This window comes from Ambystoma mexicanum, chromosome 1p, assembly GCF_040938575.1.
Source record: "Ambystoma mexicanum isolate Mex_15411 chromosome 1p, UKY_AmexF1_1, whole genome shotgun sequence".
Lineage (NCBI taxonomy): Eukaryota > Metazoa > Chordata > Amphibia > Caudata > Ambystomatidae > Ambystoma > Ambystoma mexicanum.
Window position 1 is genome coordinate 315,679,709 of NC_090921.1, and position 243,793 is coordinate 315,923,501.

General features: G+C 45.0%; 1 protein-coding gene across 2 annotated transcripts; it reads left to right on the forward strand.

Moving 5' to 3' along the window:
* Positions 1–58,679: 58,679 nt before the first annotated feature.
* On the forward strand, positions 58,680–241,034 carry LOC138569614 (uncharacterized protein KIAA1958-like). Of its 2 annotated transcripts, none has more exons than XM_069647756.1 (4): positions 58,680–58,846; positions 59,706–59,784; positions 148,657–149,942; positions 238,188–241,034. In XM_069647756.1, exons 3-4 carry the CDS (start codon positions 148,667–148,669, stop codon positions 239,030–239,032), a joined length of 2,121 nt encoding a protein of 706 aa, XP_069503857.1. In that variant the 5' UTR covers positions 58,680–58,846; positions 59,706–59,784; positions 148,657–148,666; the 3' UTR covers positions 239,033–241,034. The 2 variants fall into 2 exon arrangements, with proteins under 2 accessions (XP_069503857.1, XP_069503850.1); XM_069647749.1 differs by lacking the exon at positions 58,680–58,846 and adding an exon at positions 59,078–59,207.
* Positions 241,035–243,793: the final 2,759 nt, after the last annotated feature.

Genomic DNA, 243,793 nt, shown 5'->3' on the forward strand with positions numbered 1-243,793 from the left:
GCTGGGCAGCGTGCTGCAGCCCCATCGTTTTTAGCTCAACACTTCTGGCAAACACTTTGCCCGCCGGTATGACTTTGCCTGCAAAATTGAGGTGACCTGCCAGAGACTACAGTTCCCTCACGGTTGCTTTGTGTTTCCCCAACAAGCCTCATATCATGACCCTCAGCTTTTGCACCTTGTCCTGCGGGAGCCTGCATTCACCTTTTACTGAATCGATCTCAACCCCCAAAAATGTCAGCGTGGTGGCTGGACCCGCCGTTTTCCCCGGTACCAGTGGGACCCCCAATTGACCCCCAATTGACCCATCAATTTCTGAAACACTTCCATGAGTGCCCCGCACTCATCGGTCCCTTTCTTCCCAATGGGGAGAAAATCATCCAGATAGTGCAACATTCCACCCCCCAAGAAGGTACTGAATGTCTCAAAATAAGCGCATGAAATGGCACAGCCCATTGGCAGACACTTGTCATAAAAATATTTTTCGCCCACTTTGAAACCCAGCAAATTATGGCTGTCCTTATGGATGGGTAGTAGTCTAAAAGCTGACTCTATGTCTGCTTTCCCCATCAGGGCCCCTCTCCCTGCTGCTTTCACCATTTGTACAGCATCATCACTGGCCTCCCAATACAAAAAAAGCATCATAGCAGCCAAATCTGCTTCATATAATGAAAGAATCTCCAACGCCACCTCAGAATCCAAAGAGCTTTTCGCCATCTTCAAGGAACTCTCCACACCAGCCACTAAGTCACAAGAGATTGTCAAGGACCAAGCCTGGTGTAACACCATACAAACCGCCCTTCTAAAAAAAATCGAACTCCTCCAAGCCAAAATCTTAAACCATCACAAAAATCTCACTCAGCAAATCTTAGTTGCATCCCGTAAGGAAACAGTGATTGAGAACAAAAAGATAAGTCACATCACACCCTTTAAATTTAGAGAAGTCTCAGAAAAAGAGGTAATCGATATCGATAACAGAATCAAACCCTCCAACTGCAAAGGCGACGCCTGCCCCGCCAAACTAGTCAAAGACTGTGTTGAGACACTAGCACCATTCCTCAAATCCTTCATTAATGCATCCTTCAACTCTAACTCAGTCCCAACCAGCCTAAAAGAAGCTTGGGTGCGCCCCCTTCTCAAGAAACCCACTCTAGATCCAGAAAACGCCAACAACTATAGACCCATTACAACATTCCTGCTCAAGATCCTCGACAAAGTCGCCTACTCGCAAATACAGCACTACCTCGAAGAAAATCGCATCTTGGGCAAAAGGCAATCGGGCTTCCGCCCGGGGCATGGGACCGAATCGGCCCTTCTAGACCTTAAAATTCAACTTAATGACATCATGGACAAAGGCAAACCGGCTCTCCTCCTACTATTAGACCTATCTGCTGCCTTTGACCTGGTCAATCATGACATTCTAGGCACACAACTTAAAAATGAAGCTCACTTCTCGCCGGAAGCCGTCTCCTGGGTCAAATCCTTCCTCGAGGGTCTTTTCTGAATCTGCAAACGCTACCCCAACCACCATCCACTGTGGCGTCCCACACGGATCCTGCACTGCACCCACCCTATACAACATTTTCACCCTCCCTCTGTTCAATGACCTCGACCATCACCACATAGCTTACACCAACTATGCTGATGACACACAAGTCCTGCTCCCCCTTACTGGCTTATATGAACAAGACGCCGCAGCACTAACTAAAATATACACAGCCATTCAAACCTGGATGGCAGCCAACGGACTCTGCCTTAACGGGGACAAAACAGAGATCCTACTAGTTGGCACCAAAGAAACACTAAATAAACTCCCGCCTCTATACAAATCCTTTAACGTCGATAACTGCATCATCACAGTCTCCACTGCGGTAAAAACGCTAGGAGTATACCTCGACTCCACTCTCTCCATGACACGGCAAGTCAATGCCATAGCCTCCTCTGCTGCACTAACCACTAAGATAATCAACGCCGTTAAACCCTTCCTATCCCCTAAAAACTGCCTGAATGTAGTCAGAGCCACAGTAGGTACCAAATTGGACTACTGCAACGCCCTCTTCCTGGGCACATCTGCACAAAACATTAAAAAAATGCAAGTCACACAAAAAAATGCTCTAAGAGCAGCCCTAAGCATTCCAAAAAGGGAGCACATCTCCCAAGCCAGAAAAGAAGTACACTGCTACCTATAAAAGAACGCATACTATGTAAATCCATGGCCATCACACACAGATGCCTCTCTGCCAATGCCCCACCCTATCTTTCTGAAAGGATCACCCTCCATACCTCCACTAGACCTACCAGGTCACACCTGACCAACCAGACCTATGTACCCACTTTCAAAAGAAGCAAAGCCGGAGGGTCCAGCTTCCAACACCTAGCACCCAAAAATTGGAACGCACTCCCCACCGCCTTAAGAAGCGAAAAATCATACCATGCCTTCCGTAGACTACTCAAAACCACGCTGTTCCACTAACCCCGCCTCACCTGTATTCTCACCACTGTAATTATGGAAATAACAGCAAATGTATGAAAAAACGCGTCTATGCTAATCTGTATATCTGTATATTCACCATGTATGCCTGTAACAAGTAAGACTTCTTAGCGCCATGATGCCCCCGGGCAGATGTGCGCTCTACAAATCTAAATAAATAAATAAATAAATAAATAAATAAATAAATCATCCAAGGAGGCATACTGTACCCTACACACTTCTTCTGGTATGCCGTCATTCACTGAATGCCCCACTGGGAAAGAGAGGTGGTGGATCAAGTGGAACTGGCCCTCTTCCTTTTTGAGCACCAGCCCTAGTGGTGACACCACTAAATTGTCCATAGGAGGGAAAGAGAAGGGGACTGCCACCCTACCTAACCTTATTTCTTTCTCCATTTTCCGCAACACCACTTCCGGCCTCTCTAGGGCTGACCGCAAGTTAGTTGCCTCCTTCAAACCTTGACCTCCTGCCCCCGGGATCTGAAAACCCCACCTGAAACCTTGCCACAACAACTTTGCATCAACCTTGTTATGATATGCATTAAGAAAACGAGTCATGGCGATGAGGTTAACCGGCGTGGGCAAGCTCCCTTTAATCACAATCTTGTCATTCACAGGTTTGTTAACAATGTCTCTCTTTGCTGGTGTTTCAACCTCTCTCTGTATTATCATGGGTGTATGAACATTGCCTCCCCTTGCTGGCACCTCAATCTCTTTTTTCCTTCTCTTTGGGTTTACCACTGCTGTTTTTGTGCTTAGCCTCCCCCGAGGAGGAGCTGTGAGACCCAGAATTCCCGCCCCTTGGGTGTCTGAACTTGCATCCCTTCCCATAGGAACACTCCCCTGCTGCGAATCTCCAGCAATCTTCCCGCTCCCCCTGGTGGGTTGCTGCCCGATAGACCCAGGAGGAGGGCCCGCAAAAGGACCCCCTACCTCGCTGTGTGTAACTCCCCCTGCCCCTCCAGGCCCGGGACTTCTCCCCATGCTGTTTGTACTCAGGCTCCCTGGCGGGCATCATTTTGTCAATGTACCCCCCGACATCCACCTCATCCCAAGACATCGCCGGCCATACCTGCATTTTTAGTCTGAAACCCTGATAATAATCGAGCCACCCATCGCCCCCATATTTTAGGTACAGGTCCTGAATATACTGCTCGTAAGCTATCATTGACAGTGAATCCTATGGGTGTTTTTCCAGCATCACTGACATGTACATTCTAAATGGCTTTGAGCCAGTTAAAAATGGTGTGCTCTACTTTAGCACCCTCCCTTTCCCTCGTGGTTTCATGGTGGCGCAAGCCTGCTCCTTGCTTGCCCTAGCTTTTGCCATCATTGTCCTCTTCCTCTTCTTATCCTGTACCTCTTCCTCCTCTTCTTCTTCTACGCCATTTATTTCCACTTCCACAACTGTCCCCTCACTGGCGCTGTCTTGAAACATGAGTGGCGAGCTGTCCACCATTTGACTGGGCCATGGAAGCTCCTGCCCTGTTTGAGCCACCATTGTTGACATCCAATCAGGCCCATGGGTGGCTGCAGCAAACTTGGCCATTTCCAGAAAGGCGTCCAACTGCATTTTCCAACCTTGCTGCATGGTTGCTATTCCCAAAACAGTTTGTTCAATCTGTCTTGCCGACGCTCCAAGCCGCTGCTCCTCTGCTGCTGTTCTTCCACGTGCTTCCTTCCTTTCCCCCATATTTGTAATTGCCACGTGGGTCACCTCGTGGACCTGCCGCACCCAGTGGTTGGGGGTGCCTTCCCCGGTGTCTTTCTGCTGCACCACAAGTTGTAGGGGGGGGGTATGTTTCGGGGGGATGCGGGTATGGTTCGCAGGGTTGCGGCACCTACCTGCGCCCTCTGCTCGAACCTGGCGCCTGAGGCTGGGATGCCTTACCCCACCGCCCGCTCACCGCGCCGTGCTGCGCACACAGGTGAGGGCGGCAGAGCGCTTTCAGGCGCGGTACGATTTCTTTTCACCCAGGCCGCCGATTCTCCTTGTTATGTCTTCTCTCCCGCTTTCACCCTCAGCGGCCCAGGTACATAGGTCTGCAGCTGGAAGGGGGGGCTTTCGCAGCCTGTGCCGGCCCTTCCGCCCTTCGCCCTCGTATGCCCGCTCTTTGCTGCAGGCTCCCTCGCCGGCGCCGCGCTTTGCACACTCGGCACGCCGCTCCTGATACTGCTGGGCCCCTCCTAGAGCCGCGCTCCAGCGAAGCAGGCGTTGATTTGCTCTTGCAACTGGCACCGGCTGCAGAGCTCCCTGGACTGCTGGCCCCACATGATGCCACGCTCCTCCTTCAGGTTGTTGTGGCTGCGACCTGCCGTGGCACTCCTGGGCTCTGCCGCTTCTGCTCCGTCTGCGTGGCTTCCTCGCTCCTGGTCTCCTGCCCCGCCTTCCACCGCTCAGCTGTCCCGCTCACCGTGGCCGCCAGAGACGCAAAGGCTCCACACCTCGAGAGGGTCACGGCACGGCAGCTCCCAACGTTCATTGGCCTGGGCTCCAAACAGCTGGGCAGTCCTTCCTGGCACGAATTCCAAAATGAAAAACGAAATCCTTCCTCACGACACGGCGGGTCTGCAGGGTCCTACTGCAGGAGGTGGATGTCCCTGCTGTAGGACCCTGCTTGTTATAAAGGGGCTCACCCCACCCCTTTCGTTTGTTAGCCCTTTGCAGGCTTTTTGGGGACTTTGGTGCCGTTCCGCCCCTCGCACCCTCCCCTTTTCCCTGGGGGAGGGGATCAGGATAGGGGAGGACCCTGCAGCGGTTACCGTGCTGCCTCCTCCATTTTTCTTTGTTGCTCTTTCCGTCGTCAGTGGCAATGTAGTCTATTCAGAGTGGCATCTACTATTCAAGTCTTCCCTCTGCTGCTGCTGACACTGCCGCCGCCGCTATTTACTTTTCACCAAATTCCAGTTTAAGGATGAAATGGAAGTATGGCCCCTGATGACAGCAGCAGAAGCAGCATGGTTACAGTTTGCAAATGTTGCTCAATGTTACTGTGGTTGCATTTCTGATGCGCATTCCAGGGGACCCCTTGAGGTTCGTGCCAGACAGAAAATACTGTCTTTTACAGGAAGCAGGCCTTTAAGACGTGTTTTCAATAAGGACCTGAGCCTCTTGTGTTATCAATAGACTTCACAGCCAGATGTCACCCTGAATCATAGTGCTGTCAAGTTACGGAATATGGCATGCAGCTCGGGGCTCAATACGGGCTTGGTGGTATCTCGGCGGTAATACCACTGTGATACCACCACACAGTATTACCATTACCATCACTTGGTCCAGCAGTAGTACCACTGGAGGTACTACCTCTGGCGGTAATACCACCGACTTACAAGTGGCAGTTGTAAATCCCCATTTTATGGCTGTAATAATTCCCTTTTGCCCGCACTGTATTACCTCCGGCTGGTAATGCTGCTGGTTTTTGGAGGTAAAGTGGAGGAGTTACCTCCAGCGGTATTAGCCCCAGCGGAATTACCGGATGGTAATACTGCCGAATTGTATAGCTAACTTGTTCACTTTATCTTAAAAAATCTGCGGTCTTACCATCCGCTAATTCTGCCGGAGGTAATAAGGTGTAGGACAAAGGAAGGTAAATGGAACTACCTCCACTTTTTCCTGCACCCTGGAACTCGTAATGAAACCCTTTGTATTAAAGGTGTTTATGCCAGCACTGGCAGACTTCTCAACGTTATCTTCCTGTGCAATAGGCTTGTTCTCCTGTTCTCCCTGTTATGGTAGAAGAGCAGGTCTGGGCATCTTTGGTGCACCTTGTCATAGTGCTGGGCACTTGGGCCTACTTGCCAACAAACAGGACTGATGTTGTCCTTTGGGCCAGTACCAGCAGCATCCAAGACGCCAGAGCAAGGCTCATCTCTTTCCGGTTAAGGACTGCATGTGCTCTGATCACTACCTTCCCTCTCCAGCGAAGGGCTGCCACAACAGAGACAATACAATTAAAATCATGCATTAGCTTAACTGAACGACTTGTAACTCTTTCTGTAGCCCCTCCAACAGCCATCAATGGTAACAGATGGCCTGTCACTAGTCATCTGCAGCTACACAGCTACTTCTCACTCGCAGGACAGCTAGCTCATTGTGCTAGGCACTTGATGCTGAGATCTGATCATATTGCAAACAATGTGCTCAAGTCCCAGGAGGGCCAAATCAGTGTTTGATTCTGGATAAAATGTGTGCCATTAAAATATGAACACTGGTTCTTTGAATCAGGGTAAGACGTGAAATGTAGAACCTGCTACCTAATGTTATCTATTCCATGGGCCCCACCAATCCTTCCTGATTCCATACCATGCTCATTCATAGCAATGGGGGTCATTACGACCCAGGCGGTAAGTACGCCAACTTTACCACCATGGTGTAAACAACGTTTACACCATGGTGGATGGCGGATTTACCGCCCCATTCCAAGGTGAGTGGGGCGGTAAATCCCCATTTCCCATTTTACCCTTCCCCATTCCCATTTTTGCCCCATAGGGCATAATGGGAGTGGGGAAGGCGCTAATTACGCCACCGTAAATTACGGTGGCGTAATTAGCACCAAGGCGGTTTAGCGCCATGGATTTTAACGGCTGCTAGAAGCAGCCATTAAAATCGGAATCAGGCGTTAAGGGTTAACGACGGCGTTAACCCTTAACGCCTGAGTTGTAATGAGGCCCAATGTATTTGAAAGCGGGCATCAGTCCATCAAAGGATAACAGAGCCATGTTTAGCAATGGGTGCAGAAGTCTTTTCTTGTTGTTGTTTTTGTGGCACTGCCTAAGGACCCAGAGGCATTTACCATTCACAGTTGTGTGTATGGAGGGACATGTTTAAAGGTGCTCGAACAGGGCTGGACTTCCATACTGCCCAGGCTGCTGGTTGCCTCCCAGTCTACCCATGGTTCTGTGCTTAAATGCAACAACTATCCGACTGAGACGTGAAGGTGGCTCAATGATATGGCACACATATGGATCCCTCTAATGAGAGAAGTTAAAACCAGTTCCTTATGGGCACATATGATTTGCTGCCACAGAATACTCCGGTGTACTGTTGATGACCTGGCATTTCTTGTACTGGAATATTCTGTGGGTTCCCACAGAGAACTGATCGTAAATTGTTTGGCCTTTTCTGCAACTTTTCTTCCACTCCTTTTTAAACATTTTCTCAGGGAAAGAAGACCCCTAAACCACCTTTGGTGGACTCTGCATTGATTGCTTCACTTGCACACACTAAAGACCTGATTCACAGAGCGTTTTCCAATGGGATAAGACCATTATAAAACACTTCTGTGAATCAGGTCCTAAATTAGAAATAACAGTTACGCCCCACCACTTTCAAAACTCACCAGACGCCTAAGTGGACACAGGCTATTTTAATAATGTCTTACATTCTGTGATATGTCTGTAATAAAAACCATTATTAAATTCCTTAAAAGTCTCCTGTATTCAAGCGCTCCTTCTGTCCCCTCCTGCATGTTTCAGCTTGGGAAATCTTGGCGTGACGGAAATGCTCAGGCTCTGGTGACAGAAATCAGTGGCAGGCAGTAGTGAGCCAGTAATCGACTCATGGGGCCTCATTACGACCCAGGCGGTAAGTTACCGCCTGGGCTGTGACTTTACCACCACGGCGTAAACTACGTTTACGCCATGGTGGTTGGCGGACTTACCGCCCCATTCCGACCTTGGCGGGGCGGTAAGTCCCCAATCCCCATTTACCCTTCCCCATTCTCATTTTTGCCCCATAGGGCATAATGGGAGTGGGGAAGGCGTTAATTACGCCACCGTAAATTACGGTGGCGTAATTAACTCCATGGTCCCTTAGCGCCATGGATTTTAACACCTGCTAAAAGCAGGTGTTAAATCCGCCATGGCGCTAAGGGACCTCGTACTCGGGCGGTAAGGGTCGGCGCTGTTTACGCTGCCGTAAACCCCTTACCGCCTGGGTCGTAATGAGGCCCATGGTCTGTAATTTAAAGCAATAGCCTTTCCACAATACATCTCAGTGACGAGTCAAAAAAAGGGTGTGTGGAAAATAATGATAAAGTGGAACAGCCAGTGGCGGCAGTCTTCGGAAACTGAGAACAAATATTAAACACTAGCTGGGCTACCCGGCTTTGCCTCTGTCCTGATCGAGTGGTGTCTCATGTTCCCTGGAGAAAGTTGCTCTTGTCGGCAAGTAGTCTTGCTTCAGTTTGCTCTGGTGTCTCATGTTCCCTGGAGGATGTTGCTCTTGTCCTCTTGTTGGCAAGTCTTGCTTCAGTTTGCTCTGGCATCTCATTTGCCCAGGGGAAAGTTACTCTTGATCTCTGGTCGGAGAGTCCTGTTTGTTGTTGTGTTTCAGAAGCTCTTGATATTGATTTTCGCTTTGCATCAGGTGGAGCTTTTCCAAGTGGTGTTCGTTTTTTGTGCGGCATGATTCAGTCACTTAATGGCTTCAGCACATTTGAAAAAATGTCCAAGAAAGATTGATTGATTGTGCTCTCTTCTCGTGAATGAACTTCACTAAACTGTAATATTGCCATTTCCTATATTTGGAGTGGCGTGATAAAAAAATTTAATTAAATTTTTTTAATTCCCTTTCAAAATGCTTTAATGAACACTTTCAAACTGTATAATACATTTTTAAAGGAATAACCAACATATCAAACATTTTGCTTCAGACAGTTTTCCAAATTTTGCCTCTGTCTGGTACAAACTATAGTCGATCGGGTGATCATCAGTAAATAAGGGAGCCCACAAAGTACATTTTTTGCATCCACACATAGACTACAATCTTACCGCAGAGAAATGAGGAATCCATGCAAAATCTGGTAGCAGTGGGTTCAACAGTGTGGATTTGTATAGCCGGACAAACATACACAAACACATATACAAAAAATGTTTTGCATATACGATTTTGCATCCAAACATAGACTACGATCTTGCCCCAGACAAAAGAGGTGTCCATGCATAATTTGGCAGATGTGGGTTCAACGGTGTGGATTTATATAGCCGGACAAACATACACACACACATGCAATACATTCTGCTATATATATAAACATTCTCTCACAGATAAACTAATATAGCTGTGTCAAAAGAATCGGTGGGACAGATACACTCAAGGTTTTGGTCTTGGTAATCTTATGCTTGATGTGTGTGATGAGCTTCAGATAGGCTGCCTCAAGCCGTGCAGCTTCCGCCCACCTCACACGAGCCATTAAACCCTGGAAGGGTGAATAACCCTTCCCCATTGGCCAATTTGCGGGCTATCTGAGCCAGTAAAGGCTCAGAGGTTCCTTATAGCCCAGAGTTTTTCGTATAGCCCACAAATGTGGCCTTTTTTTAGCTCAGAAATTCGAGTACTAACAGTGCTTCACACCCCCTCTAGTGGCTTTGTTGCAAATGACATTTGCTTACAAATACCATGTTTTTGTTTAAATGAATTTAAAGAATTTACTGTAAATAAGCATGACATATTTTTGTCATGTTATTTGTAATGTTTTTTTGTAAAGTTAAATACTCCACATGGAATATTGAAGTCCCTCACAAAATAATATAAAAGTAAAAAATATATTTTTAAATGAACTCTTTTCTCTTTGGCCATGGGTTCTAATTGATTTTTGTTGTGCTATTTTTCATATTTGTCTAGACTTAAATATTCAGCATGGAATATTTAATTCTCACCCAAAAAGATAATAATTAAAAAATTATATATTTTTACCTAAACTTTTTTGTGTACGGCTATGGGTTCTAATAGCATGACAGACCTCGCCCTCAGGCCATACCATCGTTATGGGCCCTCATAACTTGTCAAAGGCCCTCCTATATGAGGCTTAAAAAGCTAATGTTGTGTTCTATCCCTGCATGATATTTCCGTTTATTTCAAAACCAGGTATCAAAGCAGGTATTTTGTGTGGTCTTTAAAACTTGACTAAAACAGTACCACATTTTTTTTTTTGCACAATAATCTTCTCAGAAAAGAAGTTAACACATTGGTACCATCAGTGGAGTAACTTTGCTGAAAATGTTGGGGGGGACATGTCATCTGAAGAAAAGGTGCCCCAGCCAAATGAATCGGGACAAAATAGTGTGCCATGAAAGTTGGGGGGGACAAACACCCTTGTCCCTCCCTAAAATTACGCCCATGGGTACCATGATGACTGTGACTAGACTATAGAACAGTCTAGAGAACGGGGGTGTACAGAGTTCCTGAAGAACTTTAAATAATCCTTGTAGTATTGTAACTAAAAACACTTTGTTCAAAAGAGAATTTCTTTTTTGCTCTTCTGATCATTTGTTGATAATTCCATAGCTGTTCTTCCTACACCAGCGTTCTGAGTAATGGAGTGATTGATAGATTTGCACTAGCTTCAAAGAGAACCAATTCTTCTTAGGTTGAGTTGGAATTTTTCTATTCCAGGTAGATGCTCCAATCTCTACAGTTAGTAAAGTATGTACTAAGGTGATTGACTGACACATTCGCTCATTTGAGGACAATAACATTAGTTACAGTTTTAGTGGAGATAGCTATTACTAGAGTATACCTAACTAAAGGAATTCCTGTATGGTCTGTCCATGGAAAACATAGGAGGTGCCAGCAGCTGAACACCAGAACTGCACTCACATCACCCACTCCGCTCCCTACCTCCACTTCACCCCTAAATGTACCCCCTCCTCCATCAGAAACTGGCCGATCAGAGTAACCATTCGACCACCTTAATCAGTCAACCACTCTAGCCAATCAAGTGGTTTAGGTGAGCAGATTGCCGCAACTATCAGATGGGAGCCGCCCAATTTACCCAATAGCATATATTCTTTTTCATATGAAGATGTACTTATTTGTGCGTTCTTTTTCTTGCTTTACCTCACTAATGAGAATTCAAATACTGTGAGTCCAGTTCACACATAACCTGGCACCCCCCCAAAAAGTGCAGATGATGTAGCTTTTGAGCTGCCTGACTCCAGTAATAATAATTATAATAATAATCATCATAATAATTTTGATAGTCCTTAGTACTGGACTTTTCCCATTTCTAAGTGCTATCATTATCTTATCTGTGAGTATTAGTTACCCACTGGTTGTATTCAATTTATCGACTTTGGGAAGATGAAGAGTGGAGTGGGCCCGCCAAGCATATTAAACCCATGTCACATGGCACTGACCTTTTCCCATGGGGAGCGCATTGCTCAGCCAAATGGAATGGAGCCAGTGCCCGAATTCACACAGGTGATATGGAGGCAGACAGCTAGTGCAAGGGATGCATGGTGGCCCACATAATTAGTGTCGGGGGCATGGATCTGACCCTCGTGTATTCATAGGATTCCAGCACCCACGGCAGTGGAGGTGGAGGGGGGCAATTCCCTGTGACTTAATGGGCCTAACATGCAGAACTGTGAAGAATAGGAAACATGCATTTCTACCCGTTATAAACTGGCAGACATTGATGTTGGGCAGCAGTGGTTCATGTGGCTGCTGTCCCAAGCTGAGAACAATGCATTCAAGGGTGAGAAACCATACTCCGTGCCGTGACCATTCCCTTTTGCCTATACTGGGTATATGCATTCCATTTGTGAATCTATGATGAGGATTTTAAATGCGTGGATATGCTCCCTCACGAATCTATTTGCGCAATTAACAAAGGGTCTTATGACCGATTCAGACCACACTACATGAACAGCCCGCATGTGTATGAAATACAGATCCAATTTGTAGCCGCCATTTTCTGCTAATGTTGTGTTTATGCGCGGTCCCGTCACTCCCGTTTGCCTCCTTCATCTCCACCAGGCACGCAACGTCATTGAGCTAATCAGACTCCAGCTGAGGGGCGGGGTTTCTGTGCTGAGCCTTTAGCATTTCAAAGGACCTGGAACATAGTCCTGGGCGCATTTTGTGGCGCCAGTTTCCCCAAGTTACAGCTCCCCTGATACACACAGGCTGGGTCCCTGGCTCTGCAACCAGTGCAGTAATGGACTCCACAACAGGCTTCTTTTGTCATCGGCAGCAGAGCCTTGCTTATGCATGATGGTGAATTTCCAACTGAAAGACCAGCAAATCTGTGACAGTTAAAGGAGCAAGACAATTAAGCACCCTTTGAAATATTTGTTCATAGCCATAATGTCTAGTAGCTTGATATGATAAAAAGTAAAGTTTGGTTTGATGTCCTTAGTTGAATGTTCTTAAAACCATGCATAACAACACGCTGGAGGTTTGTGGCGAATCTCCAAACCCAAGTGTGTTTATTACACAGCTTCTTTTATGGTGTATTTTAAAGTGCTGAAAATAAAGTGGGTAAATAGATATTTTGCCTTTTGCATCTTATACTTTTCCATTCAGGATGTGCAAAATAAAGGTACACTGATATTGTTTTGGCTCAACATGCTGCTATAAGGATTTACATGTGGTCATGATACTTTACTATGTAATATGTATATTTTGTAAGTAAACTCTATAGGACAGTATTATTGTAGGTCTTGACACCCAAAACTTAAATGTTTGTTTTAAGTAAAGCGTGGACGAAGGTGGCCGTGCCTAAATAGCAGCGTGGGTTAAAATCCCTGCCTGGCGATTTAGCATAAGTGTGTGATCCTGGGCAAATAAGGTATTCTCACCCTGACTTCAACTGCAAAAATTGGAGTGCTTATAAGTTATTACGTTTATACCCTTAAAATAGGACAGTTTTAATAAGCGTCGGGACAAATTGGTGTATGCTGGTGCTCCCCTGCTATTGGCACCAATACTGTCACATAAAATTGAATTATTGCTGCACTGGCCCTCCCCCAGTCTCGTTTCACTTGATTTGACTGGCAGACATAGTTTCACCAGCCAGTCAGTGCACAAGCGATTCTAGTATAGCGGACCAACTGTGGTTTAACCAACATTACATTTTCTTCCCTGTTGCTCCCAGCCACTGAAATTGCTTCCGCCGTCCAGAGTACTGCCCCACACACTGCTATATCATGTTATGATATGATATTGAGTCTTTCATTGCACGCCATCTGCCATTTTCATACTTTCTAGGAGCTTCAGGATCTGCAAGAAATAGGGTAGGGGACTAATGCAGTAGCAGAGGGATCAGGCCAAGATTGCTATGTTACAACATTGATGTTTGCAGAGCGTGAAAGATATGGCTCTGTACGGTGAACTTTTTAGATATGTTGTCAGCTGTGTGGAGCAGTGGTTATGTGCATTTCATCTAGCTAAGGTACTTGTTTGCGTGAATGACAGAAAATTGAAGCATTTTGCTTCTTGTTTTTATCACTAACTCACCAGAGAGCCAAAGACCAAAGGACGGATGGATCAAAGATCCAGCTCGCAAGGGAGGCAAGGACCAGAGGAGCAACTGACCAGAGACGTTCACTTTTACCTTAGTTTTGCTTCATTCTATTTTTAATTTTGGCTGTAAACCGAAACTATTGAACTGGAGGACAATTTGGAGAGAGATGACTTGTAAGGAGGGACACTCAGCTTGAGCGTATTTTGGTATTTACCAGCCCACTGACTGCCCAGGGCCATGCTAATTCCTATGGGCAATCCCACCCATTACTTGTCCCTCCCAAAACGCATCCTCATGGGATCTCTTTGAGCTAGCTTTTTTTCACATCAACCATTAGCTTCCCAAGGTTATTTCTAAGCAGTCTGCTGAGAGTTAATGGCTTAATCACAGTTGTAAATGGCTTCTGGTGTAGTAAGAAACCCTCAGCCAAGTGTGCCTTTAGCCACTTTATTTAGATCTAATCCATGCACTGAACTCCTTTTAAAAACAAGCGTTCATAAAGCCAACAGTTTTGTGCTGAGATATTAGAAAGACATTTGCCAGTTAATGCCATCATATGCCTAGGTAATCACTAAATTTCTCATCCTTGCCATTATATCGCAAGGAAATGCCATTATATCAGTGCCTATCCCATACATGCACAAAAACGCAAAATGTTGGCTTTGCCAGTGCTTGTTTATTATTCCAGGCAATGTATAGTCTAGCCACAAAGCAACAAGGGATGGTGTAGATGGCAAACCAAAAGTCAAAACCCATCTGGCACAGTCCTATCCTCCCCCATCTCCCACCATCCCACTCCCTCCTTTTCGGATGCAGAGTACCACTAGTTCCTTTTTCCCACTTCCACCACTGTTCTGAAGACTACACTTTTAACATGAATAAACAATTTTCTTGGCACGGGATGCAGCGCCAACTCTACTCGAACTTGCCTCCTCACTTGCAAACTTTTTATAGTCGAAGAATGTGTGGTTTTGCAATCTAATGTAAGCTTTGTATGAAATTTAAAGGCATTGTGACGTGCATCAGGAGTGACAATGCTGACAGGCTGGTGCAGGTCAGAAGCACCGGAGTATTGAGTGATGATCTTCTTCAATGGGTTTGGGGATATGATGTGAAGTGCGGAGAACCCGCGGTCTGATCCCGTGAAGTGCTTAGTGGAAACCTTAGATACGTAAAGCATTTCATTGTTAGCACCTGCATTCATATGCATACATTTTTAGGCAATTGAAATTGTGATTTGGGCTTAGTACTTAGATGCCAGAAGAGTGATTGGAAGGAAAGGGGGGCAGCAGACAGCTCATTATCACAGCAGTCCTTAAGTGGGTGCTTTCAGATTTAAAGGAGAGAGTTAACTGCTTGTAACATTGAAGCTGCACTAAAAAAGTCTCATTACAATGCTTAAAGAAGTTAGATGCCCCTACCCAAGTAAGTTTGTCACTCTCCCAGTCTCTGAAGTTAGCGCCTCTCTCAGCATTTGAAGGGTTAGTCCCGCCTAGATTTTAGCCTACATTCACCCCTGGATGTGCACACTTGCATTTTGTTAGGCAGAGAGGTGAGGGAAGCCTTTTCCGAAACTGGCGATGTTAAAGTTTTACTGTGTTTGTGCAGAAAATGTACTTGAACAAATGCAGTAAAACATTAAAGCTGCTCCTTTCAAGAATGACTGACATTGCCTCTCTGCATATTGCACTTTAAAATGTACTATTTGATAGTCGATCCCCACACCAGACCATGGGGTGGGGGGATGTAAAACAGTGGGGGCGAAGCCTCCAAGTTTGCCCCACCTATTATCTGAATTGACCCCACCCATCACCACTTAGTCCCCCCGAAAGGAAGGTTTTTGTTGCACCCCTGACCTCCACACCTTCATGGTTGTGTCCCCTTAACCACCAAACTCTATACAGCCTCTTTGCTCCCACCAAGACCCCCCATACCGTCAGCGACCGCCTGGGCACCATTAGCCTCCCAACACGACAGCTTGTGGCAGTTTTTCAAGGGCTCCCCCGAGCTGGCATAGTGAGATAAGACGCGACAGGAGCACAATTGTTATTAAATGCGCCTGCGGTGGTGGGGCGCATGTAATAATGATAGGGTGCTGATGCAAAAACATCAGCACCCTATTGACACATGATTACCTCTCCGCTCCGACGCAGGAGCAGGGCGATTTTCATTAGAATAGAGCGCTCAGGTGCCGGAGTGGGGAGTTAATACAAATTGTCAACCCTCCGCTTTGACCAAGGGTGCGCAGGGGCATATTTTTCTTAAACTGTTCGGGGCGTTGCTGCTACTCAAGTCAACACTTCATACCGTCCTCAGGCCACCCATATCCTCCCATCCTTTTTACTCACCCCCTTCCACTAGCATCTCCTATGCGACATCCATGTATCTTCCTCCCCCTACGCCCTCACTCACCTGCCCACTTTCCACAGCTCTCCACGCCCATCTTCACTAACACACGACCCAAAGCCTCCCTGATTCGGAGTTCACAAATTTTTCTGTGATTTGTTCAAAGTGCAGGGAAGGCAAAGCGCCCCCTGTCCCCACCCACCCCCCAGGTATTTATTTGTGTTAGCAGAGTGTTACAATGTGAGGGATTAGAGGCTGATTGCCCAGGCACTGCTATTGTCCCCTAAGAGGAGCGAATTGTAGTTGGCTAAATGGGAGGAAGGACAATGGTACACCAGAATTCTTGAAAACTAGAAGACCAGAGAACACGAATACGAAAACACAATGGGCCTCATTACGACCCTGACGGTAGGGGGTTAACGGCGCTGGTAGAGCTGCCGGCGCCGTAACCCCCAACTGCCTCATTACGAGGTCCGCTCGTGGGACCTGCTCAGGACACCTGGTTTTACCAGACGTCCTGAGAGGGTCCCTCCAGCGGCCCAGCATGCTAACAACGGGCTCGTCATTAACGGGCCTGTTGTTAGCATGCTAACCATTCCTAATGAGCCCTATGGGGGCTCAAATTGGAATGGGGATGTACCGGGTCCGGGTTCCCTGAATGGGGAAATAGCAGGCCCTCCTAGGTCGGAATGGCCTGGTATTTCCCCATTCAGGGAACCCGGACCCGGGTTTGGGGGTAGCCATGCCATTATTAAGGGCATGGCTACCTCCAAACTCGTAATGAGGCCCAATGTCTTTGAATTGTACACGATTGATAGTAGCAAAAGCAATTCAAACCTAGAGCAAATGGATACTCAACTCTACGAAGGAATAACTCAAGGTTCATACATTTAACACCAAAGAATCGTGTTTATTCGGTACTGTGTGCAGTTGATGTGTCTATTGTCAACTAGGACATCAAAGAGTTCAGATTTTTCCATGACTAGTTGGCCTTTTCCTTGTACCATTATGTCTAGCTTGATGTGCTATCTTTTCTGATCACATCTCATTGCTAGTCATTTATTTATATGTGAGCATTTGCACTTTATAATTAACTGCAGTCATTATTTGCACGGTTTCGCTTTATATTCAGATGTGAATTTTTATGTTTTAATTTAGTGTTTATGATCATTTTCCATGATTTGTCATGTGTATATGTATCATAAGAAATATTTGTCTTTATCTGATTTTTTAAATATTTTCATGAATAGAATGTGTTGAGTTATGTTGTGTTGAATGGGTGAACCATTTGTTATTCCTAACTAGGGTTGTGTTCCCGTGTGATACAAGTTAGTTTTAATTGCTTTTGCTACTATCAACGAAGGTTTTTTGGCTGACATTACGAAGACTTTGCTTTCATATACATGGGAGGATGGGACATACGGCTGAATATAGTGTGATTGTTGTGAAATACCGAGCGACTCAAGCATATGTTCTCGAATTGTGTTGCATTTTCTTTCACCGTGAACACAACTTTAAAACTCAAACGAGATATGTTTAGGTACACATACGTTTGCAGGATGCTATTGTAATTTTCTTTTCAGGATGATGAAAATAAATGTGTAGTCATATAGTTTTTGCTGGGCAAGTGTCTGTAACAGTGCTTCTGAGGCTTGTGGATCTGCTTATAATCAGATGCTGTGCATAGGCCGACATCTAATGGTAGTTGCAGAATAATGAATTACTTGTTTTTGCAATTCGAAAAGGGACAGGGTGTGTTTGCAATGCTATCCCTTGTGTGACATGTACCGTACCCATGGTCCTTCATGTGTCGAGGTCCCTCAGTTTGTTTTTGTCCGCTATCATAGTCGGTCGTAATTTGCAGAGTTTCTTGGCTAACACCATTTATTACAAAAATATTTTCAACTATATTAGTCATTCGCGCATACGCTTGCTTATCATTTCGATGACCATTCTTCTGCGGCTTTCGATGAACGGCTCCAGATCCAAAGCTTCGATGGAAGATCCTTGCCTCTCGACGACTGTTGGGCTCGACCTACACCAGGCCCTAGTCTGTTACAGTAGAGAGAGTGGGGGTTGTCATATACAAAGAATGTCTTTTCTTTTCTCTTCCCTTTACATTTGTCCTTGTGCTGCCTTTTCCACTAATAATGGAAAACACACCATTTAAATGTTGCCCATCCTGCAATTGCAAATGTTTGTGTGTGCAATCATTGCCTCCCCAGGGATCACTATGAGAAACACTGTAAATCGCGTAACTCTTTAAACCTAAAACACTAAATGACCGGCGTACTAAACGTTGGATGGCCTAAGCCATGCAGGCCGAGGCGTCCATTGATGTACCAGCAGGCCCCAAATAGTCTGAAGAGGAACAAGGCAGCTACGCTGCACATAGCGACGCCAGCAACAACATGGGTTCTTACGATTCCTTCGTGCCAGTCCCGCCTTACATAAGCAGGCCGGCGGCCTTGTGATGAATACCACACTTGGCGACGAAAGAACACATTTCCATCGCTCTAAGCACACAACCCCTAGCCGTACGTCGACTAAATAATCAGACAAACACAGCCATGCTGTTTGAAAGAAAGCAGTAAAACCCTTTATAGCTGAAAGCGTCCTTTGTTCGCTGGGCCCTCGCCTACTTGATCGCTGCATGACAAACATACAGCAGGCAAAGTAACGGCAGACACTGCGTGTAAACAACATTTCCTTTAGTGTGCCAAAAAACAAGCAAAACTTAAATCCTCGACGCATGTCCACAGTACGTCGAAACAGCTATGTTTAAAACATGTTTTGAAAACGATTTTAAAGCTAACTCTTATCAACTGCTCTTTCCACGCCACCTTGATATCACATCAAACGACAAACATTATACACGTTCAACATTTTATTATCCGAAGCTCTACACTCTCAGGGCAAGGATCCCACAGACCCGTTTCAATTTAAAGATGTCCTAGCTCTAGCCAGTAAAGTAGAGAAAAGTTTGAAAGAACCATGAAAAGAATATCATACTTTGTTGACTTCATGGAAAGGCACCCTGACTAATTTACAGACCCACAAAGAGGGGGTGGGGGACCTCCTGCGAAAAAACAAAGGTTGAACTCATTACACCTCCCTGATACTTCTTTTACTCAAACTGCGCCTGCAAATGTTCAGGAACATCAGCTGATCTATACATCACTGATGACCAACTACAACAGAGTGACCAATATTCAGAAGTTGACCAATTCACCCATGAACAGTATATGATGATGATGATGACCAAGACATTTACGTCTTACCATCACCTGAAGACCGAGACCAACCCTTTGCTGATTCCCCTATAGATAACGAGCTGTAATTTAATTACTTACTTATTAAAGCAGCAGAACATTTTAAGATTGATATACAAGAAGCCCAGCTGGACACCTACTTTGTGGATGACATTTTAGGTCATAAAAAGTCAGACACATAGTTTATACCATTACTTCAATCAGTGCAGAGACGCATTCAGCCATCTTTGCTAACTACATCTTTAACTAGAGTCGTAAACCTTAGAATCGAGAAAACATTTAAGCTTGCACCTACAGATCCTTTCTATGTTAGGGGACAACTTAAACCAGATTATTTGGTTCTTACATCCACAAGGAAGAGAGCAGGTACCCTGCTAGCATCTCCAGAGGCACCCTCTGAAAAAGAGAGTAAAGAATTGTACTCGGTAGGCAGAAAAGGGGATACATCAGCAGCATACCAGACACGTATCGAAACAATACCACCTTGTTAGCAAGCACTGCCACCTATGGGACACTGTTCAAGAGAAACTTCATACACTTCCTGGGTCCTTTAAAATCCCAGCTTTTAAAATCAGTGTCAGAAGGCAAACAAATTGCCAACTGCATTCTCAAAAATAACTTTGATGCAGCAGATAATGATGGCCGCTTTATTGCGGATGGTACACTTTTAACATGTCAATCAGGGCTCAAACTAGAGACACAGGCGACCTTACTAAACATGCCCATTGAGCCCAATGTTCTTTTCAGAAACGCAGTCGACTATGCACTGACAAGTGCAAAGGAGGAACATGGGACCTTGAAAACTTTGGGTCAAATATCAAACAAACCCTATATACAACAGGGAGTTATTAACACATGCCGTAGCTTTCGCGAATAGGGATTCCCACGCTTGCAGGAATACAATCAGGGACAGTCCTCTACTTGGGTCCACCCACAGAGCCAATCCACCCATTTCCAGCCAAACTTTCAAAGGGCCTACAAAAGAGCTTGAAGTAGCGGAAGAGCTGCCACTGCTGTAGGTGCCTCCGCCTCTAAGAAACGGCATCCCCGTACAAGTTCCCTCCCAAGCCTCCCGTATATGAGGCCACATTTGTCAATTCCCCCACGCATGGGAGGGAATCACATCAGATCAGTGGGTGTCATATGCAGTGTCAAAGGGTTACTCAATCGAGTTTTTGGATAAACCTCAACATCATCCACCAAGACATAGGAAGATGTCTCCACAGCATCAAAGAATCCTGCATGAAGAAATCAAGTCTCTGCTTCAGAAATGCACAATAAGGCTAGTTCCAGCTCACCAGGTAAACAAGGGTATCTATTCAGTGTACTTCCTAGCACCAAAGAAATATGTAACTATGTGCCCTGTGTTAGACTTGCGTCAAGCCAACACATATGTGAAACTGCAAAAGCTTTCTATGACACTACAAGTAGTAATCTCCCTTTTAAAACAGGGGATTAGATGGCAACATTGGACATGAAAGATGCATACTTTCATATTTCAATGCTACCAGTGACCTGAAAGCACCTCCGCTTCCAACTAGGAAATACTATCAGTTCAAAGTGCTCCCCTTCGGCATTTCATCATCGCCGAGGGTGTTCACCAAAGTCCTAGCAGTGGCAGCAGCACACATGCAAAGGCAATCTATCCCAGTGTCCCCTTATATAGATGACCGGCTCATAAAGGGAGAAACACCACAAATGTCTCAAAAGAACACTCAAGCAACAATCAATTTATTGTTCCAATTTGGGTTCTCAATCAACGAGAAGAAATCAAGACTCCTACCTAGTCAAATAAAACAATTCCTGTAAACCCCAATAAAGGGCTTAGTTATTCCCTCAAACAAAAGAGTACAGAACATGCTGTTCCAAGTACCACATTATATGACCGGTCGTCAGAGAACTGTGGGCAAGGCAATACTTGGATGATGGCTTCTTCCATATATCTGGTCCCACACGCACTTCTGTGCATGCGTCTGGTACAAGAGTGGCTAGTGAAACAGTGGTCTCAAGCAAACGGTCAGTGGGACAATCTAGTGCAGTGTCGCAGCCCTTAGCACAGGCTCTACTCTGGTGGTCCAAAGAAAATATGTTAAATGGGAAACCCACCAGTGCAGGCCACTCTCACAACAGAAGCCTCACTCTCAGGGTAGGGAGCGTATTACCTTCATCACACTGCACACAGCATGTGGACACAATCAACAGCAAAGAATCACATCAATCTAATATAGTTGCTAGCGTCCTCAAAGCCTTACAAGTTTTTCAACATCACTTAGCAGAACCAACAGTCCTGGTCCTCCCAGACAGTACCACTGCCACGTTCCATGTAAACAAACAGGGCAGGACACACTCTCTAAGTCTGTCCAGGTTGGCCCAAAAGATTTGGAAATGGTCTCTCAAACGCAACATTTTCCTATTCTCGCAACACCTTCCAGGGGAACACAATTCACTAGCAGACACTTCAAGCAGAACAGTACAGCTTCCCACAGAACATGATGGAGGCAACCACAGCTACATCTGTTTGCAAGACAGCAAAAAACACAATTCCAAGACTACGCATCCAGGTTTCATCAACCAAAGTCCAAGGGGAACGCCCTGTGGATGAGCTGGTCAGGGAAATTTGCTTACGATTACGCTTTTACACCAACACCTCTCCTCAACAATATAGTCCACAAGGAACACGTCACTCTAATCCTAATAGCTCCAATGTGGGTTTGACAACCATGGATTCCATACCCATACTCCATACCACCAAAGCTTGGTTCCTGAAGTCATAGAGTTCGGACATTTAGACCTTCCACAAAGGTGTATGGACATCCTTACACAGGCACAAAACCCCAATAAAAGCACTGTTATTTTCACAAATGGAAAAGATTTGTCATCTAGTGCAAATCACAAAACATCAATTCAATTGAATGTTCTCCTTCACATATAGTACACTATCTGCTTACCTTTTAGACTCAGATCTAGTCTTCAATACTCTCAAAGTACATTTAGCAGCACTCTCTGCTTACACTACATCTCAAAACAAAGTGTCATAGTGGAATGTTCCAGTAATCAAAGCTTTCATGGAAGGAGTAAAGAGGTTATACCCTCCAATTTCAAATCCACCTCCTGGGTGGGACCTAAATGTTGTGCTCACAAAACTCATGGGTCCACCATTTGAACCAATGCACAAGGCTAGTCTTAGACATCTAAAATATAAGACTTCTTTGCTTGTGGCAATCACCTCAATAACAAGGGTCAGTGAGCTACAAGCCCTCTCTGTTCAAGATCCCTTCATTACTGTTCACAACGACAAGGTGGTTCTCAGAACACATCCTCGTTTTTCTCCTAAATTCATCTCTAAGTTCCATGTTAACAAATCCATTGAACTTCCAGCCTTTTTCCAAAAGCCAACTAATTCAGCAGAATGAAGCTTCCATATGCTTAATGTAAGAAGAGCAGTCATGTACTACCGAAACAAGACCAAACCACTACGGAAAAATGATCAGCTATTTGTTCCCATAGCAGCTAGTAGGGAAGGAGATCATGTCTCTAAGTCTGCAATCTCAAAATGGAGTCAAATGCATCCAGCTTTGCTGCTCACTATCTAACAAATCCTTACATTTCTCACTGAGAGCCCACTCTACCCGAGGCACAGAGGCTACTCTAGCTTTCATTGCAAATGTTCCAATATATGCAATTTGCAAAGCAGCTACTTGGCATTCCATTCACAAATGTACACAACAATACTACTTAAATACACATTCCAAAGCAGATTCACGAGTGGGTCAAGCGGTGTTAAGACATCTATTTTCTGCTGTACCTTCAAACAACCCACCTCCTTCTCCAGGTACTGCTCACTAATCTATGCTTAGCATGGGATTCTAAGCAGATCCACAAGGCTCAGAAGGCATTCATTACTTACTGTAATCCTATTTCTGATGCTCGTATCTGCTTTGATTCACATGCACCCACCCTTCCTTCCCTCCTGCAGTTGAAGGTGCATACATGTCTTTCACCTTCATCTTTTCTACTTTGGCTTTCTTGTACACCCGCAAATACTTCATGCTCCCTCATGTCAGACACAAAACAATCTGAGGGACCTCAGCGTGTAAAGGACCATATACAGTACACATCACAAGATAATAATACAAACACTCCCTGCCGTCATCCCTTTTTGAATTTCGAAAACAGGTCATGCAGTACTCCACTACTACCACTAGATGTTGGCCTATGCATAGCATCTGAATCTAAGCAGATACAAGTATCAGAAATATGATTGTGGTAAGTAATGTATGCCATATATTGTCCAGTTAGGTGCTTATGTAATTTGATAACTTTACAAAGCAATGCTTTTAAAAACAAATTATTATTTTAATTAGGTAAGCTCTTGAAACCCAATCCTTAGCAAATATGTGTATGAACTATAGCTGGGAAGATCTGCGGTCATTTGCTTAAATAGCAGACTAGGCCCATATCGTGGTATCACCACTTAAGCAAAGTGAACCTGGGCAAATCATTTAAACTTACTGTGTTTTAGCTCCCCAATTTGGGAGTCTCTAGAAGTGATGCAATTTGTAGCTTTTGCTATAAAAATCCCTCTCTCGTAGTTTACAAGACTATAGAGTTCCTACATATATAAGTGTGACTGACCATTCATATTCTGCACAACAACAAATGTAGTTGTCTCTTGACTTACACCCTGAAACTTATTTTGATGTCACTGCAGATGATGCTCTAGAGGATCAGAGATGACACTCCTTTTACTGTTATTTTTTCGGTGATGTAATTTCTGATGATATCAGTATGTATGCAAATGAGGGGTCTGCATGCCTTTTTGCCACACAGGCCCTCAGAAATCCCTGACAGGCCACCAAGAGAAACCTAACAAATCAGTACTTGTATGCACAGCAATCCTACAGCTTTATTTATTGTGCTATCTATCATTTAAAATACCTATGCCACTAATTGTACTATAAAGTGGATACTGGGTAAAGTGAGGTGTGAATGATTGTGTGGTTCACACGCACCGTAAACTGCTTCTGATGCACCTCTGTGTCTAAAGTATCCTGCAACTCCATTTTGTAAAGTTGGCCACCCAATATTGTCTGACCCAGGCAGCACACAACACTACTCAAAGTCGGATCCTCCATTACTTACAAATCAAATACAACCAGTGATAAATACACACTTTCATACCCAATCTCATAAAAACACAAATACCATGGGTGTTTGCAAAACCAGCCACTTGTACAGACTATGAAAATAAAACCACTGACAACCCGATCTCGTGGAAGGCATCATGAAGCTGTCACGATATATAAGGCAGTCATTCGCAACTCAGGGAGTTCCTTTCCCCTCAAAGCAAGGTGGCGCGCTCCCAAAACGCTTATACAGATTCAACTTTAGTGAGGCCTCCAACCTCTTCTCGCACCACCCCAGCAAATACCCTCAGTACCACCAATGAGCTAGGAACCAGCCCGGTGTATAATAAGAATACATATGTGTTTAAGTTTTAGTAAAGAATCATAGGCAATGACAACACCACCAATCACCAATGCTGTGGCACTACACAATATCACAAATTCAAATTTCTTGCACCAATTGACTAATGTAAGTTTAAAGGACTTTCAGACTTTCAGTTGCTATAAGACGCATATAAAATTTTGAAGTTTGCAGTCACAATTTACATCAGATTTCTTGTAAATTAACCAGTAGGAAAGATACAAAACACACAGTGATTGCTTAGTTTGGCACAATACTCCTTTCTCCCAGCAACCCCCACCCTCCAGGCATCAATTAGATATGATCCCTCTGATCTGAAGGCAGGTACAGGGAGTGGGAACACAGTGGAAAATCGTTTTGGGCTTTTTATTTAGGTAAAATGCAATGTTTTGGAATTTTGATTTGGAATGCAAGGGAATACATTGGGAATTTCGTTTTACACCAATCCTACAATGGAAATGCAAGGTTTTGGGATTCTGGTTTGGACTGAAAGGGGAAATTCGTTTTCAAAATTTGTTTTCAAAGGGAATGCAAGGGTTTTCATTTTGGGATACTAGCACATTCAATTGAACAGCAGGGTTACCCAATTACATTACAGATTAGAGTAATTTACAGTACACTGGGACATCCTTTGTCAATTTCGAATTTTGACAAGAACATCACCCAGAAAGGGCTCCCATTTTTCCAAGCAAAGTCCCTGGGTCTCCTTTTCTCCATCCTTCTAGGTAGGCCTCGGTTCAGCTTTGTTCCCCTGGCAAGGTGGTCACCCTATAGATTAGGCAGCTCTCCTGGTCTCTCTCTCCCTAGTTGTTTTCTTGGCAATCCCCTTTTAGATTGTAAATTGCTAAAATATAGGGCTGATGACACCTACATAGTATCATAATTGCCACGATCTGGATTGGCTAGCTCTCTCCCTTTACCTCCCACCAAGATGCCCACTGGATGCTGATAGGACCAAAAGTTGGGAGGTATGGTTTATGGAAGCTGAGGGAGGAGGACAAATATATCATTTCAAAATGACAGGTAGCTTTACACTTTTGGGTTCTGAAAATGTTCATGCCCTCCCCTCCTGGGCTTCAAGAAGTTTTGTTCAAATCTAATGCCCAGTTAATGAGACCTGACCTTAAATGTCATTTCTGCAGGCTTTGTTATCTGTAAATCCAACAATTCTGATCTAATTCTCTATATATCTTAGCATTTAAACTGAAAACCAGACCATCTTCTCCTAGAGGTCGTCAGCCAAAGGTCTTGAGGTCAAAGATTCAGAGGCACAGACCTTCCAGTTCAGTGGGGAAAACGCCACCTAAATCCATACTTCAGAAAATACATCTTTAAATCAACAAGATGAGCATACATGTAAGATTTTAGCAATATATCTGGGCATGGGGTTCATAAATACAATCTTTCTTTTCTACTATATTAGATCAGAGATAGATTCATTTTTAATCTTATGCACACAGATAGGCCACAGTTAACATAGGAAACTAGTGTACACTTCTACAAAAAAGAAATTGGCCTCTCTCTTTACAGGCTGTCAATTTATATGATGAAAATTAAGCCTCTTTATTCCTAATAAATGCATTCTGTCACTTGACTTTATTTCTTAAATGTCAGGCATCTTTCCTCCTTCAGCTAGTTGTCTTTGTATTTTACTAAAGTTGACATAGGCCCATTTGTGTACATTCACTAGGCCTTATATCGGAAAACAATGTTTTGAACTCATGTGCATTTTCCAATGGGTGTTACACAAGCCAACTTCGCTCTCATAGTAGGGGCCTGACATTTTGGGGCTGGCCTTTCACCCCACAAAGCCTAATCACCCTGAGTAAACAAACATGGTCTGAAAACAAACGCTGGTGTCCTAGACCCAGCATATTCAGGCAAACACTCACTCCTCCTAATTTCATTTATATACAGGGAGGAACAATGCTCTTTTGATCACAAAAGAACATACAAGATTCAGGTAAGGAATCCGATTTGACGGGAATCAGTGAGTTCCTTACAATGGGGTGAGTTTTAGGGACACTGTGACCAGTGGGGAGTAAATGGAACAGTCACTGGGGACAATACATGGGTGGACATGCATAGATTATGGACAACCAACATTTGACATTTTTAAGTGCAGGTAAATGGCACGGCCAGCTGTGTTAGGGATGTGAGCCTGATGGGTGAAGTAATAGAGTGGAATCAAAGAAAGTGGGGGACAGAGGCAGATTGGTGGCGAGGGAAAAATGTTAGCAAGAAGGCAGATGAGAGGTAGGTTAAGAGGGTAACTCTGACAGGTGTGGGTCTAGGTATTTAATATGGTTTTAAAGAAATGAGTGTGGACTGTTTCTTGGATGTCCAGGGGAAGAGAATTCCATGCCATACGAGAAGGCTTGCAGAGTTGGATGGAGGAGGATAGATACAGTGGTGCCTTACCGTGGATAGATTTATGAACCAGGAGAAGAAATTTAAATATGGTAGAAGGATGTAGGTGTGAAGTGAGGGAGCTCAAAGCGAGTCCTGGTAGCAAAGTTAATGATCTAGCCGAGAGGACAGAAAGCATAGTTGGGGAGACCAAAGACGATGCTGGCACTAAAGTCCAATTTAGAGAAGACAAGAGTGGTAAAGAGATGCTTGGCAGTGTTGAAAGGGAGGAGATGCCTGATTTTCACAATATTAAGTAGGTTGAGGCAAGACGCTGTTGCAGTTTTGGAGATGAAAGTAGAGATGGTGTGAGAAGGTTCATAGGTAATACTGAGGAACTGGATAAGCAGGGGAAGAGATGAGAGAATATGTGTGAGCATGGATTTGGGAGTCAGGGTTCATATGTGGCATTCCTGTTCTGTTCTGTTATGTTTGGTGTGGTTAGGTTGGTTACGTCAGGTTGCTGCTTTCCCAACATCCAAGGTGGTCATCACATAACATCACATTTGATTGGTGGGAACAGTGTTTGACCCAACCAGCAAATGAGCCAATCACATCAACACAAAAGTGTCATTCCTGACAAAACCTGACCACTTACCAGCCTGAGCTATGAAGAAGTGGCAATACTACACCCGCTCAGGAATTTCTGTGATGGTCACCTGCCTCAGCAATCCTGTCCAGTGACCATATTTTGATTCCCTAGTTATAGCACATATGGGCAAACATACACCTCTCAATGTCAGGCACTTCCTATCCCAATATCTGGGTACACTGCACAAAAACTACAAAAAATCCTCTCACTCTGGCATGAGGTGTCATGGTTGGATACCCCGTGCCAACAGGTTGCACCCAGGGACCACCCTGGAGGTTGGGCAAGCAGTAACCTAACCAAGCTAACATAACAGAACAGAACATGACTCCCGAATCCATGCTCAGTCATATTCTACTGACTCATATTCCAGATTCACCCAAGTTAGATTACCTACCATCCTTTATTCAATTGCACTTGCAGCCGGGAATGTCTCGCTGCAGTTATCACATGCTAAGTAAGCCTTCAACTGCTCAAGTATTGGCATCATAGGGCAGGTGCAGCCATCCCTATATGCCCAAGTACAGCTCATATGCCCGATGCAACCTCACCTGACCTGATTCTCTCACCACTGCTAAAAAGCACTCAACTTTCCACTGTGCCAGTGACCTACAGGACTACATTCCCACATGCCACATTCAAAGCAGTAGCAACCTAAGAACTACATAGTTCAGAGTGCAGCCAGTACACCGCACACATGTCCCAACAGGAATACAAGTTCCAGAATTCTTTCTGCTTGACCACTTATTTAATAGCCTATCAGCAGCATTACAGAAGGGGACCAACCACATGCGACTCAGTCCTGCCACGAGTGGTAGCAATGTATCCCGATCGGCTAGGTCATTTCCCCATTGCACAAGAACACGGGAAACGGTGTCCTGCTGCCCTATATCATCTATTTTATTTGTGGGCGATTGGTGGAATGAAAGCGACCAGTAGGAAATCAAATTAAGTATCATCAATCATTAATTCAAAGCAATCCATCCAGTCACTTTTTGGCATTTTACAGTGGGAGGGGTATGCCTAGGCGTGGTTCTGTTGCGCCTCAGCAATCAAGCCACGCCCACCAGCGAGGTTGCACATGGGCACCACATTGCTGGGGTTTGCTTATTGTATCATGCAAATGGGACATGACCTAGCAGTTTTGTTTTGTTAAAAATATCGGTGTCTTTTCCTTTTCATTTCTACAGCAGCATGGGAAGCAAAACACTATTTACCGATTTCCCCTCAAAAGGTAAACAAACTCTTTTGTATTGTATGTCTCTTTTGCAGGGGAGTTGCTAGGTCTGGAAAAGACCCGGGGCTACACTGATGTCAGAACTATTGGGACTGGGGGCTAGTTAGTCTTTTGGCTGTAGCTCCTGAGATTCTATCCGGGGCTACAACCAAAAGATCAGGGGCTATAGCCCCCTTACCCCCCCCCCTAGCAACGCCCCTGCTCTTTTGTATTGTATTGTCTTTTTGTAGAAATGGAACACATATTTTGACGAAAAACACGGATTTATGAGAACCACTGAGAAGAAAATACGTGCACAATACTCCCTCATTGGCTTTGGAGGACGATGAAAAGAAGTTACCCTGTTCCTGCCCCGAAATAACTATGCCCTCGTGGCCATCAACCTCATGACTCGGGGAACTGTGTGCATTTAAAGAATGAATTAGTGTGGTGGGGTGATCTCAGACAGTCAAACAGCTAATTAGAAAAAAGAATGTTTGAGATATTAATTTTATTTTTGAATCCTTAGTTTGCCCCTTTTGTCAGCATCTTACGGCTTGATTCACAGAAGCTTTTCCCAATTGCGCAATCCCATCGATTAAAAAAACACCCTTTCTAAACGCTTTTAGAATCAGGCCCTTAAGCACTGCATTACAGTTCTCCACTTACTCAAGCTAATCGTCTTTCAAAAGGATCTTTCCTATCTCTTGTCTTTCAAATAATATGTATTCATTCCGCCTCATTACGAGTTTGGTGGTATCCTGCTGGGAAAATCTTGCGGGATACCAATAAATGGAATTAGCTTAACGGCACTCGTTCAGAATATATCACGTGACTTGCGTGCGTTTCGCTCATATACTATGGGCTCCCATTCGTCTGGGCTAGCCCCTTCCATTTAGGCCCCTGCGATAGCTCGCTAAAGGAATTGCGTGAAGGTATCTTGCACAATCGAAAACTGTTGCAGACCTAATGCAAGCATTCTCTGCCAATGCTCAGGGGCACAGCATGTGCAGAGGGGCTATCCAGTTACCAGGCCTGTTTGTTTCTAAGATGTGTTGGATGGGGAGGTGGGCCAATGCCTTTTTGCTTTTCTTGTTGTCTTTTAGAACATAGTGGGTGTTACTTGCAACTGCTTCTCTTTTCCGTGCATACTACGCAAAGTCATTGGGGTGCTTTGCACGCAGGCGGTTTGTGAATGCAGATGTGCTACACTGTTTTGAGTTTGCTGACGGATGAGATAAAATTGCTGAGAACGCTGCACACACAGCTTTTGAGTTATCGCCAAGCTTGGCGGTGAAGTCATCCCAAACCGGGCTTGTTTTCTCCTTGCTGCTGCTCATGATGACAACAAACCTTGGGGCTGCCACGGAATGTATGCAGTGTGTGGGAGTCTGCATGGGGTGTACTCTGGGGTGAAGTGTTGTTCTTATACCCAGCCGCCCTACTGTGCCCCCCAGAAACGTAGGCGTGTCACATGACTGCTGTGGAAAGGGCCTACCTAACGCTGGCTTTGAAGGTGACGAACGGAGAGCGCAGCAAGTGGAGGAGGCACCCCGATAACCGGGGCAGGGGCCTTCCTCCTGGACGCTCTCTTGCCCCTCCCCCCCAGGGGCAGGGGAGAGGGCGGCAAAGGAGCCAGAGGAGAGGGCGCCAAGAGCCCGGGAAAGCCCGCGAAGGGCAACAAAGGAAGGAGGCGGGGCTTGGGACATAAAAGCGGCGGGCGCCCGGCGCAGGGGCACTTGCAGCTCTCCCAGCAGCCGGGCGCCCGCCAAAAGTGGAGGACTTTGTTTGACCACCCTCCCACCCTACAGTTATGATAGAGCCTGGACATCGTTGTCGCAGGATGGACAGGCGGGTTGTGGCAACCTATGATAAGACAAAGACTCCAAATGAGCCATTGCTAAACCGGAAGGGGCTTCGCCCATTCTAGACAGCGCCTCCTGGGAGCCTCCTAAACGGCGGGGGTGTTTGGCGGTAGCAATTGGGGCTCAACTTCAACAAACGGCGCTCCCCCAGTCCGCAAAGACCTGCAGGGTCAGGCGATTTCTCAGACTCGTAGGCCTTGGGGGAGTTGTGCCTGCAAACAATATGGAGGTAAAGGGGGAAGCAGGACGAGGAGCAGTCGCCACACCTTTTGGAACTAATTTTTAATACCTGTTTGCAGTGGTTATGTATATGTAAAAATAAATCTGCGGCCTTGTTATGCCAAATCAAAGGAAATGTCTCATGCAGCACCTTACTGGAGGGGAAACGAAAGGGGCTGACAAAATGAGTAATGTTGGATACATCGGCATATCTATTGGACAAATGCCCAGGTTATGAATCAGCATTGAGCCAGGATAAGGGTTTACTTTAAAAAGGAGAACAAATGTACCTCAAACACCTAAAGAAAATACTTTGATAAAGTGGACGGTTATAGTCGCAAAAAGTTTGAAAAAGAATTGGCAAATGTGTAGTTCACAGTTCTCATGGAAATACTGTGAAAAGCTGCACGGCTCGACTGAACACGTTTTATTTAAAGAAATTGCAAATGTATACCTTTTCATTCAAAACATCACAAGATACTGACTTTCACAGCAGTTTCCTCGTAAGGAAATTAGTTTAGGACATTGTTCACTTGATCCAAGCGCTGCCTTCTCACTCCAGGCAGCCTTCATCAGGCCAACTCCCCCTTTCTCTCCCGCAGGCACTTACCAATTTCTTAGGTGGTGGTCGCAGCAAGTTGGGTCTGATTTTTTTTCGTGCTGGCTTCTTCTGATCACAGTTTCATCAAGATGTTATGTTATGTTATGTTAAAAGCATTTATGTAAGCACACCTACACCCGAAGGCATCTTGGCGCTGAGGAAGGTGAAGCAAGGAGCTTATAGGGCCAGTAAAAAAGCAGAGTTTTTAATCTTCGCCGAAAGGCCAGATGATCAGAGATGTCTCATAATGAGATGGGAAGGCGATTCCATGCTTCAGCAGCGGCAACAGAGAAGGCGCGGCCACCCCTACGGGCTAACCTGAACCGAGGAACAGTCAGCCGGCGGGCGGTGAGAGAACGGAGGGTGCGAGTGGTTTGATAGGGAGTGAATTTGCTTTGCAAATATTCTGCCCCATTTCCATAGAAGGCTCGGTGGACCATGCACATAGACTTGCATAAGAACGCACTAAAATGAAAAAACGACATTTCAGTTAGCGGAGGCATCACAATTTGGACCAGCAATTTATGCTCCATAAATGATACTCCCTACCATGGTCCCTGGCATTGTGTAACTTTAAATCCCTCCCCAACCATCATTTTTTTTTAAATGTGTAAGTTGGGGCTGCCATGGTCAAGGCCCAGCAACCCCCATCAACAATAGGCTGTGGAGGTGGGCATGGGGCTTTGCCCCGCGGCCCCAGTAATAGTTTTTCATTTTTTTTGTTGGAAATGTGCAGGTTTGAGGGCAGCCAGGACGAGGTGCAGCAACTCCCATCAACAATTAGAGGTGGAAGGGAGGTGGGCATGGTGCCTTCCACCTGCAGCACTGTCAAAATAACCGATGTACTAACCAATCCCCCCATTCCTGCTTCTCTAACATAACCATCTCCACTATACAGACCCTCCAGCTTATAGCGATTTTGCGATCCCGCAAAATGCCGCGAAAAACGGCAGTTTTTGCAAAAAAGCGCAAAAACAGCAGTTTTTGCAAAAACACCCACAAAAATGTCCGTTTTTGAAAAAAGTTTTTTTTTAAAACTCAAGTGGCCAAGAGGCTCACCTCTTATTTTTTGGACTCAAGAAGTGAAATGCGCAAGCACATTTCATCACTTGAGCTAAAAAAAAAGAGCAGTCCGATCCACAAAGGAGATCTGAATGGACGCTTCTTACATGCGCCCATTCAGATGTCCTTTTTCATCCCTTTGCGCAAATCAGGGGGCGTTTCTGCGCATTTAAAAGCACATCCCAAATTGACAAGTAAGATGCGCTTTTAAATGTGAAGTAATTGTAGCCCACTCTATGCGCCCACTTTAAATACGTGCACGAGGGGTGCCACTGCTTTACAAGGTCTTTACTGACCCTACCGACTAATGCAATACTTTAAAAAAATAAAAATAAAATTAAGTGTGACAGCTGCTGTCTCACTTGCATTTCTGTTCCCCAAATGGGATAGAAATGTGTTTTTTTTGGGTTGCATTTTACAGTGGCAGGACCCTTAAGGGCCAGTCACGGTGAAATGCACAGGGAGCCTATAGACCATTGGCGGGAGAGCGTTTCCAACACAAACGTATTCAAGGTGGCTGGCCAGCGCATCATTTGTGCTACAGCTCTGTCCCGTGGAAATGCGCAGGTCACCTTTCAGATTAAGGTGGCCTGCTCATTTCCAAAAATGTCTTATCTAAAAACAGCAAAGCTTCTGCTCTATTTTTAGATGCCCCATTTTTTTAGGACAAAATCTACAGTTTTCTTCAAAAATTTAAAAATGGTCACAATATGTGAGAGAAAGGAGTGAGAGGGGAGTGATGGGTGAGCTGTGGTGTGGTAGGCAAGAAAGCGAAGGGAGATCAGAGGGAGAGCAGTGGGGCAGAGGGGGAAGCAGTGGGCAAGAGAGCAGAGCAGATGCAGTGGGCCGGTGGGCCAGAAATCAGAGAGAGCAGAGGTACAGAATGTGGAAGGAACGTGGGCAGAGCGGTAGTAGTGAGATGCATATTGGGAGAAAGGATGAGGGAAGACTGTGATTGAATGGGAGAAAGGATGAAAGATGCAGAAGTAGCATGTAAGAATGAAAGACTGTATACTGCGGAAGGAATTGGGGAGCCTACGGTGTGAGTTGGGAGTATGATTTGGACTTGGCAGGGACTAGAGAGCGCAAATTGTGAGTTGGCTGTGTGACAGAGCATGTGAGTATGTGTATGACTGAGCGTGAGGTTAAAAATACAAGTTGTGATGGAGAGTTGGTGAGATGTGGAAGGTGTGTTGGGTGAGAGAGGTGTGTGGGTGTTTGCGGGATTGGGGAACATATGGAAGGGGAATATTTTCAGCATTACAACTGATAATGATTAATAACGTTAATAATATTAAATAGGCATGCACATTAAACCAAAAACGTAGCCAAAACAAACACTGTTCTGCCAAGCCAGAGACATCTAGGACAGGGGTCCTGATGTGATGCTCAGGGGCTTCTCTGTCCCTCCCTACCTCTTCTCTTTCAGCCCCCATTCCTTGGTGACATGCCAAAATCTGAATCTTTTGTTCCTCTATCAGGGCCTTACTGGTCTCAATAATGCGCTCTTGCATGGCTATCTGTTTGTGGAGCACATCATTCTTTTCACAGAGCACCTCATTGTCTCTCTGCGACTTCCTGCCTGGATTGGAGATACTGGGCCAATTTCTGCTGCGGGAGACTCACCTCCTGAGTTTTATCATTATTGGTCTGGGTGTTCTTTTCCAGAGCATGCTCCACCCGCCTGGTGGGCTCTAGTAGCTTCTCATATTCTGTTTTTGCTTCATGGAGCTCCTGAAGGGCCAGCTTTCTTTCCTCTAGCTTGGTTGTTTAGTGGCTGACTTCCTGGCCCAAGGCATCCCTCTCCTGACTTAGAGTGCCCCTTTGTTCAGCCATGTCGTCCCTTTGTTTTTTAAATGCACTAGATTTCTGTCGCTCCTCATCAAATTCCTCTTGAGAGTGGATGTCTTTAGTAATTAATTTATTATTTTCCTCTTTCAAGGATTCTATGTGGTTCTGTAAGGTGACTATCTGTTCTGCGCAGACTCTATTATAATTTAATTGATGTGCCAGTTTCTGTTGACTCTGTTGTAAAGAGTCAACCCTTTCCTGACACTCATCTTTCAGTATCTGTAATTGGGTATCCTGCTCTGCCTTCTCTTGCTGTAGGAGAGCCAGATCTTCTATCAGTTTTGTCAGATACTGCGTAGCTTCTGCCTCTGATTCTTGGCTCTTCAGTAGCCTCTGCTCTGCAGAGTCTAGATCAGTCTGGATTATTTCTAGTGTTTCCACCTGATTCTTTGCCAGAACTATGTTTTCTGCATGCTTTTCCTGCATTACTCCTATGTGGAGGTACAGGGAGGCCGCTATTTTGGCAATTTTGCTCTGCTCTCCTTTTACTTTTGGGGCCATGTACAGTTCACTAAGAGCTTAGTGTAATGGGCCCTTGTCTTGCCATTTATCTAGGTCCATGGCAGTGACCTGTTCTTTGATTTCCTGCAGCCATACCTGTTCATTCTGTTCGGGCCACTCACCCCTGACAAACAGTTTGTGCAGGGGGTGTTCCCTAGCCATATTAATTTCTACTGGGATCGCCATTTTGGAAATATCAATTTCCTTATGACTTATTTTAGGGTTAATTTCCCTTTTACTTTTACAAACAGGCCTGATTCCGTAGTATTTATTTTGAGAGGTGCTTGTACAGTGTAGCACAGTACACCAACCACACAAGGTGTCTGTACCCTGCAGGCTAGTATGCGGTGTTAGACTGTCAGGGGTGGTAACTCGAACTCAGAATCACGGCACGAGCCCCCAAATCTGTTAAGGATTTCAATCAGGCTCACCCCCGGGTCTCGCATAGCCTGTAATACACAGATGAAATACTTATTTATTATGTCTATAGGTTCAATATTCTGAGTGATATACCACTCATATCACACCCATCTCAAAATATCCCCCGGCCACAGTGGACCAGGAATCAGGCTGGTTGGTAACGGTAAATATTTATTTATTATTTGAAATTCAAATCAAACACAAATTAATATACATGGGGCAGCAATCACCAATGTGGGGACAATACAAATCAGAAAATAAGTAAGGCAATTGAATTCACTTTTGAGCAGTACAGAAGATAAAACACAGGGAAAAGACAGTTTTGGTTTGTGAACAGATAGCGCTTAGGTTAAGGTTTCCCCTGCAAAGTTCTTAATTCACAAATGAGCAATTCTACACAGATGTAAGTGAACAGCAGGTATTCAGGAGTAAGAGCAGTGTATAGGGTTTTAATGCAATCTTCCCTCCCCAAACAAGAGAGAAAACGTTTTTGGAACTTTGACACATTTAAAATTACAGTTGGAAATGTCTTTGTGAAACAATGAAAAGTGTGCAAAAATGCTGAAATTAATAAAAAAATTTCTATGGGAGCAATACTAAACAGGTCCTAACAAACATAAGCTACAATATGAGCAACAAAAGACATTTAAATCAGAATGGGAGTTTGGAAATACTTTGAATGAGAAAAGACACGTGTAAAACTTTTGCAAAATGCGAATTCACGCCTAATTTCTGCTATGCGATTCTTAATAACAAAATGGGTCAAATATACTGTTCTGCAATGTGGTTTTTAGTTATGGATGTAGCTAAGGTTCTTAGGTTTAAGGGAGAGTTGAAATTACATTTCTATCTATAAAATTGAAGAAGTTATGCAAGTGTGGATAAGAGGCATTTTTGAAAATAAAGACGCGAAAATGAAAACAGAAATCAGTTCTTACAATGACAATTATGCTCTAAACTAGGGTATTCAGGCTGGTTACCAGTTTGAAAGACAGTAAGCCCAGAGTAGTCTGCGGAAACCAACCCCAGCACCACCTTGTCCGCCTTGGAGGACTCAGTCGGATTACCCGTGGGATGATTTTAAGGGTTTGCGATTTTGCAAGACTAAAGGATTTTCAGAAAATATTACTATTACAAGAAATCCAAGAAATGTTTCAAACTGGTGTGACACTATTACAAGTTCTTAAGTTAAAGAGAAGATGGGTTGAGATTGGGATAGGACAAGGCAAATATACTATGGTCACTAGGATCCCTATTGATACTTATAGTCGACTGTAAATAAAGGTTGGACCGTCAGGTTCTGATCATCACGGATCGGTTCTACTGGCAGCAGGGCACTTCTAGCAGGATGGTCAGCTGGGCGGTTCTGGTCGATTGGACTGGCACCTCAACATGGATTGGATTGGCCCTTCTGGTCACTGGACACTGTAGTTTGGTGGGATGGCGAGTTCAGTAGGCAAGCCTTAATGGTAGCAAGCCAGACTGGGTCAGAATTATTTCCCTTAAGTGGGATGGTTCAGGAATTGGGCCTAACTGGAGAAGAGTTCAGCAAATGCTGAGGCCTGGGTTTTGCAAAGTAGTCAGAAATCAGGACAAGATGAAAAGTTCTGAAACAGGAGGCAGAAGTCAGGAACAAAAACGCTGTGCGGAAATCAGGATGTAGTCAGGAATCAGTGTGTCCTGTGTGTTGTGAGGTTCCCATATTTATCATGCCAAGTGACATCACTCAGTTTATGGTTGGGACAGAATTACACCTCACACCCCCAAGGCAGTGATAGGTCAGAGGCACTTGCCTTGTTCTGGTTGGAAGCCAGAAACAGCTGTCATATTTTATGAAGTGACTTGGGAACTCCCACAGTGATTTGGACCAAAACCCTTTCCCACAAATACACATTTCTATAATTATGCCCTCTAATAAATTGGACACATGCATTACATATTTTATGGTTTATCCTGACATCTAACTCCCATCTCAGTGAGCGCTGTCTTTGTCATTCTGTGGAATTTTGTCAATTTTATTCATAGAGATTTGGCTTAACAATTCCTAATTCAGTACATATCTGTGCAATCATCACTAGAACACGGTTATACAATATTAGACTTGCAGCATTAATAGTTTTGGCACAATCAGTGTTTCAGTATAACTTTTGTTCCTTATGCAGTACCAGGTTCAATCACATCTTCAAATGTCTAGCATGAGTTCAGATTCATAAGTATGTATTTTTCACTTGTCTACTTATTTTGGCTGCCATGTTAAATGTGATGAAGTTCTGTGTCAAAATAAGTAATTTCCATTCAAAATCCATGTCAGATTTTTTTTTTTCCTTTCTTCCCAAGGGAACAAATGGCTGGTTCTTTAAAGTTCACTGAGAAGCCTCCCCCACATCCTGCCCCTCCTCTGTGAGGTTGGGGGTCCAAGCCTTCTGTTGTCTGTGCTTGAAGCAAAGACAAATGTCTAATGAGGGTCTTTGTTCAAGTATGCAAGAACCTCCCAGCAGCAATTAAGCCTTCCTGCTAGCACTAAGGTTTTACCCATTCCCAGGCTGAAGCTGTCAGCCCAGAATGAAATATTTAATTAACTCAAGACTGGTTTTTTACTTTAAGTTACCTACAGCATTCATTAACACATATAAATGAACACAATTTATAGGTAGATTTTGACATTTAAAGAATAAGGCCTTTCCACAAAAACATACTTTTAAAACAGGTCATTTTGCACTTTCTTCATGGAAAAAGCACCTTAAACTGAGTCCTTTTAAATCCAATTTTCTTATGCAGCCCACACATATTTAATTCAGCATTATTCTGCCCTTGAGTGCTGGGATTTGTCTACAATCTGGATGTATGTATCCAGCCCTTGCTTGGAGTTCTCTTTGCATAGCTGAGATTTTTACATGTTGCCATTTTTTGCCGCAGTTTTCCAGTGGAACTGAAAGAAATGTTGCTGGGCTGCTTTTTTCATCAGATACATTTCTTAGATGCTGTCAGTCAATGAGGCCTGGCTTCTCTGGCCACACTGGATGATCTGTAATTCTTTTACTCTCAATGATTCACTGAAAAATGAATGGATCTAGTGCCAAAACAGCACTTTGAAGGTTGCAAAGCTGCATTTTTAAAAGGCATTTCTGGTTTTTAGCCCAATTCTGTGGCCTGACTTCATGTTAAATGTAACATCATCCACTGGCATTCTCCTGCATTGAGTTCTGTTTTCCCCTCTACTTTGACTGTGTGTGGCATGGGTGTGCATTCTTTTGTGATATTACCCAAGTGCAGTTTTGCAGATTTTTGCGCACACTATGGTTAGCACATCCATTCTTTCCACATTGGTAAAGTGGTGCAGTGGGGCACATCAGCATGGGTAAAAATATCCCACAAGCTGCATGTTGCCAATATTCGAGCAACCTGCGGTTCCATTACCAAACTACTCAATTACATCTGTCCATATATCTCTTTCATTACTATCTTTCTGCTGGCCACTTCCCTTGTGAACTCCCGCCTAGACTACTGCAACAGTTTACTGCTGGGTACATCACAAGCCACATTCAAAGCATTGCAGACTACCCACAAGGAAGCTGCGATTCATGGTCTATCCCAGAGAGATTATGTCTCTCAGGCAAGGATAGGGCTTCACTGGCTCCCTGTTAAACATTGTGTGACACATAAACTACTACTACTCACAAATGCCAGAACCACGAGGCCCCTCAATACCTTATGGACCGCCTTAAGGTCACCCATCCTTGTTGCATCCTCTGGTCTCCAGACCAGGCACAGTTGGTGCAACCCAGATTCAAGCTCATTAAACTTGGCGGAACCATCTATGATGTCCAAGGACCCTCTGTCTCGAATAAGCTTCCTCTAGCCCTCAGATCCGTAAAGTCTCTCAAAAGAATTTAAGAAACTGACCAAGACGCATTTGCTCAGTCTTAAACCAGGTTAAGTAACCTGTTCGGTCCCGCTCCCTTTCATGCCCCTCCCTTTATTTGTGCTGTTTGTCTTGTCTCTGTTCGATGTGCTTCCTGAGGTCTACAGGCAAGCAGCGCTTTATATGAATTCAAATGAATAAATAAATAAAGTGCTTTGCTATAGTGGAAGGAAAGGTAAGGAAAAGAGAGACAGAGAGAAGCAAAATGGTGGAAGTCTCCTTGCAGTGACCAGAGCCCTCCTGTCTATCCCAGACCCGCCCACCTCCCTTCTTACAAACATCAAAGGCCTTTGGAGATGCAGCATCCTGGTGTGAGGCTATTCCCTTTGAATGTGTGTGCTCCTTTGATGCCTGGGCATAGGATTGCTGCCTGCTGTGCGGCTGTCGCTGGAGGGGGTGTTACAGCCCTCACAAAGGGATAAAAGAAGAGGCTTGATCATACGTAGTACCATGCACCATTCCTAATCTCAGGCATAGCTTTATTTAGAGTTTACCCTGCCTCCAGCATGGGTTACTTATTATCATTGTAGTTTTGGTACAGGAGGCATAACGTAAGTGCTGCCCCTGCGCTGCAGAGACTTGGTTGTCTCTGCTGCTGTTGAGTGGGCTTCGTGTGACCTTTGAACTCAGTCTACACCATGAGTAGAGTGTGGGGCTACGGGTCAGGCTACTGATGCAGTAGGGTACACATACACTATGCTTTTGGCATGGAGCTGTCAAAGAAGGGGGATCTGGTTTGCAAATTACACTTTTGGAGGTAGCATTGTCGGCAACATTTTATTTATTAATACCATATTTTTAAAAACAGGGTTTTAAATCCCTGCCACAAGGCAATTCATCACAGTGGTTACCCAATGCACTGCAGTGTGGTTGGTTTTGGATGATTCTTGAGCCTCGCCTTGCTCCAGCATATGCTACCATGGTATTGTAACCCACAAGTCCTGCCTTCTACCTAGTCTCCGGACCGTGTAGCGCCATGATGCCCTAGCCGGTGTAGGTGCGCTCTATGAATTCTTTTCACATTACATTACATACATTACACAAGCAACACGTTCACACAACCACTGCCTTTTCTGATTGTCCCACTCAGACACTTGTGCACATGTGGCCATGCCACGTCGTTGGCTACCATGGTGCTCTTCATGTTGGCTGGTGGTGTGCACACATGCCATTAATAAAGTAGCAGGTGAACACACATGGTCCCCATCATTCCACTCTATCTGACTGTGTAGCCGTATGCCACTCGCCTGGACATGATGGACAGATGCTATCAAATGTCCATTGAGGTCATCAGCAGCCACTTAAATATAATGGGGGGCACCTAATTATACAGCTAGTTCTGTTAAGGACAAATGAGATGCGTATATATGAGTTGTCACTGTGTCAACAGCAGATTTGTCAGGACAACACATTGTGTATGTGACATGACAAAACTGCATATGACTTACCTTTACGCCCACACCCAGTTCAGTGTCAGCAACCAGTATATGACTGGAGGACAATGAATGGGGAGGTTTTCGTGAGCATGTCTTTGATGCAGAAGATCTGACAGCCTGGCAGAGGGCATGTTTGCTCCATTCATCTCACAACTACTGCATTCAAGGATGGGTCTAACTGGCCAGGTAGACAATGGCATGGTCAAGGTAGTGTGAAATGCTAGTTTGCCACTTAAAATTCTGACAGTTCTCATACATTACTCACATTAATAGTTATGTCCTGTCATCAGGACTCTGTTTCCATGCATGTTCCCTCTAATGGTGAGAAATGTGGGGGACAGCATGCCATGTTAAGTGCCTTTCTGCATCTGGATGGACTTGAGCTACATTTACATACATGCCACCCATTTCCACCACAAATATATCTGACTTGCTTGCTTGCTTGATGCAGATTTTGAGAAGTTGGATACATTGTTATCTGCCTCCAGAGATGCCTTGGTAGTAGGAACGTTACATGCATGCCACTCTCTAGCCCATAACAGTGGTATACACTTGTGAGCACCTGAGTTTGTCAGCATAAAACAGGCATACTACTTCCTCTTGCTTACTGACTAGTGCATTAAGGCTTTGGATACGGTTGTGCTATAAAAGGCAGGATTTTGCAGATGCCTCTACAGAAGTCAGATTCGGTACATTTCAGGGGTATCCGCATCAGATACAGGGTCTTGTTTGGCAATGCCCTACATTTTGGGTATCACACATGAAGGGAGGCTCCGAGATACTGTTCTTTCTTTTGTTGATGCACATGTTATATGATGCAAAGGCCAATGTAATACCCATATAAGTTGGCTTTGGTGCGACTCTGTGCATAGACGCAGTTCCTGGGGTGGTTTCAGTGTGAAAAAGCACTCAGCTGAGGTTACGTGGCCAATATCTTTTGGTGGTGAGCTGTCATGGAAAGGAATTATCCATTTAAATAGACTTCTTACAAACGTTTCTTGCCACTTCGTTGTGATTTCCGTACTTGATATGGCATGTTCAGTATGAGTCCTTGTCTCCTTGCACCTGACAGTAGGAAAGTTCTACAGCTGGCGTGGGTGTGTCCTGGTTTGGAAGGTGCATATTGCATGAGGCAGATTCCCTGGTGTGATATCCTGATGGCTTGATGGGCAATATGAGACAGCTGACGGGGGGACAATCCACAGGGGAGAACTTGGTAGTGGGAATGTTACAGATCAGTAGTGGCAACTGCTGTGCTGGTTACAGAAAAACACAGGATCTAGGGAATCGAAGCTGGAAAAGCAGGGATAATGATGTATAGGGTGCGCCAAACCCCACATGTGTGGATGATGGGCAGACATGTAAGAGGTGCGATGAATCCTGCAGAATCCTCACACACACCCAAACTAAAGTCTCCTCCCAGGTGGCCGGGGGAAGGCAGCCGCTACCTGATCCTAACCCTGGGGGTGGTATTAGCCGAGAGGATCAGCTGGGAGGAGGAGGACCTCAGGGGAGTGGGAGGACTCCTTTGGGTGAGACACAGTATTTATCTTCCTCAGAGGAAGAGATGTCAGTGATGCCAGACTATATGATGGCTTGTTGTCAAAGTGAGATTTTCTGTTCTAAAGCTATTCATTTTGTGGATTGTGAAACTAGTCCTAATCCATCATTTATCAAACATAGAGCCCCCCTTCATAAAGTTGCCCACATTAATAATGGTAAAAACTCTTCTAGTCAACAAGAGAAAGTTAAATGTGGATATCAGAAAAATACCATCTTAAGTTCTGATAGAGCTAATACTCCTTTGATTCTAAAACAATCAGTTTTACACATGCATCCCATGTGTCTAGCATCCTAGCGGAACAAGGATTTACCCAAAGAGTGCTCACCCCCTCACACAAAAAAGGCAGAACCCTGGACTGGGTAGCAAACTACAACTGCAACACCACGATAGCCTCCATATCCCCCAGATTTCGACAGCTCACCACCTCATAACCCCTTACCCTAACCACCTCCAAACCCACCCAGGCACCCACACCTCTAGCGCCGTCCATTCCTACCCGGAACAAAAAAAACATCACCTGTGACAAACTGCTACCCCTCATCCTCCCCACACTCAACGATATACCGGAAAACCTGGACCCCGAAGCTATGGTTAAGGAATTTAACCACATCATGACCACATGTTTATACTCTATTGCACCACTCAAACTTAGAGAAAGCAAACCCAAAGCCCATCTCAATTCATGGTACACCCCATACCTAAAATCATTGCGCAAACAAAAAAGGCATTGTGAGACATCCTGGTGAGCACAACCTTCTGACAAAAACAAAGCCAACCTCAGCTCCATCACAGCCCTATACAAAAAAGAAATCATCCTAGCTAAACGCAAAAATTACAACGCTAGAATTGCCCAACATAACTCTAGCATGAAAGAACTCTTTGTCATCCTCAAAGAGCTAGAAGCACCCATTCCTGTGCCAGACAACTGCATCAAAGACCAACTCTGGTGCTCCAACGTACAGCAAGCTCTAGCTAACAAAGTCACTACCCTCCAAACAAAAATTGCCAAGAAAAAAAGCCACACTCGCCGGCAACAAACCCATTAGCGCAACCTAGAGCAACCAAGTAATTCGGCCAATCACCCCAGATTTAAGTTTTCCAAAGTCACCATAAAAGAAACAGAAATACCATACTATCTCTCAAACCCACCAACTGTCAAGGCGACCTATGTCCCGCTCAACTTCTAAAGGATGCAGCCAGAGATCTGGCCCCCTTTATCACAAATCTTATCAACTCATCCTTCTCCACCAATACCATTCCATCCAACCTCAAAGAATCCTGGGTGCTTCCTCTTCTGAAAAAGCAGTCCCTAGACCCACTAATACCCCCCAATTACCGCTCGATTACTACAGTGCCTTTTCTCTTAAAGATCTTAGATAAAATGGCATACTCCCGGATACAAAACTACTTGGAAACCAACTTGCTACTAGGAACTAGGCAATCAGGCTTCCGGCCCCAACATGGGACAGAAACAGCCCTCTTAGACCTCAAGTCACAGATAGATGAACTCCGGGATGAAGGGAAATCAGCTATCCTTCTACTCCTGGATTTATCAGCTGCCTTCGACCTGGTCGACCACAGAGTCCTATGCAGCCACCTGGACTCGGAAGCTCACTTCTCCAAAGAAGCCATAGCATGGATACAATCATTCCTAACCAACAGGACTATGAGAGTCTTCTCTCCTATGGCAGCAGTCAACCCCATCCCCATAATTTGGGGAGTGGCCCAGGGTTCTTGCGTCTCACCCGCCCTCTACAATATCTTTACCAAGCCCCTTTTCAATAATCTGGACCTTCTGGGTGTCACCTACACTAACTATGCAGATGACACACAGATTCTCCTACCCCTTACTGGTGATTACGACAAGGATTTGGCCTTGGTGAACAGGATATATCACATCATCCAGGCATGGATGTCCACCCACGGTCTATGCCTGAAGGATGACAAAACAGAGATCATAATCCTGGGCACTCCCTTGACCCTCAAAAAACTCAGCCCCGAATACTCAGCATTCAACATAGACAATAATATTATTACTGTCGCCAAGGAGGTTAAAACTCGGGTTTTCTATCTAGACTCCACTCTCTCCTTCAACAAGCAGGTCAATGCCTTGGCCTCGGCCACGGCATACGCATGCAAGTTGATTAGAGCTGGCAAGGCCTTCCTGTCACAGGACAGTTGCATCACCCTAGCCAGAGCCCTCATCTTATCCAGGCTGGACTACCGCAACACTCTATACCTAGGAGCCAATAAGCAAACCATCAAAAAAATCCAACTCCTACAAAATAATGCGCTGAGAGCAGCCCTAGGAATCCCCAAGAGAGAACATATCTCTAACACCAGAAGAGCCAACAACTGGCTCTCCACTCATGATAAAATAAAACTAAAAACTGCCTCCCTCACCCACAAATGCTTGAACAATGCAGCACCCTATTACCTATCCGACAGATTCACTTTGAAGCCTACCACAAGATCACCAACACCAACTACCTCTGGGTCCCCAGATACAAATGTGCCAAAATCAGAGGCAGTAGCTTCCAGGTCAAGGCAGCACTCCTATGGAACTCAATACCATCCCCTCTAAGAATCGATCAAACCTATCACAAGTTCCGCCCGAGCATCACTAGTTGGCTCAAAGATGCCGACATCTAGGCATATACCTTGCTGACCCTGCCCGGCACCTCTCTCTACACTGCATGCACCAACCGCACCAACTACTTTTTAAAACTATGCATGCCTTCAATGTACCTGCCTGTATATATCGTAACCTTATTGTGCCCACATGTAACCAATCGGCACCTGCACACAAATGTACTTTACATGTTGTAACCAAGCTTTGAATATCGTTATGCCTTGCGCCTGAATACCCTCGAGTCTGGAGCGCATTACAAATAATAAACTAAACTAAACTCAACTAAACTAAACTAAAACAGTAAGTGACTACTTTTATGTTTCCTCCTGAAAACATGATGTATAATGGGAGTGAAGTAAATGTATTCAAACATAATGTGGAGAGAGAAAAAGCTAATTGTACCATTGGGGACACAATGCACAAAGTATTGGGATGAGGGAGAGGGATTTGGAGGCACTAGTGATTTTAATGTCCCACACCTGAGAGGGACTAGTGAGCATGAAAGGGAAACACTTATTAAGTATATATTTGATATAACTATGATTTTGTTCTATTTTTAATCGCCATATATTTCCTTCATATGTTTATTGTATGTAGGGACAGATTCCTTTTTGTTAGAGTGTTTCCTTTAGTTTATTTTTATAGGCAGGGAAATTCTGTTTAGGGTAGGGATATTGAGGCGTTCATCAAACCCTTTTAATTGAATAACATGGCATCTTATGAAAAACCTTTACAGAGTTGTCCGCCTCACATTCCTGACCCCTCACAGAGGGCAGATGGTGTATGGTGCACCATGCATTGAGTGATTGGGGATCATTAGTTGGTGATATTTTCCAGGGGGTGCACAGTGTAGGGGTAATGTGGGAAGGATCTGGGTGTAAATTGCACAGAGGTGATAGTGGTTGGCATCCTAAGTGAGAACTTCAATGCAGCCAGGTGTTTGGAAGGTGAATAGGGGCGTGGACCCCACTGCAATTGGAGGGTATACATGCAGATATGTGTGTCTGGGAGGAGTGCAATTGTCCCTTCAGCATGTACTGGTGCAATCAGAGAGGTTAGAGTGCCCCCAGTACTGTGCTGTGTCATAGGTGGCAATCGGGGTGGCTGCCTTATATGTGGGATCTTGTGACAGTGTGAAACACAGGTGAAAGCTACATTTTGGGGCCGTTCTGTGTAGTCCAAGGTTTTTCACAGTAGTGTGGAAGTCGTTTTTTAGTGGCAATGGTGTGAGTTTAGTGATACCTCCAGTTGGGCTGTTTCAGGGGCACACTTCTGGCCATCACAGTAGGGAGCAATGCTGTGAGGGGAACGTAAATGTCAATTCAGAGGTAAAGGTGGACTAATGAGACAGGGTGATTGAGAGGATGAATTGTGGAATGTGCTGAATTCATCTTCCCATTCATGTTGATATTGGCTAGTTTCTTTCCAGATTGTGGTCGTGGCTTGCAAGGGAGGGTGGAAGTACGTAGATGCAGGTATATGCTCTATCCTTCCGTGGGCTTTGTTGACGATGGGAAAGCAGTATACATGAAATGCCATGTAAACAGGAGGAAGGGTAGGGGTGAGTGGGTGAAGTGGGAGCTGGTTGGAAGGAGGAGTAGGAATAGTAGTTGAAGTGAGACCATGTTGTCACCACCTTTAGTGGTGTTGGGAAAGGTTGAGAGTGTAAGACAAAAGTTGAGCGTAATGAATGATGTTGTCTATGTGAGATGGTCATGGTTAATGGTTTTGGCAGCTGGTCGGTGGAAGGGCCTGTGGTGTTCAGGGTTGCTTCTTTGCGAGAAGTAGTTGATTGGTATGGGTTATGGGATTTATGGTGCCTGCTTGATGGCCTAGGTCATGTGAGGAACTTAACGTGGAGAATAGTGAGAAGCAGTTGTGTATATGGGACCCATGATGTGTAGGTGAATGTGAGTGCCAGGCCAATAAGGTGTGATAAACCTAATACAGCATATTGCTGGGAGATGGCTGTCACAGAATTCTAAACAAATACATGTTATAATGGCGGGAGACTTAAGTCTCCAGTTTCAATCCCTTAGGGAATTAGATGGACTATGGGAAGACCAGGACTATGCCTGAGACACCCCAGACTTAAATGCAGATGATCCTGCTAGAAAATACAGTCAGGCTATTGAGACGGCAAATACATTTTACGATCTGGAGTTGAGGGCCTGTAATGGACATGTTGGACTGGGCCACCCTGGAAAAGCAAATAGGATTGATTATATCTTAATTTTTGCACGAGATTGGGGACAGGTGGAAGAGTTTGAGGTGAATGAAAGACACAAAGTGACCACAGACCACTCTCCTTATCACTAAGAAATATTGTGGGTGGTAGTCAGGTTCTCCCTGACAGTGGTAGTACATCAGCAATTTCCATAGCCGGGCATTGAAATCATTCAATAAAGTAGGCTTGTTTGCAAAGAAGCAATAGTATTCCTAATATCTATCAGGGTATTCTTCATCAGCTCGAAGCCTTATGCAGTGATGAATTTGAGGCCCTTGTTACAAACTCTAAATCTGCAGTGAAGTAACATGCATTAAAAACAGTTACCTGGTATGACAGAGAATGTAGAGAGGCAAAGCGAGCACTAACCATGTATATGAATGGTAACAAACCGGTAGATAGAAGTACTCTGTGCACCTTAAGGTCCAATTATAAACTAATTCTGAACCAAAAAAACGAATGAGACATCCTCTTAGAAGCAGTCAAGGGAGGTGATTCAGTGACCTTCTGGAATTGTGTTACTGCTAGTAGTGAGGAGGGGGCTTCAGTTATGCAGGGATGCATAGGGATGGGTGCTTGGTACAATCACTTTAGAGAGCTTTATCATGAAGCAAGAAGTCATTTCTTGGGCCTCCCGGAAGTGGATCTGGGATCAAAACCAGAAGAGGGTCTACAGACCTTCAGCTTTTCTTTGCAAGAAGTAGCCGAAGCAGTTAGCTCTCAGAAAGGTGGGAAAGCCTCAGGCCCGGATAAGATACTGCTGGACTTATTCAAGAATGAATTAGTGGTGTGGATCTCAGTTGTTTCTTGATTTTTGAATGCCCCGATTACATGTAACAAAGTCCAAGAATCCTAGCAAAGGGCTGGGATTATATCAGTGTACAAAAAATGGAGGGAGTGACTCCCTGGTTTTTTACCAGTCTTTTCCAGCATTTGTGTGTATGAGGCAAGTTCCTCAGGGTCCATTTGTAATCTACAAGCAGGCTTCCACGCTGGGATGAGCACGATCGATCAAGCATTTATTGTATATGATACTCCGGAAATACGCAGTCTTGAATAGGGTTAAGGTTTATGCACCTTATGACTGCTTTTGTCGACCTTATGACTGCTTTTGATGGAGTTCTGCGTGCCTTATTGTGGTGGGTCCTGAGGAACTGGTTGTATACGAATTGACCTTTTTTTACAATTAACCTCGGGAGAATTGACCTCGGGAGAATTGACCTAATTTAGAAGGTCAATTAGGACATATATGCGGGGGGAAACCCCCCGCAATCCCCACCCAATCCCCTTATATTATTTATAATCCAAAACCAACCCAATACATATATACAATAACTAAAATAATATAAAGGTCTATTGTGCAGGGTCAATTAGGACCACTATAATTAGGCCAATTTTGCAAAAGGTCAATTGTTAAAGGTCAAGTTGGGTAATACCGAGGAACTGGCACATCCTGGCCAATCTCCTAGCACTTATGCAGCTTCTGTACACTGATAATCGAGCAACTGTGCAATGGGGTTTGGCAGGGGAGCTAACAACAATCTTTGGTTTAGAGAAGAGAGTAATGCAAGGATGCGACCTGGCCCCGATGCTATTCTGCCTATATGTAAACAAGGTTAACATCGATCTGCTGGTCTCTAGTTGGGATGCCCCAAATTAGATCATGTTAAAGATTCCACATTATTCTTTGCAGACAATGCAGTGCTCTTAGCAACCCTTCCAGCTAGGTGTAAGGTTTACTCTGGAAAACATTAGCAATAAATGCAAAGCTTCGGGGTTATAAATGAACACCAGTAAAGCCAAGGTTTTGTCCTCCGGCCCAAATTCGCGAAGAGGTGTCAACTGAATATTAGTGCGGATGGCCAAAGATTAGAGCAAGTGACTCACTATGATTATTTGGGTGTTAGGTTCCTCTAAAATTGCCAATTGATCGGCCATGTTAAGAAGGGGTATAACTGTGGCAAAAAATGGTGGGGCCGCTAGGAGGTTTGTCTAAAGTCATGGTGGAGGAACTATATCCTCTGCATTAGAAGTATATAAAATCCAGACCAAAGCTGCTGGAGTTTATGGGGCAGACTTATGGGGATACAGTAAGGCCCAGGATATTGCCATGTGCGAATATGCATTTATAAAGAAGCTGCTCCGCTTCCCCCTATCACACTATTACATATGGCAACCGATCTCAGACTGATCCTTGATGAAATAGGGCTTAGGCCCATAATGTATTGGTTCCGGATTTGGGGGACACCAAGGTTAAGGCATAGGGGTGCACTAATTCATGTAATGTTTCTAGAAGGGGGTTGTGCCCTTCCTTTGGTTACACCCATACAAGAATGGCTGATTGCCTTAGGGTTGAGAGGTGTATGGGGCAATCCACACAAAATTGAGAACACATGTGTATTGTTAAAGAGGCAGCTGGGACCCTGTACCATTCTGGGAAGGAATCTTCTTGCCTCCAATTTTCGACAGGGCTGCCATATTTGGAATGCAAAACAAGTTTCGGATATGAGACATTTTTGGATGTTGTTACTCCCCCATATGCAGGTGCACTTTTTTATAAAGCTTCGGTTGTCCACAGCCTGAATGTACCGACATGTACGAGTTCCTGGAAGGACTGTGGTGGTATTAGTTGTCCCATTCGTGGTCATGGTGAAGAAACAATGAGCCATTTTATGTTTATATGTGAAGCTTTTAGGCTATTAAGAGAAAGACACTTGAAGCCCATTCAGATCATATTCTAAGAATTTGATGAGGCTTTACAATTTTGTAAACAAACTGAACACCTTAACATTGTAAATGTTGTTGTAAAACATCTTCATTGTGCATGGTTCAGAAGGAGTTATCTGCTGAAACCGTAAGACCTCTTTTGGTAATAATTGGTTCTATGTATTTATAAGTTTGATTCACTCTGTGAGATGTGTGGGCATAGGACGGAACCAGGACTTCCAGCGGTATGTATGCCCCTTCTTATTGCATTTTATTTATTTATTTTTTCTTTATTTATAACATTTGTTGGAAGCGCCCAGACCCGGCGGTATCACAGCGCTAAAGGTACAATTAGGACTCGATGGAAACAGTATTTTAATAGCATTACAAGCATAGAAGTGAGTCAAACAGGGTATGGTAGATGCGTCACATCATAGAATATGAGTCAGGTTTAGAGGAGGCAGGGAAGTCTGGTTTGGGAACAGATGTTTGTTGAACAGTGAGGTCTTTACTTTATTACGGAAGAGTGCATAGGTCGCTTCATCTTGGATCTGCTTTTGGATAGCAAAGCCGCGTCTTATTATTAATGTCGTTTGTAGCTGTATTTTTCCAGCTGCACACTTATGCTGCTACTGTAAGAAGTTTCAAAAATGGTATCTCCCTAATACATGCTGCATGGAATCCAATGTGCATTTTATAAACTTATTTCATGTTTTATGTCATTGTTTTTTGATGAAAACGTTTATGGCGTTACACCAAAATGAAGTATTCAAAGAAAGAAGTGAGTGGCAAGGTTGGTGGATATGTGTTGGTGACAGGGATGCAGGCAAGACTGATGACAGGCCCATGGGGTTGACATGGGATACTTGTGTGTGTCATTCTATATCGCCTGTAATAAGTATTGTTGTGTCTCCCTGTGCATTTAGTGTTCATATGTTCATGTAGCCTTATTTTCAGTGCATACTTGGACAATGTTTTGTTACGTAGCCCCACAGTTACTAGGTGGTGTTTATAGTTGTGCCCATTGAGGTAATTGCAGACATAACTCGCCCGGTATGGAAACAACGGTGGCAGTAAACCCGCCGCCACTGTTGTTTCCAATGCCGGGTGATCACAACTCCTGCAGGCGGAGGCGTCAAACCTGCCAGGTCTTACCTGGCGGGTTTAACACCGCCCGCCTGCAGGCGGACGAGGAAACACCGGCACCATCAAGAGATGGTGCCGGTGTTTCCATGATCCCCATCCACATTGAGTCTGGGATTAACACCATTCCGCCCCTGGAATTCCTGGGACACCGGGGTTGTAATGCCCGGTAATTCTGGGAGTCACGGAGGCGGAATGGTAATACGAGTCCGGCGGTAACCAGGCGGTTTTACCGCCTCGGTTACCGCCGGACTCGTAATGAGGCCCATGGACGCATCATGTGACCTTACATAGGGAGCTTGAGCGCATGTATGGTGCCACCATAATTATCATTGGCTGGGGATACTTTACAACAATGTGTGGAGCTCTCTTCGGGGCTTCTGAGAATTATGCAGCAGGTATAGCATGACACACTTTAAGGAAGAAGGCTTTATGGCCATGCATGCATCCAATGTACACACCTTCTGCTACAGTCTCCATTTCTCTAATTCCCTCTAGGACACTGATGTCAATGACTGAGAGAGCCTACTCATCCCATGCCTGCAGCTCCCGAGATAGTGGTGGCAAGCTGCCTCGCATGGCCACGCACTCCCTGTGGCATCTTGCAATCAGCTTCCGGACTTGCCACCAAAGGTCCTGCCAGTACTTCTAGATGGTTACATGCCTTTCCACCACATTTTTTTCATCCAAGGAATTTTTCCTCATATTTGTTTCACTGAAAGATGTTTCACCTAATGTAGATTAATAACACTATTCGCCGAAAACCTGTATACCCATTTTGTTGAAAAAAGGTTTTTTCTTAATTGGGGCCACCCCCACAACCCTGTTTTCCGACCTTAAATACTCCCACAACCTTCCCAAATAATTTATTTTTATTGGGGGGCCCCCTACCAAAGCCCAGTTTTCAAAATGTAACCCTTTACCCCACCCAAACATATATACATATATTTTCGATCTTTCAATTAACATTTTTCGGTGAAGCATGTCTCTAGAAAAACAAATTCTGTGAAAAGACTGTAAACCCTTCTAGATTTGGCCCACCTTGAGTGATGTGGTTGACACTTCCTTGATATTCTGCAAGATGGCTTTCCAGATCTTTTTGCACTGGTGAAATACTGCATATGTCTCTCAGTACCTAGGGGATGTGCTGCCTTCTACACAACACCTTCCACCAGGACTTTCAACTGGTCATCTGAGAATGTGGTGCTCCTCAACTCAACTGAAGCATGTTCCTGGTGGGTGTCCACTGCTCTGGGGCAACACAGGAGGCATGCTAGCCTGACAGGGAGTGGGGTGTGGATTGGCTGGGAGGAGTAGCGAATTGGGGCATAAGGGGACAATAGTTGGTGGGGTAGTGGCTACTCAGTGCAAGTGAAGGAGTTTGGGGCACAGTTGCCAGATGGTGGTGACAGGAGCAGTGGTTGCAGTGAGATGAGCACAGGTGAGGGATTGGGGGTGGCAGTTGTGTTGAGGGACTGTAAACTGGTAAGTGGGGTCAAGAATTGGTAAGAAGGGGGTACAGAAGTCAGGGGGCAGAAAGTCAGTAAGAGGGTACAGAAAAAAGTCAGCAGGTCTTCATGGCATTGAGGGCCCCAGCAGGGTAATGTCAGGGGCAGCAGGGCAGCGTGTGCGAGGGGGTAGCTTTCCGATGTGGGAGACTTCATACCTTCATTGCTATCTGAGTGCCAGCAGGGCAATGTAGGTGGCTGATGTCCAAAGTGGCAGCCTATGACGGCCCCACTTGGCGGAGACAACAGGCAGGGCAATGTGGGGTGGGCTGGGCATCATGGGCTTTTTCTCCAATAGATTCAGTTAGAGGTTCAGTATTTGTGGTAGCGGGTCCTGTGTGGGCCTGCTCTATCTTATGGTGACACTTTGCGGGGAAGCATTGCTTGAAGGCGCTGTGCTATGTAAGGTGTTATTTCCGGCTCAGTACGAGTCTGATTTTAGCCGTTGCTGGATGAGGAAATGACGCAGTCCGCGTCAGAAATCTGTGTCAGTGATTATTTGACAGGAATGTGGTCTATATGCCTCAGGTGGACTTCAGCGGGCAAGGTGGAATGTTCCTGTTTGCACAATGTGTGGTTAAAAAAGCGCCCCCATCGAATCCCAAAGAAACCAAAGCAAGATACCAAATAACTGTGGCCAGTGACTAGGCCAACTTGCAAGGCACAGACCACCAGGCAAAAGCTTCCATCAGTTTAATCTTTAAACATGTTTACCTGGTAATATCCTCCTTTTAAATAAATTGCAACAGCTGATGGAATTGAATAACTGGAAATATACTCAGATTTGGAACTAGGAGAAAAGTTGGATTTTCTAACAGCGAGCACAGTAACATTGTGCAAACTGGAACTATATTGGCATTTTGCAAATGGGGGTCTTTAGATGCATGCAACATGTCATGGTAAACGGTGAGTGTTCTAGAAGTGTCTAATTGCATACTGAGATTACAATATCATTTTGTATGCGGCGATGCCAAACTGGGAATGTACATGGATTTGACAAACTATGTCTATGCTGTAAATGTAATACTTGTTGCATACTGGGGTTGTGCAGAGAAAATATACACTGGGCTTTGGCAATCTGTGTGTTTGTTCGAATTGTGTAAGGGTAAACTGGGATTCTGTCATCTAGACAGAAACTAAGAAAACACTGCAATTGTGCAAACTGTGCTTAAAATGGTATCGTGCAAACTGTGACTATACTGGGATTCAGCCTAACTGAGTATGCTAGAGTTGCTAAACTAGATATTTGCTAGTATTCTGTAAACTGGAAATATACTGAAATTGTATAAGTGGGAGAAGACTTGGATTGTGCAAACTGGGAATGCTAGCTGTGAGCAGTATGGGATTTTGTAAATTGGGGGTACACTGGTATTGTAAAACTGCAAATATACAAGCTTTCTCCAAATTAGGAAGGCATTTATTTACATGTTTTGTCTGTAACCTGCTGCCTCACAATGGCTCCAATAATCGATTTTACCTGGGATGGTGTGAAGTAGCCAACATGTAACATCCAAGCAATTTATTTGCTATTGTAGAAGATTTCATTCACACCAGGGTATCTCAGTTAGGCTGTTGCAGAAGAGAACAGTTTATAACGTGGTCTCATGGAGGAGATATTGATACAGTAAGGAGATTAGGCCCTGCACCTTGAAAAAGGCTTCAGGATGGGTCTATAATGATAGGTTGTCAGCTGAAAGTTTACGTTACCTGGAATGTTGTGAGTTCTTTTTTTAAGTAATGGTGGCTCTTCTTTCACCCCAGAGCTCTCAATGATACTTCTCCATGTTATTTAAAACTTTCTTGGTTTGATCTGGGTAGCATCAGCAGAGTGCAAACATCGGCAGAGACATATTGGGATTCCTATTGTCTACAATAATTTGTGCACCTACATGATAGGTACATATGCAGGGTGCAAAGGTCTTTAGACATCATGTTTGGCTTCATCAAGACACAGTGAAGAATTTTAAGGATGTGGATATGATCAGATTTCTTTTAGATTAAGAACGCCCTTACAGTCATTTTTGGGTTGTAGTTTCAGGATCTAGAACTTGGGGACGTCAAAGGATATAGAGCTCCAATATTCCAAATTTGAGAGGATCATGGACAGCATAAAGTTGATTCACTCTGTCAGTCTACTGGATGGGATACCTTCTTCAGTAGGTTGATCTGGTAGTTCACACTTTGAACCATCAAGCTGATTTGTGGAGACATGTTCCAAGACCAAAACAAATGCTCAAATGGATGGTATAACCCCCATGACTGGACAGACCATTACTGCGGATCCGAAAATGTTGCATGTTTTACAACTAAGTTATGCAAAAATATAGATGGTAGTGGGGTTGGGGTATTCAGTAAAGTTGGTGGATGTAGGAGTTCTGCGGGGGTCTGCCACTGCATTTATTTTTTCACAAATTAGTTATAAAATTCGACATTTTCGGATTCACTGTGAAGGATGCAGTATTTTCATGTAAATTAAATTAAATGACATTTTATTTATATTGCGCTCATTCAAAAGTGTTTCAGAGCGCGAATTGATCCCAAATTGATAACTATGTATGATCCTTTGGTGGGTATATGTCTCACAATCAGATATTTTTGGGTCAACTAATCATTTTCCATCCCCGGATGTTTACTGAGATTGTACAAACTGTGAATATTCCGAGAATACACAAATTATAGTAAACCGGAATTGTCCGACTGGACGCATCCTAGGTTTGGACCAACTGAGCATATATATCTAGATGTTGAATTAAAATGCAAACGTAACGTTCTGGGATTGAGCTAATTTGGCACTTTCTACATTATAGTTGCTATGTTTTAGTACTCTGAGGTTATAGAACAGAGAGTATACTAGGTTTGCCCAACTGAGGAAAATAATTGGATATCTAACTGGGTTCATACTGAAATTCTAAAACTAAAATATACAGAGATTGTGCAAACTGGGACTATGCAGGCATTGTGAGTGCTGGACATTGCTGAGTTACTGTGAAAAAGTGGAATACTCTGATGTGTTCAAACTGGTAATATACCGGAATTCCGAAGTGTGGAAACATAACCAGAATGTAAAATGAGAAATATACTTTCGTAGAGCAAAGTGGCAGTTTACCAGGTAATACTGGGGTTGTCAAATCAGGAATTTAGTGGGATTGTTAAACTGGGAATATACTTGGATGGGCAATTTCAAAATATACTGATATTGTGTGGTCTAATATTGTGCTCTATGATTTTAAAACTGGGAATAGGAAATATTCTGGGGGTTTTAACCAGAGTATACTAAATTAGTCAAATTGTGTGCAGACTCAGAATGTCAAACAAGCAGTTACTGCAAATGCGAAAAACTGGGATTATGCTGGGTTTGCCAAACAGAGAATATATATGAATTGTAAAAACTGGAAATATGCTGGGATTGTCAAACTGGCAATATACCATGATTGTAAAATTGGGATTTTGTAAAGTGGGCAAACTGGGAAATACACAAGGGTGTCGAATTGGGATTTCTCTGAGTATATAATCCGAATTCAACTATGCTGTGTTTGTAACCTGGGAATAAACTTGGATACATAAAACTGAGAATACACTTGAATTGTGAAACTAGAAATATCCCACTGGAAGTGTACTGGGATTTTCTTAGTGGAAATATGCTGGGCTTGTGACAACTGGATCTATACCGGAATGGTGCAACATGGGAATTTAGTGGGATAGTGTAATCGTAAACTGCGAGTTTACTAGAATTGTTTAACAGAAAATGGGGAGTCCAATTGGATTGGTTATAGCATAGTAGGAGTGTACCATAATGGTGCCACAGTAAAACAGGTGTATCCTGCAATATGGCAAACTAGTATTGTACATACATAGATTGCATATAAAATAAGTATACTGGAATTGTGTGATACGGAATACAGACATATAAAATGGCGAAATGCTGGGATTGTCAAACTGGTACTAGACTAGGGTTAAGAAAATGAATATATGGGCATAGTGCAAACTCCTGGGGTTGTCTAAGTGGGAATATACCAAGGTTGTAAAGGCTGTTAAAATTGGCAACCCCAGAATATACTGGAATTGTGCAAACTGGGAGTGTATTAGGATTGTCAAACTCGGTATGTATTGATGCTGTTTAATGTGAGAGAATATACATGGTTTGTCAAGCTTGAAGGGTCAAACGGCAAATGTCGGTATTAAACGGGAGTTGTCAAGCTGGGGGTTTACTCAGTCAAGCTGGGAGTACTGGTATTTTGCAGACTTGAAATTTCAAACTGGTAATATACTGTTTTTTGTTTACTGGTTGCATACTGGGAATTTGCAACTGTGAAAGTAGTCTGTGGAAAGTGTGAATATACATGGGTTGTCAAACCGAAATATACCAAGGTAGTCGAGTTGGGAACATACTGGGTTTGTTAAACTGGGACTATAGTGTTATTGTTAAACTGGGAGGTAATAGAATCTGCAAACTGAATCTACTGAGTTTGTGTTGTGGTTGTCAAACCTAAGTGTACTGGGGTTGTCGTACTTTTTGAGTATATAGTTATAAATCTTGCTGTATACTGTACTTGGACAAACTGAATGCATACTAATATGGTAACATTTGGAATACACTTGAATTTTACAATCTAGAAATATATGGGAATTTTTAAAGCAAAAACTAGCAGCACATTGGATTTTTGTAACTGGGAGCCTGGTATAGTTGTTCAGCAGTAACCTGGAAGTGTAACATAATTGTGGACTAGCAGTACATCAAACATTGTGCAATTATACACGAGATGTATGCTGTATTTATGAATAATGTCATTCAGTGCATAATTGGGAACATAGAATATAGTAGAATATACTGCATTTGTCAAAATGGAGTACACTCTAGGTCTGAAACTGGGAACATAATGGCTTTGTCGACATGAGAGTATACTAGGATTATCAAACTGGCATATGATGGGTCTAAGCAAACTGGGAGCATACTGAGTAATGAAAGATTTGCATCTGGAACTTCTTTTATGGAAGACATCTCGTGCTGTTTGTAGTGTCTGTTATCACGTAGGAGGGAGTCATTACTGCTCCTTATATGGCAGGATGTAGCTTTACTGTCTGTGATGTGTGAAAGGACATAATAAAATGTAATAACTATACATAATATAAACTGGTAATGATGTTCCTAGTGGGTATACTGCAAACTGGGAATGATGTTCCAATTAGGCATGATGTAAACTAGCAATTTCTTGCAAGCCAGGTTCAAATATAAATCAATAAAAAAAAACCTGCATGCCATCATGCCCTATTCCATTCTGGAGATGCTAGTCCAGTCCTGTTTCTTCTTTGAATTTTGGGACTTGCAGTTATGTGTTCATAAAGGAGAAATCCAGGACTACAAGTCCCAGAATGCATATTAAAAACCAAGACTTGCCTGGCACCCCCTAAATGGAATCGGGCATGTTGGCATGCATGAAAAACAGAAGGAATAATTAGTCATAAAAAATATGTAGTGCCTTCGTACCATTTTCATTTTGATTTGTTTTATGATTGTATGTTAGCCGAACAGAAAAAAATGTCATGGCTTGACTCATTCACCCCATAAAATCCATACATTTGAAAATTAAATGCAAACCCTCCTCTCGCTGATTATCAGTGTACACATCTTTTTTGCTGGATCCCGTTGTGGCATATGGGTTTTTGGACATTCTTGACGTGAACAGATGACTTAATTTAGCCCATAAATCACTTTTGCACCGCTGGGCTATAATTTCACAAACTAATACATTTTGGGAATTTTTTTATATTTGCTAACCTAATAACCTAATTAAAGCACAGTCAAAAATATCATTTGTGTGTATAAAAGAAAAGTCTAGGACTGCCATTATGCCCTCTGATGGCATAGAGGGATTAGTTCAGTCTGAACATTCTACTGCATGTGTCCAGTGGAACGAGCAGTGAACGTTCTACTGCTCAAATAAAAACAAGTACTGAATCACGCAGACACTCGTGAAAGGGAGATTAGAAAGCGATTCCAAGGAACAGCTTCACTCATCAAGCAGCACGGGCATCAAGAAAAGGCCTGTCTCGTCTGAGAGTGAGGAGCCTGTATTTACAACCACTGCCTTCACAGTCGCACAAATGTGACATGCGGAAAAGGAACTGGAAAACGGGTAAAGTATTTTCCATACTTCTTCAAATATGCTTTGGCAGATATAAAACGTATTGGCATAACTGAAAAATTATGCTGCTCCTCCACTGCAACTGTTTACCAAAGGGAAGAGGGGATCCCAGCTAGGACCTCAAACCTGGTACAGAATATTCTGTGCCAGTCCCTTTAAGGCAGCTGTCTGGAGTCCTGGGCCCTTGTCACATGACCGGAGAGCTGAAGGGCAGCGGGCTGGCTTCACTGGCAGTTGCTGTCCGAGGTTGCACTCTCAAGCGATTGAGTGCAGGGAGAGGGGCGGCAGCCAGAGTGCAGGCCATGGAGGTTGAGTGCAGAAAGCAGCCCAAGTGAAAGATGCTAGAGTGCAGGTACATGGGCAAGTACCACCCTGTTGGGCAATATACAGAACATAGGCCTGGGTTGCAATCCGCAGAGCAAGTGCAGAGGGCCTGTGTAAGAGTGCTTGTCACAAACGGGACAGGCTGAAGGCATGATAGGTGTGTGTGTGTGTGTGTGTGTGTGTTGGGGGCGATTCTAGGGTGTAGATATGTGGCTAGGTGTCAGATAGTTGGCTGGAGAGGGGAGATGTTGAAGTGCACCCCTAGACGTTAGTGCCAGGGCAATCTGATGGGCTCGACTTGATATTCGTTGATAATCATTTACTGCAGGTGGGATCATGGCAGGTGTTTGCACTGCTATATATTTCAACCACATGGATAAAGAAATACACCTGATTAAGGTACATTAAAAAACGTAATTGTCCTATGAGCAGGCGGCTATCTAACCTAATAGTATGCAATTTGTATCTGACTGGCGTTTTTTTTTAAAATGAGAAAATCTGCAAATGCTGTTTTTTTTTCTTTTAGAACATATAAATGGGAAAGAAAGTGAGTATATAAGGACTCTGAACGCTTTGCCGTTGTAGCTGAAGTTCCATGAAAAGCGGTAAGTATGTTCCAAGTGCAGCTGACTGGCATCTTATAAAATGCAAAAAGTAACCAAATAAGTTCAGTATTAGAGGTGACAAACATGTTTTCGGCCCTGTCCATAAATGGTCATAGGACATGGTATGCAGGCAACCAAACATACATTCTGGTTGGACAGCCCTCGCATGACCTTGGAATGTTACAGGGTTTTGGAGAGTTTTATTTCTATTGTAATGTCTCCTTTCAAAAGCTCCCAAGCGCATTTTGGGGAAGCGGCAGCCATTTTAAGGTCTTCTGAAAACGCCATTCTCCCCCACAGCACTGGTCTAGTAGTCGCAGAGATGTCACGTTTCCATAGTCTCTTTAAGGCAGCTATCAGGCCTCGCTCATCACTTGATATGAGAGCTGAATGACTGCGTGCCTCCTATATATTTGCAAATGCAGCATCTCCTTGAATAATAGTACAGGCACATGTGGGATGATTTGGTAATTTTGAGGCCTTTGAAATATATTGCATGAAATATGTCCAAAATACCATTGGTTTGCTGAACTGCAGGAGAAGATGGCACTCTAGAGCTTGAGAAATTGTATTAAAGTTATAGCATGTTTTAAAAAAATATGTGGGTGTTGTTTTCTGGCACCATGAACCCTGAGTGGTCCATTTTCGTTGTCTCCTATGAGTGTTTAAAATCCTTTTGCGGTCTTGTCTCGACGTCTAGGGTCTTTAATGAAAGATACTTATTTATCTATATAGTGAACCATTGGCTTTTTGGGATTTAAAGAAGCTATTTTTGATCTCAAGTGAGTCAACTTATACTTAAATTAGACAACAGCTGAGCTCCTCGTGTTATTTTTGGCATATATGGTATTCGAAGGGCTGCTTCCAAGGGCAACTATGCCTGTCTTGGCCTAACTGGAAGACATCAGCTCAGGAGAGGTGCAACATCCACATGTCCCTCCAGATCCCCCCGCACCTCCATTGCAAGCATTGAAGATCTACGAGGTAAAAAACCTCTCTAAAATGGCTGCCGCACTGCCCACTGACCCACTCAGCACCCAGAGAGCCCTCGAAAAGGCCTCCGGAATCAAGCATCAAGCATCTGCCTGCACAACATAAGGGGATACTACTCCTGAGCTGGCAGGTGCAGCCAGTCCATTTTGAAGGAGCGCGGCCATGTGCAACTATGCCTCTCTTGGTCTGTCCTGGATGGTCCGGCGCGCCGGCAGCACCCGACCATGGCCGTTTAATGATTTGCAACTACAGCTGACTTGAAAACGTCGGCCGATCGGAAGTGATGCCTGTGTCTTCACACCGCTATTCCAAGCTAGTACCCCTGTTGTAATCTCGCATTTTCTTGCCCTTGACTGTAAATTTGTCACTGATGCCAGCGTTAGAAACTGCCCAAACCTGGGACCCCTTCCGCCGCCCACCAGTTTCCTCCTTCCCCCCATCTACTAGACTGCTGTCGATCCCACTTGTAGATCTGACTGCATTGACCTGCTACAGCTCATACCCTCGCCGATACATTGACCGCTACCGCACTTGCCCGCTAAACACCATAGCACCTTACCCCCTCACCTGCATTAGCACTCGTGACCCGAGGCACCGCCCAAGTTAAGCACAGACCTCACGCCAGAAACTCACTCTAGGCAGCCCAGCATCGCTAGACCCACTCCGATACCCACGCCAAAGAGTCCCCAACACAAGCGGGTGTCGCCACAGGGACACACACAACCTAAATCTTGCAACGTCTGTTCCACCTCACTGCTGCATAGCACCCGTGATCACTGAGCCACTAGACACGCGTTACCTAAGCCTACGACCTTCCTTCCTCCATTCATGTATTTCGCACCTGTTTCAGCCTCACCAGCTGACCCACACCTATTACTGCTGTCAGGGCCACCTACAACGCTGCCCCTTTACATCCGGATGAAGGACACAGCACCCGGATCCGACCTTTGCTAGCTGCACAGGCATATAACCTTCGGCTATGCATTGCATCTTCTACTTCCCACAACCTATTACGAATAGAAACACCCATCTAGGTGGCCTTATAGTCACTACACCAAGATCCAGAACAAAGCAACCAGCACTCCGACAATCTACTATGAACAGAAATACCCCCCTAGGAGATCGCATCACTATGCCACAATCCAAAATAAAGCCGTCAGCATTGCCCAGTTCAAACAACCCCTCCAGGCCTTTGACCACTCAGAAGGACACTAAACTTCCTACTTTAGGGAATGCTATGATAAGTCATCTCACAGCTCCCAAACGCCTCAAAGCAAGGTAGGAACTACACCGACCCACCTAGCACACCTTACAAGCATGTACCCTCCTCACCCTTACTTTGTGTTCTCATCAATGCAAGATCTAGTCCTGCACACGTCCTCGACATCCATGATTAGATCACCGCTCAAAATCTCTACATCCTAACAACCACTGAACCAAGGCTGCATGCTGCTTCTGGCCCTGCTCTCTCAGTTTCCTCCCCGCCCCCAGGATTCACTGTCTTCTGCTGTGACAGATTGAATGTCATAGGCGGAGGGATAGCGCGCATAGCAAGGGACCCCCTATCCATCAGAATCTGTAACTCCACACTGTCTGACAATTTTGATATCTTGGGCCTCATTACGAGGTGGGCGGTAAGGGATTACCGGCACTGTTAAGGGCACCGGTGCCGTAAATCCCTTACCGCCCTACTACGAGTTCCCTTTGCGGGTCCTCCCTTAACATCTGGTTTTTCCAGGCGTTAAGGACGAGACCCGCAAATGGACTTTAGAGCTAATAACGGTACCGCAATTTGCGGTACCGTTATTAGCACCTTCCCCATTCCCATTGAGCCTATGGGGGCTCAAATGGGAATGGGGAAGGGCCCTGGTGAATGGGGAATTACCGGCCCCGCCAACCTTGGAATGGGGTGGTAATAGCTCCATTCACCAGGGCGGAGTCGATAAGGATTTGGAGGCAGCCATGGCGCTAAAAGCGCCATGGCTGCCTCCAACCTTGTAATGAGGCCCTTTGTCTGTTAAACTCACCCTCTCAGTCTCCGACACTATAACAGTTCATACCATCTTCTGATCCCCAAATCCAGCACCCTCCTTCGAAGAGAACATCCTACATACAATGGGTGCTAATATCAAGTCTCCCTCAAATGATTCTGATGGGAGACTTCAATCTAGTATACAATGACCCCACTGATCTAGTTGCCTCTTCACTCGCTAACCCACTGACTGCATTATGCTTCCAACAAACTGTTACCTCCCCCGCGCCCAGTAAAGGACGCATCCTAGACTGGATCTCTGACCTAAACTGCCATGGTCGGACCACAACATTGTGCACTTCACCATCTCGCCTACTGCCCACTCTACACCGATCGCCATCCCGCTGGCCCCTACCCTAGCTCGCAGCTCTAAGAATTTCACTAAAGAGCGTATTGCCCCCCTGCCAAACTCACTTTTACCTGAGCTGCCCTTTTCCACTGACCCTAACACACTTACTAACTTGTACTGCAAGACGGTGACGGCTGCCTTTAACCCTATTGCACCGCTAAGACCACGAAAACTCAAACCACACAGAAACTCATGGTTTACCCCTGAACTCCAAACACATCACTCCAAAAAATCGGCTAGCAGAAGCTGATTCGAAGAAATCACCATCAGAAGCCAAGAAACTATTGTTTTCCCTTGCCGCCAACCACTATAAAAAAGCCATCCTCTCCGTCAAAGCCACTACCTACAATACCCCCATTACCAATGGGAAATCCAACACTCTTGAGATGTTCATCATTCTCAGGGAACTGGAAACCCCTACCAACCCACCAGCCACAATCCTGAAAGATGATTCCTGGTGCACCAATATGCAGAGCGTCATGCTCACTAAAGTTGAAACCCTATACCGAAAAATTGACATTATGCACACCGGCCCTCTAGAATGAGCCCCTGCCACATCTTAAAAATTAACTTTCATACTACATCTTCAGGAAACATCTAAAGACTTTTCTATTCAACTAATCCTATTGTCCCCCATGTCCTTTTTCTGTAACCAGCGCCTAGATGCTTCCAGGTTATTTGTGCTTTTTATAAATGTAAAAATATACAAATAAATAAATAAATAAATAAATGCAAGCCCTGCTTAAACCCTCGCTCTCATCCACAGCCGCCACAATTGCCTCGTCCTCCTGCCCCCAAGATCTGCCCTCGTTCCACTACACCAATATCTCAAAAGATGATGTTAAATCTATTCTAAAACGTCTTAAACCGTCTCAATGGAAAGGTGACATCGGCCCTGCTGTCCTCATCAAAGACTGTGCCAAGATCTTGGCACCCATCATTTCTTCCTTCATCAATGCCTCCTTTCCCAGTGGCATTTTCCCCACCAGCCTTAAGGAAGATTGGGTTCTCATCAAAAACTCTCGCTTGACCCTATTACTCCCACCAATTACCGTTCGCTTACAGCTGTCCCATTTCTACTAACGATTCTGGGCAGAGCTGCTAATCTGCAAATTCAGAGCTACATGGAAAACAATCACATCCTGTGGATGCGCCAGTCGGTGTTCTGCTCGAGCCACACAACTGAATCAGCACTACTTGATCTAAAGATACAGATCGATGAGATCAGGGACAATTGAAAGTCTACGTTGCTGCTACTCCTAGATTTGTCTGCTGCATTTGACTTGGTGGACCAAAAAATCCTTGCCCTACACCTTTCCTGTGCGGCTAACCTCTACCTGGTGACCATGACCTTCCTAAGTGATAGTTATTTGGGTATTTGCAGAGAACGCCAGCCCCCCCCCCGCACCCATCACCTGCGGTGTACCTCAATGATCCTGTATCCCCAACTCTGTAAAAAAATTCACAAACCACTATTCATCCTTCTAGACTCAATCGGCATATCTTTCACAAACTATGCCAACGATACACACATTTTACTACCCCCTCTCCGCCAATTACCTCGAGGATCTACCACCTTAAACTCCATATACACGACCATCTAGGCCTGGATGGCCACCCACCGTTTTTGCTTAAATGATGACAAGACTGAGAGCCTGCTGGTGGGCTCCCTGTCAGTGATCTAGAAGTTTGATACACAATACTCCGACCTTTAACATTGACGGCATCTCAATACTAGTCTCACCCTTTGTGAAGACACTAGGAGTGTACCTGGATGCTACCCTATGCTTCTCACGGCAAGTAAGGGCCATTGCCTCCTCAGCCACCCACACAACAAGATGAATCAATGCAGCTACACCCTCAATGCAGCTACACCCTTTTCTCTCCCCGGACAGCTGCCTCACTGTAGACAAAGCCACAATAGGATCAAGGCTTGAATATTGTAATGCCCTCTTCGATGGCACCTCTGTCAACAACATCAGAAAGATGCAGGTTATACCAATGATGCCCCACCCTACCTATTCTTGAAAGCTGCCTATTCTAGACCTACCAGGGCAGTTTATGCTCACTGTCTCACCCAGCCAAAATTAAACGGGCCAAAGTTAGAGGCTCCAATTTCCCTTCCATTGCTGCCAAACATTGGAACCTACTCCCACCTGCCAAGTGAGCTGGGCACTCTTATTGAACCTTTGATAAATCGCTAAAACATTGTTGTTCACTTGACGTCCTCTCCCAAAGCCATATGACCAATGGTCTTCCTCAGCCATATGGGAAACAACCTTTGCAAAAAACATTGTCACTCTCTGTACCTGGAATGTGCAACTACTATGTCTTGTGTGTAACTGGTCTTGTAACAGCGCCTTGATACCCCCGGGGCTTAACGCGCTCTATAAATGAAAAAAATAAATAAATACATATGCCAAACAGGGATGTTTTATAGCTGTAAAAGTCAGGAAAAAAGCAACAGCAGTTGCATGAGGTGGAATCGGGTATGGGGCTTTAGCGTAGCTCCAGTTTGTAAGTAAACAACTGTGGAGTTTTAATGCAGTATGTATGCATATATTTTATTAAGACCAGGTCTGTCTGTTTACAACCTTCATTTACAAAGTGCTCCCCAATTCTTAGTTGCAATGTCCCAGGAGGTGGTAAGATGTAGGAAGAGATGTGGGACACTGTCGTGTAAAGTGCAGACATGGGATTTGGAATAGGTTACAACCAGGACTGATGTGAAGGCAGTGTGAAGTTGATAAATGAAACGCCGGTTAGAAGTGAGTCACTGGATGTGGTGAGGGCCCTACAGCTGGGTCATGATGGGTTAGTTTCACTGAAAAAACTTGGTTTAAGGGACGTTAGTGTTACAAGTAAAACTGAAAAACACCAGAAAATTGGCAGTTATGGTAAGCTAAGCAGACATAACTCACACCATCACTGTGCACTGCTAAGACTAACACCCAGGACGTCAAAGATGACATCAGAAATGTCTAGCATACAATAAGGACCATAATCGATGGACCTTTATAACTATCCGCAATCTCCACAGTCCACTTTCCAGACCATGGAACATTAAAAGACCTGGATGGAACGTGCACACCATCGCACATGGCAGCCCTTCTACCCTTTTTAATTTTATATTTGTAACAATCCCTCAATGCCTGCTTACAAACAGTCACTAATCCACCCACCAATCACTTCCAAAAACTGTACATATAACCCTATGACCATGTTAAGCTTCCACACACCCACTGCCACTTAACAATCTTCTGCTAATCTTTTTGCATCTGCATTTCCCTTACTTACGCAAATGAATGTACACAGTGCTCCTATAAATGCACATATGCTTCGTGCAGTGGGACAAGTGCATAAATAGAAGGGGCAGTATGGATCTGCATGTGCTCATGAGAACCCAGGAGGGATATTCCAAGGGATGCCAAGGTAAGACGCCACTGGCTAACTACTGGATCAGAGGAGTCCCAAGGATGGGCTGCATCTTAACCGTAACATCACTTTAACAAAGTTTTTTTGATCAATTCAATAGGTTTTTATAAGTTAAATCTTTTAATGGTGTTACATCACTGCATATAAGTTATTAATAATTCCTCTTTTCACATATATTAAAGAACTATAAAGCTCCTTTAAGAAACATATTTTTTGCAACACATACTTATGTCTGTCATTATCAGCAGCGCATGCTGGGGATGCAAATCATTGTTCAGTTGCCTACAGCATAAGGCTCAAGCATAACCCCAGGCCTACCAACCGCCACAATTATTCACTGCACCTACTCTGCATCCTAGCTCAATGTCCACTATACCCTAATAATGTAACCAATGGCCAGTGTACATGGCTTTCAGCCATGGCCAGTCTCCAAATCCATGGGGCATGGGCTTTGGCCATGCCGCATTCCCCAATAAGCAAATCAGAGTGCACATTTGCGTTTGCCGAGGGCCAAGCCCACTACCCAGACACCAAATGTATATCACTAGTTTTTCTACTTACATTCTTACACTTTGGAAAAATAAAACACAAGACATATTTTCAAAAACATGCTTTTAGGTCCTTGCTAATGCTCGTCGCGCAAGGTTGTTGTAATCTAGTCCACCACTGCAGGCTGTAACCTCAAGCAGAATATTTTTTCCCATTCAAACCTACCGCTTCGCCCATGCCGTATGCCCCAGTAAACAAATTACAGTACACATTTCTCCTTGCTGACAGCCAGGACCATTGTCCAGACACCATGTTATATCACTGTTTTGTACTTACATTTTCACACTTTTGCAAAAAATAAAATACAGAACATATTTGCAAAACCATGCGTTGAAGTACTTGCTGACCCTCCTCGTGCATATTTGCTGCAATCCCAACCAGCATTTCAACCTCTAACCGCAAGCAGAATTATTTTTTCCCATTCAAACCTATCCCAATTTACAAAACCTTTACTACATAGCCAGTCCCTGGTGGCCATACCCACTTGTAACCCCCTTGTTGTCCCTGTTGGTCATGGCCAGTAGCCAGATTGTCCGGGTCATGTCCTTAGACCTTAGGCCATGACCTGGATAATCTGGCCACTGTCCAATGCCACAGGCTATACCTCAGTCACCAAAGGTATGCCTCTTTTTTTGTACCTACACCTTCCGCACCCCAGGCTTTGAAGCACTTACCATTCCTAGCACTTCGTCCATGGCTCGGGATCGGCCTCCGCAGCACTTACCCACACTTCCCCCTTCCTTTCTGCACTTGCACGTTCTGAATACTCACAAGGCATAGCAGGTTCGCCCCTCTTCCTGTTCCCCCTCTGCTCTTAAATATTCTGTTGTAATGTTGTAATGTATTTTCCACTCTCCCTCCCTCCCTGCCCTGTGGGCGCTTTCAAACAGTATATTCTTATTGTATAAGGGCCTAACAAGCAAATAATAAATAAATAAATAATGACATTTTTCAAAAAATTAATTACTGACACATTTGCAAAACCATGCTTTCAGGTCCTTGCCAACGCTCCTTGCATGAGTTTCTGCAAATACGCCCATGTTTTATTTTTTGAAAAGTATCAAAATATAGGTTAATAAAATAGTCATATAACTTAGCCCCCACTTGACAAAATCCATTCAGGCCTTACACAAACATTTAAGGTTGGGTCCATAATCTTTCTGAAAACCTTTCTCCACATTTGCCAAACGGCAACAAAGTTATAAGCTATCTAAAAATGTTGAGACCCGCCTCTAATTTTCCCCCCTCTTGACAACATCTCCCCAAACTTTGCAAACATTCATATCTAGGTCTAAAATCCTTTTGCAAAGTTTTATCCAGAGTCGTCAAATGGCACCACATTTATAAGCCTTTAAAATATTCTTGGACCCCCCCTCTAATTTTGTTCACCACACTTTGCAGAACCATTCAGAGACATGTTTCATGCAGTTTCATTGCAGTTTCATTGAGTGGTGCCAAAGTTATAAGCCATCCAAAAACTGCTTTTCACCAACCCTGTAATGCAGAAATATATTTAGATGCCCCCGAACATCCCAGACTGCCCCGGATATCCGTACTGTTTGCGGACTTCATCGATGAAAAAACACCTATTTCTGGGGCTTTTTCAGGCCATATCCCATCCCATCCTCATCATCCCTCACCTCCCCAGAGATTGTTTCATTGTTTTGACAAGTGAAATGTTGTTTTTATTTATGTTTGAACTTAGTTTTTTATTGTCATTTTCAAAAAAACACAGCATTGTTAACTCTATTTTCTCTCAGCCCTCTCTCCCCTTCAACCTCCCCCTGCCCCTCACCCAACCGTATCCCATTCCCTCCCCATATCCTCTTCCACCCCATATCTCCTCCCTGCCCATTTGTCTATCCAGCTCTCGACTGTGACCCGAGTCTCTGCGTTGCTTCCTGACAAAGGCATTGACAGTCCTTGCCCCTTTGTACTCCCTACTATTTCTGCACTTGGATCATGCCCAACAGTTTCATTTTCCTCGGGCACCATGCCCCTCTTGAGTCCCGCTGAAGAAACGTATGAATCAAATCCCATTCTATGAGAAATTGTTGGTGAACCCCCCGAATGAAGTAACCCACTCTAGTGCCACAAAGTTCCATACCCTATCCACCCATTCATGTTCATTGGGCGGTTACCTCTTTCTCCATTTCTGACCCACCACCAGTGCCCCCGCCATCATCAGAATCACATACGCCTTTCTTTGTGACTTTGTTGGCAACTCTTCTAGAATTCCTTCCAGACCCTGGATGGCTTCTCCCTGAGTGCCTTTCGAATTGTACCGCAAAGATCTCTTCCATTGCTGTCTGGATCATTGCCCAATACGATTGAATGGATGGACACTCCCACCAGATGTGTGCCCATTTTCCCACCTCCCCGCATTCCCTCCAGGTGTTATCCGAGACCGACTGATACCATCTATGTAGCTTCTCAGGGTTGTGGTGCCATTGAACCAATACCTTTGTCCATATCTCTTGTATTTGGACTGCCCTTGCTAGTTTAGGGATCTGTGCCCATAAAGCAGACCATTGTTGCTCTTCAATGAGATGCCCCGCTATCTACTCCCAGCTCTTCATGTATACCCCTTTTTCTGCTTCCTCCCCCTCTTTGATAATGGCATAAATTTCCCCCACTATATGTTTGTCCCCTGTGTCTGTTGTGACATATTGTTCGAAGGGGGGTGAGATCTCTGGTAGCGGCTCTCCTAATCGTGGCGTGTTGTAGCCAGTGTTGTATTAGAAAATAGTGTATCGCCACCATTCTTCTAGTCTGAAATCCTGTTTACACTGGTTGAAGGCTTTCAACTCCTGTCCATTAAACATGTCCCTCAATTTTGTACAGCCCCCCTCCTGCCACCTATCACATTATTTGCCCCCATACTGGGTGTCAATGATGGGTTTCTAAACAAAGGCGTCAGCAAAGAGGGAAAGGTGGTCAGCGCTGCCTGTCGTACCGACTCATCACACGCCTCTCCCACCAGGTCCACTATTTCACTACTAGTACATGTTTGCTGGTCTATCTTCCTTTTGTCGCCACAGAACCTCCTTCAGTGGGGCCCCCACTACTGCCCTGTCCATGGGTCTTCACACCTTCCCCCTGTCGTCCCTGTAGCAGTGCCTAATCACTTTGATCTGTGACGCGAGATAGTAAGCTCTGAAAGTTGGTTCTCCCAACCCTCCCTTATTCTTTAAGGTTCTCATAACTTGTCTTCGCACCCTGGGTTTTTTGTGATTCCATATGAATGCACCCTTATGTTTTTCTAGGGCCCGGAAGTAAGTTTGGATACAAGTACTGGTAATGCCCAGAAATGATAGAGCATCTTCCATAGGATTACCATTTTAGGACATTGGTCCTCCCTAACCATGATACTGACAGGGGTCCCCAGTCAGCTAGCATCTTCCTGATTTTCTCCAAAAGGGGCAGGTAGTTTGTGCCAAATGAAGTGCTATCGTTTTAGTGATCACTATTCCTAAGTATTTTATGCCTTTTTCCGTCCACCTATATGGGAGGGTTTCTTGCAGTTCTTGAGCTTTGTGTGATGGGACCGACAGGTTTAACACCTAGGACCTTTGCACATTTATTTTTAAGCTGCCACCTCTCCAAACTGATACAGTACCCGGTCAACTGCTCTGGAAGTCTTGTCTGGGTCCGTAATCATTAACAGCAAGTCATCCACGAATGCTGCGACTTTGTGATCTTCCATGCTGAATGAGATCCCTTTTATTTCGTCAGTGGTCCGAATGGAGGACAGAAGAGGCTCCAAATGGATTGCGTGAAGTAGCAGGGAAAGGGGGCACCCCTGCTTTGTATCTCTCATGACTGGGATGCTCTTAGAGAGCTGGCCATTAATTGCCAGTCGTAATCTGGGTCAGTGATAATTCGCCTTCATCATTGTTAGGAATTTGGCCCCGAATCCCATTTTTTTCATGGTGTAGAAAAGAAAGTGCCATTCGACCCTATCAAACACTTTCTCAGTGTCTAGGGTCAGAATAAGTGCTGTGATACCTGTTTTATTAACCTTTTCGATGAGATGACTGACCCTTCAAGTTTTATCGCATATCTGTCTGACTCTGATGAATCCGGATTTGTCCAGGTCGACAAGCTCCGGGAGGAACCGGTCGATTCGGTTTGCCAGAATTCTCTTTTACATTTTTGCATCAATGTTAATAAGTGCCATCGGTCTGTAGGATCCCATTGGGTGCTGTCTTTCCCTGGCGTCTGCAGTAACACTACTTTGGCTTCTTCCATGGAAGGTGTGATTTACCCTGTTTGCCCAAAAGAGTTAAAGAGCAGGACCAGATACAGAATAAGAATTTCTTTGTAGGTTTTATAGAAGTCTGCCAAGTACCCATCTGGAGCCTGCGCCTTCCCCATTGGTAGGCTTGTTATGGCCGCCCTTACTTCTTCTGGTATGATGTCACCCTCCATTTCCTGCTGATTGGCAACCTTTTGTAATAGGCATGCTTTGAGGTATTTGTTTTGTGCCTGTTCTGACGTGAAATCCGTCTTATATTGAGTGGACTCATATTTTGTAAATGCCCTCATCATTTCTGGAAGAGCTGAGCTTTCCCCGCCCCCCTCTGTTTTGATTTACAGTATCTTTCTTGACGTTTCTTTCTTCCTCAGTGCCCTTGCCAATAGGCGGTCTGCCTTGTTGGCTTTAATATAATATTTCTGTTTAATGTAAATCAGCGATTGTTCGGCCGCTTTCGTTTGTAGGACCTCGAGTTGACCCTTTATTAGCCGGTACACCCTTCTGATAGCCCCTCCAGCACCTTCTGCCATGCAGACCATTATTTGTTTCATTTTTCCCTCTAGCTCCGTTTCCAACTGTCTCAATTGTCTGTCCCTCTGAGATTTCAAAGCTATAAGCGTCCCCCTCAAAGTGGCTTTAAAGGCATCCCGTACCATTTGTTGGCTCATCTCACCTGAGATTATATTGCTAAAGTAATCTAGAATTCTATCTTTTGCTTCTGCCCTAAGGATCTCATCTTTAAGAATATGCAATGGATATCGCCATGTCCACAGCCCAGGTGTGCCTTCCACAATGTTTATGGATAATGTAACGGGAGCATGGTCAGCCAGGGCAATAGCACCCACCTCTATTTCTTTTACCTCTCCCAATAAAGCTCTTGACACCCAGGTGTAGTCAATCCTTGAGAAGGTTCTATGTACATGTGAATAGAATGTATACCCTTTCGCGTTACCCCGCTTTTCTCTCCAGCCGTCCACCAGTGACATAAGTCACTAATAGCTCTTTTGAGGTCTTGGCTGGTTATGGAAGTCACTCACACTTCTATCTTCATAGGGATTCCAAGCCATGTTGAAATCCCCCACAAAAATGATATGACCTTTAGCGAAGACCTCCAGCTTTCTTAGTGTTAGTCTTAGGAACCTGTCCTGTCCCACATTGGGTGCATATATAGCTGCAAGGGTGTACACCACCACTTGAAACGTCACAGCCAAATACCGACCCTCTGAGTATCTCTGGGATGGCGACGTGAAATCCCATGTTATCTCACCTGGCAATCAGTACCCCCCCTGCCCTCTTTGTTGGCCTGGAATGTTTGCTGGTAGCCCCTTAATCTCACTTTATGTCTGTCTTGTTTGCTATTATGTGTATCCTGAAGGGCTAGTATCCCTGGTCCATCCCGCCTCAGAAATGTTCCAGTTTTTTCATTTTCCCACTAATGTTCAGGGAGATGATCTTAACGGGGTGTCTCTTCTAGCCATGGTCATGGTATGTCATTCTACTGGCTACAGCATAGTACAGATGTTGGTTGGGACCTCCCTCCCTCCCTTCTCACTGGGTGGGCTTAACCAGCTCCTAGCACCCCCTGACCTCCGATCTTGGGAGTTGAGCCCCTGCGCCTTCCCAGCAGATTCTTATGCGGGTCCCCTCAGACTCCTGAGTGATTGCAGTCTAGCCTATATCCCCAACCCCTCCCTCGGTACCTCCTTTCTGACCTCCTTCCCCAGGCAGCTTTTGATCCCGATCGTCAGGGCTCATGTTCATCTGTTCAATCTTTTCATAGTCTCTGCCGTGTGGTTCTCCTCCGCTCTGACCCTTTCCCGGGGGCTTATCTGGGGAGCTCAGTGTCTTCGTTGTGCATTTGGTCCATTTCCACAGCTTTCTCTTAATCGGGTGCCTTGCCTGCTTTTGGGACTTCCCTTGGCCTTCTTCCTCTTCAATTTCCAGGATTCTCATCCCTTCCTCACAAGTGGTGATTCGGTGTTGATGCCCCTCCCAATCAAACAAAAGTCCAAAGGGAAAGGTCCAACCACGTCTCCATCTTCCTCACAGTTCTGACCACCAGACCCATCATTTGCCTTTTATCCAAAGTGGTCTGTGTAAGGTCTTTGTAGAGCTGCAAGTCAGACCCATTATACGCAATCCCCCCAGATTTCCTTGCCGCTACCAGCACTCTCTCCTTTTGCTCATAGCTTTGTAGGGTGACTGACACATCCGTGAGCCTTGCTCCCGGTTCACCTCTCTTTGGCCCGACTCATGCACTCAATCTATTTTCAGTCCGGCACTATGCTCTAGGTCTATCAGGTCCGCAAACGCCTGTTTGGCAATTGAATTTAGGTCCTTATCTCCCACCTCTTCTGCCATCCTTTTATCCTTATGTTTGCTCTCCTTGACCGGTTTTCAAAGTCTTTGCTTTTGAGTGACCCTAAACAGGTGTTCTACCAGTTCTTCAATTTTCTTTGTATTGTCAGCGATCCCCTGGAGCGCGTTTTCAGTGGCGTCCACTCTCCCTTCCAATTTATTTATCTCCACCATGACCTCCTGAAGGACCAAAGAGAAGTCCTCTCTCATTTTGTCCATTTGCACGTGTATGGTATTAGCTATTTTGTCCACAAAGTCTTGAAAGCACTGATAGAGAACCTCTTGAGTGACCACTTGCTCTATTCCCATCTTATTCTGTTGACCCTCCTCCATTGTTCTATATGGGTGCTGCTCGCCCTCCCGCTAGGTTGCCCTCATCATTTTTGGATGGCACCATCTTGGGACTTTTTCACAGATTTGGGTGGGTTCTGGGCTTCTTTTCTCAGTTTTTCGACATCTTGCCTCTCGTTGGTCACTGGGCTATGATATTGTGGTTTTGGTGTCGGGAGGGGCGCCAATTCCTCCTGCACTCCCAGGTAGTTCCTTGGGTGGCTGCTTTATGTTGAGGGAGCGTCTCCTCCTTCTTTGTCTTCCCCCACACGGGTGGCTCTTGGGGTTTTGTTTAACCTCATTGGAAGCTTGCGCTAGTTCTTACTTGTTTTGTCCCCTGTATCCAGCCTCTCTGTCCCCTTAGGCTTCTTTGTCGCTGATCCCTCATATATGTCCCTCTGTAAGTTCCTCTCATCTTCACATGGTGTACTGTTAATGTCTGGGGTGGCTGCCAGGTTATTTGGTAGCCCTGTTGTGTTGCTTAGTGATAATGGCAGTCTTTGTTTAGCCCTCCGGCCCAGCCACCAGGTCTGGGGGGGTAACTTCTCCACTACTGGGCACAACTCTTCCCTCGCTGTTCTCTTTGGGCTGGGGGGCTCTGCTGAGTCTGTGTAAATAATGGCCCCCTCTCAGAGCCTTCCCTGCAGTGATTTTGTTCCTCCGGCCGATTCCAGATCACAGCCCCCTGTGGCTGCAAGGCTCAGATGAGCCGATGCCTTTCCTCGCGTTGCTGGGAGGTGTGGGAGGGGTGTTCGACCGGTCGCTCAATTTCTTTCATCCCCCAGTCCCTCCTCTGCCCCCCACAGCCACGCTTACCTCATTGTTGGTTCCAGAGCCCTTCTCCACTGCTCTGTCGCAGGGATCTGTGAGATGTCACCTGTTTTTCTCACGGCTCTCTGGAGCTTCACCGCTGCTCCAGGTGGGAGTGAGAGGGGGAAAATGAACGCCTTTCCTCTTCAATGGAGGGAAACCGCTTCCACTCCTACCAGCCTTTTAGGTGTGCTGTGTCCAACGGGATCCCAATCTCCCACGGGCTTCCTCAGCTACGCGACGGAGACGGACCACCTGCTCCGTTGCGCTGCCTCAGTGCCCCATGGATGATGAGTTTACAATTTGGTGTCGGGCATAAGATCCCTTTGTTCTGACTACTTCCCTTGCCTGAGAAGGATTATATTTACTTTATTCTGTAATTTTGGGCCTCGTGGGGAAGGAGAGTTCCGCTTCACACAGCTCTCCTCATGGTGGCCATCATGGAATTCAATGTTGTGTTTTTTAATATGTTTCTACTACGATGTTCACAGACACCGGCCACTGTCCGCATATCCAGCATGGCGGGCATTTCCAACAATCTGACGCACCTCACATTTTTTATTGACCAATCAGCGGGTCCGTCTGATGTCCGCGGACATCACACCACCTGCTGGACCAATCAGAGGTCCGTACGCAGACCGATCAGGGAAGTGACAAACCCAGATATCACACTTTTTTTTTACCTACTTATTAGACTTTTAAAAAAAATGTACACCAAATTTACAATACCACACTTTCGGGACCAAACCGCCGCTCCTGTCGCAAATTTGGTGAAAATCTATCCAGCGATTTGGGCTGTAGGCGTGAGCAATTCTTTTTATCCATTGCGTCAATGGTAAAAACAATACCTTTTAGGACCCCCAGATAACTCCCCACCTTCACGAAACCTCACCATACTTCAAAGAATCAATCTTACAGAGCAATATACTTATTTAGCAAAGTTCTGTGAGGATTCGACCAGGGGGGGCGAAGTTATAAACTGCCCAAAAATAGCTCTTCCTATGGGTTGAGCAACTTAACCATAACGGTATCCATTGATAAAATTGCAGGAAATAATAAAGAATGAATTTACAAAAATGAACAAATATTGCAAGAAATAATAGAGTGGGTAAAAAATACCTAACAGCAGAAAAAATATCAAAATAAAGAAAAGAAAATGTAATGGTATGGGTGGGTTTTAGGTGTTAAAAATAAAATAAACCGATTTAGGTTAAAATTGGGATAAATGGGTGGGTGACTAGGAGAGTTTAGGAATAGGAGAGGTAAGGAGGTAAGGGAGATCTCCCTCCGAAATTAGGTATTTTTACAATGTGCACTGTAAAAGGCATTTTGATATTTTTTCTTGGCATATTTTTTGCACTGTAATTGTACGTCTTTGTTATTTCTGCAGTGAAATCACAGTGAACCAATACAACTACAGGGCCGCTAATGCAGGCCCTGTAAAATATATATATACATATATAAGTATATATATATATATATATATATATATATATATATATATATATATATATATATATATACGTTAACAGTAGCACACTCTGGCTCCCTGCACAGGGACTACAAACGCCTATTACCAAGTAACATTCTGGCCAAACTTTTCGTCTTCTTCCATTAGTCCGGTAAGAGTCCGACTATTGACTACTATTTTAATGTGGCTCGCTCCAAGTTAATTAGCGCTCTCTGTATAATTAAGCCTCGGAGCATACTAGGCCCGTAATGTATCTACCTCCGTCCCCCCCCACCATTCACCAATGATATCTATTGTTTGAAACGGTTACATCGCAAAAGCCTCTCACTTATTGCCGTGTTCTAAGGTGCATGCCTACCACCTCACTGTTACACTACTGTACCTCTGTCTTCATCTGTTGTTAACGCTCAAACACCAAAAGCCTGCCACCCTTTCCTCTCCACACAGAATTTCATTACTCTGGCCAGGACATTGGTTATGTCTAAACTTGATTACTGTTATGCACTTTATCAAGGGACTAACCAACGCAACCTCAACAAACTCCAGGTCACTCAAAATAATGCTATTAGAGCGGCCCTCAACATCCCCAGATCTGCACACATCTCTGAAACAAAGAAGAGTCTACACTGGCTTTCAGTTGCCCAAAGGATATCCCTGAAATCCCTTGCCCTCACACACAAATGTGTAAACAAGCAGGCCCCCATCTACCTAGCCTCTCGATTCTCTCAGCACACACCCAACCGGTCACTCAGATCAGCCCAAGCACATTGCCTGACCATCCCCAGATACAAACTTCAGAAAACCGGGGGTGAAATCTTCCCAGTTATGGCTTCTAAACTATGGAACTCACTCCCACTCACCATAAGATCCTTATCTTCTCCAACTTTATTCAAACAAAAAGCCAAGCTATGGCTATACTCCACACTTGACTAATTGCCATTTACCCTGCTACCTTACATGTGTCTTCTTACTCCTTGACAACAACTACCTGTTTATTGCACTGCCATGTACTTTATTTATCCTGTTCATTTTGTACCTTGACCTTGGCACTACAGTCATGTATACTGCCTGTATTCTAATGTAACTGTAATATTGCCTTATCTGTACCTTGTTGTTCTAAGATGTATACTGACTGAATTCTAATGTTACTGTCACCATTGCCTTATCTGTACCTTGTTGTTCTAAGATACGCGCCTTCGGGCCTGGAGCTCTATACAAATAAATAAAATACAAATACAAATACAGTTAACCTACTCAGCCACTGATGTTATCCTGCTGCTGGTTTCTGTGCTCTTTGCATTGTCAGGGAGACAGTCTTTGCTTGCAACTCACCGCCAGTGCAGGTGTTATCAATCAGTGATGATTCTGCTGCAAGCACTTCTGATCGCTGTAGTAATCAGGTTTGCAGGGAACGCGCTAACACCCAGACCCACAGTGGGGAAAGATTTTAGGGATGGAGAGATGCGGTCCTTGGGCTTGAGGCCAAGGATAAGTCTTGCAGTCCTGTTCTGGATTAGTTGAAGGGGGCGAAGGGAGGATTTATGCAGAATGAGTAAGAGGCTGTTGCAGTAGGCCAGCCTAGAGTGTCAGATTTCCCCTTGCTTTGCGAGCTAGGAAAGGAGTTGGGTGCACAAGGCAGGTGTGAGGCTCTGGAAGGGTGTTTGTGTTTGAAAGTTGTGGTTCTATAGGAAGCTTTGCCAAGTTAAAGTTTTCCTTAACACCTGGTAATGTAGGAGTCTGGAGTGATCCCAGCCCAAGATGGAGGTAGGAATCATTGGAATTGATTGGCTGTGCAACATCAGTGAGGTAGTTTGGCATCATACAAAAGATTCTAAACTGGCTTTCGTTCTGTTATCAAACAAAGATGCTCACAGCATTTAGTGCTCCAGAGATAATTGTAGAAAACATTTAAGAAATCACCCAGAGAGCTTGCCCTGAAGGAGATGGTGTGAGCAGAAAACAAAAAGTAACCTGAGACAGCAACAGTAACTAAAACCTAAGTCGTTTCTGAAATGACGTTTGGGAAATGAAAACCGTTTTTAAATCCGTAAATATTTATAAAAGAAGTTTTATCAATAAAGTTGCAGGAAGTAGTTGAGTGCTGCATAAATATATTTTGTTTAAGGGTTGGGCGAAGCAAAGGTAAACTCTCAGTTTTTGCTCTGCGCTTGAATACTAATAGACTAACAGTCACACATGAGCCGAGCTTACGGGCGACTTTGGGCCTGTGAGAGAGTGCAAGGAAATCAACAGAAGGTCCTAGAGGAAACTGACAGAAGAAAAGAAGCGTGCATATTTACAACGTGGTTTGTTTAATTAACAGCACGGTTTGTTTCATTTACAGCGCGGTGTGTTTCAACTACAGTGCAGTTTGTTTTTCTACAGCGCAGTAGTTTTCAGTGCAGTACAGCAATGTTTGGAACCCTTCATCACTAGTCGGATGAAGCTCAGAACAATTGGCAGCAGCGTAAGTAGCCTGTGAACCTAAGCAGGCAATTGTAAATAGTGAAACTCGAAACTCGAAACTCTGAGCCCTAATGACTTTAATCAGTTAGCTTGGATATTGTGAAGAGAACATTCTGAGAAAGCCTTTTTTTCTGAACTAAGGCAAGTTGATTAAGACTACATAAGCAGCAAGTTTATTCAGAATCCTTTTAGCCATTGGCAAAGGCTTTTTAGGTAAAGAGTCTGAGTTAACCATGGGGAGGATGTTAAAAGAGATGAGGGAGGAGGTGAAGGCAGAAAGAAGGTAAACACTGTCTCTAGGTGCCAAGATGGAGGAGTTGAGTGTAAAGGTGCATTACACTTTTGAGGCAGCTGGGCAATCATTTCTGAGTAAATATTTTGAGGGGGAGCCTTCTGTATTGTATCCTGAGCCTGGTATTGGGTTGCAGAAAAAGGATAAGGTATGATATGATATCATATGATATGATATGGCATTTATACCGCGCCTATACACCAGTGTTTCAAGGCGCGACGAGGCAAGGGGGGGGGTCAAAGGGAGGACAGACAACGATCTTACTAGGCCAGGTGTCATTCAGATCACGCAAGTGCATGGGAAGGGGGGAAAAAGGAAGAGTGCAAGGGGGGAAAGGGAGAGGGGAAAGTGCAGTACATGGGAAGTGGAATAAATAAGATAAATAAATAAAAACACATAAAAACAAAACAGCAACAGGCAAGTGCAAGGAAGTGCGGACAAAGTGCTGGAAAGGGGACTGAAGGGGTACAGAAAAACAGTCCCCAAGTGCAGGGGTTGCCAGGGAGGCAGTGCAGGTGGGCAGTTGACAGGGCCTGGGCCAGAGATCAGAAGGGTGGCCAGGTAACCAGTGCAATTTCAGTCAGGAGTTCAGCAAGGGAGGGGAGGAGAGAAAGCAGAAGCAAAGAGGAAGGTTTTGAGGTGTTTCCGGAACCGGAGGTGGTTCTCCTCGAGTTTCAGGGAGGCAGGAAGGCTGAAATCCTGTGTATCCTGAAATAGCAGAAATCAGGGTTAGTGTGATGCCTAGAACTTCATTGGTAAGCATGCCTTTAGCTGCTCCTGAGAGATTTAGTGGGGCACCACGAAAACGTAAGCCCTTATTGATGCAGTGTGAGTTACACTTTGTGTTGACCAGAATCTTTTCCCACCGGAACATTAAGAGTGACATTTTTGATTTCCTATTTAACTGGAGAGGCAGCAGCTTGGTCCGTTCCTTTAGTGGAAAGGGGGGCATTGGAGTTGCGTGAATGGGCTCAGTTTAAGGCTGAGTTTGGCAGGATGTTCGATAGACGCACCTTATCCCAGAGTAGTAGAGAGATGGTAACCTATATAACACAATTTAGGGCATTGGTCCTAGAAAGTAATTGGCCAGAGGAGAACATAGCTTTACTCTTTTATAGAAGGTTACGGGAGGTGCTGAAAGATGCCGTGGCGGCTATTGTAGATAGGCCAACCTCATGCGAGGAATTCATTACCTTCATTATGGAGTTAGATGCTCGTTTGTCAGAAAGGAGATCTGAGAGAAGGACTATTCCTGAGGGTAGAACCTGGGTAAGAAGTGAACGTCCTAAGAGCGGTCTCAAGAGAGGTAAAGAGTTCAGGGAGTGAGGATCAGGTTAGGTCGCCACTCAACAAAGAAAAGAAAGATGGAAGTCGAATGGAAAATATCTGCTTGTACTGTTGAGATAGTATAGTACTCATTTCGTGGGCAGGTGTCCACATGCTCAAAGACGATTTCCTGCATTATCCGGAAGAGGCCAGCTGGCGGTGAACACCATTTAGACAGCAGTTCCGTTCATAAACCTGAATGTTTCCTTGCATTGGGATGGGAAGTTGGGGTGTGGTGGTCCATGTGTAATTGACTCCGGAGCCACCGAAAATGTCATGGATAGAAATGTAGCTAATAGATTAGGGGTCCCAGTAGTTTACAAAGAGGTTCCTGAACAAGTTAGAGCTGTGGATGGCAAACAGCTTTCATTTGGGCCAATCACATACTACTTGTCAACTGGGAATGAAGATAGTAGAGGGGAATAGAGAAGAGATAGTTTTAAAACTGATTGATGCTCCACAATTACAAATCATCTTGGGTATGCCATGGTTCACTCTGCATAATCCGTTGATTGTTTGGGAAAAGGGAACAGTAGAGTTTATATCATAATTATGCCAAGAACAATGCAGTGTGGAGGAGTTTGAGTTGGGACAACAACTAGGTGGAGACGAAGATCTGGGAAGGTGTTTAGCAGGAGGGGCTATCCAGGAGCATGAGGTGGGAGCAATAGTGAGAGTTCTGTCTGAATGTTACCAGGGGTTCGAGGACGTTAAACAGTGAACAAGAGGCTAGTGAACTTCCCCCGCATCGTCCGGAGAATGGGGTTCCAAATCCTTGCGTTAGAATTTACGCTTTGACAGAGAGGGAAAATTAGCATCTTAAGGAGTATTAAAAAAAAAACCTGGCCCAGAGATTCATCCGCCACTCCCAGTCACCAGCAACTTCCCCTCTATTTTCTGTGCCCAAGAAAGATAAAATCTCAAGGACCTGCATAGATTATAGGTCCTTCAACAAGATCACTGTGAAGAATTGTTATCCTCTACCTTTGATTTCAGTGATGTTGGACAGGATTCAGGGGGTTAAAATATTCACAAAGCTAGATCTTAGGGGAGTGTATCATCTGGTAAGAATTTGAGACGGTGACAAGTGGAATGCAGTGTTTAGAACGTGACTTGGGTTGCTTGAATACCAAGTAATGCTGCTTGGCCCCGGCATCATTTAAATTCTTATCAATTAAGTACTTCTGGAATATTTAAATATTTTTATGGTGGTCTACATTGACAACATATTGATGTTTTTGAATAAATTGGCTCAACATGAAGATCATGTCTGCAAAATGCTGACAAAATTGAGGGGAAATCCTTTGTTTGCTAAATTAGAAAAATGCCAGTTCCATACGTCAACAGTCGGATTTTTAGAATTTGTCATCTTGCCAGAAGGGTTGGAGATGGATTCAAGCAAGATTAAGGCGGTGAAGGAATGGCCGAGGCCAACTAACATAAAGAACATTCAAAGCTTCATTGGATTTGCAAACTTCTATCGCCGGTTTATTCGCGATTTTTCACAAGTGCTTGCACCAATTACCAAGTTGTTGAAGAAGGGGGTGACACTTGTCTGGAGTGGTGAGGCGGAAGACGCTTTCAATTATCTTGAGGAGAAGTTCATCACAGGGCCCATTCTTCCTCATCCGCTTGTTGATCAGCCTTTTCTTGGAGAGGCGGATGCTTCTGATGTCGCCATGTGCACGGTGCTGTCCCAAAGACATCGAGTGACGGGACAACTTGATCCCGTAGCATTCTTTTCCAAAAAGTTATCTTCTGCAGAAATGAAACCATTTCTGATAGAGACATTTAGCTATTAAATCTGCTTTTGAAGAATGGGGACATTGGGCCTCATTACGAGGATGGAGGTAGCCATGGCGCTATTAGCACCATGGCTACCCCCTTACTGCATTCCAGATCCGGGTTCCCGGAATAGGGATTTACCGGGTCATTCCGACCTTGGAGGACCCGGTAAGTCCCCATTCCGGGAACCATTCCCCATTCCCATTTGAGCCCCCATAGGGCTCAATGGGAATGGGGATGGAGCTAATAAGCTCTGAAGTCCCTTAGCGGGTCCCTTCCATAACGCCTGGTAAAACCAGGCGTTAAGGAAGGGACCCGCTAAGGGACCACGTAGTAGGGCGGTAAGGACTTACCAGCACCGGTGCCCTTACCGGTGCCGGTAATCCCTTACCGCCCACTTCGTAATGACCCCCATTATCTTATGGGTGCCAGACATCGGGTGACTGTGCTAAATGAACACCGAAACTTAATATTTTTATGCTCAGCCAAGACCTTCACTCCTAGACAATTGCGATGGTCCTTGTTTGCTGCAGAGTACGATTTTGTGATAACATTGTAGCCTGGATATCAGAATGGTAAAGCCGATGCATTGGGCCTCATTACGACCCAGGCGGAAAACCATGGTGCTAATAGCACCATGGTCCATGCCAATAATTTACGGACTCCGCCATGGAGAAAGGGGGAATTACCACCCCATTACAAGGTTGGCAGGGCGGTAATTCCCCCTTCCTCCATGGCCCTTCCCCATTCCCATTTTTGCCCCATAGGGCTCCATGGGAATGGGGAAGGCGCTAAGTACAGAACCGCAAATTGCGGTAACGTACTTAGCACCAAGGTCCCTTTGCGGGTCCCTACTTTAACGGCTGGTGTAGACCAGCCATTAAGGTTGGGTCCCGCAAGGGGACCTCGTAATCAGGCGCTAATGGGTTAACGGCGCTGCAGCCTTTTACGGCGCCGTTAACCCATTAGCGCCAGGGTCATAATGAGGCCCATTGTCTAGGTGTTTTCCTGGATGTTCGAAGAACAATCACAGTGCACCTAAAACGTTGTTATGAAAAATAATTGTGATTGTTGAGGTGCAGAAGTTTAAAGATCTTTGTGAGTCCATTCAACAGCAGATATTGACAGAGCAGCTCCTAGAATGGGAGAAGGGTGACCCTGTACGGCGAGTAAAGGAGGGTCTGCCGTATGTGGATTCAAGATTGTATTTACCAACTGAAGAGTTGTGAGAGGAGGCCTTAAAGTCTTGTCATGATTCCCCTTTGGCTGGACATCCAAGTTACAGGAAGACACTCAAATTGCTAAGGAGAGAATTCTGGTGGAAATGTATGCGAGAAGATGTCTTGAATTACGTCAGAAACTGCGAGGTGTGTGCTTGAGCCAAGTTGGAACAGCAGAAACCAGTCGGCTTGCTGGTTCCTTTGCCCATACCTCCTCACCCTTAGCACACTGTCTCAATGGATTACATAGTTGGTCTTCCCTTCGATAATGTAATACCATATTTGTGGTGGTGGATGTTTTAACTAAAGATGGCCATTTTATTCCAATCAATGGCGCAGCTACAGCCTCTTCAATGGTGCAAACTTTCTTGCAGAATGTTGTGAAACTCATGGGTTGCTAAGTCAGCTAATCTCCGACTGAGGAGCTCAATGTGTCTCCAGGTTTTGGGCAAGCTTTCTGGTAGGAACTGAAAATTGAGATCAATTTAATGGCTAGTTACCATCCGTAAGCTAATGGTCAAACTGAGAGGGTGACTCGGAGTTGGAGAAGTATCTACAATGTTACCTGGTGTGTCTGGTGAGAGTTGGTTGGAATTGTTATGGTTAGCAGAATTCTGTTACAATAATACAGCCAAGGATTCCATGTCCATGTCTCTGTTTTATGTTAATCAGGGGTTCCACCCTCGATTCCTGAAAGGGGTGGTCATGGAAGAGGTTGAGGTTCCATATGTAGAAAGTAGAATCCAGAGAATGGGGCAGCCTCTTGAAAGAGTGGTACAAGCATTGCAGAAAAGTAAATCTAATTACAAGAAATTTGCAGATGGAAAACGTAGATCAGCACATCACTATCAGGAGGGGGAGTTGGTGTGGCTCTCTAACAGGAATATTGCCCTGAAAGGGAGGATAGCTCAGGGGCAACATGCTCGCCTTGGAAGCAAGATGACACGGAGCACCAGAGGTTCGATCATCGGGTCCGTGTTTAGAAACCTCTGGGTATTCAGCGGGTTATAAATAACTTCTCATATATCATAACAAGTTCAGTCCTTGATTCATTGGGCAATTGAGCAAGTCATTTTCCCCCTTTCAGTGAAGTTGCGGTTTCCGCCAGGTTTAATGGTGCATCCTACATTCCATGTCAACCTCCACAAGCCATGTAGGAAGGGAACTAGATTGCAGGGGGTGACAGGTCTAGTACTTTCAGAGATTGCTGAGAATATGAGGTGCAGGCCATTCTTGATTTGAGAGTGGTGCGTGGAAGTTTACAGTATCTTTTTGACTGGAAGATTTATGATCTGGTGGAGAGATCGTGGGAGGTGGCCGAAGATGTTCACGCTCCAGGATTAGTTAGGCGATTCCATCATCTTAGACCTAACAAACCAGGCCCTGGGACAGGGCATTACAGTGGAGAGGGGGTGAACTATTAGGTTTCCCCTTGGTTTTGAAGCTAGGAAAGGGTGTGGGGTGCACAAGGCAGATGTGAGGTGCTGGAATGGTAGTGATCCCGGCCCAAGATGGAGGTAGCAATCATTAGAATTGATTGGCTGCGTAACATCAGTGAGGTAGTTTGGAATATTTCAAAAGATTCTAAACTGCCTTTCATTCAGCCACCAACCAAAGAAGGTCACAGCATTTAGAGCTCAAGAGATAATTGTAGAAATCCATTAAGAAATCACTCAGAGGCCTTACTCTCAAGGAGAAGGTGTGAGCAGAAAACGAAAAGTATCCTGAGACAGCAACAGCAACTAAAAGCTAAATCCTTCCATTTCTGAACTGACCTTTGGATAATGAAAACTTTTTAAAACTAAATATTTATGAAATATTTTTTATCACTAAAGTTACAGGAAGTAGTTGAGTTCTGCATAAATATGAGAGTTGGGAGAAGCAAAGGAAAACTCTCTGTTTTCACACTGCCCTTGAATATTAATAGACTAACAGTTGCACGCGAACCAAGCTTACGGGCGAATTTGGGCCTGTGAGAGAGAGCAAGGAAATCAACAGAAGGTCCTAGAGGAAATTACCTAGCGGGGCACGCGCACGTGACCCAAATTTTCCCCAGAGACTTTCCGAGGCTTCGGAGAAGGCCATTGCAAGTTCTTCGGTCCTTGACTGAAAATGATAGAAGAAAAGACGCACACGTATTTACAGCGCGGTTTGTTTAATATGCAGTGCGGTTTGTTTCATTTACAGAGCGGTGTGTTTAAACTACAGCGCTGTTTGTTTATCTATAGCGTGGTAGTTTTCAGTGCAGCGTAGACACGTTTGGAACCCTTCATCACTAGTCGGATGAAGTGCAGAACAATTGGCAGCATCTTAAGTAGCCTGAGAACCTAAGCAGGCAAGAGTCAATTGTGAAACTGGAAACTCTGAGCCCTAAAGACTTTAATCAGTAAGCTTGTAAATTGTGAAGAGAACATTCTGAGAAAGCCTTTTTTTTTTTTTTTAAAGAAGGCAACTTGATTAAGACTACAGAAGCAGCAAGTTTATTCAGAAGCCTTTCAGTGGTTGGCAAAGGCTTTTCAGGTAAACATCATTTTAATGAGAGGTTACACTAGTCATGCAGAGAGTATACATTGGGTAAATGCAATAACCATTGTAAATGTATTCACAGGTCAGAGACCCATTGGGCAAAGAGCAAGATTGCAGAGGGTGGCAAGCAGAGACCTGCTTTATTATTTGATCCACTTACCCTTTCCCCACGGGATTGCCAATCCTGCAATTCAAGATTGTAAGTGAGCGAACCTAGGGGGTTTGTGGGTTTATTGTCCACTCCTGCAGGAAGAACGTGCTGGGACCTTACAGCGCTCTGGAGACGTTGAGTTTCTGTGGGAAGGTGAGGAAAGGGATAATAGCTCTGAGGAGGTGCAGCTGAAAAGTGGCCCTTCTTGGCAAGGTCCGCGATGTGAGGAGAGAAGGAGCGAGATGAGTCGAAGATGACACCAAGGAAGTTTCCAGTTGAATTTGCTGTCAATGTTATAATTTGTCGTAATTTGAGGTCACTATCAAAGATAAGGTCAACGTTGTAAGACTTGGGAGATAGGGCGAGGCAGTCAGGCAAGACAGGTATAGCTGAGGGGTGGCTAGGAGGATACATGTGTGCAGGGAGATGTATGACTCAATTTTGGAAGAGTTAAGTATTGCTCATTACAGTGCCAGTCAGTAGTGCATGGCTGTGAGGCAGTCCAACATTTCCTGAGAGAGGTGAAGACTAGAGTGTGATTTGAGTATCATCAGTAAAGACATGACAGAAGAATCCAAAAAAGGGAAAGTGCTTGTCTAAGCAACAGGTGTAGAGGTCAAAGAGAAAGTGTCAGAGTACTGAGGGACTCTGACAAGCAGGGGAGTGGTGTCAAAAGGTAATGAGGAATATCAGAATGCATAAGGTAAGTGCAGGGAAGTTGGAAAAGTAAAGAACGTATCTGCTTGAGAGGAAGTTATGAATCACAGGATGGTATTAGCTGCTATAGGGAGTTGGCATATGTGGCTTGGCCCACGAGGTGAACTCATGATGTAATGGGTTGTGAAAGTCAGTGCAGACTTGGCTGAGGCATCCAGGTCAGGCTGAGGGTGGCGTATCAGTCAGAATAAGGTGAGGTGCAGAAGTAAGGCGCATGGTGTGATGAGGTGTAGTTTTGCACGCTAAAAGGAGGTGCAGAAATGCTGTGCGGCTCGAAGTGAGTATTACAGCAGTATTAGGAAGCAATGCCCTTATCCCAGTCCTTGTGGCTTTTCGCCAATGAGACAATGTTTTCTTAGCACTAAATTTGATCTAACGTCTGGAGACAGCCAACGGAATGATGCTCAGCAATATAAATATAGGCAACATTTTTTCCAAACTTGTCCTAGATATCACCATGCTGCTGACCACATCCCTCCGACAGAGCACAGTACTCGAGCCACGGAAGTATGCACTAATGGCCCTTTTAGGAAGAAACCCACTTCCCCCACCGCCTTAACACTTTGATTGAATATATAAATTTCCTAAAAAATGGGTCTTGTAATAGTTGAATAATGGCAATGGGCCTCATTACGAGGTGGGCGGTAAGGGATTACCGGCACCGGTAAAGGCACTGGTGCTGGTAATCCCTTTTAGCCCTACTACGAGTTCTCTTTTCGGGTCCTTCCTTAACGCCTGGTTTTACCAGGCGTTAATGACGGGACCCGCAAAGGATTACCGGGGTCAATAATGGTACCGCAATTTGTGGTACCATTATTGCCACCTTCCCCCTTCCCATTGAGCCCTGTGGAGGCTCAAATGGGAATGGGGAATGGCTCTGGTGAATGGGGAATTACCGGTCCCTCCAACCGCGGAATGGACCGGTAATTGCTCCATCCAACAGACCAGAGTCGGAACGATTTTGGAGGCAGCCATGGCGCTAGTAGCGCCATGGCTACCTCCAACCTCGTAATGAGGCCCAATGACTATACCCTGGAACAAAAGACTGTATTTGGCATAGAGTGCATGCAGACTTTGTGGCCAGACACACCACAGGCCATCAAGGCAGCTTAAGTCTGTACAATCACCCATGCACACAGCATAACATAAATCAACCAGGTGCAGTACAAACATGCTTCTCACTTCCAGTAAGGGCAGATACGACTGTCCTTCAGTAGGCCATATATAAAACACCACTGACAGAACTGGGAGTGCCCGGCTGCCTTCTCCAAAGTAGGTGATAGGTAACATTCAGCTGGAATGTATTGAGAGGAGAGAAAATATCTCTACAGAAATGCAGTTTACTGTGACCCCATTTGGATGGCATCTTAATAAATCGTACATAACCACCCCAATACCATAGTCTCAGAATACATGCAACGTGCCAATAAGAGCTTTTAAAAGGCCTCATTACGAGTTCGGCAGTATTTAGTAAAAGTGGCAGTAACGGAAATTACTGAAATTACTGCCACTTTTACCACTCTGCTGAATTAGGACTCAAAGAAAATGGGTGCTGATTCTGCAGGCGGAATTAGTGCTGATGTAATTACCGGCAGAGCTAATTCCGCCATGTTTCAGCAGTAATTCTGCCAGTGCTGGAATTAGCGCAAGAAATAAAAATGGTAATTCTATTGTATTACAAGTCGCAATATTGCCAGAAAATGGCATTAATTCAGTCAAATACACAGTGCAGTTACCTCCACCTACAAAGTGGTGGAAAATGCACACAGGTGATGGAAAGGAAACCATTGGTGCACCCAATGGACTCAGAAAGGGTACAAAAGGCCCACACCTTCCCCAAACACACTGTGCCACACCATGCTGCCACTAACCATAGCCAACATGGGTGTCCAGCACCTCATGCTGTACATTGAGGTGCAAATGCATGAACAGAACCGTACACCACATGGCGCAGAGAACCGGAGGAGACGCCATGCAAGGCGAGTGGCCATTGCTCGTGTCAGTCCATCAACTTGGGCGCTAAGAGATGGTCTGCTCATCACTCACTACCGGCTAAACAGGGAGACCATCACCGAAATACTCTCCCTTAACCAGAATGAAATACAGAGCACAAACAGCATCCTAACAGCCATATTTGCTGAAACTTGTGTTAGTGCTGCTTTTCCTTGCTAAAAGCACTTACCAGCACACTGTGGCAATGCTGCATGGCATGCCGCAGCCCACATTTTCATTTTACCAACACCATTCCCTCCCCACACCCACATCCCCAACACCATCCCCTCCCCACACCCTCATCCCCAAAACCCTCCCCTCCCCAAACACGCATCACCAACACCACCAGTTCCCCACACCCTCATCCCCAACACCATCCCCTCCCCACATCCTCATCCCCAACACCATCCCCTCCTCACACCTTTGTGTTCTGTTGTTAGTCACAATGTGTCCACTACCGCCTCCTCTTGCCACCTTTATGTGTTGGAGAGGATGGCCAACTGGTGTGGCACTGCAAGCGGCTTGGTAACATGCTTGCCACAGATTCCTCTGTTGGGGTGGCCGACACAGAACTGCCCGGTTCGCCTCCTTGGATGAGCTGCAGGGTGTGGGTTATGGCTCATGAAATGTTCTTATTGGTGGCAGACCTATTCTCAGCCAACACCTGCACCCTTCGACTTATGATGGTATTATTTGCTGTGCCATCAGCAGCACGCCAATATAGGCGGCCCAGGGCCGTGACCATCTGCCTGGAAGCACCCTGCACAGCATCCTGTGGGCCAGTTATTCCTAGGCAATCCTCTCCATCCTTTCCTGGCACTGTTGTATCTGAGAGAGCTTTTCCCAGATGGCACTGCGGGTTTGTTGTGGTATTGGGCCAGGAGAGGGATGGTGTTACCTCCCTCACTGGCAAATAGCAGGTCTCCATGTGCCTCCTCGTTCTCAGCAGGGGATTCAGTGTCATCAGGATTGTGCCAATGGAGGGCACAGCAAGCTGACAAGGTGAGGGACTGGTGTGACTGGGCGAGATGCTGGGCTGGGGGATAATTCAAGGACATCTGCCACAAGGGCAACTGGAGCAGTGGAGTCTGTGGTGCCCTACACAGGGGCTACAATGTCAGCAGGTAGGGTGTCTGTGTCCTGTGCAGCGGCCTGTCCTGTGGCCATATTGGGGTCTGCACTAGTGTCAGTGCGTTGCACCCCAGACACGATGCCAACAGTGGTAGAAGGTGGCTGTGTGGCTGGTGGTCCTGCAGGCTCCCTAATGGCCAGAATTGGGGCTATGCCCAAGGCAGGTGTGCCTGCGCCCCCAAAGGTGCCAGAAGCAGAGCCCTAGGACTGTGCGGTCCTGGTGGTCTTCTTCTGCCCAATTCCCTTCCTGGTTACAGTGTGACTGGGCCATGTAACATGTCCAGATGCCTTCTTGGCACTACTGCACTGAGACCCGCTGCTTCTTTTATGGGGTCCTGGCTGTCTTGTGTGCCTGTTGGGATGATGGAAACATTGCTTTGTTAGCCTTGCAGACAAGTATTACGGTGTGGTTTCATGAGGTGCACTATATGGTCTGGGGTGTGAGGGTGTTTCAGCCCCATGGAGACCTTGTTCAAACGACAGCCAGTACCATTAAGTACTGGCTTGATGATTGGGTGTGATTCTTTACTGTTGGGAATATGTACCTTGGCTGGACTGTGGTCTTATGTGCTTCACGTTTGTGCAAGGTCATGAGTGCCCATGCAGGGCTGGCCATATGTCGTATACATGACCCGTACTATTGTCACCTGACACTCCTATTGGTGGGAGTGCCACATTTGGTGAAACACACTCTTCATTGAGGCCTTGCTGCAACTGTTCTGTTGCGCTAGTTGCCTGTTGTACCAAGACACCTACATATGTTGGCGTTGTGACATATCCTTATGTATAAATGGGTGGCTAGCATGCTGGCAACAGGTGTTGGCGATGTGCCATGTGCTTGGGTGTCTGTCCATGGTACTTGCTGTTCCATGTTTGTTGTTTATGTCCTACATACATGATGACCTACTCCTTCTTGATGGTGGATCTTTTGGGAGTGCCAACCTGCCATGCCTCCAGATGTACACTCCTAATGTTATTCATGTGCTGCTTATGCATTGGCCGGGAATTTCCTGCTAGGTAACTGCATGTGTGTATGTTGCATTCTATTTCTGTTGTTGTGAAATGGGCCCATGATTCACTCATGTACTCACCAGGGTCTTCCTGTCTGCTGGCTCCGACCTCTGCTGCTCACACATCCTCCAGGCCGCCATGGGAGAATGCTGCTTTCCGTCTTTTCCAAAGGTGTGTGCTGCAGTGGCTCTACAGCCCCTCCCTCAGTGGCAGCAGTCCCATGGGACATTCCCCACTGCCGCCACCTTGTCCTGGATGTCCCTCCAGATAGCCTTCCTCCACTGTTGTGAGGTCTTCTTATGTTGTGCGCCTTACAGCTCCTCCGAATGGGCCACCACTTGCCCCGCAAGGACTCTGAGTTCCTGCTCTGTGAATTTTTGTATTTTGAGGCGCATTTCAGGACCTTAGATTTGCCTTTGCGTCCAGACCTGGTTGTGAGGTGTTTTAGCATTGGAAGAAACATCCTAAATGGTGATTATGAGTGGATTTACAAAGTTAACAGTATTTGCACCAGAAATTCGTGGATTTACTGCTTTTTCGGCTGTAATTCCGCTGGACGGTATTACTGCCAACGCTTATGGTTGGTGTGCGGACAACAAAGCTGAATTACCTCCGAAGTCACTTCTATACTCGTAATGGGGTCCATTGACTTTCTCAAAATTTTATGTCTAATGATTTTTGAGCTTTTTGAGGAACCAGCTCAAAAAATATGGAAGGTATGGTGAAAAGCCGTTCAAAAGTTATAAACCCTTAAAAAAAGTGTTTGCATTTGGCTTCCATCAGGGAAAATGTGCAATTTTTGCTCATGCTTAGATGCCAAACCGCTCAGTGGGTTTTTTCTGAATTTGTTTTGGGAGTAAGAGAAAACATGAAAGAAGTGCCCTTCATTGGTTTGGCTGAAATCAGTCCACTAGTTCTTTTAAACGTAAGTGGAAACAGAGGGCTGCCGGGACAAACACCATTTTTATATTTGTAGTCAATTAACTGTAGCACCTGAGGCTTTTCAGAATTTAAAGGGTGCCATTGTTTATTCATGAGAATACTCGAATGAATGGCAAATTCCAAGGTGCTTAAAATGTATATTTGGAGGGGGAAAAGGGAATGTAGCATCTGTCTGGAATTGTATTTTTGATCTTGTATTTGCAAACATTATAGTCAGTGCAGGAAACAAAACAGGTTTGCATGTATGAAAGTGCACATATATGCGCATACATAAAGTAATTGTGCCTTAATAAGAGGCCCACAAATGTTTTAAGTCAATTCCGTACAAAATCCTGAGTGTGCAAGCCAAGTAGTTAAAATGTGTGAATTTTATTCTGAATTACCTTTAACTATCTGTCAGGCTCTGTTAATGGGGTGCAGAATTTTTTTCATGCCAATCATGGGTTCAGTTGTTTATTTATGCCAAGTTAAACAATTGAGCTGTAATGTGAGAGTGAGATTTACAGGTATGAGTAATAAGAATGCTTTGAATTGATTTGCTGAGACTTTTTGATATCTGGGGTACAAAACCTCTTGCATGAGGAAAATAAATAAGCATACAAATCATTAAAATAGTATAAGAAGTGGGCGTCTTCTTTTCATCCCACTCCCTCTTTCTTCATTTTTGTAGTCCCTCACGCCGTTCCTCTTTGCAGTTCATTATGCTCTTCCTCATCCCATTCCCTTATGCTCTTTCTCGTCTCAGTCCTGCATGCTCTCCCATGTCTGAGTCTCCCATGCCTTTCCTTGCCCCAGCCTCCACTGATCCTCCTCGTTGTAGATCCTCATGCTCTTCCTCGGCCCAGTCCCAAATGCTATTCCTCGTCGCAGCCCCTCACTATTTTCTTTTTTTTTTTTTAATTGTTGTATTTGTTTATGGCTATTATAAACCTTTACAAAGAAAGCAAACATATTATATAATTTACACATATCATATAGCATCAATATAGAAAATGTTTTGGTTTTGGGATTACCCATTTGGCATAAATAAACATAATACATAAAACAAAAAAACAGTAACACTAAAAGAATGTGATACTAAAACATATCAATCAGAATTTCTACCAATCATAAAAAGCATAAAAGAAGTCATTACGGTACAAAAATCTCTTTTTCAATTATTCTTAGGAATGCCACTAGAGCAAAAATTAGGGCTCTACATTGCCCTAGCATCATCCGATTGCATAATGACTCCATACACTCAATATAATCAATATTAACAAATCTCTTCAAGAGATTAGTTATGGCATCTCTAAAATATGGACATTCTAATATTAAATGCTTTAGGGGGTCTTTAGCTTCTTCACAGTTTGGAAATTGGCATTTCATAGACACATTGCTATCTCGCCAGATTCCCCAATATTTTGTCCTTTCCATGGTGTGAAATTGATTTAATTTGAATCTAAGATAATACTTTCGTACAGTATTGCACAGAAATATTGCAAGATACGCACAACATCCATCCCTTTTATGCTTAAATGTAGCATATTCTTTATAAGTACTCAATGCATTGATTTCTCCTAGTGTGTTACACCAGTCAAATTCAAAAAGTTTACTGTTCACATATCCTGGGCAAATATATAAATCTTCCTGGTCAACTCCTAAGTCATCCAAGATTTTTCGCATTCTGAGATTATATAACGTGACAGAGCAAGAAGTACATCCCTTCGTCAGTACAAATAGATCTTGATACAATGAATTACCAGTCGGGTTTAGAATCTTGCTGTAGTTTGAAAGTGCACACCATATCCATCTACATGGTAAAGAGACCAATCCCAATTCATGCCAGATGATACAATTAGGAATAGCAGGTGAAAGATGTAAAGTAGATTTCATCAAGCTTCCCTGCATCGAATCAAGTTGCTTTACCAGATTACACACACAGACATCTAATGCATACAGAAGTACAGGCTCAACCTTTAAAGTAAGAAATTCTAAGAGTGGCATCAAAGAAAAATTACAATATTTTTTAAAGATAAGTTTCATCTGACTTCGTAGTGGCCTGGCTTTGAAGTGTAGGTACTCTAAGCATGAGTTAATAGTTAATATGTTACTTAAACGATAACCAAGATATATAATTGCATGCATTTGATGAATTGGTTCCCCATCAATATTCCAAATACATTTTTTACATTTTTTTGCCAGCTTTAAATACCATATTATTAGTTTTTGTTGAATTTGGTTTTAAATTATGGGAATATGCGAATTCGGAGAACAACTTTAATTTGGCTTGCAAGCCAGTTAGTGTCAAGTCAAATAAAATGATAACGTCGGCGACTGCCATCCAATGCAACCTTAATGAACAAAGCCTCGCTGCAAAAGTGTGAGATGATTTCCAGATCTCATCAATTTCAGATACATATATATTAAACAATATTGCAGCAAAATTATACCCTTTCTTCAACCCTAAATATGATTGTACAGGATCTGTGATGGCCGCAGCTTTTGTGATTCTCATTTTATAGGAGGTATTAGAATGTAATTTTACCATCTAATAAATAAGATGTTCAGGAATACCTATTTTGTGCATCTTTGCCCATAAAACATTACAGACAACTGAATCAAAAGCTGATGACACATCGATCGACGCGATATATAGTGTAGTACTTTCTCTGTTATTCGTCCCATCTAATAGGTGCGCCATAATTGTTGCATTCAAGGTAGTACTCGTTCTACTTCTAAATCCAACTTGAAATTTAGAATAGATTTCATGAGTATCAAGGTAGTTTTCTAGTTTCGCAATTACAAGTATTGAAAAAACTTTGGCTGCCGCATCTGTAAGGGAGATCGGTCTATAGTACTCTGGCATAGTGGGATCGCCTTTTTTAAAGATAGGGGTCAGAATAGCGGTGACCCAAGATTGAGGAATTGTCCCTGAGCTCAGAACATTATCAAACTTGATTTTTAATATCGTGGACCAAAACATAGATTCTGCTTCATAGACGCAAGATGGTATGCCATCTGGCTCTGCTGCACGCAAATTTGATAATCTGTTAATAGCCCATTCTATGTCAATAACAGACCATTCAAGTTGCCTTGCTGGAGGTTTCTGTGCAACAATATATCGCATTTGGGCAAATCGCAGGGGCAGTGCATATTTGCTCCTAATAAAGGCTATCCATGTTTCGGCTTGGATCAAATTATTTGATGGTTATTCATTACTTGGTTTACCATTCTTAATTGCGGACCAAATCGTCCGAGTATTATGATTGCAAATAGCTTTAATCATTTCACAATTTTGTTTATTAAATTGCTCAATATGTATACCTCTAATTCTATTCTTGTAACATTGAATAATATGTTTTTTAGGTACACAATTTTAACAGTATTTAGCTGGTATTTATATAACTTTCTTATATCTCTATTTTTTTGTCATTTAATATATTTGATTCTATAGTCAAAAGTATGTATATAATTGGCTACCCATGGTTTTTGCTTGGATTGAAAATATTCCAGGGCCTTAGCTACAAACAGTAATAGTGTCAGGTTTTCACATTTTGTACCTCACATTAGTAAGGTTCATTGGAGAATAGGGGGTTTCAAATACATTTCCAGAAAGGTAAAGAGGAGTTTGTTGAAGTATTAAATGAAATCTGCTTTGAGAGTAATACATTTCCTTTTTAGTTTGTTCATATTTCCCTTAACTCACTTTTATTTAGACAGATGAAACACTCCCAAGCCAAGATAGTGGAACACAGCCTCAGCAATGATTGGTTGATTTTACTGAAGGCAGCAATGTGTTGTCATTTAGAATTTTCATGACTGTTCTAAACTGCCTTTCATTAAAGTTGTCAACTGGTTAGGTCACGTTATTGATAGCTCCAGTAAATTAAAGCTATAGTTACAAGTTTACAAGTATTGAGTCTCTTGTAGTTTTTAAAATATAATTCTTTTAAGCAAAGATTCAAGAAAGAAGTTTTAGAACGCTACGTTGAAGACTTCCTTCTAGCACCAGTTTGCTGAGCAACTGAATCGTTTAAGAGAAGAACAAGAAACTAAGCTAAGTGTATTTTTTTGTAAAAAAGAAGATAATTTCCAAGACTTATCTTCATAAGACTTTGTAGACTCTTCTTTAAAAAGAAAAAGAATTTATTTAAAGAAAAGACAATTGTAAATTTGCAAAAGAATTCAAGTGCGCATCTTTTTATTGTATTAAGGTTATTTTTTGGCATTAACTTTGCGCGCGAACTTTATTCGCCGAATTACTAATTCTATCTGTTATTTCCTAACTCTTAATTAATATTTGAAGATTTAGTTGGTTGCGTTCGCATATTTTTTCGTTAGCACGGTTTTGAGTAAAGGACCTAGCGACGTGACGCTGCGTCGCGGGCATTTTGGATTATTTTTTGGATGCGTCGCGTATTCCTACAGACATCATTTCTTCAAGACATTTGTCGAATGATAACGCTTCTGATTACTAAGCATATCTGTTTTGTAACATTCAAGTGAGGGTAATTCTAATTTTAATATTTTCAAGAAAAATATTTTATGTAAGAAGTTTCAAGTAAAGAATCCTTGCAGAATTGGATTTACCTGCGGAATATAAAGATGCATCAGATCAGAAGGTATTTGATTTACATATTTAGTGTAATAGTTACACAGAAGCAAGTACTCAGTCACAATAGTAAAAAACTACATTGTTGGGTATCCTTTATTGTTTATATAACAGCCAGAAGTTTTAGAAAAGAAAAGAAAGAAGATAGACTATTGAAGAGAAGTTATACTGAGCACCTACAGTAGCAGCAGCATTCTTTCTAAGGCGGCCTAAGGGCAAACATAGCTTAGGCAACAGGTAATTAGAAAAATAATTTCATTAAGAAAGAAATAGTCGGAAAGAAAGAATTCAATTATTGATTAAGGTTTTATTTTCCTTTTAGGAACTCAACTGACTAAAAACCCATCCACAGAGGACAATCTGAAGTACCTGCAGTGGGAGTGTTTGTCTTTTGTTATTTTTTCCATTCCCCTTTCCCCTTGGGTTTGTCTGGCCAATAGTTTTATTGAAGTAGGATTGTTGAGCAGGCAGGCTTTGGGGGTTTGGTGGGCCAGCTTCACTCCTGCAGGATCCAACTACTTCAGTCCATGATAAATAGTCTGATCAAGATGGTACGCAGAATATAACTCCAGAGCAGTGAGATTGACCCTACAGTGTAACTCTGTTGATGCCCTTTATGCTAAACACTTACATAATAGTGGATTCCATCGTAAAGATATTTGACTCCTTTTGGTCTCAATTTCCTGCAGTAGGTGATCAACCTTCAAAAGGTTCGGGCTGATGGAAAGCGAGATCTGGATAGGTGCATGATCACTATACTTTATTTCACCAATACTCGCCATAATTATTGTCGGGAGCAATGCGTAAGTTATACAAAACAAATCGATCATGGAGCTAACCCTTCCTCGCTTCCGAGTATATACTGGAGATAATTCATTGAATCTTACAAAAGACATCTCCCAATCATGAAAATAGGCTCGCCATTCAGCACCCCTCCTGGAACTAATAGTTCCCATGTTCTTATTGCTTGCATCACAGAGTGCATGTCATTCTTGGCATAATGAATTAAAATCTCCCCCCCATTACAACTTCGATGTGTTGATTGAGAGCAAATGCATGATCCAAACATGTATCAATGTCATCCAATATTTCACAGAAGTTGTGTTTAAGGGGATTCCAATATAAGCTAATAGCCAAAATCGGCTTCAACCCCCTCATATTCATATTCAACGATACAGCCAATACAGGTACAGATGAATGAACAAGCATTTTGTTGCAACCCAGGGCATTATTAATAGAAATCGCAATCCCTCCAAACGGCCGTCCCTCATTTCCTTTATTAGCAGGTGAACAGTAGGTACGGTATTCAGGAATAACTAGCAGATCTAGTTTCATTGTTTCCTGGAAAAGAATAACAGCTGGGTCGTTCATTATCAGCAAATGATGTGATCCAAATTGGAATGTAACAGAATCTGCATGAATTACATGAATATATATTAAAGGTAGGCTTCGCGTTGGATTATGAAGTGGATAAGTCTGTATTAGCAGCAAATATTGTTTTTAGCAATAGTTCAATCCCTGCCATATCATTGTTGTTACGTGCAATGGAGAATAGTTGCGAAATACATAATTTTTCCATGTTTGAATTAATAAGATTTCCATCACCTTGATCACACTCTGGGTTGATCAGATTGAAATATAAGAAATCTTCAGCCATTTTTATATCATCAAAAGTAGAAAGCACAAATCCTGTATCTGCCAATTCATTTCTATATGACCAAATCAACTTCAACACTTGTTCAGAGAATAGGTGACATATCATTCAATAATTATTACTTGAAGCCAGGGCGATCGTGTCAAAATCATTGGAAGACAAAATTCTTAAAGGCGGGATTGTATAAAGGAGATCTAGTAGATATCTACGATTAATTCTCGACTTTCCCAGAATTTTCCTTTCGCCCTTCCAATCCTATCATATTAATACCCTTCTTATGAGCATTCACTACTTGCCAGTCTTGATTAGTACCAGTCGCTTTTGTTTCCTCCTCGCTTATGGGAAGTTGATGTCTCATTGGAGGATAATTACCACTATTAACTATCCCACCAAGGCTTGAAAGGCTCCTTTGATTACTAATAGCCTCATTTTGACATTTGGCCAGACACATCGCAGCCCGTTGCTGCTCAGTTATTAAATTCCCTAATAATGCTGGATTCAATAACTGATTTAGAGTTTCCAGGTTTAAAGTACCGTTTTTTATGGGCTTCTCTAGGGCCTCATGATCATTGCACTAAGATTGGTTCATATTCCTTTCCATACAAACGTCTGACCTATCAATCATTTGCACCACTGCCACTATCTACTACAGCTTGAGCAGTGGGACAATTTAAATTCAACATTGCCAATTTTCCAGGAATCTGAGTTGGTAAGGCTGTACTATTGGTATCCAACCTTGGTGACTGAGCATGAGTTCCAATTGTCATCACAGATCCCAATTGCTTACATTTACCCACCCGCGTCATCACAATGCAATCTTTGGAAGTCTTCACTTGTAATTTCGAGTCAGTTTTTATTGTCTCACTACAGATTTCAGAATATAAGGGTAATTTACCCATTTCAATATTTACCACAGCACAAGTAGGTTGACATACACATGTGTTAGTAACAACATTCATTGGGTTAGGATTTATTTGAGTCAGGTTAGAAGTATATTTCCTCCCATCACTTTGGAAGTAATTCGGAAGGGTTTTTTGAATTTTCATCATATCACCTGTTAATTCATTCAATGTAATTTGAGCATTACTGGATTCATATTTAGCTAGAGTCGCAGTATCCAATTCATGATTCTCTGTCATTGTTTTTATATCACTGCTACACATAGGTAACTTCAAGTTATCATCCATTACTATTTTCACCATACCACCTTCAGTGCCCAAATGCTCCTGACTTTCCTTGGAGAGTTGACCAACATCAATCACATCGTCCGCTCCATGAATAGGGGCTGCATGGTTCACTTTTTTCATCCTGTCCTGGGATTGAGTTTTTATTTTTTCATTGTTTTCTTTTTCCTGCTCGTTTTACTGCACGCTGTTGTTGTTTACGACAACGTCTAGAATTAAATCCAGAAAAGTTTGTATCAATTTCATCTGTTCAATAATATTTGTCAGTGCAGTAGGACTATCAACTAGCACCTCCCTCAAAATACGAATTATTACAGGAAATGTATTTTGTTCCTGGTAATTAGGGGTAGATGAAGATGGTGCATCGCTGCATTCCGCCTGTGAGAGATGTGAACCTGCCTGTAAACCATTTGCAATACAATTAGGTGCTTCATACCCATATGAAATATTGGGTTCAGAGACTTTATCATTTGTAGTCAGACTCCCATTCGGAGGATTGAAAAACCTGGTCCCGTATTTGAACTCCATATTGGCCTGCGCCTTAGGAATCAATGGGGTCAATTAACCAATAGACAATCGAATACGTGAATCAAGGTCTGCCATCGCCTTAATATCGTATTCCGTAAATGAGGTGGGAGATTTACAAATTGAATTAGAACCATTCATCTCTACCACTCCATTCACTTCACCGTGCATGTATACTGAAGGGATCTCAATGTCGCGAGCCTGCAACACGCCGTCAAAGATTCCATTTGATTTAGTATAAGTGAGCACTAGTTTTTCTCATTTAAGGCACTAAATGCATTTACAGTAATACCATTTTCAACTTGATTGGTTGCTAATCCATTCTTGCTTGGATATGTTTGAGCCGTATCCCTCATGGTTTTATCTACCTTCATTGCAATACCCTCTGAAACATTTGTGGCACCACCGGCAACATTCTTAAATAAACCTTGCGGGGCCGCCATTTCAGTACACCGCCCACTCCTTAAACCACTTGCCATTCCAACAAAGCTAATATTCCCCACGGAATTTCTCTCTTTACACTTTTCTTTTTTCTTTTTTTTTTTCGTATGAAAGTGTTAGAAACAGGCAAGAAAGTACTCACCTACCACCCATCCACACACCCAAACACCACAACACCACACTTGCAGGCACTTGATGCGCACGCTGATGCGCGTGCGCTGGTTTATTTGTTGTATTCTGGGACATGTGGGTGGGGCGATGTAGCACACGGTATCTAGGTGAAACAAAGAAAAGGGAGAGATAATAATAGTGTAAGTAACGGGCTTGTGCTTGTTCAGCCCACAAAAGTTGAAGGAGCCCACAATGCTTAGTCCAGCCCATAACAGTTGAACCAGCCCTCAACACTTAGTCCAGCCCACAAACAGGCGACTGGCTCCCTTTACAGCGCTCCATAGAGGAAGCTGTTGTAAAAGTCAAGACCTAATATTTACTTCGGGAACTTCAGTCCTTCAAACAATGTTCGCCGCGCCAGCGAAAAAGTGGCTTCCTCTTGTCCTTACAACCTTCCCAATACGAGCAGGCAGAGCAGAACTTCACCACAACACCACACTTGCAGGCACTTGATGCGCCCCTCACTATCTTCCTAGTCACAGTCCCTCACTTTCTTCTTAGGCACAGTCTCTCATGGCCTTCCTCTTCCCAGTCACTCATGCTCTTCCTTGCCACAGTACCTCATGCCCTTCATTGTCCATGTCCTTCCTTGTCACAGTTCTTCATGCTCTTCCTTGTCGCAGTACCTTATGCTCTTCCTCGTCGCAGTCCCTCAAGCTCTTCCTGCTTGCAGTTATTTATGCTCTTCTTCATCCCATTCCCTCTTGCTCATTCTCGCCCCAGTACCACATGCTCTTTCTTGTCAAAGTCTCCCATGATTTTCCTTGCCCCAGTTCCCTATGGTTTTTCTCATTCCAGTCCTTCAGGCTCTTCCTCATCCCAGTCCCTCATCCTCTTCATTATCCCTGTCCTTATTCATCATTGCAGTTCTTCATGCATTTCCTTGTTGCAGTCCCTCATAGTTTTCCCCATCACAGTTCCTCATCCTCTTTCTCGTCACAGTGCCTGATGCTATTCCTTGTCCCAATCCTGCATGCTATTCCCATTAGGCTTTCATCACCTTTCTCTTCACTGTCCTCATGCTCCACTTCATCCCAATCCCTTTTGCTCTTACTCATCCCCGTCCTCCTTCCTCATCCCAATCCTCATCCTCCTCCTCATCACAGTCACTCATGCTCTTCCTTTTTGCAGTCCCTCATCTTCGTCCTCATCCCAGCCCTTCTTCCTTGTTCTAGCCCATCATGCTATTCCTAGTCACAGTCCATTATACTCTTCCTTAAATCAGTCCCTCATGGTCTTCCTCACCCTAGTATTGCATGCTCTTCTTCTTCCTGGTCCCTCATGCTCCTCCTTCTCTGCTGCTTATGATCTTCCTCGTCTCCTGCTCCTCCTTGCTTCATTGCCTCATACTCGTCCTCATTGCTGTCACTCATGTCCATTAATGTCCCATTTTCTCAAGCTTGTTCTCGTTCTAGTCCCTCGTGGTCTTCCTCATCGCAATCCCTCATGATCTTCCTCATTAGCATACTTCATGCTCTTCCTTTGCCCCGTCCCTTATCCTCGTCCTTGGTGCAGTGTTCCTCATTCCAGTCCCTCATGCTCTTCTTCATCAAAATCTCGACTGCTCTTCCTCATTGCAGTTCCTCATAATTTCCCTAGCCCTGGTCCCCCATGCTCTTCCTCATCCCAGCCTGCCTCCCATGGTATTATTCATTTCAGTCCCTCATGTGAATCCCCATCCCAGTCCCTCATGCGTTTTGTCCTACCATTCCCTCATGCTCTTCCTCATCCAAGTCCCTAATGATGTTCCTCATCCCAGTCCCGATGCCCTTCCTCATCTGTGCAAGGAGGGGTCTCAGAGTTAAAGTGGCATAGCTTCCAAAACCTGTCAAAGTTCGTGGGATTTTGTTGCCTTAAACCGGCACCTCACGTCACTTCAATGAACCATTTTTCACTGAATGTCAAAGGTTTTGTTGGTTTGCACTGATTTAACTTAACTGTCTCTTATGTGAGATCTTTTTTACTGACTGTGCAACTTGGTGCAGCATATAATTGTATATGTGTTATTTTCTGTGGTGCCATGTAGAGGTATACCCCTCACCACAGTCCATTCATCCTCTGCATGCATCTCACGTTTATATTGTAAATGCAGAGAAAGAAATTAATGGAAGTTCTACTTTCACTGAAACAGCAGAAAAATGCAGCCAGGTGACAGGTGACAGGGGGAGGGCTGGGTTTGGGTCTTAGGAAGAAGCAAAGTGTGGAGCGAGGGCATGACGGGAGGAAGAGGAATGGTGGGGGCAGGTAAAGCATTCTGGTCAGACAAGCAGGGGTGGATCGTGCACAATAAGGGCTGACAGGGCGCAGACCCGCAATCCATTAGGGTGGAGCCAGCAACTGCTGACCCAGTGGAAATACTGTGCGCATCCTCAGCCACAGTAAGCACTCCTGTACTGACTCTCTTTCTAAAGCAGTGGTCACCAAACAGTCGATCGCGATCGACGGGTGGATCTTCCAGACATTTCTAGCATATCGCAAGGCGTTTTGTAAACACTGGTCTGATTGCTTCCACGCCACAACATGTTGTTTTGCATTGCATTGGCTTGAGCTCTGTTTCTCTGGAGTTGCTGGAGGCCTGTACCCAGGGACACCAGGGCTAATTTGCCTTCCTTCATGTGCAGAGCTGCAGTGAAGGGAACATCAGCGTGACCCTAAGCTGCGGAGAAGCAGTTTCCTTATCTGGGACGGGGGAGCTTGAGCGCCCTCACCGAGCGTGCTGGTAGGCGATCCACGCTGCCGCAGCTGCGAGTGACGGTGTGAGCTGTGATGGAAGAGGCACTGGGGCCCTTTGGAGCATGCACTGAGGTGCGAGGGCCGATCGGAGCAGGGTTGCCGGCCGGGGAGTTACAGGAGAGCCCACAAAACATCCTGGTGCCGGCTAACGCAGCACGCAAGCCTGTGTTGTCCCCGGCTTGCGACAGGCACTGGGAGTTTTTTCCGGTAGGTATCAACCTCCTGGATCCACTTTTCACAACACGACCCCCCGGGAGCAGAGGAGGACAGCTGAGGCAGGCACAGTGACGCTGGGGGAACAGTGAATGGCCAGAGTAATACCGCCGTCGACCAGCTAGAGGAGGTGAGCAGGCTGTGTGTAAGAAGTGGTGGCGGCTGGCGACACTTGTTTGTTGGTGCTGGGAAACTCCCTGGTGTCTGGAGCGGCGGGTCTGCAGGCCCCCAGTGTATGTAATTGAATGCTGTGCGATTAATGTAACCAACACAATTAAGCAGAATAGCTTTATAGTAAAGCCCCAACTTTGCGAATTGAAACCGAGGGGCCAATTTGGAAATTGCTTCACCAGATAGTGGTGATAAACTTCTGTTTGGTTTGGTTTATTTATTAATAATGCACACCTCACCCAGAGGTATCTGGGCACAGTACAAGATAATGCAATTTCTTAGTTACACAGGCAAAAGTGAGCAGTACTATGAAAATATCTAACAAAATGTACAAAGCAGCTTCAGAATATAATATAGTAATTACAAAAGGGGAAAAAGCAAGGTATTTAGGAATGAGAAACATCAATAAATAGAATACGAACAGAAAAAGAAGTTACATATGTACATGGTAGTGATAGGTGCATTAGTAAGGGTCATTATTGAGGATAAGGCAGTTTTTCATGGTGATTCTGAAGCTGGGAAGGGATTGAATGGTTCTGAAATTGGGGGGAGTTCCAGAGTTGGGTGGCTAAGACAGGGGAGCTAATGCCACCTACTTTTTGGAGTTTATATTTTGGAACTTGTAGATGCCCCAAACTGGCTGATCTGGTGAGTCTGGTGTATTGTTTCAGGGTGAGTTTATCAGAGAGATATTGTGGGGCATGCGCTGTTGAGGCATTTGTGTGTGAGGGATGCGGTTTTAAGTTTAATTCCTTCTTTAATAGAGAGCCAGTTGTGGTCTCTTCTTCTGGAGGAGATATGTTGTTTGCGAGGGATGCTTAGGGCAGTCCTAAGAGCGTTGTCCTGCAGAATCTGCAGTTTTTTTGTTGGCCTCTAGATATAGTCTGTTGCAGTAGTCAATTTTAGAAAGTATTAAGGCTCTATCCAAGGTGATGCAACTTTTAGTGGAGAGCAATATTTTGCATGCACGGATAAGCTTGCAGGTGTAGGCGCTTGCAGAGGCTGTAGCGCTAACCTGTTTTCTCTAATTTAGGGAGGAATCTAAGTAAAAACCTAACATTTTTACTTCGCTGGTGACTTTTATTATGTTTCCATCGATATTAAACGACGATATTGTTCACCTAATTTGGAAATGTTAGTGGGGGTGGCTAGGAGAAGGAGTTCTGTGTTTTCATCATTCAGGCAGAGGCCATGTATGGCCATCCATGCTGAATGATGAGGTAGATTCTGTTTATCAGGGCTAGGTCCTTAGCATAGTCACCTGTCAGGGGAATAAGGATCTGGGTGGCATCAGCATAGTTCGTGTAGGTGACACCCATGTGATCCAAGTCATCAAACTGTGTTTTGGTAAAGGCGTTGTACATGGTTGGAGATACACACGATCCTTTGTGGACTCCACATGTAATCGGGATCGGGTCTGCAGCCGCAGATGCTGAGAACACTCTCATCGACCTATTACTTAGAAACGATTTAATCCAATTTACGGCTTCTGGAGAGAAGTGAGATGTTGTGGAGAGTTGGTTGCATAGGATCTTATGGTCTACCAAGTCAAAGGCAGCCGATAGATCCAGGAGGAGTAGGAGTGCTGAGTTTCCTTTATCTTTGAGGTCGTCTATTTGCATTTTTAGGTCAGTCAAGGCTGTTTCACGATATATACCGTGGCCACAAAAAGACATGGATAATTTTAAATGTAAATTACCTAGTTTGACTTTGGGTGTGGGAAAATGGATTTATGAGTTAGAGAGAATGACATCAGGAATGACGTTAGTAATAGGCAACATAAAAGGCCTGCTGGCAGCCATTCTATGGGAGAGGGCTGACGACATTTGGAAATGAGCTGGGTATGCGGCTGTGACTGCACAAAACACGACACACAATGGAGTGCCATTTATCAATTGCAGGGCACTGAGAGTACAATATCCCGACACATCAGACATGGGTGCGATTGTGAATAGTAAAATGGGTGAGGATGATGATCCTGTTGCCTTTATTCAAGATATTCAAGAGCAATGGCGTCGCAAGACCAGAGAACCATGGGATAAAACGGTAGCATTATTTTACCACATTTTATGTACTGGACTGCCCGAGCCAGTGCAACGTCAGATGAAGAAACAGGTAGGGATGGAAGCAAAGCCAAGGCCAGAAGTACAGTTGACCATTGTACATCATAGTTGATTATTACAGGAGAAGAATAGGAAGAAAGCCGAGAGTAGAAAGCAGGAGGAAGCAAAGTTAGTGCAGGAGAATCTGCCAATATTAGCCATGGAGGGAGTGGTATTGACAAGTGGTGAAGGTGCGACAACAGAAGAAATGTGACCAGCGCAGCAAAGCAATGTAGTCTAGCCTATGGATCAGAGTGGGTATCATGTTTGGCCAAGAGGGAGAGGGAGTGGACGTAGGGGAGGACAATGTGGATTTCAAAACCCTAATAGAAAGGAGGAAGATTTAATGCCAGACAGCCGCAACAATGTTGGAATTGTGGGAGGATGGGACATATAGCCAGAACATGTAGAAGTAGAGAGGGCATGCAGCAAAATTGTAAAACTCCAAGAGAGGGGATGGGCTATGTTCCACAATACAATACAGAGCCACAGGAGTATTATGCCCAAGATCACATGCAGAATCGTACACGTGCGCCACAAACACAGCAAGCTCCATTACAGATGCAACTGCCACAAAGGCAACCACAGCAAGTTCCTATGCAAACACAAAAGATACAAACCTAGGAAGCGCAGACACAAGAGGCCATGGTACAGAAGTGGAATATGAATACAGGAATCCTGAAGCACCCACACCTAGAATACGGAGTGTGCTCGTGGTAGGAGTAAATTTCACAGGTACATGGATGAATTTATATCCACAAAATAAGAGCCCACTGAGCGACCCGAATTGTCCAGTACTATCGGTGACACCGGACCCCCAAGAGGAATCAAGGGCCAATGTAACTATAGGAGGCAAGACATTTTCATTCCTTGTAAACACTGGTGCAACTCGTACCTGTGTCCCTGATGGAAAATACCCAATGTCAGGCATTGCCATGAATGTGCAGGAATTCTATGGGGCGATGAGTTTACTTCCTTTTACAGACAAATTACCATTCTCTATAAGAGAGCATGATGTGTCTATGTCTTTATTATATTCTCTGCAGACACCAGTTAACATATTAAGGCGTGACTTGAAGACAAAACTTAACATGACGATATCTTTTACTGAAAAAGGAATAGTGTGCTCCACTCCAGGGATATATTATATGAATGTGAAATAGTTCATATTAGCCTTTACAGGCCAGAAGGCATTACAAGGAGTTCATTTAGATCCAGAAATATTTTTGTATGGTGTGACTGTTTTACTAACGTGGTTACCCAGGTCGGTAGGTCAAATATTGAGAATACCTGAAGAGTTTTTCTTTAGACCAGAAATACATATGGACGATGAAGAAGGACTGGTCATCCCCTTTGAGCTAGAAGCAGCAGTGGTCAGAGAAGAATGGGTGGTTGTCCGTGGGACAGATGATGAGGGAAGAGGATGGAGAGCAGTGATAGCCCTCAGTGAAGGATATTGGCTGACAGACTTGACAGATGAGGAGCTTTTTAGGGATGATTATTCAGATGATGAGTTGGTATTTTTAATATGTCTCACTTATTGGATTAAAGTGGAGAATAGAGAAATACTGCAGTGAATGTCAATGGTGAAAAAGAAACCGTCATTTTTCCAGGAAGATTTGGGGAAAGTACTTAAGGTTTTATGGTCCATATGACTTGGGTCTATTGAAAGGAGGAGGAGCATTTAAAAACAAGCTTAAATCAGGAGCAATCCTGCCATGAGCAAAGCAATATCTTTTGCCCAGAGAAGCAGATGAAGGTATATTTGAGAACTTTTTCGCTTTAATGAAGCAGGGAATATTGGTGCCATCTGGGTGCCCATGTGCACAGCTGTATAACCAGTGAAGAAATCAACTGGGGGGTCGTGGAGATTTATTCAGGATCTCAATTTCTCTTCATGATGACTCACAGTGCTTGACCTCATTTTTGTATAGAAAATACGCACGTGAAACATACTTGTTTGCTCCTGGGGTACTGTGAGTCCCCCTCAATCTTTAACATGGTCCTCCAGATGCACCTAGGCAATGTACAGCTTGAGAGTCCAATAATTCAGTATGTAGATGATATATTATTATGCAGTGAGACAGAAGAAAGATGCAGAGAAGACTCGTGATCAAACTAGCAGAGAAATCATACAAAGTAGACAGTATATAGGACAGTTAATCCCTCAAGAAGGGAGAAGTGTGACACCTGAAAGAGCTGAAGCAATTATGAAGACTTCAGAACCTAAAACAGTGAGGGAAATGCACAGCCTGGGCTTTCGATTGCAATACATATATTCAACCACTTTTAAAAGGACTTAAAGACACACAGATAGATAAAAGTAAGATAACATGGACAGATGAGATGACTGAAGGATTTGAAGAGTTAAAAATGGCAATCAGTACAGCCCCTGTACTAGGAATTCCAGACTATCATGAAGAATTTTACCTATTTTCTCATTAAAATGGAGAGGGTATGGCAGCCGTTCTCACACAGAAAACAAATTAGGACATGGGCACAAACCATTGGCTTACTATAGTGGGATTTTAGATCCAGCAATAAAAGGGCATTACCCTTGCAAACAAGCGTTAGCTGATGCTACATTTGCTTTTTAAAATGCTTAAAGTATTACAATGGGGTGTTCAGTGACATTATTTGTTGAGCATGTATTATTGTCAATTCTAGAGAAACCCCATGTACATTGACGACACAAAGAGCATCAGGGTACGAGGTAATAATTAGAACTCTGTGATTAAAATTGTTAAGTGCAGAACAGTGAACCTATCAACATTTATAGCAAAACCAGTAGGAAAAGATGACTATGTACATGACTACACAATGTGTACTGAATGTTATGATGACATTCCCTGTGTTAGAGAAAATGCTCTCTGAGGGGGGGGGAAATTATCTTTATTGATGGTTCTTCACAAATTGACCAAACAACTGATGAAAGGCATACTGGATCAGCAGTAGTGAAGCAGCAGTATGTTCATCCATACCCCAAGTAATATGGCAGCGCTCTCCAGATGGTGGACAAAATATCCCACGTCCTACATATTTCTTGTGATCCTTAGGGTAATAGAACTTCATTCCGGGGGTTCCAGGTGATTTCATTTTATGTTCTCACGGGTGCTGCTCTTGTTTTGCATGTGTTCGCCAGTTTCAGCGTCCATATCAAACATTGCCATTCCAATAGCTTTCTTTGCTTTCTTTGTGCATTGTCCTATAATGATCCTTGGGAATCCTAGCAATACCGACACTAGTATTGCTCCAAGTAGCTTGAAGGCTTTTGCCAGCCCCGTTGGAATCCATGAAAACAGAGACAAGAACCAATCATCGTCTTCTGGCTCATCCGCTTCATCCTCCATCTTCGTATGCAGGATTGTCAGCATAGATATTGCTTCAGTCAGGGTTCCATTTTCTCCATTGTGGGCAGGTGTGAATGTGCAGCAAGAAGGCCCGATCTTGGCACACACACCTCATCCATTTCTGTAATTAAATCCAAGAAATACCTGTTCTGGAGGGTCATAATCCTGATGGACCTCAGTTCTTCTTTGATTGCATTAAATCCTTTTATTGTCGCATTGATCGTTTGTAGCAGCTCCCATCTGGAAATTTGTAACCACTTGGCATTCATTGCAGCCTGAAGTCCTGACATAAATATAGATGTCAATATCGTTGCCGTTTTGCTGAATAATCTATGCTCGACTGGAATATCGTCATAGGCTGCTATTGACTTTGATGAGAAATAATTCTCCCTCTTCAGCTGACAGAGGTTGAGCGACCTCTTCTTTCTCTGATATTCATATATTTTTGCAAACTCGTCAATATGAAGGTCATTTGGGGAATCACTAATTCAGCAACATGTATGACCACGATAGAATATATTCATCCCCAATTCTTGGGCAACAGCATTTAATTTCACAGGCCCAATATCGATTCATGAGCACAGCAGTTGCTTCATTCATTCCTCGTACTTCAAGTAACTGTTTACATCCTCTATTTACTCCAACTAGAACCAAGTCTTTGTTACTGAAGCCTATTATGTTATGATATGATATGGCATTTATAACACGCCTATACACAAGAGTTTCAAGGCGGGAAGAGAGGGATGACAGAGACAAAGATCGTACTTGGCCAAGTGACATTGAGATCGCGCAAGTGCAGGGGAGGGGAAATGTGCTATGGGAAAGGGGAGGGGGCAGTGCTGTACATGAGATCAAAACAATATCAAGAAGTGCGTCCTGCAGGTGGAAGTTGCAAGGGTAAGTGCAGATAACAGGTGTCCAATATGCTGGTAGGGGTACTGTAGGGTTACAGATGCAGACCCAAGTGCAAGGGTTGCCGGGAGGCAGTGCAGGTGTTCAACTGGGCGGGCAGGGACCTGGGACCGAAATCAGAGGGTAGCCAGGTAACCAGTGCAGTATCAGACAGGAAATCAACACGGGAGAGGAAGAGAGAAGGCAGAAGCAAAGAGGAAGGTATTGAGGTGCTTCCGGAACTGGAGATGGTTCTCCTCAAGTTTCAGAGAGGCAGGGAGGCTATTCCAGAGGCCAGCCAAAGAAAGAGATCTACCACCAAATCGTTGCTTGCGGAGGCGGCTCACCCTGACGAAGTTGGGGATGGAGGAGCAAAGAGCTCGAGAAGGAAGAAATATACGAACAGAGAGTTGGAGGTATTAAGGACCCAGACCCCAGAAGGCCTTGTGGACAATGCAGAGGGTCTTGAACTTAATCCTTGCATCCACTAGGAGCCAATGCAGAGATTTAAGTGCTGGAGAGATACTATCACTGGGCGTGAGGCCAAGGACAGGTCTCACAGTCCTATTCTGGATGAGTTGTTGAGGGCGGAGAGTAGAAGAAGGCAGATTTAGAAAGAGGCTGTTGCAGTAGTCCAGCCTAGAGAGAACCAGAGCTCTAGAGACAGTGAGCTTCTGGGTGAAGGAGAGGAAAGGAAGAATACCTCTGAGGATATGCAGTTGGTAGTTTAACTTCTTCGAGATGTCAGAGATGTGAGGAGAAAAGGAGAGTGTGGAGTCAAAGATGACCCCAAGGTTCTTAGCCTCACAGGTAGGAGCAGGAAGAATGCCAAGGGAGGCCAGCCAGAAAATGACTGGAAAGGAGGGTGCAGGTGTGCCGATGAGGAGAATCTCCATCTTACTGGCATTAAGCCAGAGATCTTCAGTAGCACACGACTCCTGGATAGCAGACAGACTATCAGAGAGGAGCGCAGCACAAGAGGTGGCAGAGGGGAGCCTAAAAACAAGCTGAGTGTCATCTGCATAGCACTGAAAGTTGTAGCAGAGAGCGGCAATGCAGTGGGTGAGAGGTGCCAGGTATTGGTTAAACATCCAGGGAGAGAGGTTAGAACCCAGGGGAACACCACAGGTAGAGAGTGAGATAGAGGAAAGGAAAGACCCAAGTTGGACCTGAGAGGGTTGATCAGAGAGGAAAGAGGTCAGCCAAGCGAGGGCCTGATCGGTGATACCCAGGTTATCACAGAGACTATTGAGCAGGATGGCATGGTTGACCATGTCAAAGGCAGAAGAGATATTGAGTAAGATGAGGACAGAGGGGAGATTAGAATCAAGGTTAGAGAGCAGTTCTTCACGGATGTTCAGGAGAACAGTTTCTGTGCTTCTGTGTGCTGTGAATCCAGACTGATGGTCATGGAGGCAACCAACATATTCAGTGTGAAGATTAAGCTGGGAGATGGCCAACTTTTCCAGGAGTTTGCCCAGGAAAGGAGTGATGGAGATCGAGCGACAGTTGGCCGGGCAGGAGGGGTCAGCTGACGGTTTCTTGAGAAGAGGGTGCACATGAGAGTGCTTCAGGGGTGGAAGGGAAGTCTCCAGTGGTGAAGGAGTGATTGCAGAAGTCAGCGAGGGCAGGAGCGAGGGTGTCAATGTGGTCCTTGATGGTTTTGGAAGAACAAGGAAGAACCTGTTTTGACAAAACTTTCATAGATCAGACTTGTCTAGAAACCTCATCAAGGGCGAATAGAGGAAAGGCAGAGGAAGAGGGGGGAGAAGTGTTCGCAGGGGGGCGAGAGGTATAGGAGAGAGTAGAGGGAGGAGGAGGAGAGGAAGAGAGTGTGGACAGGATGTCCTGGGTTTTAGAGATGAAATGAGAAGCCAGGGCCGTGCAGAGGGCCTGGGGGGGACAAGAGAGGTAGAGGCTGCAGCAGGATTGGCCAGCTCCTTGCAGATTTTAAAGAGTTTGGCTGAGTTGTTAGATGCCGCAGAGATGCAGGCTTGGATGTGGGCTCTTTTCTTAGTGCAGGCAGAGAGCCGGTATTGGCTTTGGAGCAGGCGGCAGCCCAGTTTGTCAGAGGATGCACAAGAAGCTAGCCATTTCCTCTCAGCCACCCTGCGCTGCTTTTAAGGGTGACAAGGTTGGAGTTGTACCAGGAGTTACACTTGGCTTTGGGCTTCAAGTGGATCCTTGTGACAGGGGCAAGAAGAGTGGAGCATGGAAAGGGTTGTGTCAGGATGTGAGTCAGCCAGAGGAGGAGGAAGGGGAGAGAAATTGGCATCGAAAGCCTCAACTGACACACGCTTGATGGGTCGGATGACCGAGAAGGTATGTGGCAGTGCTGGAATTAGCTTAACCTGAGGGGTAGAGAGGGAGAGATGGGAGGAAAGGAGAAAGTGCTCACTCCAGGAGAGAGGAGTGGTCAGAGGGATAGAGAGGGGGAGAGGGGAGAATAGAAAGAGAAAGAGCGTCTCAGAGGTCACGAAAGAGTCCAGAGGTGGGACAGGAAGCATTCAGGTGGATGTTAAATTCTCCAAGAAGGAAGAGTTGAGTGGACGAGGACAGGAGGGAGAAGGAGAGGTCCGCCCACTCAGAGAGGAAAGAGGTGACCTGACCAGGTGGCCGATAGATAGTAGCCATGGTAAGAGAGTGGCCAAGCTTGCAGAAAAGGCATTCAAAAGAGGAGTAGGCCTGCATAGGAATGACAGAGGCAGGAATCCACTCTGGGAAGATCAAGGCTTTAACCCCTCGGAATGGTTGGATCTGGGCGGAGAGAGGGTTTTGTAGCCATCATGGAGAGTTAAAACTAGGTATGCTGCTATGCTATGGAAACAAAATATAACAAGAGATCACAGAGACACAGGAATCAGATTATTTCAAAGCAAAATGCATCTTTATATCATGCATGAGAGAATGTCATTAATCTCTAACAAGCAGCAAAAGCAGTCACTCTCTAGCAATGAGACCTTCAGTAATCCCAACCCTCCCTGCTCTAGCTCGCCACCTCGCTACCGAACACCAACACAGCGAGCTCCCACACCCTCTCTCTAACTCGCACACACACTTCTACTGAACAGAAAACCACAGTTATACATTAGCATTGTGGCTATGACGCACATTACATATATGCGTAGAAAGCATTTAATGGAAAACAGCATGTGTCTACCTACGTGCATACATTGTTATGGCATGAACTAGGACATATTCTAAGAAGCAAGCATTCTTTCTCTTGTATAAGGCATCCTACCTCCTGCAGAATGAAAACATTCTACAGGCTATCTCCTTAGTCCCGTAGTCAAGGCTATATTCTCTGTGCCAATGGATCTGACATTCTGCCAAGAGTGTCTTTGTTATGATAACATCTACACACTGTGTTCGGCTGTGAAAACAATTCTCTCTCCGCACTCAGCTAAAAGTCTAATTCATATGGAAAAAACACAAAGCACATTCTCTAGCGCCTAGAAACACAGAATGTGCTATACATAATACCAAGTACACATAATTACATGTTTCTTCTATTATCAAAACAAACTATAATGCTTAAACATGGCCTATGCTAAATGGATGTAAAATGAATGCATGTATGAATGAATGGATTAGTGGATGGATTAGCTCATGCTAAACTATCATAGATAAATGCAGACTCACATGACGAGAGTGTCAAAGCTTGTGACAGAGCTGGCTGTGAACCATGAGGACATCGAGGTCAAGTTCTTCCAGGCGGCGGCAGATGTCAGAGGAGTGTTTGACAGCTGAGGGAGAGTTGAGAGTGGCAATATGGAGAAGGTTGCCAACCTTGAAAGACTAGTAAAAATCAGAGCTACGCCCTGCAGAGGTGTAGAAAGAGCCAGAAGGAGGGGCAGAAGAGGAAGGAGGAGAGGGCAAGGTAGCCAAGGAGGAGGCAGGGGGGGGGGGCAAGGTAGCTGAGGAAGGGAGAGAAGGGACAACAGGAGAAGAAAGGAAATTTATGAGGCGCGGGAAGCATCTATCAAAGGGGAGAAGGTTGGCGTGAGGGCCTTGGACCAAGACAGTGCCATTCAGGTAAACATTAATGATGACCTTAGATGAGTGGAATGGAGCCAGGAGAGCCTCCCATCAGGTACCACCATTAATGGAAGAAGAAAAGAAAGGAGAGAGCACAGAGACCATATGAGGAGTCCATAGGCGAAGGAATGACAAAGAGGATGTTGGTGAGGGTCTGTCTGGAGGAAGCACTGGTATAGGTGTCAGCGATAGGGAGGCCTGGGTTGGAGACCACAATATCCTTTTTGAATTTCTTCCTACCAGACTAGCAGGCCGATTCATGGAATTAATGTGCGCCGAAAATCGCAGCGCAAGCGTGCGAATCGCAGCGCAAGCGTGAAAATCGTAGCGCAAGCGTGCCGAAGCCGCGCACATCGATTCATGGAAGTCAGTGCGCAAGTGAATCCTGGGATGTGCGCTAAAATCGTGGGTGGCGCATGCGGGCGCACACGTCATTAAAAGGCGTGCGCTACGCGCACAGCGAAAGCGCACATAGTACAGCGCACAGAACAAAAGTGGGCGGAACACGGGGCATAACACGCGGAATGGGGACCAACGCGTGAAAATGTGGGCGTTACAGGGGAAGTACAGGAGGTAAATGCTTGCGATGCCCACACGTGCTCCTACAACACGTATTCATGTAATCGAACAGGGGAAACGCGGTGCCAAAAAAGACGCGCTAATCCAGAAACACGTACGCCAGCAGGAAGCAGGCATACGCGGCCCCGCGCAGCATAAAAGTGCGCGCAAACAACAAACAAGCTCAGACACTACGATGAATATACCGTTCCTCGCAGCAGTGGTCGTGGGACACCGCAGGAGGCAGAGGATAGGCAGGGCCCGCATTTTCTTACCCAGGACCAGCCTTTTTGGGATGCCTGATGACCAGGTGTATGGGAGGTACAGGTTTCCACCACACATAATACTCGACCTGGTGAATGAATGGGAGGATGTCCTCACATCACCCACCCTGTGCTCCCAAGCACTGAGCCCCTTGGAAAAGGTGCTCAATGTACTGCACTTCTTGGCTACTGTTTCATTTCAGCGGACAAGTGCCATAGTGGAGGGGTTGTCACAGGCCACGCAGTCACGCTGCCTACACCAGGTATTGGCCATCATGACTGCACGCCCCTCAGTCCGCAGGCACATATACCTGCCCAGAACACCTGCAGAAATGCAGGCTGCCATCCAGGACTTTTATGGGGTTGCACACTTCCCCAAAGTGCTAGGTGCCATTGATTGCACCCACGTGGCTCTACCTCCTCCCAGGGCAACTGAACACATCTATTGAAACCGCAAACACTGGCATTCCATCAACGTGCAGGTAGTATGTGATGCCAAGGGAATCATCACCTCAGTATATGCAAACTATCCAGGGTCCACCCATGATAGTTTCATTTTCAGAATGTCAACCCTAAACCGGGACCTAGAAGCTGGGCGGCATGGCGACACATGGCTGATTGGTGAGTATAAATGCCTCTGCACATGCATGCCTGTCAGATACTGAGTAATGTCACAACCCCACTAATGATACCCATCATCACCTCCCCAGGGGACAGTGCTAACCCTCTGAGCACCTACATGATGACGCCAATTCGGAATACCACCAACCCACCTGAGGTAAGATACAACAGCCCATATTGCAACCCGGGGCATAGTGGAGCGCACATTCGGAGTGCTGAAGTCACGCTTTCGCTCCCTTGACCGCTCTGGTGGGCAGCTGCTATATGCGCCCCCAGTAGTGTGCAGGATCATAGTGGCAGCATGTGCCCTGCACAACGTTGCAACCCGCCGGGGCCTGCGGGTGGACATGGTGGTGCCCCCACATCCCCAACCACATGCACGGCCGCTGCGCATGGGAGGTGAAAGGGCACGTGGTGAGGTAGCCCGTACCCAGCTGGTGGCTAATTACTTCACCTAAAATCCTACCCCTGTGGAGTGCACACAGCCCTGGCACATACCAGCTGACAATCAATGATGATGACATAAGGGACAGTCAACTGTCACAACCATACCAGTCTGAGATAGTTCACCTAGAAGTGTTACATTGTGTACCTCCCTACCTACTTAAAGACAACCAATGCTGTGTGACAAAAAGACACACAATCATGCAGCATGAATGACTACCCTCTTGCAAAATACCACATGAAAAGAGTGGCATGTCACCCAACCCCTCCCCATATAACGTTTAGGCATTCTGTTTTTGTTATTTATTGCTGGTGCAAGAGAAGCCGTTTCTCTTTATTGGGTGAGGCGTGGCTATTGCTTTGCGCGTGTGCCAGTTTCTGTGGTTGCACCTTGACAGAACTCGGCACTCGCGCCCATGAATGTTGTGAGCGGCTTGCGCCGTGCTGTTGGTTTCGGCACCATTCAGTGCCATTTTGCTTAGAACTGATACATAGCATAGTACTGCTGTATACCGCCACCACTTCCCTTAAGGGTTAGTGAAGGGGTTATACTAGTTCCTGCAAGGAGAGTGGTGTTCCTGTAAAGCAACAGCCTCCAGACAGTAGGACAGAGGCTAGACCCAAGGCAATAAGTAGGGTGGTGCAGGAGTCCATGGAGAATAACCTGTGGGACCTTAACAACACTTTTGCCCCTTTTGACCGCCTTATAACAGGTATTTCAGACTTTCAAACTTGGTGTGCTTCAGTGCCGAAGGAGGGCTCAGTCTCTAAAGGGGCATGGCAAGTGTTTTGCCAAGATCAAACATATTGAGGGGGTACACAGGGACAGTGTTTCCTCTAGTAAGGTTCCTAGTCCTCAGTCCCCTTCCTGTTAGAGAAGCAGAGGGCACATATGTCAAGGGTTCAAGAATAAGGGATTTTCACCCTCAGAGTCTTCCTCTTCCCCATCAGAGGATTACGATTTCCCTCATAAGCGGAAGAATTTGAGGAAGGAAGGGCTTTGTGATAAGGATCGGGTTACTTAGAGATGCCCTCGGTAACCTTTATTTTTTTACCACTATACAGCATGCACGTTCTGCGGTATGAAATCCATCGGAGGCGGTAGGCTCCTCTATGAAACAATGGGTCAGGAGAGCTATGGAGAAGGATGACTGTAATAAACTGCAGTCGTAATGTCCAAGGCATAGCATCCCGGACAAGGTTGCCCAAATGCCTGAAATAGACTGGTCTATGATGGTTTTTCTCATCAAAAAGCAGGAAAATCCAATGATGGGAACAGACACAGCATTGATGTCTTTTCAGGCTAGGCTATTGGATATGTTTGGGCTCCTCACCCAGGTCTTTGAAATGCTTGAGGAAACAGTAGTATATGGGACTCCCCTGGATGCCACTATCCTTTGAGGTTGGATTCAAAGGCGTGTCTGCCAGCTGGGCAATGCCAAAAGGGCTCTATCCAAGAAGAGGGGGAAGGCATTGCTAAAGCATCTAGACCCCACGTTGGGGTATATAGCTGCGTTGGAGGCAGGGCCTAAAGCCCAGGAGTTTCTGTTTGGGCACAGATTTGTTAACTGCGCTGATTACCTGGCCACCCTCTAATCTCGGTCCCAGGTCCCCTCCCCCGCCATTCACACACCTGCACTGCCTTCCTGGCAACTCCTGCACTTGGGGACTGTTTTCTGTATCCCTACAGCCCCATTACCAGCACTTGACACCTGATGTCTGCACTTACCCTTGCACTTGCCACCTGCTGGCCTTACTTTTATTTATTGTTATTTATTCTATTATCCCATGTACTGCACTGTCCCCTACACCTCCCCCAACACTTTCCCCTTTCCCCCTTCCAATGCACTTGTACGATCTGAATGACACCTGGCCTAGTAGGTTCGTTGTCTGTCTTCCCTCTGTTTCCCCAACCCTTGCCTCGTCGCGCCTTGAAACACTTGTCTATAGGCACGTTATAAATGCCATATCATATCATATCATATCATCTCAGCTACCCAACACACCATAGCATGGATAGCATGGCATGCAATGTGAAAGCAACCAAATGAATGCACAACACATGACACAAGTGACACAAAGTGCAGTGTCCCTAATGGAAACAGGCCACATACAATATGCTCCCAGTAATCAATAAGAAACAGCACACATGAACAAATACTTACCAGCAACACAAAACAGCAACATAGCATAAAACAGTGGCAAAATATGACAGTCTAAAATTAAAGTAGTGCAAGTCTCACAACCTGACTAAGGCATCACATCGACCCCTTCCAACTGCAGAGTGTTGCTGTCCGGCAAATATGTCAGTGTACTGCATACGACATGACCTGCATCTGCAAAGGAGATGGCCTTGTGAAGACATGAAGAAGGTACATGTGAATAAGGATAAAGACATGGATGCACAAGCACATATCAATAAACCCTGCAGTGTAGAATCCAACACCAATCCCCACTAGGGATGTACACACAGTTTTGACTACAGACTGTCCACACAGCTCATGGGAGCCCAATGTCACTGTGTAAGTTACTGCCACTTGGTCACACCCTTTTTCAAGCCCATGGAAAGGGGAAGCCGGAGGGGTGTGTGTGTCAGCATTTAACCCAAAGACAGGACGAGCCTGCATGTGCCCAGCTGGAATACACAGTGGCTTAGACTTGGTGACACGGAAGTCAGCCTGGGAGTCATCCTGTACCGGTCCAGTTGACAATATTGGGGAGATTAACAAGGTCTGAGGTTGGATGGTGTCTGCTGCATCTCCCCCACCCATGGGGGGGCATAGCTGTGCCTGATTGGTCCTCCACACACTGGCCTCCTGGGCCACCCTGAACATCCTAGCCACGTCCACTACTGCGCCCACCTCGCACACCTCTTTGAGCTCGGCCACCTTTGCCTCCCTTACTGCTTGGTCGCCTCCCAACCATGGCACTGATGTTGTTGTGCGTATGGGAGTTGCAGTAAACAATTGTCCTGGGCAATTTGGTTGAAAGGGGTAGGGTACTAGATGGAATTCGTACCCTAGTGCTCTAGCAAGGCTGTCTGTGACACCTGCGGGAAGATGACGGGTCACGCAACGCACAGGCACCCTGAAAACAAAATTTAACGTGCACACAACCCCTGGTAGACCACGTGCGTGGAAGAATGAACGCGCACTACGCTGTGTCACCCAGAAACACAAAAATAAGCATACGCATGATACACGCAGCCTACAGTGACCTCTGAAGGGGTACGCGACACACGGGGGCAACCACAGTTGGAAAATACTTGCGCTACTCACCGTCTGCCTGGAAAAAGAACGTGAAAAAGAGGCGTGTGTGCGCATTGGCAACACCCCCGCCAAAAGAAGAATTGAACGCTGTCTGAGGAAACGGGGAGTACGAACTGGAACCGTTGTGAAGTAATCGCGTGTGAACTGACAAGAAGTACAAAATTCACCTACTCGCTCTCCACAAAAAGCACGTACAAGAAAATGGTGTCCTATGCGTACCTTTTAAGCCAGCCCACACGTGCAACGTCACTTACGCGCATACGCGCTAAGGCCCTTTCCTCCAATTATACGCAGTGACACCCGGACGTGCTGTTTTTTCACGTGCCAAATCACTCCGTATCAAGCTGGCCATGCGAAAACACACGGAAGACCACGCTCCTGCCCAAAAGGCCATTTTCCTGCTCCCAAGAGCCCCGAGCACGCTCCCACCTGGCATCTGCTGCTGCCTGCTGCCCACGTGCCCTGCTATTTGGTGCCTGCACATCAGCCATCTGCAGGGGTCCAGTTGCTGTGTCCACCCCTGCTGGAACAGAAGACCCCCGACTGTGATACCATCGCTCCACAGCCCAGCCCCAGGACCCACTTGCCCACCCACGCCTACCTCGGGGGTCGCCATGTCGGGGCAAACACCATCCAAGACCACTGGCGACCCCCAGCCAGAGAGGCAGAGGGCCACCAGCTTCAGTGAGGATGAAGTTGGTGTCCTGGTGGAGCATGTCCTGGGGCATTATGATGCCCTCTTCACACCACTGCGCGCCGACAAGGAAGGACGGGATAGGATCTGGGAGGACGCCGTGGTTGCAATCAACGCAGAAGGGGTGGCAACCCGCGACATCAAGAACGTCAAGAAGCACTGGGAGGACCTCAGGTCCAGGACCCTCACCAAGGCCCGGCGCCTTGTGAAGGCAGAGGATGCAGAGGGGTGCCGGTTCCACCTGAGCAACATCCAGATGAGGGTCCTGGAACGCCTAAGCCCAACGCTCCACGCCCAGATCCTTCAGAGGAAGACCCGTCTGGAGTCGAGCGGTAAGTTTCCATGCATTGCTGTGTGAAACAGGGCATGTTGCAGTGTGCTGGTAGTCAGCTACTTGCCTGTATGTGTAACATAGGCCATGTATGGATGTGTGTGCACCGGGACATCATGGTAATGCATGTGAGACCAGTAATGCATGAACCACATGGATGGTGCATGTGTTCCAATGAGACATGGGGAGATACATGCGGAATGCACACATAAATGCATGCCAGTCCCTGTTCTTGGACATGAGTGGGGGGTGAGAGATGGGTGCTGCTCTCATGTACATGTATGGTGTGCATGTCTGTGTGTCTGAGAAGTGTGTGTGTGACTTTGAAACGCCATGGATGCATGACACATGTCCGTGACGATGTATAGATTCACTCATGCAGTCTGGTCACCGTTGTATCCACTGTGTCTGTGGTGTACGAGCCATGATGCATGACCCTGCGGTGATGTGTGTGCATGGGATCAGTATGAGCCATGATGCATGTGAGTTGATGCATGTGAGTTTGAAGGCAACATTTATGTCCATGGAGGGCCTTGTACATGGCTGCTGATGTTGATTGCATGCGCCGTGCCTGTTTCTGAATGTGTGTTGCGTGCATTGACCCATGTGTTCTGGAGGGACAGGATGGAAGTGACGTTTGACAGTGCCACTCATGTGTTATTGCTTCCTGTCTAGGGGACTATTGTACAGTGCCCTGATGCTTGTGTTCTATGTCTCCCTCTACGCAGCGTCGAGTGAAGAAGAGGGTGGAGACGACGCTGTGGAGCCAAGCGGCGGGGATGCCTCCACCGGGCGGTGACGCAAGGCCCAGCAACCCTCCCAGAAATTGCCATCATCCGGGAGCGAGGGGACTGGTGCCGCTTCTGCCACTACGGCTGTAGCGGAAGGGCCGGGTGAGCCCCCACAGGGGCTTGCAATGGCGGAAGACGGTGTAGAGACATCCAGGTTGGTGGTCTCCACAGAGGAGGAGGAGCCCGCTACTGAGCCGCACATGGGGCCTGGTGGGGGTAGTACCACTGGTGCAAGTGGTGCAGTCCAGGGTCAGGAGGCAGCACAGGTCACCGCGGAGGGGCCTGTGCATATCGCTGTCCCTGACCCTGTGACTGCACCACCATGCACCAGCATCGATGCCCCGTCCCAGGCCCGTCCGCAGGTAGGGGGGAGGCCCACGTCATCTGGCTCTCCACTACCTGTGGACGAGGGGACCCCTGACCATATGGGCTCCATCCTGATTGGTGTCGCGTTGCGCACGCGTGACATTCGTGATGACGTGCATGCTTCCTGGGGGAGCACGCACGCCATCACGAAGAGCTGCATGGCAACGTGACACTGTTGGGAGGGGCCATGGTCAGTGAGTTCATACATTTGTCGCGCACTCTGGCGGACCTCTCCTCCTCTGTGGAGACTATGCGCCAGTCGTTCTCCCCGCCGTCTTCCGGCCCAGATTCCACCAGGGCCCCCTGTGGACCTGGTCCGACCAACACAGCCAGCTTGGTGGAGATCCCATCCCTGACACAGTCGGAAGTTGGCGGTCCAGCAGGGGTGGACACCCCAACAACTGGAGACCAGCAGATGGAGGATGTGCAGGCATCATCGGACAGGGCACATGGACAGCAGCAGCAGCAGCAGGCTCTAGGTGGGAGCAATGATGGCTCGGGGCCATCAACATCAGAGGGGCAGGCATCGGCCAGAGGGCAGGAGGACCCTGGAATGGGTGTGTCTTCCGTGTGGCTGCGGTTGGGCCAGCGTATAGTTGCGGAGCGGCGGCGGGCGGAAGAGGCACGGCTCACCATGGTCAGGGCGGAGTTCACCATGCGTCGGGCTTTGAGGCGGGCTGAGTGCCTCGAGGCAACTCACAGGGAGTTGTAGGTGGACATGGTGTTATCCCTGCGAGACCTTGGGGCCAGGACAGAGTCCCGCCTCCAGGACATCGACATGGAGTTCGATGATGCCCTGGCCAGCAACATCACAGAGTGAGCTGCAGGACTTGCCCGCCGTCATTGTATATAGTTAGTTAGTGATAGGTTTCCTTTAATATTTTATTTTGGGACGCTTGGACAATGCCCCACGTTTTTGTATATAGTTGTAAATTAGGTAGGGTTTTGTATATAGGTTTCATTTCATTTGTTGGGCTCATGGACCCTTGTTGCAATATTTGTACATAGTTGGACAGTGGATTTTATTTTCTTACATCATTTACCCTCACCATGGATCAATGGATTTTTTTGGATTTTGGTTTCCTTTGGATTTACTTTAGTGGAGAAGGATTTTTGACAAACTTTATTTTGGATTCATTTGGATTGTGTCATCATTATTATTATTTTTTTTTTTGGACATGCCTTTTTTCTTGTTTATGATTATTTACATGCTTTGATTCATTTTTATTATTTTAGTGCACAATACATTTTGATTTCTAACTTCCATGTGTGGTATTTGCTATTTGATTTACTGCATGTCACAATCTGGGTTTACACATTCACCCAGTGTGTGTGTGACAGACATGTGTTGATGTGCATATTTGACTTTTGGTTAGTGACAAGTAATGGGCCTTTCAGTGTGGGGTGGATGGGAAACTTGATTGTGTGTAAAGACTGGGGTGGCGTGCAGTGGGATTTTGGTGGACATGAGGCCCATGAATGTGCATCTTCATGACATGTTCGGTGGGGACATGAGTCGGGGCCTGCTGGCAGGTGCCCGTCAATGCTGGGTGGATGGGAGTGCTGGGGGACATGGGTCAGTGCTCACTTGTGCGTGGTGACATGTAGGCTGGCTGGGGGGCTTCGCCAGGGTGGATGGGCTGCCTGTGGGGCATGGCCAGGGGTGCAGTGTGTTCCCCTGTGTTGTGGTCTGCCTGCAGGCCCTGGGGAGGGGGGAGAGGGCACACCTGGGAGGACACACACTGCCAATTTGTTGGGGCACCCCCGTAATACACGTATCCCGCTCGCACTGGGCCTATCGCGTGTGATACTTCCCGCGCACCCCCAACATACACTTACTCCGCTCGGCCAAGGGCTATCGCGTGTGAAACTCCCCACGTACCCTACAAATACACGTAGCCAGCTCGCACAGGCCCTATCGCGTGTGAAACTCCCCGCGTACCCCACAAATACAAGTAGCCAGCTTGCACAGGCCCTATCGCGTGTGCAACTCCCCGCGAACCCCAGTCACACACGTACCCCGCTCGGCCAAGGCCTATCGCGTGTGAAACTCCCTGCATACCCCACAAATACACATAGCCAGCTCGCACAGGCCCTATTGCGTGTGAAACTACCCGCAAACCCCAGTCACACACGTACCCCGCTCGGCCAAGGCCTATCGCGTGTGATACTTCCCGCACACCCCCAACATACATGTACCCCGCTCGGCCAAGGCCTAGATCCTTGTACATGGATGCTGATGTTGATTGCATGTGCCGTGCCTGTTTCTGCATGTGTGTTGCGTGCATTGACCCATGTGTTCTGGAGGGACAGGATGGAAGTGACGTTTGACAGTGCCACTCATGTGTTATAGCTTCCTGTCTAGGGGACTATTGTACAGTGCCCTGATGCTTGTGTTCTCTGTCTCCCTCTACGCAGCGTCGAGTGAAGAAGAGGGTGGAGACGGCGCTGTGGAGCCAAGCGGCGGGGATGCCTCCACCGGGCGGCGACGCAAGGCCCAGCCACCCTCCCAGGAATTGCCATCATCCGGGAGCGAGTGGACTGGTGCCGCTTCTGCCACTACGGCTGTAGCGGAAGGGCCGGGTGAGCCCCCACAGGGGCTTGTAATGGCAGAAGACGGTGTAGAGACATCCAGGTTGGCGGTCTCCACAGAGGAGGAGGAGCCTGCTACTGAGCCGCACATGGGGCCTGGTGGGGTTAGTACCACTGGTGCAAGTGGTGCAGTCCAGGGCCAGGGTCAGGAGGCAGCACAGGTCACCGCGGAGGGGCCTGTGCATGCCGCTGTCCCTGACCCTGTGACTGCACCACCATGCACCAGCATTGATGCCCCGTCCCAGTCCCGTCCGCAGGTAGGGGGTAGGCCCACGTCATCTGGCTCTCCACTACCTGTGGACAAGGGGACCCCTGACCGTATGGGCTCTATCCTGATTGGTGTCGCATTGCGCACGCGTGACATTTGTGATGACGTGCGTGCTTCCTGGGGGGAGCACGCACACCATCACGAAGAGCTGCGTGGCAACGTGACACTGTTGGGAGGGGCCATGGTCGGTGAGTTCATACATGTGTCGCGCACTCTGGCGGACCTCTCCTCCTCTGTGGAGACTATGCGCCAGTCGTTCTCCCCGCCGTCTTCCGGCCCAGATTCCACCAGGGCCCCCTGTGGACCTGGTGTGACCAACACAGCCAGCTTGGTGGAGATCCCATCTCTGACACAGTCGGAAGTTGGCGGTCCAGCAGGGATGGACACCCCAACAACTGGAGACCAGCAGATGGAGGATGTGCAGGCATCATCGGACAGGGCACATAGACAGCAGCAGCAGGCTCTAGGTGGGAGCAATGATGGCTCGGGCCATCAACATCAGAGGGGCAGGCATGGGCCAGAGGGCAGGAGGACCCTGGAATTGGTGTGTCTTCTGTGTGGCTGCGGTTGGGCCAGCATATAGTTGCGGAGCAGCGGCGGGCGGAAGAGGCGCGGCTCACCATGGTCAGGGCGGAGTTCTCCATGCGTCGGGCGTTGTGGCAGGCTGAGTGCCTCGAGGCAACTCGCAGGGAGTTGGAGGTGGGCATGGTGTTATCCCTGTGAGACCTCGGGGCCAGGACAGAGTCCCGCCTCCAGGACATCGACATGGAGTTCGATGATGCCCTGGCCAGCAACATCACAGAGTGAGCTGCAGGACTTGTCCGCCGTCATTGTATATAGTTAGTTAGTGATAGGTTTCCTTTCTTTTAATATTTTATTTTGGGACGCTTGGACAATGCCCCACATTTTTGTATATAGTTGTAAATTAGGTAGGGTTTTGTATATAGGTTTCATTTCATTTGTTGGGCTCATGAACCCTTTTTGCAATATTTGTACATAGTTGGACAGAGGATTTTATTTTCTTACATCATTTACCCTCACCATGGATCAATGGATTTTTGGGATTTTGGTTTCCTTTGGATTTACTTTGGTGGAGAAGGATTTTTGACAAACTTTATTTTGGATTCATTTGGATTGTGCCATCATCATTATTATTATTATTATTATTTTGGACATGCCTTTTTTTCTTGTTTATTATTATTTACATGCTTTGATTCATTTTTATTATTTTAGTGCACAATGCATTTTGATTTCTAACTTCCATGTGTGGTATTTGCTATTTGATATACTGCATGTCACAATGTGGGTTTACACATTCACCCAGTGTGTGTGTTTGACAGACATGTGTTGATGTGCATATTTGACTTTTGGTTAGTGACAAGTAATGGGCCTTTCAGTGTGGGGTGGATGGGAAACTTGATTGTGTGTAAAGACTGAGGTGGCGTGCAGTGGGATTTTAGTGGACATGAGGCCCATGAATGTGCATCTTCATGACATGTTCGGTGGGGACATGAGTCCGGGCCTGCTGGCAGGTGCCCGTCAATGCTGGGTGGATGGGAGTGCTGGGAGACATGGTCAGTGCTCATTTGTGCGTGGTGACATGTAGGCTGGCTGGGGGGCTTCGCCAGGGTGGATGGGCTGCCTGTGTGGCATGGCCACGGGTGCAGTGTGTTCCCCTGTGTTGTGGTCTGCCTGCAGGCCCTGGGGAGGGGGCAGAGGGCACACCTGGGAGGATACACACTGCCAATTTGTTGGGGCACCCCCGTAATACATATACCCCACTCGCACTGGGCCTATCGCGTGTGATACTTCCCACGCACCCCCAACATACACGTACTCCGCTCGCCAAGGCCTATCACGTGTGAAACTCCCCGCGTACCCCACAAATACACGTAGCCAGCTCGCACAAGCCCTATCGCGTGTGAAACTCTCTGCGAACCCCAGTCACACACGTACCCCGCTAGGCCAAGGCCTATCGCGTGTGATACTTCCCGCGCACCCCCAACATACACGTACCCCGCTCGGCCAAGGCCTATCGCGTGTGAAACTACCCGCGTACCCCACAAATACACATAGCCAGCTCGCACAGGCCCTATCGCGTGTGAAACTCCCCGCGAATCCCAGTCACACACGTACCCCGCTCAGCCAAGGCCTATCGCGTGTGATACTTCCCATGCACTCCCAACATACACGTACCCCGCTCGGCCAAGGCCTATCGCGTGTGAAACTCCGCGCGTACCCCACAAATACACGTAGCCAGCTCACACAGGCTCTATCGCGTGTGAAACTCCCCGCGAACCCCAGTCACACACGTACCCCGCTCGGCCAAGGCCTATCTCGTGTGATACTTCCTGCACACCCCCAACATACACGTACCCCGCTCGCACAAGCCCTATCGTGTGTGATAATTCCAGTGCACCCCAGGAATACACGTTCCCCGCTCGGCGTTTGCTGTGTAGCGGCCCTGTAAGCTGGTCCATGCGCTGCATTGGGGATTTTGATGGCTTTTCCTTGTGCAAGGGGCGTTCTTGGGGGCGTAACTGGCACTGCGGGATGTTCTCTGCGCCAGCGCTCATTTTGGCTTGGGAATTCCATAAATACGCGGTGTGCCAGAATGCTGTTTAGCGCACACGGCTGGCGCACGCTGGCGCATGATCCCTCTCTGCACTGCTCGCGTGCGCTGCCTCTGCGCTGAAATCTATGAATTACCCCGTTACTAAGGAGACCAGGATAGTCAATAGAGAAGCAGTTTGAAAAGATAGGAGAATCAAAGACCACCATAGAGTAGGTGGGGGAAGAGTAGAGATGAAGAGGGCTGGAGGGGAAAAGTAGGGGGGTGGAGACACTAGCGGAGGACACAAGGAGGGGTGCAAGCAGACGATACAGAAAGGGACTAGACAATAGTAGACAATTTAACTATGTAGACAAGAGCTCAGATGGAAGAGCAGGCAGAAAACAAGGCAGTCCGGTAAGCAAATCAGGTTACCAGGACTGCCAGAACAGACCAGTAGCTAAAAGAGAACCTAGAAGAGGGTGGAGCACAGCAGAACACAGAACAATATTCAAAAGGCCAAGCAATCAACAAATGCAAAGCTAGAAGAAGGAAAAGTGCAGCAGAACACACTCGTTTCTGGGATGTCGCTTATCATGGCAGCAGAGGATTTTAGAATCTAAATAAATCAGCATGATTGGACCAACTGAATACCCATATATACCCATATATTGGAACAGAATGCATTTCTCTTTAAATTTTTTACCGTTTAGAAAGTGAATATTGAACTGACCATTCATTTGAAATTACTTAAACCAGGACATATTTTACTCTCCTGATGAACCATTGCTGAATGTCAATGGGGAAACACGTGTTGAGGGTGGCACTAAAATCAAGGATTTGTGCCTAATAGAGTTTCAATTATAAGGTGTGGAGTAAACACCTCACATTACTTTGTACTAAGGATTTGTGCTTGAAACACCTCATATTAATTTGTATCAAGGACTTGAGAGTGACACTAAAATCAAGGATTTGTGCCTAATAGAGTTTCTGAAACACCTCATACTAATTTGTACCAACGATTTGTTCCAAAAAGACTTTTGTGGAAACCATATAAGTGTGAAGAAAACACTCAATAGAAAATTATTTGTTTTTTCATCCTCTAACCTATTGTGAAGAATAAAAGAAGTGGTTAACTATGACGTGGTATGACTCACCTTTGAATAATTTATTGAATAAGGTTGGTGCATTTGATGAACTTTTCCAAACATTATTTCTATATATATATTGCATCTGTGCAGAAGCTGCACAGTTTTCGAGAAACATTCATGCTGACAACCTAACGCAGCTCTTTTTATTTATTTCACTTCATATCACGTATTAGCGAGCGCCCAGGGAATACTTCTTTTTTTGCTGCAAAGGTTTTTTCAGAACACAAATCAATACAATGCAAAACAGAGAGTCAGTGAGGAAAAACACAAAACTATATACAAAGAGCAGAGCAGTCCACAAATGGCAACCTAGAGGAGGGAAGAATACAACAGAACACAAAGCAATACAATGCAAAAGAGGGCAGTCAGTGAGGAAACACAATATACAAAGAGCAAGAGCAGTCCACAAATGATTACATAAGGAGGGAAAAATACAACAGAATGCAGAGAATTACAATGCAAAACAGGGCAGTCAATGCGGAAGAGCCAAAGGGGGTGCGTGAGTGCAGGATGATGAAGAAGGGGGGTGCGAGTAATACGCGGTCGGGAGTTGTGAGGGATCACGCGGTCATGGGCGCACAGTGCGACGAACCAAGGATGGAAGTACGCAGGGAGTTTCACCACGCAGACAGGGGCGCGCCGCTGCAAGCAAAACCAGGATGAAAGTGCGGGGAACCACGCAATCAGGGATTGCGAGGGACCACGCGGGCTAAAGGCACGCAGGCGTGTGCAAGGCCATAGATGGAATGGTGCTAAGACACACATGATCATGGGTTTGCGTGGGACCATGCAATTCGGGGGCACGCGAAAAGGCAGGGAAGGAGAAGGTGTGGAGGCGCGCGCGATTCAAGATTGCGAGGGATCACACAAGTTTGGGGACGTGCAGTGCATGCAGAGGCAATGCAATAGGAGATTGTGAGGGTCCATGGAGGTAAGGAGGCGAAGCGCGAGCGATGCGAGGATGGATGTGGCAAGGGCGTGCGGGTAACGAGCAGGGATAGACGAGCGCGGATGGGTACACAAACAAGGAATGTGAGGGGCAACACTGGGAATGGCACAGGGGGGCCAGGAAGGAAGGACGAGAAGGGAGCTCTGGAGGGGTGGGAGGTAAGATTCACAGGGGAAGCGTAGCACCAAGCAGGGTGGCAAAGGGAGGGACGTAGGTTGCAGGGGAGGGGGAGACACAATCAGGGACGAGGCGCAGTCGGAAGGGCTCAGAAGCGCAGGGCAGGTAAGCAAACTCTCCAACTTCTTGCCGGGGCCGCAGACAGGAGATTGAATCATCCGCACGTACTGTCTATGCCGCAGACCCCTTTGTCACCAAACACATGCATCGTTCAACACTGCAGCTTTGTCCTGCGAGGGCTTTGTCGCAGAGGGCCTGAACCTCTGAGTTTATAGGCTCAGTAGCGTGGACGTAACAAACGTGTTACGTGGAAATTGGGCAGCGTCTCCTGCGATCCTGCGTCATTTAACACCATGGCCTTGTCCTGTGAGGGCTTTGCCGTAGATGTTCCAAACCTCAGATTTTATAGGCTCGGTAGCGTGGACGTAACACATGTGTTATGTGGAAATCGGGCAGCGTCTCCTGCGAACCTGCGTCGTTCAACACTGCGGCCTTGTCCTGCAAGGGCATTCCTGTTGTTGCATTATTTATTTGTATTATGGACACTGGTCCTGTTTCATTGTCAATCCACGTTAATAGCTTAGAAGACTTGGCCCATGACTTTAGGCACATGTCACTCACTATTTGCACTATGCTTACTGGTTTCTCCTTCAATAAGTGTGCGTTGCAAGATAACATTCCTTCTTCTCATCCTGTTCTGGTGGCAACTCGTTCATATACCAATATCTGAGTTCTCTCCCAGCATCCTGGTACTCCTGTTTTTTCAGTATGTCTGAACAATCCAGGCTCTTAATTTCAACAACCTTTATTTGTTCTGCATCCAGGGATGGATATATAAGCATCTTATTTGCATCTTTTGTGTTTCCACATAAGCATCTTGATATGGAAATGTTCTTCTTGATCGCTATCGTAGGGTTGCTCATCTTTCTTCAAGTTGTCCTCTGGTTGTGCACGCTGCTCGATGGCTGAAGCACTTCGCAGGCTTTTCTCTTGCAATTAATGTTCTGCCTGAGTTCATGGCATAAGAGAGGATAGAACATACATAATAGCTTTCATCTGATGTTCTCTCTCCCACCGCCTTTATGTGCTGATACCACGTTATTCTTTAAATGGTCTGAATTATCAAGATAAGTATTTATATTTTCATTATCTTCACCAACATCTCTTTGCTGAAACCATTTGTTCAGTAATATAAGGAAAAATGTCACTCGTACCTTTGTCAGGAATAAAAAGATGTCTCATTCTCAGATAATTCACTTGAATTATAAAATAATATCTCACGAAATGTAAAATGCATAAGAAAATACAAACAACACATAAAGCAAAATGTAGTAAGAAGCATGGCCATAGCGTTCAAATGTCCTACAATCTTGTGGAGTAGCTGGTCTCCTTTTTAGTGTGCATTTTATATACTGGAAAATTCCTGTGTTGTTTTAATGCAATAGGTAATTTTGTTATTTCTTGCAAATCACGCTTTTATATCAAAAACTGAAGGATAATAGCAAAATGATTCTGAAAATAATATGATTGTTTTTAGAGTTGTCAAGAAATGTCACAATGTCCATGTTCCATCTTATCAGAGATGGGTAAGACCGCACTATATAGGTAAAAACAGCATACAAGAATGTGTGCAATGTTATTGTGATTGGCAGCATAGAAGATGCAGTGTGTTCTTTTTCTTTGTATCCGGTATGTCAATACCTTGTTTCTTCTACCTATCTGAAATAGCTCCAGAATAGCTGCAAGTCCATTAATTCCTTAGTAGATTTAAGGAATGTCGATTTGTATTCCAAAGTGTTTTTAGACTCCATAAATTCTTTCTCTTTGCTCTTGGTCTGCATGCGTGGAACTTCTTCTCTTGCTTCACTGTCAGCAGATGCAGGAGGGGTCAAGGTCCCTCCTTTATATGGTTTTATGTTGTGCAGGTGCAGCCAGGCTCGTCTTCCTTGAAGCTTGACAGCTATGGGAGTAACTTCTTCCACTTCGGATGGTCCCTCGAAACAGGATTCATTCCAAGTGCGGACAAACCTGGTCCTCTGGATATATACTAGGTTGCTTCAATAGATTTCAATAGATTGCCGGGATCAATTGGTTGGCTGTATTCTTCAATCCTCTTTGACCCCTCTGATTCTTGATCTTTTGAGAAATAAGAGACACTAGCGGTCATAGTTGCCTAAGAATCTCATCAACTAATGTCTTTGCTACACTGTGGACATCAGTATCTAACCTTGCAGGAGGAGCAAGAGGTATTCTCATACTGCATCCCGTCATCAACTCATGAGGAGTTAGGTGGTGATCTGAGCCAGGCTGATTTTGCAGTGCATGTAATGCAAGGGGTAAGCAATGGAACCGCCTCTTCTTTAGAGTAATCTTGATTTTCGCTATCCTCTCTTTAAGGAGACCATTTAAACTTTCACAAATCTCATTCACCTGTGGGTGATAGGCAGAGGAAAACGTATGCGCTATACCTAATAAAAGAGTGACCTGTTCAAATAGTTTATTTAAAAAATGCGGTTCATTGTCAGACTGCAGGACTTCACACACACCGCATTTTGGATACACCTTACGCATGAGAAACTTGGCAGCGCTTGTGGCATCGGAGTGCGTACATGGACCTGCCTCAATCCATCTGGATTAGGGACATACTACTACCAGCATGTACCTATAGCCTTTGAATGACTGCAACATATCCACATAATCTAAAGGTAGATGCTGAAACAGGCCATTGGATCTAGGGATTGCTCCTCTCACTGTTCGCAAAAGTGTCCTGCAGTACATTTCTGGCACACAATGCAGTTTACAATAAACTGTGCCACATGAGCTAATAGATTTGGTGAAAATCAATCTTCTGTAATTATAGCAGCAAGACTCTCTTGAGTCGTATGCGCGTGGTAGTGAAGCTGCTCCAGTGTTACCCCCAATAATGCTAAAGGCATAACAACTGGCTTTCCAGTGCTGCCCTGCCTCCATATTACCTCAGTGGGGGTTAAAGAACACCCCCTGATTTTTCCATAAGTCTTGTTCGTCTTGTGGGGCTCTTTCTTGTAACCCAACTAACTGAACAATAGACAACACACCGTCCTGAGATTCGTTGAACGTTTTTTACTTCAAATCAGAAATATATGGGAAAATGCTGCCTTTTTGGCTTCTAAATCATGTCTGTTCTTTTATTGTTGGCTGCGCATTTCATGACTGCAATAGGCAATGGGAGTTTTAGTACCTCAATAAACGTATCCAATAGGGACGCATGTTGCACTAGTGTGCCGCATACATGTTGGAAGCCCCTCCTTTTCCAGCGTGACAAACCTGCGTGTACAGTTGACGTCACATAGGCATAGTCAGAGTACACCACCAATTCCTCATCCTCATATCTTTGAAGTGCGCCGATAAGCGCCACTAATTCTGCAGCCTGTGCTGAGCAATGCGAAGCAACCTCGCACTGATCACTACTTCAAATTCACCCTTGCGAAGTCCTGTGGCACCCCCACTGACGAATTTCTATTACCCTAAGGATCACAAGAAATATGTAGGACGTTGGATATTTTGTACACCATCTGGGGAGTGCTTTCATATGACTTGAAATATGGATGAACATATAAAGAATGCAGATCACCTGAGGGGGGTGACAAAGATATGGATCCCAAGGAAGCTACAGTGTGAATAGAAGGTGGAGAAGATTGGGGAGGTGATCGAGGACTCGGCCAAAGGGGGGAATGTAGAGGAGCAGGTGGACGCATCATTACTAGCTCTCGCCCCCTCAACTCCATCATATTGGAACAGCAGAAGAGCCCTATGTGGGACACCAGGTATTACCCAAATACTGCATCAAGGGTATGAGAGAAAATATGCACTCAGACAACCATATCAAATGAGCCCCCACTCTGAAAGGGTGGAAGGATGTCTGCACACACCATCGGACCTCAAAGATCTATAAGTGAAATCGGACGAGGACCGAGTGACGTCATGAAGGAAAGACGTGAAATGCACCGAAACGATACGCAAATCCTTACGATTTGAAACGATCACTTACGAAACGATCACAAGAAATATGTAGGACGTTGGATATTTTGTACACCATCTGGGGAGTGCTTTCATATGACTTGAAGTATGGATGAACATATAAAGAATGCAGTTCACCTCAGGGGGGTGACAAAGATATGGATCCCAAGGAAGCTACAGTGTGAATAGAAGGTGGAGAAGATTGGGGAGGTGATCGAGGACTCGGCCAAAGGGGGGAATGTAGAGGAGCAGGTGGACGCATCATTACTAGCTCTCGCCCCCTCAACTCCATCATATTGGAACAGCAGATGAGCCCTATGTGGGACACCAGGTATTACCCAAATACTGCATCAAAGGTATGAGAGAAAATATGCACTCAGACAACCGTATCAAATGAGCCCCCACTCTGAAAGGGTGGAAGGATGTCTGCACACACCATCGGACCTCAAAGATCTATAAGTGAAATCGGACGAGGACCGAGTGACGTCATGAAGGAAAGAGGTGAAATGCACCGAAACGATACGCAAATCCTTAAAAAATAAAGATGTAACTGAAGTAATAAGAGAAACATGTAATCAGGTATGAAGAAATCATATGCACCAAAGAAATAAGTGAGTAAAGATGAAGTGAATGTATATAAGCAGAAACGCAAGGTAGTTGAGACATATAGAAGCTTGCTGCAGAAGAAAACATGGCTAAGGCGGCCATTAGAAAAAGGTGGATGTTGGACTCGTGTTGAAACCAATAAAGCTACCTCAGAGACAGACCAGGGCTACAGAGTCAGGAGATGCTTTGTGTGAGCAACATAGAAGAGCCAATTGGCCTGGCATCAAGGATGCCACATCAAAGAATAATTGAATGGCACAAAGGGAGTCAAGAGGATAGGCTAGGTACATAAGACATCTTTCTCAAGAAGAAAACATCTGCAAGTGCCAAGTATTGGACAATTAAAGATGCAAAAATCTTCTGTGAAGAAGAGCAACTAAGTCTCCAGAAGCCAAGAGGAGTAATGACACCCAGCTTAATTAAATCAAATAGCAATAAATAAAAGGTTGAAATGGAGAAAATCGTGGTCTCCTCACACGTGATTCAGAAGTCGAAAACAATGGCTATTCATTAAGCTCCAGATGAAGATAATGGTGTACCTACACTCCCTTAAAAGTCCCAGAACAGAGAACAGACTGCAAGGTCAACTTTAAAGAAGAAGCCTTGGCTTAAGGCCTAACCGATGGGAGATCATGGACTAATTGGGCAAGTGGGTAGAAGTCTGATGTTGTTCTCTGCACCTGAGTTTAATTTTGCTTACGTGCTGCTAACAAGCCGAAAGTCCAAGGTTGGGAGAGAATGCCAACCAATCGGAGGGTCTATTTAGCAACATGTTATAACATGTTGTACAGGCCAACCCGCTGCTGTTATTCTGCTATAATCTGAATTATACGTATTTAGAGGTGGCTCAAGGCATGCCTACCAGATAAGTGGCATCCAGCAATAGTACTAATACTTATGTGATATATAGGTACATATGTTCCCTTAACCAATCCCTCCCTTCAATACATTTTACAGTTTGCCTCGTAGGATGATTTCATAGATGACGCATATCGAGGTATAAAGCCTTTGTGTTGAGTGCGTGTACTACAGTTTGTTGTTCGCCAAATTGACCTACTTTATTCTCAGCTGATAATAAAGTAGTACTTTGCCATATTGTTTGAGTATGTCCGGTTATTTGGGTCTGAGACCATTATTGGTAATTCCATCTAGCACATCAGACGCATCAAGGTGCTAGAGCACAACACTTAGAAGAAACTATGAAGAGTAGTACATGTATCGCACTTGCAAGAAATTTGTGTAGGTTAGCATATGTATTGCTGTGAAGAACTTTGAAGGCTAGCACATGTACTGCTCTAAAAGTAATTGTTAAGGTAGCACATATACTGCACTCAGTAGATCTGTGAAGGGTAGACAGATTTGAGAATGGGCAGTGTGCTGCACTTAGATGGACTTGGGAGTTGGCACTTGTGTTGCACTTTATAATGATAGCCTGTCCATTGCACTCAAAGATATAATATGATAATCTATCCATTGCACGTAGAAGATCTATAAGTTAGCCATTGTAACACATAAATATTGCAAGTATCCTTGATATTGCTCTTAGAAAATGCCTGAAGGTGGCCCATTATAGAACTTACAAGTTATATAGTAAAACTATAAGTGTAGTTTGTCTATTGCGTTTAGTGAATCCTGCAAAACCAAAATCTTATGGTAGCATGTCTGTTCACGCCTAGAAGATGTACTAAAATAGTCGCTCTAGTGTGCTTAGAAGACTTTGAGGGTAACTTGTCCATAGTGCCAAGAAGAGCCTATGAGGATACAGTCTCGTTACACAGACGATCTGATCACAGCGAGATCAATGAAAAGCCCCATCTGAGTTTGAGGTACGTATAATGCACCAATACGGTTTACATCTGCCGCTGGCACGGCCATCCATCTACACACATTAGAATACAGCTACGACTCCCCCAACATGTTTTACTGGCATTTTTGGGCAAAGCCAACTTGAGTCTTATGACATGAAGGAGGGGTTGTGGTGGGGGAGTGCACACCAATGGGGCCTTGTGGGTACTACTGTGGCATGGAATTTTGTACTTGCATTAAGGGCAAAGGCAACAGGTAAGTGCTCTTATATATTGAGGCATGTTTCCTTACGGTGCCATGGCGTTTTCTGTACTGGTGTCAAGTCCAAAGGCAACATGATGAGTGCTCTTACAGAGGAGAAGTGAGGACATGTTTCCTTATTGTGGGATGGCATTTTTTTGTATTGGTGTCAAGGTCAAAGGCAAGATGGTGAGTGTTCTTACATGAGGGAGCATTTGTTCAGCCTTCAGTGCAATGTTTTCTTATTGTGGCTTAACATGTTTTACTGCCGTTCGGGGGGCTGGGGGATCAAATACCACATGAGATGTGGGGGGTATTTGAGTTGCCAGCAAGGACATATTTTCTTACTGCAGCATGGCTTTTCTTAGTTTGGGCTAGCGAAAACTATTGCATTAGAGTACATATAGGGAGAAATGGCATATGAGGAGGGATACACAGCTTGTATGCGGTGTATGGTTATTTTCCCACCCATTGACTGTCTATGGCCATGCTAATCCCTATGGCCAGTCCATCCCAGTTCTTGATCCTCCTTCCCGGGCCAGAACGCCTCCTCATGGGAACTCTTTGAACTCGCTTTAATCAAACCTTCCAATCAAACTTTGCACTCGAAGGACCTGCCAGTGTTTTTTCAAAGCAGTCTTCTGAGAGTTTATTACTTCATTGGAGTTCTAAACCCGCTACTGGTGTAATAAAAATGTCTTAAATGTCTGCCTTCAAAAAATCGATTTCTAAACGCTATGTGTGCTCTTCACGGAAGTCCCGTAAAAAACAAGCATTGGCAAAGCCAACAGTTTTGGGTTGTGTATAGGTATTGGGCATTTGCCAGGCACTGTCATTACATGCCATTGTACTGATACCATTTTGCACCAGTTACCATATATGGCCAGTTAATACCACTACCGCTGTGCCTGAAAGGTGCCTTTCCCATGCCTACACCAAAGCCCAAACTGTTGGCATTGCCAGTTTTACTGGTATTAAGGCTAAGCTAACAAGAGTATGTTCTTATGTGGAGATACTGGCATATATTGGCTGAACCAGCATGAACATATTTTGTTATAGTATCATTACTGGCACTTTGGGCAAAGCAAACATGAGTATGTTCTTATTTTGGAATACTGGTATATATATATATGTGCTGGATTATTTCAAAGTTATTCCTAACGCTGAGTCCCTAGCACAAAGTTAAATGACTCTATCTGTAAAAAATCTCCTATCAATTGGTTGACGGCCCGAGTAAGTGCTGCTGAGCCGACTACAAGGGATGTCGAGATCCTGACCCTATCCTCTCTAAAACACTTTCCTAGTGTCTATAAGTGCACACAGACATGGAGGTCGGTATTTTGTATTTAATCTTTCCGCCCCCACAGCGTGTGTCTTATCATTAAAACAAAGAGATGACTCTATGACCAATGGTCAATAGAGGTGTTTAAAAACAACAACCTATTTTCTCACCACTGTGATGTAGTGGAGAGAGAGTGTGTGGTGATAACTAGAGCAATTTCTTTTAACAAACCCTATTCTTTATTTATAAGGGTATTGAAGTCTGGGTTATCGGCCAGTACTCTTAAACAAACAGTCAACCGGTTTCAGCGGGATTCTTGAGTGGCCGCTTTCTTCAGGACGAATACTAGTTTAGAGTCTAGTGTTCTCAAGGTGTCTTCAATATTATGAACTGTTTGAGGGTATCTTCCGTGGTCCAGAATAGATAAAGTGGAATAATCCCTGATGATCCGGTCCGGATCGCACTACAAGAGGCGGCCAAAACAACGAACTAGAGTGAGAACAATTCGGGAGAGAAGAGAGAGCCACACATCTTCCTCACACAGAATTGCACGTTGAAAACAGAAAACAGGACTTTAATGCAGCTGAGGCCAAAAGACCCGCAGCATAAAACAAACTACATGTTTCAGTACTTCGACATATAGAGGATCAGGGATTATTCCACCTTATCTATTCTGGACCACGGAAAACACCCTCAAACACTTCATAATATTGAAGACACCTTGAGAACACTAGAATCTAAACTAGTATTCGTCATGAAGAAAGCGGCTACTCAAGAATCCCGCTGAAACCGGTTGACTGTTTGTTTAAGAGTACTGGCCGATAACCCAGACTTCAACGCCCTTATAAATAAAGAATAGGGTTTGTTAAAAGAAGCAGTAGTTTGTTTGTGCCTACACCTCTTTGCGCCAAATTTCTGATGTAAATGAATAAAAGTACGTAGTCAAGTTTCTTCAAGTATATTTTCTTAATTTATTTGATATATGTTCTGCCCATATGGATGACACGTGTTTCGGCGTTCCATTGGCGCCTTTTTCAAATCCGGGCCTTATTGAATGTAATGCGAATCTCTCTTTTCTTATTTCCGGGAATTAGTTTTTAGTTGAAGTGTATCACGGTAGTTCCAGGGTTAAATCCCACCTACAAAATTCTCTTGCTCATGCTCATCATGGTCCCCCGATGCTTGAGGCAGTGCGGCGAGTGTGTTGTCTGTGTCTGGCGGTGTAGAGGAGCTGCAGCAACCAGTCTTTCAACGCTGCTCATTTTGGAGGCGGACCTAACTATAAAAACACCGGACACACGCGGAGCGTCGCGGAGTGCGGCGAGTGTGTTGTCTGTGTCTGGCGGTGTAGAGGAGCTGCAGCAACCAGTCTTTCAACGCTGCTCATTTTGGAGGCGGACCTAACTATAAAAACACCGGACACACGCGGAGCGTCGCGGAGTGCGGCGAGTGTGTTGTCTGTGTCTGGCGGTGTAGAGGAGCTGCAGCAACCAGTCTTTCAACGCTGCTCATTTTGGAGGCGGACCTAACTATAAAAACACCGGACACACGCGGAGCGTCGCGGAGTGCGGCGAGTGTGTTGTCTGTGTCTGGCGGTGTAGAGGAGCTGCAGCAACCAGTCTTTCAACGCTGCTCATTTTGGAGGCGGACCTAACTATAAAAACACCGGACACACGCGGAGCGTCGCGGAGTGCGGCGAGTGTGTTGTCTGTGTCTGGCGGTGTAGAGGAGCTGCAGCAACCAGTCTTTCAACGCTGCTCATTTTGGAGGCGGACCTAACTATAAAAACACCGGACACACGCGGAGCGTCGCGGAGTGCGGCGAGTGTGTTGTCTGTGTCTGGCGGTGTAGAGGAGCTGCAGCAACCAGTCTTTCAACGCTGCTCATTTTGGAGGCGGACCTAACTATAAAAACACCGGACACACGCGGAGCGTCGCGGAGTGCGGCGAGTGTGTTGTCTGTGTCTGGCGGTGTAGAGGAGCTGCAGCAACCAGTCTTTCAACGCTGCTCATTTTGGAGGCGGACCTAACTATAAAAACACCGGACACACGCGGAGCGTCGCGGAGTGCGGCGAGTGTGTTGTCTGTGTTGCTTGGGGAGCGGGGGAACGTGGGAAAACTAAGCTCACAGTGAAGATAAGGTAAGACCTAACTAAGTTAAGACACTTAGTGAGAAATATAACTTACCCCGCGTTCCGTGCCCTAAGCCAGGCGCTCCAAACTCAATTACACGCCCTAGTGCTCCTTATCAATCTCTGTGAAATTGCGGCCGTGACTGCGGGGCGTTGCCCTTTGAACGGCCACATCTCATACCACAGATTCAACCAACTTCCCTCTCAAGACCCAGCCGTGACTGCGGGGTATGACCCTTGGAGCGGCTGTGACTCGTGTTTGTGAGGGATCTATTTTGGGATCTATTTTGGTTTGATCATACAACGACACTAGTAACTTAAATCAAAGCACGGGCGACAATATCACTTGACATTAAGGATTTGAAGAGTGTGATCGCTGGATGCAAACCGGTGGATATTTTTTGCGATCCAAAATGTCCACAAACTTGAAAATATCAAGTACGTCCCTGACTTTAAAATCTACACCCAAAAACATCTCGAAAGTTAATATTTTGAAGAGGAAGGTGCGTAATCAATCCCTGGATACTGTCAATAAGAAATCGTGTGAAGGAGATATTCGCGACTTCTGTAAACCAAAAAAATATAATAAGGAGAACATCTTGGACACCTATAATACTTTCATAACGGACACGCAACTCAGAACGGTTGTGGAACAAATAATAACAGACACAGAACACATATCGGTTAATTCATCAAGTGCCCCCATTTCTCAACATAAAAACGAGATGCATAAAGCGGACAAAACTGGGTCATTTGATGTATCTCAAGATCCAAGTCAGTCAGAAGGTTCAGTTATTCTAATCAAGGATCAGATTCAGTTTGACGAAAAATTATCCAACTCATTTAACAACTTAAAATTGAATAAAGCTACCGCGGTTCTAAAAGACGAGAGACAAAAGATCACTCAAACAGTCACAAAGAACAAGGAATTACTATATGATGAACAAGGGACAAGCGTGAATTCAATCAATCAATGTAATAAAGAAAAAGCCACATCACTGAGTCGGTTCCTATTGACCTTGAAGAAAGAGAAGAAGGGTCAAGTCTACTTTTAGACGAATTGTCAGCCATAGCTTCGACATCTATGTATTCAGACAAGGATAACAGTCTGTATAAATCGCCGAGCTTATATGATAAATCAGGAAATACGACACATATGTCCCTAGCTGGACTAGCAAATGAAGGGAAGACGTCCCCCAACCATAACAATAATAATTCACCATGTGCAAGATCAACACAGGAACCATTATTCCAACATAATCTATTGGAAATAACTCTCAATTCACTGCATATGACAATAGTCACACTAACAAAGCTCTTCGAATCTATGGACTCTAAACTAGTAAAACAAGCCAAGCAACTGGATCAATTAGTTAAATGGATGCACAATGTGATGAGTAACCAGGCCACTGTGCCTTGGGGTACAGATAAATTGAGATCGACTGCTGTGCCCAAAGAGAAGGCCTACCAAAAAATACCACAAATCAAGCATGTGATTAAAGAAGCTCTCCCTCAAGAGTCTTTACACAACTCTGTCATAATTATCGAAAATGCGGATGATCTATCACAAGACCAGATTCAAAATGTTGTTGATATACCTGCCCAGACAAAGAATGTTGCACCCCTTGCTGCGCATATGCAATCTAATTATAGTAAGTCAACTTCAGCCATAAAAGACAAGAAACTGTCACAGTCTCCTAATAGAGCAATGTACAATCTATTTCAAAACACCAAATCAACGACAGACAAAATAGATTGTGGTTCAATCTGCAAAAAAACTAAAAACCAGGAACGACTGGCAATACGCTCAAGGGCCAACATTAAACACCTCATTAAACGGCTAATTCCAAAAATGAAAGGTAATTCAAGGATACCATTCAACAAGCCCGTAAAAAAATTCAAAAGCAAAAGTACTGAGTTACTATCTGAAATCCCCGACAATAGTGGCAAAGACTATCTACCGCTGAATCAGCTCATCGCTACTATTGAAGAAAATGATCCCCCTAATGAAACATCGAAAAAAGATACGCGAACTGATCCAGCAATGGTTCCAATTTTAATTCAAGATGCTAAAGCACAATCTTTAATAACAAAACAAGTCACCCATGTGTCGACCCTTTGCAACCCAATAACGACAATATCGATGGCTGGTGGCCCCTCCTTGGATAGCTGTTCTAAACGAGATGCACTAAACAGTGCAAAGCAAGATGGAGAGAATTCTTCAATACTGGCCGACATCAAATCCCAGATTGAAAATTCAATAAAGACCTACCGTGAGATGCAACAATCAATGAAAAGCACATCTCAGCCAAAAAACAATCAGCTGACTGTGCCAATGGCTACTATAAATTCTCGTGATGTGAATCCCCATACCTTACAAAAAGAACAAGTCACTCAAGTAATTAATGTGAATTCCCAATCATTACAACAAGACCAAGCCATTCAAGAAAGACGACAAGTCCAAACAACTCAGCAATCTCAACTTGCCTTATACAACCAAGCAGTGCAGCAGTTGTTACCAAGCTCTAACCAAAATGTCAATTTAAAGCGTGACACATCAAATGAGAGTGGAAACTATCCTCATCTGCAAGAATGTTCGACTCAACAGGAGATGACCATAAAGTATAATAGTCAGCATCCCCAAGACAACCGGGAAAGACAACATCTTCAGCCATGTGAGAAACAGCAGCCAAAAGCAGCTTGCATAGACACACTAATAGCGAAAGCAATTGAAAATTATTTCAATTTGAACATGAAGCAGCCACTTCGAGCTAGTAAAACAACCACAGAACTAGATTGTAATCTCACAGCTCCTAAACTGCAAGATTCTGAAAAAAGACAGGTACTGGCGAATCAGAAAGAGAATAGTGCCAGGGGTGGCATTGGATCTCAGGCAATAAAAAAACAAAAATGGCTCAATCAACATAGATTGATCCTCAAATGTCGACCTGCTCCATACCCAGAATACATACTCAATCGAGCTAGTATTCTGGCAATCTGTGAAGACATCGATGCTCTTCGTGACATCACCTCAATTGATATCGATCAAGTTGAATTTCTCAATGATCACGATAAATCCATGGTGAGACTCTGGCTGCCTTCAAACTTGACAAGAAATACTCTATGGCAAGCTCGATTGGGACTATTTGCCTTGGGGTTTGTGTTAGCCAGAGATCCCATGTGCTTAGATGAAAGAGGGAATATAACCCTAGAATCCAAAAACAACTACATGAAACAACATGATCAGGAACATTGTATCCAATTTAATGAAATTACCAACTCAAATTCAGCCAAAATCTATCAAGCTCCAATCTATGATGAAGAGGAAAAATCATAACAAAGAAAGGAATCAAGGACACTTTCACTAATCAGCTGGAACACGTGTGGTCACAGCCACTTATTTCAACATACTGCAGAAGTCCTAAAATCGCATGATATCATACTGCTGCAGGAAACATGGCTAACAAAAAAACCCATATGGGAGGACCATACTGTTATATTAAATCCAGCTATTTCAAGGCAATGCGGAAGACCTTCCTCAGGTCTGATGATAATCACCAAGAATCATAAGAATTGGAGTCTAAGTGACTGGGCCTCTCCGAATCCCTATTTGCAACTGGTCAAATTGAACACGAGTGGGAATGTCTTTGCATTACTTAACATCTATCGAAATCCGAAAGGCATTGGGGATGACAATTTTTTTCTGGAGTTAGAACTCCTTTTGAATTTAATCTCAGACGCTTCCGACATCACCTCAATTTTTGTAGCTGGAGATTTAAATTTGCAGCTTCTACCTAATCATAATTTGAAATATAATCTTACTTGTCTAAGACTAAAGACTCTAATGAAAACTCGGAAATTGATCATGTGCAATGGCTCAATATCAGGCGATTTGGCACCAAAAAATACCTGGTGCAGAGGAAATGCATCCTCCATAATTGATTATGTTTTTGTGGACTCACTTACTTTTTACAGGGCAACTACCTTTCAAATTCTGCCGCAAACAAGTAGTGATCACAATGTCTTGAACCTAAAATGGAATGTCAAAACGAATGTGCCGCAAGCCAACCAAAGATTTGAACACATAGTGTCAACCAACAATGCCCGTTCACGATTGGTTTGGAATAGGAAGAACTTAGAAGCATACTGCGCAACAATTGAAGCAAACATACACAGTGACTACACAGTCCATCTTCAGTTATTTGAAGTAGCCTACAAGAATAGAAAGCTTGATTTCGCAAAATCCAAGCATCAAAGCGATATGATAATACAACAGAAAAAAACCACATTAAGGAAAAACCGAAAGGCAATTCTACGTTCTAATTGTGTTGACAAATACCAGAAGGTAAAATCACTCAACTGTCAATACACCAATTGGCTAAAAGGTTATCGTTGTACCTTGTATCAAAAGGATGGGGAATCCATGTTGCAAAATAGTAGGAACAAAAATACTGGTCAAATGTGGGCACTTCTCAACGACGCCCTGAATTCAACACAAAAGGCAGCTCAAATAAATGGAGTAAGTGAAAATCAATGGATAGACCACTTCACCAACATGTACCAGAAAGAGCTGTGTCATCCAACTAATGTTGTTAGACAGAATACCAATTATAGTGGGCTACAAATTGAAGAAGACGATGTATTACTCTACATAAAAAGGCTCTCAAATTCACGTGCACCAGGGCCAGATGGTATGAGCAATTTCATGTTCAAACAAGCTCCGATACAATGGGCTAAGATCTTGACGTTGATTTTCAATCAAATCATTTATAATGCCTCAATCCCGGACTCATGGAAAAAGGCCATCATTATACCAATTTTTAAAAAAGGAGACCGCTCACTTCCAAAGAACTATAGGCCCATTTCACTATTGGATGCATCTGGTAAATTATTCTCTAAATTCATTCTAAGAGACTTTAACAAATGGACACTTGAAGCAGATGTCAGAGACCCTTTCCAAACCGGATTCGTAGCGGGTATGGGAACGTCTATTAACTTGTTCATGTTAACAGCTATTATTGAGCATCACAAAGTAATCAAACAACCATTATACTTCATATTCATAGATCTACGAGCCGCGTTTGACTCTGTGTCACGTGAACTATTAATCCAAAAACTAATTCGATCAAGATGTCCAAGTTATATCATACAATTAATAGAAGATCTCCATACTAACAACTCTATACAAATTCGACTCACAAATGAAGGCAAATTATCTCAACCTATCAAAACATTCCGTGGAGTGAGACAAGGCCGCACTCTAGCATCAGCACTCTTTAATTTTTTTATTTCAGACATTGGTCAGTCGTTTGAAAACATTTTCATTGATTCTCCAAAATTAAAGAATAAAGCTATTCCCTTTCTGATGTACGCAGATGATTATGTCTAAAACACCGAAGGGACTACAAAAGTCTTTGGACGCAATCATTAATTACACTTACAATAACTATTTAAGCATTAATCATGAGAAAACCAAGGTGATGACCTTTAATGTCAATCATAAATCGTCTAGAACAATGAGTAACTGGAACATCGAGGGAGAAACTCTCAAAATAGTAAATCACTATAATTATCTGGGCGCACAAATATTTTCAAAAGATCAAGTTATGACATACAAACAACAACAAAAAGACAAAGTGATCACTTTTATTCAGCAATCAAAAATAATTACAAGAAAATATGGAAAGTTCACTCTGGTCCCGGTCCTATCATTCTATAAACAAAAAGTTACACCAATTTTGCTTTATTCATCAGAATCAAGACCGGTTATGACCGACAAATTTTGGAACTCCTTGGAATCAAAGTATTGGCGCAGTGTTCTCCAGCTGCCATCATCAACGCCACTAGCCATCATCAGACATGAATTGGGACTCATCTCCCTACATTTCAGATACATATGGCTAATAATAGCATTATTCCGGAAATGCTTACTGGCAGTGAAAGATACATCGGTCCTGGGCATACTGTCTGATTACATCTTTGGCTCCAATGATAGCTTCATACAAAAATGGCGAAACATAGTCATTGACACATTGGCTCTGATTGATGTTGCTCTATCCAGTTTACTTCAAAATCCGGATCATATCAAAACGAGACTATTCGAAAGAGATTGGAATAACACCAGAGACAAATGCACTAAGTATTGTGATTATGATTCGACAACCTTCACAAACAAAAAGCATTCGTACCCAGAACGCTATCTAATCAAATTTCCATCAATCAAATATCGAAATGAGTTACTACGGCTAAGATTTAACATATGGCCAACGAGACAAGTGTTGGCCCGTCGCAATCTCATCAATAAAGAACAAGCGTTCTGCAGATTTTGTCGACAACAAGATACCATTGAAACATTGAGACATCTGCTCACCGAATGTGAATTTCTTCTACAATTTCGTGTTAAATATTTCAGACATCTAACTGAGCCATTTGGGGTCACTACATCTGATGTACTATGGAGAACTATATATTCTGGGATATCAGTAGCTGTGTCAATTGGGGCAATGGCCTTTCTAGAGGAGCTGAAGCTTGAACAAAATCAAGTGGAGCAATAACATGATCATCACAGTACTAAACAAAAGATAGACCTATCAGAAGTTTGACCCCTTGCCAAAAAAAGATATGCTAAAAAAGATATGTATATATTGTTAAAATGATTTTCAAAAAAAGTTTTTATTTTAAACTTAAGATATTGAAAAGTTGTATATTTCAACTATATCAATAAAAAAAAAAAATAAAAAAATACAAAATACCCGACCTGCATGTCTCTGTGCACTTATAGACACTAGGAAAGTGTTTTAGAGAGGATAGGGTCAGGATCTCGACATCCCTTGCAGTCGGCTCTGCAGCACTTACTCGGGCCAACAACCCATTGATAGGAGATTTTTTACAGATAGGGTCATTTAACTTGCGCTAGGGACTCAGCGTTAGGAATAACTTTGAAATAATCCAGCCTTCTGTTATTATGTGTTACAATACTGAGGTATAAACGGGAGGCAAATGCCTTTCAACTCCTTTTTGTAGTTACTTCATATATATATGTGCACCAGCATGGTCATGTATGGGTACAATTAGTATGAAAGGTTTTCTACACGTGCCGAGTACTGCCATATATTGGGAGAAGGCATTATAAAAATGTGTTGGGAAATACTTCTGTGCATTGTTGGTCACTTAGTATTTACCGGATTTTCTTCCCATGTCTTACCCTACAATACCATGTGGCCTTTAACCCAATTTGTCACAGAAAGTGTACTGTAAAATGCACCATTTTAACCCAATATTTAAAACATTTTCTCAGGGGGGCAAAGCCCTCAAACCCATCTTGATGCGTTTTCGCCGCCTTGCTACTCGTTCGGCCGGAGGCAGAACAAACTCCTTTTCCTTTTGCGGGCTCTCCTTGGGTTGAGCCCTACTGCATTAGATCCAGGCCCCACTTGTTAGACAATCCTGGCTACGCCTCTGCATGGGTATAGTGTGCAAGCATTTTCAGCACATCTCTATCAACTGAAGCTGTAGTTTCTGCATCAGCAATGACTGTCCGGAAGCATTGTTTGTCCAGTCTGCGCTTGGGGTCAGTTTCCTCTCACAGGAGAGTACAAGGACACCGTCCCTTTTCTCCAGAAGAATACTAAAATAATAGTATAAAGGGGCTGTTGGAGAACTACTTTGCTGCATAGCAGAAATCCTTTCTTTACTGTCCATTGACCATGGTGGTCTCGAAGCTTATGCGGCATACATTTGCGCCAATGCATAAGTCCGAATTTAAACATACTTCTTAGAAGTCGTCTTGTTAGATTGGCAATAATATTAGCAAGCATCTTGACAAAAATCCAACAATTTACAGCTACAGAACTATATATACATTTCTTGAGGATCAGGTTTGGCTTACAAGCAGGTCCAAATGTATTCCTAAATTGCAGTTTGAATTCCATTTGAATCAATCAGTGTTATTCCCTACATTCTTCCAACAGATAAGCCACTCAATACACTTGTTCTGAAATGAATTGTTTGTTATATGGCCCGAGCAAAGGAATATGGAAGATGGGGCATCTAATAAGGCCAGCACAGCGCTATGCAAGGGGTTGGAAAGCGAACAACCCCTGTATTGCTCTTTTTCATTCTATGGCAGGGGTCTGCAACACATCTCTCGACCTGTTTTAGATTATAACTCCCATGATATGCCACCATTGTCACTGATGGCTTGGGCTGATGGGAGTTGTAGTCTAGAACATCTGGAGCAAGGCTGTAGACCAATGTCTGATGCAAAGAGATTCACTGTTAGAAGATTGATTATACACCCCACCATAGATGTAGCAGCCACCACATCTAAGTTGACAGGAGTTTATTGCGTGATGTATGTAAGTAGCAATATGGAGAAGACCACCTGGTAGTGATGGGCACAACATAAATGCTTAATACCTTAACGTAGCATTGACCAAACACTGCTGTTAAGACATTGAAGTCAGAAGAGAAGCAACGGTGGGACAAGAGGTTTTAAACAGATTGTGTGTAATGAAATGTCTAGTGGTTTTGTCTAGTGCACTTCAGTCATTTTGGTGGCCTTGCTGTGCATGGGCCTGTAAGAAAGGAGGGGTGATGTCAGTGAGTTAGAGGGTCAGGCAGGTGTAGATCGTGAAGTGTTGATGGTTGAAGGCCGGTAGATTGTAATTGGGTAGTGGCAGAGACACTTGGGTGTTTGTTTCACCCAGAAGGGTGAGGACATGATCGGTCCATTGAGGTCAGCATTGCCAGGATCTAGTTGCAGTCTAAATGTGTGTTAGATTTGTGGATCTGTAAAAAATCCAAAACTAGACTTGAAAGAATGTTGCTTAGTACTCCAGCTTTGATACCTTCCGCAGACCGACTAACACCTCACTCTCTTGCCCAACGGACTAACACCTCACTCTCTTGCCCAACGGACTAACACCTCACTCTCTTGCCCAACGGACTAACACCTCACTCTCTTGCCCAAGGGAGCATCGGCAGTAGAAGAAATACGCAGCATATTTGAGTGTGTAGATGGCCCCTGGGACAGAGTGAATGCTGCATTGGCTGGCCCTGGAAAGGGCTTCAGGTCATGCATAATCTACTGAATGCAAGAGAAGTAATTTAAAACTGCTGTGTAAAAAAAAATACTCAGTGTTCACAGCCCGAGGTCAGCGAAGATTCACCTTATATTGATCTATCAATTGTAAATTGCATTGGGTTATTTATAACGCACTTAACACCCAGAGGTTTCTAAGCGGGGACCGGGGATCGAACCTGTTTTGCTTAGCGTCGTCTTGTTTCCAAAGGGAGCGCGCTGCCCCTGAGCTATCCTCCCAAGACTGGCCACTGTTGGAGGCCAATGTTGGGAAAAGATAATTACAGGAAAGTAACTGTTTTCATCTTGGATGAAGCTGCCCTTTAAAAGAAAAGGCAAGGAAAGGAAAAATGTTTAAGGCTTTAAAAATAGAGCTAGAACAGTGATTTTCGCTATAGAGAATGTGATTTTTAAACTGTAATGAAATGCTGCTCGTCGTTTATGTTGGATCTATAAACTAAGGGCCATCTAACAAATGTTTCTTTTGCAGGCGGGGGAGCATGTTAAATGAGATGGACAGTGCAATAAACACAACTGAAGTTGACCTATCAAATCTAATGACGTGGGCACACACTCATGGAACGATATGTAGTCAAATCCCAACCTTGGAAAATGTGCAGCAAGCCAGGGCTCGCCACCGGGACAACACTGTACTGTGGATATGTGCCGGAGGACACGCCTACAATTGGCCCTGCCGAGGATCCGTATTTGGAAGCTTGGAAGAAAAGGAAGACAAAGGGGAAAGGAAGAAACGGCGCACTTCTTATGACATGTGGCAGGGAGAACGTTCTTCCTTGGGGAAAAAGTGCAAAATCGTCTCCGAGAAGACCCAAACCATGAAGTCCAGCCGCAAGTCTACTGCTTCAGGCAAAGGGCCAGAAGACGGCATGTTCTATGTAATGTGCAACCCCCTTTCTCTAAAAGACCATCTAAATGCGCCCCCAGATCGCCAGAAAGAGTGGGAGATTGAATCAGGCGGTTCCTGCCCTTGCTCCACACCCAACCTACACTGCCAAGATGCCTCCTGCTACCGCAAAACATATGTCGAGGATGGAGAAGCAGAAAGCCAAGAAGTCAAAGAAGAAATAATCGATGAGAGCCTTTTTGAAACAGATGAGGAAGGCCAGAGCTCCCAAGCAGCTGGGAAAACCATTGGCGACTCATGGAGCAAGGATGTTTACTCGGAAGGAGAGTTTCAGGAGTCAGAGCACAGACAGGGCAGCCCACCAACCAATACAACCCCCAGCTCTGACGTGATACACTCGGAGTCGACTTCACCACTTGCACTGTTACACAAGCCTAATAGCCACAATGGGGCCAAAACAGACAGCAGCTTGCCTGACCCTGAAGGGACCAGCTTGAGCCCAGCGACCATCTTGAATTCAGACAACCACAGTGACATCATCTCACAAAATGAAATCATGGAAGTGGCTCAGGCTTCAATTGCCGTAGGAAAGTCTTCCATCACAAGATCCCCAAAACAGTTCCGATCATGTAGCCCCAGGCGGTTAGATCAACATATTGTGGAAGGCGAATCTGAGGCAGGTCTTAAGGGACTGGAAGTCGCGTGCCATGTACCCTGCTCTGACAGCTCCAGTGACACCATGCCAGAGCTTGTGGCATTGAGTCCTGCAGAGACAGGAATTCTGGAAGTGACCGAACTAGGGACCCCTGATCAATCAAAGCTGCACCCAAGAAACTTCAGCATTGTCACTAACCTGTGTACCTCAGAGAGCAACCTTGGCGAAAAGAGCATGTTCCAAACCTCAAACAAAAGTAAGGGTTCTCATTTTCTTCTCTCCTTTCTAAATTTTCTTTGTATTTGTCCCTTTTTAAGATCCAACCAACCCAGGGTCACCATCACAATTCCCTAGCCAGACAACCACCCGTAGGCCAATCCTAGTAGATTGGCCTAGAGGGGTTTGGGAAACTAAAAACAGAAACCTATTTGTGCGTCATCATTGGGTCCATGTTTCCTTTTCACCTTTTCTGACCGACTGCTGAGACTGATGCTAGAGTGCCCAATATGGGTGAGAAGCAGACTCTCAGCCCCCTTCATGATTTAGCTCATTCTAAAGCCTGACCGGTCACTATGTGTCACTGCTGCAGCTGTGTCTGCTTACTACACCCACAGAGAGCATCTACATTGTTTTCTTGTGACAGAGAGGAAATCTGCAGGCCCACCTCTGGAAATCCAGCAAGTACAACACTCTACTTGGTTTTACTGTGCCACTGATGTGATGTACTGCAACCTCTCCTCCATTCTTGAATCCAGACTAGACACCAAGTACCTCATTATGAGTTTACTGGCATTACCTGTGTTAATACCATCTAACCTTTGCTGCAGCGGGTAATGGTAATCCTTTGCCTAAATAGGTTTTTTAGTTGCTGGCCACTCTGAAATTCCATAAGCCTTCTTTGGGGAGTGGCTTCTATTGCTGCATGTGGAAATGCTGCCCGCAGCTTTACCCCCATTTTGAGTTGGGGTGTTACCACCACTCACAGGCAGGTGATTTTCATGCCCTAAGGGTTTCCATACCCATAATCAGAGGGGTGGTAGAACAGGCATTATTTGGAGATACTGCCTGTGTTTCCATTATGGCCTCACCCATAGGGAGGCCAAAAGAATAATTGCACACCAGCCTTGTCTGTACTTTCCTTCGATGTCTCACAGGCTCCATGCTGGCTCTTCTGTACGTCGATGCCAACGGCATCCGGTGATTCCATTGAATACAATGCATCGAATGCAAAAGCATCGAATCCAAAAGCCTCGAAAAAATTCATTTTTTTCATGGGTAAAGTTTTTTTTATTATAATGTGTTTTAAGGGGTAAAAAAACGGGGGTTGGGTGAGGATCCCCCATAAAAAAATGAAAAGAAATGCATTTTTTCGATGCATTTTTTTCGAGGCTTTTGCATTCGATGCTTTTGCATTCTATGCTATCACTATAAACCAATGTCAACTGGTGTCTTACAAAGGAACAGTAGGGAGACTTGCAAGGTTGACTGAAGTATTATGAGAAAAGACAGATTGTCCGATCCTCCTGCTGCCTCCATCCATCGCCCGCACCGCCGTCCTCCGCCCGCCCTCCCTTGCATAAATATACTGTTGCCCTCCCACCGCCAGCCTCACTTACCTTCTTTCTTCTGCAGCGGCAGCAAGTGCCACTTCCGAATTGCTGCTGCTCCTGCTTCCTGGCTGCCATGGAAAAGAAAGAGGAGCTCTGTATCATACCTGCCTACATTTCAAAATCAAAAACCCTGAGATGTATGCCCCGCCCACAGTCACAAAAGACTCCGCCCATTTGCACACTGCTCCGCCCACACACCCCGCCCACCTGTGAAAAGGGTAAATTCGGCTGTTGTAGCCGTCATTAGAAACACGTTTGCTGTTTGCATTTTACAATGCAATGCAATAAATGGGAATGTCCAAGGACATGCATAACCATCCAAATTGGTTAGGACGAATGGCATTTGCCTTCCATAAAGGCAATACACACACAAAACCAAGAGAGGATATTTTCTTCAAATAATGTTTTTGAAAACGTTAACATGTGTGCATGAATTCAAAGAGAACCTTCAATGTTTCTCATTTTATCTGGGGGGACCGATTCCACCCTATGAAAAAAGCGGGTGGACTCCGTCCGCCCGCGTGTCCCATGAACTTGAGCCCTGGCAAACTGGCCAAAAAGAATGAAGCTGAAAAAATAGGAAAACTGCTTTCCATCCGGTGTCATTAATGAAAGCAGTATTCAGAGTTTTTGTTTTTTTTTTGCTTTAGCTTTCATTCTTTTTGGCCAGTTTACCTTATGTTTATTCGCCCTTCAATTTAGGGTGATTAAAACATAAGGCAAACTTGCCAAACAAAATTAAAGATTAAGCACAATAAACGTAATATTGCATTTGCACCGTTCCCTGGTCCCGTCCAATCCTCCATCCGATTGGCTGCAAAAGATCGCTGCCGCTAGCCAATCGGATGGAGGATTGGACGGACCCGAAAACCTGGACACTCCAGGGTCTTCCCCGGAGACCCAGAGAAATGGCTAAAAACCCAGAGTCTCCGGGGAAAACCCAGAGGTTAGGCAGGTATGCCTTCCAGATCCATGGCAGCCATCTTAGTGCAGTATTTTGATTCAGTGAACGGCACTCTGTGAGGCGTCCCGTTCATTGAATCAAAAGACAATGCTCTCAGCACCCTGGGTTACTGGATTTTGCTAATAGCATTAGTAAAAGCCTACAGAGTTACATTGGCAGGGATATGGCCAGTGGTGGAAATGGGAAAAAATTGGTGAGGGATCCCACAAAGGCGGGGGTGGGGGTGGAGTTTGGGGCGGGGCCAGAGGAGGCAGGGTGGCAGTTGACTTCCGATCAAAGCAAATGTTTAGAATAATAGTTTAAACGGCGCTTTTTCTTTCATGCTGCTTTGTTTTCCAAACTATATATCAATTTCACTTTAAACCACTTCCATGGCACTGGTGATGAGTTACTTCACTATGCCAATTGACGAGTGTTGCTGAGTGAATATTCTTTAATAAGCAACTATTTTCATCCGAATTTATAACAAAAAACCTTCCCCTTGGGTACTATTCAAACAGGGTGAGTTCTGTTCGACATAGGCAACGTTTTCTTTTACTTGAACCACACCTGGCGCAGGACACCTGTATATTTATTTATTTATGCAATGTTTGTCGGATACAGATATCCGACCAACATTGCATCAATAAATAAATAATCGGGGTCCATGTATCTGACAAACATTGCATGAAGAAATAAACTGGGTCATCGCTGAGGACTGTAACTTCCTCTTGTGACCGCTTGCACAGGGTCACCAGAGGAAGTTCCAGTTTGCTTTTCCTGCAGCTGTGACCTGTATCAAAGTCCTGCTGCGTTCACGCAGGGGGGCGGAGCCAGCAGAGCGCTCATGGCAGCAATGACCTGCTCCGCCCCCCTACTCTGTGTCGTCGCAGGCGCTTTCTTTTTTTTCCACATTTATTTTTTTTTCAAAATAATTTGCGTTTTGCAGCTGCTGACTCTATCTGGATCGTGAGATCTGGCTACACATCTGGTGCTTTATCTCGGATCCGGCGAGAGCCGGCCCAATGACCAGTACTGGATAGGACGAATCAGAAAAGTGTGACTTGATTTCACATTAGTACCCTGGGCGGTGGCACCAGCCAATCAGGGAGCTCGGAACACGGGCTGCATTCACTGGTGTAAGCCCACGTTCTGAGCTCCCCAGTGAGCCTCTCGCCCTTAGCCTCACTTGCACCCCACCCCCTGTCTCACATGGGACCTTTAGCACCTGCGAAAACCTAGAGGATACAATGAATTAAATGAAAAAATATATATTCACATATCTTTTGTCTTGCGACGCCACTCATTTGAGAGGGAATTTGCTTTCAGTATTGCTTACATCAGCATAATCACCATTGAAAACGGACTCACTGGGCAAAAGGTAGGTGGGATGTTCTTTTTTCTTTTTATATATTGCAGGCTTTCGCATCCGCGCTGCAGTTTCGCGGTACACTAATGGTGACATGAACTTCAGCGGTGGGCCAAATGGGCCGCCGTCCCTTTGCCCTGGCCATTGAGGTGTGCAGCAGGCTGTTACCGCTGGGGTCAGCCCGACCGCCTCAAGTCATATCGTCTCATTAAAATTCTATGAACAGTGCAAATGCCTCACTCTGTCAGAAAGGTAAAATGGAGAGGCACTAGTTTAGGAAATCCATGAAGTGGTCTGGTGTCTATATTTTGCTGTGGGGCTTAATCACCTGGAGGGTGGCTCTTTTTGTGCTGCACAGAGGTTTGAATGGCTACAGTAAGGGATGTTGTCCAAAGTCAGGCATGCGTTGCATAGCGCCAATGCTATACTGTTGTTATTTTGCCCTGGCAATGAGGATGTACGATGGGGTGGGGTACAATGCGGAGCTAAGGTCAGTTGAGTTCAAGTTGGGTTTTTGCACGTAGTTGGAGTATTTGACTGCTGTTAATTTCGTAGGTAAAGCTTGCAAGTTCTTATGGTAAAGTTCTCCACTGTTCTTATGTACCGCTGATCTCCTATGTAAAGCGCTTTGGATAAAGGCGCTATATAAAGAACAATAAAAATACAAATACAAAATTCACGTGAGAGAACTGGGGTCAGGCAAGGGTCTTGATAATAGTGGCAAAGAGCATGCCACCTCCACAGGATCTTGCTTAGAGAGAGGTGATAATGTTTGAGAAGTGCTCAATGCCAGGGGTTGGAAGGATTCAATATTTTTCTGGACAGGTGTGAGAGGTGTAACGGGTGGCATGCTACATTGGGTTGAATGTAAGATTAATGCTATGTCTGAATTGGTCAACAAATAATGTGTTTGTGTCGGATTGGAGAGGGGTGGCTGACGGGGCCATGAAGTCTGTTTTTTGTGATTATTTGGTTATTAATGTCTACAGTTGATTTTGCCGTGATTTGGGGGAGGTGGTCTGCCCATGAGGCCCCAAGGTCCTCTTTGGAGGATGTTTATGAGGGTTTAGAGGTTCTCAGAGGTTCACTCTGGTAAAGCACTTGTCCAGATTTTTGTCTCTTTAAGATTTTTCAGAATTGGGATCAGCAAGCCGCGGCTGCTTGCACGCTGCCCCCATCTCTAGTAGATGGTGACCAACTGGGACAATTTCTTCATGTTTTTCAGACTATAAGCAAATCAGAAAAGGGTTACTGCTGCCACCTCCCCTTTGTTCAACTGTCATTGCACCAAGGGGAGCTTTTGTCAACTCCTTTTGGACACTCCCAAGTACTTGTTTTTTTTATTTCCATGAAATCCTCTTCTAAACTAGTTCGAACACCGCTCTATATTCCATCAATTCAACTGCATTGATTCTCAAACTCTTTTTCGAAGTTCTTTTCATTGGTTAATTCTTCCCAGATTTTGGAGGTTCTTCCCTTGCCGCATCTAGCAGTCAAGTCTACTCCAGCTTTCACAAGGGATGTTCCTGACACAAACCTAGGCGCTGTATTTCCTGCTCCTATTTTCCTTCCCGCACTTCCACTGCTGAACTTGGGAGAATGGTTCCTGAAAAGTAACATATTTCAAAGGGATATCTTACCATAATGAGTGCAGCAAGAAAAAAGGTTCACCCATAAACAATTCATGTCTGACTGGATCTATTTTTGGTATATCGCAAATGGAATTGAATTGATATTTTATTTCTATTGCGCTCATACACAAGTGTTTCAGAGCGCAACAAGGCAAGGGAGGGGAACAGGGGAGAACAAAGCAACGATCTTACTAGGCGCAAGTGCATGGGGAGGGGAAAATTGCATGGAAGAGGGAGAAGTTGGAAGTGCGGAGCAAAGGAGAAACAGATAAATAATACATAATAAATAAATAATAAAGGCAACAAACAGCGGTAGTGCCTCCAGTAAGTGGCAAGTGCTGGGTTTAAGGCAGCAGACAGGGTAGGTCTTGATAAGTGCTGGAAGAAAAAGGGGGGTGGGCTGTATGGGTACAGATACAGACCCTAGTGCAAGCGGTGGCCCGGTGGCAGTGCGGGAGGGTGGCAGGGTGAGCAGGCACCTGGGCCCGGAGGACATAGTGTGGCCAGGTTCACGGTACCAAGAGAGAAAAGATCAGCAGGGGAAAGGGGGAGCGAAGGCAGAAGAAAAGAAGAATCACTGTTTCACCCCATTTCATTTTGACAGCAGAGTTTAGCACATGGCCCTCTCAGGACTGTGTTCGGCCTGCAGGAATGGAAACTCGCCTACTTGTAGTTTCATTACAACTCCTAATATGCCTCCGTGAGACAGCACTGCTATGAGGCTAAGGGACGCAGTGCTACTCACAACTCCTGTTGCTGTTGTTTTGAGGCCTGCTTTTGTGTTTCTATGTGCCTTCACTCATTGCCTCTTTCCTCTGGATAAACTGTGACTTGTTCATTTTTTACTGCTGCTGACTTTGCTTGCCACCCAGACTTTGGCTTTGCTTGTCCCTTTGGCCTTTGCTGCAGATGGCGGGAACGGGGGCTCTTTCCTCAACTTGTTCTTGCCTCACGCCTCAGTTATCTTCGTTTGCCAGTTCTCAACGCTTGTTTCTCCACCTCTGGGTTTGTCCTGTGTTCTCAGCCTCTCGATGCCTTTGGCACTCCCTGGGCGTACCCCACCCCATCTGCTCCATTCCATCTCTGAACTCTGACCTCTTCCTTACTGGAAATCCGCTAGGCCTTTTGCAATTTCATCTGACTTGGATCCGTTCTGCGGTACCCATGCTCAGACTGTCACGTGTGCTGGTGGGAATTTGCATACTTACTGGTGACTGATCCTATGTTGACGCCTCCTCTGATTTCTCCGTCTGGTATTTGGGGCTTGAGGGGGAAGGTAGTTCATATTCATTTTGTACCATTAATGAATATTAATGTGTGTTTGTCTCTTTGCAGTTTCGGGAATTGGATGAGGGTTCCTCGAGGAGAGCTTTCCTTCCCACCTTTTTGCCTATTCCCGAGCTGCTCCCACGCTTCATGGATATATACTTGAGGGCACCCCTTACTCTGTAGGGGGCCAGGGTACTAAAGTCAAAAACAAAAAGAATTGCCCCGCCAGGAAAGCAAATTACTTATTTAGAAATACATTCTCAAACCTTCTTTGGTGAAGTGGTGATGAATATAACATAGAATTCCTCTCCAATCTACCTGACCCAATCTGAGGCAGAAAAGTTCCAACTGAATGTGAAACAAACTACTGCCCACTTGATCTTTTTCCTTACAAATTGTAGGCTTTATAATTTCAACTCACTGTGTATGGTAACAGACATATACCTCTCAGTTCTTATGAAGCATAGAGAACAAACAATATATACAAAATCATTAATACATATTTAGCATAAACACATGACTGGTTTCAGAAAAGAGGGTGATAGCAGATGCAAGTCCTAGACACATTTCTAGGTGCCCCTGGTTGCCTAGACTACCAAGGCGTGGGCGAACACAGAGCAATAGTAGACATCGGTCTCGAAAGCACAGAGTCCCGATTAGCTTGCAGAGGACATCCCGCGTGCAGCTTGCGATTCGTGCGAGGTCCCCATGGCAACTTCGTACGGACATTAGCTTGAGCAGAAAGGGTAGGATTCAGCAGAGGGGGTATGGCTGTGCAGATGTTACATTGACTTTGTGGGACACCAATGGCCAGTAGTACTATATCCATAAAGCAGGAAAAACATTTTGTACAATTGATTCTGTTTCACTGCCCATGTGTAGGGTCAAACCCTGAAATGAGTTACCTACTCCACACCATTTCCCATGCAAGGGACACATATGACAATAAAGGCAGTGACTAGTGTGAATTGATGGTCCTGAGTCAAGTTTCTTCACCCATATTTATTACTAAACTTCTAAAACCACAGTTGCCCATTAACATAGCCCTCCGCACCGCCCCCAACAACAACAAACACCTTAATGCACCACACCCTTCCATCCTCATGCCCACACCCCCATCAACCATACAAATACTCCTCAGCCCCCAGCCTTATGAACCACCTCAACACAACCCTCCACCGCGGTGCCCCGCGCATATAAGTTTGTGCGCCCATTAACTGATTGTGACAAACATTTTCCACATGTCCTTGTAGAATGGATTGGCTGATGTTGGATCACCAGGATGACTAGCATGGTGGGCTTCTACCCAGCGAGACCTCTACCGGAGTTGTGAAGTCAATGGTTTAGACTACATAGGTTCCACATTTTGCAACCGTATCAGGGTGTTCTTGACCCTTTCAAGGATTTCTGACATGATTTGGAACGTATGCCCTCTCTAAGCTCAGCACATGTGCACCTGCTCAGATTACCTCTTGGTGCCTCTCAGAAGAGCATTTTCAGCACACACAGACTCTTACTACCTTGTTGCGCATTCAAAATGTACACACCACAGCAGTTACCTGTCTTGCACTTTCTCTGTCAAGAAAGTTCAATTATACTAACTTCTGTTGATATCCTGGTCTAGCCATAGTGAGGGTGACAGTAGAAATCTCTTTATCTATCCCTATTATGATTTTGGGTAAGGCAATTCCATACTCGGCACTCCTATTTTGCAGCACTAACTTTAGCCTTCAAGAAGAAAGCAGTAGTGCAATATCCTTTGCTTTGGCTACAAGGGATTATACGTATGTAAATATTTGTCCTGCTACTCAAACCCAGTAGTAGGGCACAAGATATTCACACATCTAAAATGGTTTTCAGGAAATCTGCATACTGTCAAAGTTTTCAGAGTTATATTGGGCACAGACATTAATGCATGCTAAGGAAAATCTCATGGTAGTGCTCTCCACTTCTAATGCCAATTTAGGCCTGGTGACGATTCACAAGGTGTCGTCACTCCTCCCCAGGGGGACTGCTTTTCCATGAGGCTGAGGCTACCGAGGTGCAGCTGCTACCCAATAGACTGCCTAGGTGTGGCTTAATGAGGGACGACCTCATGGGGAGGGACTCCCCCTCTGGGCACAAGGACGATCACCTTAGGTACAGCCCATTGAATGTTGATACTCCCCAACATTCCTTAGCCCGCCCTAATGTCCAGAGCAACTACATTGACAGCACACATATGTTTTGTTGTAACATAGGGCCTACAACCAAAAGTACTAGGACAAGAAAGAACACAGGAGACATAAAGATCATTGAATGTGATAACACTGGTACGAGGTGGCCCTTAAGAGGAATGATGATTAAATCAGTAACAAAGAAGAGGGACTTGTGCAATCCGCATGGGAGGAACTGGATACAATGTATAAAAAAGGAACAAAGGACTATCAGAAGTGTTAAGCCTGGCTGCGGAGCAAACACAGTCGTAACGAGACGCACAATGGTGGAAGGCACAACGGTATCCATTCTATTGGGGAACGAAGTCAGCGTTCGAAATCTCTAGCATAGGAGATTCAAATGCTGACAGCTGGAGAAAAGCGCAGACCGACATGCAAATGCTGAAGAATTTCTACGCCTACTGAGCAGGAGCGGACTGAATCCCTAAGCCAGGAAGACGCTGCCAAGCAACGAGTGCAGAAGAGAGAAGCCCACAGAGCTGGAGAAGTGTACCCCAGTCTAAGGATGTCCCAGCAACATACCAGAGCCCTGTAAGAGGTAAGGTGAGGTACAGAAGCACTAGAGAGGACAGGGGGTTGACACAGAAGCTAAGGTGGCTTTCCCCTGCTCATTATTAGGGAGGACATTAATTGGCATAAGGAGAGAAGGGTCTGGGGCAGTAAGAAAAAGAGAGCATCAGAGGAAATCTTGCTCGGCACAGTGGTAACGAGGAAGCCACTGACTACCAGAGAAGGGTCTGGTACCCCAACAATGAAAAAGAGAGCATCAGAAGAAATCTTCCTCGGCATAGTGGTTACGAGCAAACCACTGGGCACCAGAAAAGGGGCTGAGACGCCAACAGTGAGAAAGAGAGCATACGAAGAAATCTTCCTCGGCGTAGTGGTTACGAGCAAACCACTGGGCACCAGAAAAGGGGCTGAGACGCCAACAGTGAGAAAGAGAGCATCAGAAGAAATCTTCCTCGGCGTAGTGGTTACGAGCAAACCACTGGGCACCAGAAAAGGGGCTGAGACCCCAACAGTGAGAAAGACAGCATCAGAGTAAATCTTCCTCGGTGCAGTGGTAATGAGGAAACCACTGGTCTCGAGAGAAGGGTCAGGGACCCCAACAGTGAGAAAGAGAGCTTCAGAGAAAATCGTCCATGACGCAGTGGTAGTGAGAAAACCACTGGCCACAAGAGAAGGGTCTGGAACCCAAAAAGTGAGAAAGAATTGTGGCAAGCAATGCCAGCAGAAGGGAGCCATTCTTCTAGTATCGAACGAAGAGCCGAGAGAAAGTCGCCAGGGGAAGGGAGTTATTTGCCCTGGCTTTATTCTGAAATGAACCAATCAACACAAGGAGAAGGGAGCTATTCTCTTGGTACAGGCCCCGGACTTGTGTTGAAGATGCCAGGGGAAGAGAGTCATTCCCCATGGCCTTGTGGTGAACTATAATAAGTAATACAAGGAGAAGGGAAGTATTCTCTTGGTCCTGGCTCGAGAACTGTACTGGAGACACCAGGGGAAGGCAGTCATTCACCCTGGCTTTATTTGAAACTGTGAATTTACACCAGGAGAAGGGAGCCATTCTTCTGGATGTGTAGTTGCATAAAGACTGAGTGAAACCTGTAAGCCAGTGGAAGGGAGTCATTCCCCCTAGCATTTTTCTTGTAAGAGAACATTCTTTGGAAACTGTTCAAGACACCAGGAGAAGGGAGCCAATCTCCTGAAGAATTAACATTCTGTTAGTTTATCCTTTAGTTATAGTTTGAGGGTTAGAGTAGGATTTGACACAGGATGGTGGAACTTGGATTTGGCAGACATTCTGACAATTCCTTTAGGTTTATTCCGAGGCAGGGAAAACCCTCTTAGAGATAGGGACAGATAGGTTTTCTATTTGAGAAATAAAGGTTGCTAACCAAAACCATGCCACCTTTGTGTCAGCTTCCTTCGACACCCTTACACCCTTATAGTCGCCAGACCAAAGTTAACACAATGCCAGGAAATTATAAGAAATCGGGGTCTGTTCAATCATGTTTGCAAGGAAACCTGATGCGCTGTGTGCTATCTGGCTCTGGAGGGAAAGTGTACTGATTCTCACCATGGTAATTCCCTTCTTAGCAGGGCTTTAGTGAAATGCAAAGGAATTGTGATTGGAATTCAGGACTGTCTTCCCTAAATGGCACAGCACAGTGCTGCCAGAACATATGTTTTGGCCACTGGATGGGCTCATTTGTGGCAAACAAAAAAGCATTGTAATATCTCACATAACATGCATTAGCCCCCATACCATAGAGGTCTTCAACATCATCAAAAGGATCATAGAAAACATTCTGTGCAAATATTTGAGGCCTATTTCATAACAATTCTCTGTATGTTCTGGGTACAGGGTTAATGGGTACAAACAACCTGGATTCATCAATCACAGAAAATATGTGAATGGGCAGCATTTTGGCTGTACCATTTAAAAGGTTTTAAATGAGGGCATCCATACATGACCCAAAATATGTCCCCAGCTCCTTAAACTCTAATTTCTGTAACGTGTGCAAGGAACTCAAAGGCTTTAGGCTCATTTATTTGCTCACAGGTGGATTGGGAGCCATGCTCAGAAAGTGTACAGAAGTCAGTGAAATTCAACCATGAGAGTCAACCATAACAGTATAAAATACATTGCAGACATTGCATCCATTTGTTACAAAATAACTAGTTCATGGCTTTAGCAACCAAAAACGCTTTCTGCTTCCAAATGGGCAAAGCCTCGCTACTTTCCTGAATGGATCTGTTGTGATTAAGTGTGGCATATTGTGGGTCATCCTGGGCATCAATCATTATCATCAGTCGAATCTCCATCTTCTGTTCTGAAGGTTCCTGAATTAAAAGTGGAAAGTTGCTCTGAAATAAAGGGAACCTTCTGGAGCAGGTTCCAGATGATCCACACAACCCTGTCTCGTGCCTTTCTTTGGAGGTAGTACAAGCAGGACAGCTGTACCGGAACCCTACAGTCAGATGACTTGCACTGCCAGTCTGCAGGAAGCACCAAATGGAGACCTGTCATGGATTTATTCCAAGGCCCAACCTCCTGCCTCGAGCGTGGCTTCAGAAGGAGCCGCAGCAGCTTCCACCTGGAGGGCGTCCCTCAGCAGTGTAGTTGTCAGCAGCTGATCTTGTCTGGAAAGGGTACTTGTAACAGTGTGCAGATTATGCATGAATATTTTTCTCCCAAAGATTACAAATGGCATTTTACCTCTGCATAGAGACAGGCGTGGGAAATTACTTAACTTTCTCATTATGACCTCAGCCTGGCTGAGGGGGATCTGGGGTGAACCGTGAGTCACCCGAGAGAGAATATCCTGCGAGAAATTGGATGCATAAATAATTTACAAACATTGTGTTGAGAGGATATGAGCCCGGCTGGGGGGAATCTGAGGTGAATAGTGAATCGCCTAAGTAAATGACTAATTGTGAAAATCTGAAAGAGGAAAAGAACTTATTGTTTGTTTGTTGTATCAAGCCCTCTGAATGACGAGACTTCGAAAGGCAAAGAGACTTGGACACGGAAGGCCCTTATGCTAATGATTGAACTATATCCTTGTGCTAGAGAAGCCAGAGACTGTGCTAAGCTCGACTCAACCACCTTGTTCCGTGCTGGAAACGTGGGGAAGTGAGGCCAATGGCCTGCACATCCTGACATATCATTTTGTGAACACTTCTTTCTTTTTCGTAACATTGTTTCCCACACTATTTGTATTTAGAGGTAAGGATTGGCAATAGGTTTATTAGTATAGGCCCTTTTATTTTGACAAGACACTACTAGGACTGCATTATTAATATTTGATGGTCGTAGCTTGCTCCCATCTGTAGATTTAGGATTAGACAGGCGTTTTCAAACCCTTTTCTAAGTTCAATAAACACCCTTGAACTGTGTTCAATTGTATCTGTCTTACTTTTGATACCATGCCTTCCTTACACTGCCAATGCATTGCCAATTCTTTTGGCCTTGTGTGTGTGCTCTTGTGTGCATCCCCAAAAGGGCATGTCTGTTTGATGTCCCATATTTCTCTCCAGATCTGTCTGACAGAGACAGTTTTGTGCTTGGTATTTCTGAAATAGTTCTGAATCCACCAGGGTAAATCTGCTTTTTGAGCTCTGACAATATAATCTGAATCTGAGACTACCAAGATGAGCGTCTTTGAATCTGCCTGGCGCAGAGCCAGCTCTCACTCATGTATTTCAGCAGTCTGAACTGAGGTATCTCCCAGATGTTTACATGCAATGTCAGAATGTATATAATTATTTTCATGTGTGAAATATCCTATAATGCCTTGTTTTGCTTTTTCTAAACAAAGTGCATGGACATTATCTTTCTCCTCAGTACACTAAGTGAAAAAACAATGTACACTTGAAACGCACTAACACATACACATTCAGCTAGATTATAACGGTGTCTCTTTATTGCCGTTTATTATTCCAAAACAAAAACATACATAAGTGAATAAAATGCGATAAAAAAGAATAGATAAAATACTTCACATTTGGCAAAGCTGTAAACCACTTCATCTCATCAAGCACTTCACTGGACAGCTTCTAGACCAGGTTGGCAGAGAGAATCCTCACAAGGGGACCGACCAGAAAAGATGCATCCACCTTTTCTCCGGCCCGGAAGCCTTTTCTCTGACAGCCTTATCCGGTGCTCTCCAATTTAAACATTACACAAATGCCACATGAAACACTGCAAGGGGTAATACATTATTTTTTGCATGGTAGCGCGAAAGAGCTTGCTTTCAGCTCCTACAACATTATCGGGCAATAATTCAAAACAGCCCTTGAACACAGCAAAGTAGCATAGGGAAAAACAAGATGTTTTCCAGTGATTGAAAGAATGCAGACAGTATTCAGAGCTCACATTAAAATGCAGCCTTCACCGAGGCTTGAGGAAAATGTCCACTGCTGCACTCACAATCCATTTCAAATAGACTCCATGTTTTAAGATATTACATTTTTAAAAAACATTAAATGCCTGCATAAGCAGCAGAGTACTTTGAGTGAGTACCCGCCGCTAGCACTAGACTCCTCATCATATATTACTAAAAAAACAATGGGATTTCAGGTAATATGGTGTCAGGCTCTGTCGCCATAGTCCAAACCAAGCCACTGATTCATTTCAATTCTGCTTCATAATGTGTTTTTTTTATATTGTGTACATTTTGTGTTGCAGACCATTGGAACATAATGGTGTGTAATGCTTTTAGGTTTGCTACACTAGAATGTGTCACAACCTCAAATTCATCACTAGTCATGTTTTATTTGCAGGTAGAGTGCCCTCCTTTTGCACTGTGATTTGCACTGCTGTCAAAATATATTCTTCTGTTGTAAATCTTAATTCTGGAGTAGAATAGACATGTGATTTATTGCTTGTTTCTCCTAAATTGCATGCTGTATAAGTGAATTTATTGTTTTCTGGAATCAAACTCATTTCAAGGTCCTTATTTGTGTCTCTGACTTGTAAAAGACCAGTTTGTCATTAATGAGTAGACATATTGCAAAATAAGAGTGTCCTCTGTCAACCAGTGAGCAGCTTTGACATTTGGTTTTATCAAAGCATCCAGCGGTTTCACTAGTTGTGTGAAATTAGACACATGCGATCATCCATAATTGAGTAATCCTCTTATAACTTATGTCTGAATGTTTGAGGTGGGCGCATGTTTGCATATTTGACAACAAAATCTGCAGACAAACCTCTCCTCTAATCTGTGAGTGTGAGACCCAGGAAGGTAACCGCACCTTCAGCTATTTTACATTTCCTGAAAATAAACAAGTACCTGTTGGAAGGCAACGTGCCTATGGTGGAATCTACTTGCTAAAGTGCTCAGTCAAGTTTTCAAGAGTCATGACTCGCCTAGATATCATTGATGTACTGCCAACACTTGGGGATATCTGCTCAAATGCTCTGATGATTTAAAAAGTGTTGTGTGAATTCTTGTGCCCTTGTATTATGTCAGTGAACAAACAATGGGCCTCATTACACGGATGGCGGTAAGGGTTTACCGGTACCGGTAAGGGTACCAGTGCCGGTAAACCCTTACCGCCTCACTACGAGGTCCCTTTGTGGGACCCTACCTTAACGGCTGGTTTTACCAGCCGTTAAAGACGGGACCCGCAAAGGGACCTTGGAGGTAATTACGGTACCGCAATTTGCGGTACCGTCATTACCGCCTTCCCCATTCCCACTGAGCCCTATGGGGGCAAAAATGGGAATGGGGAAGTGCCATGGTGAATGGGGAATCACCGCCCCCACACACCTTGGAATAGGGTGGTAATTCCGCCATTCACCATGGCGGACTCAGTAAAATACCGGCGGCAACCATGGCGCTAATAGTGCCATGGTTACCGCCGTCCGTGTAATGAGGCCCAGTGTCTCGCTGTAAAAGTGAAGGTGTTTGCTGCTCATGGATGGGCATGTCCATGTTGTTGCTGTTGATGGAGAAATCAGAATTCCCACATCCACTGCACCATTGTTGCTCGATTTAATTTTAGTGATTGTTTTAGTTCTTTAGAAGTGCTAATAGTAGGCTTTTGCTAGGGGACTAGATTGGTCAGTATCCAGTGATCCTAAGAAAATGAAGCACTTTTCAGAATTATACTACGTCTGGAGTATACTACGACTGCTCCTACGACTGGAGTATATAATAGTAAATTATACGAGTCCTAGAATATGTGGGGGAAGGCTTTGAGGGGTGCAGGAAAAACGTTGCCTGCCTGGCGACTTTTTCTCAGGCGACATTATCACATTGAGCGGATTGGTCTTGTGCTTTTTGGAGGAATTGATCCTCCCCACAGATGTGTTCCTCTTCGGAAGAGCTTCCTTCTAGGTGAGCTGCTCCTAGAAGTAGAGGCTGGAGCAGTCGGGGTAGATTCTTCCCCAGAGGAATGTACGTTTCCCTCAGTGAGGAACATTTGGAGGCTTCATTGCCTATCCTGGAGTGTTTTATCAGAGAAACTCTGACTGATCTTACACAGTTCAGGCTTGTGACCTGCACAGGTGCATTCAGTTTGTGGATCTGTACGATCTGTAACAAAAAAATGTTTTCTTCTCACTTTTCTGACAGTCCCTGAATTGGGATTTTCTTTCTCTAGGATTCTGGCCAAAACAGGGACAAGTATGTAAAGCTGCCTACAAAGAAAATCACACAGTGCTGTTGAGAAGCACCGAAAGGCACCCCTAAACCACTAGCAGGCAAAATAATGCAAACCCCAAAGTGTTCAGAAAAAACATAATACAAGCAGAAAAGGCTAGAGTGCAGACTGAGGACTACGTAGCACAGGAAGTGCTGTAATGAATTTGAAGATGGCTTCCCGGGGCGAAGCTTAAGCCTAATTCTCTCAATGATCAGGGGAAAAATTGACCACAATGAGTTGAATGGTCTCTAAGTTAAAAGCATTACCTCTATGTTTATGTCATTCTGCATTACCGCTGCAACAATTTCGTGTGCTGAGGCTTCCCAGCCTGATAACAGGGAATCATATTAGTATTTGAATCTATGAAATATCCCAAGCTGGAGCCTGACCGCCACTGTTGTCTGGGTCTGCAGACCAGTGAGTTGAACCTCTAGTTAATCAAAGGAGGCATGACCTTCTCGGAAACAGGAGGACCGACGGGACCAACAGCCCCAATAAATGTATTTTGACATGGTTCCTACAGCTAAGGGAAAAGCCCAGCAGGGTGGGTTCTGTCAGGATAGCAAGCCTAATGGTCTTGCGGATCATAAGTGAATGGATACAATATCATGTATTTATTTACATATGTATTTATTTAATGGTTGCTCATAGCATGCTCACATGATTGACTGGTTGCTTCAGAGGACAATGTTGAAGAACAAGCAGAAGGTAGTGAACAGAGTCGGTATCAGATAAGGATAGAGGGAGGGAAAAAAGGGGAAGAAAGGTATCAATATTTAGGAGTGGAAGCGGACAAATGTATTTTGAGTGCACAATGGAAGTGTAGTAGTACTCTTCCTGTTAAAGATGTGGGGTCAAGTAATTCTGGAAGATGGGGCTTGAACTGTCAATCACTGCACCTCCGATGTTTGCTGAAAGAATTTTGTGAGTGCTAGCAGAGAAAGAGTTGAAGCTTTTAAGGCAATTTTGAAGTTGGTAGAGTTTTATGTAGTGTCGCGGATAGGCAAGCCTTAGTCATAGAGTGCTCTGTGGGTGAGCAATGGGGAGGCTAATGAAAATGTGACAGAGCATGAGAGATGTTTGAGGTTTTTTCAAGTGAAAGAGGAGTTTGTATTTCACGTTTTATTTGAAAGTACTGAAGTTTTACCAACATGGGGTCTGGCATGGAGTCACATGCTCATGAATATTTCCTGTTGTCAGGTAGGAATCTTCTATAAAAGAAAAAAACAGTTTCACTTTCACTTTAAAGCTGTATTTCTCCTCTAAGCCAATCACTGTCCTCTGGGTCATACCACCCCCAACCAATGACAGTCCTCTCCCTAAACCCTGCCTCTGGCAGCCGTCTTCAGATTTATACTGCACGCTTCATTGTTGGGATTCCTCGAGTTGCTCTCTCAGCTATTTGTACGTTTCTTGGAGTTTTTCAATGAGAAAAGTTCCATTTCCTTAAATCTTTGTTCCAAAGAGCCCATGTGCTCTTTTCCTCATCTTCCGGCAACGGGCAAAGATTCATCAAAGTTTCTAGTAGACCATCTTGGGCCTACTTCCCTCCATACAACCATGACGGAGGAGAAGAAGGAGGGAAGGTCCTTCTTCAGACCCAGCATCAAATGCGGGCATCCGGAATGTGTTTGTTTAAGACAAGCCCCTACAATGCCTCTACTGCCTACAACCGGACCATAAGGGGGTCGAGTATGAAATACGCCTCGGTTTCTCAAAGAAAACGATGAAAAACAGGCATAGTAGACTGGTGGCGTGGCTTAACTCGAACAAGGCCTCTGCCCATACCACGAGCAGGGTCATGCCTTGTGCAGAACCTGCCGGTCCAAAGAGCGTTCTTTGAAGTCCTTTGAGAGGGTCCAAGATAAGGCCAAGATCTGCAGGTCCGAGTTCACCAGGTTCGCTGCTGTTGCGGGATCCGTATTGGATAGGGCGTGATCAGCATCAGCTTGCGCCTCCATAGCCAGTCTACCCTCGAGCTCCTCTTCAAAGAAGAAGTCATCCACCCCGGCTGAGTTACGGGAGAAATCGGATAAGCCAAGGACCGTAGAGGAGAAGAAGGCAGCGTAGCCCAAGCAGGCTCAACCTGCACAGGCAAAGACGCCATCAGCAACGTCTTTGACATCTACTAGTACTACGGCAGCTATGGCACTGATCCTCTGAGGGTGGCTCCTTCAGCGCAGAAATTATCCCTGCCACCACGTCGTGACACCACAGCAGAGGCTTCGACAAAGGCTGCAGGCCCTACAGAAGGGTTAAAGGTACCAGCCCAGGTCCGGTTCAGAACTGTCAGGGAGGCAAAAATGGGGCTTGCGTGAGGAGGCCCTGAAACAGTAATCCCAGGTCGCCGTTCAACCTATGGATGCCTCGTCAACAGGCAACGACGATCAAGAGTCTGTGCATACGATGCACAAGGAAAATGATGGCGGGTCATGACCTAGTTTTCCTGCCTTACCCTCTCAGCCGAGGGATATTTACTTGGACATTCTATCAACACTCCACACCTTGATGTCAGAAATACAGCTGAGGATGGCCCCAGCGCCGGCACCCTGGGTACCACAGGCACCTGGTTAGCACCTGCCTAAAAAGAGGAAGCATCATCTGACACCCCGTATCAACCTCCTCCACCACGTCGGGCCCCAACTCCCCCAGCGGACTCAGAAATGGGTACTAGGACGGATACGGCCACGAGTACAGATGAAGACTTTGTCCCAGAAGACAATGAATCACCTCGGATGCTCCGCACAGAGTTTCCCTACCAGATGTGGTAGGATCATTCCACTCCATGATCACCTGGGCCTCTGAGCTATTTCAGCTGGTGCCCGAGGAAACCAAGAAGGAGGGTTTCTTGTATCAAAGGCGAGATGCCAAAAGAAAGAAGATCATGGCGGTGCCTTTTCTGGACGATGTTTCAGAGCAGGGCCTGGCCCTCATGAAGAACCCTTGCACGGCTCCAGCCTAGCGGGATAGGCTGGAGAAGAAGAATAGGGTGCCGGACTTCGCACCAAAGTGCCTGAGGTCTCAACCATCACCGGACTCGGTGGTGTCAGTGGCTGTGAGGAACCAGTCTGCTAACCTGGCCTCATCGTCGTCAGTCCCTCCGGACAGCGAGGGGAAAAAGTATGAATGGCATGGGAAAGAAAGTCATCTACACGGCGGCGTCCACAATCAAGCCAACGATCCTAGCCTTGACGATCCTAGCCAGGTAAGACAGGGAATTGTGGTACAATCTAGGACCGATCCTGGAGTTCCTCACCGATGATAAGAAGATGGAAGCCCTTGCCCTTTTTAAGGAAGGAGAAGTAGCGGTGGCAGTGGGCATCGCCAACACAGGTTTCCGGCAAATGGGCAATGGTGTCTGTCAGAGAGCAAACGAAGAACAGGATCAGCAAGAAAGGAAAAGAGAAGAGGAGGAAGCTCAGAAATGAAAGGATAGAAGAATACAAAGATTGTTATTGTTATTTTGCATTTATATAGCGCCTTATATACCATTGGTATGGTCTGAAGGCGCTGGTAGGTTGAACGCCCTTGGGAACCGAAGTTCAGATCAGTAGAGAGAGTAGAGAGAGACAAAAGGTGCGTGTGAGCACCGGGTATGTGTGCAGCTGGTGGGTATTCGTGTAATAGCTGCTTCTTAGCAGTAGGTGTGGTGGTTGAGCGATCAGGAGTATGTGTTCGTTCTGGCAGGATTTATCCAGACCGGATGTGGCTGCGTTAGGCCTGAGGAGAACGCCTGGCTCTGGGGTGTGTAACCAGCAGTGATGATGTGGAGTGTGCGGCGGATTTTGGTATTAGAACAGTTATACCGAATGGTGTCATAGGGCCTCATTACGACCCAGGCGGTAAGTTACCGCCTGGGCCGTGACTTTACCACCATGGCGTAAACTACGTTTACGCCATGGTGGTTGGCGGACTTACCGCCCCATTCCGACCTTGGCGGGGCGGTAAGTCCCCAATCCCCATTTACCCTTCCCCATTCCCATTTTTGCCCCATAGGGCATAATGGGAGTGGGGAAGGCGTTAATTACGCCACCGTAAATTACGGTGGCGTAATTAACTCCATGGTCCCTTAGCGCCATGGATTTTAACACCTGCTAAAAGCAGGTGTTAAGTCCGCCATGGCGCTAAGGGACCTCGTACTCAGGCGGTAAGGGTCGGCGCTGTTTACGGCGCCGTAAAACCCTTACCGCCTGAGTTGTAATGAGGCCCATAGTATCTCTGTGTTCTAGTTGAGTGGTGACGTAAGGAGAGAGTAAGCATGGAGGTATGATATGACGGGTTATATGCTCTTTCAAACATTCTCTGCATTCCAAACCATACTATATACGTCACGCAATTCTATATGCTCCAGTCGGCTCCGTGCACTCCTATCCTCTCCGTGCACCCCAGTCTGCTCCACACACTCCGATTCGCTCCATGCACTCATGCATTCCAGCCCGCCCTGTGCTCCAGTCCGTCCCACGAGCTCCAGTCCGTCCCGCTCGCTCCAGTCTGCCCTGCGTACTCCAGTCTGCCCCAGGCATGCGCTCTTGTCTGCTCCACGCATGCGCTCTTGTCTGCTCCATGCATGTGCTCTTGTCTGCCCCACGCATGCACTCTTGACTGTCTCACGCATGCACTCCTGTTTGCCCCATGACCTACGCATTCAGTAGCTCTATGTACTCATCCATTCTACACACTCATCGGTACTGGATGCAATCTGTGCGCGTTCGTTCTACGTACTTGTCCACTCTACGCAACACGTCCATTCACTCCAGGCAGTCGTTCGCTCCAGGCACTCGTTCGTTCCAGGCACTCCTCCGCTTTATGCCCTCACACATACTATGCATTAACCTGTTTTACGCACTCACCCCCTCTACGCACTCACCCTCTCTACGCACTCATCCCATTCCCCTGTTTTACGCACTCACCCCATCTACACACTCACCCCTCTACGCACTCACCCCCACTAGGCACTCACCCCCACTAGGCACTCACCCCCTCTACGTACTCACCCCCTCTACGCACTCATCCCCTCTACGCACTCATCCCCTCTATGCACTCATCTCCTCTACGCACTCATCCCCTCTACGAACTCAACCCCTCTACGCACTCAACCCCTGTACGCACTCAACCCCACTACTCTCTCGGCCCCTCTATGCACTCAACCACTCTACGCACTCATCCCCTCTACGCACTCATCCCCTCTACGTACCCATTTTTTCATAAGCACTCATTCGTTCTATATATTTGCAGGCCCTAGCTACTAGTCTGTTCTATGTAGTCCTCCACTCTACACATTCTTCCACTCAGCTCATCTATCCCGCTCCGCTTGTCACCCGTTCCCCGTACTCTGCATGTATTCCTCATTCATCGATTCTACATGCTTATTGGTTCTATGCACTCACCCGGTCTGTGTAACTCATCCGCTCTAGGTGTTTGTCCGCTTTATCCCCTTGCATGCACTACACCTTCATCTGCTCTGCGCAATCTCTCACCCTACGCAATCGCCTGATCCCCGTACTCACCCACTCCCTGAACTCAACAGCTCCCCGCGTGCATTCGCTCTCCACACTCATCCGCTCTCCACACTCATCCGCTCTCCACACTCATCCGCTCTCCGCGCTCATCCGCTCCCTGCACTCATCCGCTCTCCGCACTCATCCACTCCCTGCACTCATCCGCTCCCCGCACTCATCCGCTCCCTGCACTCATCCGCTTTATGCACTCGTGCTTTTCACGCATTCAACAGCAATATCCTGTTCCGTATATTCATCTCTACCCTCATCTGTTCTATACCGTCATCTGCTCTGTACACTCATCCTCTCTGTACACTCATCCGCTCTATATACTCACCCACTGTATACACTAATCCGCTCTATACACTCAGCCACTCCATCCACCAATCCACTCTATACACTCAGCCACTTTATATGCTCATCCGCTCTATACATTCATCCGCTCTATACACTCATAGGCTCTATACACTCATCCACTCTATACACTCATCCGCTCTATCCACTCATATGCTCTATCCACTCATCCGTTCTATACACTCATCCATTCTATACACTCATCCGCTCAATACATTCGCCAGGTCTGTACATTCATCTGCTCCAGCGATCTATACACTCTCCGCACTTCTGTACTCATCTGCTATCCACACTCATGCGCTCTTCATACTCATCCGCTCTACATACTCATCTGTTCTACACACGCATCTGGTTTATGCTCATCCGTTCTGCACATTCATCTGTTTTACACACTCATGCGTTCTACTCGCTTCTCTGTATTTATGCATTCATCCGCACTACACGCTCGTCCGCTCTACACACCCTGCCGCTCTACACACTCATCCGCTGAACATGTTCATCCATTCTATACACTCATCCGATCTACATACACCTTCAATTTTCACACTCATTCGAACTATATAATCATCTGTTCTTCCACTCATGCATTCTTCCACTCAGTGCATTCATCTGTTCCACCTACTTCATCCATTCTAACTATTCCATCCACGCCATTCACTTCGTTCACTCCTCATGCATTATGTCCATTTCAGGAGTTTAAATCTCTTTACCGTATCCGTATGATTTACTCTTATTAACCAATAAGAGTGTTATTCTGTTTGGGTTAGTTTGGTACCGGTTGGTTTTAGGGGAAGAGCCAGCTTTTCAGCAGTTTGCGGAAAGACGTTAAATCCTCAGTTAGGCGGATGTGGGGTTGGAGTGAGTTCCATAGTGTGGGGGCCAAGGCTGAGAATGATGATCCGCCTAACCTCACTGAGTTTGTCTTTGGTATAAAGAGGAGCCCGGATGAGCTTGATCTTAGGGTGCGAGGGGGGTGATAGGGTTTTAGCTTGTCTTGAAGATATTGAGGTCCAGTTTTATGCAGTGCTCGATGGGAGATGCATAAGGTTTTGAAAGTCACTCTTCGGGCTACTGGAAGCCAGTGCAGCGTCTTAAGGGCTGGGGAGATGTGGTCTCTTGGGCCGAGTGAAAGTCGCAATTTGGCTGCCGCCTTTTTGTGCCCTTTGGAGTTTATTCAGTTGGTAGGCGTGGACACTGAGGTATAGGGGGTTTGCGTAGTCCAGTCTTGATATAACGATTGATTGGACGGCGGAGAGTCTGTTCGGAAAGGAGAGATGTGGAAGGATGCACCTAAGGGTTTTAAGGTGGTACTGGCAAGACTTTGAGACGTTGTTGACTTGGCGCGAGAGTGTTAGGTCAGAGTCAAGGGTGCATCCAAGAATTTTCACTGAGTTGGTGGGGGTCGGTGAGTTGCCCATGGCGGATGGCCATGGTAGTGGGTGCGGAAGAAGTTCGGAGTTGCCACATACCATGATTTCCGTTTTGGAGGGGTTTAACAAGAGGTGGCTTTGGGTCATCCAGAGTTCTATGTCAAGGAGGCAGGAGGCCAGGTCAGGCCGGGAGTTGGGTTTTGAGTTCAGGAGTTTTAGAATTAGTTGAGTGACGTCGGTGTAGTTGTAACACAGGATGTTGTGTGAACGAATTATGGGTGGGAGGGTGATCAAGTAGAGATTGAACAGGAGGGTGGATAGGCATGCTCCTTGTGGGACTCCCATGTCGACTGGTCGGGCTTGGGAGGTATAGGTGGAGAGTATCGTTATTTGGTACCTATCTTTGAGGAATTAAGCTATCCATTTAAGTGCGGTTCCATGAATTCCTAGGGAGTGGAGGCGGTTTAGGAGGATTGAGTGGTTGATTGAGTCGAAGACAACGGATAGGTCAAGAAGGATTAGTGCGGCACATCCCGCGGAGTCATTTTGAGGTCATCCCAGATTGAGGTTAGGGTGGTTTCAGTTCCGTGACGTGCTCTGAAACCTGATTGGGCGGGGTCTAGGAGATTGTTGGCTTCGACAAAGGCATTTAGTTGGGAGTAGGCGGTTCGGTCAATGAGTTTGGCAAGGAACCTGGTGTTTGAGATGGGGCGGTAGTTTTTGGGCTCAAGAGGGTCAAGCAACAGTTTTTTAATTAGTGGTTTGACATGAACCGCTTTGAATGCGTCGGGAAAGATGCCAGAGGAAAGGGAGGCATTTATGATGGATCTTGCGTGTTGTCCTGCGCAGGTGGATGCAAAGATTTCTTTGAGGGTTGTGGCTGGGGAAGGGTCCAGCGGTGAGCCAGATGGTTTGCGGGCAAATACAAGTTTGAGAAATTGCTCTGCTGATATTGGTTGCGCAGTGGTCGCAGCTGGTGGGCTGACCGGTATGGGGGAAGAGTTGCCTGGTGGATGTAAGAGAGCCAGTTTGGTGGCTAGAGTATTTGTTCTTTCGAGAGCCGTGGTGTAAAAGTGGCGGGAGAGTGAGTCGCACAGTGATTGTGAGGGGGTCGGAACGGTTGTGGTGCAAGCCAGATTGGTGAATTCGGAGATGATTTTGTGGAGTTCTTTGCTTGGGTTTTTGCAGTTTACGATTCGAGAGTTGTAGTGGGCTTTTTTTGCTCTCCGGATTTCAGCCTTGTACTGATAAAGGTGTCGGTGCAAGGTGGCCCTGCTCTCCTGGGTTTTGTCTTTCTGCCATTTGCGTTCTAGGAATTTATATAGTTGTTTAGTGATCTTCAACTCAGGAGTGAGCCATCTGGGGAAGAGGCCATGGCGGGTTGATGGTTTGCAAGGGGGTGTGAGCCGCATCAGAGATGCGTTGAGCCATGAGTTAAAGGCGTCAGGGGTTAGTTGTTTGTTGGGTTGGCAGGTAGGTGGTGGAGACCGGAGGAGTGTGTCGGCTAGGTCCAGGACAATTATTAGTTTTTTCCAGCATTTGCGTAGATCCAGAGGTTCAGATTCGAGTATGGGAAGGGGGTCGGGTGAGCCAATGGTGAACGAGAGAATGAAGTGATCGGACCAGATGATAGGGGTGGAGGGCTTTAAATGAATCAGGGTGTTGGAGCTAGATATGGCATCAAGAGTGTGTCCTTTATAGTGAGTCGGGCCATTTATGTGGGGTTGGAGGTTAATTGTGTCTAAACCGTCAACCAGAGAGTGTGTCATAGGGTTGGTGGGTATGTTGAGCCATATGTTGAAGTCTCCAAGAAGGGTGAGGTTGGGATGGTTTAGTTGAAGGGTGGCAATAGAGTCACAGAGGTTGTTTGCGAATTGTCTATAGTAGCCAGGGGGCCTGTAGATTATTAGGAAGCTGCGTGAGAGCGACGGGGAGAGGGATAGTTTAACAAGGAGAGATTTGCAGGAAGTAATGAAAGGTTGGTTGTCGATGATTGAGGCGTGGAAGAGAGACTTGAAGATGAATGCTACTCCCCCCTCCTCCGGAGGGACGGTTCAGTGGGATGAGGGAGTAGTCAGGGGGGAAGGCTTCATTAGCGATTGGGGCGAAGTCGTCAGAGAACCAGGTTTCGGTGATGAAAGCCAGGTCTGGTTTGTCAGAGGCGAGGAGGTCAAAGATGTCTGTTTTTTGCTATGGATCGGGCATTAAATAGGATGCAGTTCACATAGGAAGGCGAGGTTTGTCTCGGAGCTGGAGCAGAAGGGGGTGGTGGTGGAGAGAGTTGAGAGTGGGGAGTGAGAGGGGTAGTTTGGAGGACGATAGAAGGGGATAGTGGGTGAGCAGAAAAATTGGCAGGCTTCGAGCGGGATTGGGTGGCTGCGTGTGTTAGGATGATCGGTTTTGGTCCGAGGGATTTGAAGGTGGGGTGTGGGAGGTTAGGAGTTTCAGTTGCAGTTGATGAGAAATCGAGGGAGAGGGGTTTCAGGAAGGGTGAGTCCACGGGGGGAGGAGGTGATTGCGGGAATGGGGAGTTGGGTCGAGACAGGGGAGGCGAAGAGTGCTGAGAGATTGAGGGGGACCAGGTACGTTTCTTCTTTAGTTTCATTGTTGTGATTGGAGTGTGAGAGAGGGTAGGAGGGTTAGAGGGGGAGAGGGATGCGGCTTTGGTTCTTGCTAGGGCTAGGCATGCAGTTTTTAGGGAGGGGAAAGGGTGCAGTCGGGGGGGAAGGTGGCGGGGGTTTGTGGGCAAGGTGGGGGGGTGGATGATTGCAGGGCAGCGTGTGCCTGGTATGATAGTGAGGGGAACAGGCACAGTTAACATTAGCTGGTCGGTGGTGGGGTTCGGGGGAGGCGTGGTCTTAGGGTGGTTGGTTCGCCATCGTGCCCCTCTGGCTTGGTGTTTGGAGAGGGGAATGGTAGGGAATGCGGAGGAGGGTGGGATGATTTGGGCAGGGGGGGACGGGAGGGAAGGGGGATCGTGGAGTGGGGGCTGTGCCCCTCTGGCTTGGTGTTTGGACAGGGGAATGGTAGGGAATGCGGAGGAGGGTGGGATGATTTGGGCAGGGGGGACGGGAGGGAAGGGAGATCATGGAGTGGTGGCAGTGCACGGTGATCGTTTCCGACAAACTCTGGTGGAGCAGGTGTACTCATGCTTGGTATGAGCTTTTAGGTGGAATTTAGGAGGACTTTCTAATTGTAGTTCTAAATTCAGTGGAGGCACGCTTTTAGGTACACTTCCAAGTTCAATTTGCACAGAGATGATATTAGACTATTAGGCGCACTTCTAAATTCTACTGTACACAGAGATGATATTAGGACTACCTCTAGATTCAATTTTTGTGTAGAGGGGATATTAGACTATTAGGCATACTTCTCTCAATTCGACTTTGTATAGAGATGATATTAGGTCTACCTCTAGATTCAATTTTGTATAGAGATGATATTAGGTCTAGCTCTAGATTCAATTTTTGTGTAGCGGGGGTATTAGATTATTAGGCACACTTCTCTCAATTCGACTTTATACAGGGAGGGTATTAGGCATGATTCTAAAAACAACTTTGGTCAGGGAGGTTATTAGGGAGATTAGTCGGTTCAACCGGGCACGGTATTAGACTATTAGGATATTGGGCACACTTCTAAATTCAACTTCTAAATGCACCAGTATTAGACTATTAGGATATTGGGCACACTTCTAAATTCAACTTCTAAATGCACTTCTAAATCCAACTTTCACCTAGAAGCTATTGGGCACACTTCTAAATTCAACTTCTAAATGCACTTTTAGATTCAACTTTTCACAGAGGGGATATTGGGCACCCTTTTAAATACAACTTTCCGTGCGCGGCTATTGGCTACACTTCTAAATACAACTTTCACAGAGAGTCAGTTGGGCACACTTCTAAGTTCAACTATCACAGAGGGGCAGTTGGGACACTTCTAAATTCACTTCTAAATGCACTTCTATTCCAACTTTCACAGAGAGTCTATTGGGTACGCTTTAAATTCAACTTTCACAGAGAGGTTATTGGGTGCACTTCTAAATTCAACTTCTTATGCACTTGGGTAAATTCAACTTTCACAGAGAGGCTATTGGGCGCACTTCTAAATTCAGCTTCTAAATGCACTTCTAAGTCCAACTTTCACATACAAGCTGTTGGGCATACTTCTAAATTCAACGTCTAATGCACTTCTAAATTCAACTTTCACAGAGCGTCTATTGAGTACACTTCTAAATTCAACTTTCACAGAGAGGCTGTTGGGCACACTTCTAGTTTCATCTTTCACAGAGATGCTATTGTGTACACTTCTAAATTTGACTTCTAAATGCACTTCTAAATTCAACTTTCACCTAGAAGCTATTGGGCACACTTTTAATTTCGACTTCTAAATGCACTTCTAGATTCAACTTTTCACAGAGGGGATATTGGGCACACTTCTAGATACAACTTTCCATGAGCGGCTATTGGGTAGACTTCTAGATTCAGCTTTCACAGGGATGCTATTGGGTACATTTCTAAATTCGGCTTCTAAATGCACTTTTAAATCCAACTTTCACCTGGAAGCTATTGGGTACACTTCTAAATTCGACTTCTATTGGGTACGCTTCTAAGTTCGGTTTTCACAGGGATGCTATTGGGAACTCTTCTAAATTCATAGAGGGGCTATTGGACACACTTCAAATTCAACTTTCCATGAGCGGCTTTTGGGCACACTTCTAAATACAACTTTCCATGAGAGGCTATTGGGCACACTTCTAAATACAACTTTGCACAGAGGTGTTACAGGGCACACTTCTAAATTCATGGAGGGGCTATTGGGCACACTTCTACAATCAACTTTGCCCAGAGGTGTTATAGGGCACACTTGTAAATTCACAGAGTGGCTATTGGGCACACTTCTACAATCAACTTTGCCCAGAGGTGTTATAGGGCACACTTCTAAATTCAACTTTGCACAGAGGTGTTGCAGGGCACACTTCTAAATTCACAGAGGGGCTATTGGGCACACTTCTAGATTCAACTTTCAATGAGCGGCTATTGGGCACACTTCTAGATTCAACTTTCCACCAACATCTGCAATCTACTTAAGCAGCCTATGTGCACATAAAGGAACTTCCATACTTTGGGAACGTACTATGCATTTGATTTCTTGTGACGAAAACAAACAACATTTTACCATTCCAATTGGGCATTTCACTGAGGACGACTGCCTTGAAAATGACGATTGTCGAAACATGTGTCGGCTGACATCCTGTAGAATAAAGATAGCATCGACATCACTTCCATTTAAGAATCATATGGATTACGATTCTTTATTCATTTGGAATGATATTGGGGAACGAGCGCGACTCACCTGTTACACTCTAACTACTCTTTCTAAATCTACCTGCTTCTACTCTCTGCCCTTTGCAACTTTTACAGAACAGGACTGCAAGACTTGTCCTTGGCCTCAAGCCCTGGGATCCTATCTCTCCAGCCCTAAAATCTCTCCACTGGCTCCCAGTGGCTGCAAGGATTAAATTAAAAAATTCTTTGCATTGTCCACAAGGCTTTCTGGGGTCTGGATCCAATATACCTTCAGCTGTCCCTTCGTAAATACCTTCCCTCTCAAGCTCTTTGCTCCTCTACCTCTAACGCCATCAGTGTCGCTTGTTTCTCATAGAAGCGAACTGATGGTAGATCTTTGTCTACAGCTGGGGTCTCCCTCTGGAACAGCCTCCCTGCCACCCTGAAACTTGAGGAAAAACAATCTCTGGTTCCGGAAGCACTTCCAGACCTTCCTCTTTGCTTCTGCCTTCAACCCTCCTCTCCTCTGCTGATCTGCTCTCTCTTGGCACTGTGCTCCTTGATTACCTTCTGTCTTCCGGGACCAGATACCCACTCACCCTGCCACCCACGTGCACTGGTCCTGGCAAACCCTTGCACTGGTGCCTGTATCTGTAACCATACAGCCCCCCCCTTTCTCTCAGCACTTACCAGACTCACCCTGTCTGTTGTCTCAAACCTAGCAGTTGCCACCTGCTGGCTGCACTACCACTGTTTGTTGCATGTTATTATTTATTTATTTATTATTTATCAGTATTCCATTGCTCTGCACTTTCCACTTCTCCCCCTTCCATGCACGTTTCCCCTTTTTCCTTCCCCCATGCACTTGCATGTTCTAAATGTCACAGGGCCTAGTAAGATTGTTGTTTTTGTTCTCCCTTGTTACCCGTCCCTTGCCTTGTCTCGCTCTGAAACACCTGTGTACGAGTGCGATATAAATAAAATATCAATAACAATATCAATATGTGACATCTACCGTACATGCAGGGTTAGCACTTTGGAAAAGGTGGGGCTACCTCCGAGCGGACGGCCCTTCAGTACAGCACGCATATTTGTTGGACAGGCTTATTAAGGCACTACAATTCCCAGTAACCATAGCAATAGTTAAATATGCAACACAGACTAAGCAAACTGCCTTTATTTCTTGCGGAACGAAGCCACAGACGCAGAAGCCAAAAGGGTTTTGTATTCACTAGATATTTCACATTTTGATACTCGAGATGTTAAGGAAAAAGTAGTCATGTTTATGGTAGTGAAAGAAGTATTTAACCATTTACAGAGAAGGCAATTGATGGAGATTCAAGGAAGTGCATCACAGGAAGAGCAGGAATTGTGGAACGAAAGGGGTGTTCTTTATCCCCCACTGAAGCATCATGGCGACAGGACAGCACTGGCAAGCCGCTGATGCCAGTAGCATTGTTAAGGGTAGCGCTTGAACTGCTACACTACCCTGCACATATAACTAAGGAAAGTCTTGCTGCAACAATTGCAGAAGAATGGTTTGTACCAAATTTGTTAGAACATGATGCATTTTATGTAGTAAACTGCATCGTATGTCAAATGTTTACCGCTAGGCATACACTGCGAACGACTAGAGGAGTAATTCCTCGACCGAATGGTCCTTTTCAGCATTTTCATATTGTCTGTGTTGATATGCTGCAAGTATGTAGTGGATACAGGTATTTGATAATGGTGGTGTGTCCCTTCTTTAGGTGGAACAAAGCAGGTCCATGTACACACCCCGATGAAACTGTGGCTTCCCTTGAACACTCCTTATAGATATAATAGCAACTCTTTTGCTTGAGCCACATGGATCTTTGAAAATGAACTTTAGAGAAATGCCGATATATCATGATTATGCCTAAACGACAAAACTTGTTTAAGAGTTGGAAACGTGAAAAGTACCCCGATTCGTTTCTTAATGAATATTTGTTTGTCTGATTTTATGGTCTTCCCGGAAAGTGATGTGCATCGTATCATGCTTGCTATTTTTGTATTTATTCTTCGAGCTTATCCGGCCCTTGTTAGAAGAAATCTGGACATCCACACTTTTTTACAGGATCCTACGAATGGCCCTGTAATCAGAAGGCTCCACATAGCAATAGTAGGGGAACTACTGCAAATACCTAATCTATTACAGTTACCTGAGTAAAGTGTTTTTCCTTAAATGGCAGCAAAATTTAGAAATGTTGAAGATAACAGGATTTTAGAGAATGAGCAAGCTCAAGAAGTTCCACAGTGGCATAAATGGTGGGGACTATTATGTTGGTTTGCGCTATACATATGCACAGTTATGCTTTGTTTCTTTTTGTTTCTCATGATTCACCTTTTTTATACTTTTGATCCAAAAAAGGCAGAAGTCCCTTTGATTCTCCCCACTCCAGGAACTCTTGTAGATTTGCCCATTACCAATGAGCCAAGGTCCCGAGTGCTTTATCCCCAGCATAGAGCTGCTTTAGAGCTGTTTCCATGGGCTGCAAATATTTTACTAAAGAGACACAGGAGAAATGCAGAGGAAGATGATAATGGGATAAAGACTTAACTAGATAGTACAGCACACTTGGGTAGTAACATGTGATATCAGCACATGAAAAGAGTGGGAGAGAGAACGTCTAAGGAGAGCTGCTATGTTTGTGCACTCATACCTTATGCCATGGGAACCTCTAAGATATTCATAGCTACTACAGAAGTACCGTTACAAAGAGCTCATTGTCTAATGCATCTCACACTCTGCGAGACAAGAGGACAGTTTCAAGGAAGAACAGCATCCCTGATATGTGTAACTGGAAAGGCCTCTCAAAGAGAAGATAACTATGTGCAAGATTTGAAGACAAAGGGAAGCCAGAAACGAGGAATCTAGTCTAGATATGAACAGCCTGGAATGAATGGAGTAGGAATCTGGATAGAAGAAAACAAGATGCTAGATTGTCAAGGCAAGAATAAAGAAGAAGTACAGAGATGCTGGGAAAGAGGTCATTTGCAAATCAAAGGAACAGTGCTGACTCCAGAAGGATGGACTGAAGGCCTGATTGAGTGTAAAGCAGCAGCATTAACTGGATATTATGAACCAGTTATGTACCAGTTATGCAGAGAAGGAATGCAATAATCGTTGGTGAAAGATTGTGAAGTTGTTGACATGGGTTGACAATAAAGGGGGACCATTGCAGATAGTACCTCTAGAAAGTGCATCTTTGTGTTTCAGAAATAATGGCATGAGAAAAGTTGGAGGAAATCACCAATGTGACCGAATGTTTTATGTACCAGACATGACGGGTTGGACAGTAGTTCTGATGGACCACTATTGGGCTTGTGGGTCCAGAGCCTACATGAAGATGCCCAACGACTGGGCAGGGATGTGGTATATCATGCATATTCATGTTCCATCGTTAGTGATTCCTCAAAGTGACCTGAACATTTGAGAGTTTCCAAAAGCAGATGCCCATTTCAAGAGGAGAAGATTTCTTGAATTCCTCAACCGAACAAGGAGGGAGAATTATTTTTCAGCAAAATCAATAGAAGCCTTTGATGGTATTCCTTATGAGTATAGGCTATTCAGCAAAACTGCTTCAATATTCATGACTATCTTTATGCCAGCGATCCAGGCAATTGTCAATGCAAAGTGGTTACAGATCACTCGCTGGGAGCTCCTGCAGACGATCAGCACCACCATTCAGGAATTCAATGCTATCAGGGAAGAACTGAGGGCCATAAGATTTATGACCCTCCTGCATCCAAGGAATCACAAGTAGTATGTGGGACGATGGATCTACTGTAATCCGAATGGACAATGCAGCTATATTACCTGGAGTGTTGATTAACATGTAAAGTCAGCATGATCCCTGAAGGAAGTAGTGAAAATCTGGACGCTGAAGAAGCACTTCTTCAAGAGAGGATACCAAGATGTGAAGACTGATGAAGGAGTTGTTGATGAATCAACAAGAGGGGGGAGTGTAGAGGAGCAGCTGAATGCCGCTGAAAGAAGTCCCGCCCCTATCATGCCTATATGTTGGAAACTGGAAATTGCGACATGCATGACACCAGTGATTTTGCCTATTCCACGGAAAGTCTTTGAGAAAAGGTATCCATTGAGAAGCTCCTATATTCTATACCTCCGCAGAGATGACAATCTCATGGGGGAGATCCCCGAAGGAATATGAAGATGAGATTTAAGGATGCTGGTGACGTCACAAGAAATGAGCGTGACGCACTGAGAAGAATGGTCAAAGAAGAAGATGCATAGACCTTATAGAATCTGATGACGAAGTAAAGAATCAACTTTCATATGCAGAATGAAGATTACACCTGTGAGGAGCACTGCAGAAAATGCCAGCCGTTTTAGAATTATACAGATGCAGCAACACAAGTAGACTAAGTGGTCTTGAAGGCTAGCTATACGTAGTGAATAGACTGCAGGAGGTGCCGCCATTATATAGGTTCTGGACATCGGTGTCACATATTTAGTAAGCTCAGACCCGTGAAGAAAAAAGGATCTGAGGGCGGTGTCGCAGCAAGAAAATACCTGAAGATTGAGGAAAGGCCTGGAATATCTGTCTGGCCTGGTGTCAAAGGATGGAGCGGCCAAGAACTGGTTATCTATCCTTGAAGAACAGTGAACGTGAGAAGCTGAATCAGCCCTTGTTAAGGTGCAAGAAAGAACATCATGAGTGGCAAGTTTATTAATTCAAGACAATTAAATGCTGCAAAACAGGCCGAAATACAGTTTCCTGTCACGTGAGTTAAGGATGGAAATAGGAGTTGGGCGTACGATCCTGAAATAAGAGTGTGCCTCTGCTCCCTTTTATTCTAAGGAGCAGTGATACTTTGCAAGGACAAGTTCAAAGGCAATCTTAATGACAGACGGCATGAGCAGTGAGAGATGTTGTGCTAATTGGGTGGGGAGACCCTGCCAAGTCCACCCACTGGTACCTGGGGTACCAGCGTACGTCCTGCTAGTGAGCTGAATGTTCCAGAAGGGTACAAGTGTGCCAACCAATTGTAGAAGGCCATATAATGAAGGGCCTTATAGTTTGATAGCCAAGGGTGTACCGTGTATCTAGTAACTGATGAAGATGACTTGCAATAGGGGTGGGCATAAGTTGTCCACCTGACTGAAGAGACCCAATCACAACCCGATCCCTTAGAGAAAGTATGCTTAGATGTTCCCCTTAGTCCTATCACCCTCCCCGATAGGTTTTCTTAGTTGGCCACCTAGTATGACATCACTTATGATGAATTCTTGGTATATAAGTGTGTTTTCTATGCAAAATGATTGAGAGCACGATCGAATGTCTGTTGATGTCCGTTGTAACTCCCTGTTTTAGACAATTGAAAATAAAACAGTTGGAGGAGACATTTTGCCAATTTCCTGAGTCAGTCTTATTTTTTGGTTTAAGAGTTGTTCTGCATCCACATCCTTGTATCACGTACTACTGATTTAAAAGGTCCTTTTTGGGTATAGTATATTTCATCATGTGCTGGCGGTATTACACCCCGAGGGGCTGATAACTCATAAGCATGAGGATTCTACCATTTACCTTCTACTTTTTCCTCTACTGTACATAAGGCATTTAGATTCCTTTGACAGCGATAAAGTATTGTAGATGTTTACGTACATGAATATGTTCTGTGTTCATTTTTATTATTATCTTTATTATAAAATAAATAAAAAATAAAAATAAAAAAAATCTATTAAGGGACAGTTTACATCAAAACCATTCACGAAAAAACAAACAAATAGGAAGCATGAAAAGAGAAAGAAAAAAAGAAAAAAATCATAACTAAATGCGTCTCCCACTTAAAATACGATTCCAAAAACTGTCCATAGAAAGACAGTTATCAACAAAGTGGGACAAATATAAATAATGCTCAAAATATAACTTAATGCAGGTAATAAAAAAGTGTTTAGAGTTTCCACCTTGGTTTCATCCTTACTTGCAAGATCTCTGATCCATAGGAATCTTAGATTGTGCACCAATTACTTCACGGGTAGGATATAAATTGACTCTAAATCTCAAGAAATGCATGGTCCTTCGTCTATTAGGGGACTTCCATAAGTGGGTGGGAAGGTGATCAAGAGCTTTTTCTGTTAAAAGGGACTATCTGAACAGTTTATAGTTCGTAATCTGATCTCTAGTATGAATTCAGTCCATCAGCCGACATTTCCTTTTTACTATAGACAGATAACAACTTAGAGATTGCTCAGACATATCTAAGTTATAAATAATAGTTTGTGGATTTAGTACCCACCTGTTTAACACTGCACAAGATTGCTTCACCACTACATCTTGGAGCTTAAATTTTGTCTATGTTAACTGTTATTATTTTCTACCTCACTCACTTTGTGAGAGTTTGTCTCTTATTGCTCAACCAGTGCTGCCAATAGGTGGGCCAAGGTAATCCTAGAAACCGTTGATCTGCCCTCATGACCAGCCTATCTAGACCTCCACACTTATGGTGTGGGGAAAACCTTTGAAAAGTAAAGTTTATATTTAGGCCGGGGAAAATGTCAATCCCAGTTACAGACTACTTTCAAACAATTGTTACACCAGTTAAAGCAATGCTATTCCAGTGTTGCACCAGTTAGATGTTAGTTTCAATATTGTGCGTAACATTTATTTTTCCTTACATGTCTACAGTATGCTTCTTAGGCCAGAGTGTAATCACTGCTGCTCCTGTGGCACGTCTTTCCTGTTTCTGGAGCGGCATAGACTCTGCCTAGCATGCTTCGACCTGAATCATTGTAGAAGCCTTTGCGTAGCCTGGTCTCTCTTTAATAGATGTTCCAGCGTTTGCCGAAAGGAAATGTGTGCTTTCCTCCTCTATCCTTTTTTCACATGCCCTCCATCCCACTCGTTTGCTCCTGATGGTTTCGGCCTTCTTGGCTATGTGTTTCTGGAAGGATAGGCTGCTGTGAATAGTGAAGCCTAAGGATTTTGCTGAGTATGAGATTTGTGGAACCAATTCCTTTAGGCACATATCTTTGTGCCATTGTTGGAAAAGTTACTTTTTAGTGGGTGGACCGATGAGGACGAATTCAGTCTTGGATGGGTATGTTAGGAAGTCCACATGCAGGACATGATGATGACTAGGTAATCGCAGAGACGAATGAGATCCTGCTCGCTAATGTCTGCTTATTGGTGGATAGCTATATTGGGATCTTTGAGGAGAGTTCCCAGAGGCAAGGCTCCATGTAAAGATTAAAAGGACTGCTGAGAGAATGGAGTCTTCTGGCACACCCCAGAAGACCTGGAGTCAGTTCAAATTTAACAAGTCATCTGGGCGGTCTGGAGTCTGCCTGAGAGGTTGCAGGTATCCCAATTCAGGACAGTGCCAGAGAATCCCGTCTCTATAGCAAGAAGAGAGAGCAGGATGCAGTGGTCGATGTTGTTGAATGCAGCCGAGAGGTGAATGAGGACGATGAAGGCATAAGTCGCCCTTATCTATGATTTTGAGGGTATTTTCCACTGCCTGGATGGTGGTTTCCTCGATGGTACACTTGTGACAGAACACGACTGATAGTCATTTAGGAGGTGAAGTTGTTTTATTCTGGCAAGTAGTTGTGTCGGAACTACTTTTTCCAAGATTTTGCCAATAAACTGTAAGATCATAATGGGCGGGTACTTGGCAAGGTCGTCTGGATCTTCTAGGGTTGGTTTTTTCAAAAGAGGTCGTATGAGACCAGTCTTGAGGGTGTTTGGGAACGACGCTTCTGTGAGTGAGGCATTAATGATGCTTGATGAGTGCGTTGAGTAGGAGGCCTGTCAATTGTTTAATGATGAAGCACGGGATGATATCATCAGACTAAGAAGTAGGTTTGAGGCGGACAATTGTTTTTTGGAGATCTGGGGGAGAGAGAGGGGAGAATTTGATTCAGAGGGGCAGTATGCGTGCCGGGGTTCACAGGGCGCTAATGCTGTGGGAGTTTGATTCGATGCTCTCTCGGATTTTGTCTACACTTTCAATAATAAAATGTGTTGATTCCGTCTCATATTTCCACGTTGCTGGTACCTTTACTAATTCAAGGAGGGCTTGGCTCCTGTTAGGAGCTGCCACAATGGTGGTGAGGTAGTAAGCAGCTGTGGCCTCGGTAATCAGAATCTTATGGTTGTTGCAGAGAGATTTGAGGTTGGTGAGGTCTCCAGGTTTACGGGTTTTGCACCCTTGCTTCTATAGGGCTTTGATTGTTGGTGGCGCGCTCAGGGTGTATGAAGGGGTGAATGGTTTGGTTTTAGGAGGTCTGGGTTCCAGGTGGGCATGAGTGTCCACCAGTTTCATAGCAGAGTTGTTGAATAATTCTAGGAAGCCCAAGGCATTCACTATGGTGGGGAACTGTGCAGAGTTTGCGTCTAATTCATTGACCGGGAAGATTTTGAATGAGCGGTGTTGAGTGGGGGGTGTTAAGCCTAACCTTTGTGTTCTGTAGTCGAGGTGGTAACCGATAGTGGTATGTCAGCATGTTCAGACCTGTCGAATGGGATAGGGTCTGATCAGGTGATGGGGGGTTGATGTTAAGACTAGGTCTAGGGTGTTCCCTTTGTTGTGCGATGGTGAGAGCACACTTTGCTTAAGGTCCATGAAACTGGTCAGTGCAAAAGCATGTTTCGGGTGTGGTTGTCAGCCTGCGACTCTGGGGCCTTAAAATCTCAGAGAAATACATTATTAGGATGTACTGATTTGGCAGAGGAGAGTACGTTGGAAATGTTGGTAAGATCACTCCCATGAGGTGGTCTGTAGATGAGGTGGAAGGTGATGGATTACTTGTGCGATAAAACAATCTGGCAGGGGAGTGATTCAAACTAGCTTATTCTGGCTGAGGGGATGATGGAGCATGGCCAATCGCTCCTGTGGATGATTGCCACTCTGCCTCCTGCCCTTCCTTGGATGCACTAGCCCTGGGGTTGGAGGATGCCAAAAATTTGGGGGGGGTGGAGTAAACCATCTTTCTGTGATGAACATGGCATCACGGTTGTTTTACGATATGTGGTCAACGATCTCTGCGGCGTGGTCTGAGCGAGAATTGATCAACATGAGAGGGCATGTGGTCTGTGGATGTTGGATAGGGGCAAGGGCGATGTTGATGAGGTTCGGTAGGGTAGCTTGCCAGGGCTGCCCAGGGCGCTTGGCCGTTCAAACCCTCGTGAGAGTGGGGATGGGCTGTGGAGGGAGGAGACACATGGTGGTGTCTTTTGGTGAGTCTAAGTAGTAGTGTCTGCTTTGTAGTTGAAATGCAGAATAGCAAGTCTGGCCCTTGCTCTTATCAGGCCTGAACAGGTTCAAAAAGGTGAGGTCCTTGTCTTCGTCCATCCTTTGCTGAGACCGCCCACGATGAGGACACCTAGGGATGACTGGTGACATTGATGGTGGGTGGAGCTGCTGAGTGGCAGGGCTTGGTCACATGAACAGCAGCCTACTCAGTGCTGTCTACTTGGTGCTTGGAGCTGCCCTAAAGTCCCTAAATAGAGGCCTGAAGGCACAGAAACTGATAGTGGGGAGAGCAAATGAGTGGCAGGGCCAGGTCACATGACCAGCAGCCTACTCAATGCCGTCTCGCTACATGCCAGCTCTGTTATTGCGGTTCAGTCGGGGTGTCCTTTTATTTTTGCAATTAAATTATGTACAGATTTTAATAAAGGTTGCAACCCATGCTTTTTTGTACTTTCAGAACAATTCTGTAACTGCCATTAAGATTTAACAGCTGTAGTGATCTGATGACTCTCAATCTTTTCTCCCCTTCAAGCGCGTCTCCTTCCCTGCTCCCCCTACCTGTTCCTGCTTCTCTGCTACCGTTGTCCCCTACTTGTAACCAGGGCTGGTCGTTGGGCCGGCTCTCGCCGGATCCGAGATCCGGCACCAGATGTGTAGCCGGATCTTGGGATCCGGCCAGAGTCAGCCACCCAAACCCCTTCTCTGCACCGGGGAGAAGAAAGAAAGAAAAAAAAGCGCCCGCAAGCAAACTAACTTCTTCTGGTGATCCCATGCAAGAGGTCACAAGAGGAAGTTTCAATCCTCAGCCAGGACCCGGTCCTCAGCCACGACCCGGTTTATTTATTTATGCAATGATTGTCGGCTACATGGACTCTGATAATTTATTTATTTATGCAATGTTTGTCGGATACCTGTATCCAACAAACATTGCATAAATAATTAAATATACAGGTATCCGACAAACATTGCATAACTAAATACCCCTATTAACATCACACACGATGCAGCCACCCATCTGCCTTCTGAGGAGTGCTGCAGGAGCTGTGCTGGGTGTGGTTAAAGTAAAGGAAAACGTTGCTTATGGCGAACAGAAATCACCGTGTTTGAATAGTACCCAAGGAGAAGTTTTTTTTAATAAAATGGAATGCAAATTGTGCATTTTAAAGGATATTTACTCAGCAACACTGGTCAAAACTATTATCCACATAGTGAAGTAACGCCTCACCAGGGGCATGGAGGTGTTTTAAAGTGGAGTTGATATATAGTTTGGAAAAGAAGCAGCATAGAAATGGTGCTGTTTTAAACTATTATTTTGGACATTTCCTTTGATCGGAGGTCAACTGCCAGCACTGCCCCCTTAACCCTGCCTCCTCGGCACCGCCCCCCCCCAAAATCGGCCCCCACCCCGGCCCTTGAGCCTTGAGGGATCCCCACCAATTTTTTTCCATTTCCACCACTGCTTGTAACCCTGTGTCCGTCCATTTTGGCAGCGCTGCGTTGCTTTCTTGCTAGGTGTCCGCATCATAAATCCCGTGCATACATACATTATATATTTGTTGTTAGTGTGGGTGAACAACAAGACTCTGCAAAATGGCTACATACATTTGGTGTTTGTTTAATCATCAGATCCACTGTTTTGTGGAAATCATGCTTGTATTTCATGACAAAAATCTGTTTAACTCATAAGTTTCCATATCAGGTTGTATGCGTTATCTTCTAGCTCTGATATATCACAGATCACTCTAGCTCATCTTCCTCTGCTATAGATATCTGCCACATATTTCATGATCATATTTATTAAAGGATATGCTCCACATTTCAGCAGTTGAACGACACAACTGTGAACCGCGATATGTCTAAAGCGTGTGCTGCCACCTGGTGGTCAACAGGAAGGCAGCAGGCTCTAGCAATTGTTTCAATGTACCGATGATCAGTAAATCCCACTGCTCCTTGCACACAACTTGTGCTTCATTATATGTAGGGCCGGATAGTGTTGATTGATGCAATGCACAGTCTGGTGACACGCTTCTGCAGATTCGTAGGACCACAACCCAGGGATGGCGGATGTGAGACAAAAAAACATGAACACAGACTTTTTGGAGCTCATTTTGTTATAGTGGTGTAACGTGATTGGTAGGCATAGACGCCTTGAATAAGGGTTTAACGCCTTCCATTCCGGCCACACCACATTTTCAATCAATTGTATGGCAGACAGGTGGGGCAGAAAGCAACTTGCGTTTCCCCATCTCCTTCCTCTCCCCCATACAAATGCGCCAGCATTTGCGCCAGCATGGATTTTCATGCCAGCGCAAATGCTGGCGATTCCTATGGGCTCCGGTTGCTTTATGCATCAGCATAAAGCAGGCGGACCCCATAGGGATCCATTGTAAACGCTGCTTGCCAGGTGCTCACAATTCAGGCAGCGTTTACTCACTTTGCACGGTGGAGTGCAAAAGTGCAGGGCAAATGGCGGTGTACACACGTGATTGACAGCAGCATGGAGACACATCAATGGCAGGCATCGCAAAGCGAAATCATCAGCCGAACCATGATGATTGTGCAGAATTCCAGGGAGATTCTGTGCCGCCACAGACCTGGCACACAGCGACCAGGGTCTACGTAAGGTTTTTAGGATGGAGCGGGCAAGGGCCTGTTTTTTCCAGCAATGTTCAAAGAGTACTTGATGTGCACAACCTCCCATCCTGGAAACCCAAGGGTCTAGAATATGATGTGAGAGCATCTTTGACTCAGAGGTTTGATTCCTTTCACAATACCAGGGAGTCAAATATCCTCCTACCCTCTCCCTAACCTCCACCCCGGACAGCCAGGATCTACGGGCAGGAAACTGGGGCGGAGTTATGAGCACTCAAATAAGGGTGGCCTCTGATCTATGGCTCCTCCGGTTTGAATGCCGTTGACTGGGTGGCCTGAAAGTTCTTGAAACCTACTGGGAGCGTTATGACACTGGGTGCAGTGAGTGGTGTGAACGGATTGTTTGTATGATGTTTCCGCAAGGGCCGATTTCTCAAATGCTCGGTTTTCCGAGCCCGATTTCGACGCTGTGGGGAAACGTCATTTCCTCTGAGCGTCCCCTTTTCTGCCCTCTCCCAATGCGGGGTCACCCCCGTAACCTGCTTTCCCTCGACTGCCCTCGCATCCCCATGGCCTGTATTGTGCTCCGCGAGGGACACCTTTTCCACCCCCGGACTCCCTATCCGCCACCTGTAACCCACAAATGAAACGCACAAACACATGCACACACACAATCTCCCTCCTTACCTCACCTGCCGCCACTTCCCGGTCCATAAGCGTCTGCGCGGTAAGGTCATGCCTTGTTCCCCGACAGACCGTTGTTCGGTGAAAGTGGCATGCCTGGGAAATGTATCAATGAAGCCAGGCTGAACGAAAGCATTGACCATTCTTGCCCAGTTATCTACTGAGGCAGAGGGCCATCAAGGATGACCGCACTAGCTGTATTACGTTCTAATCAAACTTTCTTTTCCTTATTTTCTAAACAAATTGATACATTTTTTTCCCTAACATATTTCACAGTCCTTCTTTGCTCACTATTCCTACAGTCCTCACAGTTGATTTTGACTTGACATTACTAGATCCCCTTTCTTAGACTGTCCAGCTAGTCTGTCCTCTGCTGTGACACTGACTATTGCTTCACACTGGAGTGTAAAAGACTGGATAGTTTAGCCCTGTCTCTTGCTCCAGCAGCAGCACTTCACCACACTACATAACATAGCCTTTTACCCCTCTTATTTACATGGGATCTTGTCAAGAGGGCAGCGTGACCTTGGGTGCAACATGGATGCAGAGTCAGCCTACCAATTACATTTGCAGTCCTGCTTTGGGATTTAAGGCTTTCATGATGGACTGTACGTGTTTTATGTATTCATATGGGGTTTTCGTGGAGCGCTACATGCCATCTTCCAGCTGATCCAAAGCACATGTTGGCCTTGTTGATGGCATCAGCGTAGACCCGCATATTAGTAAGCCACTGTTAGGAATGAATCCATTCTCTTTTTTCTTTTTGCATCTTTCCCCCATTGATGCTAGGGAACCCCGAGCATATCTCTTGTCTGATTGGATGAAGAATTTCTGGGGGAGTGATGTTTTGTAGCCTCACTCATCTGCCCAACACGCGTTGTTTGGGTTGTGCTGGTCAACCTATACGGCCAATTCCAGTCCCATTCTTCTCTCATCTTTTTTCGTGTGTAGCAGTACACACCACCTAACGTAGATTAATGCATGGGGACTGTGTGTCCCCTTTTCTTTTACTGTAAGTGGCTCTTTATTAATGTTCACATGTATCTTGCACAGGGTGGTGGCAGTGTTACCATGTGTATGCATTTTAAAGGTGCGCGCCTCTGCACCATTATTTTTTACAGGGATAATGCCTTTTGAGTTACAATTCCCTCTTGGTTAAAGACCAATTCTTAGATGCATAGAACGCTTTGTTGGCAGTCTTTCAACCTCTCAGGTAGGAAATTACAATATATGGCCATGCACTTGCATAGGTTTCTTTCAGGCGCCCTTGGGAAGCTCCAGGATGTGTCTGAACCGGAGTAGAGGGGCTGTATGGCCCCCAATACAGCGGTAGGTCACTGGGCTGGGCAGTTGTCGGGGGAGATGACTGTCCAGCATTGGGCAGCCAATCGCAGTATGAACCTTGCCAGGTCTTCTGATGGTGGTCCAAACCACTTTGGAGTCCTGAACTGTTTGCCTCATCTCTCTTGTTTGGGAAGTGTAGCTAGGTTTGAAATTGCGCTGTATCTCATGGAACAGGACTGCCTCTCTGCCTGGACACCGTCTAGCCTTGGGGCTGGAAAGTGTGCAATTATCTTCTCTAGAAAATGGGGGCTTCACTCCCTTACAGCTCCCGTTCTTCATCATAGAGAAAGCCCTGCCTACACCCTGGGTGCAACAGTCCTGCTTTCCAGTGCCTGCTCACCCTTTCTGGGATCACTGCAACTGTTCCTCCGCTCGACTGCTACTGTCGGGTCAGCCTACATCGTGGAAATCCAAGTTGAGCAATCATCACCCCATCGCTGGGTTACGGCTGATGTTTGACCTGCCTGTCAAAAGAAGCCTCATATCCGCGATCAGTGAGCCTCCTGCTGCAGATTCAACGGTGAGCACAGTTCTGCCCCAATAATCCTCTGTTGCCTGGGTGTGCTGTGTCTTTCATTCAGCGTCCAGGGGCGGGTTGCCTACATGTCCTTAAGCACCAGTGCTCCCCATAGAAAGCCATTGGACATGAAGGCCGCTCAGCAGATATCCTTGCCATGGAAGGTGGAGGCTGGGAATAGGAGTACTGTCTGGGACACCCCACCCGCCAGGACATGTAGCACTGGTAGCCTGCACTTTCTTTTACAGGAAACCTATATTTGAGGTAATATGAATTTGACCTAATTCTGAAGGCTATCAATTTCAAGGCACTTTTGAGCCCATTACTTTTCTATGGTCGAGTTAGTTGAGCCATAGTGGTACTGTTCGGTTCGAACTGACAATAAGTAACCTGTAGTCAAGGATTACCTACCTGTTGCACTGCTGAACAATGTTGTAGGATAGGACTTGGATTTCTTAAGTGTAGTTATAGTTGGTGGTGTCTTGTAACCTTATAAAATTTGGGATTTTTGTTTAACATATTTGTTAGACAAGATTTCTCTAAGTGCAATTTTCTCTCCATATTATGGAACGCCCACACGTTTTGCTTTTGTTTGGCTGGCCTAATCTGACTTCATCCAGTGGAGCCCAGCCTTCAGCTGCGCTGCCCTGGGCTTTTGCTAATTTGTTATGGGGAAACTGACACGTCCTTCAGACTGTCAGTACTGGCAAACCATGTTTCCCTTAGTTCTAGACCTTGTTGCCATTTCTTGGTAACTTTTTATCTATGCGCCAAGTACCTTACAGTACTGCGCACAGGGTCTTGTTGTTTTATGGCTGTAGACACTCTCTAAGCATTTTTGGTGTTGGGACAAGTATGCCTAGGAAGAACTGGTGGCAGCAGTTTCCTTTACTGGTATTTTTACTTCTTTTTATTGTACCATCGCGTTTGGTCGCTGATGTTGGCCAATGCCAAAAATGGCTGTGCCACAAAGTCTTTTGTTCTGTCCTTTGCCCATCTTGTCCGTAGCCTTCACCCAGGTCGAGCTGACACTGAACATCCTTATTTGGGCATGTCACGTATGCTAGTGCCCAGAGGTTTGGGACTTTATATATTTATTTATTATTTATATAATATTTGTTTATTTGTAATGTGTCAAAAGCTCGCAAGCATCGGGGCACAACATAAAGACACAACTAGTAACAAACAAGGCCCACAACATATGCACAAGACACTTGGCACAACCAAACAATGACTGCCTAGCTGCATTGATGAAAAAGGCTATTTAAACAAGTTTTTCTGAATGATAAATAGTTAGTCTCCAGTCTCAGATTTACTGGTTGTTTATTCAATTTTCCTGCTGCTGCTATCGGGAAGGCTTTGCCCATTCCGTTTGAGCGCTTTTGAGGTGGGACAGCCACAGTACCCAGCGCTGCCGATCTTAGTGCTAGGCCTGTACATAAAAATGTATCGTAGATTTAAGGTAAGCCAGAGTTTTTCCATAGAGACATTTATGGACTAGGGTCAAGGCCTTGATTTGTACTCTGTCTTACTTTCAGCCTATGCAGTTCGCTTTTGGCGCTGCTGATGTGCTCGGATTTGGATTATTGTTTAATTATCCTAACTGCATTGTTCTGGATATGTTGAAATCTGGCAATGCATTGTTTGTTAGCTCCCAGCAGGAGTGCGTTTCCATAGTTTAAGCGAGATAAAATGGGCGCTCTTGCAAAAATGGCGCAGTTCTCGTCATTCAGAAAAGGTTAAATACCTTTCAGTAACCTAAGGTAGTAAGAGCAATTTTTGCTGACTTAGTGGGGTTTTGCGTCAGCACTCATGGATGCTTCGAGTATCATCCCCAGAGTTTTAACTCTACTCAGAACCTGGATGTGAGTATCTTTGATCAAGAAGGACTCATATTTCGAGGACAATTTGGCCCTGGCTTGATGAGATCCAAAGACCATCAACTCAGTTTTCTTGCCGTTCAGGCACATCCGGTTTTGGTCCATCCAAGATTCAACTGTGTTGTATAACGTTACTGTTTCACTGTCCTTCTCATAGTCCCCGCTTAACTCCACCACCTTCTGAGTATCGTCAGCATAATTGGTGAAAAAGATCTTTCTGGTCCCAATCCACACTACTGGTGCCAGGATGTCTCGTATACTTGAATGACTGAGACCACTGTGGGCCATGATTGGCTCATGCCTGACATGCATGCAAGAGAGCAGATCTTTCAATGGTTATCCCAGATTTGAGCGCAAAACAAATCTTGTATAATAGAGGGGTCTGCATCCATTCCAGGTTGATCAACTGAAGTTCACACCGAACTACAGAAGGAGCCAAGTATCTTGAAATGCTGAAGCAGACCTGTGGAACCGCTGGAGACGCACTGGAAGGTTTATCACCCTGATCCGGCTGCTGTCCCGTCGGACCCCTGCTTTTGTCATCGATCTTGAAGGCCTGCAAGGGCACTTTGACCCTTTGGAGTAGTGAGAACATTTACTCTCGACACCTCCTGACTTGGTAAATCACTAGCTTGTGGCCTTCAGCCCTCTCCCACCAAATGTTGTAACCCTAGCTCATGTGGGTCACGATCTAGGAGAGTGCACCATGCCTCAAGTCTTTGGGATCCCTACGTCACTACGCTGTGGTGACGGTTGGTGTAGGTGCTTTGTCTATCTGCCCTCCTATGCCCGGAAGCCTGCTGCACCCGAATTTTCCTCCTCTCTTCATCGTGAGCTGAGAAAAGGCTACTGTTTCATCACACATGATCATTTTGTCCCGTAGCTGCTGAAAGCCGGAGAGCCGAGAAACGGCAGGGCTCGAACCTACAAGCGACCTCAACTAAACTGGTAAAGTTTGGTCTGACCTGTGCCAAGTGGCGGTGAGTACTTGCTTCACTTAATAGTGGCCCCTGGCACACCTGATATCCTTTTACGCGCGAGAATCCCCTAAAAGATCCTCACTATGGCTGGGCTAGCCTGCGCTTTATAGCTATTCCCGAACATCGAAAGTTGCTTTGCCTGCAAGGTTAGACCCTCCTCGAATAAGGGAACTTTATTCTTCCTCACCTCAAGCCCCTTCCTGAACTGCTGTAGCACCCTTGAAGAGGTCCCATTCCTGCTCTCGAAACACGGCCGCATGTTGTAAACGCACTGCAGTACTTTTGAGAGCAAGGCTCCCCACTTCGTAAGGTCGAACTGCTTAAGTTAGGGTTTCGATTCTGAAGATCACCCAATGCAATAATTGTGTTAACTCCCCTTCTGTTACAAGTTGTGGATGTGTTTTCCCCCATCTTGCATTAGGCTAAGAGCAATTGTATATATGTTACATAGTGATACTCTTGTGTTGTAAGTATTTCGTTATTACTGTGGTTATTTGTGTTTGATTATAATGTCTATAATAAATGTATATTTATTTTGATATACACCTGTATAAGAGTATTCTGTGGCTCGTTACTGTGTGCGCTCATTGTGGGCTTGCGATCACACTCACCTCTCCTGAGACCTAGTCTTGACTGCCCGCCAAGCTACCTTGATTGGTCTGTCTTGTCCAGAAGGTTCCCCTGTTCCACTTAACTAGGGTGGCCTCCTAAACGTCTGCCCACCAGGTGAGAGTTTAGAAAACAATCTTAACAATATTTTCTCCACTTTCAGAACTTTGACAGTCTTTTGTATTAAAACTATAATATTAAAGTGGTGTGTAATCTTTTCTGGGTTTCTAAACAGTGAATGTATATGTATAGAGTTTGAGTTACTTGGTTTCGGGTTTCTTGATCTTAATGCAAGTGGATTCTTTAATAAATAATGTATACTTTCTATATATCTGTGTGAACATTCTAATACTTATTAATCTCCTGTGATGTTAACTGTACTTTACACCAAACCACTGATCTCCCAAGTCTATGTCGTACTGCTCCGCCTCATTACCAAGAAAGACTATGGTTAGAAAAACCCTTGCAAGGTGACTAGGTTGGCTTCCAAGAACGCTACATCTGTAGTGGTTTTGAGGAACTGCTTAACAGTCATCCTCATTCTATCAGCTAATGGCTTAATTCGGCTGGAGTTGAAAAGGAGCAACTAAGTTTTCTCCAATTGTTGTGGCCCAGTCACACTGCAGAGGGGGTCAGGCAGTGGTCCCTGTTATTTGCATTATTGTACCTGTACTTTATGCGTATCCCATTATATAACTTTGGGTACCAAAATGCAAAAAAAAGAAAATCCGGGTTGGATGAGTTACTCGCGTTTGACATTGACTAACATGAGCTGTCACTATTATTTTAAAGGCGGGAGAGAAGCAAATGGGAGGTACTAGAGATCCCCATAGGCATGAGTATGGTACAAGAACGGTGCTGGGACCCTGAGACAGGGTAATTACCTACACACAAAATCATTACCACATGTGGTATTACCATGCAGTAATACACCTAAGTCAATACCACATTTTCCCAATTGAGTCCATTGGGACTCCAAAATGGGGAATACCTGAAGGTTCCACATAACTCTAAATTATGCAGACTCTTCCTTTTACCTCATGCAGTAATGAAACAGTATTTTCTTTTTGGATAAGCACCTAACAAGCAAACAATAAATAAATGGCATTGGAGCTTGGTGATATTTCCAGGGAAAGGATGCACTTACTAGGCCATGTGCTGCTTTCTTACCTGGTCACGACCGGCAAGCAGAAGGATAACACTAAATGGTTGGTTTAATCTCTGTTGAATCCTGAATGGTAAACCAAACTTGTATCTAGTTTTTACTATGACTCTTGATTGAAGTGAAGGCTGAGAAAGCCTATTGAGAAATACTGTGGGGAAGAAGGTGAGAGAAGGGGGGAGACTAAGGCTGAGAAAATCTTGCATTGCTGAACCCTAACAAAGTCAAGAGGTGAGGGACCTATCTTTGAATCTTCTGTTATTCAATGAAGTAACACATTAGCAGGGCACAGCGGGTGGAGATTGCTTTGCTAACTTTAAGTGACGAATTTCAGTTTTTTGACCCCTGGCACCAAAGGCCTACCCTTCACTACCTTGTGAAGAGAAAAGAAATGCAGTATTGTGCTTGCATCTACCGCAAATTACGATGCTGTGTTCAAATAAAGAGAAATACGCTTATTCAAAAGGCCCCTGCCTCGATAAAGTCCAAAACTAAAGGACTACTGTTTGAATTTAAGTGATTGAGGCCTCAACATGCAAGCTTCCCACAAGAAAGATGTCATGGAGAAAGGTGTGCTTTTCGCAGTATGGAACAAGATCGCCATTCTACTCTTTGGAAGGAAAGGAACGGTTTACCATTGAAACTCCTTAGCCTAAATCTCTTAAAAACATATTATAAGGTAAAGGGGACATTGATGTCATAATGTGAGAGATTCAAAGGCCTCATGTGATATAAAAGGAATATTTAAAGTGTGAGTTTTGTGCATGGGGAAAAGCTCCTTCTTTAGACCAGAATGACATGTCACATGAGATTCGTAGGCCCAGGCAAAGCTACCTTCCTCCATTACATTCTCTGCTGCGCTATCTATCTGAAAGACAATTTCTTTGACGTTTCAGGGCCAGTGAGAAGAGCTGCCTTCATGCATGACAGAGAAATGTATTGGTGTGGCTGGGTCAACAAAGGCCACCCTTTATGGATTCAACTCTTAAATAAATTTACATTTAATTTGCTGTGTGGCCTAGGATTGGAATGACAAATGGCAAATTACAGAACTGCCACATGATGTTGAGAGGGCAAAGGTGAAACATATGGCCTAACAAGATAAGGTCACTCTGGCAGCTTTCTGACTTTGCAGGACTGATTAATGACTTTATTGCAGGCCAAAAATCAACAGCGGAACAGGGAGCGCTGGAACACATGTTTCAGAAAACAAAAAAACCTAGGAGACAACGGAACTAAGAAATATGCTTACTATTAAGAAATGTAAATATGAGTTTATGTAGAATCATACTTTGCTGAGGGATATTCTCAGCAACTATGAGGACTACAGAGGCGATTCAGGTGTCTTTTTAAGCTTATTATGAGGCTGTTCTGCTGATTTAATTCACAGCTACAACCTAAAATGTATTTCGAGCTCCCCAGAAAATGTGGTGAAGTCAAATCTCTAGGAGAGGTTAGCTTCGTGACTCATGTAAATGACTACAAAATTTGGTGATACTCACTTTTATTATTTGTATGCAAACTTCAAAGAATTTCGGTTTGCACCTGCAACCGCCTGCAGCGATGGACATAGGGCTTCATTATAAGTTTGGCGGTCTGGAAATAAGGGTGCCGGTATCATTCTGCCACCGCTTATGATATTCCGGTGGCACCGGCATGTCAGGCGGTGTAAACAGTGTTACGGGGTCGGCGCTACTCCACCGCCTACTGGCAGGTTCTACCGTCGACCTCGTAATGAGGCCCAGAGTTCCTTAAGTGCAGGATAATTAGAGGAACCACAAAATATATATGCTATGAGCTTTATGTGTAAAATAAAGTTGCCATGTAGGACTTTTTGTTTGCAAAATTGACATGTTTAAAAAAACAAAACGTTCTCTTAGTCCAATCCGGGATAATTAGGATCATGTGTTTCCTGAATCTTCTCAACCTCCTGATCACATGAGGAATGACAGGGACTGGAGGAAACTCGTACAGGAGTGGGAACTCCTAGTCCACCACGAACATGTCTCTTAGAGCTCCTCTTGGGGGAAATTCCCTTGAGCAATACTGCTCACACTTCCGTTTGACTCTGGTCATGAACAGATCCACCTGAGGGGTTCCCCAAAGGACGAAGATATCTTGAAGGACATTCTGAGCTAGCTCCCACTCATGGGAAACTGTGCTCTGCCTGCTCAGAGCATCTGCTGCCGTGTTCTCCTATCTGGCTAGGTGAACTGCTGATAGGGAGATTCCTTGTTGAATTGCCCAGAACCAGAGCTACATTGCCTCTCTGCACAGTGGTAGTGACCCTACACCTCCTCTCTTGTTGAGGTAGTACATGGCCACTGTGTTGTACGTAATAATCAGGACATTCTTTCTCTGTACAGAGGGCAGAAAGGCCTTCAGCGCTAGTCTGATTGTATTCAGCGCCAAAACGTTGATGTGTAGGTTGGACTCCGATGGAGACCAACAAACGCTGATTGTCAGATCGTTGGTGTGGGCTCCGCACCCCGTGAGTGATGCGTCCGTCACTACCGTTATCTCCAGCCATGTCTGCCAAATGGATTCTCCCTTGAGAATGTTGTCCCTGCAAACCCACCACAGAAGTTCCTGAGAAACTCTGCTCTGAACTTTCAGGAGCCCTGACATTCTGCCTGAAAACTGGGACCATTGACTCCTGAGAGTGCATTGGAGGGATCTCATTATTAGGCGAGCCTCTGGCACCAGGAAAATGCAGGAAGCCAAGAGACCGAGCAGCCTCAAAAAATCAACGGCCAGAAGATGCTGGGCACTCTGGAATTTGGTAATCATCTGCAGAATGTGTTGAGCTCTCACCTCGGGTGGCAATGAGTTCCACTAGGAAGCATGCAGGACTGCTCCAATAAATTGGAGTCTTTGAGCTGGTATAATGTGGGACTTCTTGTAATTGAGGGAGAAGCCCGGCCTGCGGAGTGAGTGGCAGGTTAGGTTGAGATGTTCCCGGGCTTGTTCAGGTGAACGAGCCCTGATCAGCAAATCATCTAAGTAGGGCTAGATGTAAATCCACCCTCTCCTGAGATTCGCTGCCACCACTGCCATCAACTTGGTGAAAACCCTTGAGGCGTAAGTCAGCCTGAATGGGAGAACTCGATACGGATTTTGAGAACCACCAACCGTGAACCTCAGGTACTTTCTGTGCTTGGGATGGATAGGCACATAAAAGTAAGCATACTGAAGGTCCAATGATACCATCCAGTCTTGGATTTGGAGAGCCTGCAGGATCTGGGAAAGTGTAATCATCCTAAACTTGTCCTTCCTGAGGAACTTGTTCAAGTTTCTTAGGTCCAACCAAGCTGGGTTTCAAGCCTCTGTCCTTTTTGGGAATCTGAAAGTATGGGGAATACCAACCCTTGTTCCTTTCTGCTACATGTACATATTCTATTGCACCTTTCTCTAGCAGGGTCAACATTTCCTGCACAAGGAGTGGATCCGGAATTTTGAAAGCTATGGATGATCCTGAGGCCTCTTTTGGGAAGGAAGGCAGTAACCTTGGGCTACAGTTTCCAGTGCTCAAGCATCTGAAGTAATGCCTCACCATTTGTTCAGATGCTGAGTAATTCTGCCTCCCACCGGTGTCGTGTGAGTCAAGGCCTCAGAGTGGTTTTCAGGCGGCTGAAACGGCGGCAGATAGGACGAAACGGCTGTTGCTTGGGTTGGCTTAGCACCTCTCCCTTGTCCACCATGAGGGAATCTTCTCTGACATCTTTGACCAGCTTGTCCTCTTCCTCTTCCAATTGAGGAGTAGAATCAAAAGGACTTAGCCCTCCAGGAAGAAAAGCCAGAGTAGGGCTATCGAGACTGTCTTTTGGCATCGCTAAGGGATTTAGCCACCACCTTTGGGGTCTGCAGCTTTTCCAAACTCTCATCCGCCTTGCTGCCAAACAACCTTCAGCCGTCAAAATGCATGTTGAGTAGTCTCGCTTGCACATCTGGTGCAAACCCGGACTTTCTCAACCACGCAAATCTGCGTAACACTGTGCTATCTGCCATGGATCTGCTGATGCTGTCGGCAGTATCCAGACCTGCTTGGAGACATTCACCCATTGCATCCTTACCATCCTTGATGATTGCCAGGAAGCCGTCTCTTTCCTCTCCTTCTGGCATGTGGTCAGCCGCCATAGCTATGCAGTCCCACAGGGTAAACGTAAACCTTGACAATGTACAAGTCACATTAGTTGATTTGATTGCCATACTGTCAGCAGTTAAAACCGTCTTCGCCCAGGAATCCACTCTCTTTATCATCCCTATCAGGATGGATGGATGGGTATGCTGACTGCTTGGTAGATGTAGCAGCCTGAACCACCAAACATTCTGGTGTCCGATGTTTAGTGAGATACTCTGGATCGCTGCTGGATGGTCTGTATATTTTTGAAAAATGTATATTCACTGCAGCCACAGTTTCTGGTGTATCCCAGTTTGCGGAGACCCTTTTTTGTAATGCAGTGTGAAATGGCAAGTCCAAGATGTCCAAGATGTCTGTTCAAAAGTAGGAGTAGGCCTACTCCAGTCTAAAAATGAAATAACCTTACTCATTAGTTTCTATATGAGGAATCAGCAGGTTCAGTAGGATCTGGTTTGCCAAACTCTAACTTGGGAGAGGTATCAAACCCACTGGCTGACTGAAGGTTGTCTTATAAATCCTTTAATCTAGACTCATCCGAGATTAGTCCTTCTGGCACATTATGGGTGCCGAATTGTAACCCAGATGTTGTAGTGTTATCATCAGAAGGTTGTTCTTCATAGATGGCAAAGGTTTAAAAACCTTTTCCTGGACTACCACTGTCGAAAATGGCTTCGAAGGCGGGATCGTCTTAGTCAGCGTCGACTTTCGATACTGGTGTCGGTGGCTTCGACGCCAACGGTGTCAGCGAAGGCTTCGACTGTCGACTTCTTATGTTTCTTCGATGGAACCCTCGATGGACTGGGTTCCTGACTCGTCAAAGCCCTCGACGATTTCCTGTCAGATCAAGATCTTTCTCGATATAGAACCGGCTTAAGGCTCGGTTTTGAAGATTTTGTCTTCGAATTCCATTCATCGTCTTTTCTCAGATCGACAGGGGCATGGGCTTTCTGCTTGTCCTTTGAGGGGTTTGAAGCCACATTCTCAAAGATCTTGAGCATCTCATTACGAAATGCATCCCACTTTGCTACGGAGCCCGATCTAGTTGGACACTTCATTACCTCAGCCGAGGAATCACTGGAGGTCGAATGTGACCTATGACGCAGTTTCTTGGCCTTCTTTGAAGAAGACGACGAAGAATGGTGTGATCGATTTCTCGAACAAGTCCGTTTAGATTTTTTAAATCGAGAAGAATCCCTCGACTCATCAGTCTTTCTCTTTGAACTCTTCGAAGGAGACTTCGAAGGCAACCTCCCTATCGCCAACTTACCTTTACGTTCCCTGAGAGCCTTTACAGTCATCGCCTGACAGGAGCCACAGTCAGAGGTACGGTGACCGGTACCAAGACAACACAGATATATTCAGTGGGGGTCGGTGATCGACATCTTTGATCCACAGTGTTGGCACTTCTAGAAGCATGTCTTAGGAGTCGATGGAGCCGACAAAGAAGACATTTCGAGGCGAAAATACTATAAAATTCACAGAAGAATCAAAACGCGCCGTAATTCTCTCAAAGCATTAGCTCGGAAAAACAGAACTGAAACCAACGAGCGCTGCGTGCGCTACTTATACTGATGATGACGTCGACAGTCGAACGGAGGCCCTCGAGAAGCATCGACTCGACGAGACGGCACACAGCGCCCCCTGTCGAAAACATTTTCTGAAGCAGCTGAAGCTGGAGATATATTATCATAAAATGAGGAATAAGTGGGAGAACACAATCCATTTGAATGTAGCATTTGGGAGAACTTCAGTGCTACTTGCTGAAAGAAGAAAAAGGTGAACTGTAAAGAAACATATTCTTTTTGTATTGTAAAATAGAAGGGATTGCAGCAGAATTGTTGGGGGATGTTTGAGTGCCATATAGGATTATAATTAAAGCATCAGGATTCATCATCCCATCCAAGTCAGAGAACCTGTATATTCTAGTCATCTGCACTATGCACCCCAGTATCGTGAGGCCTTTCCCATGAGAAATAACAATAATTTGTTATTTATAAAGAGCTTTTACCCATGCGCTGAATATAGAACTTTTGCTTACAAATATTATCATCCAACAAACAATTGGTGCTCATTTATCGTCCTCAGAAGAATGAAAGGCTGAGTTGGCCTAGCAGGATGCAAACCTGCGATCTGCAAATCATACACAGATCGCAGCAGTGAGCGCTCAACCTCCCAAGCTCTCTTTCCTAATACAACGCAGAGCATGATCCAACATTTAGTACCCTACTTCTATTGGGTAAGGTTTCCTAAGGAGACTCTTACCTATGAGGAAACCTCTTTCAAGTTCAGAGTCATGATCAAGTTGAAAAGGTTGTTGCAAGCCAAGGCCCTTTACACCTCCATTTGCCCAATGACCTAGTGGAATGCTTCAACCATACCTTAAAGAACTTTTTTCAGAAGCTGGTGTCCAACGACACAGGAAATTGTGACGAGCAACTCCCATTGACCTTGTTTGCTTCCAGGAAAATACTGCAGGCATCAATCAGATTTGACCCATTTAAGTTGGTATATGGCTGATTGCCCTGCAATTCATGGACATCCTGAATGAGGCTGGGAAGAAGGCAATGACCAAGGAGGTGAGTCTGGATGATTCAACCAGTAAACCTAGGAGTGCTTGTGGACCATACCATTGAAACAAGGGTTGGGGTCCTGCCACATACAATCAAGTATTTACTAACATTTGTGTAAATAACTCTCATTTTGTCATGTTTTTAACTTAACAGGGACAGCTTTGTGCCTCCTATTATCATCTAGAGAAATAGAGGCGCATAGCACTAAAATGAGTTCACACAGCTTTTATTATTTAGCTATTGAGTCTGTTTTTTTCTTTTTCAAAATATTTCAGTTTTTTTGCATGTAGAGTATTTACTATTGTACTCTTTTTACATCAATCTCGGACAGTGCATAGAGTAAGCATAAAAATACATATATAAACAACAACATGATATAACACAAATCTCGAAAACAGATGTGTGCTTAAATAAAAAACATACACATCATTATATATAGAGCATAGAAGTTCAAGGTTTTTGTTTGTTCCTAAGGGTGCTGGCTGTTTTGCTCTTTTCTATTGACCTTTATATGATAAAAAATGCCAGGCGGTGGGGTGACCTGGTCATCGGTCTATGTCTAGACTTGAATCTACAACAATTGATATTATGAGGGGACTACTATCACACTCGGGGAGTGGCGTCCACTGACGTTTCGGCGGGTTGGTCAAATAGCCTTCTTATTGGGTCAAGACAGGGTCTCCCTAAAGAGGCAACATATAAAGGAACTCAATTAGTAGGGGGCTCTTCTAAAGTGTAACTGTGTGTCACATTGTAAAAACAGGAAGCAACATATAAAGGTTAAAACCGTAAACGGAGAAATAAGAGGTGTGGTCTTTTCCCCAGACGCACAACAGCAAAACACTGACCTTGGCTGTATCGCTCTGTGGGACTTTCTCTGGTGGAAGAGGCTGTGAGTCTCTAAGTTTGTCTTCCTCGAGTCTCCCAGCACGGGGTACTAACATGGAGTGCTGGGTGAAAGAAGGGCTGAGCATTAGCATACTATCGAATGTCTCTAAAATTTAGCAAAGTGATGTTTACTGCAGTTCTACCTATAAGAGGTACCAAAGGGGTTGCCTTTACCTATTTTTCTCATGTATGCCGCTTGTGCAAATAGGTTGGTGAATCTGGAGGGAGGACCTCAAAATTACTCTGCATCGTCATGTATGGGGGTCCCTGTAATTGAGGAAAAGAAAGCAGTGCCGTTGCCTAAATCATGGTAGTGATTCAAAGGCATGCCCACATGTAATGAAGGGACCGACTTCTAAATTCGGAAAATGGAAGGAGTCATGAAAAGAAACGGGGCCTACCTTCTGTGGAGGCCATAAAAAGATTCTCTGTGCGTCATCTACGAATGGCGTCTTGCGATTACCTCGGTAACAAAGCCGTATATGGGCTTGAAATGTCCAAGCTGTTTCTTGTACTTTACTGCGCATGCATGTGATAAGTGTCTCCTTGCGTCGTGCGTTTGGCTGGGCTTGGGCATCCGGTTTCCAATGGTAACCTACGTCCTGTAAAAGCAAATGGGTCAACCGAGCAATAGGGGCCCGAAAGAACGCCTGTGAAAAATGTATGCTGGTCAAGCTATTCTGCTATACAGTGCATGTGTGGGAGGTCAGTGTCTCCTCACGACGTGCGTTAGGCTGGGCTTGGGTGTCCAGTTACCAATGATAACCTACATCCTGTATTGTTCAAGGAAGTGTAGAGAACGAGCAAGAGGGGCCTGGATCAGTCCCTTCTGGAAACTGTATGCTGTCCGCAAAGGTACGGCACTAGAGGCGTTATTGTGCACTCTAATTCCTGGAACTACGGACATTAGACCCAAGGGTGGGGAGAGGAACAGAGATCTCCTGACTGTGAAATGGTACAGACGAGCTTGAGATGATCTTAGTGTCTCGGTTAGTATGGTGTGCTCGGGCCAACATGTAGTTGGCCTGTCTAGATCAAGAAGAGAATAATAACCAATAAAGAAGCAGCATGCATATAATGCCAGAGCTGTACCTGGGGGGCACTGGAGGGGGCGTGCCCTGTGTATAAGGTGTGTGCGCAAGGCTGCTGAGAGCAAATCTACTGTTAGGTAGGATTACCTATATACAAATGGTGTGAGATGTCAGATATGTACATACAGCGAGTGGCTAGTATTCACCCTAGATACATCTAGGCTAGGGTAACTGGGTTGCTATATGGAATCCAGGGTGATAAGTACACAATCATTGATATTCAACAGGTTGATACATTCTGTTTACACAATCTGCAATGCCCTGGACCACTGTCCCATTCTATATTTGGTACTTGTCCCTGCATACCTTTGCGTGTATTCTAGTTATCATAAACAACTTCTCTTTTGCCAGAATTTTGATCAGGTACCTTTATTGCAGCATTTTCATGAAATGGGGTATTTGTGTCCCCTCATGTTCTGGTACTGAATGTGGTATTTGTAATTACACTAGTAATGGTTAGCAGGTAGTGCTTTTTGAGGCCCTTAGTGGTTGATTTGAGTTTAAAGATCCACTAGGATTCTTTATGGTTTAAAACGCTGTGGCGTTGGTGATATTGAGAACTTTAACTACTACCCATCAGAGCATATCATCCGGGCCATGTTGGTACGCAAGGTAGTGGGAGACCAGAGGAGCAGTATGTGTTCTACATCTGATGCAAGATCTATGCTCCCCAATTCTCTTGTTTACTTGCCTCTTAGTCTGGCCCACATACCGTAGACCTCATGGGCATTCAATTATGTAGACCACATTTGATGTTTTAGAATTGTAAACGTGCCATTCCTTCTCTTCTATCAAAAAGGAAGTCATTTTCTTCGTCAATCGGCAAACATTGCACGTGCCACATGGATGGTGCCCTCTGATTTCTCTCATGTTCCACAATTCAGTGCTCAAGGTTTTTTTGTTTATTCTGGCATGAGTAAGGACATCTTTGAGGTTTTTACCACGTTTGAGCACCATTCTGGGTAGAGGTTCTTCAGAAAGGCACAATTCTACGAAAGACTAGAATTTTTTAATCAGTCCCTGTAATTTAGTGGTTGTTGGACCAAAGGTAGTCACACAGGTAATCATTTGTTCTTTCTGTGTGTTATGTACTTTCGGTGTAATTAGAGATGTGTACAGCAGGCTATCTTTTTGGTGTTTTTCCACAAGTTTTTTGTGGTATCCTCTAGTTTGGAGTTTGGTTTGTAGGTCAGTGGCTGTTTTTTATATAGTTCTAATTCTGTACAATTTCTGCGCACCTGTAGAAACTGGCCATATGGTAAATTATCCCTCAGATTTTTGGGATGGTTACTTCTATAGTGCAGGAGGGTATTGCGGTCAGTTTCTTTCTTGTACAGTTGAACAGGATAGTTTATTATCTCTTGGTCCAATTGAGAGGTCTAAAAAACTGATTTCTGAATTACTCTTGTTCAATGGGAATTTAATTTCCTGGGTCTGTTGGTTAATCCAGTTGCGGAAGTTGTCCAGGGTCTTGCTATCATCTTTCCAAATAAAGATAATATCATCTATATACCGGAACCATTGGGATATTTTGTCCAAGAAGGGATTGTTAAGGTTCAAGACATACTTCTGGTCATATTCTGACATATAGATTACCGCCAGACTGGGCGCGAAAGCTGCACCCATGGCGGTGCCACATGTTTGTAGATAAAAAAACATCATCAAATGTAAAGAAGTTATTAGTTAGAGCCAAATCCAGGAGTTCCACATTGAAATTGGTGGGAACCCTTTTCTGTGCCATGTGGTGTTAGAGGTGATGGCATTCCACTGTTGAATCTTGGGGTATGCTCGTGTATAAGCTGGTGATTGTCCATTGTTACCATCAGTTCTTCAGATTGAATAAATTGTTGTTTTTCAAATATCGATATTGTGGCCATTGTGTCCCTTAAGTATGTGGGTGTCTATTGGCTTAGGGGTTTAAGAAAATGGTCCACACACTTGCATATGGGTTCTAGTATAGATCCGCACCCTGAGATTATGGGCCTCCCTGGGAGGTTGGAACTATTTTTATGCAACTTTGAGGGGGCATAAAAAGCCAGCGTTCTTCCTTCTGAGGTATTTAGAAATATTTCTTCTTTTTCCGTAATCCAGTTACGTTCAGAAGCAAATTTAGTAATCTCCTGTATCTTCACTCTAATTTCGGCTGTTGGATCTTTTTTCAGTTTTTGTTTAATCAGTTCCTCATTGAGAAGGCTCATGACCATATATTTGTACTGGTTGAGATTTTGAACAACAATGCCTCCACCTTTGCCCTCTGTTGTTATGACAATTTGTTTATTGGCTGCTAGATTTTTAGGGCTCTTCGCTCTTCTGAAGTTAAGAAAAAAGAAAAAAGACAAACTTACTAGCTAAATAATAAAAGCTGTGTGGACTAATTCTAGTACTATGCTCCTCTATTTTTCTAGATGATAATAGGAGGCACAAAGCTATCCCTGATAAGTTAAAAACATGACAAAATGAGAATTATTTACACAAATGTTCGTAAATACTTGATTGTATGTGGTGGGGTGCCAACCCTTGTTTCAATTCTATTTTAGCTTATAGTCCTTCCACTAGTTTGAGCTGTCCCTCCAGTTACCCATGTGGACCATACCATGCCTCGTCTAACTGGAGTTGTAGGTTCACCTTTCAAAGCAGAAATGCTTCTATGACCAGGGAGTGCAGTTGAGGCACTTCAGATTTGGAGTTTCACATCACCTGTTCCATTGTATGCCCCTGAGGAAAATCCCACAACACAATGAGGGTTGAAACATGTAGGGTGTTTACTTGTAATTTTGCCAAATCATTTTCAACACTGTTTTCAACACTGTTGGCCATTTTAGAATGCACAAAACATAAGAGACATTGCTATTTTGCATTCCTTAAATTGTAATATTTTAGAACTATGATGTGCTGTGACAGATGGTTTGTGATGTGCATTTTTATATATACAAAAATACTCTTGTGTTGTTATATGTGTTCTCTTTCAGTGATCAGTGTTTATTTAAATTAGTGGTTCACCTTATTTTAATTGCCTTTTCTTCCTATATATATGTTTTGAGGAGTGATAAAAATACCTAAGGAAGAGTTTTTGAAAAAAAGTAAATTTTTCTGAAACAGGTTATTTTTGTTGATTTACTTTTTCTTGTGAAGATGGTGAGGATTTCTTTTCTTTTTTTAAAAAAACTTCTTTTTATTGATTTCTTCATAGTAAACAAAGAAAAGAGCTCAACCCAACCAGGAATAAACCAACCCCACTCACCCCCTCCCAAAACCCCCCCCCAAAAAAACCAACCCTTGCCACAAAGTCAATGATCTTTCCAGTCTCGACGTTCTTGTTTCCACCTTTACCCATAGATGTCCAGCAGCTTGATTCTTTGGGGGTGTCTCTCCCCAGTCCGCAGAGAAGTTCTCCAACTTATTATTGGCAGCATAGGTTGCCCATTCTAGCTAAACTAAATCCCACATTTTCCTCAGACAATCTTGCTCTGTCAGCGTCGTAGGGGACTTCCACCTCGGTGCAATAAGGGCCATCGCCGCTAAAATGAACACCACTTTCGCCTTAGAGTGAACCACCCTCTCCCCAACTCCCCCTTGCCCTCTTTCCCCCAGTAGTATCTCACGGGGGTCCCGACTGACTCCCTCGCCCAGTGCTTGGGTAAGAGCTTGTGCAATATCACCCCAAAAGGGCTGGATAACGGTAAAATCCCACCACATGCGGGGAGTGGTGCCCTCTTCCCCACAACCCCTCCAGCACTTCCCCGAAGTTGCTGGGTACATTGCATGAAGGCGGGCTGGGGTGTAATGCCAGCCAAATAAATACTTGTACCAGGCCTCCTGTAGTTGGACCGCCTTTGCCACCTTTGGAATCTGCTTCCATAACCTTTCCCAATCCTCTTGTTCCATTCTGACTCCCGGGGACTGTTCCCAAATCCTCATATAAGCCCAGCCTGATTGCGAGCCAGCACACGTGAGTTGCTTATATAAGTCTGAGATTAGCCCTCTGGACCCGTCGTGCGTTGTTAGAAACCGTTCAAATGGAGTTAGTTCTCGGGTCACAGCTTTACATACCACTGCCGACATTACCCAGTGTCTGATCTGAAAGTATCAGTGCCTCTCCTGCTCCCCTAACTCGAATCTCTGCTTACATTCCTCAAACGTAATCACCTTAGCACCACTAAACATGTCCCTCAGGGTTCTACAGGCCCCCCTTCCCATTTCGCAAAAGCTCCCTTCTCCAGCCCCGGTGTGAAGTTCCCATTATTGAAGATCAGCGTGAACGGCGAAGGGAAGGTCGTAATCACCCACTTCTCTACCGCCCTATCCCAACAGTTTACTACTCCCTTCGCAATCGCGCTTAAGTATAAATGGGGCAGTCTCAGCCTGCGTGAGAGCCAAAGTACTTTCCCCAAATGGTGCTGAGCTACAGCTCAATCCATCTTGGCCCAGTGCTTAAGATAGTCTGCCGAGAACCATTCCCTGATCACCTGAAGCTGTGCCGCTTCATGGTAGAGGCAGCAGTCGGGGAAAGCCAGACCCCCCTCACCCCTTGACGCCATTAGTAGACGGTTGGATATGCGGGGTCTCTTACCCTCCCAAACAAATTCCCTGATCTCCCGGTCTAATGTCTTAAAGAAACTTTCTGCAACTGGCAGGGGAATGGCCTGAAACAAATAGAGCACCCGGGGGAGAACCACCATTTTGAGAACCGCCCCCCTCCCCAACAAGGCACCCCATTTTCTTAGGTCTTTTTTGACCGCGACCAGCAAGGGCTCATAGTTCGCCCCATACCAGCCCGCCAGCGAGGGAGTTATCCTGACCCCCAAATATCGCAACCCGTTAGGACTTCACTTGAACGGAGAGATTGCCCTCGTCTCCCTCGCTTCATGCTCCCCTAGGGACAGATTCATTCACTCTGACTTTTGGAAGTTGACTCGCCGACCTGATATTTCCCCAAATTTGGTCAGTAGTGCTATACATTCCTTAATAGATTCCTTCGGATTCGATAGCGTATGCAGAATGTCATCGGCGAAAGCCGCCACCTTATGCTGGGCCCCTCCAAATGGTATTCCCCGAATCTCTTCCGCCTCTCGTATTGCCAAGAGAAGTGGTTCCGGGTATATTGCATAAAGCAATGGGGAGAGTGGACACCCCTGTTTCGTCCCCCGCGTCAGTCTGAATGGCTGAGACATTTCCCCATTTACCAAGATGCGCGACACAGGGTTCTTATAGTTAGCAGTAACCATGTTTAAAAACCTCGCACCCAAGCCCATTTTCTCCATCATCTGGAATAAGAACGACCACTCCACCCGATCAAACGCTTTCTCAGCGTCGAGTGCCAAAAGGATTGCCGGAGTGGTCGTCTTATGGGACTTCTCCACCAAATGAGCCACCCTCCTGATATTATCGGCGGTTTGCCTTCCCAGGAGAAAACCCGACTGATCTTGATGGATCAGCGAGGGTAGATGCTTTTCCAGGCGCTTCGTCAGTATTTTGGTGAAGATTTTTGCCTCAGTATTGATAAGAGCAATAGGTCGATACGAGATACATTCTTCCTGATCCTTCCCCACTTTATGGATAAGAGTAATTTTGGCCTCTTCCATCGTTGGGGTAATCCCACACTCTGTGCCGAACGTGTTGAATACATTTGTTCGATGGGGTACCAAAAGATGTGAGTATACTTTATAAAAGGAGTCCGGGTAGCCATCTGGCCCTGGAGCCTTATTGTGGGGGAGTGACACTATGGTAGCCCTTACTTCATCCTCCGTAATTTGGGCGGCCCAGCTCTTCACCTTCCTCTCTGGATAATCGTGGGAGGGGCAATTTCTCCAGGAACTCCGCCTGCGGTAAAGGTTGTGGGCACTGTGAAGAGTACAGCGCGTCATAAAATTCCACTAATCTTCCCTTTACCTCTTCTGCCCGAGTGAGCCTCCTACCCCCAACATCCCTAATGGCTGTTATAACCTTCTGGTCCCTTTGTCCCCTCAAGAGGTGCACCAGGTGTGAATCTGCCTTATTGGCCTTTTTGCCTCACCCGAAGCATCGCCTCTTCCGCCTTTTTGGTCCTCAGGATCCCCAACTGACCTTCCGCCAGCCTATACTCGCTATATGCCTTCCTACTGGGGGTCTCCCGTACCCTCGCCATGGCAGCCTCGACCTCCTTTTCCAGCTGGGTTTCCAAACCTCTCAGCAGCCTGTTTCTCTCCGCCTTTATGGCAATGAGTTCCCCCCTCAATGTCTCCTTAAAGGCGTCCCACCTTGTGCGCTGGCTTGTGTCCAGGCCGTTATTCCTCTCAAAGAAATCCCAGATCTCCTCCTGTAGCACTTGATCCCTCAGGATTTCTCCACACCCCCGGCCTTCGCCTCCCGAGCCGCATTTTCATCTGGACTACCTTGTGGTCGGCTATTCCCAGGGGGCCAGCCTCGACCGCTTCAACCGCCCCAAGAAGGCTGGCGGATACCCAGATATAATCAATGTGGGATCAATGTGGGATTGGGTTTGGTGGGCGTCGGAGGGAATGTAAACCTCTCCTCATCTCCCCTTAGTGCACGCCATACATCTCGTAGCCCGGCATCGTAGCCCGGCATCCTCCCACCTCTCCCTCAGACGGGGAGAGGCCACCCCAATACCTCCACCACGCTCGTACTGAGACCGGTCCTTCCTCCCATCCCACGCAAGATTGAAGTCCCCAATTACAATCACTTGACCCCTTGCAAAGTTTTCAAGAGTACCCAGGGTTTCCTGCAGGAACTGATCTTGACCCACATTAGGACCGTAGACCGATACAATGGTGTAACACGAACCCATTATCTCCCCCCGCACCATAATGTATCTCCCATTCCTGTCTCTAAGACACTCTTGGAGTCTAAAGTTGATACCCCTCCCAAAGGCCAGGGCTACCCAACCTTTCTTTGTCGGTCCTGATGTGAACAGTATCTGCGTAAAGTCCTCAGGCGCAAGCGGCCCTGGTCCCGCAGTAGTAAATGCGTCTCTTGCAGCGCTAGCACGTCTGGCTTATGGGATCTGATAAAGTACTCCAGTTTTGTTCGTTTAAGGGGGGAGTTTAGCCCCTGCACGTTATGTGTTAGCCCCTTGAAGGCTGCGCGCAGGCACAGGACCCCTTTTGCAACCTGTTAGCCTGGCCCACCCAGGGTTCAGTAGAGCATCCCCTCTCCTCACGTGAGGGCACCATAAATCTCCCTCTCCTTTCGACCCCCTCCTCTCCATCCCGGCATCCCCCCCGAGACCAACTTACACCATTGACTGCCGTGACTGCGCCCTCCCCCTTTAAGCCCCCAACCCCCTCCCCAGCCCCACCCTGAAACCCCAACTTATGGTGGGTTTGCCCTCACCCCCCAGCCACCCTACCCGCCCCCCCGTCCCCTCGGACACTCCTGCCCTTATGCAATCCAGGATGTTTACCGCACCATCCATCCAGGCCCCCATGTGAAGCCCCTGTTTCTCACCACCCCCAGCACAAGGCCCTTAACTATGAATTCATTCTCCCCTTTTACTCCACGCCGCCTCCCCCGTTGCCCTCTTCAGTCCCGCCAGTACCCTTCTCCGCCGGCTTTCGCAAAGCCTCTCTCCTGCCGCCCCGGGGGCCCTCTCCAACCGTGGACCACTCCCATGGTTTGCCCTTCCCCCTCTGTCTGCCACTCCCCTGTCCTCCCTCGCCCTCCTCCATCTCTAGCCGGATGATACCCTCTGCCTCCTGGAGGGAGGTGGCACGCCTCTGTCTCCCCTCCCACTCAAACACCAAACCGAAGAGGAACGACCATTTATACTTTATCCCCTTATTAGCCAGCACCCTTACAACCGGGCCCATTTACCTTCTCTTCACCAGTGTACTAGCGGCCAGGTCCTGGAATAAAAAAATTCTAAACCTTTTATGAAGCACTGGTTCACTCTGCCTTGCCGCTCTCCTCCTGGCCATACCGGGCGAAGGCTGCCAAAACATCTCATGGCCTGGCTTGAGGGCCTCCTGCAGACCGGCCCACCCTGTGGACCCTGTCTAATTCAATCGACCCCGGGGAGTTCTCCCCCAGGAGCGCCGCAAAAATGCCATGGACCTCTCCTTTTAGTTGTTGGTCAGTAACGGCCCCGGGGAGAGATTTGATCCTAAGGTTGGCCCTACGAGATCTGTTCTCCAAATCTTCAATAGTGACCTCCAGGTTCCTCGTGGCAATGTCCAATTGCTCAATGGCCTCGCTGTTTGCAGAAGTGTCTCTTTCATATTCTTGGAGGCCCCTTTCTAACAAATCCGTCCTCTCTCCTAACTGAGCCGTCTCCTGTCTCAGTTCTCCCAAGGCTACGTTTAAATCACTCTGCATCAGTTGAAATTGCTCTTGGAAGGTTTTAGCCAAGGAGTCCCTCAGATTCTGCATTTCTCCTCTGAGGTCCTGACGCGTCATCGGCGTCAAGGTCTCAACCCCTTCCCTGTTTCAGGCCTCCTTTGAGTGTTCGCCCCCTTCTTCGCTCCGAATTCTGGTCTGCATTGCGGGCCAAAGTGCAGTTAAGGTTCCCTTTGGTTCACTCACCGGATGATTCGCTTTCTGCACCCTTCCTCTGGTCGTAGAAGGCATTTATGGTGGATCACCTCAGTGGCTTCGAAGCCCTGCGCCTCAGCGCCTCCTCTACTGCTTGAGGGGCTCGACCTCTGCCCACTCCCAAGTGGGCCAAGGTAGCTAGGGGGGCCTCGCCGTCTTCCAGGTCCTAGGGCGCTCAGATTCTTAGGGGGGTCTGCTGTTCCGCGAGGGCCTCACCTCCGCACGCACGTTTCCGTGTTTTAGGGGGGTCTGGTGTTCAGCGAAGCTCCCACCTCCACAAGCACTTGGCCCCTCCCCTTAAGGGTGGCCACCCACCCCGGCCCACTCAGCACCTCACGCTTTCCTTCCTACGAGGGGGCCTGCTCGCTTTGTTAAGTGGGTGTAGTCAGTTCGCCAGGGGTGGCACCACAAGGGCACCAGTCGACCACAAGACTGTTCTTTAATCTACTTGTCCCTTCCAAAGGACCAGACTGTTAATATTTCGTATCCGACCTGGGGCCCTGTGCTATTAGCCGCTGCTCAATGGGGCTCCCAGCAAAATCCCGAGGTCCCTCCCCCACCCGCTCTCCGAGGGGGGAAGTGTCCGCCGGCCCCAGGTCCACTCCACAGGTTCCCAGTATCCAGGAGGTTCTGTCGGCACTGCCGCTTAAATGGATGCCACTCAGCCTCTTTGATGCGTGTCCCTCTCTGTGAGGGAGCCCCCCCTCCTCCAGCTCACATACCTCCTGAACACCAAGGCCCACTGGTGCGCCGGCTTGCCCCAACAGCTACTGCGGTCCTGCTCCATGTTCTCGGGGCCGGGCTCCCCCCAGTGCTGCAGACTTCCTGGGGGCTCCCCTAATGCTGGGGAGGCAGGGCTCAACCGCCCCCTCGCCGCACAACTCCAGTGCGGCGCCGGGGTCCACTAATCCTCCTTGCCAGTCGGCCGCAGCAGACGTCCTGTCTCCCGAGGAAAAAAGGGGGGGGGGAGAAAAGGCCTGCGGCGACCGCGCTATCCAACACCTGCGGCTGCATGCTCGTCCCCCGTCGGGGTGGGGGGAGAGGGTCCCCCACACTTTCTCCGCCACACCACACCGGTTATGATCCCGGGCACCCTGTCCTCCTCGTTGGCAGAGCTTCCACTGATCCTCGGCACTCGCACAGGTGCTCAGGGGGACGGGAGGGGAGGTCCACTCCTTCGGGCCGCTTCTCTCCCCCGATACTCTGGGAGCCTCCGATCGCCGCCGGGGGTGCCACACCATGATCCCGTCTCTCTCCTGTCCCAGCACCTGATCCTCGGCGCGGGGGGGAGTGGTGGAACCGCCCGAACTAGGCCTCAGATGCCGGAGCTGCCGTCGGCCATCTTTAATCCATTTCTTTTCTTTTTGAAAGAGTTTACTATACCTTTTTTGTTATAAGGATGGTCAACTTCGATTGCTTTGCTTTCAGTTCCGTTAGCTGTAATTGGAGTTTCCCTTGGGCATCTTTCATAGCCATAGTCTTCAATTTGTAGTGCCTTTTAATGGCTTCCACATTCCAGTTAAAGATGAAATCCCACAATCTTATCAAGATCCAATGTACCTTCCTTGGGGAACAGCTTTGTGATGTCACCTCGCAGAAAATGTGCCATTGAAATGTACAAGTCGTGGGCGTATAATTTGTGTAAAGTCAGCTGTACTTCCCTTAGGGGCATTTGTTACTTGCTTCGATTAACCTGTTCCGATTCTCACACATTAAGACAAGGATTGCCTTATGAGGAAGCTGTAGCCGCTCTATGCAATTTCACAGGCTATAGCACTGAATCTATGGTAGACCCGACATGGCTCATAGCTGCCTCTCAGTTATCATGTCTCAGGCTATACTACTGAGATACTGCATATATGCAGATAGCCATTCATGACAGGCCAGGGAAAGGCACAACTGTTACACACACACCCACGCATACGCTCGCATACACACACACGCACACGCACACACACAAACACACACACACACACATAGAGACTAAGATAGATAATCCTGGCCTATAGAATCAAGGCATACAATAAGCAATTTGCTATGCAATTATGTAGGTTTGCTAATTAAATTGACACTTAAGTACTAAAGCTAGCTATTTAAGTTACCCTGTTCAATGAAAGCACAGCTCACCCAGCATTCCTTTCTTGCCCCGGTCTCTCTCCACCCTCTTTTCTCTGTTCACTGCAAGTTCAAAGGGGCTAATGGAGAGAGAGTGCTGCATTATCCCACTCCTCCAATCTAAAGTGCCAAAAACCTCTGTGGGCGTGCAAAGCAAGATTTTCTTTTTCAAATAATTGTTAACTAGATGTAATTGGGATGATACTTTTATTAAGCTACCTTTATCCTGTCTGGCAAAGACCAGTATGTGTTAACTTTATTTTTTTTTTAAAGTCATGTAATTCCATTCCTAAAAATGTAAGTTGTTACATAATGCATTATTACAGTATTGATACTGGAAAACACTGTTTTGTCTCCAAACTTTACAGTAAAATGTAGGTTAGTGCATCTGAATCTCATAGTTTCAACTATATTTCATTTAATTGGGGAAGATGCATCACATTGACGAGTGAACACTTTTGAAAATGTACATGATCACACAGCCAAATGCTTTGGTGGTAAACTTAGGTCTGTGGCATGCTCAATGCATACATCTGTGCAACTCGTGCTCAACCCATGATTGATCCCATACTCACTGACATTCTGACTGGCTGAAAACTGCAATATTCCACCTAATTTTCCCAGTTCTCTGCCTCCTATGCCCTTGACTCTGCTTAGTCTCTAACTTTCTTTCCTCTTACATAATGAATAAACAAAGCTAACTAGATGTTTATGCAAATTAGTGATCAATAGTTCCATCCATTCTGTACATCTACAGATCCGCTGATTATGATTGCATTATATATACTCACCTGCGTTAGAGTGCTGGTCAAACTGTTTTCAGAGCCCTTTTATCTTATCTATTTATTTATTTGGGTCGATTCATGCAGCTAATCTTTTACATTTTACAGGCACTCATCCAGATCTTGCAAAGTCTACTCGCCCACTGAAGTAGATTTTATGAATGGTGAGTGCCATTTGCTGAGGATGTTTCAAACTTTTATTTAACATTTACTTTGTTTGCAGTAAATGTCAAATAAGTTTAACTGTGAATAGCAGGCCTCTGGGTGGCAGCAGTCTGCCAAACATAGTTGCTTTGTGGTGACACGCACCACTTTACAGAAAGTTGATTTACATTTACTGTCATCCGTTGCAACAGGTCGATTGCATTTCTCCTTTTAAAGAATTTGCCAGGCCTGATTCATCTCATTAATGTCTTGAGCAGTAGACAAAAATGCTATATTGATGCTCTTTTTCTATGTTTTGGGTACAAATAATGTCTGTTGCTATTAAAAATATGAATACAACATTGCTAATCAAATGGCTTGGTTTGCTAATTAACCAATGGTTAATTAGCAAACTCCGCTAATCAATTTGTGAAAACTAAATTATGCCTTGAGAAGAAAGTTCAGTCGAGTGTCTCCGTCACTGGTGTCTCCTACAAAGAACATGGAAACTGAGGTAACTCAAGAGAAAGAAAGAAATGTATTCACCAATGCCACACATAGCGAAGCATCAGACCTATGTCTGCACAAATTAATCGGGTTTGGAAAAGTTGGACAGGAAGACAATAACTCTTTCACACAGTCACTTTTCAGCAACTGCAGTATTCTTTTTCCCCCTATTCCCGGTTATAACAATTTGTGTGACTCCCGTAGGTAGGGCGGCAGACTGTGATTTAGAAATGTGCACTCACCTTTCTTTTTCCCCATTCATTTAAGAGCAGTTCATACAAGAAAAGTGAGTTCCTAAACTTACATTAACCACTTTTAAAACATAGTATATGGAATCGAGTGCTTTTGCCACTGAAATCCGGCTGTCGCTAGTACTGATGGAGTTTTTAAGAGCGCTCTTTCTGACAGAGCCAGAATAAGAGATGGGAGAAACAAACACTAAACAAATACTAACATGCAACAATTATAATCTTCACTATTTACTAAACTTTCCTCTGAATTAAAGCATCCTCTGTTTTCCAAAGTCTCCGTCACTCTCAGAGAGACCCCATTAAGACAAAGCTTCTCACCTTCTTCTGTCGGCCTGGGTCGTCAATGAGATGCTTGTCCGTGACTCCTCTGAGACACCCATAACCAATGAATTTGAGGTTTGAGGTGCCAAAGTTGTCGCGAAAAACAGCTGCAGGACTTGAATTTTGGATTTGGTTAGTTATGTTATGTTACTTGCCATTTATATATCGCCTTATGTATCATTGGTATGATCTCAAAGCGCAGGTAGGTTGAACGCCCTCGGGCACCGTAGTTCAAGTCAGTAGAGAGAGAAAGAGTCATAAGGTGGGTGTGTGCATCGGGTATGTGTGCAGCTGGTGTGGTAGTTGCATGATAGCTGCTTCTTAGCGGTAGTTTTAGAGGTTGGTATATGTGTTCATTCTGGAGGGATGACGCCCAGACTGATTTGTGGCTGCGTTAGGCCTGAAGAGACCTTTAAGATAGCGGTGTGCTTAGCTGATGTTTAATTACGATGATGAGGAGTATGTGGTGGGTTTGGTATGAAAACAGCTATACCGAATGTGTCATAGTATCGCTGTGTTCTAGTTGCGTGTTGGTGTATAGGAGAGAGTAAGCGTGGTAGTGTAATGTGGTGGTTATCAGTTCCATCCACTCAATCCGTTCCGCCCATTCGATCCGTTCTGTCCACTCCATCCGTTCCGCCCATTCCATCCGTTCTGCCCATTCCATCCACTCCATCCGTTCCATCTGCTCCATCTACTCCAACCGTTCCATCCACTCCATCTGTTCCATCCACTCCATCTGCTCCATCCACTCTGCCTGTTCCATCCACTCTGCCTGTTCCATCCACTCTGCCTGATCCATCCACTCTGCTTGATCCATCCACTCTGCTCGATCCATCAACTCTGCCTGTTCCATCCACTCTATTTGTTTCATCCACTCCTTCAGTTCAGTCTTCTGTGTCCGTTTCATCTGCTGCATCTGTTCCATCAACTTGATTCAATCCATCTGTTCCATTATGTCAACTACTCATCCTTTTCATTTGTTTATTCTACTTGTTCGTCATTTCCGTTCGATCAACTCCATCCGTTCGATCAACTCCTTCCGTTCCACCAACTCCTTCCGTTCCACGAACTCCATCCGTTCCACCTGTTCCATCCACTCCATCCGTTCCATGCGTTCCATGCGTTCCATCCACTGCATCCGTTCCATGCGTTCCAACCACTCCATTCGTTCCATGCGTTCTCCTCCACTCCTTCCGTTTCCCTCCACTCCTTCCGTTCCGCTCCACTCCTTCCGTTCCCCATCCACTCCTTCCGTTCCCATCCACTCCTTACGTTCCATCCACTCCTTCCGTTCCATCCACTCCTTGCGTTCTATCCACTCCTTCCGTGCCATCCACTCCTTCCATTCCATCCACTTCATCCCTTTCATCCAGTTCATCCCTTTCATCCAGTTCATCTGTTCCAACCACTCCGTCCATTCCATCCACCACGTCCGTTCCATCAACCTCGTCCGTTCCATCCACATCGTCCCTTCCATCCACCACATCCCTTCCATCCACTTCATCTCTTCCATCCACTTCATCCGTTCCATCCACTTCATCCCTTCCATCCACTTCATCTGTTTCATCCACTTCATCCGTTTCATCCACTTCTTCCGTTTCATCTGTTCCATCAGTTTCATCCGTTTCATCCACTTCATCCGTTTCATCCGTTTCGTCTACTTCATCCATTTCATCCACTTCATCCTTTTCATCCACTTCATCCGTTTCGCCCACTTCATCAGTTTCATCCACTTCATCCGTTTCATCTACTTCATCCTTTTTATCTGCTTCACCCATTTTGTCTGCTTCATCCGTTCTGCTAGGTTTCTTTGTTTTGATTACATTGGCCAATTTAGTTTTCTGTTTGTTCGATCGATCTCTATGCTGGATTGTTATTTTTGATTCAACAATCTTGGTTTCTGTTTATTGTGATTGTTTGTTCTGTTTGTGCTAAGAGTCGATTTTAAGGGAAGAGCCACGTTTTCAGTAATTTGCGAAAAGACATGAGGTCTTTGGTGAGTCGGATGTGGGGTGGAAGTGAGTTCTAGAGAGTGGGGGCTAAGGCTGAGAATGATGATCCACCTAACTTGACTGAGTTGGTGTTTGGTATCACTAGGAGGCGGGCAGAGCTTGATCTTAGAATGCGATGGATGGTAGGGTTTTAGTTTGTCCTGAATGTATTGAGGTCCGGTTGTGTGCATTGCTCGATGCGAGATGCATGAGATTTTGAAGGTCACCCTTCGTCCAACCGGGAGCCAGTGGAGAGTTTTGAGAGCTGGGGAGATGTGGTCTCTTGGTCCAAGTGCTAGTAGTAGTATGGCTGCAGCATTTTGTGCTCTTTGTAGTTTAGTCATGTGGTATGCTTGGATTCCGAGGTAGAGGGAGTTAGCATAGTCCAGTCTTGACATTACAATTGATTGGACCACGGCAAGTCTGTTGGGAAAGGAGAGGTATGGAAAAATGCGACTAAGAATTTTGAGGTGGTAGTGGCAGGACTTAGTGACGTTGTTGACTTGGTGCGAGAGGGTTAGGTCAGAGTCGAGTGTGCAGCCAAGGTTTTTTACTGAAGTTGAGGTTGTCGGGGGATTGCTCATGGATGATGGCCAGGGTAGAGGTTGAGGAAGAATTTTGGTGTTGCCACACACCATGATTTTAGTTTTGGTGGGGTTTAAAAGGAAGTGGTTTGTAGTCATCCAGTGATCAATGTCAAGTAGGCAGTCAGCGAGTTCGGGTTGGCAGTTGGGTTTTGAGTTAATGAGTTTTAGGATTAGTTTAGTGTTGTCTGCGTAGTTGTAGCACAGGATATTGTGCGAGCGGATTATTCGGGGGAGGGTGGACATGTAGAGGTTGAACAGGAGGGCTGATAGGCACGCTCCTTGTGGAACTCCTGTATTGACTGGTCGGGCGGTGGAGACAAAGGAGGAGAGGAGGGGTATTTGTTTCCTATTGTTAAGGAAGGATGCTATCCACTTGAGCGTTTCCACGGATTCCTAAGGAGTGCAGGTGGTCGAGGAGGATCGAGTGGTTGATTGTGTCAAAGGCGGCAGATAGGTCAAGAAGGATTAGTGCAGCACATCCCGCAGAGTCTGCAGTGTTTTAAGGTCGTCCCACATTGAGGTCAGGGTGGTTTTGGTTCCGTGTCGCGGTCTGAACCCTGATTGAGCAGTGTCTAGGAGATTGTTGGCTTCGACAAAAGCGTTTAATTGGGAGTAAGCGGTTCGATCGATGAGTGTAGCAAGGAGCCTGGTGTTTGAGATGGGGTGGTAGTTTTGGGGTTGAGAGGGGGTTGAGAGGGTCGAGGCACGGTTTTCTTAGGAGGGGTTTGACGTGAGCAGTTTTGAACGCGTCAGGGAAAATTCCAGAGTAGAGGGATTCGTTTATGATGGTTCTCGCATATTCTCCTGTGGAGGTGGAAGCAAATATTGTGGGTTGAGGCTGGGCAGGGGTCTAGCAGGGAGCCGGATGGTTTCCGGCCGGAAAGAAGTTTGGTAAATTGGTCAGTTGATATCGGTGTGAACGAAAAAAAAGTTCAAAAGTCGGGTGGGTTGTAGTTGAAGGTGGAGGGTTGGCAGGTGGGGTAGGTGGATTGTGCAGTGGGGGCAGGAGAGCCAGTTTGTTGATTAGGGAGTTTGTTCTTTCGAGAGCAGTGGTGTAGAAGTGGAAAGAGAGTGAGTCGCAGAGTGATTGGGAGGGGGTTGATTGGGTGGTGGTACATGATGGTTTGGTGAATTCAGAAATGAGTTTGTGGAGTTCTTTGCTGGGGTTTCCACAGTTGAGGATTCGAGAGTTGTAATGGGCTTTTTTTTGCTTAGCGGATTTTTGGCTTTGTAGTGGCGGTGGTGCTGGGCTAAGGTCGATCTGCTCAGGGTGGTTTTATCTTTCCCCCATTTGCGTTCGAGGGATTTATATAGTTGTTTTGCAGTTCTGGTGTAAACCATCTTGGAAATGGGCCATGGCGAGGAGATGATTGGCAAGTGGGCGTGAGCAGGATTAGTGAGGTATTGAGCCATGTGTCAAAGGTGTGGGGGGTTAAGCTTACATTGCGTGCAGAGGTAGGGGGGAGACTGGAGGAGGGCGTCAGCAAGGTCGGGAAGGATTTCTATTTTCTTCCAGCATTTGCGTAGATTTGGGGGTTCTGGTTTGGGTACAGGGAGGGGGGTGGGTGGGCGAATTCTGAAAGGGACAATGAAGTGATCAGACCAGATGACAGGGGTGCGGGGTTTAGCTGTATCTGGTCGTGGGAGCTGAAGATGGCATCACGGGTGTGTCCTTTACAAGGAGTTGGCCCGTTTATGTGGGTGCAGAGGTTGATCAAGTCTAGGCAGTTGACCAGAGAGTGGTTCATTGGGTTGGTCGGGATGTCAAGCCAGATATTGAAATCTCCTAGAAGAGTGAGGGTGGGATGGTTTAATTCGATGGTGGCTATCGAATCACAGAGGTTGCTTGAGAATTGTCTCTCATAGCCAGGAGGTCTGTAGATGATTAGGAAGCTGTGGGAGAAGGTTGGGGGAGGGATAGTTTGATGAGAAGCGAAGGGATGGTTGGCTGGCTGTCGGTGATTGAGGCAGAGAAGTGTGATTTGAATGACGATTGCTACTCCTCCTCCTCTAGAGGGTCGGTTAAGTGGGATGAAGGAGTAGTCTGGGTGGAAGGCTTCATTGGCGATTGAGGCAAAGTCGTCAGAGAACCAGGTTTCTGTGATAAAGACTAGGTTAGGTCTGGTTTGTCTGAGGGGAGGAGGTCAAAGATGCTGTGTTTGTTTCTTGCTAGAGATCGGGCATTAAAGAGGATGCATCTTACTTCGGTACAGGAGGATGATGTGGAGGTTGCAGAGGTGAAGGCTGGGAGGGGTGGGGGAGCGGTGGGGTAGTGGGCCAGAGTGGTGTGGGGGTGGGCGGAGGGGGGTGATGGGAGGGAGTGGAATCTGGGGGGTGGGAGAGGGTGGATGGTCGGTGGTCGATGGGAAGAGTAGGCGGGCGGTCAAGGTGGTGGTTGTGGGTGGGGTTGCACGGGTGTGTGAGGTTGGTTGGAATTGGCTCAGGTGATTCAAAAGTGAGGTGTAGGGGGTTGGGAGTTCCAGTTGTGCTTGGTGAGAAATCAAGGGAGAGAGGCTTTAGGCAGGGTGAGGAAGGGGGGAGGGTGGTGCTGATTGAGAATGGAAGATTGAGGTGGTGGGTCGGGACAGGAGTGGCGAGGAGAAATGAGAGATTGAGGGAGACCAGGTGCATTTCCTTTTCAGGGTTTTTGATGCAGTTGGAGTGTGAGAGAGGGTAGGGCGGTCGGAGGGTGAAAGGGATGCGGCTACTGTTTTTGCCAGGGCGAGAAGTGCAGTTTTTAGAGAGGGGAAGGAGTGGGGTCGGGGAGGATGTCTAGGGGAGTTGATGAGAGGAAGCGGGAGGAGGGATGGCGTGGCTGGGTGTGCCTTGGAGGCAGGGCGGGTTGTTTGTTGGGGACACCGGGGGTGCGGGCAAGCTGATTGATGATGGTAGGAGCAGGGGTCTTAGGATGGTTGGCTCGCTATCGGGCTCCTATGGCTTGCTGTTTGGATAGGGGTTGGGTTGGGGGTACGGTGGACAGCGAGTGGGTTGAGAATGCGGTGGCGGGTTGGCTGGTTTCGGATGGGTTGGTTCTTCTGTCTTGGGAGTTCAATTGGGAGTGGGCTGGGGATGTGGTGGAGGGTGGGATGATTTGGGGATGGGGGAAGGGATGTGGGGTGGAGGGAAGGGAGGTGGGCGTGGGTGTGTCTATATCGTCGGACCATGGTGGGCCTGGTGGACTCATGACGTGGCTAGGATAGAACTATGCTATGGTTGGCATTGGATGCTTTTGTTCACAGTTTCAAGATCAACTATACCACAGGATGGAATTATTCACACTTTCTGAAGTTCAAGTTAAGTTATACCACAGTTAGGGACACATTCTAAGTTCAACTATACCACAAGATGATATTATTCTCACCTTCTAAGTTCAGTTATACCACCATTAGGGACACATTCTAAGTTCAACTATACCACAGGATGATATTATTCACAATTTCTAAATTCAACTATATCATGGGATGATGTTATTCATATCTTCTAAGTTTGCCAATGTCACAGTTAGGGACAACTTTCTAAGTTTAAGTGTGCTACAGGGTGGTGTTATTCACACCTTCTAAGATCAACTATATCATAGGGTGAGATTATTCAAATTTTGCAGGTTCAGCAATACCATAGGATGATTATTTCACATTTTCTAAGTTCAGTTATACCAAGTTCAACAATACCACAGAGTGATATTTTCACACTTTCTAAATTCAGTTATACCACAGTTAGGGATACCGTCTAGGTTGAGCAGGACCGCAGGAAGATATTATTTACACAGTTATATTCAACACTTTCTGTATTCAACTAAACCACAGTTATGATATTAGGCACACTTTCTATATTCAACACTTTCTATATTCAACTAAGCCACAGTTATGCTAATTGGCACACTTTCTATATTCGGCTAAACCACGGTTATGCTATTAGGCACACTTTCTATATCCAGCTAAACCATAGTTATGCTATTAGGCACACTTTCTATAGTCCAATAAGCCACAGTTATGTTATCATGCACACTTTCTATATTCAATTAAGCCACAGTTATGCTATTTGGCACACTTTCTATATTCAACTGAGCCACAGTTATGCTATCAGGCACACTTTCTATATTCAATTAAGCCATAGATATGCTATTAGGCACACTTTCTATATTCAACTGAGCCACAGTTATGCTATCAGGCACACTTTCTATACTCAATTAAGCCACAGTAAAGCTATTTGGCACACTTTCTATATTCAACTGAGCCACAGTTATGCTATCAGGCACACTTTCTATATTCAATACTTTCTATATTCAACTAAGCCACATTTATGCTATTTGACACACGTTCTATATTCAGTTAAACCACAGTTATGCTATTAGGCACACATTCTATATTCCAATAAGCCACAGTTATGCTGTCAGGCACACTTTCTATATTCAACACTTTCTATATTCAGCTAAACCACAGTTATGCTATTTGGCGCACTTTCTATATTCCAATAAGCCAGAGTTATGCTATCAGGCACACTTTCTATATTCAACACTTTCTATATTCAACTAAGCCACAGCTATGCTATTTGGCACACTTTCTACAGTCAGCTAAACCACAGTTATGCTATTAGGCACACTTCTATATTCAACACTTTCTATATTCAGCTAAACCACAGTTATGCTATTAGGCACACTTTCTATATTCAACACTTTCTATATTCAGCTAAACCACAGTTATGCTATTAGGCACACTTCTATATTTAACACTTTATATATTCAGCTAAACCACAGTTATGCTATGTGGCACATTTTCTATATTCATTTAAACCACAGTTATGCTATTAGGCACTCTTTCTATATTCAACACTGTCTATATTCAGCTAAACCACAGTTATGCCATTAGGCACACTTTCTATATTCAACACTTTCTATATTTAGCTAAACCACTGTTTTGCTATTAGTCACACTTCTATATTCAACACTTTCTATATTCCAATAAGCCACAGTTATGCTATCAGGCACACTTTCTATAGTCAATTAAGCCACAGTTATGCTATCAGACACACCTTCTATATTCAATTAAGCCATAAATATGCACACTTTCTATATTCAACTGAGCCACAGTTATGGTAACAGGCACACTTTCAGTATTCAATTAAGCCACAGTTATGCTATCAGGCACACTTTAAATATTCAATCAAGCCATAGATATGCTATTAGGCACACTTTCTGTATTCAACTGAGCCACAGTTATGGTATCGGGCATGCTTTTAATATTCAATTAGGCCACAGTAATGCTATTTGGTACACTTTCTATATTCAACTGAGCCATAGTTTTGCTATCAGTCACACTTTCTATATTCAATACTTTCTATATTCAACTAAGCCACAGTTATGCTATTTGGCACACTTTCTATATTCAGTGAAACCACAGTTATGCTATTAGGCACACATTCTATATTTCAATAAGCCACAGTTATGCTATCAGGCACACTTTCTATATTCAAATAAGCCACAATTATGCTATTTGGCACACTTTCTATAGTCAGCTAAACCACAGTTATACGATTAGGCACACTTCTATATTCAACACTTTCTATATTCAGTTAAACCACAGTTATGGTATTAGGCACACTTTCTATATTCAACACTTTCTATATTCAGCTAAACCGCCGTTATGCTATTAGGCACACTTTCTATATTCAACACTTTCTATATTCAGCTAAACCACTGTTATGCTATTAGTCACACTTCTATATTCAACACTTTCTATATTCAGCTAAACCACAGTTATGCTATTTGGTACACTTTCTTTATTCTTTTAAACCACAGTTATGCTATTTGGTACACTTTCTATATTCATTCAGTTAAACCACAGTTATGCTATTAGGCACACTTTCTATATTCAACACTTTTATATTCAGCTAAACCACAGTTATGCTATTAGGCACATTTTCTATATTCAACACTTTCTATATTCAACTAAACCACAGTTATGCTGTTTGGTACACCTTCTATATTCAGCTAAACCACAGTTATGCTATTAGGCACACTTTCTATATTCAACACTTTCTATATTCTATTAAACCACAGTTATGCTATTCAGCACACTTTCTGAACTCGGGAGGTTTGTGTAGACTATCTAGAAGTGAGATTCAACTCAATGGGGCAAATCAGGTGCACTCAAAGTTGTTGGGAGTACAGTTTAGATGCAAGAGTTTATAACAGTAGGGCATGTAGGGTTGCGTTGTAGGATAGTATGGCGTGAAGTAATTGCTTCAGTCCCTACCTTTGCCACACTTACTTTTTTGGTGGGTGCTGGCTTCCTGCTTCTCCTGCGGATACCTGCAGATATGATCAGCAGCCATACTTTGCCTCAGGGTCCTTAGCCGAAGGAGGCTGCTGGGCAGAGGGCTGCCCTGGGAGGGCCAGTTAAGACCAGTTGCAAGAGCCAATGGGAGGGAGGGAGGGCGGGCTCAGGAATCGGGAAGAGGGTGCAGGGAGGGAAGGGATGCAAGGGCCTTCTCCTCGGCACGGGCCCACAACAAAATGGGCAAAACAAATACAAATAAGGCGCTTTCAGGCGCTCTCACTCACCGGGCTCCTGGGATGTTAAATGGAGCCGGTGAGCCCTCGCGAGTCGCTAGACTCAGCTGGCACAAATGAATGGACCATTGGGAGGGAGGGAGGAAGAGCGGGTCAGGAGGCGGGCGGGCTCAGGAATCAGGAAGATTCCGAGGAGCAGGCCCTTGTGTGGAGGGAAGGCACACAAGGGCCTGCTCCTCGGCACTGACCCACAACAAAATGGGCAAAGCAAATACAAATAAGGCGCTTTCAGGCGCTCTCAAACACCAGGCTCCTGGGATGTAAAAAAAAAAAAGATAAATGTATAGCAGTACTGCAGGGAAAAAACAGAAATGAACACTGCACCACTCTCAAGCAGTCTAAGACTGCTTTATTCACAACATTTATAGGTTTTCAGTACCTTGACTTCAGTACGGTGAGTGGAAGATTCTATGACTTTACCAAGGTTGATTTCAGTCTTCCCAATTAGCACAATGGCCTTCTATGTTAAGCCTATGAGACTTAGCTTCCCACAGTCACTTCCCCAGTTTTCGAGAGATAACCAGCACAGTTACATTACAATTAAGGCTCACACTCTTCATCAACATTCGTTTGAAATAACCATTGTTTGTGAACAGTCTAAGCATCATATTTCTACAAAGCATGTCAGTAAATACAGCATTAGTTGCCACATGGATTAATTTGCCATCCCGGCTGTGAGCATATCATTCAAAATGGAGTCTTTTTCAAAGCTACATGGGGCCTCGTACCTAGTCTTTCTCAAACCAGTGTACCTTTTTTTACTTACAGATTCAGTTATAATTACATTTTCGACCAGCATTCTTTGAGGCAATAATGACCAAATATCTGCTGAAAGGCGGTGTGTGAGAGGAAGAATGCGGTGGGCTGGAAAGGGTGGTCGTTGTGGGTTTGGGCAGGTGTATATCACGAGGTGTTAAGAAAGCGCCCATCCAATAGGAGGATTGTGATTTCTTTTCTGAATTGCAGGAGGGTGGAAGCAAATCTGATGTTAGCAGATGCCGATTTTTTAGACAGTATATTGACCCCATACAGCAACAGTTCAGCTTCCTTTTTAATTGGAAGCACATCTGTTATTTCTGAATGTTGCTTTCGTTGATGCTGTTTTGAAATAGTGTGTTTTGCCATTTCATTTGGAATGTGTAGATCATAGAGATGCTTTTAATGACCCCAGAGGCGGGGACATTGCCACTTGGTAATAGCCTGGGGTCCCAGTTAAAGGCTGAAACGGAGCAAGGGCCTTAATGCAGGAATGTTATACTGGGATTTCAATAGCTTTTGTTAAAAAATCTCTTCTCCCTTGGCATGTTGACTATCGGAGCAAGGGATGGGAGGCAGCAAGGTGCCAACCTGAGGCCCTGTAAGTGAAGGTGTTATAGTCTGGAAGGCAAAGTGTGGAGGCGGGAGGGGAGGGAGGGAGTGGTTGGCGCATAGCAAATCATGGTCGGAAAGGTGGGGACTGGTAAAGGGGAATGAGCGCGGAATGGAAAAATGGCCACATCTGAAGCATCCACAAATCAGGGGGCTGGAAAGGCAAGCCAATAACATAAGTTAAGGCTCACCTTTGAAGCCACCTGATTTTCTGTGATGCTGTGTAACGTCAGAGGCCGGGTGAAAATGCTAGTAACTTATTTTATGATCTATTTAAACTTATCTATCTATCTATCTATCTATCTATCTATCTATCTATCTATCTATCTATCTATCTATCTATCTATCTAACCTATTTTTATATTGCAGCACTCACTCAAAGGCCTCAGGGTGCTCACAAAGACAAACAAACAAAAAACAAAAAATGGTCAGCAAGAGAGTACAAACAAAGAAGCAAATATTAACCTAATTATTTGTCCAAAAGGAAAGTCTTCAAGTGTTTTTTAAAAAGAGCGGTAGATGCGCACTCCTTCAAGTCCAGTGGGAGTACATTCCACCGGGCCGGAGCCCAAGCATTAAAGCTAGCAGCACCGATTTTTTTAAGGTTTAACTCGTGGTTGATAGAGTCTAGTGGTGACATTGGAGCGCAGGACGCGTCTACAAGGGATATTATTCACTCTTGAAGACAGGTGTGTAGCATGTGAAACAGGACCACAGTAGTTATGGAGATAGTTTATAAGGTTTATTTAAGTTACAATTAGATTATATATTAAATATGAGTATAAGTATATATGTATATAAAATAGGGAAGGAGTCTCTGGAGGGAGATGCTTCTCTGTCTCCAACTGTCCTCAGAGTACTCGATTCCACTTCCACATTCTCCTTCTGGAATCCCTGTGGATTCTGCATCATAGCAGTACAGGATGCACCATGCTACACATCCCCTTTCTTTCTAAAGAATATTCACTCTCTATAGTCCATTAATCGTTCCGGTCTTCGGTATCTTCTCCCAAAACATGACATAGGAGCTTGTGTTACATTCAAGGCATATATGGAGTTCATCGGTAAGGAACATTTCTTATTCTGTTTAATGTCACCCATATAATTTCTATCACCACTTTTACTTGCACCTTCACCAACATTCTTACCAATCACTTCCAAGACTCTTCCATTGTTCCTTACCCTACCATCACTTGTTCTTATAGCATGCTTAAATACCTCAATAATTTGAATAGGATCCGACCATTTAATTCCTCTCACTCTCAATGCTTCAGGTAATTTCACTCTGACTAAACTTCCTACTCTAAGTGTTTCATTACACCTGAATCTCTTTTTATCATGCTCAACTTTGTTTCTAAATTGTCTCTGCCTTATCTTATCTATAGCATTACTGGTTCCAACTTCCATACTTATCACCTCACCCATCCATCCAGGACAGAGCTTGGTACTAGCCTTTCTACCCCTGCTCAATTCGAAAGGTGATATACCTGTCGAACTATGCGGTGTAAATCTGTGTGCCATTATGACGTTCTTAACTGATTCTTTCCAACATACACCATTGGCCCATGCCCATCTAATGGCATCCTTAAGTATTCTATTGTATCTTTCAACCACCCCATTGGTTTGTGGGTGATAAATCGCACTGGTCACATGTTTAATTGATCTCTTTACTAAATAGTCTTCCATTTCTTTGAGACAAATTGGGGGCCATTATCAGTTAATATAACTCCCGGATATCCTTCCCTACTACATACTTCTTCCATGAAATTAATAATGTTTTTTGTCGTGACACTTGACATTTTTACTTCTGCCCATCTTGTTAAAATATCAATCATAACCACACAAAATGTCTGGCTACCTTCACTCCATATGGGGCCCATAATATCAATTCCCACTTTCAACCATGGTCTGCTCCGCACATCAGTCAACACCATTGGATATTCATTACTCATACAACCCTTATCCGATTTATTACAAAGGATACAGTTTCTTGTGACTCTCTCGATCTCTGCATCGCATCCCGGCCATCAATATGTGTTCCTTATTCTGGACTTAGTTTTGGAAATTCCTTGGTGTCCTTCATGGCCTAGATCAATTATTTTCTTCCGTAGATCTTTAGGTGGAACCAATCTATCCCCTCTGAGCAAGTATCCATCCTGTACACTCAATTCATCCCTGATACTCCACAGTCCTTGTACGTCTGCTTCCTTGACCTTGGAGATAGGGACTTGTCTTTTGTTCATATTTTCCATCACAAACTGTAGCTTGCTATCTTTACTCATTCCTGTAAGCCATTCCTCCTTGGCAATAGCTGTATCTTGAACCATGCATATCATTTCCTGTTGACTCTCTTCATCATCCTTTTTATTATCTTCTTGGGTATTTGTGAGTCTGGATAGACAATCTGCAGCATAATTCCTCACACCTGGAATATACTTGACCACCACATTGAACTCCTGCATCCTATGCACCCATTTCCGTATCCTTGCTGACACTTTGTCCAAACCCTTATTCATAAATATCTCCACAAGTGGCTTGTGATCTGTATTTATCTCAAATTGTGTTCTCCACACAAAACTCCTGTACTTGTCCACAGCCCACATTATGGCTAAAGCCTCCTTTTCGATAGTCGCATATGACTTCTCAGCTCCCTTTAATAGTCTCGAGGAAAACGCAATTATCTTCTCCTCTCCATTATGCAGTTGTGCTAACACCGCAACTAGACCCACATTGCTGGCGTCTGTTGTGATTATTGTTCGCTGTCCTCTTGTAAAATTCTTCAGTGCCGGTGCAGTTGTGAGAGCATTCTTTATGTACTTGAAATCTTTTTCACAATTCTCGTTCCACTCATATTTAATATTCATTCTGGTGAGATCTCTCAACGCAGCCGTATGATCAGCAAACTTCCTAACATATTTAGAGTAATACTCAGCCATTCCCAAGAAGGTTCTTAATTCTTCTTTGTTACTGTGCTGAGCCATATCATTGATGGCAGACAATAAATCAGGTTTAGGTGCAATGCCTCGCTCCGATATTACATGGCCCAAGTACTCAATTTGCTCCCTGTAGATTTTCGATTTCTCTCTACTCAATGTCATGCCCATCTTATGCAGTTTCCTTAATGCTTCATCCAAAATTCTATCATGCTCTCTTTGATCTTCCGCGAATATGAGGATATCATCTTGAAAAAATACAATACCCTTATCACCATCAAAGAGGTGATGCATGGTCTTCTGAAATACAGAGGCTGCTGATATAAGGCCAAACAGCATTCTCTTGTATTGATATAAACCCTCTGGAATTATGAACGCTGTCAACTGTCTCGAGTCTTTATGCAAGCAGATTTGATGATACGCTGAAGTGAGGTCAAGGGTTGAAAACACTTTCGCCGAACCCATCATAGCTAACAATTCCTGACTGTTAGGAAGCGGATGCCTCTCAGGGATGATACACTTGTTCAGTTCTCTGAGGTCGATGCATACTCTTACTTTACCAGAGCTCTTCCTCACAACAACCAATGGTGATACCCACTCTGAAGCATCGATTTTTTCAATTATACCTTGTTCCTCCATTTTTTTTAATTCACTTTTGACCTCATCTCTCATTGCCAAGGGAACATTTCTGAGTTTCTGTGCAACTGGTACACACTCCTTTTTGAGCTGTATTTTATGCATAATCCCTTTTGCACAGCCTATTTCATCTCTGAATACTGCCTTCTTCACTTCCTCCGTAGACAATTCCCTGGATTCAATCATATAGACCGACTCTTCAGCGCTGGCATCCAATTTGACTTTCAACCATGCCTGATGTGTCCAACTGAGTAGTGGCGTTTCTCCTCTCCTTGACACATAAACTTTCACTTTGGCGACCCTATCTTTAAATGCTGCTTCCGCATCAAACCATTCAAGAATGTCAATCTTCACTCCTCCATAAGCATTTGGCTTGATGTCAGGCTCATTCAGCCATCTCGGACCAATTTTCCTCCAGATTCTTTCAGGTAGTAGCGTGTACTTTGCTCCTGAATCAGTCATCATCTTAACTGGATTACCATTTATCTTGATTATGGTCTTCGGACTCTTTAGTTCCATTCCATTTACTGTGCTACTGACAGCAAATACACATTCTTCCTCTTCATTTTCTTCTGTACCACCAATCCAGTTCATATTTGCTTTATCCAATCTGCAACATTTGGCAAAATGACCTTTGCCATTACAGTTTTTGCAAATTATGTGGATAGCTGGACACTCAGGACTGTTGGCCCAGTGCATGGGACTATAGCACCTGAAACATGTCCTGATTCTTCCTCTTCCTCTCGGATTCATCTGAGGACGTCTATTATTCACATAACGTCCTCTTTTGTACACTCCAAAACCACGTGCATATCCTCTGTTCCTTGTCTCACTGCCACTTCTCATATCAGTACCATGCCTATACATGCTCTGTGTTCTAGATTCCTCTTTCCGTCTCACCACAGCATTTTGATTATTTGATTCATCTGCTTTTGCCATCTGAATTGCATTTATCGAACTTTCCGACTTCACTGTGGTAACTTTCACTCTTTCTTCTAGTGTCTTTACACAATTCTCGATATGCTCCACTTCCTTGGCTATACGTAAAACAGTGTCTAAGTCAGGATCATCTTCTCCCCACAGTCTCTCCCTGATCTTGGTACTGTTGCACTCTAACATAAATTGATCCCTTAGCCTCTCATCAAGCTGTGGTCCAAACTTGCAATTCTTTGCTAGCTTCTTTAGGACTGTTATGAACTGCTCGACACTCTCTACACTTTCTTGTGCTCTTTTTCCAAATGTATATCTCTCCAGAATGGTACTTAGCTTCTTCTCATAGTGTTTGTTCAATTTTGCAATGCACTTTTCATATTCATTCAAGTCTCCTTCATCATCACCAGGTAAACTCGGCAAGTCCTCATACTTTTCCTGCCCCGCTGGCCCCAAACAGTGGAGTAATAATGACTTCTTTCTCTCCACACTATAGTTTGTCCCACAGACAACTGAGGCATAATGCTCAAACGATTTTAACCATCTCTTCCATGGTAAATTGGGCTCCCCAGCTTCCAGTAGAAACATGGCGGGTGGTGGGACAGTGTGCATTGACATATTGATAGCTCTAACTTGGTCACCTGCTCCCCTGTCCCCAATGGTTACTCCAGCAATCTTAATGAAAACACAGTATGGTTTCCACACGTGCTCTTGTTAGCCTCAATAACACCAAAATCCTAATAATTTGTGATGTCCCTTATCATTTGTGCAATGTCCAATGATAAGTACTGCGACGAGTAGGAGCAGGAATATCAAGATATAATAATTTTTTTTAAATTTATTTTTTATTTTTTTCTAATATTCTTCAAAGTGAGCGCTACAGTCAGCGCTACCACGGAAATTATCCGTTGACAATTTAAATCGCTTTATTTCGTCGTTTCTTGCCACTCCTTTACAACATCACGAGCATTTCACTTATAAATATTCATCTGCCAAACACAAGATGGCCGCCACAACGTGACGCACGTCACGGCGTACAAGGTCCTTTACTCCAAACCGCAAGCTACTCGGCACATGGAGCTCGCGATCGGCTTGCAAGCAGTGTTTATATTCGCTCACTGCTCGAGACGTTCACGCGCAGGCACAACTGTGAACTTTGAGTCTGCCTCAGCCTTTACACAATACAATATACAAAGGCTTGTCAATTTCATATAGTCCACTGCAATTCCTCACAGTTACTTCACGCTCACCTGGAAACTTCTGTATTTGCTCCAGGCTCTTCCAGGAACACGGTTTTCAAACTTCCTCATTGCCAATTGTAGCATGTGAAACAGGACCACAGTAGTTATGGAGATAGTTTATAAGGTTTATTTAAGTTACAATTAGATTATATATTAAATATGAGTATAAGTATATATGTATATAAAATAGGGAAGGAGTCTCTGGAGGGAGATGCTTCTCTGTCTCCAACTGTCCTCAGAGTACTCGATTCCACTTCCACATTCTCTTTCTGGAATCCCTGTGGATTCTGCATCATTGCAGTACAGGATGCACCATGCTACAAGGTGTAAAGGTGTTTGCCTCCGGAGGCACTTAAAATCCACAACCAGGCTCTTTAAACTGAATCCTATGTGGGACTGGAAGCCAAGGCAGTTTCCTTCGAGCCTCAGAGACATGGGATTGGTACTTTTTGTACCACTGACTGCTGTACAGCAGCATTCTGTGTGATCTGCAGCTTTCTTAGATTAGTCTGAGGAGTTACGATTAACAGGCTATTACAGGAGTCCAATTTCGTATTTATGATAGCAGCCGCAATCATTGCTCGATTCACCTCTGCCAAATAAGGGCAAATCTGCTCTAACAAGTGGACATAATAGGAACAAGAGGATTTAAGATAGGTGACATGTTTCTTAATTAAACGTTAGATGCAATTCCAGGAAAACTCCCAGTGTTTTGACAAAATCCAAAACTGTAATAATATTACCTGAAATCGTGAAGCTTTTATAACATGGGTCCAGTTTTTTCAGTTTTTATTGTGTTCCTAAAATGAGCAACCCTGTCTTAGAGTTGTTCAAAGTTAACAAATGTGTAGCCATCCACACCTGTATGGCTAGGAAAACTTCATGTATTCTTTCAGAATCATTAGTGTTAGAACCAGAAAGCTTGAACACGATTTGGGTTTCATCCACATAATTTGCAAATTGTACCCCGAAAGAAACAAGAAGTACACATAAATGTCGCAAGTATATATTAAACAGAAAAGGTGACAGGCAGGGGCCCTGAGGGACTCCACATGTGAGGGAGGTTCTACGTGATTGCGCATATGAATTATTTGAACCAGGCGGCGGCAGAGGGGGCACATTTGCCAACTTCGATCAATCTATCTGCCAACAGAGTATGATCAATTAGGTAGGTGGTGGTGCTGGCTTCTCTGGTGCTCGAAATTAAGATCCTTGTCTTATGCCCCAGTCTTGGCCCCCATGTCTACCCCCAAGTAGCCCAGACCTCTCTCCATCACACACAGTGATTGGGATCCACAGAAAATACATTGAGGCTCTCTGAGATTCCAAAAACCAAGAGTCATACCCTGTGTTTTGAAAATCTGCGGTCCCACAAATAGTGCAGTCTTCTGTGCGCCTCTGCTGTCCAAGTAGGACTTAGGATAGAGATATGTTCCAGTGCATACATCGCAGACTGAGGGTCCCTGAGTTTTAGTCCTGATTGCCAATCACACACTGTGCTGGATCACTAGATCACTTTATACTCTACTTCCCCTGCATTACAAAAACAACAGATCTTACATATAGATATTGAACATACTGGAACATTAAGTATACCACCATGTCATTAAAAAAAAAAATCACTAGAATGTTCAGAACATCATAGGAATAATATTGCGCATTTTCAACATTTAACTTTTAATCCCTTACTCACATGTGTGAAGGTTATTGCCACACTTGGCCCTGTGACTCTGAATAACTAGTAGAATGTTTGCCCTGCTGGGGATGCACACTGATATTAAAAAAGTGCCTGATGGCCCCTTCAATAAAGGTAAAGCCAAGGCACCTAATGTCGTTGGCACGCAGTGAAAAGGGGCATTCCCTTATTAACCTGGGGGAACATTTGGCCATGTGCATTCGTCATGTTATCACAGCATGCTCATACACAATCGGGTTCTGCAAAGTACTCTGCGTGTGTGTCACGGGAAGTGGAGGGCATGCATAGTACACCTGTGGGTATCCCTTGGGTGGGGGAAATGTATGGCCTCAGTGGCCATGCAAGAACTAAAGGAGGGTCCTGTTGCAGATTGTGCCATGTGATGGCATGTGCATAACCACGATAACTTGGCATAAGGCGGCCTATCAGTATTGGTGTTGGTACTCTAGCTGCACATTGTGACAGATCAGCAGGTCACTCGCCATTCTGCCTCAATGTGCTGTGCTGCTCCAATTTGTGGTGGCTGTACACAGCAACAGCTTTATTTGTGTACTGTGGATGTTTGTCAGAAGTGTGCATAGCCTGTCTGCATTGGGCATATTGCACACCATAGCTTATGCCTACAAAACTGTAGCAGGTAAGAAAGAAAATAGTGTGGCTAACACAGACCACCCCATGTGGTTGCGGCTCTAGTTTTGAGTACAGTCGATTACTGCAACTCACTTTATCTGCGCCAACCTGCCTATATTATAAATATATGCCGCTAGAGCAGTCTCCCGCCCTCCCCTTCGTACTCACATGTCACCTGTGCTCAGAGAATTACACTGGCTTCCTGTGGAGAAGCGAATTCTGTTCGAATCACTGTGCATTGTCCACTGTGCCTTTTATAAACAAGGAGCTGAATACCTCCAGGAAATGTTCTCCCAGTATTTACCTTCTCGTGCCCCCCAGTCTCAGTCTGCTTTACTGCTATCGGTGCCCCGTATCAGGCTGGCTAGGATGGGGGGACGTGCCTTTTCGGTGGTGGCCGCTAGGTTCTGGAACGGACTCCCATATACGCTACGTGCCACTACTGACCATCACTCTTTTCGACGATCACTTAAAACACTGCTCCTTTAGTCCCTTATGTTCCTCCTCTTCTCTCAGAGCCATAGCGCCCCTGGGTGTACGTGTGCTTTATAAATCTGCCTAACATAACATAACATGTATGTGTGGAGCTAGTCGGGGAAGGGCTGCACGAAAATCTTTTTTGGAAGGATGTCGCCGTGTAAGATGCTCCCATCGTTGTGCCATCCTTCTCCCAGAGGCTTCCGAACATACATCGATGGCACAGGGACCTGTGTACAGATAATTGGGTAGGGCTTGAGCTCTGGGAAGGGAGGGTATAGAGAGAAGGGTGAGGGGGAGTAGAGTTATTGCAGCATTCTTAGAAAGGGGCAGCATGGGTAAGGTAGCAATCAAATCCCAATCCTAATTAACCATCTTCTTTCTCTTACAGAGATTCCCAAAAAGGCTGACAGTAAGAAAGGCCGGACCATTGCTGATATCAGGATGTTCCGTGATTGGCTAACTCTAAATTACCCAGAAGAACATCGTGAGGTGCAGGCAATGCCACCTCAAGAGCTTGACAACTACTTGACTGCCTTCTACACCAAAGTGCGTAAGGTGAACGGCATGGAGTTCTCAGCCAACTCCTTCCTATTCTTCCAGACAAGCATTGACCGCTACCTACGGGAGAACAGGTATGAGTACAACATAGCAAGAGGCGCACAGTTCACCACTTCACAGGAGGCTTTGAAGCACAAGTATCAGAACCTTCTGCAGAAAGAGAAGGAGAGAGATTGGACCATTGTACAGAAGCTGAGTGACAAGGATGTGGAAAGCCTTCGAAAGAAAGGCGTCCTAAGCCGCCTCCACCCAGAGGGGTTACTGAACCTCCTCTTCATAAACAATGTCCGTGGTTTTGGAGTCCGGCGCCAGCTGCAGGGCACTGCCTTGGCCTGGGGGCATATCACTGTGAAGAAAGCACCAGATGGATCTGAGTGCTTGGAATGGAAGGGAAATCAAACCATAGAGGCAGATACTAAAGATTCAGCCCCTCGAATTTACTCAAAGCCCAAAGACCCAGAGAACTGTCCTGTGCTTGATTATCAGGAGTATGCCAGGAGAAGGCCCATGGACATGCTGTTCGATGCAGCCCCATTTTACTTGTCCCCAAAACCACTTTATTGCCTTTGGGACCAGACCTGGTACTGTCGGAAACCTCTGGCCAAGTCTAAAATGAGCAAAATAATGAAGATTATAATCCATCAAGTAAAGCAGTCTGACACCAAGACCAAGTAAGGGGGTCTGTGGGCTGCAGCACCAGTCCACGGGAAGTCCATGAAATTCTAATCTTGGTTCCCACAGTCAGAGATTTTAGCATATTTCTTTATTGATTTGTCGATTTGTGGCATCACAATTTGCCGTGGTTTGTCATTTGGATTATTTTATCTAGTCAGTGTTAATTCGTTGTTTTTGTTCTTTCTGAAAATCAGTCGGCTCCTTGTGTCTTTCTGGGATTTAGTCTAAGTGTTGTGTTGTATGTACAGCCAGAAACCTTGCTTCTTTCGTTAGTCAAGTGTGAGTTGATGCATGTTAAGTCTAATTCCTGTATTTCTCCATAGACAGTAGGTTTGATGTGTGTGTTTCAAAGATTTACTGAGTATCGTTAATTTAGGGCTAATGTTGTAATTCTGAGTTCGCCCAAATCTTGTTTTGTGCAGGATTTAAGCCTCGGTTTTTGTGTCATTTAGAGATTCAATCTTTGACCTGATTAAGTTTAATTCTCGTTTTTTAAATTGGTGTTTATTTATTTTAGGGCTTGAGTCTGATTTAGATGCTAGGTCTATGCCTTTCTTTTAGTCAGATTCCTGTTTTGTTCAGGTGTTAAGGGTGATAAATGATTCCTTAATGGGCTATTCACAAGTCTTTCCATTTCAGTGATAAAACGTGATTATTGTGTCTTAAAGGGGTTTAATTGTGAACATTTTTCATTTGAGGAGGCAGGTTTTTTAAATTGTATTTAAGGGCTTTGTATAGTTCTTTTTCTCTGAAAGGTATAACCCAGATTTGTGTTTGGTTTAATATGATTCATGGACTGTTCAGGGATTGTGTGAGGGTCTTTTTTATTTCAAATGTCAATTGGTTCCTTCCTTTCAGAGAGGTAAGCCTGACTCGCATAGTGCTTTAGTGTGCTTTTTATGTGTGTCAAATCTGCTTTGCATTCAGACAAGTCTGACTCGTGTTTGTTTTTGGGAAAATATCCAAATTCCATTTTTTTAAGGGGTTACTTTTTTAAGTTGTATGTCTTCTTATTCTTTATTTCTTTCAGGGGTTATGTCCAAAATTTCTGTCTTTTCATTGTTAAGTCTGTTTGATGCCTCTCTTAATAGGCAATTCCAATTGTTGTGCTATGTTCAACCTATGGCAGAGAGATAGCTAACTGTACCAATCTAGCCAGATTGGAAGTTAAAGGTCCTGTCTCTTATGAAAATTGGAACTAGGTTTCCAGCTGAAAACTCACATTCTTCACCCTTGAAATAAATACTATTTGGAAGTTCAGTGGAATTTCCTTCTTTAATAACAGTCCAAAATGAATCCGGCATTCTACCAGTTGGGTTAAATTCATGTCTTTTATAGAAGTTCATTAGCATGCACACCTCTTAGCTGTTTAGTAGGGCTACTGTCTTTGCTATGATCCATATGGTTACTCTCTGTTGGTGGCACAGCACCATTTCCATCTTTGCTGCAAGTTCTGGATGAGCAATTTACCTATTAGCAGTTAAGCATGATTCAATTTCTCTGTTAGCAGTATGTTTGAATTTGCTGTTCAGATCCCTACCTCTGCTGCTGGATGTACCTTTTATATCAATATTCAAAATCTACCTGTTAATTATTTTGATATGTTCTATTTTGCCCACTGAAATTAGATGGCAGGTTTCACCTCTCACTTGCACTGGAAACCAGGAGGATCTTTAAAGGATTTCTTGTTGAACAAGTTGTCTATAAAATGCACCTGCTGAGAGACGGTCTCCACTTGTAACAGTATAAGCCCTGCTACTGAATTTCTACCTGTCGGTGTGATGTAACTGTGCCCTTCCAATCTGTCCTAGGCTCTGGGAAACTATTAGCAACGTATGTCTCTTGGCTTCCCTAGGCCTGCATGCTTCCTTTCTTTCGCAGAACCTGCAATTAATATTCAGATTCGGAGGACAGGCAATGAATCAAATTGTATGCATTTTTGTAAGGAAATGGTCATTTTACATTTTAAAATAAAAATGTCAAACTCTATAATCTGATACCACTTTTTGGGATTGTTGCGTGATTTTATCACAAAAAATAACTATCTCATTGAAGTAGTTATACATAGGTTCCTGCTATGCCTGTGTTCTATTGGTTCAGATTAAACATTTTGTATCATCTTGTTATAATTGGGACGTAGCGATGTTTGTAATGTAGCAGATTCTTCTGCAGTACTCTCTCAGGTGAGTGTGACATGGCACCATCGTTGTATGATTGCTTTTTTGTGTTTTATTTCCCATATGTTTGCAATACAAGACACAAACCAAATGAGAAACCTTCAAAGTATCATACCAAAAATAAAAAGCATTCTATACATTTCCCAGTATAAAAATACAAAACATTGTACAAATCCTAATAAAACCCCAAAATGTCCTATTTCAATTTTTCTGATTTACATAGCATTATAAGATGCCGAAAACCAATGAATTCCACATAGCAGGCTAATGGGCACATCCCCAACATAAAACCTTTTGGTGAAAGCTATGTTCCCGAGGTATCCTCTTTTAACCTCTTTAATGTTTTAGAGAGAAATTCACATAGCACCGAAATCAAACTCTGCGTTGTGTGATTGCTTTAAATCTGATTGGACTGTGGTTACGTGACTTTCCATGGGGTGAGTGTGGTATGACACATTTATTGTGTGACTGCCCTGCCCTGCAGTGATTGTTGTGAAGTATATATACTGTATGACTGTTCATATGGTGTGGGTTATTTTTTGGGGACTGTCCTGGGAGTGAGTGTGGAGGAAGGAGTCCAAACCTACCTCGAACAACACCACATCCACGGTATCCACCAATCCTGATTCTGACCTCCCCATGGTACAGAATCCACTACTGGACTAAACAAATCAGATTAATGCCATCTGTGACTCTAGCAAACTCGCTCTCATCCTCCTGCTTGACCTTCCTTCAGACTTCGACCTAGTCAACCACCAAATTCTTTGCCACCATCTCACTTTTGCAGCCAACTTCACACCAGAGGCCACCAAATGGATTGCCTCATTTCTAACCAACAGATCCTCCCAAGTTTACCAGGGCAACTAAACTGTCCTCCTTATCCCAGTCTCCTGTAGAGTCCCTAAAGGCTCCTGCGCCCCCCCCACATTCTACAATAGCTATACTAAACCACTCTTCGAACATCTTGACTCTTTAGGCATCTCTTACACAAACTACGTGGATAACGCCCAAATCTTCATCACGCCTACCTCACAGACATAACCTACCTGAATGCCATCTATGAAACCACCGAAGCCTGGATGGCCTCCCACAGTCTCTGTCTAAATGATGACAAAACAGAGATCTTGATTGTCGGTACCCAAGCACCACTTTCTAAACTTGATCCGGCATACCAATACTTTGCAATTGATGGCAACCCAATTCCAGTCTCTCCCTTCATGAAAACCCTTGGAGTCAACCTCGATGGCACCCTTAGCAGGTCAAAACATATTAATGCCATTGCCTTCTCAGCGGCCTACACTACCAAACTCCTGAATACCTGCAGACCTTTCCTCTCAACGTGCAGCAACCTCACTATTGCTCGTACCATCATTGGCTCGAAACCCGACTACTGTAATGCTCTTCTCACAGGCACCACTGCAGGGAAACTCAACAGACTGCAAGTCATACAAAACAATGCTCTCAGGGTAGCCCTTGTTATCCCCAAAAGGGAGCACATCACTGCCTCTAGAATGAATGCTCATTGGCTTGCAGTCCGGGATCGTATGAAATTCAAAATTCTTACCATTGCCCACTGTTGCCTGGCCGAAGCTGCACCACCCTACCTTTTCCAAAGGATCGCCAAAGCAGAACACATCAGATGCACACGCTCAACCAACAACAACAAGCTCTTCGTCTCCCAGATCCAAACGTGCTTGAGCGGGCGGCTCCAGCTTCCCTGTTACTGCCCCTGTATCCCCCTACCTCGCTTCAGAACCTTCCTACTGGTCCTTTAGGAAACAACTTAAAACTTTGCTCTTCAACTAAATATGACTATTGAACCATGAATCCATTTCCTCAGCTTATACCGATTTGATCTCCACTTTAACCGGCACTTAAATTCCACAGGGCTAAGAGCGCTTTACAAACGTGAAAATAAATAAATAAATATTTCGTGTGGCATTTATTCTGCAACCCTTTAGGAATGACTGGCTCACGAGGCCTCCATTGTATAGCTCCCATACAGTTGTGTGGTTGTGAGATCTTCATTTTGTGTGGGCGTTCTAGAGGACAAGAGGGAACGGTGTTTGCGTGCCACCAAAGTCATAGCATGGGCTGGAAGTAAACTGCCTGGTCCCACATCCTTCTATGGCACTTCTTGAATGGTAAAAGGACAATAGGTACCAAACCACTCTAGTAGTAACTATTCACATGTAATGTACTCTCACCTAGACATATCCGTAGAGGAGCCACAAAGGTGGCTTGTAGTTAAGAAACCTCCCTAAATAGTTCATCTGGACATCAGGAGGAGAGCTCAAGTGCAACGTGCTCTCCTTGGAAGCAAGACAACACAGGTTCAATCCACGGGTCTGCACTTAGAAACCTCTGGGTATTAAGCGCGTTACAAATAACATATCATATCATCACTTGAGTTTGCTCTAACTAAAAACGCATTTCCAGTAGATCTCCAATTGTCTGTAGAGCAGCAGTCCATCCAGCAGGTTCCTGCCTCAAAAATGGGTGGCCCTTCCCAGAAGAAGTGAAGATCGAGATAGTAAGGCGGCAATGCCAAATAGGCTTTCCTTTCACACGGAGAAGGGCCTAA

Bases quoted from the DNA above. Each gene is read 5' to 3' on its own strand.
- LOC138569614 (XM_069647756.1), top strand. From the start codon at position 148,667: ATGTTAAATGAGATGGACAGTGCAATAAACACAACTGAAGTTGACCTA. The intron at 149,943-238,187 runs GTAAGGGTTCTC...TTTCTCTTACAG, and splicing joins GTTCCAAACCTCAAACAAAA to AGATTCCCAAAAAGGCTGAC.